The sequence below is a fragment of the Cavia porcellus genome, unplaced genomic scaffold (assembly GCF_034190915.1).
Source record: "Cavia porcellus strain 051 isolate PalLab524CR breed Dunkin Hartley unplaced genomic scaffold, mCavPor4.1 scaffold_12, whole genome shotgun sequence".
In the NCBI taxonomy this organism is placed as follows: Eukaryota; Metazoa; Chordata; class Mammalia; order Rodentia; family Caviidae; genus Cavia; species Cavia porcellus.
Window position 1 is genome coordinate 75,252,094 of NW_026947495.1, and position 258,743 is coordinate 75,510,836.

At 40.0% G+C, this 258,743-nt stretch overlaps 4 protein-coding genes across 13 annotated transcripts; 2 read left to right on the forward strand and 2 right to left on the reverse strand.

Annotated features, from left to right (window-relative positions):
- Nucleotides 1-19,005: 19,005 nt before the first annotated feature.
- Mstn (myostatin) lies at nt 19,006-25,602 on the reverse strand. The gene is made up of 3 exons (XM_003478651.4): nt 24,941-25,602; nt 22,831-23,204; nt 19,006-20,893 (listed from the first exon to the last, which is right to left on the reverse strand). Exons 1-3 carry the CDS (start codon nt 25,311-25,313, stop codon nt 20,513-20,515), a joined length of 1,128 nt encoding a protein of 375 aa, XP_003478699.1. The 5' UTR covers nt 25,314-25,602; the 3' UTR covers nt 19,006-20,512.
- A 70,498-nt stretch (nt 25,603-96,100) lies between these two features.
- CUNH2orf88 (chromosome unknown C2orf88 homolog) lies at nt 96,101-148,844 on the forward strand. Of its 4 annotated transcripts, none has more exons than XM_063259441.1 (3): nt 96,101-96,258; nt 130,143-130,274; nt 145,634-148,844. In XM_063259441.1, exon 3 carries the CDS (start codon nt 145,782-145,784, stop codon nt 146,064-146,066), a length of 285 nt encoding a protein of 94 aa, XP_063115511.1. In that variant the 5' UTR covers nt 96,101-96,258; nt 130,143-130,274; nt 145,634-145,781; the 3' UTR covers nt 146,067-148,844. The 4 variants fall into 4 exon arrangements, with proteins under 4 accessions (XP_063115511.1, XP_063115512.1, XP_063115510.1 ...); XM_005007640.3 differs by lacking the exon at nt 96,101-96,258 and adding an exon at nt 128,287-129,096; XM_063259442.1 differs by lacking the exon at nt 130,143-130,274 and having other exon boundaries at nt 96,140-96,258.
- A 1,079-nt stretch (nt 148,845-149,923) lies between these two features.
- On the reverse strand, nt 149,924-183,336 carry Hibch (3-hydroxyisobutyryl-CoA hydrolase). Of its 2 annotated transcripts, XM_003478780.5 has the most exons (14): nt 183,111-183,336; nt 176,996-177,038; nt 172,170-172,310; nt 170,396-170,480; nt 168,684-168,764; nt 165,896-165,948; nt 163,328-163,406; nt 160,017-160,162; nt 158,284-158,370; nt 155,797-155,855; nt 155,072-155,153; nt 153,873-153,992; nt 152,910-152,943; nt 149,924-150,258 (listed from the first exon to the last, which is right to left on the reverse strand). In XM_003478780.5, the coding sequence occupies exons 1-14, from the start codon at nt 183,143-183,145 to the stop codon at nt 150,143-150,145; spliced, it is 1,161 nt and encodes a 386-aa protein (XP_003478828.2). In that variant the 5' UTR covers nt 183,146-183,336; the 3' UTR covers nt 149,924-150,142. The 2 variants fall into 2 exon arrangements, with proteins under 2 accessions (XP_003478828.2, XP_012997971.1); XM_013142517.3 differs by lacking the exons at nt 176,996-177,038; nt 183,111-183,336 and adding an exon at nt 173,259-173,574.
- An 18,235-nt stretch (nt 183,337-201,571) lies between these two features.
- On the forward strand, nt 201,572-229,737 carry Inpp1 (inositol polyphosphate-1-phosphatase). Of its 6 annotated transcripts, none has more exons than XM_013142601.3 (6): nt 201,572-201,701; nt 219,994-220,274; nt 222,421-222,481; nt 225,205-225,405; nt 227,230-227,404; nt 228,907-229,737. In XM_013142601.3, exons 2-6 carry the CDS (start codon nt 220,071-220,073, stop codon nt 229,475-229,477), a joined length of 1,212 nt encoding a protein of 403 aa, XP_012998055.2. In that variant the 5' UTR covers nt 201,572-201,701; nt 219,994-220,070; the 3' UTR covers nt 229,478-229,737. The 6 variants fall into 6 exon arrangements, with proteins under 6 accessions (XP_012998055.2, XP_063115513.1, XP_063115514.1 ...); XM_063259443.1 differs by lacking the exon at nt 201,572-201,701 and adding an exon at nt 207,541-207,671; XM_063259444.1 differs by lacking the exon at nt 201,572-201,701 and adding an exon at nt 207,789-207,906.
- Nucleotides 229,738-258,743: the final 29,006 nt, after the last annotated feature.

Here is a 258,743-nt window from a genome sequence, read left to right on the forward strand (position 1 = left end):
GTGGATAAAGTAGAAGAAATCAAGAATAACTTGATATCATATATGAGGAAAACAACTTCTTATTCTCACAAAGGAGTTATAATGGCAAACAGAGAATGAACTCTTACCTATGTCCACAAAATAATTATAGTTAGGCAGCAGGAAATCATACATTCAGTAATAATCTAATAAATGTACTAATTTTATATGCCTTAGTGTCTATACCTTAGGAAGATTAATCTTTTGGAAGATGATTATACTGCTTACAAAATGATGCAGTAGTTTTCTTGGTAATAATTACATAGTCTTTTTAAATTAGCAAATAAATCCTCCCAGACTTCTATGAAAATAATCTTAAATATCTTTTGTAGACAAAAATAAGGATGGCATGCCATCTAATTAGTCTGCCAGAAGTAGCAATCAATGTATTGTCTCATGATTAACGACATGTCTTTGCCATATAGGTAACTAGCCTTGTAATCATGAGGCAGATTAGTTTATCTGCTTGTAGAATGTATTCCTGAATTCATTAGCAAAATGTATTTATAAATTAAGTAATCCATAGATTCAACAGTAACAGATTGCCTAGTTATAAATGATTTATTTAGTTTTGTTGGCTTGCTGCTTCTGTATTGTTATTAACTCTTTATTCATGTCTTTTGTCAGGTTGTCTTCTAACCTCGAAATCTCCTTTTCTTGTCCCTTCTTCTCAGTTCTCACATCCGCACTGTTCTTCCAGCCATGTAAACTTGTTTCTAGGTTTTGAGGTCTGTAGAGTCTTTTCCAGTGCTCTTATTGTTTCTCCACACTCACATCCACTCTCCACTGTAGACAGTGTAGATTTTTATTTCCATACACTTGTTAGTAGTGCTGGAACTAATCATATTTGTATGTGTGGACTAAAGAGATATTGTGGCTTGTTTAGCATATAGTGAATACTCAGTGATATTTAGTGAATAAATGAATAATCACAGCTTCATTCTTTTCATTTTTTGTATTTAAATGTTTTGTTGCATGTTTAAATGAGCTCTAGAAGACCTAAAGAAATATCTACAGACATGTACATTTATATATTTTTGCTTCTAACAAATTTCATTTTTAAAATCCTGACTATAATTTTAGCAACTGTGAACTTTAAGATAGTTAAAATTATTTTTAATTTGTGCATATCTATTGAAAAATAGCTAATGGACTTTTAAATTTTTTGACCAATTGTGTGGAAGTTGCATAAGCTTTATATTTTTATTACAGGAAAAGTAGGAGAGAGCAGGATGGTTGAAGGGCTATAAATGGTTCAAGCCTAGCAGGATGTGGTGGAAAAAAATTTCAACTTAATTATGGAAAAGTTAAAACATTTTCTAAAATTTAATAGTTTAATGAATCCCCATTGAGTTATAACCCACTTTAACCATTGTCAACCTCAGGCCAGTTTTCTTTTATCTATCCCCCAATCCATTTTTCTTGCTATTGACTATTTTTTGAAGGCAGATTTATTAAGGTCTTGTTTATATAAAATATTATATACCCTTTAGAGTGTAAACATAGAAGAGTTGAAACAAACTCCATAGAATACTTCTACTACTATAGTAATTTTCCTCATATTAGTTTATGTCTTTAGTCACTCTTAGCTCCTAACAATTACTGATTTGTTTTTGTTTATAGCATTTTGAATTTTTCTGGAATATCATATAACAAAATTCAAATAGCATGTAATCTTTTGTGTTGACTGCTTTAACAAAAATCTTCTGAGAGTCTTTCCTGGTGTTGCATGTTTCAGTAACTTATTCCTTTGTGTTATTGTTCACTTGTATGTGCCACAAGTATGTGCTTTATTTTATTGATGTGCCACAATTTTTTTACTCATTCACACTGCCTCCCATTTAGACAATATTTACATGTTTTTGCCATTTGGTGCTAGTGAACCTTAATAGATTTTATTATATATATTGTTTATTTCTTTTGGGTGAATATCTAAGTATAGAATAGATAGGTAATGAGTTATGTTTATTTTTACAAGAGATGGATGGCCAAATAGTCTTCCAAAGTGTACTATTTCCTTGACTAATCAATGTATTTCAGGGCAAAATTTCATACTAAGAAAATTTTCCAAATGTTTCATTTTTAAATTTCTGTTACTGGGGCTGGAGATTTAGCTCAGCGGCATAAGCGCCTGCCTTGCAAGCCGACAGTCATGAGTTCGATCCCTGGTACCGATAAAAAGGAAAAAGACAAAAAAAAAAATTTCTGTTACTAATATATCTAAAGTGCTTGGTTATTTTTATTACTCAAGTAAGTAAGACTCATTGAGGCAACTATCAAGACTTCTTGGTGCTTACTTTTGGCAAGATCCTGGCTAGAGTTCTCTTGGACAGACTATAATGCAGCCTTGCCAGCTATGTGCTCCCAAAATCACAGTGTGGCTATGGGCCATGGCACGGTACAGCTGACTTGGTTCTTGCAGCATGTTTGGATTTAGGAAAGTCAGGGCTTACGTCAGACTATATCTTACAAGATTGCAGAACTCAAAAGATTCACTTTCTGGTTAAGGGAGTGTGCCACAGGACAAATGAGCCTCATGTGTGGAGTCAAGTATATTCTTTTTAGAATTAAAAAACATCATTTCTATTAAACGTTTTAGAAAGAAAGAGTAAACGATAGCATCCTCGTACAGGATCCTTTAACCTGGTGAAACAATTTGATTAAGTCAAGAGTTCCAAATTCTTTACAGTATTTTTTAATCATCAGAGTATTAAAAGGTCCTGGATTTAAGTCTATCACATATTTACACCTTTTTAAAATTTTAAAGATAATAAAATCCAACAAAACAAAACACAACAAAGCCAATCAAAGCAAAGCAGTGAAATTTGTACAGAACTTCGAAGCAGGATACTAGGTAAACAGCAATGACCACCATAGTATATCTTTTTATCTTCACAATAGTTGTCCATTCCATCAAATATAGCAAAATCAAACCAAAACAAGACAGATCAAAACAGAATATTGAGTCCCCAGCCCTGACTGCACGTGCAGATTGAATTTCAGTGCACAGGGAAAACTTGGAACTCTGCTCCCAGGCAGTAAGACCGCACCTTGCATCTGAAATCACCAAAGGACACACGGAGTTCCCGCGGACCCAACTGGCCCACACCTAGCAAGTTCCAAGTGACAAGCAGTTGCCAACAGTCTGCTTTGGGAGCCAAAAGTGGGCCAGGTGATTCCCAGTACACCAAAGAAGCTTTGAAGCATCACTCAAAACCCGGAAATAGGTGCGACTCCTGGCGGCCCTGGGGAACACATGCTGCCCTATGACTTGGCCTGTGCAGCTGCCCGCTTCCTGCGTGACTCCAGTTAACACTGAGGCCCGCCATCCTGCCCTGGGACTTTGGCCTGCGCCCAGCGAAGGCCTGGACCCAGGACATCTGCTGGCCCCTCAGGGACACTCCCTACTTCCTGTACCTAATACTACTGTTGACCTTCAGCTCCTACCCTTTCTCCCAGAACCTTGGGCTACAGTGGATTAACTATGCTAGCTTGAAGGGAGATTCAGTAACTGTCTCACTCAAACAGAAGAGCTCAGCAAGCTCCAGTCAGTGTGGTGAGTATGCCCCTAAAATAGAGGTGTACAGTGGGTAAATAGGGCCAGTAGTAAAGCTCCCTCCAACTAACTGTAAGACCTTGGTGAGTCTGGCAAGGGTGGAGGTGATCCCTTCCTGCACACAGAAAACATCAGGCAGGGTGAGGAGTGTGCCAATAAGGACTCCCCCAATTTGGAGAAAATCAAAATGAGACACCTAAGCACACAATAGGGACACGGTAGGGCCTCAGCAGACACGACACTATCAACAGGGAGATTTGGTGACCTGGAATAACCTGAAGATAAAGTAATAGCAGGAACTAAAAGTTTACCTACATCAATAGTATTTGGCTTGTCAGCCCAGGAAAATATAGGACTCACTCAGCAGGCCCTGCAGTGGGAAGTCAGGTGACTGGCCCACCTTTTCATTGAGAGACCCAGCAATTGGACAAACATCAACCTTAAAAGGACCCTGAAATATACACTACCAACAGTTGACACTAGTGGGATTGAAGGACCAAATATTAACTCAAAAGGGGAAAATGGCAAAATGAAAAAGTAAAATGTAATCTCAAACATCTAGTCCACCAGGAGCAAGTACAGGAGACATTGAAATAGAGGACTTCAAAAGTAACACACCAGGGGCTGGGGATTTAGCTCAGTGGCATAAGCGCCTGCCTTGCAAGCAGGCAGTCATGAGTTCGATCCCCAGTACTGATAAAAAAGAAAAAGACAAAAAAAAAAAAAAAAAAAAAAAAAAAAAAAGTAACACACCAGCAATCTCTGAAAAGACACCAAGTGAAATAAAAAAAAAAAAACCAATTCCACGAGGCTATAGAGGAAATCAAATTAGAAGTAAGTACTCTCCTATGTAAAAGTAGAAATAACAATCTTATTACTGAGCACAGCTAAAGAAAAAATAGAGAAAAAAGTACAGGAGCATTAGAAACTGATTGAAACCTTGAAAGAAAAACATAGAAAACAAACAGAATTCATGAAACAAATGCAAAGAGATATCCAAGAAACAAAAAATTTTATTCAGATCTGGAAGTACCATTTAAATGAAGCTGAGGATAGGATTTCAGATGTTGAGGACAGGATTGCAATTAGTGATCATGAAAAGATAGAACTTTTAAAATAACAAAGCAGCATAAAATGACAATTAAGCAGCTTCAAGATGATGCCAAGAGCAACAATGTAAGATTAATAGGTATCAGGGAAGATGCAGGAGTCAATGCAAATGACATAACTAAAATATTCACAGAAGTAACAGAAGAAAATTTCCCAAACATGGGGAAAAAATCTGACATGCACATAAGTGAGGCATATAGAATGCCAAATAGTCACAACCAACTTAAATCTATACCCAGACATATAATAATTAAGATCTCAGACACATAGCATAAAAAAGAATACTAAAAGCTATTAAAGACACAACTCACCTATCAAGGAAAGCCTATTAGAATCACAGCAGAGTTTTCAGCACAAACCCTCACATCAAGACAAGCTTGGAATGAGGTATTTCAAGCCCTGAAAGAAAACAACTTTCAACCCAGACTGATGTGCCCAGAAAAACTTTCATTCAAATTTAATGGAGAAATAAGATACTTCCATGACAAGGAACAGCTGAAGAAATTCATGTCCACCAAATCAACTCTAGAAAGAGCATTGAATGACATACTAGATAGGGATAAAACTGACCACAATCCCCAGAATAACAACAGAAAGAAACCACCAGGTAGGGCAAGCAATTAAACAGTGGGGAAAAACAGAAAGCAAACAACTGGAACATAACATAGCAAAGTCAAGCCAGTATATATCAGTGATATCCATAAGTGTAAATGGCCTCAATTCACCTATCAAAAGAAATAGGTTGATAGGATGGATCAAGAAACAAGATCCCACAATATGCTTTATACAAGAAATACATCTGACCCAAAAGGAAACTCAGAGATTAAAGGTCAAAGGATGGAAAGTGGTATTCCGTGCAACAGGAACCCAGAAGAAAGCAGGGATAACTATTTGCAGACAACATGAACTTCAAGCCTAAAATGGTTAAAAGAGATAAAGAAGGTCATGACATACTCATTAGTGGAAAAATTCAAGAGGAAGACCTAACAATTACAAATATATATGCACCAAGTACAGGAGCACCCAACTATGTAAGACAGATACTAATGGACATGAAAAACCAAATACACAAGAACACAGTTATAAAGGGGACCTTAACAGCCCATTGTCACAAGGAGATAGATCAACTAGACAAAAAGTCAGCAAAGAAATAATAGAACTGAATAATACCTGTGAGCAATTGGACTTAATAGATGTTTACAGAGTGTTCCACCCAACCACATCAGAATACACATTCTTCTCAGCTGCACATGGGACATTTTCCAAAATAGACCATATGTTATCCCATAAAACATTCATAACTGTAAAAGGTACTGAAATTATCCCGTAATTTGTAATATCTGACCATAGTGCATTGAAATTGGAAATTAATAGCAAAAGAAATTGCAAAACCTGCATAAATACATGCAAATTAAATAACCTTTTGAACAACCAGTGGGCTACAGATGAAATCAAAGAAGAAATAAAGCAATACCTACAGTTCAATGAAAATGCAGAAACAACATAGTGCAATCTTTGGGACGCAATGAAAACAATCTTAGAGGGAAATATATAGTAATAAATTGTCCAGACAATCCAGACAACAGAATAAGCACAAATAAACAACCTAATGCTTCATCTCAAGCTTCTAGAAAAAAAGAGCAAGTTAAACCCAAAGCTCATAGAAGAGAGGAAATTGTACAGTTTAAAGCAGAAATCAATGCAATTGAAACTAAAAAAAAATACAAAGAATTAATGAATCAAAAAGCTGGTTTTTTGAGAGAATAAGTAAAATTGACAAACCTCTAGGTAACCTGATAAAGAAAAGGAAAGAAAAAAACCCAAATTCACTCAATAAGGACTGAAAAGGGGAAATTACAACAGATCCCATGGAAATTCAAAAGATCATAAATACCTGCTTTGAAAATCTCTACTCACATAGAGTGAAAAAAACAGAAGAAATAGATTTCTAAAAACATATGAACTATCAAAGCTCAACCAAGAAGATATAGCAATAACGAATACCCCAATATCAGCTATTGAAATTGAAAACGTAATTAAAAACTTACCAACAAGGAAAAACCCAGGTCCTGATGGATTCATGGCTGAATTCTACAAGAAATTTAGAGAAGATTTGATGCCAATACTCCTTAAACTCTTCAATGAAATTGAAAAGGAAGCAGTCCTCCCTAAATCATTCCCGGAGGCAAGTATTACTCTCATACTAAAACCAGAGAAAGTCCCAACCAAAAAGGAGAACTATAGGTCAATCTCACTAATGAACATTGATGCAAAGATTTTCAATAAAATACTGGCAAATAGAATGCAGCAAATCATCAAGAAGATTATACATCATGACCAAGTGGGATTCATCCCAGGAATTTAGGGATGGTTTAACATATGCAAATCAATAAATGTAATAACCACATCAACAGAGGCAAAAACAAAAATCACATGGTCATCTCAATAGATACAGAAAAAGCTTTTGATAAAGTCCAACATATGTTCATGATAAAAACCCTTCAGAAACTCGGAATACAGATGTGCATGGTGAGAGGCATGGATCTAGTTTCAGCCTTCAGCATGTGGAGAGCCAATTTTTTCATATGTTCATGATAAAAACCCTTCAGAAACTCGGAATACAGATGTGCATGGTGATAGGCATGGATCTAGTTTCAGTCTTCAGCATGTGGAGAGCCAGGTGTCTAACTCAGTCTTATAAAGACCATCTATGACAAACCAACAGCCAATATTATACTAAATGGACAAAAACTGAAAGCTTTCACTATAAAATTAGAGACAAGACAAGGATATCCACTATCACCACTCCTATTCAATATAGTTCTGGAAACACTAGCCAGAGCAATCAGACAAAAGAGAGAGAGAGAAATAAAAGGAATAAAGATAAAAAAGGAAGAAGTTAAATTATCACTATTTTCAGATGACATGATACTCTCTATAGAAGACCCAAAAAACTCCAGTAAAAGACTACTAGAAATAATAAGCAAATTCAGCACTGTATCTGGATACAGAGTCAGTGCTCAAAAGGCAATAGCATTCCTGTACACAAACAACAACAAAAACACACTGAGAGAGAAATTATGGAAATATAGACCTTCACAATAGCATCTAAAAAAATGAAATACTTATGAATCAACCCAACTGAGAATGAAAAACACCTATATGCTGAAAATTATGCTATGCTAAAAAAGGAGATTGAAGAGGATATTAGAAAATGGAAGGATATTCCTTGCGCTTGGCTAGGAAGAACCAACATTGTGAAAATGTCCATACTTCCAAAACTCTTATACAGATTTAACACACTCCTAATGAAAATATCGTTAACATACCTCACAGATCTAGAGAAAACACCCCTAAAATTCATTTGGAAATAGAAGAAACCCAGAATAGCAAAGGCAATTCTGGGCAACAAAGGCAAGGCAGGAGGCATCTCAATTCCTGACTTGAAACTATACTACAAAGCCACGGTGATAAAATCAGCAATGTACTAGCAAAGAAATAGACCTGAATATCAATGGAACAGATTAGAAGATGCAAAGACACTCAGCCACCTGATATTTGACAAAGGGTCTAACCATGTTCACTGGAAGAAGGATAACCTGTTTAATAAATGATGTTGGAAAAATTGGCTCTCCACATGCTGAAGACTGAAACTAGATCCATGCCTATCACCATGCACAAAACTAAAGTCTAAATGGGTCAAAGACCTAAATACTAAAACAGAAACACTAAACCTACTGGAAGACAAGGTAGGTAAAAGTCTTGGAGACATAGGGGTAAGCAGAGAATTCATGAACAAAATGCAAACCGCATGGGAAACACTTCAAAGAATCAACAACTGGGATCTCATATTTTTAAAAAGTTTCTGCATTTCAAAATAAATCACCAACAGAGTGAAAACAAAAGCCACAGAATGGGAAAGAATTATAGCCAGCAACTCCTCAGACAAAGGACTTATATCAAGAACATATAAGGAATTGAAAAACAAGCCCCCCAAATTCAAAGACCCTCTCCAAAAATGGGCATCTGAGATGAACACACAGTTCTCAGATGAAGATACACAAATGGCAAATAAATACATGAAGAAATGTTAACCATCACTGGTCGTTCGAGAAATGTAAATTAAAAAAGCATTGAGATTTCACTTTACCCCAGAAAGAATGGCTGCCATCAAGAAAGCAACTGATAACATGTTGGTGAGGCTGCGTGGGAAAAGGAACACTGTTCCACTGTTGGTGGGAGTGTAGACTGGTGCAGACACTATGGAAATCAATATAAAGATTCCTCAGAAAACTAAGATTTGAAGTTCCATTCAATCCAGCTATTCCCCTCCTGGATATTTTCCCATAAAAACTGAAAAGTTTTATGAAAACATATCACAGTGATATATGTGTACCCATGCTCATCGCAGCACAATTTGTAATAGCTAAATCTTGGAAACAACCAAGATGCCCATCAACCACAGAGTGGATGAAAATGATGTGGCATTTTATGCAATGGAATATTACTCAGCTATAAAAGGATGATCTTGAGGCCTTCATAGGTAAATGGAGACAACTCATTAATGAAATAAACAAGAATCATATTTATAAATATTACATTGTATCTCTAGTGTAAAAAGTAATAAGAAGTGTAGGAGTGATAAAACCCCAAATGTGTAATTGCCATTGTAAAAAAGAGAGGAAAAGAAAATGCTAAAGGATATAACTGCATGTATGTTTAAGTGTATAAGGTTGATAAGCATATTACTAAGTTTTTGTTGGATAGTTAAACAGAACTGTTTGCAGTCTCACTGTGTGAATGTCCACTTTGTATGCTTTCACTTTTGTAACTTGAACAACTATCTGTAAGAGGACAATATAATCAACTAGTGATTTCTTACTGTTTATTTTTTGAAATTATGTATTATTTCTTCCCTTTTTCTGTTTTGTTTTTTTCTTTAAATAAAATTTTTTTTAAAAACCAGAATATTGAAAAAAGCAAAACAGTTAATCAGAACAAAGCAAAATAGTAAGAACAATATTAGATTTCAAAGACAAGATAGAAGGAAATCCTCCATACTCTCTATATTGTATACTGTCCTCCTCTCAGTAGGTGCTCAGACCGCCAGTCCCAGCCCTGCAAAGTCAACCAAACAATACAAGTATTCAGTTGCTTTTTGTACCTCAGTTGCAATCAACTTACTCTGTTCTCCAAACCAGCCAGTTGTCTGGAGCGCGATGGGTGATTCTCAGCCAGCACGCTGGTAGGCTCACAGGAGGTGCTATCTGACTTTTCTCTTCCTGGGCCCCGCATGGGTTGTGCAGCTTACCAGAAAGGCTGGCTACTCAGCTTCTTAGTGTGGTCCTCCCAGTCCCACAGTATGACCGAGTTTCCACATTTCCAACTTTATTAGAAAACTAAAGGTGTTTTAATTAGCCCTTATTTTGATATGCTATAGTCATATATATGTGTGTGTGTATATATATATATATATACATTTCATTGTATATATTTATATATAAATATATATATTTCATTATATATGTGTATATATATATATATACATTTCATTTTCACCTACCATTTATTGCATGCCACAGTGAGTACCCCTTAAGGTTGGTTTTAAACTGCTGGAAAAACTTTCTAGAAGTCTTAAGTACACAGCTTTCTTTAGGAAGGTGCAAGCAGTCTCTACTCTATGGTATAAATACACGGGCAATATTTTATGCTACTAGGCAAATTTTAGCAACTTATAAAAGAAGAATTGATATAATTGTCTTTGAAATTTATTGCACAGCATAATCAATAAATCAACCAAGAAATTCTGAGATTTCATTTCATTTTCACCCTTTTTTTAAAAATTGGTACCAGGGACCAAACTCACAACCATCTGCTTACAAGGTAGGCGCTTATGCTGCTGAGCTAAATCCCCAGCCCCTCTCATTTCATTTTCAAAGAAAACCAAAGAGCCTCTTGATAATGGTGATGCTGATGATTCATTGACTAAAGGAAAGTTCCTGTGAAAGATGAAATGGCTCTACCTATAGGGTAGACATCCTTGGAGTTTATCTCTTGAGTAGTCATACCTGGCTTCTTTCAGTTTTCTAAGACTCAAGCTGATTCTCTGTCATAGTTACCCAGACTGAGAGATGGATATAGTCCCACAATAATATTCATTTATACTAAATGTCATAGATAGTCATTCAGAATCTGTCTAGGATACCCAAGAATGTAAACACAACTTCTATCTGCATTATAAGTGAATCTGAAGCCAGGGCCAAAAACTTGTGAAAAAATCCTATTCAAAGCTTAGATGGAAATGTTCTTTTCCTTGAACTCTTAAGTTTTCCAAGTATTGAGGCAATGGAGTATTGACTTTCAGAGAGTGAAAGGCAAAGACAACTCCTGGACAATGATGGTCTTGGACATATTTAAAAAATAGACTCAATTGCCAGAACAGGAATATGTTCAGCTAATAATTTAAGAACAGTTTGGAGGACTAAAAAAAATTATAGTGAAGTTTGTTTTACAAAAGGCAAAGCTCAACCGGTACCCATGTTGCTCTGGAGCCAAAGAACGATCTCAACATATCAATAGTATTTCTTCCTTGTATCCATAGTATGGTGCCAGATCTACTGGCAGTGAATTGTAATCATCCTAAACTGGAATTGAAGAGATACCGCTCTCTTTATTTTCATCAATGGAGCTCATCTTGCTTTTAAAACTCTGCTCCCTCTACTGGGCCTGCTGATCAAAAGTACCTCTTTTGGCAATTAAGATGAAAATGTTCCAGAGATTTGTACAATGTGGATATAGTTAACACTGCTGAAAAGTACTTTGTAAAGTGGGTAAATAGTAAATTGTATGCTGTTTATTTTACCATTATCACAAATAAATGAGAGGTTGGTGGGAGAAGTTGTCTGTCAGCTCTTAGAACCTTTCTCACACCAAAAGTTTCTTTCTTCACCTTATTCTGCTTTTCAAGATGAACTTGAAACAGAGAGGCTCACTTAGCTTTTGAGGCTTTTCAGAAGGATTCTTTTCTCTACAGGGTTCTTATTATGTAAGATGGTTCATTTTACTTGGAACTGATGCATTATCTTCTCCTCTGGATGTAAGTAGTTTAAGTTAGCTGGGTTCCCTGGTGGTTGAGTGTCCTGTACTAGTAATGACTTGTGTATTGCTAATTTCATCTGATTTGGGGAAGCACTGTGCTGGCAGCTTAATGTTGATAACCATACAGTTGCCTCCATTTCTGATGTCCTCATACTCTAGACATAAACCTAGCAACCATCCAGCAGCCCATTCAATAAACCATGCTCCCTCAGAGACCTGGTATCTCTTAGATATTTTCTTAGAAACTACCTAGAAAGTTCACAGTCCAGTGTGAATGCCTTGCTCTAGGCAGCTACTCATTCATTGCTACACAATCACTGTGGCACCATATTAGATACTGTACCATGCTGAATAGAATTCTCTTAGGCCTGACTCTCCATGCTACACAGAAATGAGAGCATGAGCCCAATATTCTTTGATGCTCTCAGATTGTTTCGATTTTAAACTCTACCTACCTCTGTCAAGTCAGTTTTGCCCTCCAAAATGGGACACTTGAAAGTGATCTTTCATTTTATCACCTCTTTTATCCTTTTCAACTTCCCTTCAAAAATCGTATCATATCCCAAAATCCTGAGTAGTATTTCTTTTCCCTTTCCAGGTGCAATAAGCCTTAGCATAATGGTTTAACCTTGGTGACCAAAATCTACCAGGCGGACAAGGGAGGAAATTCCCAAGAAGGAAAAAATCAGGTGATAAATATTGTTTAAATATTTCTCACTTCAATTGTTTTTCTTTTTTTGAGATAGTCTCACCATGTAATTCAGGTTAAATATTTCTCACTTCAATTGTTTTTCTTTTTTTGAGACAGTCTCACCATGTAATTCAGGTTGGCTTTGCACTCACTATGCAGCCCAAGTTTTAGCCTCCAGAGTGCTGGGATTACCAGTTGTGTACTACCAGGCCTGGCTCATTTTTCTAAATTATTAAAGTAGAAGCTGGGATGATGTCATGATTTATTCTGTGTCCCCCAGGCCTCATGAGTTTGCATTGTTCATTTGTGATGGCTCATTGTCTAGTGTTTGGATTGATGGTGTCAGTGCTCCACCCACAAAGGGGTGGAGCCAGGATGTGATGTAATGGCAGGAAGAGGGTTGTCTTGCTTTTTGCTGGTTCAAGTTTGCAGTTTGCTGTCACCATGAAAGGCGACCCAGCCATGCCCACCTGCCTGGGAGCCAACTGAGTGTGGACTGAAACCTCCAAAAACTGTAAGAAATAAACCTTTCCTTTCCCAACTTGGGCATCATGTATTTTGTCTCAGCGACGAGCATAAAGTAACTAAGACAGATGATGTATTTCCTTTTTCTATAATAATAAAATTTTACAGGTATAAATGTTCTACAAGCACTGATTTAACTGTATCCTATACATGTTATTATGCTTTATGTTTGTTTTTATCTTTTTGAGACAAGGTTTCATTATACAGCTCAGGCTGAATTTGAACTAACTTTGTAACTTACGTTGGCCTCAAACTCTCAGCAATCCTCATGCCTCAGCCTCCCAAGTGCTGGTATTATAGGTGTGTGCAACCATGTGGCTCTGTTGTATTTTAATTAGCATTTATTTTGAAAGACTTTTTCTTTTTTTGAGGGGGGGAATTTTGGGTCTCACTATGCAGTTCAGGCTTCTCACTTTGTAGCACTGGCTGGTCTTGAACTTTAAACAATCCTCCTGCCAGTCTCTTGAGTGCTGGGATTACAGGCATGCGCCACTATGCCTGGTTTATTTTGAAATATTTTCTAATTTATCTGATTTGATCAATGGGCTGAAGGTGTAGCACCTTGGTAAAATACATGCTTAGTATCGTGAGGCTCCAAATTTATCACAAGGGAGAGAGAGAAAGAGAGGGGTAGATATTTAATTTCCAAATATGTGAGCATTTTATAGATTTCTTTTTGTTACTGTTGTCAAATTTAATTCCATTTGATTAGAGAATACATTTTGTTCTGTTTTGGTCCTGATAAGTGTTCCATGTGTACCTGAAAAGTTTGTTTTCAAAACAGTTTTGTTCACTTCACCTAAGTGCCTTTGCAGATTTTTCCCTTTTCATAATTCCAATGTCTTTTTCATTGTATTTCCAGCATATGTCTAATATGTTTTTTTCATACTATTGCCCAAAGACTGGAAGCAAACCACCTACATTCAAGTTTTGGTTCTGCTTTTCACTAGCTGTGTGAATTGAGTGAAACTTCTTACTTCTTTGTGCTTTAGTTTCTTCCCTTGTAAAATATGGATAATGATAGTCCTACCTCTACAGATGAAATACTCATATAAGTGACTGTGAACAGTGCCTGGAATACATGGTAAGTACTCAGTGTTAGATACGGATAAACTCTTATGTGTCTCCCCTAAATTAGTACTTTCTAATTGAATTCAGTTGCTCCCACACTCATGCAGGAGTGTGTGTGTGTGTGTGTGTGTGTGTGTGTGTGTGTACTATTACATAGAATTAGGGAATCTGGGCATTAAGAAAAATTAAATTTTTAACTCATTGAATTGAAACTTGACATCTTTCCATTCTAACTGTATTTTATTTATTCTTGTGTAATCAAGTGCCTTTACACCATTATTTTGAGAAGTAATTTGTAGGCTTTCTGGATTTCAAAAGGTATCTTAATATAAAAAGGGTTAAAACACCTTATTTAAAGTGAGTTTTTAAAAAAATGATATCTAACCATATAGCTTCCTCTTTAAAATGTTGCACTGGTACTGATAGTGTCAAGTATAAAATACTTGGGAATCGTAAAACCTTGCCCTTTCCCTGTATCCCCATTGTTGATCACTTATGTCCAAGGCCCTGTTCCTCTAGCCTTGCAGAACTATGTGAGGAACCTGGAAGCCATTCTGCTCTCTATTTCCTGCATTTGTACACTGTGTGTTTGTTTTAGAATGCTATTCTTCCTTTCCCATTTACTGTTTCTCTTTACTTAACATATAACTTGTATTCATTCTTTAAAACTTTTAAGATCACCTCCTTTAAGTCTCCGTGGACTTCTAGGTGGACTCAAGACAACGTTCCTTTCTTTTCACAGCACTCAGTGTAAGCATCGCTGTGGTTGTGGACTGTCAATTGGGCACCATTGGTCCCATTTTATTAAAGTGCTTCTTTTAATATTTCCTTGTTTAAAAATCTCTCTAGACCGAGTTTTTTGAGGAATGACTATGATTTATTCCTCTTTTGTCTTCTCTGTGTGGTTCTTTCAGTAGTCTCTAGAACTCTATAAAAGGTAAAATATAATAGCACACAAATATGAACAGAATTGGTGTTTTATTTTAGAGTAAAAGTACCAGAGACTTTTGGAATTAGTTTTGGTACCACTTCTTGTGGAGGAAAGCATTACTCGTTTCAAAGGCTGAGTGACAGATTGAATAGGTAAATCAACTAAGGAGGGGATTGGGGAGAAGTGTTGTGATCTGCGAGGAGAAGGCATGATACATTTTCCCCTCTGGAGTCATGTGATGCAGGCTTTGATAGAAGTGAGGGATGCTCTACTAAAAGGACTTTGTTATTGTGATCCATGTCTACAGAAAAATAGGAATTAAAATACCAAGAGAGGAGAGTCATTAAAGATTTTGATGGAATAAGTGAATGAATGTATGTAGAGTTCAACAGGTCATTCCCAACTAGCCAGATGCCCTATTATTCTCAAATATCCTACTGTTTTCACATTCATCTGTACTGATTGTTGTTAGATTTCAAAGGGATTCCTGATTTAACCCCAGGCTTCCTATGCTATTACTAAATTATATGAAGGTTGAACAACATATATGAAGACCAGACACACTAATTCTGGCATTGAAATTCCACTTTTCATCCCACTATTTATAGACTACACATTTCTATCAACAAAGGAAGGTGCTCTTCCTGCTTTTGGTTGCTTACCTATTTCTTCTATAACATGCCCACTTGATATAGCAAATTAATAACCTGCACATCCAATGAAGAAACCAACAGAGTGAAGAGATGACCTACAGAATTGGAAAATAAAACTGCCAATCACTCTTCAGATAGAGGACTGATATCTGGAATATATAAAGAATTCAAAAAAGTTATACCTCCTCAGGTTTCAAAACACAACAACAACAACAAAACAGGCATTTGAAATGAGCACACATTTCTCAGATGAAGGAGTATAAATCGCCAATAGGTTCTGTACATAAAAAAAGTTTATCATCTTTGCCCATTAGAGAAATGCAAATCAAAACAACAATGGCATTTTATCTTAGCCCAGAAAGAATGGCTATAGCCAAGAACTAAAAAAAAATGTTGACAAGATTGTAGGTAAAAAGGAACCCTTCTGAATTGTTAGTAGGGACGTAAACTAATACAGTCATTATGGAGAAAACAATATGGAGATTCCTCCAAACACTAAAAACAGAAATTTCATTTGATCCAGCTGTAGTGCTTCTGAGTACCTTCCTAGAAAGGTAGAGGTCATTGTATTACAGTGATGCATGTACAACCATGTTTATACTAGCAACACAATTCATAATAGCTAAATCTTAGAGTGACCTAAATGCCCAGTAACATAAGAATGGATAAAGAAAATATATTTATACACAATGGAGTATCCTTGTGGAGTACACAATCATCACAGATAAATTTGAGACATTTCTAAGAAAACGAATCCACCTTGGGTCCATAATGCTAAGTAAAATAAATCAGACATGGGAAATAAGTATCTCATGGCTATGTGAGAAACCCAAAGGATAAATGATTTAAGGAGTAAAATAAAAGATGATACAAAGCATGGAGATAGACTGTGGAGATGGGAAGGGGTTTTAAGGATAGAGACAATTGGGAGAGGAGGGAAGGAGGAAAAAAAAGGACCAAAATGTAATATGTATATTGCCAGATGCAGTATAACCAATTTGTTACATATCACAAACACATGCTAACATTTTTTTAAAATCATAGAAATGTGCCTTAATCTATGAGCACACAGTAAGATAATCCTATGTAGCTGCTTTAGATTTCCAACAATCCTATGTAGCTGCTTTAGATTTCATCTGACTCTGGAGCTATAAGGATTTGTTTACTATAAGAGATTTAGAATTCAGGACAATTTTTCTAACTTTCAAAGCATATGTACAAGTAGGAGGACTATGCTTTTCTACCTTTTTTGTCATAATTTACATCCTATGGCATCTGCATGGCTCAAAACCCCAGAAGACCTGGAATTTGTCAGTAGAATCTTTCACCTAGGATGTTGGCAACCACATCATTCACTCCATTACTTGAAATGCCTGAGAAGTATGCAGCTTTTCAGGAAGATATTCTTGGAACTTGAAACCAAGCGGTTGCCTCAGTGACCTCCCGATTATTTCCAATTAACAATTTGGATTTTCTCCCACAGTTACTTCATTGTGCTTAGTAAACTGGTGGTTTATGCTTGATTTCCACTTTGAGAATTCTATCTCAGTATTATCAGGCTCTGATGGCATCATGTAGGCAACTTTTTGTGTTGATAGGTTTTGTTTTTGGCTGGTTGAAGGTAATTCCAGAATTCTGTGCTTCTGAGAATAGAGCCAAGAGACATTTAGCTTCTTAGTCAGAGTTAGTGCCCGTGGGAGCGGATATGGGAAAGTCTTGTGAAGGATCTATGGCCAAAACCGCATAATCAAATTTTGTTCTGAATAGGATCCTTCATAAGACATTAGGAAAAAACTCCTAACACTTGTAGGAAAAGTTTTAACAGAATAAACTTGAATGGCTAAGAAAACAAACTACAGAGGTGCATTTGTAGGCTAACCTTCTTATATTTTGGGTTTAAACTTTTCTTTAAGGTTAATTGAATCAATTAATTATTGGCCTTTCTCAGAACATCCACAGATCTCCTTAAGATCAGAATCTGGGATACGTCTCAGATCTGTAAGTTAATTTTAGTATTTTGCTTATACTGCATAGATAGAGCTAAAGCCAGAAAAATGTAAGCTCAATTTTTAAAGAAAGTAAGTATATGTGTTTGTGTTTCATAAAAATACATCCTTTGTTATGAAGCAGAAATAATATTATACTACCAAAAACTTTTCTTCCTTGCAGTAATCCAAAACTGGAATCATTTAAATTTAAGTATGCATGTCTGATTCATTGCCAAGGTATACATTTCTGTATCAGGAATATGTAATGTAATGTTAAACCTGATGTGGATTATTAGACCTTTATAAGCTATATTATGAGGAAGTTATCTGTCATTGTTATACACACAATTTATGCAAATTGGCCATCCCCATGTGTAAACCTTATACTCAGTTACGTCTTGTATTCTTGTTAGAGTATGATACTTATTGAGATACTTTGATATGAACTTAGTAATACCATTTTACATTGCTTGACATCTTATTCAGGGATGACCAAATTGAGTAGAGTTTATCTTCGTATGTTTTTCAGTGTGTAAACTAGAATTGAATTGACTATGAAAATGAAGTTTCAGCACTAAATGTCATCTCCTGGACACATCTTAACTTTGCCTGTGGTTTAATGTCTTATAGTATTGATAGGATTCATATGTTTATTTTAAAAAGTGATCATTTGATATTCTAAATGGATTTTTATCATGTGATAGCTTTAATAAATACTATTAGAATGAATAATAAAACAAGTTCAATATTTGAATTTCCATTTATATTACTACATTTATAGTAATTATTATTTACTTAGGAAATTATATCATAAGAGAATTTTAATCATCTCCTTCATTAAATTTAATCACTGATTTATGTAAGTTCCTTAACTACTAGAGATAGGAGGGATCACACCAAAGTTACTTATATATAGTGTTACACTTTAGGATTTGCAGATACTTTGCAGTTATTTTGCTAATCATTTTGAAAACTGATGCTCCCAGTGCTCAGATAAAGTGCCAGTATCATTAGGTGCTGGGAAAAAGATGTAGCTTCCCTGTGTTCCTGTGCTTCAGAACTTGTAACTCTAGGCCCACATATTCTTGCCAAGTGCAATGCATTTGGAAATTGAACCTATGAAAAAATATAAATAGTTTTCAGGTCAAGATAAAAAGAAATGAAACAGACATAATTAGTCCTTCCTTTTGTATGCGTGAAGGAGCTTGACCAAGACCAATTTAGCTTTACTCATGAAAGTTTCACTCATGAAAACTAGAATAACAGACTCAAAGTTTCTAAAACAACTTTTGTGCTAAACCATTACACTTTTATAATAAAGTGAGAATCAGAAATCCACAATCAATGATTACAACATAAAAGTGTTCTGTCTTTCAAAAATGTGAAAATTTTAATATAATTTACATTATTTCTACACATTAGATGTAAGAAATTTCACTCAATTATCAGTACAATGACTTTGATTAACAAAATCTCAATTTATAAAATAGAAGTAAATTAATGCAGAAATATATTTATTATCAAATTATAAAATAAAATTAGCAGTTCATATTGAGATAATGTTTACTATTCATTTCAGATAATGGTGTTAATCATTTTGGTATGCATATTAATAAGTATTAAAATAATGGAACGTTGAGATTTGAGTGCAATGACAGTAAACCATTGAAATTTCACATTCACATTATATAGCCATCATGAATCCATCAGTGAATGTTAATAACGTAAAAAAATATAAAATGATTGTAATATAACCATCTAACCTTTAACATAAGGAGTTTTAAGACCACTATTTAACCTGCTAATTTACTCTGAAATATAAGCAGTTGCTTTTCTGTGATACATGACATATCTTTGTGCCTTAATACTTAATTTGAAATATTCTTAGTGTAAAAATATATCAAAGTAAATAAAAAAGGAGACACTTATTTACAAAACAATATTGTATACACATTATATAAATGCAATTGTTTCAAAGTCTTTTATACAATATTGATAGAATCAGTCATTTTTGTTATTTTACCATAAAACTGTAATGTTGCAAAGGCAGGCTATAATTTTGAAGTTTTGATACAGATGTACACTGTTTGACTGCCTCTTAAAAATACTCAGCTTCTTTAAGTATGTTGTAAAATTGAAATTTGACCCCTAGAAAAGTGATTCTTCTTTCATAAAGAAAATCCATTCCCCATTTAAAGGTGTGTGAAAATGCACCTGAAGAAAGGAAAAGGTTATTATTTTACTCAATACTTTTGATTTGATAAATCTGACAACATCAGCCACTCAGTCTTTTGTACTAGCACCATTGGCATGGATTGTTAATATTCTGACCAATCGTAATAGGAATGGAAACTTGCGTATGATATACCATCACTATTTTTGTGGAATTTTGTCTTACTAAGTATGCTTTCATACAATATAAATTCAAGTGTATAAAGAAGTTTGAAATGATGGTATGTAACAATCCTATATTTTTCAATACTATATATAGTAGGATTTTCCTTAAGTGCAAGTGAAACTGTAAAGAAATAGACTTTAAAGCATACTCCTTTTAGTCACCAGAACATAAGGAGAATAGCTTTCATTTCCTTGCTTATGTTGTAATTGTAATATATATGAACATAAATGTAATTTGATCTCCTTCTAGTTCAACAACTCTGGAAATTATAAAATTTCCTGTTAAATGATTTTTTGATGGTTAAATGCCAACCATTGCATATATTCTCTCTTTCAATTCATATACTGTAGCCGTACTTAAGTGACTATGGCATATTCAAGGCCTATAGCCCATAATACATAAATTTCACAGTTTCAGAATTGTTGAGGGGAAGACCTTCCATGTTTTAGGAAGTTATGAATCTAATACAAATCTCATGAGCATCCACAACGGTCTACTACCATGGCTGGGATTTTCCCATATATTATTTGTTCTTTGCCATTAAAATATAACATATTTATTGGAGACATTTTTGTTGGAGTACAGCAAGGGCCTGCTGAACCTCTGGGGTTTGCTTGGTGTACCAGATGAGTATGAGGATATTTTTGTAAAAATAAAAATTCACACTCTCCAGAGCAATAATTGGCTTTGTATCTTTTGGGTGCAATGATCCAATCCCATCCAAAAGCTTCAAAATCCACTGTTAGAGGGTAACGACAGCATCGTGACTCTGTTGAATGTTCATCACAGTCAAGCCCAAAATCTCTTCTGGATCTTTTTGGTGTGTCTGTTACCTTGACCTCTAAAAAGGGATTCTGTGTGGAAAAGAAGAGCAATTAGTAATATTAATAGAGCCTGAAACACTATCCTACCTTAAGAAGTCATTATTAGAAGAAACTAATCATTTTGTTTATACCACATTTTTAAAAAGTGCAATATTGAGGAATTTTAATTTACTCTAAGCCTATTTTTCTCCTTATAGTTCAAACAATAGCAAAGTAGATTTCCTAAGGTCAGTTCATTCAATGTGTTTTTAACCTTTTTTTTTTTTTGAGTGTCAGACATCCTAGCACATAATAGATGCCTTGAAAATATGTATGGTAATAAAGTGAAGTGTTAGGAAAGGAGAGAGGGAGAGATGAGCTTTTTCTCTTCATGATTGTTGATTACACGTGTTGGCTAAATATATCTGATGATTCCTGGAGAGAGAGCTACGCTTATCCATCCTCTGTTCTTTATGTCTTTATGAGGGACGACTTGGATACCAAAGCAAAATAATTACCATTAAGTGGCACAGGGATTATATTGAGGAAAAGAAAAGTGGGGTTAGGGATTTTATGTATATTGGGTTGAAAAATATCCCTAAAAGAGGGAAGGACAAGTTCATCAGAAGAGATTATAGTTCCTTTGTTTTTCAATGGAAAAAGTTCTGTTCAGATATTTAAATAGTACTGTTTCTAACACTGCTACTGCTCCAAACTTTGAATGCATTTGAAACTTTGCTTTCTTTTAAAGGGAAAAAAATCTGAGTAATATATTAACTATTTCTTTAATAACAAGTAAAACCTGTCACATTAGCAACTTTGGTCGTTAAAATATTACCTAAAAACACTTTCTTAAATAACTGATAGTAGTTTTTATCTTACATCAAAATGAAAGTAATCCTGGTAGCTATTATTGAGAGCCAATAATATCCAAAGTGCCACACAGAAAGAAAAATAGTTCATTTAGAAAGTGTATACTCTTTTAAACAGTATGCTTTTATTCATAGCAGATTTGATTTGCTAATTATATAATCTTTATAACCAATACCATTTTCATATTAAAAAGGTAATTTATAGTTTATGTTTATTTCCAAGTATAACCTATTGTAAATTTTACCAATAAATGGAAATAAAAATATGGTCTGTTAAATAAACAGAAGCCTTTGAAATCAGAAACTTACTTAAGCCAGCAGAGTAACTTTAAGTTTTATATGAGGTTTTCAAATGGCTTTTAATAATCTTTATAATACTGAAGATATTGTCATAGCTTTGGCCTGATTTATGGCATTCCTCAAGTAAACTCTTATGCAAGAATCCTAAGACAGTTCAGAAATAAGCTAGGTGGTAAAGGTTAACTAGCCTAGAAATTAAAATGTTATTGGTAGTATTCTTCAAAGATATCTATCTTTATTTCTATATCATCTATATCTATATATCAGTGCATTCAACTTTCCATAAATAATTAACATATTCATAGGGAGGGATCTAAGTATAAAATATTTCATAAAGTATATAAGCCTATGGATTACTTGCTGTAGATAAAATATTTTATTTTAGTTATAATGTTTAAAGTTTTTTTTCCTGCTTTATTCAGACCTAGAAATTTTCAACACATTTGGGAGAAAGAAAAACCAAAAAGTTTTGATTTTAGCCAATTATATAAAGTTCATATTTTATGCATATAATCTTGTATTATAACAATGAAAAGCACTTTATAGATCATTCTCAATTTAAAGAAATTCTTCAAAGGAATCATGGTATAACTTTTATTAAAAAATTTTATGCAAAGTATGAGTTTCGAGGGAGTGTTGCATAGGATATGAAACTGGACACCTAATTTTATTGGGTACAGGGCTACTGTTGGAGTACGATACGTTTGTCTGGCTTATGAGCACAGGAAATTGGCAGTTGTTTTCCACTGTTATTCATTCATGTTATAAATAAAAATGCAATGAAGTTATTAGAATGTTATTTTCATTATCACTTACCAGCCCATCTTCTCCTGGTCCTGGGAAGGTTACAGCAAGATCATGCCCATTCTCATCTAAAGCTTTGATTTCAATGCCTAAGTTGGATTCAGGTTGTTTGAGCCAATTTTGCAACACTGTCTTCACATCAATGCTCTGCCAAATACCAGTGCCTGGGTTCATGTCAAGTTTCAGAGATCGAATTCCAGTGTACCTTGTACCGTCTTTCATGGGTTTGATGAGTCTCAGGATTTGCACAAATACTGTTGTAGGAGTCTTAACGGGTCTCAGATATATCCACAGCTGGGCCTTTACTACTTTATTGTATTGTATTTTAGAGCCAAATTTAAAGAAACAACATTTGGGTTTTCCTTCCACTTGCATTAGGAAATCAGCTATAAATGAATGAGAAAAAGTTATTAAAATAATTTTCCATTAAAAATAATAAAACTCCTCCATATTAATAGTTGAACATTTTCCCTTGGGATAATGTATGCATATATAGTTTTAAAATGAAATACTATGTAAAACATCATGAGTCAGAAAATGTATCAAATAAAATAATTTCTACAGATTTTCCAAATTTTAGTTGTATGTATTTTTAGCCATTTATGAAGAATCTAACTCACCTTCCAAAATTTATGACTAAGAAGATTTTAAGAAGGAATAAACAGTGTATGAAATTTTAAAATGATGATGATTAGAGTGAACAAGAGACACTGTGAAGGAACATCCACTTAGAATTCTTCGGGAATCTGAGTAGTTACACTTACGGAGCAGCTGTACCAATCAGTCTGGAGGAAGGAACCCCTCCCCCAGGCCTGAATTACCTGGGGACGCGACTCACTAAGCAACTTACTGAGCCTCAGGAATGAGCAGAAAATATTGTACATCTGTTCTGTGTCAAAGGAACAAAACTAAGCAGGTAATTGGCACAAACATTTAGATGTCATATTAAAATATTCTTAAGATTATAAAGTTTTGTGTCTAGGGCCAGTCTGTCATTGTGAACACAGACAACTAGCAATTTCTTCTTTTTTTCTGTTTTTTTTCCTCCCACTGGGTTTCCTAAAATTATGTATACATAAAGAAAATCTACTCCAAGACTATTTGAAGGCAGTCTTAAATGAAAATTATTTGTTGCATTCTAATCTGATCACTTGATAAGGGAAACAATAATGTAAAAGTGTTTCAAGTCTGGTTTAAAGTACATAAAACAGTACAGTAAAGCAAGACCACAGACACAGGGCATAAAAATCTTTCTTGTCATGATTTCTCTGTCAAGGTGCCTGTCTTTGTTTTAGCTGACTGAAAAAATGAATTTTGTGAAATATATTATGGTTTATAAGCTATGATACCAAAGGTAATACTCCTTCCCCTTATGAAGAATAGATACTTTAGAAGATTATTAAGCAGTGTGTCTGCTTGGAAATTTTTATCCCGAGTACCTCCAACAGAGTACCATGATCAAGGTATAAGTAGGACTGTGTGAGCTATAACCTACCTGATTAAAATGTTTATTTCTTAGGATTTTTCTGATATTCAGCTCCTGATTATCATTATGCTTTTGTTTACTTCATCACTGTTTTGCTAATGCACTAAATATTCATATTTCTTTTTAATAGTTTAAAAATTAAACATTATAATTTGTGAAGAATATAAAACAGTGAGAGATAGTTTTGAGTAGAAGAAACTACTCTAGATGTGCAGCAGTGCTCAGATAAGCTTAAATATTGAGTAGATTTATTCCTTTATTATTTGTGAAAAACTTAAAATACATATTTTAGACAAATACAATTCTGAAATTTTATGTAAGTTTTAAACATAGTTTTAAATAGTGTCTCTCAAATTTTTCCTTGATATTAGGCAGTGAAATCATAAGCATGCTATATTAAACTAAATAATGTTAATACTGTGCAAGCTTTTTAATTGTTAGCTTCTTATTCCATAAGAAAACATTCTTCAGATTTCAGTCTCAATATATTTCTCATAAAATCTTAAAAAAAACTTTCTCTCATACTTACATACAAGCCAGCAGCTTGTTAAAAGAGCCTGAAAATAGATCTGTTTCTCATAAACACTAGAACAACAGTCAGCAGGATTGTTGATACACACTAATAGGAATACTTACACTCTGTAGGCATGGTAATGATTGTTTCCGTCGTAGCGTGATAATCATCATCTTCCAAAGAGCCATCACTGCTGTCATCCCTCTGGACATCATACTGATCAATCAGTTCCCGAAGTGGAGGAGCCTTGGGTAAAAGCTGTCTTATGGTATCTTTGCTGATGTTAGGAGCTGCTTCCAGGCGAAGTTTACTGAGAATCTGAATTTTTATAGCTTCTATTCTGGAATATTTAGTGTTTTGTCTCCAGATACATGCATTACACAGCCCCTCTTTCTCCACATTTTCTTTTTGCTCACTGTTCTCATTTAGATTCACTGGACCAGCAACAATCAGCATAAACAGGTAAATATAAACATAGATTTGCAATTTTTGCATGATTTTGAAATCAATCCAATTTTTTCCTGGTTCTTATTTCTTCCTTTTGCTTTTGTTTTGCTTTTGAATAATGCCAGGCAAAGTTTTAATGCATGTGCAGTCTGAGAGACAACTTGCCACACCAGTGAATCTTTTATACTGTATTCCAAGTGGCTTTTTATATTCCAACTTAGATGAGACAAGTGTCGTCAGGATCTATGATTGGCTCTTGCTCCACAATGAATCTCGCTGTCAGAGGTTAAAACCCTGTCTGTCACAAGTCACCAAGCAGTATTTTGTTACAGTTCACAGTGAGCTGATTCATTTGACTACTTCATAGAAGAAATAAATCCACAAATAATGAAAGATATATGTGAAATCTGAAAAATTAAAGTCTATGTTAATCATGTAAACTATATTTAAATCTTAAAAATCTCTATAAAACTTACGATTTAAATTAGTTTTAATATATATTTCGTATTTCAAATATGAAATGTCAATTCCTCAAAAATTAGAATTTTATACTGTTTAAACATGTATTTGAAGTAAAAGATTTTTGTTTTATTAAATTATTATATTGCTGTGTAATTAAAATAAAAAATTAGGAAGGCCTGAAATAAAAGTTAAAATTGTAGTCCTAGTGAAAGATTTTCACCTATAATTTGAGAAACTTGTTTTCCTGACTAAATTCTTAGTATATATTGAAAATCATTCTTACTATACTATAATGTGCATGAAATTTAAAATAACATTTGTTATTAATATGAAAATTATACTCAATTTTGATGGAATAATGTTTTTCCCATTCAAAAGATACAGATTAATATCATTCAGATGAGATTTTTCATTGCCTGTTGCCAAGGAGTAGATTTTTAGTCTGCCACTAAAAATCTCTGACTTTGTATTGGAAAATAATGGATTTTTATTTATTGCAGCCTTTATTACAGTTAGTCTTACACTTCCAGTATAAAAGTAAAACATAGTATCTATTCTCTATAAATTTTATGAAAATATTATGAGCACATAAAAGAGAAAGCACAACAGTAGAAGGGTGCCCTTTACTTGCTTTCCAGTGCTATGGTGGGTTTGCACCCCTTTGCCAGTTTCTCATTTTGACCAGAGGGCAGACACCTGGCAGGGATTTGGGTAAGGTCTGGGAGCAGAGAATAGAGCTTTTTGTTTTCTAAATTTAAGTGGTCTCCATAGGGATCAAACTCTCACCCTTTGCTTTGGGAGCCACAAGACCAAATCAGATGAACTATTAAAGAGCTAAAAAAAAAAAAAAAAAAACAAAAACAGTAAGAAAAAAAGATGTTTCCAGGCCACAGGAGATTTCTTCTTCCTACTCCTTTTTGAGAAGCTAAGAACTCCTAAGAAATTTAATCCATTATATTTTTTCACAAAAAAGTGCAGTAGCTCATATCAAATATATATATATATATTTTTAGGTCACTACCATTTTTATACACTATATACCAATTTACTGCCTCAGTGCACTAAAATGCAACTCAGTAGCCTGAAAAGTTAATGCATTTTCATCAAATTCTTAAGAGGCATCTACATCTCTTGAGAAAAAAAATGGCCTTACATAATGCATTGGATTTGCCCATCATTAAAGATTAAGGGAAACCAGACACAAAACAGATGCCCTGAGGATTTCAGATCCTCTTTTTTTGTCAGACTATATTAGGTTGGGCTTATAAAATTTTATTTGTTTGAAAATTTTATTTTTCAATATGTGAGTCTCTGTAATGCTATAATCATTATAACGGTCTTCTGTACAAACCTTAGTAAACCAAACTTTTTTTTTAAAGCATGCTTAGAATTGCATAGCAGTTGAAAGCATAGCTCTGGAGTCAAACAGATCTGAGTTCAAGTTGCAACTTAGCACTTCTAACTGTATGATAATGAATGAGAGCAGTTCATTTGTCTTTGTAAATTACAAACCATAGCAACTGTCCTTGGGTCAGTAACTGGTAGCTTGTATTCCAGTGCTTGCTCATTGTTTCATGAAGAGGTGCTTGAAATTATGCTCCATGTGCATTAAATTCTTTCAAGTTGTGGCTACCAGTTCTCAATAGTCAATCTCTCTAGGACTCTAAGGCAACATTCTTTAAGACAGCCCTCCTACGCATTTCACATCTATGTTCTTACTACCTAAAATAAAGTAAGCTTTTCATTATTCATGGATTCCATAGTAAAAGCTTTCTTGCTTGCTAAAACGTACTTACAAAACCAGTACTTCTCTTGCTTTTATAGTCATTCATGGCATCCATTGAGCAGTGAAAAGTTGAGACCTCTGATTGGTGAATTCAGCTGAGGCCAAAAGGATGATGTGCTGCCTTATTTTTTCAATGCCTATTTTGCAGTCTACTTAGTACCTTTTTTTTTTTTTACATTTTTGCCCTCTTTACAATTGTTGTTGATTTAACTATATATTTTTAAATGGTTAAAATGGTCCATTTGTGTTATGTATATTTTAATATAGTTTTTAAATAGCTGAAATAGGTCTTAGAAAACAGTTTTCCTTATTAAAAAAATACTTGTGTTAGATAAGATTTGCTCAGGCATGAGTTTGGTACTGTTGAGTGTATAAATTCAGTGTTAATGAACAAACACTGTACCAGGTGTTACAGAAAAACAGTGAATGTTTAATTTTTTTTTTTTTTTTTGTCTTTTTAGAGACAGGGTCTCTATGCAGTTCGGGCAGGCCTTGGGCTCATTTTGTAGCCCAGGCTGGTCTCGAACTTGCAATGATTCTCCTGCCTCAGTCTTCCAAGTGCTGGGATTACAGGCCTGAGCCACCACGCCCGGCTCAATGTTTAAATTTTTAAAAGTTATAGTAAAAGGCACATTGGCATCAGTTTCCCTCCAAGTACTCCCCATCATTCTTGCCACTTTCTAAACTGTTCTAGAAGTCCTCTCCTGTGGGTGTCTTTAGTTGTTGTAGGATGAATTCTTTGATGTCCTGGATCAATTAAAAATGTTTACCTTTTGTGATTATTTTGACTTTGAGAAAAAGCCAAAAGTTGCACAGTGCCAAGTCCAGTGAATAAAGTAGATGACAACATACCATAATGGTTTTGTGAGCTTGTCTCTTCTTTGGATGGCACTTGGCAGCAGCACTCACCGTATTGATCACACACATGTGCAGACATGAAAATGACTTCCAGAACTGCTTCAGAAAGTGACAGTGATGAGGTAAGTGTGTTTGAAGCAAGGTGAGAGTATTTTGAAGGAATTAAGGGCACTGTCTTTTACGTAGTAAATTTTTAAAAATTAAACATTCACTGTGTATTTTGATTAGTCCTTATATGTTTAATCAGTTATCATTACACAGAAACACATATAGAACAAGGTAACATATCAATTGGCTCATGATGTGACCAGAGCTTACCTAACTCTGTATTTTCTCAATAAACAATGGTTCAGTATTTGCTAATTCAATGGTGGAGTGATTTTAGACTCAGATAACCATCATGCATAATAAGAATGACTTAATCAAGTTCTCTAAGGACAGTATTGAATGGGCTAAGAAGTACGCAAGCGATTTCAGTTACTCTTAATTCCCTCCCCAGTGGTAGACTGCAGAGAGGAGAGCTCCCCTGCCATAGGCGCTGTCATTGTGATCTGACTGCTGGTGGCTGCTCTCTAAAGGAAAATTGTGTTTTATCTGGTTTTCTTTTCCCTTTACGTATAGCGCCATAGTGCCATATTTGGGGGACTGAGGAGAGAATTTTTAGTGGATGAGAGAACTTTTGGTCTGTCAGTCTGTTGGCTTTGTCTCGTATTGACATCTTTAAAAGCAGTTTCTCTCTGGAGTCAGTCAGGTGGCCATGACAGCATCTCACAAGACTTGTATTCTTCTCTATAGTGGACAGGCTGTGGCGGCCTTACATTTTCCATAACCATCAGCAAAGTGGCAAGTAAACCTCTCCAATCCGTACTGCAAATACCCATGGGTTGTCTCAAAACAACCTTAAGGGTATGAAACATATTTTTTAAAAAGAGGTTTATTGGGGACCAGGGATTTAGCTCAGTGGCATAAGCACCTGCCTGACAAGCATGAGGTTGTGAGTTTGATCTCCGGTACCAAAAAAAGAAAAAGAGATTTATTATTTTACACCTCCCATGTTTTGCAGACTATTTAGTGTACTGATGGGATTGATGTGGCTCAAAAAAAGAGGAAGAGACTCCAAATTAGAATAGTTCATGAAAAATTAGACTGTTTTGGGAAAACACCCAGAAAATTATGTTTTATCTGGTTTTCTTTTCCCTTTCCCCATAATAACCCTTTGGTATTACTCAACGATGATTATTCTTAAAGCCAGAAAAGATATTGTAGAGTGATTAAATCATGTAACATCATAAGAAAAAGTCATCCTATACTAATAAGAGCTGATTATGTTTTTAATGTATTATAAGACAAAAACTTAAAGCATAGAAGTATTATAGAGATAGGGAGCATGAGTATAGGAATAGAAAACACAAGATCAGGACATATTTCTGGCTTTGCTGCTGATGTATGTTGTGTAAACCTAAGTAAGACAGTTAGCTGGGCTGGGTGTGGTGTGGCACACCTGTATTCTCACCACTAAGGAGGCTGAGGCAAGAGGACCACTGTGAGTTTGAGGTCAGCCTGGGATACAAGGTAAGTTTAAGGCTAGTCTAACCTACACCATGAGACCCTGCCTCAAAAAGAAAAATAAAGTAAGGTAATTAGCAATATATATGCATGTGTATAATTAATTTATTTTTTGGAATATTTGAATCCTTATTATGTACCTGGAATTATGCAGATTCTAAATATAAAGCTATGAGCCAAACAGACACATCATTACCTTCATTAAGCCAGTATTCTAGTTTCTTTATATAAAATAGGAAATTGTACTGTGTGCCCTTTTAATTGAAGCTTATCCCCAAGGCAGTAATCTTTAAAGTTTTTGTCCTGAAGATGCTCCTTAAAATTGTTTAGAATATCCAAATTTGTGTTTCTGTGGGTCCTATCTATCAATATTTAACATATTATGATTGAAAAGGTGAAAATTTTACAGACATATAAAAACGTTCTATTTGCTAGCAGAATGGCTATCATGGAGCTCCTGTAAAACTCCATTGTATTCTTAAGAAAGAATGAGAGAAAAATGCAAAAATGCTCTTGGAATCATTATGAAAGTAGTTTTTACTTTGCAGATTCTCTGGAAAGGCTTTGGGAACCACCCTAGAATTTATAGACTACACCTGAGAACCATAGCCCAAAGTCATCATCTTTACACTATACTAATGCCATATTTGTCCCCTGTAACTTGAAGTTCCCTCCGTGCAGTACCTATGGCTTTGATTTTAGTGATAGATTATATATAGTAATCTTTATTATATATGGGTTTAATAGTACGTAATTATTACCAAGGGCTTGCTTGGTAAGCACACACACACACACACACACACACACACACACATACACACACACACACACACACACACACACACACACACACACACACATTTGTATTATCACCAACTGCTAGTCACTCTAGAGGACATTTGCAGAATGTGTTGGTTTGAGGGGCTGTTGAAATCAGATGCAGCCTGGAAGGATTTCTTGTGGCTGATCTGCACAGTCTTGGGGTGACCACATTACTGCAGTGGCTCAGTGACTCATAATAGCACCTTGATTGACCAAGTTGCTGCATTCCATTGTTCCTTGAAATCTAGTTTCCCCCCTCCCAGCCTCCCTCCTAAAATGAAAGCCCTATTCTACTGATAGGTTTGAAATATAGATAATAAGAATAAAGTTATAATTTGGCTTTCCCAGTTTTCCATTGAATAGAGGTACTAAATGCAGAAGATTTAGTGTTAAAATTGTGTTAACATTGCATTTTCTGTTTTAGTTCTCACATGTTTATGTTTTGTTGCCTTACTTGTCTTCTGATCTTTACCTCTCTGTCCTCTAAATAGACTACGAGGTCATTGAAAATGGAATTATTTTTTTCCTTTTGTGGTCCAGTACCTGACATACAGTTAAATGGGCAGAATAGTGTTTATTGAGCAATCTCTTTCAATCCAGCTATTCCCCTTCCAGATATTTTCCAGAAGAGTTAAAAACATCATACCACAGGACTATATGTGCACCCATGTTTATAGCAGCACAATTTGTAATAGCTAAATTGTGGAAATAACCCAAATACCTGTCAACTAAGGAATGGATAAAAAGATATGGTATTTTTATACAATGGAGTACTGCTCAGCTGTAAAGAAAGATGCATTTGAAGCTTTTATAGGTAAATAGGTGCAACTAGAGACCATACTAATAAGTGAAATAAATGAGACTCACATGTATAAACATTGCATTGTCTTCCAAGTGTAAGAAACTAAAATAGTAAATAAGATCCAAAATGTACAATGGATATTATGAAGGGGAAGAAACTGCTCAAAAGGAAAGAACTGAGATGGGGGAAAAGAGAAAAGAAGGAAAGGAAAATATAAATAGATATATAGATGTACACAAGATAGCTAAGATTATTACCCAACTAATTTCTATTAATTCATTGAAAAGAACAGTTTGTGCTTATATGATTTGATCAATTTTGCATACCTATATCTTGTAATATGAGCAAGCAACTACTTTGAAGATAACAATATGCAATATATTAACCATTGTTAATTTCCTTTTGTTTTGAAATTCTGTATCATTTTTTTGTTTTTCTCTGTTTAAAAAATGGGCAACAAATGAAGGCCTCCTTAAATATCAGAAATTTCAACATTCTAATTTTTCAGCAGATACAATTAGTGTACTTATAGACTAAATGACTTTGGTTGTGTTTTTAGTTTGCTCTGATGGTTCACACATTTCTGCTGAGTTCCCTCTTACAGGTCCCTCTGTTCTTGCCACCTGCCATGCTTCTCTGGTATAGCACTGAGCACACTCGACACAGCAGTGCAGCCTTTGCATCTAACGAACTTGGTACTAGCTCTATAGCTATCCACTCTACGTGACTCTTAGTGGAGACACATTAAGGGAGCTGGTGTGCTGGTTGTAGCGCTGCTATTTAAGATGACTAGATCTCTTAACCAACATGTTTAAGTACATTTTTAGGTCAAACTGAATTTAATGTGCGTCAAATGTAACCAGAGTCAAACTGACATCTCAAAAGACCAGTATGTGTGTGTATGTGTGTGTCTGTGTGTATGTTTAATCAGGACCAGACTATTACACTGTGTTTTGCCTTGGCATGATGGAGAAAACTGTGAACTGATTTTAGGTATATGTGCTAATCTTCCCTGCTTCTCCCTTATTATTTTTAAAAAAGTTTTTCAGTGATCTTTTTCTCTCTACTTTCTCATATCAGCAGACAGGAGATTTCCCCCAAAAAACTAAGGTTTAATCCTGAACACCTGAGAGGTTTTTTTTTTTTTTTTTTTTTTGAAACAGTCAGCATCCAGTAGAGGTTGAATGGAAGTGAACCTTTATTTCAGAGCTGTTTCTGTCTCTCATCTGTCTCTCTCTCTGTCTCAGTCTCTGTCTCTGACTCTGTCTCTGTCTCAGTCTCTGTCTCAGTCTCTGTCTCTGTCTCAGTCTCTGTCTCAGTCTCTGTCTCAGTCTCTGTCTCTGTCTCTGTCTCTCTCTTCGCACTTGTCAATTCCACAAGTGAAAAACCTAGATCTTCTGGACCATATATACATAGCAAGCTTACATGTGAGGACTGCTTCTGTGTCTAGTTTGTACTCTGCCTGCAAAGTCAGTGTTTGCAGTTGAATTTTTTACTATAATCAAGTTGGCATCAAGTGCCATGTAAAGTCACAGAGGTTGCTTTCTGTGAGCCAGCGGAAGCCATTCAGGGCCCAGGAGGAGAAACAAGAAGCTAATTCACCCTCCTATAAGCCAGACAGCACATGGGCTAGGAGACTAGAACACTATCACCACCCCCCCAACCCCCTACTCCTGGTGAATCAGAGGACAGGCTGAGTTGATTGCAGTTGAGGTACAAAGGCAACTTAATGCTGTATTGTTTAATTGACTTTGCAAGCCTAAGGCTGGTGATCTGAGAATGCATTAACAGGATAACCATATGCAATATAGCAGATATGGGGAATTTCTTTCTGTCTTGTTTTGCTTTATTCAATGTTCTGTTTTGACTGTTCTGTTTTCTTTGATTTATTATGTCTGATTGTATGGGCATCAATTTTGAAGATAGCAGGAGGCACTATGGTAACCCTTAGTGATTCCTATTACCTTGTTTTGAAGTCCTGTATCACTTTCAATGTTTTGTTTTTATTTGCTTTAGTCCATTTTATTTTGTTTTGTTTTATTCTCATTAAAATAAAAAATAATAAAAATAAAATCACAGAGATTGACTTTTATACAGTAATGGAACTTCTCAAATCTTTTCCTTTAAAAGGAATCTGTGTATTATTCAAGCTTGAAGAACTGGTTTAGGTATAGTTCTTATTCTATCAAGAGCAAACAAGTGTAAGCATTTAAGTCTTTTGCACTAATACCATGGTTTGTATATGGAAAAAGTCTGTGACTCATTAATTTATTCCTTTTTACTGGATTTAGAATTTCTTTTTGCTTATGTTGCGTGTACATGCAGTGAGATAGTACATAGGAATGTTCAAGATTGCCTCATATAAATGATACCACTTATATGTGGTATATTAAGTGGTAAATTTTTATTTTGGTTCTCAAACATACAGTCGTACCACCACTATTGGTCTAGAAACTTCTACACTGTTGCTCACCTGCTTAGAATAAGCAAAGACTTCCATCTGGAGCTGTGAATTTTTTCCCCAAAATCTATTATCGTTAAAGTTCGAAGATCTCCAAATGAAAAACTGAGTATAATAATTTTATTTTAAATAGATTTTGACTAACTTTAGAACAAAAATAAGGTTTCAAGAACTGATAATGATATAGACAAAATTGGAAAAGATGGCTTTAGCTTTAATATTCTGTCCCATACTCTTGTTAAGAGGTAAGTTTGTGATTTTTAAGGTTTTATTTTGGGGGAATTTGGATTCTCTAGACTCATTACAGAATGATTCTGGAAATATAATTTAAATTATTAGATATTTAAAAATTTAAGGTCTTAAAAATAATTTTTTACAGCTCTCTTTATTCAGCAGAGGGCTTAAAAGTAGGTATAGCCTTAGAAAATTTGAATTTCTTTCCACAAGTGCTCAGAAAATGTTTTCTTATTTCCTTGGAATTGCCTAGAGCATTGTTTTCATAATTCACAGAGGATTGAATTTCAGAGGCATTCTCTTTCCAAATTCTTTTGTAAATTCCTAGAAAGAACCATTTTAAAATACAGTTATTTATTCACTTGTTCATTAAACATTTACTGGGGACCTGTTTTTTGGTAAGTACTATATCATGCATTAAGAAAGAAAAAAAGTGGTTTTTTTGCATAAGGAAAAAATTGAATTTTAAGACCATAAGCATTTTAAGATTATTATATCCAATCTGCTTATAAACATAGAGACCAAAGCCAAGAAAAAGGTTACATGACAAATTAAAATTACATTATGATCAGTTTATTTCATTTACAAAGGCAATTTGCACTGAAATATTTTGAAGCACTACTTGTTTATGCTAAGCATTTTTAAAAATTATTCTGTAATTAATAAGGCTGGTGCTCAATTTCCTGGGTCAGTGCCACAGTGGTGCCCTTTGTTCCTGGACCCAATCCATGGTTCTGGCTTAACAGCTGAAAGACCCAGTTACCCACTTTTGGCCAATCGGGTAGAAGTTCCAGTGTGCACTGACTAATGGACTTTGGATGCCAGTGTGCTCAGGTGTAGGGGGCCAGCCTTTTGTTATAGAATGTCACTGTTAACTTGTTTTTTCAATATTTAAAATTATATACCTTATATTATTGAAATTTAGAATTAAGAAGCCTGTACTTTCTAGTACTTTTAAGAGTTCTATCTTTGATTTTCTAATTGATTTTAAAATAGATACAACTTTGCATTATAGCAAATTGTTTACATTTCATTAGATTTAGCATGAACATTCTGGCCCCTGCTGGGTGCTTTAAGAACTACATCACTCTAAAGTCAGTAGAACTTCAGTTTAAACCTAGGATTCATTTTCATATTTCTCTTTTTTTCTGTGCCATACAGAGTTTTATTGAACAAAACTGTAAGTAAGACACTACTATGACTAAGAGTCAAAATTTCCATTGGATATTGGACATTTTAACATGATATGATGAATTTAAATCCTTTGTAATATAACATTTTCTACTTTTGAGATATATATATAATCTCCATTCAAACTCAGAAGAGAAATCAGATAACAGATAACATTCATATATAAATATGGGGTGGTAGTCTCCTTACATAGAATTGTATTTCATCTAATACTAATTACTCCTGCTATTTGATTGTGGATATGCACCAAATTCATTTATTTTAAAAATTGCCCTAATTGCAGAGCGGGGTTAACAGCAGTTATAAAAGAGTATTTCAGCAAGTGCAGAATTGTGACAGGGAGTCTGAACTGAAGGACAAGCCCAAGAGTTTCTCGGGTGTAATAGGGATAATTTGTATACATGGGAAACTCAGGCGTAGGGAGTGGAAGACAGATGAGATGCTGGAAACAGGTAACGCCCCCTCCCCACAAAAACCCAGGAGTAAATACAGATTTTTCCCAAGACATTCTTTTTGCAAGCTCTTTGACTTTGGATAGGTTAGTTAACTTTCATTTCTTCATCTGCAAAATGGAACTATCAGTTAAATTGAGAGAACTAAATAGAATAGTGGAAAGTGTCAAAAACAGTACCGCATATTGAGTAAGTGCTTTATAAATATTAAATATTGACGTATATGTCAACATCTAACAATTCCAACAGGTCCTAATAACATTTATATCACAATTTTTATTATAAATCTTGATAACATTATAAACTTATAAATTGAAACTTTATAAAGTTCAGTGTACATACATAATATACAAAACAGGAAGCTATAAAATAAAATGACCAGAAAACTGGAAAAAAAAGTGAGAAAACATGCCAGGCAACTACTAACAAAAACAAAAAAATAATAACCTAGGGTCTTATTAGTTGCAGACAGGAGTGAATTTAAGGCAGAAAGTGTAAAACAGACTGACAAGAAAATTTTATGGTGATAAAAGAAGTAGTCTACAGAGTGAGTACACCTTTTAGAAACTGCAAAGCACTGAATAATGTTATAAAAAAATAAAATCATAAAAACTGCAGAACTCCAAGGGCAAATTATAAGAAACAAAGCATCAGTATCAGACTTTAATTCACTTGATGAAGTTAGAAAGATTAAAATATTTAACGAAGTTGGTGAGGTGGATGAAAAGGATTTGTATTAAACTTTATAGCCTAATATCTGAAATCAATCTTGTTTTTAAAAATTCATGAAACATTTATTGATTTTGACTGTATATTATCCTATAAATCCCTCAGTAAATTCCAAAATTATAAATAATGTAGACCATTTTATCCAGTAATGATGTAATTAGTCAAAACTAAAATACCAAAATGTAAATCAACATATGCCACTAGGAAATATAATATTATGTAAAAAATAATAATTAAAACATTTCAAATCAAAACTTGTAGAACACAGCTAATATAGTGCTTAGCATATGTTCAAACCTTCAAACATCTATTTCTGAACATGAAGTATAAAGACATCATTATTTAACTAAAAAAATCCAGAAATTAACTATAAAATAGACTACGAATTATACCAAAAAAGTAGAAAACAGATAATAAAATCAGAAATTGAATCAGAAACAGCAAAGCAGTACAATAATATAATAGATATAAATAGACAAATCTATTTATATAATATATATTATATAATATACTATATTATATTTATATATAATAGATACAAATAGACAATATAAATCCATGACTCATGAAACACATTGTGAGAGAATCAAAGAATTAGTTTACTCATTGCCTCACGCATGCCAAGTAGGCACTTACACCACTGAGCTAAATCCTAGGCCTCTGAGAATCAAAGAATTAGAAGGGAATATGGCAAAGATATTATGCAAATAAATTTGAAGACCTATATGAAATTAAGATATATGGTCTTTCTAGAAAAGACACAACCAAGGAAGAAAGTGAAAATCTCTTTGAAAAGTAACACTTTAAAGACAGTTTTTCCAAGCCTTCAAAGGACAGGTAATATAAAGCATTATTTTTTGAAATAATGTTTAAAGGTGCATTTTTCAGTGAAATAAAACAATAATATAGTACATTGAGTAAAGGTAAAGTATTATATCAGTATGTATTCCAAGTCTCCTTTTGAAGTTCTATTTCTTACCACAGGTCATGATCAAAATACTCTAGAAACAACCATTTTAGAATTAAAATAAATAGATACAGAAATATCATAAAAATTTACCTATCATAGTAACCGTGCTAAAACTTAGCAGTTAAAGCAAGAAAAAAATATTGACTTACATTTTTTATTAAATTTTAGCAAATTAAATTTGAAAAACCTTATAAGAAGCAAGTCCAGCCATCCCAGTAATGCAAACATGGTTCAATATCTGAAAACTATTAATATCTTTCAGTGTGTTAGTAGATAAAAAAAGAGGAGAAAGCATGACCATCTTAATGGATTCCCATAAAGCACTTTATGTAATTTAAGTAGGGATTTTCTAATTAGCAACATTCCATATTTTAAAAACTCTTCAGTAAAATGCAACATACATATTTTCTTAAAGTGATAAACAAGGTTTGCACTTCATGATAGAACACTACAGCTATTCCCTTAAAGTCAGAATGATGTTAAGGATATGCCCAATCATTTAATAGAAGTATTAACTGACATATAAAAGTAAAATAAGGGATAAATCTGAGGTAAGAATTTAATGATTATAAAAGTAAGAATCAAGAATCAAGTAAGAAGAAAACAGTACATGAAATAAATCTAGCAAGGCAGTGTGTTACAAAATTAATTGTAACACTCTGAAATGATAGATTCTCTTTATGCAAAAAGTAATTTGGAAATGTAGTGAATAGAAAATGTCATTCCATGAAACATCCCAAACTACACTAAAATCCATAAAAGTACCCAGAAAAACTCAGGTAGAAGACTACAGGCTCTGCATTAGTAGTTCTTAACTCTGACAGGGGAAAGCTCTTCACAAATACACAGTCTCTGCTTCATACCGGGCAAGTGAAGTCTGAGGACTCCATATCTATATTTTTAAAGCCATCTAAGCAGTTATAATGTCAAAAACCACTGCTCTATGTGAACAGAATATTAGCATTCAAATAATAGATGAAATGATGTACCATTTTCTTTAATACAAAGACTCAATATTTTATAAAAACTATAGCCTTTAGTCTATAAATGCAACATAGTCCTTAGTTTTAAAACATAACAGATATTTCAGCATACTGGTAACTTTTGATAAGGAACAGAAATGAAACTAGTGCTAATAGAAATGAAAACATTTTAGGGTGTAGTCATTTCAGATAGCATGGTGTTGACAAAAGAATTAAAAAGTGAAGGAAAAAGATTGAAAAATAGAACCAATTATGTAAAAACATTAGGTAAGTGATAAATATACCATGTCAAGTTAGGCTAAGTAGATGGGCTATATAATAAATACTGTTGGGGCAGAGAGACATAGATTCCTGCCCACTAGACTGAAAGTAGGAGGAAGACACAAGTGATTTCATATTTACCAAAAATTTAAACCTTGAACATGAAACTTCTGGCTTTTAATATATTTGAACTACGTTAAATACAATTATTAATTTATTATTAATGCAATTTACATCTCATGTCTTATTCTTTGTTATATATTCGTCCATCTGTTCTTTGTTCATTTTTTTATATTTCTTCATATTGAAAGTATTAGTATTTTATCTCAACTATTGACTTATTTACTATGCCAGATTTTTTACATATGGGATGGTTGTTCTGCAATTTAAAATATATAAGTTGAACGTATTAGTGTATTTTCATATGACATTTTACTGCTTCATGTGTAACATAAAACTTTAAAAGAGAACATTTTGATTTCTTCTCTCCCATACTTTGTGTGATTGTTAACATAGATTTTACATCTATCCTTATAACCATTAGTCATGATACATCAAATATCAATCCAATTGGATTAAGGAAAGCCTAGGAGCTTAGTAAAGCACTTTGCTAGGTGTGTCTGGGGGGTGGTTCCAGAGATGATCGGCATGTAGGCCAGCAGACTGTGGGAGGAGAACCCACCCTGATTGTGGTGGCATCATCCAATAGGCTTTGTGACCTGGGCGGAATACTAAAAGGAAGGAAGGAAGGAGGAAGATGGAATGTGTTTTGGAAGCTCCCTTCTACTTGAGCTGGTGCGTCTATTTCTGCTGCTGTTCGCCTGTGGCCTCAGACTCCAGTTTCTTCAGCCTTCAGTGCAGACTAAGGCCAGAACCCAGGTCTTTGATGCTGGACTTGCACTTAATTCTTGCTTCCTGTTCTCTGCAGCCTCTGACTTTTTGGGCTGAGCGGCTACTGGATGCTCTAGCTCTCTAGAATACAGACAGCCACAGGAACATTCCCACCGCTGATCTGTAAGCCTACCTTTCAAATCCTCCAACATAGTTATCTACTTTTCTATTGCTTCTGCTCCTCTAGAGATCTCTAACCAACACCATAAATTCCTAAATATGCTTAATATTTTTGCATTAAATGAATTTTTATTTAAAATCTTATTTATGCATAGATCCATTTTAGTTCCCTTCACTTTCTTATAGCATTTCCCAGCCTCAGCCCTATTAACTCTTGTGCTGGAATCTTCTTTGTTGTGGGGCACCATCCTATGTACTGTAGGATGATTGTGTATCTGAAAAGATATTATTTCACTTCTCTTCTTGAGGTATATTTTCACTGGATATAGAATTCTGTATTACCTGTATTTTTCATCAAATACTTTAAAGAGATTATTTCACTGCCTTCCAGATTGCATTGTTGTAACAAAATCAGTGTAATTTTTATCATTGTCACTGTATGTAGTGCCTTTTTCCATGCCTACTTGTAAGATTGTTATCAGTTATCCTCAGTATTTTTGTTAGGGTATGCCAGTGGGTGTGTGTACGTTAATACTGCTTGGGATTTGTTCAGTCTTCTGGGAATTGGTAGTTCTCATCAAATTTGGAAAAAATAGTGCCATTATTTGCTCACACATTTTTCTTTTCCTATCCCTTTCTGGGACATAATGCTAATATGACAATTTATTGTTAACCGTACATGTTACAGAATCTCCATTCATGTTACTTCCAGCCCTTTTTCTCTGTGCTTAAGTATTGATAGTGTCAATTGCTGTTTATCTGAGATCACTGATTTTTTTGTGTGGTGTCTAATTGTCCATTAATTTCATCAAATGAATTTGTCTCATTATCTATTTTATTCATCAAAATTCATTTGGCTATTTTTTTTACAGTTGCTGTTTCTTTCCTGGTTATGCTCATGTTTTCCTTTAAAATCTTAATTTGTATTTATAATGGCCATTTTAAATTTTTTGTCTGCTAATTCCATTATCTATGTCTTATTTGTCTATTTCTGTTGACTTTTTCTCTATGAATCACAGTTCCTTTCTCAATAATGTGTCTAAAAATGTTTATTGGATGAAGACAATTGGAAATAATATGTTGCAAAATATCTGAATTTTGTTGCCTTGCTCTAATCACTGTTAAAATTGTTTTACACTAGTAATTAGCTTACTTGTAGATTAGTTGAATGTTCTTGATGCTGACTAGAGTGGGTCAACAGTAACCTTTACGCCAGCACTAGTTTAGTCCAGTTACTCAACAAGGGCTTTTCTATGGTCTTTTATTGCCTTAGGCATCCAACAATTCTTTCTAAATATGTTTCCTCAGAATTTAGACCCTATCCTGTACTGGAAGAAGCAAAGTTCAGCTTACAGTGCCCCCAGGGATCTTGCCTAACCTATGAACTCTGAGTCTACTCATTTATAGCCTATTTCAGGTTTAAAGGGATGCCTGTGAAGATTTCAAGAGTCTCTCTTTGCATAGCTTCCTCCTCTCCTGCCTGAAAACCCACAAAACTCATTACAAATAAGAAAAAGTATTACCAACCCAGTGAAAATGATGAAAAGAAATACATATTTCCAATAAAATTATGAAAAGATGTTGAATATCACTTATAACTAAATAAGAACAAAGTTATTAGTGAAAGACAGTTTCTCATTTAAGTGTTAGGTAAGCCTAGGAAAAGAGCCCACTTACCTTCTTGGTGGGTGCTATCATTTGGCTGTAAAATGTCCTCCAGAGGTTCAGGTGTTGATGGCTTGGCCCACTGGTAACTGATGAGAGTGTTGTAGACATTTGGGAGGGAGGCCCTTGTGAGAGTTCATGATCTCTATATACAGTTCCTCAAAGGGAACTCTGGGTCCCCAGTTTTCTTCCTTTGCTTCCTAGAGAGCCTTTGGGGAACATTTAACAGCCAGACTAAAGCACAGGCTAACGACATGCGGCATGGTATTCTCTTGCAGTGCCTTTCAGTAGCACCAGCAGCAAGCCCAGGTGCACCTTCACCATCACAAGGTAAATAACTGACACTTTATAGTGTGTCTATGTGGCTAAGCTAAAATGTTCATTAGATTACATATGTTAAATGCATTTTTGACTTGTGATGTTTTCAATTAATGATGGATTTATCACAGCCTAACCCTATTGTAAGTTAAGAAGTATCTTTAAGATTTTGAAGGTATGTGTGTTATGTGTTTATGTATAAATTTTCTCATGCTTCTTTCTCCTAATTGTAGCCTGTTGGCCCTGCCAAAAAATAGTTGCCACTAATAAAATAGATATCCTGAGAATACCAGTGTGGTTCCAAAGTAGCTGCTGGTGGGTGCATGTTAGGTACTTCCTGTGAGGTATTGATATGTGCAGCTGATGTGCAGGTATATAGAATTCATTCTTTCTCAGTTACATAAAATTTGTCCATCTTTCTCAGTTATATAACATATTAGCTGATTTTAGAAGGATGTAATTTTTTAATAAACACATTTAATATGACATTATTTAGCCAGCAAAATTATAAGAATATTTTAAAATTAATTTTATCAGGTTCCATGCTAAATAACACTGACCAGGAATAAAAAAAAGACTTGATGCCCCTAATAACCTCACATTCCATGCGGGAGACGGCTTGGAAACAGATATGTTAAAGTAGAAAGTGGTAAGTGTTCTTCTGAAGGTTGAGCAAAGAGCTGTCAGTGCAAAAGCACAGGGGACGCTGCCTGAGGGAGTCAGGAAGGTTTAACAGAATAGATGACATTTGAGCTAAGTCTTGAAGGATGGACAGGAGTTTGCCAAGTGTATGAGGTTATCTCTATATACAGTGCCTAGTATTGGGCCAGGCACTTGGTAAGACCCAATAAAGGTTCACAACCAGTTCCAGTCAACGAAGTGTTCTGGGCAGAGGATACCGGTCAGTTCAATTCAAGGGACACTTATTGACTACCTTGCATATGTCAGGCACCGTTCCAGGTTCATCAACCCTGTGTGCCAGGCACATCCTGTGAAGACAGATAATGATACAAGGGTCGGTATGAGCCATAGCCAGATCTCCTATTTATAGATTTTGTTGTCAAGATGGAGCAGGGATGTTTCTTTTAACACTGACTGCTGACACATTCCATCTTGATGCAAACCCCCACTCCCACAGCCTTCACAGTGTGGAGATGTAAGCAAGCAGGGACTGTTCTAGACTCAGGGTCATGCAGGCAGTGGGGGCAGGCGAGCTGGCTCACCCTGGATTCTGGGCCACTGAGGTCTGCCCTTGAGGTCAGGTCCAAGCATCACCTCTCTCTCACCCACAGCATGGGTGGGAGGGTCATGATGCCTGCATTTGTCCTCAGCTCCTGGGCCCAGTCTTCTTTCTGTTCTCACTCTTCTAAGCACCTTTATCATACCCAGCTACCAAATCCTGATGCGCTACCTGTAGCATAGTGGGAAAAATGTGTAGCAGGTGTAATGAGCATTGTGGTAAATAGAGAAGCTGTACATCCCACATCTAGCAGAACGTCTGTAAGTACAAGGAACAGCCTAGGATTGTTTTCAGTGGCATTTTAACGGCATAGCTGGGTTAGAAACAATAGAAGAAACATGCCAGGTATTTTGCAAGCATTGTTCTACTTAATTCTCACAACAGTTCATTAACATAGGAGTTATTACAATAATTTTCCAAATTAGGCACAGAACTTTTATTTTTCAAAGACTGAAAATAGTAGGACTAGGATTTGAAACCAGGTCTTCCAACTCCAAACACACTTTCTTTCCTTTATAGCAGTTTCCCATTATTGATGCTACCATTTATTGTGCTTTTATTATATGCCAGACACTGTAAGAAGCTCAAATTAACTCTTTCCAATCCTCATGAATTTTCTGTAATACATATTTACCTGTTTATTAATTTATTTTGGCGGTCTTGGGATTGAACTCAGGGCCTTCACACTGAGCTATATCCCAAGCCCTCTACTTTTTATTTTGAGACAGGATCTAACTAAGTTGCTTATTGGCCCAGGCTGGGCTTGAACATGTGATCCTCCTGCCTCAACCTTTCAGAATGGTGGGATTGTGGGCATGCACCACTATAATAGGCTCTTAAATTTATTTTTTAATTGATGAGTAAAAACTATATTTTCATAGTGTTCAACATGATGTTGTAATATATGCATGCACATATCAAATGGCCAAATCAGGCTATTTAACATATGCATTACCTCACCTATTATATGGTGAGGTACTTATAACTTACTTTATAACCTACTTTCTTAAAAGAGGTAAATACCTTGCTCAAGTCATGTAGCCAGTGGCCTGCTTTCTTGATGTTATACAACACAAGTGGTTCTCAACCCTGCGTGTGTATTAGAATAAAATGAGAAACTTTATAAAAAACTTTGCCCTCAGTGAGTCTAATTCAGTTGTTTTGAAGTAAATCCAGATGATTGTAAAAAGTCCCAGGTGATATTAATGTGAAATCTGGTTTCAGACCACTGCTTTCAAAAGTTGAAGTGCGTAGAAGGTATGATTTCGTGTACCATGATTCTTGTTGATTGTTGGAAAGTGATTGTATTTTCCTAGAAAGTATTGAAGAACATAGAGAAAAGAGCCTGAGTATAAGATAACCTAACTTTGAGCCTTGGCTTTGACACTTTCCTAGAATCCCACTGCCAGGTCCTCTCCTTACCACCAAGAGCCCCTCTCCATCACACGGCACATCAGGAGCGACTGAGAGGGCAGCGTATCCCTTCAGCCACTGATGCCAAGGCACAACATGACAAGTATATTTGGGTATGAGAGAAAAGGAAGTGTCATTTTTTAATGCTTTATATTAAACTATGTTTTATCACAAAAACATCTGGGTGAGAATTAGGTTTCCTGGTTATTCAATTAAAGCCTATAAATAATTTGCCAGAAACTCACTATATACACAAATAGCAGTGTAATTCAGCAGTCATTTGTGTTAAATGGTCTTTGAGGAACTGATGTGGAATTGTAACCACCATGTAACATGTAACAACACATGCAGTGCTCTCTGCTCATCTGGAAAAGAAGAACTCGGGCAGCTCAGAAACTCTTGTTCACTCTCCGGAGGTTAGCAGAACTGTCTTAGCTGCTGGTCTAACAGCACCACATAGTTGAAGTCAGGAGCCATTGTTTTCCTTCATCTGAGTTCCCTTTCTCATACCAGCCTCCCACATAGAGCGCAGAACATTCACATGTACGTGGTTAACTTGAAGTCAGTAATGACCTCACTGTCACTAGAAAGCAGGACAACAGTAGACCATACCTTGCAGTGACAAAAATTTCCTTAAATCACCACCTCTCAATGAAAAGGCTTGAGGAGACAAAGTTGCTGTCACAGTGAAGTATTATGGTGTGGATTATGAGGCAAGGACTGTGGGGGAGTTCTGATCACACTGGAAGATGAACAGAAAGAAAGGGAGAGATTCAGAGGCTGTATTACAGTGTAGCCTTTCCTAGGCATTGATGAGGAGAAAGTGACCCTAAGACTGCAAATATTTGGGTGGGTTCTAGTTACTCCATTTAATTCAATTACCTAATCCTGCTGAGGCTTAGTTGTTAGTAGGCGCAATCCTTTCCCTCTGTCTGATAATCACAGCCTATCTTTTGGTAACTTGTAATAATTTCACCTTCAGTGTTGATGTGTAAGAGGAAAATGAATTTCCTCAAAGTTAATACCCAGTTAAAGTTAATAATTCTCATTGCTTCTAGACCCAGGTCTTCCATAATTAGCCAAATCCTGAAAGATCTTAAGAAAGAAATGGAAATGAGAAAAGTTGGAAAATATACATGATGATTACAGTGCTAATTTCTGCACAGTTTATGAAACTATACTGTTTATTTTCCACCCTCTATTCTGCTCTCCTTCCCATAGTTTCTTTGCCATCAGGTAACACTTTGGGCAGTTGTCATTTATCAGGTGATTTAAATCAGCCTGAAATATTTTAAAGTAACTGTTAGTGATTCTCACTTGCCTTGATTTGCTCTAATATACTAACAACTTTACCATGGACATGGGAGTACTGAGAATTGTCTAGACAAGGCCAGAGATATAACTCAGCAGCACAGTGCCTTCCAGGCAAGTACAAGATCCTGAGTTCGAGTTCCAACACCAAAAAAAAAGATAAAGAAATGTCTAAACATAAATCCCTTGTATTCCAGACAGAGTTTCCCCAGAATCTATTGTAACACCAACTCTTTTCCCACTTTATAATCAGGATGAATTTCCTAGACAATATGGTGATACCTTTCTTTGCTTGTTAGTTCAATGGCACAAAAAGTCCCAGTGGCTGCCATTCACTGGAATCTTCCTTGTGTTTGCTAGATAAAGTATTCTTTCCTTGGAAACTAAAAGCACAACATTAGACTGGGAATAAAAGTTTGTAAGTGGGATCCTAGGAATAATAATGAAGGATCCACCATAACTTCCACATTTTGGTTCTTGCTTCTAAGTATTCTGGCTATGGGAGAAATAGCAGTATGTAAAGTTGCTGGCTCGGAGAATAGGCCACTAACTGTGAGAGAGCTTCACTGTACCCACAAATGTTGATAGATCATTCTACTGTATATCTCCCTACAGTCATGGTTTATTTAGTTCTTATTCATGTTAATTTCCTTACTCAGAGGCACTATTTTATGAGATTCTAAGTGATCAATTCCTGGGTTCAATGAGTAGTAGTGCTAGAAGAAACATTACAGTAAAGAAGTCAAATCCCTGTCTGGGTGGTTTCTTTCTTCTTAGTGATAGAGATGCAGCGTCATCCATCTGCCATCAGGTGGTTGGCAGGTGCTGGGAGTGGTGCCATTCTAGAAGCTCAGCATCACCCTCTGATGTTGGTGAATGTGGTTGCAGGTTAGCTTTGGTAAAGGGAAGCCTGTGGTTATAGCCCCAGAAAATCAGCTTTCTGTTCCCAGGGTCTCTGAGTTCATCAGTCCTTCATACAAGCATGAGAATGGCAAGGAAGGCAGCTAGCTGGCATCCACAGGCTTAGCCATTTGCTTAGTTGATTATTGAAAGTTTTCGTTAATGTTATTACCTTTTAGTAACATTCATTTGCAACACAAATATCTTCACTTGGCCCACTCTGAGAGACCCATCCCAAAGCTCTTCTTTGGAAATTCCTTTCCCAGTCCTTCAATACTGTTTTCCAAGGTTCTGACTTCTTGGCCAATAGCCGCTTGCCCGTGAGTCAATGTAGATCTCTACTTTTGGTAGAGTAATGTTTTGATGCAAGCCCTTCACTCCGGATCTCATCACCTTCCTCAGGACAGCCTCAGGGTAGGTTCCTTAGTATTCCATTAGTCATGAGACCACAAATTTCTATGAGGTTTCTGATAAACCGAGACAAACATCAATCTTGTTTTTAAAGCCCTCCCCTTCTTTTCTTGCAGGGCTCCTAGCATAATCTTCTCCATAGCAGATAAGAATTTTGAAACCTCAAATAGTTTAAATTTTCCCGGTAGCTTAAAATTTAAGAGGAAAGGAAGAAAAAAGAAAGACCTAACTGCATGCTTGAATGATTGGAGAGGTAAAAATTACAGAGATCCTCACTGAAATACCGTAAGCATAACTGATACTATTATGCTTAAAGATGACAGAACTGAAATGTGGAAAGATCCAGTGGCTTCACCAGACTTGCTAAGAGTCTACTCAGGGAGCAAGAGTCTACCTTCTAGTGCAATGACAGGAGAGAAAGCCTGTGGTCATATTTCCAGGGACCTCTGTCTAAATGTGGCGAAAGAAATGCCGATTGACAGGAGGAAGATGAAGAAGCAGAGAGCACTTGGGAATGGGCTGCTTCTGAGCCCAGAGTCAAGGGAAAGAATCACAGTGCAGCTTCCAGAAAACACCAGTGTAAGAACCATTACCATCTGTGTTATTTGTTGTTGTTCTTTTTCTTAGCACATTCTAATAGATTTTAGAAGAGGAAAAAAGAAAGGCCATAAAAGCATAATGAAACACAAAGAAATACTTCCAAAAAATTAAAATGGCAGGAATAGAGGACATGGGTAACATAGGTAAAGGAAAAATAATTAACATGCCAAAAATACTTATGTGTTGTGATAATATTAATGAGAAAAATTTCTAGCAAAGTTAAGTTCTAGTTAACTAGCTCAAATGAATATTCTTTTAATCAAATCATTTAATATCAGTGTAAGTTCCTGAGATTTTTCTCAGCTTTCTCATTTTGTGTGTTGCAGATACTTTCAATGTGAAAACTCCACATGTATATCCGTAGGCCCAAGAATTGAGCAAATGTCTCTTTATTCTAATAATTCCACTTGTATAACCTAAAATAAGACTTGTCAATTATAACAAAGTAATGCATACTATTCTGTAAGCCTTCTCCCAACTTTCAAATTCAATTTTTTTTATGAAAATTTGAGTTATCCTTGCACAAACTCAGAATTCTGGAGTTGAAAACTAATGCCCAGCAGGGGGCACTGTAGTCCCACATAGAGGCCTAAATCCAGTGATCATATATGTGCATATACTGTAGTTGGCTGTTTACTCATCACAGCAGTCTTTCTTTACTTTGATTTTGTTTGAGACCCACATAAGCCTCTATGTGTACTCTTATCCAAATTGTGCCTTAGCGGTACTTGGGAAAGCCCGTTTCAATTGTTTTACAGTTGTTTCTTTTATTTATTCATTTTCTTCACCCTGTCATTGGAGATCATTTACTTCCATTTACTTGGAAGTATTTCAGAAGAATTTATTTTATTAATTAACTATTTCTTTAAACATATGAAAGTACTTTTTTTAAAACACACAAAATTTCTGGGAGGCTGAGGCAGGAGGATAAGGTTGAATCCAACTTTGGCCTAGACAATTTCACAATTTTATGAGATCCTGTTTCAAAAAAAAAAAAAGCCAACAAAAAACCTTAATATGTAGCTCAACATGAAGGCCCTGGGTTCACCCTCTAATACCGTAGGTGGTGGCATTTTATCCTACCGTGAAGGACTTTTTCTGTCTTTCTTCTTTTGACCCCTAAAAATACATTCAGTTCTTTTGGGTCCCAGAGAATTCTACACTGCCCATGAGAATTCTACAATTCTATACTTCTATACATTGTTTCTACATACGCCGAGTCAATTGGTTATGCATACAAAGCCATAAATAGACAAGTTCATGCACTGCAGAGCATACTAGGCGTTGCAGTGCCGGTTCCAGTTTCAGTATTACATGTGTTTGCATGTAAAATGCAGTGACTGTGAGCACACCACAGTTAAGGGTCACCGTGCCTGTCATGCTGGCCGCTTATCATCCAGTAAAGTGAGTAATATTCCCAGACAGCCATAGGACTCCTAAGTTTAACATAGTCGTTAGCCATAAGTTGTAAGTTGTAGTATTTTAGAACTTTGGATCAGTTTAGGTTTACTTCAGGCAGTTCAGGCAGCCCCAAATCCTCTTCCCAAACTTCAGATACTATGCAAAACTTGATAATGGTTCCATTGTGCCAAGAACCAAAGAAAGTTAACTTCTTATACTGTGGATAGTAGTTTTTGGTCATTGGGCCTTATGTACATGGCATTCCGTGTTATCCTAAGCTCAGAGTATATGGTGGGCAAATTTAGTCTCATTCTCCCTTTTTCCTTCTTCTATGCACCTGCCTGCCCCCTGGGGACAGACTGGTATTGCCACTCTCATTGGCGGTGCAAGCTGACATTTCCAGTATAAAGTTTTGGATCCAGAGTTTGCACCAGAATATTTCAGGGCTCTCTTGTTGAGATCTATGAATTGTCATTATTCTAATTATTAGTACACAAACCATAAGTATGCTTAAAATTCTAGCTTTCTAAAATTTTTTGAATACTTGAAAGATTATGAGTACAAAGAAAAGCGTATTTAATACTGAAAATTTGTGAAATAGAGAAAAGACAAAGCTAAAAGTCACTTATAATCTCTTAATTCAGTAATAATTACCATCAAAATTTTGCCTTATATACACAATAAATGAATTAAAATTGACTAAAATATTTTTCCCAGTCATTAAGTATTTATTTAAGTCATTAGTAATGACTGTCTAGTGGGATCATGTCATTTAATATTTGACAACTTATTTCATCAGTGTTCTTTTATGGGACATTTATTTCAAGTTTTATTATACTTCAAGTTGTATCCTAGCTGGTAAACCTTTTTGTGGAAAAAGGTATATTTTATACAACTACATTTTAACACATTTTTAAAAGATCTGAGTCACTTTTCCAAGTTACCCTTTAGAAATATATATTGATTTTTTAAAGGAATGTTCAAAAATACCTAAAATCCTTAACAGCCTAGAGTAATAGGCTTTTTAGAAATCACTATTCACCTGATCTCTGAAAAGTAACTCCTTGTTGAAGGAATAGTTTTGTGGCTGATCAAAGAAGAAGATTAGGAATTAAAAGCAGAACTCTTGTTTAATTCTAACATCTGCAAAATGCAATTCCATTTATGTCTTCTATTGCTAGAAGCAGAGGAAAAAGGAAGGTACTAGAAATATTCTGTTATAATGTTCTTATTTTGGGGAATATAGTAGTATCTATACTTGGGAAAATGATGACACCTTAAAGAAATCTTAAATCTAAAGAAACATCACACCTTAGGTAAAGAGTATATGAATGGTACAGATCTGAAGATTGTATCAATAGATGAATGTTTACAATAAAAGGTCATTAAATATCAAACTAACAGAGCAACATGTGAGAAGAAACAAAATTAACATTTTTTAATGCCTTATAGCATAAGAGGGGGGAAATAGAGCTTTGAGATTATAAAATGTAAACATTTGAACCCTTCCTGATAAATGTGTAAACCACTGCCTCTAACAGAATAATATTTTGCTTTTACATTTTTCCTTCTTCATTTATATTTTTACCTCTTTTTAAAAATTTATATTATCTCTTCACTTTCACTCAGTCTTTGGGGGATAAGTTTCCTATTATGTCAAGGTCAAATTTGATCTTCTGTGTAATTGTTAAAATGTTGTTCACAGAGTCCAGACATTGCTATTGTATTTTTCACTTTGGGAATTCTCTGACTTGGTAGTTTGACTCTGGGAACCTACTGTGAAGGTGAAAAATTGCTTAGAGGCAGTTAGATAGATACAATCTACTTAACCAGTCCCCTCCCACTTGGGCCAAGAAGGACTTGTCCTTTTCTTGTCCTCCCCTGTCTTGTGACCAAGCACTTGTACAGCTACTCAAACAGCAGCTTTCTGGCTAAGGTCCAGAGCCTTGCTTTTTCAAAAGGGCCCTATCTCTCTGCCAAGAGCTTCACTCATCTCCCAGCAATAAAAATGGTGAGCTACTACATCACTTTAGTTTGACTTAGGCTGTAAGACAAAATTAGTGAACATGAGTATATGCTTCTGTAGGGCTTTCCAGGCTATTAGTTTTAGAAAAATAATGTTTTTAAAAGGTAAACGTGGTGTTTAAGCATTCTCCTAGTGACTTATGTGTTCCAGAAGTGCTATTTCTAATATTTTCAGCAACCTTATCAAGTTGATTTTATTTATTTGGTACCTGGGATGGAACTCATGACCTTGTGCTTGCCAAACAAGAACTTGTGCCGCTGATCCAAACCCCTGGCCCTAAAGCTGGTAATAATACCTTGTAGATAAGAAAACTGAGCTTCTCAAAAATTAGATCATTGGTTCAAAGTTGCAGGGCTGTGGAATCCCAGGACCATAATTTAAACCCAAGTCTATCTTATAGCCAAATTCTCCTGTCTTTCCACAAAGCTGAAAATTTGTTTAAGAAGACCAAGGAGGGGGCAAAGTTCTAAGTTTGCAAGCGGTTGTTCTTATATTTCTCTGTATATACTTTTAATATAATTTTGAACTGTGATTTTCAGTAATCAAAGGTTTTTATTACAGGATGTTTCCCTGCCAGCAAAGTCTACTGAGCTGAATCACAAACACTGCCTTACCTTCTGTTGCTATTCATAATTTATTCATAGATTGCTGGCTTCTTATTAGCATCATGCCTGCGTGATGTATTTTGAATGATCTTTCAAGAAAGATTCTTCCTTTTGGGAAGACATTAAGGGAAAGGTGAGGAAAGACATTTTATAGATAGCTTTAGGTAGTGTCTTAGTTATTTTTTACTCATTGCTGAGACAAAATACCTGAAGCCCAAGTTGGAAAAGGAAAGGTTTATTTCTTACAGTTTTTGGAGGTTTCAGTACACACTCAGTTGGCTCCAAGGCAGGCGGGCATGGCTGGGCCGCAGTTCATGGCGGCTCCAAACAAGCAGGAGCTGGCAAAGAGCAAGACACACCTTTTTCCTGCCATTACATCACATCCTGGCTCCACCCCTATGTGGGTGGAGCACTGACACCATCAATCCAAGTACTAGACAATGAACCAATCACAAATGCACAATGCAAACTCATGAGGCCTGGGGGCCACAGACATAAACCATGACATTCCACCCCTGGCCCCCAGAACTCATGTACATCCTTTATATAAAAGACATTTAGTCCGCCTCCAAAAGTTGCCAAAGTCCTAACAGTTTTAGCATTGCTAAAAAGTCTAAGTCCCATGTCTCCTCCATGATCTATGGCAAACTGTTAACTGTAACCCCTGTACAAATAAAACAAGGTTAAACATTTCTCAGATACAAAGGCACAAAATAAATATTATTATTTCCAAAGTTACAAGCAGGGGAATATATAAAGCATTGGAAACAAAGCAAATCCAACATCCAGCAGGACAAACATTAAGTCCTAGAGTTTTATGCTCAGCATCTGAAGCAATCTGGTTATAAGCTCTAAAAGGCTTGGGTGATCCCACCCCATGGCACTTTCAGGGATTTTAGCTCCTGTAGCTTTTCTCTTAAATCTTTTCTGCTCGCTCTTGCAGATTCTCTTGGATCATCCACATTTTTGGCTTTTTTAAACTTTTAGGGTCTCTACTGCACCTTTGGCTTTACCCTTACATCTTTATAAATTGCCCTCTCAGGGGCACACTGCTTGGCCTGCCAGACCCTTTGCAATCGAGGTGGAAGCCATCTTACCCTCAGAATTTGTGCATTTTCCTTGCACCTAAAATCAGCACCTTGTGGATACTGCCAAGGTTTGCTGTTAGCTGGAGCAGTTGCCAGGTTTTTTTCTCTCTTGGCTGTAGGGGTCAGTTGCCTGGATTGCAGGGCTCTGTTTACCTGATTGTGAGGAAAAGCTTTTTTATGTTGCCGCCATTTTGGAATCTCATTTGGCCTCTGTTGCCATTCTGGAACATGGCGCTCTGCATATTTTCCCTCTGAGCAAATTCTTTCACCTTTGCAGTGAGGCTGCGCAGGGTGGGGACCCGCTTCCTGGGATGCCCTGGGGCCATCTTTTTTATCTCTCTGTTTTTCTTACAGGAATCAAAATCTCAACTCTTGTCTTTACAATCCACAGCCTTCCTGGAATTTTTCTTTTGCCCAAACTCACAGTATTGCAAGATATCTTGCTGGGCTCTTTGCTCTTGATTTGCAACATAAAGCTGGCTAAAAAAAGCGCCCAACAATAGCCACACCACAGACTCAACATTTGATTGCTTTTTAATTTCCTTTTTAAGATTAATCAGTCCATTGCCCTTTGTCTCAGTCTCAGGCAAAGTCTCTGGGCATGAGCAAAATGCAGACAAACTTTCTGCCAACCCATAACACAGATCATGGGGAGTCCAACAACCAATGCAGTCCTTCTTCCCAGCGGAAACCTCCCAAGCCTGGTCTTTACCATCAGGCTTTCTATCAGCCTGAGCTGATAGAAAGTCTCCTGAGCTCTGACCAGTATCTCCTCTACAGAACAGCCTAAGCTGCTCCAGCTTTATGCATCTAGGCAACATGTCTGAACCTTTCCAAACTCTGTCCACAAGCCATTTCCAAAGCCTCCTGAGAAACATGGTCAGGTATAGTCACAGCAAATGACCCCACTCTCAGTACCAAATTCTGTCTTACTTTTTACTTGCTGAGACAAAATACCTGAAGCCCAAGTTGGAAAAGGAAAGGTTTATTTCTTACAGTTTTTGAAGGTTTCAGTCCACACTCAGTTGGCTCCAAGGCAGAAGGGCTTGGCTGGGCTGCAGTTCAAGGCAGCTGCAAACAAGCAGGAGCCAGCAAAGAGCAAGACACACCTTTTTCCTGCCATTATATAACATCCTAGCTCCACCCCTATGTGGGTGTAGCACTGACACCATCAATCCAAGCACTATACAACGAACCAATCAGAAATACACAATGCAAACTCATGAGGCCTAGGGATCACAGACATAAACCATGACAGGTAGGAAGCAGAATTACTTTTTCTAAATATGAATCCTTCAGATTCTGCTTGTTCAAAGGAAAGAGCAATACAAATGCTGTTTAAAGAAAATGAGGGATAAGTTAAAAGAATAAGTTACCAGCCTGATAATACCTGAGAAGAATTAAATATAATTGCTACCAATCCCAAGAACTGTTGGTAATATCAGTTCAGTTGGCTGGGTCTTTATGTCCCCCTCAAAATTCATCTGCTGAAATCCTAATTCCCATTATGATATCCTTTGGAAGGTGATTGGACCTAAGGAAGTCTTCATGGGTGGGGCTAATCTCCTTAGATGAGAGACCCCAGAGAGCATCCTTGTCTCTTTCTGCTCTGTGACAATACAATGAGAAGAGGGCAACCTACAGCCCAGAAGAGGATCTTCAACAGGACCCAAACAGGCTGACACCATGTCTTTCACTTCCAATCTCCATAACTGTAAGACATAGCTTTCTTTGTTTATAAGCCACCCATCCCCTGCTACTTGTTCTAGCAACCCTAATATGTTGGCAAGTTGATTAGAATTCAATTGTAGAAGCAAAATATATCATACATTATCTTATATCTTATTATACATTATATATATATGTTTTGTATAGAATATGCAAAAGGATTTATTAAGGGCTTTGACATTACCTGATTGGGGGAGCTATTTAAGTAATCATTGTAAGGCCATTCATTACCTTCATATCTGGTCTTGGAGTTTGAAGTCCAAAGTCAGTCAATTGTGAAGGCCAACAAAGGAGAACAAGAACAAGCTGAAACCCACGAGCATGAGATGATCCTCACAGGACAGACTAAAGCCTGCGTCACGTCTTCTTGTTCATGATCTTAGTGGTGACTTTGGTGTGGGTGGCCAATAGAAATCAAGCTTTTGTTCATGGACTCAGCTCCCATGCCTGGCACAGGACTTAGAGAGGGGTGATGTAGTGGCAGTAATGGCAGCTGCCTCACAACAGTGAATGCCAATGACAACACGGTCAGCACCATGGAGCCACAACATGACTGTTGCTTTGTTTCCACAGCTCTCACAGGAATTTCTCTGCAACCAACTTTAACCAGAAACATGCAAGAAAAAAAAACCCCAAGAAATTTAGGCCGCTCTAGCTAAGTTGACATGTTGCAAAGTTATCCTGGTAAACAAAAACAGTATTGTATTGGATAGCACTAGAATCAGGGAGACAAAAAACTACTGGGCAAAAAGGCATGTGTTCTGCATGAAGCTAATTAAGGTGCTTTCTAATTAATGTAGAATACAGCCATTCTCCTTAGGGATCTTGTTGTCTTCTTGCACTTTTCCCAGATATGAACTATATTCTGAACATGTGCTCTACCTCAGGGAGTTTGATGCCCACCAGTATGTTCATCTGGAATGCAGGATGTTGGGCTTCTCTTGCTACCACTGTCCATTTGTCTTGGTTATTTTTCTCTGGTTTCTGGAACAAAATACCCAACACCCAAAATGAAGGAATGAAAGGCTTGCTCACTATTTGTGGAAATTTCAGTTCATAATCAGCTGTCAGCAAGGCAGAGTGGCATGGCACAGGGGCAGTGTTTCAAGGCATCAGCCAGCATAGGTATCAGGAGCAAAAAGCAGGGAGAACAAGTCTCTTTTCCTCTCTTATATTGTATAAAGGCCACCCTACACCCGCCACGGCAGATACTGCACTCACAAAATCTCTGTACTTGCACAGAATGAGGATATTTACAAAGTAAGGATCCTGGCTCCCTGCTGAATCTCTTAGTCAAACTTGTAAACTTCTCAAGTTGACACAATATGTCAACCATAAAAATTCATGCCTTGTCAACCTGGCAACCAGACACATTTCTTTAAACCAGTTTCCAGATATAAGACATGTTTATCTTAACATTTTGCAACATGAATATTATAGCACAGCTTAACAATGCTTAAGAACTAACATTAAGTCTATCAACATTATATTACATTAAAAACGTAACATTTTGTCCTGCTCCCCCCAAAGATTTATACACATCCCTTTATGCAAAAGGCTTTTAGTCCATCTGCAAGAGTCCAGTTCCAGCATTGTTGAAAACTTTCAAATCCCAAGTCTCCTTGAAGATGGAGAGCAAACCCCAAGCCGCAAACCCCTGTACAAATGAAAACAAAGTTAAACACTTCTAACACACAATGCAGAAGATAAACATTTTCATTCCAAAAGTTACAAATAGAGGAATACAAAGGATTGAGCATGTCCAAAATCCATCAGGGAAAACATTAAGTCCTGGAGTCTCACATTCAGCATCTGAAGCAATCTGGTTTTGAGCTTCAAAAGATTGAGTGACTCCACACCCATAACACCTTTGATATTGTAGCTCCCCCAGCTTAATTGAAGCCCATGCTGCTCCCTCCTTGCAGCTTTCCTTAGATGATCCACACTCCTGGCTTTTCCAAATTGCTGGAGTCTCCACTGCACCTTTGGTTTCACACTCACAGCTTCACACATTGCCCCTCTTGGAGAGCACACTGCTGGCCTACCAGGCCTTCTGAAATCAGAGTGGAAGCCTTTTAAATCTCAGAACTCTTACATTCTGTATGCACCTAAAACTAGCACCACACGGATGATGCTGAGGTCTGCTGCCAACTGGAGCAGTAGCCAGGCTCTCCTCTCTTTTGTCAGTAGAGGTCAAGTATCTGAATCACTGGGCACTCTGAATCCAATCATAAGGAACATTTTTTATGACACCGTCATTCTGAAACATGGTACATCTGCCATCATTCTGGAACATGGTGCTCTGTGGCTTTCACCTCAGAGCAAAGTCTTTCACTTTTGAAGTTGTGAGGCTGCAAAGGTTTGAGACTTGCTGCTTTTTATAATGCCTTCAGGCCATGTTTTTTTTTTTTTTTTTCCTCCTATCCCTTCTCTACAATCAAATTTTTCTTGGCTCTATCTTTGCAGTCCACAGCTTTATCAGAGCTTCCTTTCTGGCCAAACTCACAATGTTTTAAATTGTCTTGCTGAACTCTTTGCTCTTGATTTGCAACATAAATCCCAGCAATAACCATGCCACAGCCTCAACATTCAACTACCTTGAAATTTCTTCTGCCTGATTAATTAGTCTGCTGTCTTTAGTCTCAGGCAAAGTCTCTGGACACGAGCAAAGTGCAGACAAACTTTCTGCCATCCCATAACACACATCATCTGGAGTCCAGCAATCAGTGCAGTCCTTCCCAACAGAAACCTTCCAAGCCTGGTCTTCACCAGGATTCTGTTAGCCTTCTGGTCTTCTGAGCTCTGATCAGAATCTCCCATACAGAACAGCTTATGGCATTCCAGCACTTCTCTTTCAGGCAACATCTCTGAACCTTTCCAAACTCTTCCCACAAACTATTGCCAAAGACTCTTGAACCACATGGTCAAGTATAGACACAGCAATAACCTCACTCCATTTGTACCAAGTTCCCTCTTGCTTACTCTTCACTAGTTGCTGGAACAAAATACCTAAAAGGAAGGAAGGAAAGATTTATTTAGCTCACTATTTGTGGAGGTTTCAGTCCATAATCAGCTGGCTCCAAGGCAAGGTGGCCTGTTACTGGGGCAGCACTTCAAGGTATTAGCCAGCAAAAGCAACAGGAGCAAAAAGGGAAAGAACAAGCCTCTTTTCCTCATATTGTATGATGGCCTCCCCAGGGTAAAGCAGTACTCACAAAATCTCTATTTCCTCCTCTTGCACAGAATGAGGATATTTATAAAGTAAGGATCCTGGCTACCTGCTGAGTCTCTTCCTTGAACTTCTAAACTTCTTAAGTTGACACAGTGTATCAACCATAACATCAAGTTACAGTGCTTTTGTTCTGATGTTGTTTACCTTTCCTCTTCCAAGATAATTCCTGTCTGAACCCATCTATACTACTATAACAAAATACTATAATTGGGCGATTTATAATTATAAGATGTTCATCTTTTCATACTTCTGGAGATAAGAACATTAGCAAGGTGTCAGCAGGTCCGTGTCTGGTGAGATCCAGTTCCATTAATGATGTCTTCTTAATATGGAACTCTCACATGCCCAAAGGCAGATGGGTGAAAAAGGGCCAGAATTACTCTCTAAAGCCCTTTTATAAGAGCACTAATCCCACCCATGAAGGTAGAGCTCTGAGATCTACTCTCCTCCTAATGCTCTACCACTTAATACAGTTGCAATAGAAATTGTTTCATGGTGAATTCAGAGGGTACATAAGCATTCAAATTACAGCGGTTCTCTTCTCAGATCTCCAATACTCAAAATTTTTTTCATTCATTTCCTATTGCTACTGCACTCCCACACAAAGAGTTAAAACTGCACACATTTATCTTGTGGTTGTTAGTTCAGATGTCTGGAATTGGTCTTATTGGCTAAAATCAAGGTGTTAGTGGGGCTATGTTTCCTTATTTCCTGCTCCACCTTTGAAGCTAGCATAGCCACTCAAAAGTTTTTCATGCTATATATCACTAATACTAACTTCTTCATTCAAGGAATCCTTGAATTCCCCCACACATAATCCAGAATAGTCTCTTTATTCATAAGATCAACTGGTAAGCAGCTGATTCTGCTATTTTATTTCCCTTTGGTCATGCATCTTAAAACATTCACAGGTTCCAGGGCCATTTGGAAGACCATTATTCTCCTCACCAGCTCATTCCATTCTTTCATGGCCAAGATATTCATGGACTAGAAGTTGTAAGTCATGTATAGCACCTTTTGTTTTCCGCCTTGCCACAATTCTTACCTGTAGGCAGGGAGCAAAGCCTACCTATGAGAATCAGGGCAAACACAAAAGGGAAGAAAAATATTCCTGGATGAAATCAATTAATATTGAGAAATACTTTCCCATCCTCCCAACACCATTGTTATTGAGGACCAGCTGTATGGGCATTCTCATGTCCCCATACTTTCTTACTGGGCAATAGCCCTGGTTCCAATAAGGTCTGGGGGAATGGCTAGGATTCTGTTGTCCCAACTGATACATTTCTTTATTGTTGTTAAATACATTTTTCTGGGCACTTGCTTCTCAGCCCAGGCCAAAATTTTGCTCTTTAAGACTTACATTCAGTCAACTCTATTTCACCCCATTGCAGCCATCTACTGAAACTTAGAGCTGATCTTTCCTTCACTGAAGCTTGTTGAATTTTCCGTCCTACCACAATTTTGGTATCAGGGAAGATGTTCCATAATCACTGTTTTTAGTAACCTCCTCTAGTCTTCTCACAGCTGCATGTGAAGAGATATTTATTTCTCCATGTAATTCTTCAAATTTCTCAGCCTTTCCTCCTTTAACTGTGAATGTCAGGTGTTATGTCTTTGTGACAAGGAAAGTGACTAAGACACTTTACATGATCTGTAGAACACTGTCTTATTCTTCAACCTTATCTCTTGCCCTTCTTTCCTCTCTTTAGACTTTTTAGTTGTATAAATACTTAGAAATTATAGGTGCTCCATAAATGCTTTTGATGAGTATGTTTTTTAAACACTTTCTTTATCTCGTATATAAACTGATCATGTTATAGCATGAGCTGATGGGAACCATGCCCTAAACATAGGATAACGTATACTAAAATTTCTTTAAGTGACTTAACTAAGTCCAAAATCTTGAGAGTCCTACAAATATCAGATCTACAGAGCAACCTCAAAGTCTGAATCTTTTCCCTAAATAGCTCCCAGTGTTGTTGTAACCAGATATCAGCCTTAGATGGATTCTAATAACTTCCCTTAAAGAATTCAAATATCAGTCCATGGGAAGAAAGCTTGAATTGAACTACTTAGTTAAATCTGGAATTCACAAAAGGTTTTTGTGACTTTAAAATGGAGACAAAGATACTTCTGCTCATCAACCCCAGGTTGCAGGAAGAAAACTTATTAGTACCCCTGGGTTGTGAATAAAAAATATCATTTTTAAGAAATCAAAACCTTAGGTCTGTGTCATGTACAAGTCGCGAGTCTAAAATTGTGTTACTTGTGTAGCCAGACTTGGATCTGAGAAATCAGCTTACAAAGGGATCCAGTTCTTTCACTTATGTGGAAATGATGGAGAATCACACAGTAGACTATATCCCCACAAAGAATTCGCTGCTTCTTCTCTTGAGTAGATTGTAGTCAAATTGAAAAGTATACCATAAAAAACACAACTCTGTTAGAACCAACAGGTGAAGGAAGTAAAATTCAGAGCTTTGAAAGAGTAGAATCATGTGAAACAGATATTAACAAAATACATTTAAAATATTCAAGGGGATGCAGGAGGGGTTGAAGATTATAAGGGAAGAAAAGAACAGTGAGGGAAATGTAAAGATTTGAGAGAAAATCTGTCAGTAAATGATGTTCTGGCCCATCCAGTGCTCTAGCAAGTGTTACGATATCTGCTTGGACACTATACCTTCCTCCTCCTTCAATTTTCTGTTTATCTCATACATAAAAGATCCTGAAGGGACTGTTTGCTGGTCTTTGAGATGTTGTTTTCCTCCATTTTACTCTTTTATGGCTTCTTCGCCTCTCTTTTTAGCAACACTTATCAGAGTCACAATTTTTTGCTCAGTGTTTGGTGTATAATCAGAATGGCATGTGCCATTTCTGCCTGGGTTTTTACTTTACTCCCCAGTGCTCAGCTAAGGGATTAGCATATGGGATTTTTGACAAGGCAGATAGCCTAGCCCCTAGCATCATCTCATCTTACCTCTGATGTCTAAAGTAATTATTAATAGTCTCTTTAATGTTCTTCATCCAACTGGAATACTAAGTGTTATAGATAACCCCAATTATTGGACGATTGATGTATTGAACCAAAATGCCTAATTCATTATCTCTCTCTATTCCTATTCTTGATATCATATTGATACCCCTGATTTATTTAATCATTCTTTTCTTCTAATTTATAAACTCTCCAGATCTAATTTAGTTTAATTTTTTCACCTGAGGTAGCTTATTCTGAACTCTTTTTCTTTATTCTTACTTATCCTTGCCCCACAACCTTTGAAATCTCTAGGTCTGATTGATTTCCTTGCTTCTCTACTTGCATTGTTATATGTTGTGGGTTTTCCCCTTTCTAGCAGCAAAGTGAGTTGATTCTACTGCGGATTAGAACCTGGCTTGTAAGTTTTTAAAAACATGGTAAAAGGTGCAAATGTTAAAAAAAAAAAAGAAGCAAATGTATACTACGTTTTTATATATAAGGCATAATTATTATAGACACATACTAGGATTTAACCATAATTCTATGTTTATATCTAAACTGCCTCCTATGTCTATATAGTATTTATTCTAAGGAATCAAAATGGTGTTAGATCAAAGATATCTGAATATTTTATCACTGGAAATGACCAGTTTATATATTCTTATTTTTTTCACTTTTATTTTAAAAAAAGATTAAGATAAAAGAGGACATAACAAAACAGGTCAGAACAGAACAATTTAAGCAACATAGTGTTTCACCACAGGACAACCCAACATAACAGTAGCTACTATAGTGTCTCTTTCCTTGAAATATTTGAGTACACCTTCGTACACTATAGTATCAAACATAGCAAAACAGTGTAAAACCATTCAAGAGAATGAAAGTATTACAGGGTATTCAGAATCAACTAACAGAAAACGAACAATGGTTACTATATTATCTCCTTGTCCATAAAAATTTTTGTTTATACTATCACATATAATAAAGTCCAATATGACACAACATGATAAAACCAGTGGAGACAGAAGAACAAAAACTTGGTAAGACTTCAAAACAAGATATTAAATCAGCACTAGCTATTATAATGTCTTGTTTTCTTCAAAATAGCTGTTCATACCCTCACAGACAATAAAATCAAACAACCCAGAATAAAACCATTCCAGCTAATGAATGAAAACATTATAAGACTTCAAAGCCATATAATGGGGAATCATGATTACCACATAGTTTTATGTATTCTTACCATTTCTTATGCTAGCGTGATTATTTGGTATTTATACATGTGAGTTTGATTTATTTTGCTTATGAGTATGGTCTCGAGCTGTGTCCATTTATTTATAAATATCTCAATGTGATCATTCTTTATAGCTGAGTAGTACTCCATTGTATAAAAATACCACAACTTTTTTTTAAATTTTATTTTGAAGGTAGTAAAAATGCAACAGCACAAGACAGAGCAAAGCCAATTGAGACAATGCAGTGAAGTTGGTACAGGATTTCACAGTAGGATACTGGGATAGTAGTAATAGGTACTATGGTACATCTTTTTAACTTCACAATAGTTGTCCAGTCAATTAGGTATAGCAAAATCAAACGAAAAATAGAACATTATAAAACCAATAGAGAATACTGAGTAGAGCAAAAGAAACATAACAAAACAAAACAGTGAAAACAACTTTTGCCTTCAAACAGAAGATAGAAGGAAATCCCCCATATTTGCTATACTGCATATGGTCATCCTCCCAAGAGATGCTGAGACATCTATCCCCAGTAGCTATGGAGAAGGCGGACGGGGGAAGGGTACTTGATTTTTCAGCCCATGTGGCAGTAGGCTCACAGGTAATGATTCTCTTCCTAGTCCATACCATGGGTGCTTACCAAGAGGGTGGGTGAATAAGCTGCCTGAGTCCCACCATGGCCGGATCTCGGGGTTCTCGAAAAAACCCACAACTTTTTTATCCATTCCTCGGTTGATGGACACTAAGGTTGTTTCCAAAGTCTGGCCACTATAAGCAGCCAAATTGTGCTGCTATAAGCATGGGTGCACATATATCACTGTGGTATGATGCTTTCAGTTCTTCTAGGAATATGCCTAGAAGTGGAATAGCTGGGACAAATGGGACTTCCAATTCCAGCTTTCTGAGAAATCTCCAGGCTGATCTCCACAATGATTGCACTAGTCTACAGTCCCACCAACAGGGCAGGAGAGTTCCTTTTTCCCCACAACCTCTCCAGCATTTGTTGTTGGTAGTTTTCTTGGTCCTGGCCATTCTTTCTGGGGATGGAATCTCAGTGTGGTTTTAATTTGCATTTCTCTAATGACTAATGATGATGAATATTTTTTCATGTATTTGTTTGCCATTTGTATTTCTTCATCTGAGAAGTGTTTAGATATGTTTGTTCATCTCAGATGCCCATTTTTGGATTGGGTCCTTGAATTTCAGGGATCTGATTTTTAAAATTTTTTATATGTTTTAGACAGAAGTTCTTTGTCTGAGGGACAGTTCACTAAGATTTTTTCCCAGTTTGTGGGTTTTCTTTTTACTATGCTGGATATTTCTTTTGATGTGTAGAAACATTTTAATAAGACATACTCCCAGTTATTGCTTCTGGGAAGTGTTTCCCGTGTAGTTTGATTCCTGTTCATGAATTCTCTACCTACCCCTATGTCTTCAAGGTTTTTATCCAATTTGTCTTCCAATAGATTTGGTGTTTCTGTTTTAATATTCAAATCTTTGATCCACTTAGAATTTAGTTTAGTACGTGGTGATATGCATGGGTCTAGTTTTAGTTTTTGGCATGTAGAGAGCAAATTTTCCCAGCATCATTTATTAAAGAGACAGTCATTCTTCCAGTGAATATGTTTGGCCCCATACAACTCCTTGATTTATTGATTCTTTGGATTGTTTTGTTAGTCTGTATTGCATTAATTTCTGCTCTATTTTTATAATTTTCTCCCTTTTGGCTTTGGGCTTGACTTGCTCTTCTTTTTATAGATGTTTGAGGTATAGCATCAGGTTATTTATTTGTATTCATTCAGTTTTTCTGATGTGGGAACTCAGTGCAACAAATTTTCCTCTGAGGACAGCTTTCATTGTATCCCACAGATTCCAGTAAGTTATATTTATATTTTTGTTTGCTTGTAGGTATTGTTTAATTTCTTCTTTAATTTTCCCTGTGACCTACTACTGATTGCTCAAGAGTGTGTTATTCAATTTCCATGTGTTTGTGGGGTCTTTGCAGTTCCTTTTTTCATTAATTTCTAGTTTCATGGTGCTATGATCCAATAACATGCATGGAATACTTTAAACTCTTTTGCATTTGTTTAAATATTTTCTGTGGACTAGTACATGGTCTGTTTTAGAGAATGTCCCATGTACTGCTGAGAAGAATGCATATTCTGATGTTGTTGGATGGAACACATTGTATGTATCTATCAAGTCCATTTGTTCACAGGTGTGATTCAGTACTGTTATTTCTTTGCTGATTTTCTGTCTGGTTGATCTGTCCCTTGGTGTCAATGGTGTGTTAATGTCTCCTGTTATAATTGTGTTATTGCTTATTTGATTTTTCATTTCTATTAGTACTTGCTTTGTATAACTGGGTGCTCTGGAATTTGGTGTATATATATTTAAGATTGTTATCTTTTCCTCTTGAAGTTTTCCCCTAACCAGTATGTAGTGACCTTCTTTATCTCTTCTGATCATTTTTGATTTGAAGTTCACATTGTCTGCAAACAGAAAAAGCTACCCCACTTTTTTGGATGTTCCTGTTGCATTAAGTATTGTTCTCCATCCTTTGACTTTCAGTCTGTGAGTATCCTTTTGGTTTAGATGGGTTTCTTGTAGAGAGCATATGGTTGGATGTTGTTTCTTGATTCATTATGCCAGTCTGTTTCTTTTAATTGGTACATTGAGACCATTTACATTAATGGTTATAACTGTTATATGTTGCTTTATTGTTGACATGTTATCTTTCTGCTGTTGCATCTTTAGCTTTCCATTCGGTTTAATTGTCTGCCTTGCTTAGTGGTTTTTTTCCTAAGTGAATCTAAACTGTTTTTCAGTATTCTTTGCAGGGTTGGCTTGTTGATCATGAAGTTCTTCAGCTGTTCTTTGTCATGAAAGTATCTTATTTATCCATCAATTTTGAAGGAAAATTTTTCAGGGTACATCAGTCTAGGTTGGAAATCATTTTCCTTTAGGATCTGAAATACTTCACTCCATGCTCTTCTTGACTTTATTGTTTGTGCTGAGAAGTCTGCTGTGATTCTGATAGGTTTTCCTTTATAGGTGATCTGTCTTTACTCTCTGACAGCTTTTAATATTCTATTCTTATGTTGGATTTCTGGGATGGTGATTATTATATATCTGGGTGTAGTTTTATTTTGCTTATGGCTATTTGGAGTTCTATATGCTTCACTAATCCTAATGTCAGTTTCCATTCTCATGTTTGGGAAATTTTCAGCTATTCTCTAACTATCCTCTTGATGTCTTTTGTATTGTCCCCTTCTTTTTCATTTATCCCTATCAATCTTTTGTTTTTCTTTGCATCATCTTGCAGTTGTTGAATTGTTATTTCCTAGTTATTTTTAAAAGATCTTTCCTTTCCTGTTCACTAGCTGCAATCTTGTCCTTGAGTTTTGAAATTTTATCTTCACTTTTGTTAAGGCGGTTTTGACAACTTTCAATGGAATTTTTGATTTTCTGTATATCTCTTTGAATCTGCCTCAATGCATTCTGTTTGTTTCTTATATTGTTCATCCAGGAATTCTATGTTTTTGTTTTGTTCCTTTAATTTTTTAACTGTGTATTCTTTAGATGTGTTCAGCATCTCTTTGATCACTTTTATCATTTTTTCTTTTACCTGGGAGATTATTTCTAGTTTTAATTCCATTAAAGCTTCTTGGAGTTGTTCCTTTATTTCAGTTGCTATTATTTCAGGTATTTCAGGTGTATGTCATATATTTTCTTCTATGTACATAGCTTCTAAGGTTTCTTGGAATGGGCTGGAGTTTTGAGATCGTATTTTGGTCTTTTGTTTTATCATTTTCCTGTATTTCCGTGTTTCAGGTGTTGTTCCAAGGCTTCCCCTGAGCCTGTTGGAAATCATCTTCTCTGCCCTCAGCTCCTGGGACTCCAAATGCCCTGTTCCCAGGATTGAGAGAGGGTCACTGTGGGTGGGGCAAGCAGGCCCAAGACCTGCAAAGCCAGTTGAGTGTGGCAAGAAGCTGGGAAGTTCCTTGACCAGCGGCCCAGATTATATATTCTAATATGAATATATTAGAAAAGTATCAGTTTCACTGAGATTTTGTGATTTCTACCCTTGGAAAATCTCCTTGCTTCATTTCCAACCATGTGTGCCACTGTGTGGGAGTAACCACCCGAATCCCAGTCCTCGTGCTCCCACTCTGGTTTCCTTGTCCTATGTCCCCTGCCATGTCTATGCTTAACTGTTGTCTTACTATTGACTATTGATAGTCTGAAAACTTTCTGTCCTGTCTTCTTATTACCTATTAGCTTGATTCCTAGATGATTCTTAATTGGGCAACTATGAGGCCCTTATCTCTTCAATTCATATTAATTCTTGTCTGTGTAAATCCTAGTCACAGTCCAACTGAGGTATATTAGAGTAATCATCATCCTAAAAGTCCAGGAAATTTGGCAGATTCAACTGATCTCTTCTGTGTAACTAAATTCTTTGTCTCTGTCATAAAAATCTAAAAGAACTAAAAGCAATAATAATTCAATTAGGATATGTTTTCTCCTTAAGATTTACAGTTGACAATTATCTAGCAACACAGTAAATGTGCATTTTGTTGTAGTAATGTTAAATGATGACCATCACTGAAGAACAGCTTAAATTCACTCAACTGAGGAGATTCTATTCCTAGATCCTACTCTTCTGCCAGCAAGAAACATAAGCTGCAGCAAGAAGAGTTGAAACTAGAGACTACCAAGTAATCTTTGGCAACTATGTGGGCTACATCTAGGTGTACTGAAAAGAAGAGCCATACTTATATGGAATTAATCATCTAATTCAGATATCTGTGCTAGTATGCTTACTTGTTCTTTTATTAAATGTTTACTATTCCCTATGTAATAGGGAGGGTAAAGCAGTGGAAGGAGCATTCAGGTTGACTGGGGTGGTAATTGATTCTACTAGTTGCTAGGAGTGTGACCTTTGGCAAGTCACTAAATTTATTGGAAACTGTCTTCATCTGTAAAATGGGAATAGTGCTAACTGCATTGAGTTTTTAAGGTAATGAATAAAAAAGATATTCGAAGTACCTGACAGAACACTTGGCACAAAATTGGCAGCTATTTAAAACACATTTTCATTAAAGGTGTTGTTTCATATTTCCTTTTTACTTTTCCACATGTACAGGTCTCAGCATTGCAAATTGTAGGAAAAAAATGAGAAGAATGTTTATTTTAGTTATTGAAATATGGAAGCAGCCTGGTTTGCCAATAGTAGTCGGCTATTTAGATGAGTCTATTTGATTTCAGGATGATGTCCAGCCTCGTCCTTCAGCAGCCTGAGAACTGCTTGTTCCAGAAGAGCACTGCTGAAAGAGTGGAGTCATGCAAAGTCAGGTGTAGGAGCTTCAAGAAATCAGTGCCAGGATACAGTTTTGGAAACATGGTCATCCAGTAACATTTATTACTATTCTGTGCAAAGAAACTCAACCAGACAGTGTGAGGTGATGCAAAAGAACAGATCAAAGAATAGAATTTTACAGTATTAGAAACATTTATGTCTAGACTAAGAAGGTTTTTAAATATTAAAAATCACACTCCAATGCATTACCTTTATAGATGAAAAAACTGGGGTATAGAGAAGCCAAGTAATTACCTACATTAACAAAGCCAGCTTTGTTTACTTAAATTAGTACATTTGCCACTAAACCCTTCTATGACACAATTTATGTTCTATGGAAAAATTTAGAGTGCTTATTTAAACAACAACTCAAAAATGTATAACTTGATGCAATCACTTTGAGTTTAGAAAGAACATTAATTTATTATAAGTTCTATTTCTTATAAAAAGTTTTGGGAAGCCCACAAGTCACTCTTGGGACTGGGAAGTATTCCTGACACCAAAATGGCAAACACTTCCTCTAAAAGATGATACCCCTGGAAGCAATGCTGAAGTGATTGAAATGACTGGATTCAGGGAGAAGAAAGGAGTGAGAGCCTCATATAAAATCGTAATCTTGGCAGCCCGTAGGTGTAACCCACAGAAATGGGTAAGAGTGGTGTACTGGGATCAGGAAAAGAAGGCAAGATTAAGAAGTTAGAACACAGCAGGTGTGGTGGAGCACACCTGTGACCTAGCACTTGGGAAGCTGAGGCAAGGAAATTAAAGCTCTGGGACCTATCTGGAGCTTTTTTGTGTGTGTGCTTTCTGAGCTCCCTGAGATTTTTAAGAAAACTGTGTGAAGACATCATTTCAAAATATAGGAGAAGACAATGCTTTTTTTATAAACATTTTTAAACATATAATTTTAATATCCCCCACCAAAAAAAAATGACAAAAAGGCCTAATTAGTCAGCTGGGACTATATCTTACAGTTGTCTTAACTTTTTAAAAATTTTATAGAAAAAGAGTAAAACCTAGCTCTGACTCTTGAAATCCTTATTGGAAATATCTACTCTCTATCTTCTGATTACTTTATAGGTGCTAGTTTGTAATTTTGGGGGAGAAATGAAGGAAAGATCTGTACTTGTAAAATGTGATTTTCTAAAATCTTTGAATTAACTGTGAAATTGTTGTTTCCTGCCTTTCAAATTTCATTATTTTTGTATAGGTTATTCCAGGCCCAAGAAAAAATGGTAGTTGTGTTATGGAATATAGGAAAACTACGCACTCCAGAGTTAAAATTACAGGCTCCCCAGAGTAGAGCTGAGGGAGTTTCTGGAAATGAAACATTCCAGCAGATGTAAAAGTCTGTCTAGATTTCACCAGGCTCTGGATATAACATTTATTTGTAATTCCAGCATCGTATGTGCCTACAGCCCTCAATTTGCCTTTAGTCTTAGTACTCTTAAGGTTTTTCTGAAATTGTCCCAAGAACTGTCACACAAGCACCTTCTTCATCAGACCTCCATAGCACTGTGCTCTGTTGACAGTGGCCTCACCAGATCCTCAGGGTAGGGTCACACAGTCTCTGGAGAAATCCAGAACTCCAGCAGACCCTTCACTGGTGATAGTGCTCAACCACATGGCAGCTTCTAGAAAGGGGGACACTTCTTCATTTGTGATGGGTTCTGCCTGTGTGAAGCTCTGCCAGGCTCAGCAAGGCACCTGCCCAATATGGTGCTGTACCCTAGAGCCATGGCATGTTCCTCCAATGTTGACTCCCATGTTCTTTCAAGCAGAAATTTCTGCTTTTCACGTGCATGTCAACATTCCCCCAGTCAGCTGTCAATATGTCAGTCTGCCCACCTCTTCAAAATCCACCCCCATCAAGCCTAATAAACCCCACAGCTTCTCTGTCTGTCTCAGGGGGATCTTGCACTCTTCTGCAGCCCTTCTGTGCCCACAAGAAAGGAGTTTTGCCTTTTGTTTTCCCTCTTTCTTGTTTCTCTACCATGCCAAGGAAAAGCCAAACAATTTGGTCATTCTGTGCCAGAATGGAATGGGCTTTTCATTCAACTTTCTAGGTCCAAATAATCTCCAGGTCCAGAGAAAAGAAAATGCTCCTCACTCAGCTGAAAAATAAGAAGCTAAATTCCTATTACCTGTCCCAGGATCTGCCACTTTTAGGCTTCTTTCAATGAGACTGTCTTTATTTTTTTAAGAAACCTGTAATTTCAAGGTGTAGATTTGCCCTATGAGCTCCATTCCAGAGAAATGGAATACATACAGCAAAGTAAAATGGCTAGCATCAGAAAATGATTATTCAGAGACACATGGTGCTACCGTAAGTGCCACTTATTCAGGGTATGATTGGTCATAGGTGCCTTATAGTGAGGCTTTCAAATTTTAGCATGCATCACTACTTCCTGATATGTTATTAAATTGAGATTTCTGGACCACAGTTCCAGATCTTCTGACATAGGAGGTTTGGCAAGTGGCCTGAGAATTTGCATTTTAGCAAATCCCTGGATGACACTTATGCTTCTGAGCCAACAACGATGTCCAACAACTATTGAATTTACAATATTGAGCCTAGAGAGACAATATAATGCAATAGTGCAACATCTGAATGTCTGGATCACTGCTTTGTGATACACAAATACCACACATTTGCTCCCACAAATATCACAGAATTAGGGTACATTTGGCCAAGGAGTATAAAGCTGTATTTAAGTAAGTTGAAAGTTAACTTTATCTTAAAAATTGACAATGCTGAGATTCATCTCACTCCAGAAAGAATAGTTATCATAGAAAAATTAACCGATAACAAGTGCTGATGAGGCTGTAGGGAAAAAACTCATCTCCAATGTTGGTGGGAGTATGAATTGGTACACTATGGAAATGAGTATGGAGATTCCTCAAAACAAAACAAAACAAAACAAAATAAAACAAAACAACTAAAGGTTCCACTTAACCAGCTCTTCCCCTTCTAAGTATCTTCCTAAAAGAGTTAAACATTACCACAGTGATATATGAATATGCATGTCTATAGCAACACAATTTATAATAGCTGAACCTTGGAAACAATCCATATGTCCATCAGCAGATGAATGGATAAGGAAAATGTATTTCTGTACAATGGAATACTATTCTGCCATAAAGAAGGATAAGCATGAGTCATTTTTAGGTAAATGTATACACCTTGAGACCACAATTTTATATGAAATAAATGGGACACACAAGCTTAAGTATTGCATTGTTTCTCTTATGTGATAAACCCAAAAGGTAAATAAGAAGCAAAATGGAGGATAGCTATTAAGAAGAAGAAAGAACATTCTCAAATAGAAAGAGGAACAAGGGAAAAGAAAAGGAAGAAAGGGAAAAGAGATTTTTTTAAAAAAATACAGAATGGAAGGAAAAATGAAAATGAAGCTTTTGTAAATGGGAAGAGGAAAAAGAATTGATGGGAGGGGAAATGAATGGGAAAAAAGAATTAAATATTTCACGTATAGGTACAAACTCCCTGTGATGAATGAGATGATGATGTGTGACAAGTACATACTAATAAAAATAATTAATTGACAGTATTTCAGACAAAATGTACACTGTGAGGTGGTGAAACATCTCAAAAGCTTCCAAGCATCCCAGTGATATCCAACAGTATTCCAATTTTCACAGGGGACAGACAGTATTTTTTTTATAGACCCATCTAAAATGGCAGTCTATATCCAATTGTAATACTGGTTCCTCTTGGGAAATTAGGTGGTAAATTAAGTGTGTTTGTTTTCTTTAAAGGATCTTTTCTAATAGCTAATCCTGGATTATCTGATTCTTCTCAGGTATAAGTTAAAATCAGAGTAATGAGCGGATAATAATATTTTAAATATAAACTGAATAAATATAGTAGTAGGTAATAGAATAGCAAGAAAATTAACAATGTAACAATATACTTTATCCTCTTATAGTATGTCACTTCTCTAACATTATTTATTATGAATGATTTTCTTTGTCTCAAAATTTATCTAGAAGTTGTAAGTAATGGTACTTAGGAAACTCAGGGGAATGAAATGCTTTGGCCATGTCCTATAGCTGTTACAGATATGGTTCTTTCTGTTGCTGTGTTTTCCATCTCTGAGAACTGCTGTCAGTTTCTGTTACACACATGTAAATTTACCATAAACAGGAAACTAAGAATGGTAAGCAAGCAATCAAGGCAGAAAGTTCCCACTATGTATGCCCCCAGTGCTAACTCTGTACAGCATTTAGAGTTCAAAAACAAGATGCAAGATGAGAACGACTTTCTTTATGACTCCTAATCTTTCTAAAGGTTATTGGTAGACAATTGGAAAACAGTGATTCTAATTTTATGCTAAGGACATTGGCTTCGGCCTCCAGGAGAGCACAAAGTGCCTGGGAGCACTGGGAAACTTTCAGTCTCATTGGTAGACTGCGGAGATTGATACCATCAGAAGAATTGTAAGAGATGAATGGGAGTTGTCAGGTGACCCTGACTACTCATGAAAATGCCTACTTTGTAGACAAAGTAAAGCAACACTTGAGTTGGAGATCATTGCTTTGGTTCTTTCCACCCCAGAAATGAAATCAGATTCCTTCTCATGGCTGGGTCCCAATACTAGCAATCAAATTACTGAGTAGTACATGATCTCAAATAGAAGACAGAGTCTCAAGTGCCCAGTGTCCATTAGCCATTAAGTGACATTGCATTAATAAACCCAAGTAGAGGTATGATATTACACTGTAAATGCATTTGGAGGATCTTTATTATCACTCTGACCTAGTAAATGTGCCAGCATCATCTCTTTCAATCTTACGTAAACTAAGCTAGTATTTAGAGAGATTAAGTCTTTTAGAATGAGCCTATATTATCACTTAAGGCATTTGTGAAATTAGTAATAATAATTCTCCCTGAGTCTTGGATGTTTGTTTGTAAAATGGAATAGATAGAAAAACAGATAATAGAGAAGCAGAGTTTATACCAAGGATGTGTGTCTGTCTGTGTGTTAATGTGCACATACACATTGACACACACACAGACACACATTTGCCCTAAGATGCATAGTATCATTTTTGTGTTTGTTTATAAAGTTTATATGTATTATATAAACCTGTTTATTGTTTCACTCAACAGAATGTTATGACATTTTTTATATTGCTATTTAGAATAATTTACTTGTCATTTCTGCATAAGAACATGGCTATACCCCTCTATTCAGACTTTATTTGTAAACTTTAGTTTACATTTCTCATATATATTCATTGTTGATTTGTGGGGGGCTGCTTATTGCATTAGTCCATTTTTCACTGCTATAGCAAAATATCTGAGGCTAGGTATAAAGAAAAGTTTATTTGGCTCTTAGTTTTGGAGGCTCAAAAGCCACACCCTGACATCTGCTGAGCTGTAGTGAGGGCCCTGTTGGCTATGTCAGAAGATGGATGGAATCAGGACAGACCTCATTTGAGAAGAGATCACATGGTGACACATGAAACAGAGACCATGGAGGGACCAACTTTGTTCTTTTATAACAATCTCTAAAGAGAGTAACTGGGTCTTCATTGCATCAGCTACTTCCAAAGGCAGCACCCCAATGACTAGTGACTCCCATTGACCCCTAAAACGTTCCCACCCCCTTAAGAGGTCCCACCATACTGGAGACCACACAGCTGGTACATGAACCTTTGGGGATGTTCTTAAACATGTCCAAACCATAGCAGCTACCCTTGTGGGTAACATCTTATTTTCTAACTGTTGGGAAAAGGAACACTACAGATTTATATATATACTAATCTCACGTTAACACTTCAGAATTCTTCTTTTTAGTTACTAAGTTTGGGGCTTTTCTTTTATTGACCATTACCTATAGTGTTTGTGTCCATGATAAGTATCTTTATCTTATTCTTGAATGCTGAATATAAAGGGAGTGCTTTGAAAGTTTTTCCATTAATATGATTCTTGCTATATAGTCTTTTGGTAACATTAGTAAATAAGGGAATTCCCTTTCTAGTTTTCTTAAAAACTTTTTAGTATGTAGTTGTTGATTTTCATCAAATTGTTTTTCCACATGTGCTGATTTATTCACATGATTATTCTCCTTTAGACCTGACTTTCTAGTATGAACACTTCTGGATTGTGATATATTATTGTCATTCTTTTTCTTTCTAGTATGTTGGATTCACTTGGTTAATACTTTGGTTAGGATTTTTGTGTCTGTGTTGATATGTAAAATTGTCTTTAATTTTCTCTAGTCAGATTTGATAACGGAGACTATAGTACTGTTTTTAAGTTAACTAGGTAAATTTCCCACTAATTGTAGCTTATTCAGTTTCTTCTGAACCTGAATTATAAAACTGAGTAGACATAACCAATTTCAGAAAATGTTTTAGCTGAGCATGGTGGTATACATCTTTAATTCCAGCACTCAGGACGCTGAGGCAGGAGATCTCTGTGAATTTGAGGCCCACCTAAGCACTATAGTGAGTTCTAGGCCAACCTAAACTATGTAGCAAGACCCTGTCTCAAAAAAATAAATCACAAAGTAAAATAAAAAATGAAAAATTAAAGTGTTTTTAAAAATTATTTAAAATCACTGGTTAGATTTTCTTAATTCCTATTATTCTATTCAAGTTTTCTTTCATCTTGAACAATTTTGAAATTTTTCTTTCCCAAAACCTGTTTCTGTCACAGCAGGTTTTTCAGACTTACTGATTTGTAGTAGTACATGATATTTTATTCATAATTTTTAAAAATCTGTTGTTCTTTCTTATTTTTTAATTTTTTGCACAATGTATTATTTATTCACATCTTCCTTAATTTTTCTCTTGATTAATCTTTTCATCCAGTTCTAAGTATTTTAAATTTTTCCTGGTGATATTCTCCTTAATTTATGTCACTGAGGGAGATAATGCAATAGAATGGGCAAAAGTTTCCAAAAAGGCAGTCAATATGTGTGTCATGCATGTGTTAATATTTTTTGTAGGTATCCTTTGAAGTTTAAATACATAGAACTACATTGCTTTAACCTAATAATCTGAGCCCATGTCTATTGGTTGTCATTACACTTATTGTTACTCTCTTTGAGGGCAACTTTTCACTCCAGCCATTGCTGAACCCCCCACCTACACACAGGTATAACCAGCAGTCTCAACTGCACCATGGATCTTTTGCTTTCTGCTTCAGAGTCTCTCTGCCACCACTTCTTGGCACACCTGCCAGAGTCTCTCTCATCATTATGCCATGTAGACAAAGCAAGAAATGTGAAAGAATCAGTACATACAGCTTATCCCTGATCAGTGAAGCATAGGAGCCAGAAGACGTATAATCCTCTACCCTTTCATGGGTAGGCAGTTCCGAAGGGTAGTATGTATGAGTCCTAGAGGTCCCGGTGGATTGAGTCCCACAGGCTCCCTATGTGGACCAATCTGACATGTATCTGTGAGTTAACTGTTCTTCCCTATGTTTTTTTTTCCTGGTCCACTATTTCCATTTTTTAGAATTTTTTTCCTCAAATTAAATTGCCTGCATATAAGACTTTGGTTCAGTTTAAAGGAAACTAGGATAATATACCATGCTTGCTTCCTGGGTTTTATTTTGATTTTGTTTTTTATTTTGTCCTCTACCACTTACACTATTCTAAAAAAGGATATTGAAGAGGTTGTTAGAAAATGGAGGGATATTCCTTGCTCTTGGTTAGGAAGAACCAACATGGTAAAAATGGCCATACTCCCAAAACTGTTATACAGATTCAGTACAATCCCAAATCAAAATGCCATTAACATACCCTTACAGATCTAGAAAAAATATTCCTAAAATTCATCTAGAATCAGAAGAAACCTTGAATAGCAAAGAAGATTCTGGGCAACAAAGGCAAGACAGGAGGCACCTCAATTCCTGACTTGAAATTATACTACAAAGCCACAGTAATAAAATCAGCATGGAACTGGCAAAGAAATAGAACTGAGGATCAATGGAACAGATTAAAAGATGCAAACACTTCTACAAAGACACTCAGCCACCTTATACTTGACAAAGGGGCTAAACATGTTCACTGGAAGACGGATAGCCTCTTTAATAAATGATGTTGGAAAAACTGGCTTTCCACATGCCGAACACTGGAAATAGACCCATGCCTATCACTATACACTAATGTCAAAACAGATCAAGGATCTACATATTAAAACATACATATTAAACCTACTGAAGGATAAAGTAGGTAAAAATCTTGAAGACATAGGGGTAGCCAGAGCATTCATAAATAAAATGCAAACTGCACGAGAAACACTTCAAAGAATCAAATACTGGGATCCCATATTAATAAAAAGTTTTTGCACTTCAAAAGAAATCACCAACAAAGTGAAAAGAAAACCCAGAGAATGGGAAAGAATTTTAGGCAACAATCCCTCAGACAAAGGGTTTATATCTAGAACATATAAAGAACTGAAAAACATCAAGCCCCCCAAATTCAAAGACCCTCTCCAAAAATGAGCATCTGAGATGAACACACAGTTCTCAGATGAAGATATACAAATGAAAAATTTATGAAGAAATGTTCTCTATCACTGGTCATTCGAGAAATACAAATTAAAACAGCATTGAGATTTCATCTCACCGCAGAAAGAATGGATGCCATCAAGAAAACAACTGATAACAAATGTTAGCGAGGCTGCGGAGGGAAAAGAAACACTTCTCCACTGTTGGTGGAGATGCAGACTGATGTAATTACTGTGGAAATCAGTGGAGATTCCTCAACAAACTAGGATTGGAAGTTCCATTCAATCTAGCTATTCCCCTCCTGGATATTTTCCCAGAAAACTTGAAAAGGTCATGCCTCAGTGATATATGTGAACCCATGTTCATAGCAGCACAGTTTGTGATAGCTAAATCTTGGAAACAATCAAAATGCCCATTAACCACAGAGTGGATGAGAAAATGTGGTATTTTTATACGATGGAATACTATTCAGCTATAAAAAGGATGCTCTTGAGGCTTTTATAAGTAAATGGAGGCACCTTGACAATATCTTCATTAGTGAAATAAGACACATTAGTAAATATCACATTGTGTCTCTAGTGCAAAAAATAATAACTGACAGAATAATGGGATCCAAAAAAGTATAATAGATATTGTAAAAGTGAAAGGGAAGGAAAGTGTTCTAACGAATATAATGGTATGTGTAGTGTGTAAGATAGTTGACCATATTACTAAATTCCTGTTAGATCACTAAACAGAAGACTATGCACTGTCAGTGTTTGAGTGTTTAGCCAATTTATATGCTTTGATTTTGTAACTTTAACAACTATTGTTAAGATGACAATATAGTGTATCAACTAGCAATTCTACTTTTATACTTTTGATGGTTACATTTAAGTTATTGAGCCACAAGAAATAACCAAATTTATCAATACTGTTTTTCCCCAGAACAAATCAATAATCTTTACTGACTCTTATCATACTTTAACCTATATCCATATAATCCCATGCTCTTATTTTTTCACTTACATTTTAATTCCAGATGTACATATTGAGTGGGTTTATTTATAGTAATTTTTCATTTTGACATTAATAAAGCCCACAGTTCTTTACTCATTCATAATATTTCACTGCAAGTGCCTGGATCCATCACTTTTTATTAAAGCATGGCCCCAAATAGTTATTTTTAAATATACATAAAATTTTTTCTGAAATGTTTATTTCTCTTCATATTTAAATTGTAGTTTACCTGAGGAAAAAAGATTCCATATTTAAATGTATTATTATCGAAAATTCTAACGCCTAAGTGATTCTTGATTTTTAATGTGATTCTTAAAAGTTGTCTTCTCTTTTCTTGTTTTCCCTCCAGAAGTTTTAGAATTTTCTCTCAGTACTTGATATTATTAACTTTTCTTGTAACTTGTTTGAATTTGTCTTTATTTCCAAATACTCATGTTCCTCACACATCTAAATGCTTTCCACTTTAAGCTCGTCCTTTTCCTTGCCTTATTTCTGATAAGAAGTATGTGGGTGTGTGTGTGTGTGTGTGTGTGTGTGTGTGTGTGTGTGTGTGTGTAAAAGAGATAAAATGGGAAAGAGAAAGGAAAGGGAAAATACAAATCCTAATCAAAGTTCCATCATTTCTTGTTCTCCCTTTTAGGGATACACTTCTCCCTTGGAGTAGTCTCAATCCCTTTACTCGAGACCCTGTTCATGTTTCAGAGCTAATGCCTTTGTTTGTGATTTCCTTTCTTGATCAGGGAATGAGGATGGGTGAATGGTTAAGGGTCTTTGGGACACTGCTTCCTCCAGCTTAGCACCCCAGCTAGATCCAGGTTACAGCTTCTAGGTGATAGCATCATTGATGTTGTCCATCCGGGGACCACATTTTGGGTTAGCAAAGTTCCCCTTTAAAATATGTGACTGGCATATGTATATACTTAAGAAGTCTACTCTGTAGCTATCTTCTGGCTATAGCTGCATTCCCTGCTATGGCTACCATTTGAAAAGATTCTCAGCCAGACTCTAGGTAATTACTGGGTTCGATCTACATCATTCAGGATTCTAAGTAGCTCAGAAAAGCTAAGCCTGTTGGTCTCTCTCTGAACATATTCTATCAACATGTTTTCTGGATGCAAATGTTTCATCTTGGTATGAGGGAAGCCTGAGGGAGTTTCCTTTTACAGATAGAGCATTTCTCTCACTTAAGGACTATTTCTCCTATCTCCTGACCCAAACCAGAAGGCAAAAAATATTTAGCATGCCTGCCTTTGTCACTATCAGTCTTTGTCCATCTCCTTACCATTAATCATCAGGCCTGAGAAAGTCACAATATGTTTTCTCCTTTCTTGTACATCATAATCCTGCTCAAAATTTTCCAGTGTGTTCTAATCCTAAAATAAGAAAGCTAAAATCCTGATGTGGGCCTCAAAGATCCTGCTTGGCTTGATTTCCTCTTCAATCTTAATCCTACATCTGGTTCTTCCCATGTTTACTTCTCTAGTCACATCCTCCTTGAGCCTCCAAGCGCTGTGCCCTAGGGCCTTTCCTGTGATTATTAAAGCATAATACTGGGTTTCACAAACACATTCCTCTACTTTTTTACTGTAGATTTTTACTTTAGTATCATAGTAGCCAGCTGGGCATCTCAGTACACCTTTGCTTGAGGGATATAGGAAGCAATCTTTGTGTTTACTCATTCATTAAAACAAAACACAAGGTGTGTACATGTGTGCAAAAGTGTCAAATTAGGATTTTCACCCATATGATGTGCAATTTAACAGATATTGTGTATGTTTACCTGAGCATCACAGAGAGCATAATACATCATCACTCTAGGATTTGTTTTTTAATTTCCTTTTGATTTTTCTGGTAAAAGTAGCCCAGTTCCGTACAATGGCACATGAAAAACCAGATTTGCAAGTTTTAGAGGAGGTCAAAAGTGAATCGTCAGATTACTCATAGATAATGAATGTATGTATGATGATGAGGGTGGCTTTGATACTGGCCATGTGAGCCAGTTTCTGTGACGGTGAAATGGAAAAACAATCGACTGATACAGCAGGGAATGCAGACCTCCTGGAATCAGATGATAAAGAAAGCAACAACATATTTAACCAGTTGAAATGTTGCAAAATAGTCACACAACCAAATGGTATGATGCAATGTTAGAACTAGGTCTAAAAATATAGTGAAGGACTTAGGACTATAGTACAAAAATATAGTGAAGGACGTAATGGATATAATGCCAACATTATCATTTAGGGTTGGAAATTGTGATAGATGAAATGCTACAAAATGCTGTGAAATACATAAATGCTGAAATACAAGTAAAATATCTGTGTGCACCAATATTCATATTTAAAAGTATAATACATTATGTATGACACTTCACTAGCCGATCTAAGAACATTCATAGGTCTGCAGTACTTAGCAGAGATTTCTCATGGTAATTTTTCAGGAAAGTAAAAACTTACAGAAAAGTGATGGATCAAAATATCAGATAAAGACTTGGAGATGCAAAAATTTACTATGTGTTCAGTGTAGAAATTTATCTGGAACTCAGCCATAGTCTTTATTCATATAGTAATAAACTGAAAGATGCTGTGAACAGACTTGCTGCTTCCATCTCTCAAACTAATCACAATGCAACATTCAGCAATTGATTTACTAATTTCCAATTGATTTGCTAACAGAGCACAAATTGACCAATATCGGAACTGTACACTGGAACAAAGCAGAAATTCTAAATGAAGTGTTGCAGTTTCAAAACAAGGAGTGGTATAGTACAATCTTTGGATTTCAGGAAGATTTACATCAGCCTTGTATATGGCAAAGAAAAATAAACTGTTACTGCTGGTGTTAACATTGCACCATAATGGAAATATTGAAGGGAAACCTTGACAAAATTAAAGCCTGAAACAGTAGCTTTCTACAACAAAACCAAAGGCAGAGTAGATGTTGATGAGTTACGCAGCAACTATGATGTCACTTGAAATGCAAAGCATTAAGCATTGGTTGTGGTTTACTGAGTATTAAACATGTGGCATAGTTTGATAGTTTACAAAGAAAATAATGAATTCAAAATACTGTGGGCAAATTTTCTTAGAGGATTGGAACTAGAACTCATAAAAGATCATTTATTGCAGAGGAAAAACAAAATGTGTCTACCCAGAGAACTACACATAAATAATGTGAACCACTCTGGTAAGCTGACATGTGAATAGGCAGATGCAGCATCCCAAAGACCTATTGTGGCAACAGAACCAAAAATATATCTGTACCCTACTAGAAAGGACAGGAATACAAAACATATGTGCTATCAGTGTAAATGATACTTGGGTATGGAAATGCACTTTTCATGTGGAAAGATTGCTTTGGATGTAACAATTGAAGCAAAGATTATTTCTGTGGTAGACTTGTGTTTACACTGAAGCTCACATAGGTTTTTATTTCTGATGCTATCTGTCAGGTTTTGTAAGCAAGTATATGGCCGATGTGAAAATGTTGATACTTATTCTAAGTGTTAATACATGTTAAGAATTTAATAATTTATTTTATTGATATTTTATATTCCTGTTAACATTGAATAATATGAAAGCCTCCTGACAAAACAGAAAGACCAGACACATGTCAAATATATCCTACAAAAAGGCCAGAGAAGCAAAATACATGTGCGGTCAGTGTAAGTAGTACATTTGTATGGAACATGCTGTTATTATGTGTGAAGACTGCCTTAGATGTGATAAATGAAGTTAAGATTATTTTTGTTGTAGAGTGCCATTGGCAATTTCATTGTAGTTCATGTAGGAATTCTTGTTCTTTTTTAGACTTTGTACACCAAAAACCAGTTGATGATGAAATTTTTGATGATTTTTTTAAATAAACACTCAATAGATATTAAAAATGCAACAGTTTATTTTTGTGATTTTTTTCATGTTAAGCACATGTTGGTTAATATGGTAAAATTCATAAAATTAAAATAAATAAGTCATCAATAAAATATTCTAAAGAATAAATGTGGGTTTGATTCATCAATGGTAATGACCCTTTATGATAAAAAAATAAATGTGTGTGTGCTTTTTTTTTTGTCTTTTTCCTTTTTATCGGTACCGGGGATAGAACTCACAACGGCCTGCTTGCAAGGCAGGCACTTATGCTGCTGAGCTATATCCCCAGCCCCAACTCTGTGGGTTTTAACAATTTTTTAGGAACACAGTTTAGGAGACATGGACTAGGGAATAAATATTACTGTTCTTTAAACAGAAGTCAAGTACTACAGGGATAAAAGGCAATTGCCATTTAAATAATTAAAACTAGTTAAAAGTCTTAACAGCTAGAAAGATTTAGGCTTGAAGTTAGCCCCTAACTTGCTATGTAACACTGGGAAATTTTCTTAATTTCTGTAATCCTCCTTACACTTATAAAATAAGTAACAGTTGTCCTGTCCTTTTAAAGTTCCAATATGTACACAATTTAAATAATTAAAATGTTTTATTCTTTTTAAGAAAAGAACTAATCAAGAGTAGTTCAAATACTTCCAGGTCCTCCTTGCTGTCACATAATTTATAACACACCATAGACATCTTTTCTGAGGGAGAAGAGCAAGAACTGTTGTCCAAAGTCCATGCTGTTCCACAGGGCCAGTAAGAAGTTCCAAAGTGGATGTTCAGAGAAGTGAGGACAGAAGGAGGTAAATGAAATCAAGAAATTATTTGTGAATTGCAGGCCACAAACATCGTAAGGATGGGCTGCCTCTGGTGGAAGCCATCCAGACCTCCCAGGGCTTCTGTAATTCAGTTTCTTGTTAATGTGCTTGGCCATTCTAAGATATCTTAGCAGTTTCTTGATGCTTCTGTACAAGAATGTGGGCTGCTTAAGGAGTATATTTGTGCCCACTCTGTGTTCCATGACATTACTGTTGAGCTACTAAGTTTTAGCAAGTTTCTGTCTTCCAGAGGTAACAAACTTTTCAATATGGAGTTAATGCAGTATGTCATTCTTCAGTGTCAGCTTGCATAGTCATTTCAAAGTCCTGCACTACCACACAAAGCAGAGATTGCATGCTGAGAAATATATTTTACAGGATTGTTGGGCAGATTAAATGAACCAGTTGCTTTATGCTTTATGAATTTGGGGTAGCTGACATTGTTATTTATGACTTTGAAATTATAACTAGATGCACTACTAATTGTTGGCAATTATTTAAAAGTATATATTCTAAGATAAAAATTCAAATATTTTTTACAGAAATACAGAAAAATGTATGAGTCATTTATGTAGGAGAAACAATACATTATGGGCACATGCATCAAAAGAGTATCAAAAGTATTCACATATATTACAAATAAGATATCATTTCAGTTCCTTATTTTTCTTCTATTTTTGGGTTTTCTCCTTTTAAAAAGTGTCAAGTTCTTTTAAAATATGCCTTCAGGAATTAAAGAATGAATATTACATAGACTTCTTGGGGATCTTATTAGTGAAGGTGACTATAATGAGTACAAAGAAGTAGACTATTCTAAGAAACCAGCAAGACTGATTCTTACCTGGGGACCTGAGAATCCAAGAACAGCAATGGAAATAAAGAGAGCAATCATTATGGACCTATTACCTATTGGTCCTATATTGAAATTAGAAGCTGAAAGGACCCATAGAATGATTCTTTTCACTATGTAATCACATGCTTTGTATTGAGGTTGCCTGCTGATAAGTGAGAACTTCTTTCAAGGGAAATTTGTGAGTTTCAATGCCCCTAAAAAAAAAAAAAAAAAAAACAACAACAACAAAAAAAAAAAAAACAGTGTATCTGCTATGAAATCTAGGTAGATGCTGAACTGATGAATAAGCTAAGCTTCTATCAACTTTTGTCTTAAGAGAAAAGTAAGTTTTGTTTAATTATTAAAATCATAAACTGCTTGTAGTAGATGCTCTAAAAGAAGCAACTGAGCTAAGACTGCAACCTAGTGGTCAATTTGTAATTGAAAAAAAGTAGGTGCTATCATCCTAAGACGTGGTAAGTGGGGCATTTACTGCCAAAGTACAAGTGAACAAGCAAAGAAGTATGTTTTGTCCTTGTGAAGATTATTCTGCAGTTGGAGAGGGCTATCTGTAACCAGATCTCTGGAGTGTTAATTTTATGTATTTGTATTTCATCATCTTCTCTGTCTCTTTAAAAACAACAACCTTGACAAGACCACTGCAGTAGTTGCACTAACTTGTTTTATTCCATTTTTATTGGCTTTTATTTTTATGATTGAAGTAATTCTGATCATATGCTTCCCTAATCCAGGTAACTTTTCATATGATATGGTTATAAATGTTATTCTCATTATTGTTTGGTTCTATCATATTGTTCAGCTTTTTAAGGTTTGATGCAATCTTTATTCCTTATAAATATGTATTACTAATTATAGTAATTTCATGTTTTATTACATAAATATGAAACAGTTTGTTAACATGGTAATACTCAGATCTTACTCTTTTCACATTAAACATAGGACATTCAAATAATATACCTGTATAAGAATTTGAATCTTTTCATTATTGAATATGTTAACCTGATTTTTTTAATCTGCTTGATTCAATTCTGATCCTGTTTTCAATTCTCACTATTTCTTTTTAAATTTAAAAATTATTCAGTGTTTCTTGATTTTTGTTGTCAAATCTTTTTTCTCCAGCATTCTATTTTGTACTATCTTACATTAGCTTTCTTTTTATATAGTTGTATTTTACCTGCAAAGATATCACTGTCTAGTGTGAGTCCTTGCTTTAGTGATAATGAAAATTAAAAGTAAAGTAATGGTATGAATTTACAGGCAAAACTTTTTTGGAAACTAAGAGAAGATGGTGAGAGACTTTAGCTTAAGGACTCAACTAAAGATCAAAACAGCCTCTTAACAAAGGCAAGTAAGAGTGATAGGGAAAGGACTCCTGCTTGAGCTGGCCATGGATGTGTAGTGGGCACACTCAGATGAAGAGGATCAGACTGGCCCATTCACAAAAGAATGCAGACTAGTTTTGGGGTATACTGTGGTCAGCCCTGGTTTCATAGCTCGGGAGAAATCTTTGTGACCTGAGGGGCAATTCAGCTCTCAGATGGTTTCTGCTTAAAAGGGTGACCTTATCACTGGCTGGTCTGTGCTTGTCCTGGAATCCAGGTGATCGCAGATTTAGGACAAGGACTACAGACTTGTAAATATTGCTTCAGGGAAGGTGTCTGGGATTGGACATTGTAAACGTCGGTAATTGGCTGTCCCTATAAGTCCTGAAAAGTAATTTAGTTACTCTTTTTCTTGATTATCTCAGTCTTGAAGGGAGATGAATTTAGGTTTGATAAATTTAGGGCTAAAATCCTTGCTTTGCCATCTTTTCTTAACTGATTAATATGCCTCCATCCAAAGTTTTAAGGTATCAAAGGATACAAAATAAAGGTTAAATTTTGTTTTGTTTTAACTGTCTATTGGACATCTATAGGCCTAAGCGAAGGGTCAGCAGTTTTCATAAATAAATAAATAAATACTGTTTTTAAGTACCAGTCTGCCTCAGAAGAAAACATAAATCCTGCTTTCATTGAGTAATAGGTGAAGGGCCCAGAATTAGTTCAGCCTTTATCCTTATGATGTCCTCTGACCCAGTCCAAACAACCTATGGCTTTTGTTTCTGTTTGCTGCTCCTAGATCTTTTCCCCTGGCAAAACTCTGCTTAGGTGTGAAGCTTGTTTATTTTGTAGGCAGTAATAGTAGTCTCATAAAGATTATCGAAAGATAATACTATTAGCTTTTAAAATCCTTCTCCAATTTGGGTCTATTGCATTTAATTCAAGTGTATTTTCAGAACCCATCTTAATTCTCTCTAATTTATGTACTTCTAGATTTTGGAGAATGAAAATCCTTAACCCTGTCAGCTGCAGATGGCTCAGGCTTGTGATACTCACTGCAGTGAACTTGCTGCAGGAAGCCCATCCCTGGCAAAGAAATGATGCCCTCTGCATAATTCAGAGGATTTCTCTCTAGTGTCACACTAATGAAACTTTTGGATCCTCTTGTGCTTTTAAAAGCAGCTTTCTGCCAAGTACAGCTTTTTGGACTTGATCTAGATGGGATAAACCAAGAAATCAGCCACTATATACTCAGTGCAGAAATCAGTGTTGGAGTAGTGAACTACCAGAAAACTTGTCTCTGTTCTACCTCTCCAGGTATGAAAAAGACATTGAGGTATTTGTCGACAAATTTGCCATACAAGGATAACATGCACAATGTGGTGCTCTGAAGGTAGTTTTTACTAAAATGAAAATCAGTGGAGCAAAATCTAAATCCACAAGTGCCATACTGTGGGGAACAAAATAAATGCTCCCTGTGTACACATACATTTAAGGATTTTGGAGGGAATAAATTAATAAAACAGCATGACTGGTCTCAGAACTATGAACTTTCAACAGATTACTTATGTAACATTATGGAAATAAATGATTTTTAATAACCTAAAATCTTTAAAAATAATAATGTCCTTAATAATTTGGAGCTATTAATTTCTCTGGAAGTAATGTATTGACAGTGAGAGTACACTGTAAAATATCACCTAAAATTTTGTTAATGATAGTGTTGTATAAATATGTATAAAATTCTCTAGAGATCTCAAAGTATCTTTTACAGTGTTCTTAAAAAAACTTACTCCTTCAATAATACTTTGATTCTCACATAGGAAAGAAACCCACAGGTTTATTTTTCAGAACCCAAAGAGCTATGTTACCTGGCATTCTAAACTATATAAGAGAAATGTAAGAAATATTATTGCATGTCCTTCCTCCATAAAAAAGAATATTCATTTGTTGATTAACTTATTCATCATCTAAAATAAAAGATCCTAGATACACAATAATTCATTAGAATAAGTGTCTTGGTTACTTTGCTCATTACTGAGACAAAATACCTGACACTCTAAAGTTAAGGAAGGAAAGGTTTTTTAGCTCACGGTTTATTTGGGTTTCAGTCCATAGCTGGCTGGCTCCAAGGCAGGATGGCATGGCAGACAGGCATCACAGGGGAGAAAACAGTTCTTGGCAGGCAGAAAGCAGCAAGTGACAAACCACAAGCAATGACTTTGTTTTCCTGGCCCTTATATCTTACTCACTCACACTCAAAGCAGGACACCTCTGAACCTACTCAGAATTATGCCAAGCCAATCAATGGGCTAATTTAGCAGTCACACACCTTTAAACCCAGCATCACATGCTTTATATCCAGCCATCTATCACCCCATGAGTCTTTGGGAGGACATCTAGACAAAGCCAGAACAATAAGTAACAGCAGAAGACTTTAGGTAAGGGAAGATAAAGCAAATAAGTTTTAGCTCACAAAAGCATGGAATTGGTGACATAAGAGTGATAGAAAAGCCTGTAACCCCAGTACTCGGGAAGCTGAGGCAGAATGATTCTCTCTCTCTCTACCCTTCCCTTCCCTTCCCTTTCCTCTTCTTCCTTTTCTTCTTCTTCTTCTTCTTCTTCTTCTTCTTCTTCTTCTTCTTCTTCTTCTTCTTCTTCTTCTTCTTCTTCTCCTCCTCCTTCTCCTCTTCCTTCATGTTCCTCTCCTTTTCCTCTTCCTCCTCCTCCTCCTTTTTCTCTCCCCGCACCTTAGAGTACAGGTGGCTGGAAAGAGAACATACAGATTCTCATCCTCAAGTTTCTGATCTATTTGGTTGGGGATGTACAGGCTTAGTGGAAGCCAGATGGCTACAGAGCTCAGTATCTCTGTGCAACTTTGCTTGAACTCAAAGTCCTCAGAGAGGCTCCAGCTGCACAGGTCTTTCCAGATCCCTTTATCCCAGTGACACACGTCACTATTTAGAAAGAAACTTAGCAATATGTGCCCATATTGGGAAAAACATTAAGACACCTGGGACTCTGTGGTCCTCAAATCAAGCTCAGCAACAAGCTCATTTGCAGGAAAAAGAATGAATGCCCAGATGTCTCTGGTTGATGCCCTGGCATGAACTTTGGGATCCTGGAGAGCTCATTTCCACTGACATATTTTTCCTTCCTCAACTCCATGTCCCCAAATCTCCACCTAGAGCAGTGGGTCAGTGAGATATAGAGAAGTGAATGCTGAATTTGTGAATGGTAGTTCTTCAACAAGTTCAATATTTGTACATACTTAAGTGAAGTGGTTTATCCCAGAGCTAACTAAATGTGAGAAAAGCACCATAAAACGATTTGTCACAGAAAATCTGTAGGAAGAAATTATAATGGTCTTCATGTGGTCCTCTAAGGACAAGCCATCAAATAGCTTGCTTGGTTCTTAGGCTTAAGGGTATGAAAAGAGTAAAAGTGAGAGAACTGACTTATTTTTTTAATTGTCCTGATCCATTTTATTCTAGGACCTTCTAGAGAATCCTAGCATAAATCACAAGTCCTTAGGTAGACTGCTTCAAATCTGACTCCTCAAACGTATCTTACAGAGTTAAGACTCAGTATTGACATAGCTTAGTAAGAATACTTAGTACACAATAGTGATTTTCCCTGCAGGTTTCGGTGCCTGTTAATATTCTAGTTCCATTTCATCTAATGCTGCCAAGAATATTCATTGAAATGAATGATTATGCTGAAAATTCAACAAACAGAAGATTTATATTTACTGCCCCTTTGTTTCCAGTTCTGTTTTCTATGTCTGCTATAATTTAGATGAGGTCTACTTGTGTCCCTCTCAAAGGTTCATGTGTTAAAGGTTTAGTGCATGGGGCAGCATGGGGATGGGGAGCTGTATCAATTAGGGTTTACTAGAGAAACAGATAACACAAGATAAACAACTGTATAAGAAATTACAAGATTGGCCACAAAGTTGAACAAGGGAGCATGTAGAGAATGTCTGCACACTGGAGGCTGAGGATCCAGCCCATGACTGGAGCTCTCTGCAGTATCCCGTGCAAGTTCATATCAGGAGGCCCATGGGTGAGGGAACACTGAAGAGTGTACAATGAAGGCTGAAGAGTCTACGAGGAAGACTGAAGAGTCCCTGGCAGAAAATGAACAGTCTACGACAGAAGCCAAGAGATGATGTCCAAGCTGAAGGTGAAAACTGGAGCTCCTTCAAAGAAGCAGTCATCGGTCCCTCCTCATTTGCCTTTTATTCTATACAGGCTGCTCCCCTGGGGTGGGTGTAGCACTCACACCATCTGCCTGCCTTCCTCTTGCACAGGCTGAGGATGTTACCAACTAGGGACCCAAGCTTCCTGCTGAATCACTTAAAGTTCTGACCTTATCAAATTGACACAATTGAACAATAACCTCAAACAGTAATTGCTTTTTCTCCACACCCCAGGATATAGAGCTGCTGAATCACTTAGTTAAGTTTCTTGACTTCTCAAGTGTACACAGTATATAAACCATAACAGGGGCAGTGTCTCCTTCACAGGTGAAGCTCAGTGGGAGGCCCTTAAGTCAGTTGGAGGTGGTCCCTCAAGAGAAACTCCAAGACCATGTCTGTCTCTTTGCTTCCTGCCCCAAGATGTAATCCTTTGTCTTCCCACCATTGCTATTTGCACTGAGGCCCTTGCCAGAACTGAGTCTGTGTGAGCACCATGTCTTTGACTTTCCAAAACACAAGTTAAATAAACCTCTTGTGTTTATAAAAGTGGCTACCTCAGATATTTCCTTTTAGCAATGCAGAGTTGACTAGTAGAAGTCTTGTATTTTCTTCTTCTCCTCTTCTTGCTCAGTTCCCTTGCTTTATTCTGTTGCTTTATCTCATCTTCTTTCTTCTCCCTCTGAAGCATGAATCAGGATTCTTTGAAAAGATGTGTGAGTGTGGGTATGCAGGGAAGCATGTGATAGGACAGAAACCATATGGTGATGATTTGAGGTCCTGCTTCATGAAAAAGAAAGCAAAATGTGGAATTATTTTTGTGTATACATAAATGTTTCACAGCACCTTGAAGGAGAGGAGTTATTCAATAATAAATAGATTTTAAAGCTTTTATAGTATAAAAATTTTCCCCTAGGGTTTTAAAAATTATCATTTTTAATAATATAAATAGCTTAACCATATTTATATAATTCAATAATTGGTAAACATGCTTTTAAAATGTTATATGTTTAAGGACTATCTGAAAAGAGATATGAATGTATACTTCCTTCCATCAACCAAACTGTGTACTGTTAAACTTCTGGTAATTACTCTGCCACTAATTTTTCTAATGGATATATTTTTTCTTTTTGATATGTGACATGTTAATTTAATTTAAAATGTTATAAATAAAGAAAATGGAAAGCTGTATCTTAGCCTTCCATCTTCCTTCCAAAATGTGAACTTCCATTTTGCTTTCATGAGTGTATTAAAAGATAAAAATAAAATTGAGAATAAGATATAAAGAAAATTTAAGTTTTTAATTTTATGTTTACAAAAGACAAAATACTTAGAGCTTAACATATTTTGCAGAAAGCTTATTGTTTCCAAATAATAAAAATGTGACATTTAGGAAAAAAGACTTGAAAACATTTTCTCTCTTTATTATTTTGTGTTCTAGGAGAATTCTTGGGCCAAAATTTCTGGTTTATCCATTTGTTCTTTTCTTGTAAGCATTTAGCTCTTTAGCCTAGCTATTGGATTTTTATAATTTTTGTTAGTGTTTCAGTATAATATCCCTGATTCATTCTCTTTACTCTTTTTTTCCTGATTTTAGGGCCTTCCTTGCTCAATACTTTCATACTTTAAAATGAAGGCTTGTTTGCAGTGTCTAAAAATGTATTTTTCTAATTCGGTTTGTGATTCTTTCATAACACAGTAGTGACTTTTCAAATACTTGGTGTGGTGAATTGATAGCTGGTGGTCAACTTGTAACACCAGCTGAAATGTATCAGGGTGGTGCTGAGTGCGGATGGGCCACCTGAGGATTGTTGCCATGATAAAAAGGAGACCTGGAGAGGAAGAGTTTAGTTTTGTTGGTTCTTCACGGTGTCACTGGCTCTCCTGGAGGAGCTTGTCCAGCTATTTTCCTTATATGAACTCAACTGTTCTCATTAGAGGAGCTCAGAACCTCGTTGTTGCTAAGGATGGCTGTGGTACTTTTTGGGGGAGCCCTTGTCCTTACTTTGAGCATTGCTTCCTAGCTCCAGTGAAGATCCTTCAATTTTCATAGATCCTTCATCCTGCTGGCACAGATTTTCTGGCTTCCACTACTGACAGCAAATTCTTGAAAGAGACTTGAGACATTGTCATGGGCTCTAGGTCTTCAGCTGGACTCATGCAGGACATTGCCATGGGATCTGGGCCCTTATCTAGATTTTTTTAGGGGTCTTTAGTATGTGGACAGATTTCTTGCACTTCGTGTGTTTGATCCTTTTGGTGACTGTTATAAAATAATGTAATAAATTGTGTGTTCTGTATTAAATTGCTTTACTTGCAATCCCAGACTACAACACTTGGTAATTCTCTCTTCTTTTTTAATGCTTGGTGATTCTTGATGATGAGCTCATCCTTGTAATTAATAGCCCCTGCTAGAGTTGCTAGTGTCTCTGTTTGTCCTGCCCCTATACGTGAAGAAGCTGCTAAGTTTGCACTTCAATCAGACCTCAGTGAGAGAGATCGTGAAGTGTTCCCTTCTAACTGTATGTTACAGCTTGGCTACTTTCTACTCATTTAAAGTATATCCAAACACCTATGGTTAAATCTTATCTTTTTTTCCCAGTATTAAACAAATGTAGAGTTGGTCAAAAGCATCTTTCACTTTATTGTTGCTATCATCTTTTTGCTAATAGTTTTCCTAATGGCTCTTGCATATGTCCTAGGTTCCATTTTCTTCTTTAATCTAAGCCTTTGTCTGTCTTCAGTTACTCTTGAATTCTTTCCAATTATTCATCAAGATTTCCCTTTTGGCTTTCAGAATGACTGTAAGTTGCCTTACCATTAGGAATGCTCACTTTATCATATACTTTGGTTAGAAAGTTCCTGAAGCTGTCTTCAGGATAGATCGATCACATGCTGGGCAGCAAAATTAGTCTTCAGAAATCCAAGAAGACTGAAGCATTTTTTTTGCAACCACAGTGAGATGAAACCAGAAATCAAGTACAGGATGAAAATTGGAAAATTCACAAGTACAGGGATATTAAATTACACATTCTAAAATAACCAGTGAGACAAAGAAGAAATCAAGAGAAATGGAAAACTATCTCAAGACAAATGAAAATGAAAATACAACATACTCAGATTTATGAAATGCAACAAAGCAGTTCTAAGAGGAAAGTTTATTACCATTTATGCGTTCATCAAAAGAAAAACGTTAAGCATCTTAGTATATACCTCAAAAATTATAAAAAGAAGAATAAGTTAAACCCAAAATTAATAAAAGGAATGAGATATCAGAGCAGATATATATGAAATCAGACTATAAAATATTAGAAAGGATCAACAAAACTATAAGTTGTTTTTTAAGAAAGATAAAATTAACACAGCTTCAGTTAGACTAATAAGAAAGATGACTCAGATAAAGTCAGAAATTAAAGATAAGACATAATTGCTACCATATAAATACTGAAGATTATGAATACCGCTATATAAATTATACACCAACAAAATAGGAAAACCTAGAAGAAATGGGTAAATTTCTAGACCCATATAACCTACCAAATTAAACCATGAAGTAGAGAATCTCGGGTAAATTACATGTATGGGATTTAATCAGAAATAAAAAAGTCTCATATCAAAGAAAAACCCAAGCCAAAAAGTTCACTGCTGAATTCTCCTAAACATTTAAAAAACTAATATCAATGCTTCAAACTGTTCCCAAAACTAGAAAGAATACTTCCAAAATATTTTTTGAGACAGCATTACTCTGATACCAAAACCAGAGAAGGACACCACAAGAAAAAAAAAATCACAAGCCAAAGTTCCTGATGAACAAATACACAAAAGATCCTCAGCAAAATTCTAGTAAATTGAATTCAACAACATATAAAGATCATTCACTATGATCAAGTGGAATTTAAACCTGGTATACAAGGAAGTTTCTGCATACACAAAATAAATGTAATGCTGGGAATGGAATAGTACTTTCAAGTAAATGCGTTTGAGAACAGTGGTATCTACGTGGGAAATAAAATTGGACCCTTATTTCATACTATACATAAATATCAAAACTGATTAAAGACTTAAACATAAAACCTATTATTATAAGGAAGAACTACACATCATTGATTTGAGCAATGATTTTTTGTATTTACTCCCAAAGCTCAGCCGACAGAAGCAAAAGTAGACCAATGAGATTGCATCAAACATAAAGCTTTTGCTCATCAAAGGAAACAATCAGTAGACCAAAACAATTTACAGAATGAGATAAAAGGCTTGCATAGCATATATCTTATAAGGGTTTGATATCCAAAATATATAAGGAACTCAACTGACTAGCCAGCAAACAACCCAATTAAAAAAATGGGCAAAGGGTCTAGACATTTCTCAAAAATGTCATACAAGGAGCCATCTGATTTATGAAAAAATGCTCATTATCATTAATTATCAGGGAAATGAAAATTGGCCAAAGTGAGATAACTTGCATCTAGTATAATAGACATTATCAAGCTCACAAGTGTGGAGAAAAGAGAACATTTATACACTGATAGTGGGAATGTCAATTTTTGTGGTTATTACATAAAACAGTATGGAAGTTTCCCCCCAAATTACAGTCCAGTCATCCCACCACAGGCTTTGTATCCTCAAGAAATTAGATCAGTATGGGAGAGAGGCCTGCACCATCCATCACATTCACTGCAGCATTATTCACAGTGCACAAGATAGGGAAGCAGCCTAAGTGTCTGTCCACAGAATGAGTGAGGAAAACATGCTCTAGATACACAATGCAATGCTACCCAGACAAGAAAAACAAAGAAAGTCAACATCTTGTCATTGGCAGCAACGTGGATGGTCTTAGAGAGTGTTGTAAGTACAATGAGTCAGGCACAGCAAAACAATACCAGTGATTTCTCTGATATGTTGAACATGTTGGAAGCAAAATCACAGAGTTAGTTGGATGGTGGCTGTGAGGGGTTGAGGTTGGGGAAGATTTGGGAAATGTTGGCAAGGGAAAAGGATTTCAGTTGGGGATGAATAATTTCCAGAGATCTATTGCATATCGTGATGACCATAATTAGCATATTATGAATATATAATACTTTATTATTAAAAATAAAATAACCATAACATTGTATGTATACTTGTATATTGCTAAGAGAATAAATTTTAAATGTTCCAATCACAAATAACTGTGAGATAATGCATTTGTTAATTAGTTTGATTTATTCATTGCATTATATATATATATATATATATATATGTTATTCCATAATATCATAAACCTAGAAATACTAGATTTTATAATTATTTACTGAAAACCCACTGAGAATACATTAACTTTCATTTTTGGAAACTTTTAAAATTGATAATGATTAAAAGGCATAGTAAAGTAGAATAAGTTTAAACATAAGAAGCTTATTTCTAAGCTGTGTTAAATAAAGTCACTGATAAGAAGTTAACCTTAAATGCAATACATATGTTTAATTTCTGGTAAGATGAAAAAATTTTTTTCTTAATCTACCACTTTCATGACACATTGACTTTTACTATATTAAGTATGTTATGGTATTAAGTACTGAAGTTGTTTACCATTCTTTATAAATGATTCTGAACAGTACTGAGCAATTAGTGTGCATAAATTTTTCATTACTCAGAGTATTTATGTGGGCTAAATTCCAAGAGGTAGAGTTACTCTTCCAGAGCAACAAGATCATTCAATTTCAGAAACATTCCAGATTTAAAATTTTAAGGTAATCTACATAAAATACAGCTTATTTTCTATTTACTTGCCACTACTTTAATAATTTAAAAAGTTTAAAATCTTTTTTATGTTTAATATTTGAATTACTAAAATAAATGGTTGAAAAGCTTTGTGAGTTATTTCATTATGGATAAGCTTGGGATAAGACAGAGCGAGGTAGACTCTTTTTCCTAGTCACCTTCTCTGCATCCTCTTGTTTCCTCCTCATCTGCGAAGGTTGCCCTGGCTGTAGTAGCAGAGCTGCGTTCCAGCCTGAGTTGTGTTTCTCTGTTCTTCCTGCTCAAGGTGGAGAACCCGAGCCAGTAAGAGCTTGTCAGAAACAAATACTGTAACTACTGAATTAGAAGCTGCTGGAGGTCCCTAGGGAATTCATATCCATACCAAATTTTGAGAAGCCCTTCTATCTGTTACGTTAACCAGGTCACTGAATTTTACCTTCTTGGTTTCTCTTCAGTCAGATGATGAGAGAAACACAAAAGATAAGTTAACGAAAGAGCAAACTAGAAGCTAGATAACAGGAAACAGGGGTTTAAATCTTTCACAAATAGAAAAGGGACCAAGAGATGGCAGGAGGACAAAGAGGAGGGAAGGTGACGTAAAAAGAATTGAGATGTGTTAGGAACATGCACCATCTGCCCACCATGAATGTAATGAAAACATGTACCAATTTTTTAAAAAGATGAGATCGATAGGAAATTTAGATGAGAATTTTAAAACTGGAAGCAACACATGGTAATGATTTTTAGACCAGGGATTCTGGAAACTATGTTTGGATTTAAGTTCCAACTGCATCTTACTGTGTGACCCTAAGCATTTTCTTATCCTTCCTGTACCCCAATTTCCTCATTTGAAAAATAAGGATGATAAATCTACTTTGTGAGGTTCCTGTGATAATATACGTACTTGTTGGGAGTAGTGCTTGGTACAAAATAAGCACCATATAGCTGTCAACTCTTATTCTGACCTAAGATTCTTTATTGACAAGCATTCTAGAACACTTGGAGATGCCAAGTTACTGACTAGAAAAACAGGAGTGAGGGCATTCTATTAACTATATGAATTTAAGAGTTTCACATGGAAGCAAAATTTAGAACACTTTCATGGGTTAGCTCAATTTGGGAATGATTTAGACAAAAGCATTAAGGGCATTTCAGGTGACACAGACTTAGCGGTAGGAATAAATAAATACATGGATGCATACTGTGGACTAGGAAATTTGGGAAGGCGTAGGGTTGCTAGCGCCAGAGGCTTGTTTGACAGTTGAGGAGCAAAGATTGGATCTTTATCATTCCAGACTAAAAAAGCTTTAATTTAAAAATTTAAAGAAACTTGCTTAAACTATGAGAAGTAGCAGTTGTTTTGTTTGTTTGTTTTTGTCTTTTTCCTTTTTGTCGGTACCAGGGATCAAACTCACGACTGCCTGCTTGCAAGGCAGGCGCTTATGCCGCTGAGCTAAACCCCCAGCCCCAGCAATTGTTTTTTGTCGTTTCACCCCTAGTTTTTTTTTTTCCTAGATAGTGAAATCAAGTAATACAGCAAAACTTTTGGAGACCGGATGGTGCAGTAGAACAAAAAGCAAAAGGCCTTAGAGGCAAATAGAGGAAAGCAATTTTGCCTCCGGGATTTTAAGTGTGAAGAACCAACGATATGCTAGTGCTTTTGGCAAAAAGAGACTATGGAAGCAGAGCTGCTCTGAGGAACAGATACGTTTGCTTCTGGAAGTCCTGAATGCAGTACACCCACTAAATGCTTTGGCAGAGCCAGCAGAAAGCACTCCATTCAGGATGGCATTAATCCTACTTTACCTTTAGTCCGTGTATTACTCAGCACATTACTACTAGTATCAAACTTTCTAATTTATTGCATTATATCATTCATATTGTCAGTAGCCTAGGGAGCCTAGCTTTGCATGGTCCTAATAATGTCATTAGTGCAAGAAATGGTTGTCTATAAAAATTTGAGACTCAACTTTATAGGCAGAAATAAAATGAAAAACAAAGAAGAATCATAAGATTCTGGAATGATGATATTTTTATTTACATATTTCAAATTCTTAGAATTGTCTACTAAATATTTCTTGAATTTAAATTACATTAATTGCAGTATTGGTTTTTCTGTGAATCACCAGAAAAATTTGAAAGAGAATATTCCATTGTTCTGATCCCTGGACAACATTTAAATTCATCCTGATTGGGGGGAAAAAAACAAATGAAATGTGCAGCCTCAGACATTTATAAAGCCTCATAGCATAAAAGGCGAAGATCTTTGTCTTTTTGCCCAGGAAATAGCCTAGCACAATCTGCTGCTTGTGAGACTATTAACTGTCATGAAGGATATTTTACCAGAGTTTGTTGCCTTTAAATAAAACAGGGCAGAAAAAGAGATTGGGAGGCAGCATGTGTGATATCATAATGCTGATCCTTGGGTGAAAAGTGCATTTGTGAGCAAAGCTAGCACTGCCTAGCAACAGTCTCCAGGCAGAGGGTTCTGGAACCAGCTGCTGTTGCCTTTCAGGAGCCATCGGCCCGCACACTCCCTTCAGCCTGCACATCTCTGCACAGTTACAAGATACCTATTGTGACTGTTTGGATTCCACTTTTAAGGTACAGTTTTCCTCAGCAACACTCAATTCTAATTATTTTGTTTTAGTGATACAATAAATCCTGTAATTTTTTTCTTTAAAACAAAACAAAACAAAAAAAAAGGAATAAAAATGATGCAGAATTTCAAAACAAAGATAATAGGAAAATGACACTAGTTATTGTATTACACATTATTATATTCAGAATAGTTGTTCAGGTTACAAGATTTAGATATGAAAAAATGGCCAAACAATCATACAATTAAAACACAAACTGTTCTTTTTGATGAACTAATAGAGATTAGTAGTATAGTTATCTATCTTGTATATACATACACATATATGTGTGTGTGTGTATATATATATATATATATATACATATAATCTTTTCCCTTCTTTTCTCTTTTCCCCTGTCCCAGTTGTTCTTTCCTTTTGAGCACTTTCTTTCCCTTTCATTTTCACAATATCTGTTGTACATTTTGAATCTTATTTACTCTTTCAATTTTTTTACACCAGGGAGACAATATGATATTTATACATGAGAGTCTGGTTTATTTCACTTATGAGCATGGTCTCAAGTTGCATCCATTCATCTATAAAAACTTCAAGGTATCCTTCTTTGTGGCTGAGTAATATTCCATTGTATAAAAATACCACAGATCTTTTTTATCCATTCTGAGATTGAGGAGCACTTGATTTGTTTCCAAAATGTAGCTATTACCAATTCTGCTGCTATAAACATGGGTGCACATACATTACTGTAACATGATGTTTTCAGTTTGTCTGGGCAAATAACCAGAAGGGGAATAGCTAGATTGAATGGGACCTCCAATCGTAGCTTTTGGGGGGAAATATCCACACTGATTTCCACAGTGGTTGCACCAGTCTACACTCCCACCAACAGTGGAGAAGGGTTCCTCTTCCCCACAGCCCCTCCAGCATTTGTTATTGGTTGATTTCTTGATGGCAGCCATTCTTTCTGGAATGAGATGCAATCTCAGTGTTGTTTTAATTTGCGTTTCTTGAATGATCAGTGATGTTGAACATTTCTTCATAAATTTATTTGCCATTTGTGTTTCTTCATCTGAGAGGTAAGTGTTCATCTCAGATGCCTATTTTTGAATTGGGTCTTTGAATTTGAGAGGCCTAATGTTTTTCAATTCTTTATGTATTTTAAATATAAATCCTTTGTCTGAGGAGCAGTTGGATAAAATTTTTTCCCATTCTATGGATTTTCTTTTCACTCTGTTGGTGATTTCTTTTGATGTTTAAAAACTTTTTAATAAGATAAAAACCCAGTTGTTGATGCTTTGAAGTATTTCCCGTGGGGTTGTGTCTGGTTCATGAACTCTGTCTATCCTTATGTCTTCAAGATTTCTACCTCCATTGTCTCCCAGTAGATTTAGTGTTTCCATTTTAATATTTACATCTTGGATTCATTTTGACTTTAGTGCATAGTGATGAGCTTGTAATATTATAGCATTATTTTTTATTCATCATTTTTATTTATGTTCTATTTTATAGCATAACGATACAGATCTTTAACTGCAGGGATATATAATGTCTGAAGTTAGGAGATTGAAAAATTTTAACAACCATTCATGACCATTCCTTTTAGGCCTAAACTCTGCTGCACTTTTTCCTGTTAAACAAATAAAAGCTTGATTTACACAAATATACAAACCCTGAAGCACTAAGAAATTCAAATATCTGTGTCAGAGTAGACAGGTGGCAATGTAACGTCCAGGGTAGGGAGAAAGCCTAAAGGAGACTGGGACCCCCTGGAACCCCATCTCAGAGAGGCATGCCATTGGAGGCAGCTGTGCGATCTGGTGCTCTTCAGGCAGGTGAGACCTCTCCAAATCTAGAGCATACTGGGGAAAGTTGTTTTTCTCCTCTGGATAGGTGTCATTAGAGGCAGCAATGGGGTTTTTGTTTTAACAGCTTGCTGAATCAACTTTTTGGCAGAGGCATTTGGTTGTTTTTGTTTGAAGGGTCCATTAATGTTTACTGACTTTTCTGTAGTTCTGTTGACAGTTCCTAAAGACTTTTGGCAGCTTTTGGTAAGGCTGGTGGAACACCAAAATTCTGGCAAAACGTGGTGTTGAAACCTGACATTTCCCCTCCAAGGTTTACACTGCAGGCCCCGACCCACTTCAGCCCAGCCTCAGGTGCCCCAAGGGTGCCTGGTTCTCCACTTTCCTTATCAATAAAGTACAAAATAGCCATTCTTGGTGACTTGTACTCACGATAGCCACACTCATCCAAGACTTTACCTACCCTGCCACACTCTTAAGTGTCTCGGGCTATACCCAGAATTACATCCACCACCGTAAGATGTGGTGTTACACAATCCAGAAACTTTTCATCCACCAAAAATCCATCCCTGGCCTCCTTGGTACAGTCACTCCTCCTCCTTCCACTATTGGTGGTAACTGTATTTGCTTGTCCCTGGCCCTTGCTTTAGGACCTAGCTAAATTAGCAGCAGTAAAGCAAAAGTCTCTAGACTAATGAGGGAAATGAGTGAGGAACAGGTAGGCCATGTTGGTGGAGAGGAATTCTCTGTAAGAACAGAGTTCAGGAATTGGAGGGATGTTGTCAATAGTGTAGCCTTTCACTAAGGGCCTTACTTCATCTTCAGTTCCCACAAGCAGATTGTCCTCTGTCCATTCCTCATAATCCAGAGCCAGGGGATAGACTATCATCCTTTTCAGCTCCCTGATTCCTTCCAGACCTTACTTTATTTTCATTTGGAAGATTATAAAGCATTTAAAAGAACAAGATTTGGGTTTGTATGCATATTTTGAAATGTTGAATAGATCACTAAACATTTGTCCATTGCCTATGCTTTCCAGTTGTTCATATTTGCTCATACTTTTGTTTTATCTTGGCTGAATTGCATGGTTGAGTAGTGTGTTTTGTACACAGTGGAAGGCTGTGTTTTGTTTTATGATGGAAATCTGCCTTGTGTCAATGCAAGTCACATGACTGAGCCCAGATTCAAAGAATGTATACAAACTCCACTTTTATGGAGAAGCTACAAAATACTGTGGCCACTTGAATAGGAAGTGGGATCTACTCCAAGCTCTGAGGTGGACTCCATGAAGAGTTAAATAGTTACAGGCCTGTAGGCAAATTTCCCACCTGAGAGAAGCATACAGCAGACATTCCCACCACTTTTCCAAGGCTGATTTAAGAATGTTTGTGAGCTAGAAGAGAAAGCCAGCATTTGAATATGTGTTTCTCAGCATCAGCCACAAAAACAAGGACAGCCAACACAGAGGACAGCCACCTTCCCTAGGCAAGGAGGGAGACATTTTCACTCCTCCTTTCCTGTCCCCAAATAAGGAAAAGCTAGAGAAAGCACAAATTGCTTTCTGGGAGCAAGACCTTTATGTTTTTTCTTACTATAAACTGACCAAGCTGTGGACTTAGCCTACATTAAGGACGGGAGGAGAAGAGCTAACAACAACCATGAAGATTGATTCTGAAGGTTACCAGTGACTGAATGGCTGTAGAATCTGTCTGTGCTGTTGAAGAAGCCTCTCCACAAAGGAAAAGAGGAATTTAACAGCACACAGTATGTCTTACTTTTCTCTGATTGCTGAGACAAAATACCCAATGCCCAAAATTAAGGAAGGGAAGGTTCATTTAGTTAAAAATTTGTGAATGTTTCAGTCCATAATCAGCTGGCTTCAAGGCAGGGTGATATAGCCAACGAACAACAGTTCCTGGCAGCAGAAGACAGCGAAAATAACAAGAGCAAAAAGGGAGGAGCACAAAAGGAGATTCTTTTTGCCCCTTATTTATAGGCTTCTCACACTATGGTGAGTACCACTTAACACTCATAATCCCAGTACTGGACAATGAATCAGTCACAAACTCTAGATTCAGCTGCTTCTGAAAAGCAACCCACCATGACTACATGAGGCTTTGAGGGGCATCCATAACAAACCATAAGATTCTGCCCTTGGCCCCCCCAAAGACTCATCATATCTCTTTATGCAAAAAACATTTAGTCCTCCTCCAAATCCTAACAGGTTCAGCATTACTGAAAAGTCCAAGTCCCAAGATTCCTCTGAGATTTAAGGCAAACACTTAGCTGTGCCCCTGTAAAAACGAAAAGAAAGTTCAACATTTCCAACATTCATTGGTACAAGATAGACATTTTCATTCCAAAGGTTACAAACAGGAATACAAAGTAATGGTACCAATGCAAGTTCAAAATCTAGGAGGGCAAACATTAAGTCCTGCAGTTCCATGAGCAGCATGTGAGGCAATCTGTGGCAAGTTGTGAGCTGTGGCAAGGCTTGGGTGGCTTCACCCCTAAGGCACTTCCAGTGGTAGTAGCTCCGATGGCGTCTGTCTTAGGCCCACTCTACTTCCTGCTTGCAGTTTTTCCCAGATGATCCATGTTCTTGGCTTTTCCAGACTTCTGGCGTTTCCACTGCACTTTTGGCTTCACTCCCACAGCTTCACACCCTGCCCTCTCAAAGCACACTGCCTAGCATCCCAGGCCTTCTGAAATCAGTGTGTAAGCTACCTTACCCACAACTCTTGTATTCTGCATGCACCTAAAACCACAGCCATGTGGATGATGCTGAGGTCCGCTGCAACTGGAACAGTACCAGGCTTCCCTCTGTCTTGGCTGTAGGGGTTGAGTACTTTGAATCCAATTCTGAGGAACAGATTTTCTAGGCTGCTGCCATTGTGGAACATGGTAAAGTTGCCACCATTCTGGAACACAGTGTTCTGTGGCTTTCTCCTCAATGCAAAGGCATTTGTTTTTGCAATTTTGACACTGCAAAAGGTGGTTTCTTGGTGCTTCTTGTGATGCCCTCAGGCCATCTTTTCTGTTCTCCTCTTCCTTCCCAGTAACCAAGATTTCCTCTGCTGTATTTTTGCAATTATAGCTTTACTGGAGCTTTTTTTCTGGCCCTCTTCAAAACATTTTAAATTATCCTGCTGGGCTCTTTGCTCTTGATGCTCAACATAAATATGGCTAAAAACCCCCAACAGTAGCCACACCACCAGCTCCACATTCAACTGCCTTGAAATTTCTTCTATAAGATTACTTAGTCCACAGTCTTTAATCTTAGTCTCAGGCAAAATCTCTGCACATGAGCAAAATTGAGATAAACTTTCTGCCAACCAATAACACATTGTCTGGAGTTCAGAAGCCAATACAGTTCTTCTTCCCACAGAATCCTTCTGGGCCTGATCTTTACTGGCAGGATTTCTATCAGCTTTCTGGTCTTCTCAGCTTTGACCAGAGTCTCTGCTACAAAACAGCCTGGCCATTCCAGCTCTAGTCTCTCCAGTGACATCTCCATACCTTTCCAAACTCTTCCCACAAGCCATTCCCAAAGGCTCCCAGGCCACACAGTCAGGTATAGTCACAGCAACAACCCCACTTCTCTGTAACCAAATTCTGTCTTGATTACTATGCTCTTGTTGCTAGAACAAAATACTCAACATTCAAAGTTAAAAAAGAAAAGGCTTATTTAGCTCATAGTTTGTGAAGTTTTTTTTTAAAGTCCATAATTGGCTGGCTCCAACGCAGGGTAGGGCATATAGCAGAGGTTAAAGGTTCATTGTGGCAGAAGACAGCAAAAACAGCAAAAGAGAAGTAAGAGCAAAAAGGAGGAGCAAGAGAAGACTCTGTCCCTTATGGTGTATGCAGGCTACCTACCCTATGGTGGGTAGGGTAGGTATGCTGAGCACCGTAAGGTAGGTGGCCCAGCACTATATGATGAATCAATCACAAACTCTAGATTCAGTGCTTCCTAAGGCTTTGTGGGGACATCCAGACACAAACCATAACACAGTATAAAGAAATAAACAGAGATGGAAGGTGCAGGAGGAAGACATAGTTAACACAGCTAACAGATTGAAATTAGAAGGGGCACCATCCTACAGGAAGTTAAAAGGGTCAATAAAACCTGGTTTTGAACAGGAAGAAATAAAGTTTATCTTCTAAAATTGGAGGGAGAAGTATTAAGAACAGGTATGGGGGAAAGGTGTTCAGGCAGACAGGAGTCACCAAAGCCGATAACCTCAATTTCAAAAAAATGAAGTAGGGGCGGGTGTGGTGGTGCGTGCCTGTCATCCCACCAGTTGGGAGGCTGAGGCAGGAGGATCATTGTGAGTTTAAGGCCAGTTTGGGCTATATAGGGAGATCCTGTCTCCAAACAAAACAAAAAAAGAAGTAGATAAGAAACAAGGGTTTTGCTAAGCATGAACAGTGAGGAGATTTAGCATGGTTGTGAAACTGGCAAAAGTGGACAGATAGATTGATTTTTCTCTGTACTAGGAACAAACTTGAAAAGAGAAAAACAAATTTTAAAAGAGCATCTGTAAAAAATGAAATATTTCATAGGATATTAAATAACTTATAAGTAAATTTAATAATATAAAAGCAATATTCTTCCCCAAATTCAGTAAATATAATTCTAATTTAAATTGGAATAGGGCTTGGGAAAGATTAAAGTTATTTTAAAAGGTAAATTATAAAAAGGGAACAAACTGGGCATGGTGGTGTATGATGCTTATAATCCCAACACTGGGAGGCTGAGGCAGAAATATTGTAAGTTCAAGTCCATCCTGGGGAACTTAATGAGACACTGCCTCAAATGAAACAAGAAAAGGGGGCTGCAAAGGCTCTGGGTTCAATTGCCAGTAACCCATGACAGAGGAATGAGAGAGGAAGCAAAAGCAGGAAAAGGAAGGAGGAGGAGGTGGGAGAGAAGGGAAAAGGAGGAGAAGGAAAGAACAAGTGATGACTGGTTTGCCTCACCAGATTGAGGCATATCATAACCTCTTTATTGGCTTTGGCTTTGGCTCTGAAAAAAAGTCAGAGGAATGGAATGGAGAACTCAGAAATAGATCTCAGTACATGTGGGTGTCTGATATATAACAAAACTGCTATTTCAGTTAAAAGAAGAGATGGGTTATTTTAAAAATGATCCTACAGCCTATTAATTCAGGGAGGAAAAGATATATCAAGATAAATTCCAGATTGATTACAGAAAAGAAAATTGAAATTACAGGTTTTATGTATACATAAACATCTTCCAACCCAATTAGGATAGGACCTGGAAGTTCTAAGGAAAAAGACACAAATAACTTGAAAAACTTTATGGCAAATTAAATGTAGCTAGTAAATAAATTGACTGTTGTGGTTAAATAGAAGCTTTAAAAAGGAAATACTGAATTAAAGGAGATTATTTATTTGAAACACAAGACCCAGAAGAGCTGACATAAACACAAATCCTGGGAATGGACGAAACAGCTAATCAGACAGAAACAATGGTAAGTGAGATTTACAGAGAAGCAGATCCAAATGGCCAATCAACAAATCAGCAGGGTGCCATGGCCCATGCCTGTAATCCCACACCTGCAATCTTGGAGGCTGGGGCAGGTGGATTGTAAACTCAAGCCCAGCCTGAGCAGATTAGCAACTTGGCAAGACCTAGTCTCCAAAGTGAAAAAAACATGAAACATGGGAGGGATGTCTGAGTTCAAAGGCTCTTGAGTTTAATCCCCAATATTGAAAAAAATAAGAAAGAAAAATCATGCTAAGCCTTGCTAGGAAGTACAAATAAAGTAACACTGCATTGTATTTCATAGCTATTAGACTAGAAGAAATCAAAAGTAAAAATTCCTGCAGTTGAGCAATTGGAAGAGAAAGGCACGCTCAGACAAATGGAAAACATCATTGTTTTAACCTTCTAAGACTTCAGCCTGGGGCCAGGAATATACCTCAGTGGCACAGGGTCTGCCAGGCAAACACAAGGGCCTGAGTTCAATGCCCAATCCTAAATAAATAAATAAACAAACTGCAATCTGGCCAAGCATGGTGGTGCATACCCGTAATCTCAAACCCTCTCCCATAATCTCAAGCCCTCTGCGAGATTAAAGTAGGAGGGTTAGAGATTTCAACTTTCCTGGATCATTCAGCAGACTAGCCCAGTACCACCACCAAAAAATAAAGAAAATCGGGTACTTTGAAATATAGAACACATTTACCTATCACACTCTTAGTGCCCACATGGAAAGGAAATCGCTCCCAGCTGAGGGAGATATAGTTACATTTATTGCAGTGCTGTTGGTGCTAGTGGGAGGCAGAGGTAGAGGGGTGCCCTGCAGCAGGCAAATAGCTTTCTAAGGGCACCCCGTCTCACACAGGCAAGGAGGGTCCCACAGGAGACTGTTAACCTTGTCACTAATGGGGAAGCTAAGGTTATTGTTTCAGTTTTAAAAAATTACATGGGATAAATCTCAATATGTATGGAAGAGAACCTTTTAGAATTATCATAGGGATTCTTTAAGAATTTTGTTTGCACTTTGGTTTTTAATGTTTTAATTCCATTATTTTAAATGGGTATGCATGACTGATGGAAAGGAAAGCTAAAACTCATTGCGGAAAAATATACATTAGTGGGGATGTGATAATGATAATAATTGCACAAGATGATCTGAAGAATTTAAAAAATTTAACAGTGTCATGAGAAGGTATAGTGATTATGTATTAGACTTTAAAATGTAGAACTCTAAGCACCAGGTCATGAAAGCAACATTTTTTGGTAGGAGTAAAATTTAATCTACAGTTTAGTATATATACCGATCCCTCAAACCAAGCAGTTTTATTTAAAAATTTGGTTATGTACTATTTCTCACATTAATTTGAAGTAAATGAAAAATGGTTTTACCTATTGTGTAGGAAGTAGTAAGACATTTGTCTCTTTAATCCTTCCTCAATATTTATATTTTAAATGAATTTGACTATAACAAAGCTGTACCCACATGACTTTTCCCCATGACATTCACCGTAAGGAATTCGTACTTGTACATGATTCCTCTTTTTTTGTTCCCTTCCCCTCCCTTCGACCCCTCCTCCCCTCTCTTTTGACAAAGCATGTGAGTTTTAAATCATAACTTCCTAAGGGGTGTCCCTGTATTACAGTACATTAGAGAAGTGGATCTCATTTGAACGCTGTGCTGTGTGATGCAGACCTCACAGTGGAGAGAAGAGCGCGCCCAGTTCCTGGAACAGGGAGGGCATGTGCCAGGCGCATGCTGGGGGAGTCCTAAGGTGCCCAGTTGGGCAGAGTATCCTCGCCAGGTGACGCCCGCAGAAGCAGGCCACGGGTGTGGGGCGGAGAATCTACTGTTGCTCTTTGACCAGAAGGCTGGAGGGCAGGGCCCCCCTCTCAGGAGGACAAGGATTACCAGAGGCCTGGAGGCAGAGAGGGGTCAGGCCAGGTGAGAATGCAGGGGGTTAACAGGATGGGATTGGGAGGCCCAAGGCTGCAGCTGTGGATCAGCCTATGTTAATAGACTGTCAGAGTAATGGGCTCATCAATCAAACTCAGAGGACTAAGGAGGAGGGCATAGAGAAGACAAGGGCTTGAGATTTTATTTGGAAACCTGTCCTAACATGCAAGTTACGATTTGCAATTGTTGGTTTCCACCCAGTTTGGTTTCCACCCAGTTTGCCTGTGCTCCCAGGTGGGCTGTCCTGTCCTGCGGGGTTGTGTGCAGGCTGTGGGGGCAGTGGCTGGAGGGGAGGTTGAGCTCTCCTGGGAGAACGTGGGAGATCTGGGCTGGTTACTACTGTTGCATGCAACTATAGTGTGTCACTTTCTCTGTAAATCACTATTAACAATGGTGTTTTGTGAGTACAAAATACTCTTTTTCTGGCTATGAGCTAGGCTATTCAGACTCAATTTGTGGGGAGCTTTTCTCCCGTGAATTCAGGACATACCCTGTCCGACTTGTGGAGTTACAGCGTGCTTTGGCACTGTCATATTTGGCGGTGCGTGGAACTCGCGTCTTGCAGAGCTCAGTATTCCACGTTCTCTGGTCCCTGAGGCACTTGGCTGATGACTGCCTTGCAGCCACATTTTTCTGACCAACAGGACAGGAAGTAACAGAGCTTGCCAGTAACATTCAGCGTCTCAAACTGAGAGATCGCTGTAAGAAAAAGGCTGACCTTGGTCACCCACAGCACCACACTTCTGGCTTCCTTGGGAGGGGGAAGTATCAAGGGAGCCAATGCAAAATAACGTGCAAAGGCTCTCCGTTCTTCAGAGCCTTTGTTGGCCTTTCTAAATTCTGATTCTTTGGCTTTTGAAACTGGTATCTTTGTATCTGAAGGCATTAAGTTATTATGAACTAAAGTTTCCCACTACCAAACTGAGGGTAATTTTATGAATTTAGAATTTGTTGCAAATAAAGTGTTAGTGAATGCTTTTTAAAAACACTTTTAATGTTTTAGTTTAGAATTTCTTTATATCCAGGCAATTACACTGGCAGTGGAGGTTCATGTTTGAATATATAATTATGAACTTTAAAAAATGGACAGTCAGGAAACAGTTGAGCTTTCATGGATCTATTCTTGACCCAATTTTCAACCTTCGGTTATTTTGATCATTTTGATTTCTTTTCTTACATTGATTTCCTTTGCAGACAGCTACATTGTCAAAGCCTCAGAGTAAGCTGATGATTCAGTCATTTTATAAACTATTGTTGGGCATTTCTCTAGAATCTCCAGGCTCTATTCCTGTTCTTTTTTCCTGCTTGCTTAGATGGTATTCACCCTAGGGGGGGAAAAATCTTTTTTTTTTTTAAATTGTGAGATGGGAATACAGCTCAATGGCATAAGCACCTGCCTGGCAAGCATAAGGTCCTGAGTTTGATTTCTGGTACAAAAAAAAAAAAACTGATTATAAGCATATCCATGTTCCTCTTTGGTGAGTGCTACATGAGGATGCCAAGCCCAAAATTTCAAGGTTCCCAGCCTTTTATTTATAGTTCTTGTGAAAATTAAGTAATTTATATACTGTACTAAAAATACACCTCAAAATTTGTTTTCCCCCATAATACTTAGAAAATAAGAGTAAATAAAAATTGTGTTTTGACTAAATGAGGAGAATGCAAATTAAAATATTAGGATATACTTTTTTCTCATTCAATTAAAGTATATTAGACTTTTGTACTTGTCCTAGAATGACTCAGTAAAGAGAGGCAAAATGGTTTTCATTTGTTTGTTTGTTTGTTTGTTTGTTTTTGTGGTACTGGAGATTGAAGCACAGGTACACTTTTCCACTGTGCTACATACTCCGTCCTTTTGAAGAGGTTTTGCATTCTGAGACAGGGCCTCACTAAGTTGCCCAGGCTGGCCTCTAACAGTCCTCATGCCTCTGCCTGCTGGGTAGCTGAGATTACAGGTGTGCTGCACTGTATCCAGCTTCCCTTTAAAAAAAGAAGCTCTGAAAAATTAAACCTAGATACTAACTTTTAAACGATAAATGTTTGGAAGATTCTAGGACAAATACAGTGTAATAACTGCATGTGTAAGTAACTTTTGATTCTTAATATAACAGTAACATTTTCCTAATGATGCCATATTTATTTACAGTTAAATAAAAATCTAATCATACTCACTTTAAATCAAAAAGAAATATTTATGAACAAATAATCTCCCTTAATGAAAACACAGTTTCACTTAGCTCAGTTTTATAGATTTCCAGTCAATACCACACAAAAAGGTCAATCTTGTTTAATATGTTATGCAGTAAAATGAATACGTGGTTTGTTTTGTTTTTTATCTTTTTTTTTTTTGAGACTATGAAGTTTGGGCTGGTCTTCAACTCACTTTATATTTCAAACTGATTTTGAACTCAAAGCAATCCTCCTGCCTCAGCCACCTGAGTGCCAGGATTACAGGTGTGCACCACCACACCCGGTTAAATGAATACATGTAAAACTGTGTATGTGTAAACTTTGCATAAAATACAAGCATATGTAGATGTTAACTATAAAACATATAAAAGATTGACAATAAACATAAAAATGCTGGGGCTGGGGATTTAGCTCAGCGGCATAAGTGCCTGCCTTGCAAGCAGGCAGTCGTGAATTCGATCCCTGGTACCGGTAAAAACGAAAAAGACAAAAAAACATAAAAATGCTAAAAAGTTTTATCTTTGAATGACAGTAATTTATTTTATTGTTAGATCTTAAAAGAACCAATAGTTAGTAGAATTCTTAAATGTGAAGTTAATCAAATACTGGCAGAATATGAAAATGTAATTTTATGGTTGGTCTTTAATGATTCATTAGAACACTCAGGATTTGTGGATGAACAAATGGTCTCTAAGAGACTTGGATATTTTAAAATTTTCCTAAGCTTTCAGTGATAAATGGGCTTCAATGTAGCTCTCTGGGTATCAGATTTATAATTAAACTTTTTTTCTCAAAAAATATACTTGGGGAAAAGTGAAAGCAGGTAGGAGGAGAAACAATCTAATATCCAACTGCTCACTGAGTTCTCCAGCTATCTTCCCTTCGCAGTGAGGATAATTTTCTGATGTTCCTCCTGGTAGCTAAATGAGAATTCTAGAATAGGACTCACACCTTGCTTTTCTCATCCTTGTCAAAGTTGTGGGGGAGTTTCTAGAAAGCCAAGCATTGTCAAGTGCTATAACAGAAGACGGCAGCTTTGGAGGGAAACTACTTCAGCTACTGCTGAGGAGAGGCTCCCCCTGATTTCTGTGAAGCTTTCCGTGGTGTTTGAAGGAAGACTTTACACTGAGGAATCCTCACTTCCAAAAATGGCCAAGAACACTTCCTGTGGAGACAGCAATTTCCATCACTTCATTCATTTCCTTTATCGGGCCCAGATGGATGGTCCAAGACTGCAAAGTCAGAACGTAGTCTGTAACTGTGTTTTTTGGGGGGTGTGGGGGATACCGGGAATTGAACTCATGGCCTCACACTTGCCAGGCAGGTGCTTATGCCACTGAGCTACATCCCCAGCCCTATGACCATCTTTAAGAGGCATTTCTCTATCCTTCCAAATAGCATATTAATTTCATGCCTTCCAACCAATAGCTCATCAGATTTATTGTTTTTTTGTCTTTTTCTTTTTTTATTGGTACCAGGGATCGAACTCACGACTGCCTGCTTGCAAGGCAGGCGCTTATGCCGCTGAGCTAAATCCCCAGCCCCAGCTCATCAGATTTATTTTCCAAAAGCAGCATATCCAGGCTCCTCAGGCTGACATTCTAAGCACATAGTAAATATTAATAATAAATATGATTGAACTTGTTTCAAGGTTGACCTCACCAGATTCTTAGAACATCTTGAGTTAAATGTTAGCCACCTGGTATGTTTGTTGATTATTACATCATCAGGTCTTGTAAAATTGACTGTTACTTTGTGGTTTGCAAATCTGATATTTTAACCTGGAATTTGAGGTTCTCTCTTATGTATTTATATCATCTTTTAGTTTTTATCTATCTTGAGTTTCTACCGATGAGATCAGTGCGTTCAGTGTTAGATGGCTGTAGGATTGTGAGTTCCTATTAAATACGAGGCACTTGATTAAGAATTAAGAATCCTTAGATGAGAGGGCACCGATTATAAGCAATTCATTACAATTAAGTAAGAAGGAGAGGACGAGGGATATTTATTACTGTGGACATACAGTGCACAGTAGTGCTTGGGGACTATCTCTTAAATCAGTCAGATAACTAGCTGCTTGCCAGTAACTGAATGATTTGCTTCATCCTTGTTTTTCATAAAGTATACTAGGTTCCATATATTGTTTGCATTATGTGAAGATTTTTAAACTAGTGTTTTTCAAGATTAGGACTGCATTTATTACATCTTTCAGCCATCATTTAGAAAGGGATCATGAGAAGTTTGAAAAACCCTAGGCATTCAGAAAGATCTCTGCAGAAACCAAGAGGGCAGCTTCACAGCTCCTAAATGAGACTAGCGATGATAGTTGGTGAAGCTGGTACCTTCATATTGTTTCTCAGCTTTAGGCTGTGAACCATAACAGATTAACTGTTGGCCCATAGTAAATAACTTTTAAAATGACTGTCTCCCTAAAGGATATCTACTTGAGAAGTTTGGCTCTGCAGTTCAATAGGGAGAGGCTTTACCCAAATTTGACAAAAGCATTTTAAAAATAAAATCAAATCCTATTTATAACTAATCTTAGAATATTAGTTTTTCAAGGTAAAAATTTTTGCTGTGATTAAATCTACCATAAAAATTTAACCAGGCTGGAGGTTAGAATAATTTTATAATAGGAATCAGACCTCATGGGAAATATTTCCCAGAATCAATAACTGGGATCACGTCTTGTTAAAAAGTTTCTGCATGTTGAAAGTCTCCAACGTAGTGAAAAGGAAACCCACAAACTGGGAAAAAATCTTAGTGAACTGTCCCTCAGACAAAGGACTTCTGTCTAAAACATATAAAGAATCAAAAAAATCAGGCCCCTGAAATTCAAAGACCCAATCCAAAAATGGGCATCTGAGATGAATACACAGTTCTCAGATGAAGAAATACAAATGGCAAATAAATACATGAAAAAATGTTCATCATCATTACTCATTAGAGAAATGCAAATTAAAACCACACTGAGATTCCATCTTACTCCTGAAAGAATGGCCAGGATCAAGAAAACTACTAACAACAAATTCTGGAGAGGCTGTGGGGAAAAGGGAACTCTCCTGCACTGTTGGTGGGAGTGTAGACTGGTACAACCACTGTGGAGGTCAGTCTGGATTTCTCAAAAGACTAGGATTGGAAGTCCCATTTGACCCAGCTATTCCACTTCTGGACATATTCCCAGAAGAACTGAAAACATCGTACCACAGTGATATATGTGCACCCATGTTTATAGCAGCACAATTTGTAATAGCCAGATCTTGGAAACAACCTAAGTGTCCATCAACTGAGGAATGGATAAAAAAGCTGTGGTATTTTTATACAATGGAGTATTACTCAGCTATAAAGAATGATCACGTTGAGATATTTATAAATAAATGAACACAACTTGAGACCATACTCATAAGCGAAATAAATCAAACTCACATGTATAAATACCCTATTATAGTCTTCTTAGTGTAAGAAATGGTAAGAGTACATAAGAGTTTATGGTAATCATGATTCCCCATTATATTGCTTTGAAGCCTTATAATGTTTTCATTCATTAGTTGGAATGGTTTTATCCTGGTTTGTTTGATTTTATTATCTGTGATGGTATGAACAGCTATTTTGAAGAAAACAAGACATTATAATAGCCATTGCTGCTTTAATATCATCTTACTTTGAAGTCCTACCATGCTTTTGTTCTTCTGTTTCCATTGGTTCTATCACGTTGTATCTTATTAGATTTTATTATGTGTGATAGTATAAACAAATTTTCTATGAAAAATGAGATAATAGAGTAGCCACTTTCACTATCTGTTATTTGGTTCTGAATGCCCTGTAATACTGTCATTCTCTTGAATGGTTTTATGCTATTTTGTTATGTTTGATACTATTGTGTATGAAGGTATGCTCAACTATTTCAAAGAAAGAGACATTATGGTAGCTACTGTTAATTACGGATTGTCTCATGGTGAAATACTGTGTTGCTTACATTCTTCTGTTCTGATCTGCTTTGTTATATCCTCTTTTGTCTTAATCTCTTTAAAATAAAAAAATTTTAAAAAAGAATTATTTTATTTAGGCATTTTCAATTATATTTTACAATATTTCTGAGATGATGTTATCAGTTCTTACCTAGGCAGATTTTGGGAATCTATAACATATAGGAACACTTTCATAGACTAAGGAAGAGTAATAATAAAATTTAGATTCCTGAGAGGTGTGATATTTGCCAGATGTAGTTCTAATCCTCAGGCATTTCCAGGTTTTTCAGGTACTATCAAGACTGGTGCTCTAAGTATTCCTGTCTCTCAGTGCGCATGTATGTTTGTGCATTTTTGTTGGGCATCCCCCTATGAAAATCTGTAACACAAAATCCAGCACATTTTGTGCACTGACAGTGTCACAAATGGAAGGTTGCACATTGACTTTTGTGTAACAAGTCACAGTCAAAATCTAGGTACACTAAAAATACCATTCCTTCAGGCTGTATGTATAAAATGTATATGAAACAAATGAATTTCATGTTTAGTTTGAGTGCCTGCCATTATGTATATGCAAATATTTCAAAATCCGAGAAGAAATCCGAGACACCTCTGGTCCCAAGTATTTTCAGTAAGGAATACTCAGTCATACATGTAGGAATTATAGTTTCCAAATCAGAGCACGAACATACATTTAGGTTTAGCTGATAATATCAAACATTTTTGAAGTGATTGCCCTGGGTTTTCCTCTCATTTACAGTATTTGAGAATTCTAGTTGTTCCTCTGACACAATGTTTTGGTCATTTTAATAATAACATATTGAGTTCCTATGTTGGTCTTCATTTGCACTCTGATGAGACTAACAAGGTTGAACACCTTTGAATATATTTGTTAGTCACTTAATAGATACCCTCTTCTGTGAAGTGCTTATCAACATTTTTTGCCCATTTTGGAAAGTGAGTTATCTGTCCTCCTAGAAGTTACTTCTCATTAATACATGAAGTACATATGTCTTTATTGCAAATATCATTTCCTATGTAACAGTTTGCAATTTCACATGTTATGATACCATTTAATGAAAAGTTCTTAGATATAAATACGCTTTTCTTTTTAGAGAGGTTTTTTTTGTGTTTTGTAAGAAATATTTGTCCACGTGGATCTGAAAAAGACCAACACATTGATAGGTTTTGTTTGTTTCCGTACTTCTATCTGTCGTTTCATTACCTTTCAGCTCTTACCATTTCAGCTGAAAAGCAACAGACAAACCCATTATTGCTCTGTTGAGTGTGAGCTGTCTTTTCCTCTGTTCAAGGTTTTCTACTTGTTTTTGGTTTTCAGCCTTTTTGCCACACATTTTTACACACGCAGTAAAAATGCTGACTTTACCTAAATTTTAACTGTTTAGGTTTCATAGTGGCGTTAGAATCTGTGGCTTGACACTTTCTACAGGTTTGAAGTAATTCCTGACCAAAATCTGTTCGAATATTACTGATGCCCATTTTCTTCTCTCTTTTGGGGCCTCTTATGTCACCTGTGGTAAACATTTTCATCTTATCTCATGTTTCTTATATTTTAAAATTATTTTCTGTGTTTTCAAGTGTTGATGAGTTAACGTGGTTATTTTCTGTTTTTAGTTTTCCACTTGGCTGTGCCTCTCATCATCTGTACCTAGTCTGCTTTCACAGCCATTCACAATTGTCTGTTTAGTTATTAATTTTAATTACTATATTTTTCAGTTTAAACTTCCATTTGATTGTTAATAGTGACTATGTGACCTGTTTTTAAAAAATTTTAAAGAAGGAAAGAAGAGAAAATTAAAAAACAAAATAAAAAAGCGAGAATAAAAGTAGAATACAGAATTCAAAAAAATTAACATAAAATCGCTAATTGATACATTACATATTGTCATCTTAACAATAGTTGGTAAAGTAACAACATCAAAGTATAAAAAGTGGATAGGCACTCAAACACTGACAGTGCAATCTCTCTGTTCAATTATCTAATAGAAATTTAATAATACCGTCATCTATCTTACACACTACACATACCGTTATATCCTTTAGAGTACTTTCCTTCCCTTTCACTTTTACAATATCTATTATACTTTTTTGTGTTCCATTATTCTGTCAGTTCTTATTTTTACAGTAGAGATACAATGTGATATCTACTAATGTGAGTCTTGTTTCACTAATGAGGATATTCTCAAGTTGCCTCCATTTACCTATAAAGGCCTCAAGATCATCCTTTTTATAGCTGAATAATATTCCATTGTATAAAAATACCACATTTTTTTCATCCACTCTGCGGTTGATGGGCATTGTGGTTGTTTTGTGATCTGTTTTTTAAATGTAATACACAGCCTGTGTCTAGTTTCTCCATCAGTTATGGACCTTTTTTGGGGGAGGGTCTACTGGAAATTGAACCCCACTGCCTTTGTTTGAGCTACTGAAGATGTAGCCCTTTCTTAAAATTTTGAGACAGGGTCAGTCTGTCAGTCACTAAGTTGCCCGGGCCGTGTCAGCCTCCCAGAGTGCTGGGCTACGGACATGCATCACCATTCCGGGCTAGTCTTTCTGTTTTTCTCTTAGTCTTTGGTCTTTTGTCTTCAGAGTGTATGTGGTTAAGTTTTAAGTGAATGCCTGACATTGTGAAGTGAAAAGCAGAAGAATAATCCGAGACCCTGGGTGACGCTCTTGCAGTCTGTTACACTTGGAAAGACTACCATAATGAGATGAAACTCATTGGAGACTGGGTTTGTCTTTGTGAGAGCTGATTTTCCTCCAGGACATTCACGGTTTAAGCTGTTAGTTCTGCACTATCTCTTCAGCAGCTCCAACTAAAAGCCAGTGGCATTTGCATGAGTCCTCTACCGTGATGGATCCTGAACTATTCTTTTTTCCCAAAGCCAACAAGACGGCTGAAAACTCTGTTCAGATTCTCAGCATCTGGTACTTGCTTGCAAATTGGCAAAGGCCCCAAGCAGATACACTGTGCAAAACAGCACACTCACTCCCCAGCACTTGGGCTCTAGTTAGGATCTTGGCTCCTGAGTCTTGGCTGCTAAGGTGGATCTTAGATACATTTGCTCTGTATTTTTGAAACACTCTATCCAAGTTTTATAGTTTTTCTCATTAGGAAAGTTGGTGCTATCCACACTAGACTGCTAGAACTGGAAGCGGAAGCATCTTGTTTATATGTTCAAGAAGTATTTTTAGTGCTCACTATGTACAGGGCACTGTTCTCCTTGGCACTGATGGTATAGTGTGCAAGCACTGTGTGAGGTCTCACATTCTAGGGAAGGCAGGTAGAATAAAAACAAGGTAACTTCAAATCATAAAAAGACTGTGAGGGAAACACAGTGTAATTATGAAAGAAAAGCTACAGATGAAGAGGCTGGTTAAGGTGGAGAAGTCAGGGAAGTCTGCTCCGAGGAGCTGGCACTTGAACTGAGACTCAAAAGACATCAAGACAGCAGACTGCTGAGTTTCTGATTTGAGCCACCAGTTGCCATTTATTGAGTTGGAGAAAAACAAAAGAGAAATATCAGATTTATTTTTAACTGGGCATGGGAGTGCACATTGATAGTCCCAGCTTCTCACGAAACTGAGGCAAAAGGCAAGTTTGAGACCAGCTTGGGCAACATAAGGAGACCTCCATTCAAAAAATTATTTTTGATGTATTAAGTTTGCTACTTAGCATATACAAATTTGGGAATCAGTGGCAAAAAATTATATTAAAGAAGTGCAAAAGGATAAGCTTGCCTGAAGACAATGTTGTATGGAAAAATAAATAAAAGGAGGACTTATACCAGTCCCTACGGGCAATATTATTTGCACATGAAATAAAAGAGTAGGAGCAACTAAAGGAAGGAGGGGGGAGTGCAAAGAAAGTACAAGGGATGAAACTGTAAAGATCAGAGCAGAAATTATCACAGTTGAGACTAAAGAAACAATACAAAGAATTAATGAACTGAAGAGTTGATTCTTTGAAAGAGTAAATAAAATTGATAAAACCTTAGTCACCCTTATCAAAAAAGGAAAGAAAATACTGAAATTCATGCATTGAGGAATGGAAAGGGTGAAAGCACTATGTAGATCCTGTGGAGATGCAGAAGACCATCAATACCTACTTCGAAAATCTACTCTACGGATGGAAAACACCAAGGAAACAGACAGATTCCTCAATATGTATGAATTACCAAAGCTGAATCAAGAAGATATAAAAATTCTGACCAACCCAATATCAATTAATGAAATTAAAAATATAACTAAAAACTTAACAACAAAGAAAAACCCAGGTCCTACTGGATTCTACAAGAAATTTAAAGAAGACTTAATACTAATACTCCTCAAACTTTTTAATGAAATTTAAAGGGAAGCAATTCTCCTTAACTCATTCCTAGAGGCAAGTATTATACCAATAGCAAAACCAGAGAAAGACCCAGCCGAAAACTACAGGCCAGTCTTTCTAATTAACACAGATGCCAAAATCCTCAATAAAATACTAGCAAACAGAACACAGCAAAGCATCAAGAAGGGTATACACTATGACCAAATAGGATTCATCCCAGGAATCCAGGGATGGTTCAGCATATACAAATCAGGGGCTGGGGATTTAGCTCAGCAGCATAAGCACCTGACTTGCAAGCAAGCGGTCGTGAGTTTGAGCCCTAGTATATATATATATATATATAAATGTAATACACCATATCAACAGAGCCAAAGACAAAAATCACATGATCATCTCAATAGAGGCAGAAAAAGCTTTTGACAAAGCCCAACACCTATTCATGACGAAGGTCCTACAGAAAATCAGGATAGTTATTACCTGTAGCAAACCAATGACCAACATCATACTAGATGAGCAAAAAATGAAAACTTTTACTCAAATGAGAGGCAAGAATGTCCACTATCACCACTCCTATTCAATATAGTTCTGGAAACTTTAGCCAGAGCTATTAGAAAAGAGAGATGTAAAAGTAATAAGGCTAGGAAAGGAAGAAGCTAAATTATCATTATTCACAGACGACATGATACCCTACATAAAAGACCCCAAAAGCTCCAATGAAAGACTACTAGAGTTAATTATGGTTTGTTTGGAGGTCCCCCTACCCAAGCCTCATGCAATCATGGTTGGGGCTGAAACCAGCTTTGGTGATTGGTTCATTGTCTAGCGCTGGGATTGGTGATGTGAGTGCTACACCCACCCTAGGTGGAGCCGAATACAGCATAAGGGCAGGAAGAAGACATGTCTTTTCTCTTTTGCACAGTCCCCTCTTGCTGTTTTGTGGTGGCCATGAATGGTTCCCCTGCCATGGCACCCTGCGTTGGAGCCAGCAGAGTATGGACTGAAACCTCCAAAATTGTAAGAAATATATCTTCCCTTCCCTAATTTGGTTGTCAGGTATTTTGTCTCAACAACAAGAGAAAAGTAAAGACAGTTAATAAGCAAATTCAACAGCATAGCTGGATACAAAGTACACTAAAAAATCAATAGCATTCATGTACACAAATAAACTCACTGAGAGAGAAATTTGAGAACTCACACCCTTTACAATAGCTTCCAAAAAATACTTAGGAATTAGTATAACGAAGGAAGTAAATTATTATACCCTGATAAAGGAAATTAAAGAGGATATCAGAAAATGGAAAGATATCCCTTGCTCATCGATAAGAAAACCCAACACAGTGAAAATGGCCATACTTCCAAAATTGTTATGCAGATTTACCATTAGCATACCTCACTGAACTAGAGAAAACATTCCTGAAATACATTTGGAATCAGAAGAGACCTACAATAGCAAAAGCCGTTCTGGGCAACAAAGGCAAGACAGGAGCACAACAATCCCCGACTTAAAATTATACTACAAAACTACTGTGATAAAATTAGCATGGAACTGGCAAAAAAACAGACCTAAAGATAATTGGGACAGAATAGAAGATGCAGACACAATTACAAACACACTAGGCCACCTTATCTTTGACAAAGGACCAAACATGTTCACTGGAAGAAAGCCTCTTTAATAAGTGGTGCTGGAAAAACTGGCTCTCTACATGCCAAAGATTAAAACTATACCCATGTTTATCACCATGCTCTAGACTAAAGTCAAAGTGGATCAAAGATCTAAATATTAAAACAGAAACACTAAATCTACTGGAAGACAAAGTAAGTAGAAATCTTTTTTTTTTTTTTTATTTAAGGAGAAAAAGAAAAAAAAAAAAAAAAACCAGAAAAGGTACAAGTTATTCAGAATTTCAGAAAACATAAACAATAGGAAATCACTAGGTAATAGATTACATATTGTTATCTTAGAAATAGTTGTTCAAGTTACAAAATTAAAGCATATACAATGGACTTCAAACAGTGAGACTGGAAACAGTTTTGTTCAATGACCCAACAAAACTCAGTAATATGGTTATCTATCTAATACACTTAAATATATATGCAGTTATATTCTTTAGAGCACTTTCTTTTCCTTTCTTTTGTACAATGACAATTACACATTTTGGGTTTTATTACTCCCACAGTTCTTATTAATTTTTTTTTGAAGAGAGTAAAACCAAATGTGACATAACAGAACAGAGTCAGTCAAATCAAAAGGATGGACATAATAGATAATGTAAAAACAAAATACTAGGTGATCAACAATGGTTACCATACTGCCTCTTGCTATCTTAAAAAGAATTGCCTATATCATCAGTTACAATAAAATTGAACAAAACAGTAAAGAATAAAACCAAAACATTAGAGACATTACAGGACTTTAAAAGAAGATAATAGTCAACCGGAATGGGCGTCATAATGAATCTTATTGTCTTCACAGTTTTGCCTATACTTTTGAACTTGGTACTATCAAGCAAAGCAGAATAGGGGAAAATCAGTCAAAACAAGATGGTGAGAGCAATACAGGGTTTCAAATCAAGTTAACAGGAAATCAAAGTGGGTTACTATAATGTATCTGCTATTTTTTAAATTTTTCCCTTAATTAAAAAGAAAAAAAATTAAAAAGTAAATAATTTTTAAAAAAAGGAGACTGAGATAAAAGAGATAACAACAAAACAGCACAGGTCAAAACATAACCATTTAAGCAAAATAGTGTTTCACCACAAGATATCCTGACATAAAAGTAGTTACCATAGTGTCTCTTTCCTTGAAATCTTTGAATATAACTTCATATACTGTAGCACCAAACATATCAAGACAATATAAAACCATTCAAGAGAATGACAGTATTACAGGGTATTTAGAACCAACTATCAGAAAATGAACAATGGTTTCTGTATAATCTCCTTGTCTATAAAAGTTTTTGCTTATATTATCACATATAATAAAATCCAATAAGATACAACCTGTTAAGACCGATGGAGACAGAAGAATAAAAGCTTGATGGGACTTCAAAGCAAGATGATACTAAATCAGCACTAGCTATTATGATGTCTTGTTTTCTCCAAAATGGTGTTCCTACCATCCGATCTTCTCTGCCTCATTTCTGTTGAGCTCTTTTTTTCTGTCGTTTGTTGTCAGTTTGTCTTCGCTTTCTGCTCCATTCATTGTGGCCACTCTGCCACTATTTCTGGAATCTTGGTATTTTCCTTTTTTAGAATATCCTGCAGTATTCTCTGTAGAGTTGAATTGGTGGTTGCAAATTCCCCTAGTTCCTCTTTATCCTGGAAGCACCTTATTTTTCCATCAATTTCTAGGGACAGTTGTGCAGGATATATCAATCTTGGCTGGAGATTTTTATCTTTCAAAGCTTGAATTATTTACCCCCACACTCTTCGTGATTTGATGGTGTGTGCCGAGAAGTCTGCTGTAATTCTGATGGGTGTTCCCTTGTAAGTGATCTGTTTCTTGTCTCTGACGGCTTTTAGTATTCTGTTCTTATACTGGATTTCTGGAATGTTGATAATTATATGCCTGGGTGTAGCTCTGTTTGGGTTGTAGGTGGCTGGGGTCCTGTATGCCTCATACCTCTGAGTATCTTTACCTTTTGCTAAATTAGGGAAATTCTCTTGGATTATTTCTGTGAATAGCTTTTGTAGTCCATTTGTCTGTGTCCCTACTTCTTCTTTTATGTTCTTAATTCTTAAGTTATAGATCCTCTTATCATCTTCTAGCCTTTGTATTATTGCTGTTTGTTTTCTTGTTATTTTTAAGAAGTTTTTCATTTCATGCTCCCATATTACGAATCTGCCCTCCAGTTCAGATAATCTATCTTTCAAGCTGTTATGCCAGCTTTTGATAGAGTTTTTAGTTTCCTGGTAATCTGATTACCTGCTTCACGTATTCTATGTTTTCTCTATTTTCTCCACCAAACAATTCTCCCCTTTTTTTCTGTTCTTCCATTCCACCATCTGTTTTTTTCTTGGGTGGTGCTTAGCATTTCTCTAACTATTCTACTTATCTCTTGCTTTAGGTCGTTAATAACTTCATTCCTAAACTTGTCTATGAGGCTCTGCAGATATCGCTTTATGTCTATTGGTCCCGTGTCTGATATTGCATGTTTCTCAGAACTGGGGGCCAAGGACCCTTTCTTGTTGCTCCCTCTTCCCATATTTTTTGTTCCTGCTATACAAGTGAATATAGGAGGCCCAGTTTCTTTCTTTGTCAGTTACAGTTTGTTTGAATTGCACCAGCTAGGTGTTCCCGCCCACTGCAGGGTACTAGGGAGACACAGACCTGGACAGCCTCTGCTGGGCCTGCCCCTTCAGGTCAACCTACCGAAGGCTTCACCGCTAGGGTGCACCTCCAGGCGCTGGGACCTGGTTTGGGCTAGCCTACTGGGTCTTAGTCAGTGGCGTCATGCAGGCCAGGTACTCCCCACCAATCCCGCTTGAGAGGGGAATATGCAACTAATGTCACTACAGTGCCCTGTTCAGCAAGTCTGCGGTCCCAGTATGTCCTTTGCTGGAGCCTCCTGCTCTATGAAAGGGTCCCTGTTCCGCTCACTCACCGCAAGTCGATGTAGGGCTCCCTCCTGGTCAGTAGGTAGAAATCTTAATGACACAGGTATAGGCAGAGAATTAATGAGCAAAACCTCAACTGCACGGGAAATACATCAAAGGATCAACAACTGGGATCTCACTTTATTAAAAATCTTTGCACCTAAAAAGAAATCACCAAAAGAGTGAAAAGACGAGACATGGAGTGGAAAAGAATGTTAGGGTTCTGGGTATAAGTCCTTCTTTTGAAGGTCAATTGTCCCTCAGATGAAGGACTTATACCTAGAACATATAAAGAATTGAAAAATCTTGGACCTCCCCCCAAATTCAAAGATCCAATCTAAAAATGGGAATCACAGATAAATATACACTTCTCAGATAAAGAAATATAAATGGCAAATAAATGTATGGAAAAAATGTTCAACATCATTGGTCATTTGAGAGATGTAAATTAAAACAACACTGAGAAGCCGGACGTAGTGGCTCACACCTGTAATCCCAGCACTTGGGAGGCTGAGGCAGGGAGATCGTTGTGAGTTCCATACCAGCCTGGGCTACAAAGTGAGCTCAAAGCCAGCCTGAACTGCACAGCGAGACCCTGTCTCAAAACAACAACAACAACAACAAAAAAAAAAAACACTGAGATTCCATCTCACTCCAGACAGAATGACTATCATTAAGAAACCAACCAGTAACAAATGTTGAGGAGACTGCAAGGAAAAAGCACACTTCTCAGCTGTTGGTGGGAAGGCAGACTGGTGCAACCACTGTGTAAATTAGTATGGCGTTTCCTCAAAAAGCTAGTATTGGAGGTCCCATTCAATCTAGCTATTCTCCTTTTGGGTATCTTCCCAGAAGAGTTAAAAACATCATACCATAGTGATATATGTGCATCCATAATAATAGCTAAAACTTGAAAACAACCCAAATGCTCATCAACTGAGGAATGGATTTGGTCATAAAGAGAGCTAAACTTGAAGTTTTTATAGGTAAATGGATGCAACTTGAGACCATACTCATAAATGAAATAAATCAGACTCACATATGTAAACATTGTATTGTCTCCATGGTATGAGAAATCTAAAGAGTAAATAAAGTGTAAAATGTACAAGCGATATTGTGAAATGGGGAAAAACTTTTTAAAAGGAAAAGAACTAGAGTGAGGGAGAAGGGGACAAGAAGAAAGATAAAAGAGAGGAAAAAAGCAAGTGAGTTACATAATTAGTGTCTCTTAGTTCATGGAAAAGGAAGGTTTGTGCTAATATTGACTGGAGAATTTTTATGTTCATATCTTGTACTCTAACTACTTTAACTACTTTAAGATAACAATATACAATGGATTAGCTATTGTTATTACTCTATTATTTTGTTATGAAATTTTGTTTTACCTTTTTTTCTATAAAATTTTTAAAAAAGAAAAGTTAGAAGAAATCATAGACAAAGGCTGAGTTTACCTCTTAAACTGTGGTTAATTGAATTAATTCTAGGATGTACTAACAGCAGGAGGAATTTAGAATTAAATTTAGAACAAAGAATATAACATGGGAAGCACTGATAGAAAAGAAATTAATATTAGGAAAGCAAAAGAGATACATGTGTGGCAGTTATTTAAAATACAAGAGAATAAACTAAAACAATGTTTATAAATTTTAAAACTTAGGGAAAACGGTTAATGTGCTAGAAAACATAAATTTCCAAAATTATCTAAACTACAAACTTAAATGTATGAAGGAATTTAAAAAGGAACCTCCCAGACTATGATCTTTTCTCTCTCTTTCTTTCTTTTCTTTTCTTTCTTTCTTTCTTTCTTTCTTTCTTTCTTTCTTTCTTTCTTCTCTCTTTTGTGAGGTCTGATAAACTTTTATAAAAACAGATTTTCCTATTATAACTCAATGACTAAAGTAAATAACTTTTATTTTTCATTTTTATGAAGCTACTAAAGCATTAGTAATGATCAGAACTGTTTCAAAAGTTATAAGCTGGCACCACTCATAAACACAATTCAAAACCACTAAAAAAAATATGTGTAAACTAAATTTGGAAATTTATTAAAAATAATTATAACCAAGTTTTATTTATGCTAAAAGTGAAACATTGGTTTAGCATTTAAAAATGTAATTATCACATCAACAGACCAAACTAGAGAAACCATTTGAGCATCTCAACAGATGGAAAAAAGCCGAGAAATGAACCACCCATTCATGAAAAAGTATCATAGAAAATGATGAATACAAGGGAGCTTCCTTAATCTGTTCAAAACAAAAAATTGCTATATCCGATAGCAAACACTGTACTAACTAGTAAAACAGAGACATCCTTTTAAAATCAGGAAGAGAAAGAATGTTTCAATGGCTACTTCTGTTCAGCTATAGCCTGCAAGAAAAGACAAAATGATATAACGAGTAGAAAGGGGAAAAGTTTTTCAAATTGAACATGATTGTGTACACAGAAAATTTCCCTGACCAAAATACAAATGAACTGTTTGCCTTTTAGCTATCCCTTAATATATGAGACACACAGCTGTGTTGTGTGGCCTCCTGTGTGTGGCTTGGGGTGGGGAGATGGTTTGGAGATAGGACGGTCGCACTGGAAGCAGTGGCACTCTGACCGCAGTGTGACCATCTGGGTTTCACTGAGCACCAGACTAACACCAGAAATGGTCTGAGGCCAGAACAGTGGAGAACAGTTTGGCCCCTTGCAAGCAGATCCTAGAGACATCTGCATTTGCTATCACTCCACATCTCAGCAGGGAGTGTTTAGGCATCATGAACTGGGACCAGCTACTCCACGAGAGAGTGTGCATTCACCACGGGAACTTGGGTTAACTTGATCTACTTGGTGACACTGCCCAGGCCTAACTTGTTTGGGCTGAACCACAGCTTGTGAGCTGGGTGCCTCAGAGAAGGGAAAATGATTTTCAGGTGGCTGCACAGGAGGCTGTATGGGGGAAATATTAAGAGCCTTAAAGTTGTACAAATAAAATCAAAGCTACCACAGTATTTACTGTCTTTGAAGGTGAGAATATCAGAAGACAGTTATTCAAAAGTATTCACAAAAGAAAAGAGTGACCTTTGTCTTAGCTCAGGCTGGTGTAAACATACCATAACCTAGCAGGGTGAGTGGCACTTAAACTAGATAATGGATATATTTCTTGCTGTTTTGCATAGCAGGATGTGTGAGATCAGACTGGCAGCGTACTTGGGCTTTGTGAAGGCCCTCTTCCTGGTTTGCAGATGGCAAAGAAAGCTGTGCAAAGTAAGAAGGGAAGCAAGCTCTCAGCATCCTCTTCTAAGGGCACTAATCCCATCATGAGGGCTCCACTCTCAACATAATCATCTCCAAATACATTAAGGAATAGAGTTTCAACATATGAATTTGGAGGTCACAAATATTCAGGCCATTGGAGTCACACAAGGGCGAATCCTAGTAGGGTTACTTCTTATGATCAGATGTGCTGTAGATTTTTCTCCATCAATTGTGTATTGCTAAGAGGTCATTCTTCATCTCTCTATAGACATATATTTTTACATGTTTTCCAGGGGTTCCTGATTTTTATCTGTGATTTAATCCAAGCAATGTTACTTTCCCCTGTTTTTGTTTCCTCCCCCTTACCCTTAGCTTGGTCCCACAGATGGGCTATGGAATATGGATGAGTTTTAATTTTGGTCTTACAAAAGAGAAGATAACTAACACTAACTGCAGAATAATCCCTCTGAAGTTTTTCTTTGGATGAAAGAGCAACCTGTTTCCTCCCATGTGACTCAGTGGTGGGATAAGAGGGATGTTCTAGATTAGGATAATAAGGAGTTAGATTCGGTCTTTTCTGATTGCTTTAATTAAATTAGATTTTGAAGGTCTATCATAGTTCTTAGATAAGGTAGGTTGTTGACAAAAGACTATATTAAATTTCTTGTGCATGAAACCTAGGTAGTTTCAGGTCAGATAGAGTAGCAATTTCCTAGGAATTGAACTCCCTTTGGAATAAAGCGAGCCTCTTTGTTGGGAAAGAATTTTAATGTCAATATATGATAAGTTCTGATTAATTATCTTTAATTGGAAGTTATTCTTTTAAACTTGAGATGGTCATTTAGTTCAAAATGCGAAAGTTTATTCGGGATCCTGGGAAGCCAGTCAGAGGACCTGAAGACCTCATCTACCTACTTTCATTTAGAACATGGACTGTCCATCAGCTGCCCCTTACACCGGTAATCCCAGTTCTCTGTTGGACAGTGCAAATAAATTAGAAAAATGATAAGCAGTGAAATGTTCATACTGTCTAAAGTATTTTACTCTGAAGGTCCAAAAAAGACCTGAAAATAAAGTCAAAAGAGGGATTAGCAGCTATTCTCACCCAAGAACTCCTTAAAACGATCATTGGTCTCAGATTACTTCAAAAGGTTTTCAGTTTTCAAGGCAAAAATCACTTCAATGGATTTTTTTTCTGATTACAATTTAGTCAGTGTTTACTGTAAACATTTTTTTAAAATTAGAAATATAAGCCTTTCACCTAAATTCTTAGTCCCTTTAGACTTAATAACCTAGCCTCTAAGATGACTTCTCTTTTGAATTCTATTTTTATAATTTTACTTGTATGGTCAGTAATTGGAAAAAATTCCATTTACTTGAAGTGTATAAACTTAATGGACAGAGGTTCTGTTAAGCTTACAAAGCCTCATATCTTGGTAGGTGGTGGCAAGAATAACCACAGAAAGGCTAAGTTTATGGAGGTAAAAAGTGGCCAGGAAAAACCACACATCTTTTATGAATTCTTTTTCAAGCACGGTAGTAACTGAAGCCATTATACATATTTTTTCATTGGATTCCCTGCCTCCCTTTTTCTTTCACACGCTCCCTTCCCTTCCCATTCCCGGGTGTCCTGCGCGCCCAGCCACCTTGTTCTTTAGCTCAGGCCCTGTACTCCTACTCTGTTCTTTCCAGTCATGCATGATGGTGCCTTGTGAAAACTCACACACTTTTCACTGACTACTTATGATTTCCATTTTGAAACATACTCTGCCTTCTCCTACTGTTGTGCATCTGCAAGTGAGTTTGATAAAGATATACTTGAGTTCTTTCATAACTGTAATATCTTTGAGGCTGGCTCTTTATAAGCATTACCCATATGATTTAAAATATACATGGAATAAATCCTTGTTCAGAAACACAGAAGCAGTGGAAAATAGTATCATACCAGCTGGTTCAAGCCAGGTATTCGACCACTGGAAATACACAAGTTTGGGGAACAACCCGTCTTCTTTCCAAATTTCAGTAACTTGTGCATGGATTGAGAATTGGGTAGGAGGACTCCTGCCTAGAAGTCGGATGTGTTGGAAAGCAATAAAGAGTCATGAAGGGAACATTGGCTTTGGGCTCAGCCCTATGCTCGAACTGAATTCTGTCACATGTTAGTGATTACCTTTTCCATTTCCTAAATGAGAGAGTACATAAAGGGCTACTATGGCTCACTAAATATTAATTATCACTATTTGTCTCCAGCTTAATAGCTGCTGCCTACACCCTCTGAGGTAGGTAGCAGAAAGTGAAATATCAAAGCCATAGAATACTCTTACATGGAGAGACAGTTTCTTATGTGGAGTTAGCTGGACTTCTTTGAGTAACAGTTTAACATTTGGCAGTTGATTTGCTTTCTAAGGAAAAATTGTAACCCAAAATTGTCTCCTAAAGACCTCAGCAAGTCTTGCTCTGTCCCTGCAGAGGACAAACACAGACATCAAGACGACGCCTGTGGTGCTGTGATGATGTAATCCAAGCTCAGGCACTCATGAATTCATACTGCAAAACAGATCCTAAGATCAGAGAGCTTGGCTTTGGAGGAATTTCCTTAGAGACACAAAGCTTTACTGTCCTTTTTAGAAAACTCCCTTTTAACACCCTAGATTGATCATCTAACTTATGGTTCAGCCAGACCATTCTGTCATGAGCCATAATCAGCAGTCCCATGTTAATTAAATCCCAACCTTCCTGCGGTGACTTCTTTCCACTGTTTCCGGTGGTGCCCACCACAGCAATGTAGTGTCCCGGGCCCATTCAGACCTGCTCTTAGAGATCTGTTCTAATTTCCTTTAACTTCTCCAGAGTAAGCATCCTAATGTCTTTAACTATACTGCTCTGCCACCCCACTTGTCAAAGTATACGTGTCAAATATTAGCTTTGATTTAAATATCGTGAAGCTAATAAAAACGTGAAAAATCCAGAATTCCAGGGGAAACTAAACTATAAAGCTGTGACAGATTGTTTTTAACGATCAGGGCAGTGAGTCATACTGCAAGGCACATATGCCCCAAGGGGAAAAATGCACTACAATATGAATTTTTTTTAACAATATAAAACGAAATAATAAATTTTGGAGCAGTGATTGTTGCAGCATTTATCTGGTTTTTGACAGGGTCCCTTATCCACATTCTTTACAAATATATAACAGTAGGCCAGTGTTAATGTTGGGTAATCTGATGACCTGTCTTTGATTTGGGGAAATGTTAAACAAAGCGGTCTTTTACGAGTGTGGTGAAGGTGCACAACTAGATTCTGGGTCCAGAAACAGCTGGGAATAGGATGAAGGGTGCAGGAGAAAAGGGTGAGGGGCCGTTTCCACCCCCTCGGCTCACTCTCCATCAGGAAACACCCTTCAGTGTCTGGGCTGCAGAAAGTCACAGGCTCAGCACACCACCTCTGCTTCTGGATCCTTAGAGCTTTGTGTGGTGAGAGCCCCCGCTAGGGTCTGCTATGAAAATGCATCTGCTGCCTTCTCAGAGAAGATATCTGGGTCTCTCAGCCAAATCTAAATAAAATCTTAGCACATGCAAGATAAGTGCACTGTTTTAAAGATACCATTTTAGCTTGAATATATATGTTTAAAAAAACAGCACATAGATCCTGGATCAATGAAAAAGTATCTCTAGAGTAACTGTTTTTTTAAAAAAATAACCACTAAAAGCTTTCCTTCCCAAAGATCAGTGTACTGTGGAAAGGAGGTAGGATCGCAAGCTGAGTTTCCTCGTCCGCCATGCCTAGTTCCACCAGGCTCACATCCAGGAGCTGTCTTCCTGTCTGTCTCCTCGGCTAGTTAACTGCACTGCATTTTCGTTTTCTTCTGCCTTCCCAATTGGCTGTGATTTCCTTTTCAGACCTGAGCTGCTTTCTGATTTGGGGCGAGTGGGATGGGTGGTCTTTATAAATCTTTCCCATGGTTTCATGCCCCTCTGGAGCAGACCTGTAAGCCCCAGCCTTTGCAGACATGAACAGTCCCAGGCCTGTCCTCACTGTTGCATTAGCAGAAAACCAAGTCCTAACCTCTGACCCTCCGGGGTGCCAACCCAGAGCCCCGGGGCAGAGAGGTGAGGCCTGGTGCAGACCCTACCGATTGGGGCAGGGAAAGGGTAAGGTCACTTCACTACTTGGAGTAGTGTAAGCAGAATTAATTTGTATGCATCAGACATACATCTGTAACATACATCTCAGAACACATGCACGGAACCCGGCTCCGTTTGCGTCCAGCTGGGCTCAGGCCAGCGCGTTGAGTGCAGTGAGGTTCTGGCCCCGTCCCTTGGGCAGGATCCGCACTGACTCATGTACTGTAGAGCCCGGCGCACAGAATGGTCCCTTTGTGGCTGTTCCTCGGGCTGCTGTGCGGCCGCAGTCACGCGGGGCGGACGGGTGGCCGAGTGACGGCCGTGTGTCAAGGCGCGCACCCCGCGCTGCCGGGGTCAGCAGTGGCCTCCCGAGAGGCTTTCAGGAAAAACAACTTGGAGGACCGAAGGCGGGCGCAGGCCGGCGGGGAACGCACACGGCCACGCGCACAAGTGTTCGGGCGCCACAAGCGCCTCTGCTCTGCGCGCTCGTGGCGCGAACGAACTGGACGGGCAGCCGCGGGGCGTGGGGTCCGGCGGGTTCCGCCTCCCGCCCGCGCTGCCCCGCAGTGCTGCCCCGAGCACCTGGGTGCCCCGGCTCCCACAGGGAGCGCCTGCTCTCCCGCGGCCCGGATAAGGGCGCAGCGGCGAGGTGACCGCGCGCGGGGCGGGTCCTGCGTGGGAGGCGGGGAGCGCGGAGCCCCGAGCCGCCCGCCCACCTGCCCGCGACTCGAGCTCCCCGGCGGCGCCCGCGTCCCCCTCGCACGGCAGGGCGCGGGGCGCGAACCCGCGGGGAGCGCGCGGCGGGCGCAGGGGCGGCGGCGGAGGCGCCGGGAGCGCGGGTGAAGGGCGCCCCGTCCTCCACTCCCCGGAGCCCTCAACGCTGTCCTTGGGACCCGACGGGACGGGACGGGACGGGACGAGGCGCCCAGGGCGAGGCGGAGTCAGCGGACCCCAGGGCCGCGGTGGGCGCACCTGGGTCTTGCGCATCCCCGCGCCGGGCCGCTGCTCCTGGGCTGGCGCTCGGGGCCGCTCCGCCCCACACCCCCAGCCGCGCGTCTGCTCCTCGGGAAGCTCCTTCCCCGCCCTACCGGGGAGCTGATGCAGACTTGCAGGTAAAGATTCGCCTGGACGTTTGCTCGCGGAGCCAGGGTGGCTGCAGCCCTAGATGAGCAGGGCGTCCGCTCCCGCACTCGTTGAGCGGCGGAAGAGGACCTGGAGCGGGGACGTTGGAAGGGGAAGAAGGCGGGGTAGAGGCGAGCGCCCTGGGCCCGAGAACCGGGGTCTGCGAGCCAAGCGGGGCGCCTGGCATTGCTCCTCGAGTGTGCTCGCTGACCCCGTCCCTTCCCGCAGGTTGTAAAAACTGTGAACGAGTCAAAGACTTCATCCTTTTTTAGGATCTGACAATGATGCCTATCTTTAAGGAATCTTTTTATTATGACAAAGTAGAAATCAACCCAAAATTAACAGCTGAAATTTCCTTTTTTCCTTTGGATGAGTGTGGTTTTCTAGAGATGACATAACTATCATAAATAAATGGGAGGTAGCATAATTTAGGTAAAGCGGAATGGTTTGGGAGAATAGTTCAGTTTTTAACTGTACTTTGCCATTAAGCAAAAATTCCGAAAGTTAGCACAGGACGCCTTTAAAAGCGTAGCTCCGGGCGCTTCATGGTCTCCTGTGCGCTTGGCGGCGGGCGCTTAGGTGCCCGGAGCTGCTGCTGGCTGAGGTGTCCTTGCCTGCTGCTAAGAGTGCAGCCCTCTTTACCCGCGCTGACAGAGCATGCTCCAGCCTGCTTCCCCGAGGCTTTCCAGGAGCCCCACTTTTGCCCATAGCCATCCAGCTTTGGAAATTAGACCCAAGACATCCGCACAGAGGATCTGAAGTTGTCATCAAGAGGCTGGAAAGACCATGACCAAGAAAGTTTAGAAAAGTCTAAAGTGATGCAAAATAAGATTTTTGTTTATTTGATAGCCTTTGATTTTTATTTTTAAAATAAGAAATTTTATTTGATAGTCTGTAAAATGGGAATAACAGTAAATATGCTGTTACGGTTGTGGTAAGAGTGAAATAAATACTGTGCATAAAGTACTTAGTGTAGGTGCCCAGAAGGCAGCGCCTGTTATCATTACTAATCATGTTGATTCTTTCCTTATCCAAGATCCTCCTTTGTGCTAAAGACTCTTAACCCAAAATTGAATTCAGTGAGTCAAGTCCAGTTCAAAGAGTGAAGAGGAGTATATTTCTACCTTCAGATACTCAAAGTAAATGTCCTGCCGGCTTTGCTGTCAAGGTAGGCTTTAAGTTTTAAATCATGCAATAGAGCATTTGTTGAATTTGTACTCCACCCACTTCGATATGTTTTAATCTTGACTTTGGCACTCCTCGAGTTAATTCTGCACGTGAGTTCTCAGCAGCTCCCTGACCCTGTGTGAGGCAGGTCTCTCTGCTCTGCGGGATGCTGGGGAAGCCCGTTTCTGAAGTCTGGCCCCCACACCTACTAGCTTTGTGGTCTAAAGAAACTACTTTTCCGTATCATTAAAATGTGGCTAGAAACATCTTCCTTTCACAGTAGTTGTTAAATTCAGAGTACCGAAAGCACTCTGTCCTCAGTAGATATTGCTCAAATGAATGGATCAGTTGAACCCAGCGCTGTCTCACCATATACTGTTCTGATCCATAGATTGGTCTACTTCATAAGGATAGGAAAAAGTTTAATTCAGTGCCTTGCTAAAAGTAAAAACCTCATATAGCCCCTAGCATATTACAAAAGTAAATGTTAATTTAAAAGTGAATGCTTCTTAGTGAGCTGCTAATTCCTAGACATTGCCAAACCCTCCCCCAGTACTACCTATTTATGATTAAGAGACTGTTTGCCAGAGATTGATGTCAAGCTAAATAGTCTGTAATGCTTAGGAATGCTAATAATTTTCTTCAATTCCAAGAAATAAAAGCATTGCTGATGATGGGGATTGTGAGACCTGGGCCTCCTGCCCCAGGTTTTCTGGAGAATATCAGAATATGCCCAAGCTCACACCTGAGGGCTCACAGGGGTCCCTGGTGTGTGATCACCAGAATGTGAAGACACGGACTCTTCAAAGTGATCTCTTGTGCTTGCATCTTTGAGCTGTCTTCATGAGGTTTTTATTCCTTCCAGTTTGAAGCTCATTTGCTTTTAAGGCAGCAAAACAGCTGCTAAGTAGTTGTTTTCTTTCTCTAATTAATTAATATACCATCTGCTTTTTGGATGAGAACTTTCTGACTGGGAGCTATTTTCCATTGCAAGTATACAGGAAACAATATGCATGTAATTGGTGGAGAAAAAACCACTGTGGTATTATAATTTGAAAGCACGGGTAGTAGCTAATAACTCTGATTTTAAGAATTAATTTTTTTCTTAACAATTAAAGGTTGTGGGGCCAGTGACGCATCTTAGTGGCAGGGCACTTGCCTAGCATATGTGTGGCCCTGGACTCCATCCCCAGCACTGCAAAATAATTTTTTTTAAAATCATGAATTGTGAAGCAAATGTTTACCAAGGAGCTAATGGTGACAAATTTGTGAAGCTGGATGGGGAACAGAGACACAAGTATGCAGGGATCCTAGTTCAGAACCCTTTAAATGTTGCAGTGGTCAAATGAAACCCTGGCCTGAGCACTGCTGCAGGTTTGCAGCCTTTGCTTATAAGCGTCGTGACGTGGGAGAACTGTAATGCAGGCACTTGGATGTCAAGTGGCCAGACCTTAATACCATTCATGAAGTGCCTTGATATGGAACTGTTCTGTACAAGGTAACGAAAGGAAAAGTGACTCCTTCCTGCCTGTGAGGACCTCGCTTGAGGAGCTGACATTTATAAATTAAATAGACACCAGTTCCCGAAGGGGGAAGGCTGACAGGATTCCAGGTCTGTCTGCGTGAAGGAGATGGGGCTTCCCCTGTCCTTGAAAATAGTTGCTCTCTAGTTTAAGCAGGGAAGAGGGAAAGGTTGCTGGGGGAGATAAGGGGGAGCTGGTGTGTTCTAATTTAGAGAAGGGTTAGGAGGAGGAAGTGAGGATGGGTGCAGCAGGACAGGAGAGGGGATTTCCCGTGCTGGTGAGGAGTCCTGTGGGTAACACGAGAACCTTAGTGTGTTTAAGTGTACCCTTCCTCCTCCTCCAGTACCGGCTTCAGCTGCGGACAGTAATCCCAATTCTCCTTGTGGAAAGAAGCGTAGCCTGTGGTGAATGACTGACTAAGCTTTAAACAGCAAGCTTTGTGAATTCTTGGTTTTGACCTAGATCCTAGTGGACTTAAACACTGTGTCTCGCTGTTTCCCTATCAGAGAAATAGTTCTTTTCAGTGTTTCAAGTTGAAGATACTGCTGCCTGGAATTTAATTCAGGGCTCAGTACTTAATACTCTTTTTATTATACTTCTTACTTTGCTAAAGTGAATTAGTTTCATTATATAACAGACTAGGGTTGATAACGTAGAGAAAAAAACTCTCCTAAGTCCCTAGGGTCAGTGACCAGGGCCTGTGAATCAGATTTATACAGGACAATTAGCATGATTCAAAATATGGCATTGCATGATTCCAGGAGATAGATCAGGGCTTGCTTAATGGACAAAGCATGCAAAGGTTCTTGATCAGGTTTTACTGTTTATTGTTAATCATTTTATGAAAAGTTTCATAATGAAATAAGACTGACAAATGTTATTATACTGTATTGTTATCTTCAGAGTAGTAACTCAGAGCAAGACCTCAACTAAAGATACTCTTTTTTTTTTTTTTTTTTTTTTTGGTCTTTTTCCTTTTTATCGGTACTGGGGATCGAACCCACGACTGCCTGCTTGCAAGGCAGGCGCTTATGCCGCTGAACTAAATCCCCAACCCCAACTAAAAATATTCTCACAAAAAACATAACACAAATTCTCTTTTCAACAAACTAAGATAGTATAAACGAAACAAATTAGTAAGTATTGAAATATTTTTATGTAATGTGATTTGGGCAAGTATTAGGACTTCTCCCTCTTAACTCTTTATCTCTATTTTGCTCTCTGTGTTTGCATGTATGAACATCTGTACATACTTACACATATATAGTGTTTCTCATAGGAGAGAAACCATGTATCCTGTTTAAGGTTGTGTCCTTAATTTGTATCCATTTACCTACAGATGCCTCAAGTTTATCTTTATGGCATTGTAGTACTCCATCGTGTATAAAACCACATTTTCCTTATGTGTCCATCTGCTGATGGGTGTGTACGCTATTTCTGAGACCTAACTATTATGAACTGTGCTGCTGTAAACATGGATGTGCATATATCCCTGTAATATGATTTTAACAGAGGTTGTACTAGTTTACATTCCCACCTACTGTGTAGAAGATAACTTTTCCCCACCTCCTTGCCAGCATTTGTCATTAGATGTGTGGACAGCAGCCACTTGTTCTGAGTGCTCTTTGGGCCCAGCTCACATCCAGGTTGTAGCTTCTTGGAGCTGTCTTCCATGGCGTGTTCCCTAGGAGCCTCCTCCTGAAGGCTCCACACTACAGAGCTGGCAGGGGACTGGCACCAGCAGCTGCACGGCCATTTCTGAGAAAGCATGGGGAGGGCGGTACCTGACCCTTCATGGACTCCATGCTTTGAGCAAAGGCCCACAGTGACACTGAGAACCCCTCAGAAGGGCACCCCCTCCTGTGTGCTTGTGTGATGGGCGCTGTCCATGCAGGGAGGTTCAAGGAGAAGGGGAGGACAAGCTGCTGCATTTGTTTTGGGTAAATTAGCCACCTCTTAAGGGGGAAAAGGTAACACAAATTTAAAATCCTCTTGGGCATGCACCCTACTTATGGCCTGAGTAAGTTCTCTCCTTCCCACACCTCTTATTTTGTTATTCCCTCCCCTGCCCCCTCCCCCAGCACCGGGGGGGGGGTGGGGGGTTGAATCCAGAGCCTTTGCACCGAGCTACATCCTCAGCCCTTTCCTACTTATTTTTGAGATGGGGTCTCAGGTGTCCAGGATGGGCTTGAACTCGCGTCTTTCAGCCTCCGTTCCCAAGTGTGCAAGCTATTCTCATGGACATGGGTCCTGAAAACACCGTAGACGCTTGGTACAGTCCGCCTGCTGGTTAAGGTATATTTTCATAGATAGCTCTTCCATCTAGCATGACATTATCAAGGTATAAAAGATGCTGACAAAGATTTCTGACAAATTACATTATTTAACTTTTATATTTCTGTAATCAGCCAGTAAAAAATGACACAAAAGCCAAAATAAGTTTCCTGGCTGGTATCCAGGATTTACTGTATCCTCCAGCTGATGGCCATTGTAACTTCCCAGCCTGACAGACCAAGAGTCTAAAAACAAACTCAGGACAGCTGATCCTGCCCGCTGCCCCAACACAGGTCCTGTGTGAACTGCCACAGTACTGTCTCACCTTAGGGCTAACTGGAAACTGTTTCTTCATTATATTAAGTAGACAGAGATTACACAAAGCTTTTTGTTCAATAATTTATAGGCTTGCACTGTAGTTGCCTACAATACATATCAAGAATCTGAACAGCAGTAATAATGGACAGCTGATTCTGTGGACCCCACCCCGGCTCTGACTTGAGGAGTTTTGGATTTTGGTGGTGGTGCTGGGCCCTGCATGTGTTAGTGTGCAGTCTCTCTCAGAACCACATCCTGGGTCTGGATCAGACCTCCCTATCCATGATAAACCTTAAATCATAAGTGGCTTCCGTGGCACAGAAAGCACTGTGCTAAGTGTGATTAGCTTAATACAGATGAGGTAAGCTTCTCCTTGTAGCAAGTGGTGAGCACTCCCATCAGCTGGGCAGTGGAGCAGCTGATTCCCTCCTAGCAGGAAGAGCTGTGTGTCCTTTCACCAAGACAGGGCCTGCAGACCAGAGCTGATAGCTCCGCCTGCGGTAGGAGCCACAGACCTGACTGGGAGCCCAGGAAGCCCTGGGACATAATATTCCTGACCAAGGCCGAGACCAGGTCATGACAGGCGCAGTGAGAGACGGTAACAGGAAACCAGGCGGAGCTTCTGCACCGTGGTCTTCATACAGATAATTCACTCAAAGCTGGGGGTGGGTGTTCTACAAACTCAGGAGAGGAAGTTTCACATTTAAGAACAGTTATGAGAGCTGGGAATTTAGCTCAGCAGTGCAGCGCCCGCCTGGCAAGCACAAGGTCCTGAGTTGGATTCCCAGTACCCCGCCTCCTAAAAAATAGTAATAATAAAAACATTTGTGATTGGAGAAAATATCATTGCAGCAATGAGTGATCCGGGAAAAGCCTGGGATCAGGACTGGGAGCTGCATTCTTCCTGCAGTGTGAACACTCTGTCAGTTCACTCTGCCAGGGCAAACACACTTGCCTGTCTCATCTGCGAGTTGTAAAGAGATGGTAAACAATATAAATTAGGCAGCTGAAGTAGTAGCTGAAGAACAGTCGTCTTCTCTCTTTATAAAGGACTGTGTGTCGTGAACTGATGTGTCCCTCTCCCCACGCTGGTCCTCTATGCTTCAGTCCTGAAACAGCGCTCGTAAGCATAAGACACCTCGTCCAGTTTCCATAGTGGCTTCTCTTACTGCTGCCGCTGTCCATGAAAGCACTTGGACGTGTTCCCTGCAGAAGTGAGAGAGATGAGGCTCAACTGACCTGCAAAGGGAGGCACAGGTGTCTCCTCCTGCAGCCTGCGGCAAGTCTGCGCCCTGGGTGCTGGCCCAGCACCTCAAGAGCTGAAATTGTAGAGCGATTTTAAAATGTGGTCCAAGCAGTCTTCTTCAGGTACAAATACATCCATCCCCTGGCTTTAGGTATCCCAGGATGTTCTCAAAAACTGGCCATGCACTTCATGAAAGTAAAAATTACAAAGAAAAATATAGACAGGAAGGGTATGATTTGCTGTTTTAATACATGTATGTTCCTAACATATGCACCCTCTCAAGAGGCAGAACACCTCCATCCCCCGGGAAGCTACTCCATGCCCCTTTCCAAGGGGTCCTCGTGCTCCCACCCCAGGGAAAGTACTGCTGCGATTTGTGCCCACCGTGTGTGTTCTGTCGGGCCCTGAAATGCATGCAGATGTAATCGGTCTTCTCTGAGATTCCTTCACGCTGCTGCAGAGAGCAGTAGTTCATCGTTTTTTACTGTAAGAATATCTCCAACCCTGGAGACTTGTGTGGTGTCCAGATTTGACTGCTGATGGATAAAACTTCTATTTATTCTAACATACAAGCTTTTTAAATTAAACAGGTGGATAAATATCTAGAAATGAAATGGGTTATTACACAGATAATTTTGTTAAACAGCCAAACTGTCCTTTGAAGTGTTTTTATCATTGTAAACTCACCAGCGGTATGTGAACCCCTGTTCTTACCAACACCTGGCACTGGGGTGTTCACTTTTAGCAGTCTCAGTGGTGATTATATTGTGGTTTTAGAAAATACCTTTTTAAAAAATATATGTAGTGAAACTAACTTAACTTTGGTGACTAGATCTAAGAATCTTACCAACAGCCTGCTGCAGCATTCATGTCAGAGATTCGCCACCACTGTCCTAGTGTAAATATACTGGAGACTGCCGAGTCCCATAAGCGGTGGTCCAACTTCATGAAAAACTGCCACACACTTTAAAAAGAGCGGCCGTGACCTTTGCATTCCCATCAATAGTGTATGAATTCCAGCTGTCCCCAACTCAGCAGTGTGGTTGGCCTTACAGTAAACATACAGCAATACCTCAGTTTATGCTCTTAATTTGTCTTATGATTTGGAGGAAGATGGCTGCAGTTGTGTTTGTGTGAGGAAGATGGTTGTTGTCACGTTGGTCACGCGATGCGTGGTTTGTGAATTGAAGCAAAATTTTGCCAAACAGTTTTGTTTGCAAACAGAAGCATTTCTGAACTGAGTTGTTACTTGTATGTGTGAAAAAATACACAGTGATCATCATAACCCTGTTTTCCCAGTGTCCAGTATCATCTTATGGTATGAATGTGTGTGTTTTTGAGACAGAGTCTCACTGTGTAGCTCAGGCTAGGCTTGAAATCACTGTGTGGCTTAGGCTGGCCTCAAACTCATGATGACCCTCTTGTCTCTCACCCTGCTCAGTGCTGGGATTGCAGGTGTGCGCCACCACGCTGGGCACCTTGAGGTTTGAATTTGCAGTTTCCTCATGGCTAATGATTCTTAGCATCTGGATCTTAAGCATCTTTCATGCTCTTGTCTGACATAGGTGATCTTGTGAAATGTGAGTCTATAGCTTCTGTCCATTTTCTCAAATGTGGGATTTTTGTGACATTTGTGTATTCTATAATATCTTTTGTCTATTTCAAAATTGAGTTTTCTAACTGTTGAGTTTGACATCTGTCTATTTTAGATTCAAGTCATTTGCTGGACAGATAATTTACAAATTTTTTGTATCTCCTGATCTCCTGCCCTGTTTCTTTTCAGAGCCAGAGTTTTTAATTTCGATTTATCTAATTTATCAGCTTTCTGTAGTGTTTCATAATTTGGTATCACATCTAGGAACTAACTCAAGATCACAAATATTTTGTTTTCTGAAGTTTTATAGTTGTACATTTTATATACAGATTGACAGTCCCTACCAAACTCATTTTTGAATGAAGTTAGTCAGCCCTGTGTATCACTAAGTTCTGTATCAGAGGACTCAACCAACCAGTTAGGGATGAAAAATATGGGGAAAAAAAATGCATCAGTACCAAACAAGCAAATTTTTGTCATGTCTTGAGCAATGTGGTGTGACACCATTGCATAGAACTTGGATTGTACTAGGTGCTGTAAATGAATAGATGACTTATTCAGGGGGATGTGCACAGTAAGTACGGTGCCACTTTACACAAAGGATGTGAGGATGTCAGTCTCCAGAGGATGCCTGCAGAAGGCAGGGAGAGTTCTGCATAGAGGGGTCGGGGTGTCCAATTGTTTCATCTCAAAGATTGAAAAAATGAGCTTTCTTTTGCACTGAATTACTGTTGCACAGCTATCAAAAATCAGCCGACTGGTATTTGTGCTGGTCTATTTCTGTCCTCATTTTTTTTCCCCAGAGATTTGCTTCCAGCTTTTATAGTTATTCTTAAAAAGGGATATGATGTCTCCAACTTTGATCTTTCCCAGAATTCTGTTTGCTATTCTTTCTTTGTATTTCCATACACAGTTTAGAATCATCATTCTATAATAAACCCAGCTGGGATCTTTATTGCAACTTCTGAATCAGTTTGTCAGTGTCTGAAAAAAGGCCCACTGGAACAGGCAGGTAGGTAGACAGATTGAGTGAGTGAGTGATTGTGGAGCAATTACATCTTCAGATCAAATCTACATTCCTTTTTCTCAGTGAAAATACTTTCATGAATAACATATAAAATGTAGTTCTTCATATACCTGTTAAATTTATCCTTAAGTGTTCATATTCTTGACACTGTTACAAATGGCATTGTACCTTCCAATTATTTTTGTCTAACCATCTAGAAATAGCTGATTTCTGACATCAATTTTATACTTGAACTTGATGTGAGTATTGTAGTAATTCCGGAGGGATATGATCTTTAGAATTTTCTGCATATACAATCATGCCATATGCAAATACAAGAGTTTTTCTTTCAGTCTTTATGCTTTTTATTTCTTCTCTCCTTCGCTTTGAGTAGGATCTCCAGGAGAAAATTAAATAAGGAGCATAAGAATTAACAGCTTTGCAGCACTGTTACAGGAAAGTGTGTTCTCATCCTTTCCCCACTGAGTTCAGCACTAGTTTGAAGAAACTCCTCCTAGTGCTGCTTGAGAAGTTTTACAATGTTTTATCAGATTGCTTTTTCTTCTTTTAATTGATACGATCGCCTGGCTTTTTACATTACTATGGTGACTTGATTTTATATTGCAGTTCTTGAACTAATTCAAGATCACAAGTATTGGTTCCTACAATGTATTATCCATTTTATATATACCAGATTTATATTGTGTCTTTGGTTTGGTAACAGGGTAATTTTGTCTTCAGATAGAATGAATTTGAATAATATTGTTATTACTTCTTACTGAAGTGTTTGGTAGAATTCTCTAGTACAGCCATTTGACCTGAAGGTTTCTTTTGGTGCAGATGTAAATTATGAACTCAATTTTTAAATTGGTATTGTGCTGTTAGATATTTTTCTTGTGTTTTGGCATTCTGGTACTCGTTTATTAATGCTGAAAACTATTCTGTTGTCTGCATTTACCACTGTTTATTCATTAACCAACAGAAGGACCTCTTGGTTGCTTCTGAGTTTTGCCAGTGAGTAAAAACATCCATTTGTAGAGACCTAAGGTTTAGACTCGTCTGTGTAAATCCCAAGAGTGCAATCACTAGATAACATAGTTCAGGGATATGTTTAGCTGCTTGAGAAACCACCCAATTGTCTTCCAAAGTGACCACACCACCCTGCATTCTCAGCAGTAATGAGTTTTGTGGTTCCACACCCTATCATGTGGTGATGTTTTGGATTTTCAGCATTCTGACAGGTTGTGCTGATATCTTCTGTTTCAATTTGCAATTTCTTAATGACATAAGAACAGTTTTTCATAAGCTTGCTTGCCATTTGTATATCTTCATTAGGTGTCCATTCAGATTTTTGACCATTTTTAATGAGGTTTTTAACACTGTGTTTCTTTAATTATTAGTATATGCACGTAGTACATAATGATCACATTCATCACGGGGAGCTGGTACATGAACATGACACCTCTTAATTCTATTTTTATCCTTCCTTGCCGCCCACCTCGCCCTTCCTTGCTTCCTTTCCCATTTGAACATTTTCTTCCTAATTCCCAAAATCTGTCATCCATTTTGGTTCTTATTTGTGCTTTTGATTTCTAACGTAAAGACAAACAATGTGCTATTTAAACATGTGTGTCCAGTTTATTTCACTTAAAAGTATGGTCTCATGCTGTATCCATTTACCTAAACATGTCTCAAGTTTATCCTCTTTTATGGCACAGTAGTACTCTGTTGTACATAAGACCATATTTTCTTTATCCACTCATCTCTTGATTGGCATCTGGGCTGTGTCCAAGATTTAGCTATTACACATTGTGCTGATACAAATATGAGTGTGCATACATCACATGGTATGATGCTGTCTGTCTTCTCTCTTGTTGCTGAGACAAAATACCCAGACACCCAAAGTTAAAGGAGAAAAGGTTTATTTAGCTCACACTGTAGAGTTGCAGTCCATACCTGGCCAGCAGCTGTAAGGCAGGGTGACTTGGCAGAGAAACAGTTCCTGGGGGCCAGAAGACAGAAGAGCAAGGAAGGGCCTTTGCAGCATCGTTCTGCCCCTTTTATCTCATCTAGACTACCAGGATTAGGGAGGTGCGAAACCAGGGGGCTGATTTAGTAATCATTCTTAATCCCAGCACTGAACCATGGATCAGTCACACACTCTAGATCCAGCCACAGCTGAAAAAGCCCACCTAGGTCAACAAGATACTCTGGGGGTATATTTAAACACAAGCCGTAACAGCTGCCTTTATAAGATACAAAGAAATAAATAGCCAGGTCAAAGGAAACCTCTAGTTTCAGTTTTTTGAGCAGTCTCCACACTGATTACCATATTGGTTTACACTCCCACTAACAGTGAGAAGCATCCTTGTTCCCCACAGCCTTACCAGCATTTGTTAGTGGTTGATTTCTTGATGATAGCTATTCTTTCTAAAGTGAGATGGAATCTCAGTGTTAATTTGTTATTTGTTGAATGACCAGTGATGTTGAACATTTTTTCATGTATTTATTTGCTGTTTGTATTTCTTTATGCGAGAAGTATTTGTTCACTTCAGATGCCCATTTTTGGATTGGGTCTTTAAATTTGGAGGTCTGATTTTTTTTAATTCTTTATATATTCCAGATATTAGTCTTTTGTCTGAGGAATAGGTAGAATTTTTTTTCCTGTTCTACGGCTTGTCTCTTCCACTGTTGGTGGTTTCTTTTGCAGTATGAGAACCCACTTGTTCTTTGTAATATTTCCTGTGCAGTTGGGTTTTAGGTCTTTGCTTGCATCTATGTCTTCAAGAGTTTAACCTATTTTATCTTCCAGCAGATTTCCTTTTTAAATTTAGATCTTTGATCCATTTTGATTTTAGTACATAGTGAGAGATACGAGCCTAGCTTTAATCATTGGCACATGGAAAGCCAGTGTTCCCCATGCCATTTAATAAGGCTGTCTTTCTTCCAGTGAAGGTGACCCCTTTGTCAAAGATAAGTTGGCTGGATATGCTTCTACATCTTTTCTGCTGTTCCACTAATCATTGGATCTGCTTTGGATTTTCTTTTTCTTTTTTTCAGTACTATTTTTATCACAGTAGCTTTGTAGTATAAAAATTAGTGGACTACGATGCCCGTGATTGCTTTTGAGTTTGCAATATTAGGATTGTTTTATCTAATTCTGTAAGGTACGCTACTAGTATTTTGATTGGGGTTGCATTAAATCTGTGTAAAATTTTGTAAGTATGGCCTTTTTCACCAAATTGGTTCTGCCTATCCAAGAACAAGGGGCTACTTTTCTATTCTCTAATCTGCAGCTTTTTGATCTTAGAGTACTGTAGTTTTCAATGTAAAGGTCTTTTACTTTATGAGATGGATTCCTTGTAAAGAAAATGTGCTCCCCCAGCCAGCATACGTCAGTTTCCTAGCCGCCTAGGCAACAGTTCCTGGTGCAGTCCCAGTAGCTTCTGTCTCAGAAAGGGTGGGCACCATGATGTACAGCTGGTCACTGTGATGCACACTGTAAGAATCAACCAAAGGCAGCCAAGTACTCTACCTCTGTACCGCCCTTTGCAACCTCATAAAAACCTCCCTCCCTGGGTCTTCAGTGTCTGATGTTTTGAGAAAGATCCTAATCAGTGCTCCTCAACAAAATAAATCTGCCTTCAAATCCTGGGTGTCGATTCTGTGTTTCTGCTACCCATTGTACCTAAGTATTCATTTTTCTTGATGCTATTGTGCATGGTGTCATTCCCCTAATTTCTCTCTCTCTGAGTTTGTGACAGACAGCTATTGATTTTTGAGTGTTGACTTTGTGTCCAACTACACTACTGAGTTTATTAAATCTAGGAGTCTTGTGGTAGTTTTGGGGATCTTCTATGCAGAATATCATGTCATCAGCAAACGATCATTTAACTCCTTCCCTTCCTATCCTTATTCATTTCTTTCCTTGCCTAACTGCTCTGGCTAATGTTTCCAAAACTATATTTAGTAAGAGTGGTGATAGTGGACATCCTTGTCTTGTCCTGATTTGAGTGAGTGTTCAGTTTTTGACCATTTAGTATGATGTTGGTTGGCTGATGGTTTGTCAGGGATGGCTTACCAGGTTAAGATGAAGACCTGTTTCAGTTTTCTGTAGGGTTTTATGAATGGGTGTTAGACTTTGTCAACTGCTTTTTCTGCATCTACTGAGATGATCGTGTGCTCTTTGTCCTTGGTTCTGTCAATGTGGTGTATTATATTTATTGATTTGCATATGTTGAATCATCCCTGCATCACTGGGATGAATCCTAGTCATGGTATATAATCTTCTTGAAGACTTGCTACATTCTGTTTGCAGTATCTCACTGAGGATTTTTGCATCTATGTTTATGAAGGAGATTGGCTGGTAGTTCTTTTTTGGTTGGATCTTTCTCTGGTTTTGGTGTCAGGATAATGCTTGCTTCCAGGAATCAGTTTGGGAGTACTGGTTCCCTTTCAGTTTCATTGGTTTGAGGAATAGTGGCATTAGATCTTCTTGGGCTTTTTTGCTGGTGGTGGTTTTGTTTTAAATTATACCTTCAATTTCATTGATAGTGGGTTATTTAGAATTTTTACTCTTGACTCAGCTTTGGTAATTCATATGTATCTAGAAATCTGTCCATTTCTACTGTGTTTTCCGTCTTATTAGACAACAGCATCTACTGAGTCAAGCAACTGCCCATCCTGGGCTTGAATTTGCTAATCCTTTGCCTCAGCCTCTCTGTTGGGATTTCAGGCATGTGTCACTGTGCTGCCTGGATCTTAATTTTAAACTAATCTGCTCTGCTTTTTAAACTGAAATCTTTAATACACTTTTTATGTGGATGTTGGTCACCTTAATGGTCACAGTTTTCTTCTCATTTTCCTCCTTTCCTGTCTTCTGAGTTAAACATACCAATCTTCATTGTTTTCAAGTCACACTTGCATTATCCTCTTAGTAGTTGCTCTGTTCAACTTTTTAAATTACCCGAATTTTTAAATGGGATAAATCTATGGATTTCTATTCAAATCCACTCATTCTTTTGGAATATCCATTGGTTTACAGAAGGAATTTTTGTTGTTTTTGAGACAGGATCACCCTCAGGCTGGCCTTAACTCACAACCCTCATGCCTTGGCTTCCTGAATGCCGGAGTTACATGCGTGAACCACAGTGCCTGGCTAGAATGAACGTTTGTTCTTGAGTGTCTGTCTGATAATTTTGATTTCTCTATTTGTTCATTTTCTATGATCATTTTTTCTTGTGCCCTTGATATACTTAACTACTTAAAATTCTGTTTCTTATGAAATGCGAAATCATTTTGGGTCAATTTCTAATGACTTTTATCTTGATTATCATTTTGCTGCTTCTCTGCATTACTAGTAATTGTTTTACTGTGTGAAGCACGTCAAATACACCTTGTGTAGTGTCTGGATTGTGTCATCTTCATCCTACAGAGTTCTAGTCTGAGTGGGACTATTTGAATTCAATCCAGCATGACCCATGACTAGCTGACTTCCTGTTTCTGTAAACAAGTCCCCATTTCTGCATTGATTGTGGCTCCTCTGTACTGTAATCAGAGAAATGAGTAGCTGTGACATGCACGTACGTGCCTCAGCCCATAGAGGCTGCTGTAATGAAATGCCTTAGACTGGGTAGTTACAAGCAACACAGATGCGTTTCTCCTACTTCTAGAAGCTGGAAGTCCACTCGGGTCAGCACAGTCAGTGTCAGAGGGTCCGCTCCTGGTTCATAGCACCTTCTGGCTGTGTTCTCATGTGGCAGTGAAGGCAAAGGAGCTCTCTGGGGTCCCTTTTATAGGGGCACTAAATCCTAGGAGGCCCCACTTCCAATGGTGTCACACTGGCGATTAGATTTTGACCTGTGAGTTTGGCAGCGGGTGGGGAGAGAAGCACTTGGTCTGTAGCAATGTGGCTCACAAACCGAAGCCAGATACTTTCTGCCTCTTTTAACGAGGGGGATGGGGAAAGGGGAGATATACTGTGTACGGGTACAAACTCCCTAAGGTGAATGTGACCACTGTGTCTTTCTAAATTGTACCAGTAAATTTTTTTTAATTTGCTAATCCCTCTTCTAGGGTGTTCTCCTAACTCCTAAGGTGTTACATTTCCTGAGTAGTAATGAATGCCTGTGTATTTGCAAGGTCTGTCCACGTGAACGCTTAGGTGGGCAGCTCCAAGGACTCCTATTACGTGTAACCTCTCGGCTCACTGTGCAACCCCAGGTGCAGAGCAGGAGCTCTTCGCTGGGTCTTAGTGGTTCTTTTTGCTCATCAGCATCCCAGTCCTTGTCTCTGGGGAGTCCTTGTGCACATCTCTGCCTGTTTCCTCTGGCTCTTTTTTTTTTGTACTGGGGATCAAACTCATGACCTCACTCTTGCCAGGCAGGCACTTATGCCAGTGAGCTAAATCCCCAGCCCCCCTGGCTCTTTTCTTAAATTCTGTCTTCCAGATCCCAGTTCCTTAGTAGCCCAAACCTCTGACAGTGGATCGTCACCCACCCTGGGCCGAACCTCAGTGATAAAGCTGGGAGCCACCAAGCAAAACCCTGGGAGGCTCAGCTGTGTGCGATTTAACATCTTGTGTCTCCTTTCTCTCAGAGAGCACAACAGTGCGGTGCCGATGCCTGAAAATACGTGCTCACAGGGGTCCTGTCCAGATTTGTAGTTGTTTTGGGAGACAGGGCAAACCTGGAATCAGCTGCTGTGTACTGATAAGAAAAAGCTGCTCATGCAAAGCCAGAGATCCTAGATAATGCAGGCTGCCCTGCTGATCCTCCCTGCAGCCTTGCGTTCCTGACATGCAGAACGTCACAGCGTGCATGTTAAGCGTGTCCGGTTGCCTTGCTCAGCCCTCATAGCACAAAGCAAACACACAGGAAGTCATGTTCAGGACGCACGGCTGAGACAGCCCCCAGCATCAGGCAGCAACTGAATCTGCTGTGCTGGTTTCTCTTGACTTTGCAGATCAGGGTCAGCAGCCCTTTCGTATAAAGAGCCAGACAGAAGGTATTTCAGAGTTTGTGGAGTTCGTGGGCCATCGTCTGTCACAGCTATTCAATTCTGCTGTGGTAGTACAAAAGCCACTCTTGACCATACATGAAAAATGAATGTGGCTGTCTTCTAACGTTTACATAAACAAGTGGCTGTAATTTGGCCCAAGAGCAGTTGTTTACCAGTATAGATAAATCTACATGGTAAAAGTTTTAGAGCTTGAAAAAATGCTTTCTGGATTTTTTTCATATGCTAATTTTACTGATTTCACTTGATAAAGCTGATTGTGTTTGCTCACATTTCCTCCAAGTGATCAAAGTAGTAAGAAGAGCTTAGTGTGTCTGTGTCATTGAATAATATGTTCTTTTCCGTCCAATGACTTCAGTGTGCAAACTCCTTCTCTCAACAGACAGACACCGATGAAGAGTGACGGGAACGCTGGCCTCTAAATTGTGCAGAGGGCCCGCGGGGCAGCATCGTGCAGCTGGGCTGCATTGCTTCCTGCTGATGCTGCTGGCTCAGCCTCTGCCACTGCTTGCCCTGGCACTGCTCACAACATGGGCTGCGTTAAATCAAAGCAGACTTTCCCGTTTCCTACCAGCCTCGAGACTGGCAAGCAAGGTGGGAGTGAACAGAGCTTTATTCCAGAAGAGAGGGTACATAGGTTGACTTCTCCATGTAAAGCCCAAGGGGACATGAACACACACCCTGGGGTCACCACGGCAGTTTCTGAGTACGCAGACCGCCTATCCCGGGAGATCCTGCATGACGCCGTGCAGCAGTGGGCTCGCAACCATGTCAAGTACTCCGATATCCCCTACATTGAGAATGAGGGCCCTTGACCCTGGGGATGCAGCACTCTGCTGGACTGTGGGTAGTCGGTGCTAGTACAAATACATGAGCCAAAAGCAGACCTGTGTAAGTCATGTAAAAGCGTGTATGATGGTGTTGCCAGCGCACGAATACCTCAGGTGAGGTGTTTTGTAAGCAGCCCTGTGTCAATAACAATTTGGAGCTGCTTGCTCATGGATTCGGGTCATGGAAGGGCTCAGCGGGGACCTGTGGCACCCAGTAATCAGGTGTATGTCACACCACTTTCATTCAACACAGCAATGGCATCGCCAAAGAAAACACTGAGGAATAAAAAGCCATACATTCCAAAAAGGAACAGAAAATTCCTATTTATCAAAATTCCCAGACAGGAAGGGTTTTGCTTTTTTCTCAAAATGTCGTGGCAAGAGAAAGGCACTGACACCACAGTGATCTGCAATGGGTCTTGTCTGCCAAAACCATTTGCATCAAAGATTCCACGGGTGAGAAAGCCACCTGTCCAGAAGAGGGTCCGCCTCGATCCTCGGTGCCCTCATGCACCACCGTTAGTGGAGGACCCCGAATGCACGGTCAAACCTTGGACTGTGAGTAACTTCAATCCGTGAGTCTGAGAGACAAGCGAGCATTTCTAAGAAACCTGACCCTGATGAACACGTGCTCACTGGAGCAGCACCGTGTGGTGGATGCCGCATGATCACAGCTGGTTCTCTCACTGCTTTAGTGCTTTGGATTAGGAGTGGGATGAATGCTTGCAATCCAAGGTTTCACTGTGCAGCCATCCTAAAAAGACACTTTTGACTGAGGCTATGACGTTACTGTTTATTGCATTCAGTTAAGAAACTATGTACTTAATTGCCTTTTAGGGGGAAAAAAGCCAGTAAATCTTAAAAATAGCAGAAGCCTAGCCTGCATTGTAGAAGACAGAGCTGGTGTTACTGTGGTTGGCTGTGACATTCCAGTGGCTCAGCGATACCACTGCTGGTAGAGGGGCCACGTGCCATTCAGATCACACAGGCCCAGAACACTCCTTCAGGGAAATCTGTGTGTACTGCTTTTGGGGTAACCCATGCCCATAGGGCATTTTTTGCCATACCCTATATTCTCAAACTTAAAAAGTGTCATAGCACAGTTTTTAAAAAAATTATTTGATGATCAAAGACAAAATCTAGGAGGGGAAGAAGATTACTGAGAGGATGAAACAGGACTAAGAGTCATCTTTTTCATCCAGATTCGCTGCACACTGAGCGTGGCTGGCCACAGCCCGTATGTGTCAGAGCCTCTCACACGGTGTAATACATCGGTGCCACTGAAATCTTAAGGCAGGAAAAGGCTTCTGCTCGTAAGCAACAGAAAAACTACCTCTACTTGCATAGCACTTTGAAGCCACACTGAAATGAGTGTTAGCTGGAACCTTTCTAACACTGTCGGACACCTACTCATTCAGCTGTAATTTCACCTCACCCCGCAATGCCCACTGTTCACTGCTTCGTATAATGAGTACCCCTCCCACCAGACCAGTGTCTCGGGCCTGCAGGGAAGCCAGGAGGTTTCCTAAAGCACCGAACCTTTACAGCCATCATGTGTTCCTACGAGTGACTCAGGCAAAAGCCTAGATGTTTTCCACTCATTTTGTATTTCGCATCAGAATATTTTTGCCACTTAAAAGATACTTAAGTATATAAAACAGTACATTCTCCAGTGAGAATACAAAGCCATATGGCAGTGTGTCACCGAGTTTTCAGCACAGGTGGAAACATGACTAGTGGCTTTGGTTACATCTGAGTAGCATAGTTTGTGTGTCCTGTGGCCCGTGTCCCAAGCCATGGTTCATGTCCATGTGGCAGCTCCATGTCCAGATGTCTCATCCCTGCCGCGTGCTCGGCACCTCGAGTAGTTTCACCACCAAGCGGGAGCCCTCAGCGAGCGGCCCCAAGGCTTGTGTACCGGTGAGCCATGGGTGACGCTCACGGAGGAGGAGTAAAGTTACACGCCTGGGACAGTTATCGGGGTGCAGCTCAGGCTCAGTGCAGTGACAAAACTGATGATCAGCTCCTTTTGTGAAAAAAGTAAAGAAGCCCAGTGGAATGGGTGCTGCGGGAGCCAGCGCCCCTGGGAAGGGAAATTCATGCCTCTGCTGGCACCAGCAGCTCAGGTGGAGTGAGGGTCAGCAGGCACGGAAGGTCAGCTCTTCCTCCTCACATCGGTCGGGATGCCGACACCCTCCACAGTAAGCCTCCCCGCTGCTGCCTCCCCAGCTGCAACCCTTCAGGCCCGTGCCTCTGGTCCCAGGACACACCACCCTCAGTTGCCTTATAAGTTTGCCAACTGCCGCTGGCTAGTAGCACAATTTTGAAGGAGACAAAGTGATGATCATTTTAGGCCCAAAGAAATAGTTTGTGTCAAACTGCCTGAGTATTCAGAATCAGCCCTGGACCAGCATGATGCTCCGACCTGCTCAGTGTCACTGCCGAGGCGTGAGACCAGGTGGAAGTGGATGCTGGTATCACAAGATCGTGATTTCCACGATCATGTCATGTCAGCAAACAGTAGTTTAAAAACAAAGTTCTGACAAGTGTATGCTTTAGTCACAATGCCCTTACCCTGTCTGTAAATGACAAGCCGTGCTCCTGCCCAGCTCGGGGCATCCGTCACCCCTGTTTATGGAGTTCGCTTTCCGCCAGCAGACCCTCCCCCTCCTGCACGAGCAGCTAGCTGGGACGTAGTGTATGTTCCCAAATGTCTGTGTGAAAACATTTTTGTAAGCATACAATAAATTCCAGTTTCAATTACCTACGAGTTATTTACTTCAAAATATTTTTTTCCAATTTTTTTTAATAGGAAAGGCTCACCATGGCCTGCCCTGCTCCAGGTGTACAGTGAGTCCACATCCATTTGTGTAGTTTCTTATTTAGGCCCAATTTCGGAGTTTTAAAATGCTAACTGTAAACCTGTCCGATGTGATAGCACCTGGATTCCAGATTTGTCCTTCGGTTGTCTAGAAGGAGAGGTGAGCCATTCCTCCTGGGCTGCCTCCGAGGAGTGTGAGGCCCTGATGCCCTTCACACCTGGGGCCTCTAGTTCCTACATAAAGGTCTCGGTTTCTTTGGGTTGGGATGGAGACACTGTAGAGAGGAACTACGTCCTGTCTGAAACACACTGCAGTTCCTTGCATGTCTTAAAAAACACTTGTCAGCCTTACCGATTGAAGGTATGTTAAACTGCTTTTAACAAAAGTTTAAATTACAACAAGCAGAGGGCACTTCAGGGACTGGGGTCTGTGACTCCCCCAGAGCAGCAAATGCTTCAAGTAAAGGGCGCTTTTAGACTCCTGGCCCCTCGGGAAGGCCGGGGCTGGGGCGAGGGGGTGTTGGGGCTCCCTCCACGGACACAGCTCGTCTTTGCCCATGATTCCTCATGTTTCTAAAAGGAACTCGTCTGCTAAAATAAAATCAAAGAAGGACCATCTGTGAAACACTCATACAGCTTCCGCCCCCAAAATTCAAGACCTTTTTATAATCTATACCTGTTTGTTTAATCAACATATAAATCACTACTGAAAGCTACATCCAAGGTTCTCATTTCAGATGTATTTAATCTCCAGAGACTTCGGATTTTCCTTTGTTCTGTTATTTTTTTTTGAGACAGGGTGCAGGCTGGCCTTGAACTCACAGTGACCCTCCTGCCTCAGCTTCTGTGATTACAGGTGTGTGCCACCATGCCCCATCTGTCTTCTAAAATAGGGGTTGGCAACCTTTTTCTGATGAGGATCAGACAGTAAGGACATTTTAGGCTTTGTAGGTCACACACATCCTGCTGCCAATATTCAAAAGTAGTCACTGATAACACAAAAGCAGACCGTGTAGCCATGTTCCCATAAAAATTAGTTTATGGACACTGATACTGAGTTATTACAGTTTTCACATGTCATGAAGTATCTATCTTGATTCCTTTCTCAACCATTTAAAAATGGAAAAACATTCCTAGTTTGCAGGCTAAATAAAAACACAGGAGGCCAGGTGTGGCCCACACACTATACTTTGCCAGCTCTTGCTCCAAATATGTGCAGTACTTTGAAAGAACAGTCCCCTCAGAGGATCAAATCCCTGTTCCCCAGTGGTTTAAAATAATTATCCAACACTTCATCAGTCACTTCTTTTAGATGAGCTGGTTTCCACCTTGGACTCTGGTCTTTATCAATCAAAACTGTCAAAAAGAAGACACAGATGTCAGAAGATCAGCCGTGGGGCGGTGGCCCTATCAGCCTATTGCTGCTGCATTGACAGAAACTGTCTTGTATAGGTGCATTTTCTGTAGCACATCTTTCCTGCAAAGTTTAAGTTTTTGTGCATGTTCTATTTTTCTTCCAAATCCAACCCTCAATCCGAATAGACAATATATTTTTGTTATGCAGTGCAGGTATTTTCTCCTAACCTTCATGGCTCCAGCTTTAGTAAAGCCTACTGAATTAACCCGGTGGTTTAAACATTCTTTATTCCTGCTTCAAAAAAACTGTAAATAAATACTCCATGCTGCAACACAGCTAACACCAGTGTTTGTGTGGCTTAAAGGGAAGGAAAGGGTGCAGCTCTGCCACCTCCTCCACATTTGGGTTTGGGAACAAAACTAATCACGAGGGGTGGAGGGAAACACTTCTGTTAAACATGGAGATGGCGGCTGCACTGCGAATGCTTGAGTTCAGACAGCTCTAAATTTAAAAACCGGACCACAGTCAGGTTACCCTGAAACCTCCTGCTTCTCCTATTTCCGGGCGGTCATCACTTAGTGTACCACATAATATCCCCACAGGACTGGGAGCAAGAAGTGGTGAAGTATAAAAACAGCACTCCTAGTCCCGGTCCTGACAGTGTGCTATAGTGACACAAACTCTACTGGGGAAACTGGGCGGATCTCGGTATCATCTCACAGCTGTGCGTGAGTCCACGGTTATCCTTGGAAAGCACAGCTGTGGTAGCAGATCTCAGTCATGCGTAAGCGTGCAGAGGTCCACAGAAGACAGGGACATTCAAAGATGCAGATCACTGAGAACTGGAAAAACCCAGCCGAAGTGTTAAGAAGCCAAATGGTCAAGCCTTCCTTGTTAGGCAGCAAGAGGAAAGCTTTCCACATAATTAAATGTGAAGACTGGAGGGTGGTTTTATCTCAAACTTGTGGACTCAGGAGTCATCCTGCCTCATCCTCTCCAGTAAGTGGGACTAAGGCATCTCCGTGCCTGGCTCAGTGCCGGAGGTTCCCCAGGTCTGGCTATGTGCTATGGGGTTCTGGGGTGACTGAACAGTGATACTAACCACTGACCTTCCCATCCCTACCAGCCTGAGCTGTGTGTTCCCTGGCGGCACAGACAGCCCCTGGGGGATGCGTCTGCCAGGAGAATTCCTTCTGCTTGAAGTCTGGCCAAGCCTGTCTACCTCCTTGAGGTTCCACCGAAGGACAAAGACTACTCATCGAATCTGGGTGTTGTTTTATTTCAAGCTAACAAACACTTCTGCCTGGAGCAGTCATACACTCTGGGGGCCACCTCAGGAGGACTCCCCAGACACCGAACCCCACTCGGAGCGACTTGTGCTGGAAAGAACATCGAGCTTTGCTTCCTAAGCAGAATGCTAAGAATTTAACAACTGTTTCCCTAGTTTGCTGACTTACAGTCACTAAACAGCTGCATGAACACTAGTTTTACAAGTCATAAACGTTCTTTCTGAAGAGGAGGGAAACTATTGTCTCTCCGTGTTGCTGGTAAGCACTTCTTTCTGCTTGATTTCATCTTTTTTCCTTAAAATATCTAAAACCAGAAGCCTCCTTTGAAGGAGCACTGTCCGAACAGTGAGCACACAAGCAACACAGACTGAGCACTGTGGCTCGCTCACCCCCCTGAGACCAGAGGGCTCGCCCATCCTTTAAGACGGGGACCTTTAAAGGACCCCGAGGCAGGTTCTTTAATTGGTTTCTGCAAAACATAACTGCCTTGGCCCCACGTATCTTCCAAAGCCTTGGACCCCAGTGCTTATCCCTAGTCTCATCACGCCAGAAATTAGGAGAGCTCTGTGGCAGGGGTTGGTATTCAGCAAAGCTTAGATGCCAAGATCGACCTTTTCATTCAGGTAAAGGCTACCCAGGGCTGGGACAGCGCAGGACAGAGCACTCGCCTGGCCTGTGTGAGGCCCTGGATTCAGTCCCCAGCACCGCAGAAAAGTAAGTAGTTGCAGGGAAAAAATATCAATGACTTCATCTCCTTTTTAAAAATACGCTGGCCTTGGAGGTGACAAGCAAAGGTGGAGAGAGTGACAACATGGTTTGTGTTTTTCCGCAGCACTAAAGGGGAGGCGGGAAGGGACCTAAGGGCTGTGCGCAGGAAGGCCTCAGAAGCAGGTAGTTCCCAAGCTCCCGAGGCATCACCTGACCTGAGCAGGACTGTCTCGGACCTGTAAGTACAGGAGGGGGTAGGGGCCAAGTTCGATGAACTTTTAACATATTCGTTTCAAAAACTGACTTCCTTTACACTCCAGATGACTGTACTTTATTTTTGTGGTGCTGGGAACTAAACCCGGGGTCTTACACATCCAAGGCCAGTGCTCTACCACTGAGCTACCCTCCCATCCATTTTTAAAGTTCTTTTGCAGCGGGATCTTGTTAAATTGCCTAGGCTAGGCTCGAACTTGTGACCCTCCTGCGTTGGCCTCCTGAGTAGCTAGAACTGTACCACCACACCAGGCTGCAGGTGCTTGCAGTTTAGCACGCAACTCTGCAGCCTTCACGGAAGCTGAGTTTTCATGACTAAATCTGATGCAAATCCTGCTTCCTGGGGGACCCGTCAGGAAACACAGCTCCGTGTCACTTACCAGCTCTGACACCTTCATGGAAGTCATGATCACCCTGCAAGAAGGTCAAGAGCAAACAGGGTGATTTCCAGCACCCACATCCCTGGCGAGGTCCTCTTCCGCCCTTCAGCCCTGCACTGGAGACCACAGCCCTGAGCCCTCCCCTCTCCCCGCACCGTCCTCGCTCCCCAGGGCTTCGCTCCCTGCACCAGCATTTAACAGATGCAGCCACTGCTACCTCCTCCCAGCAGTGACTCTAAGACATGGCCAAGGACTATACTGCTAATTAGATGGACTTTTAGTATCTTGATAACTATTTCAGGACGCAGGAGTCCATTAGGAATGTCTGCTTTCTGGTTACCAAGCCATATATTCCCTTTGGGCTGAGAGTTGATGAATCTAAATAATACCACTTCTGAAGGGTTCTCTGAACATAAGAAATGATTCTGCCTCTAGAAAGCTTAACATCTGGAAACAAGAAACCCAGGATACTAGAATTTTTCATGACATAGACATTCCTTGTGATTGCTAATTATACTTCTGATGGTACTTGCAATAGTAACCTGTCAATTATAAGACGTGGAATACACTAGTAACGCCCCTTTGTGCATTAGATACCTCTGTCTGTTTTTACACAATGTGTCTAATTTTACCAACACAGAAATTTTGATTTCCGGCATTTACACTTCTTGCCCCAGGTCAGAAACTGTGCTTGAGACATGGTTACTTTCTATCTTGAACTCCACAGGAGGCTGGAGGCCCTCTGATGTTTACCTACAGTGTAACTGTTACTTCCTGAAGGTTTCACAGCAATCTGGGCGGGAGTATTTCAACACACCAAAAGTTAACTGGCATGTTTGTTTTTATTTACAAATAGTTTAATTTTTTTGTTTATCCTTTTCCATATTTTACATGTTCTACAATAAACATGCATTACTTTCCTAACTACAAAGTGACGATACTTTTAATAATTCAAATTCTTACCATACACATCTGACTCAGCCGATACTCCATGGTGAACACCTCCTGCAAGGTCTTCGAGGCCCCCTCCGTGAGTTGCCTGAGTGTGATCTTTAAGGATGTTGGAGACATTTTCTTAATTACCTTTGGGGAAAAAAAATACTAGTTATAGCTCAATAGCTGCATTATTTATAATAAACTACCCGAATTTCTACTTTGTCACAAGCTAGAGCCCTAAGAATTGCCTTCATATGCCAGAATCTCACAAAAGAGCTTTTATCCTAATCCTGCCAAAGCACCAAACAAACTTTTTCTAAAGTGTTGCAAACAAATTCTGTACCTACTTTACATATCTATGCTTGAAGTTTGCCTAGCATAAAATCAGCATCCCAACGAGCTAAGAACTGAAATACACTCATCAAAAGCCACCACTGTCCACAGGGAAACTATCGTACATTGTGCTCGTGGGCAGGGAAGGACGCTCCCAAGTGACAGCTGGGCAGCGATGCTGGACGTGTGCGCGGCCTGGCTGCGGTCCTGGCACTGAAACGCACTTGCTACAACTCCACAGCAAACCAAAGCATACACGGGCAGAAGGCCTGCGCTGGTGTTTCCCCGAAGACAACACACAAATGGCTAACAAAGGTATAAAAAGATGCTCAAAATCGTTAATTATTAGGGAAATTCAGGTCAGAGCTACCCTGAGCTATGGCCTCATGACCTTCAGGAGGGCTCCTGTCAAGAAAACACAAGCAGCACGTGCCGGAGCCCTTCCTCTCTCGGTGGGAACTCAAGGCAGAGCAGCCTCAGCAGAAACACTAGGCTGGGCCCTGGGAAATGAAACACAGAACCGCCACACCCCCGTGGCAGTTGCGCGAGTGGGGGTGTGGAGACCCCGAGGTCTGCAGACAGAAGTGCTCGACACGCCTTTGAACAAGCCACAAAGAACTGCCATGAACCTCGCAGTTACACTTTGATTTTTGGTGCACTGTAGTTCTCGTAATCGAGGGGCCCTGTAAGCTCTGCCAAGGAAGACTCAGTCCTCTGACCCCCACATGGTGGTCTTTCCAGCAGATCCTGATATCTTGGAGCCACATTCATTCCCCAGAGCTGCAGAAATATTCTTGGGGTTCGCTGTGTCAGCAGCACACAGCCCGGGGCCCCTCACAGCAGCTCCCTGTTCCTGCCCTAGGACCTCTCACACCCAGGAGCCGTTCCAGTACCTGCAGCTGCTCCAAGGCAAAAGGTGAACCATCTCGCTGTAAGTTTTCAATGATCCCCTCCACGGTACTGGCGGAAAAGCACCTAGAGAGAAGCAAACACTTGATCTCGCCAATGTGCAAATAATATCCCATTTCTAAAATATGAGCAGAGCTGAACACAGGTTTCGCCGGCCCCATGTCAACAATGAACAATTTTCCAACTTTATTTTACAGAGTAATGAAACAAACCATTACTTTCCCAGGTAAGGATGTTAGAGTCTGTAATCAATGCAAAATAAATCCTAGATCTTTTTATTTGCTTTCTTTCATGGAAAGTGCTAAAATATAAATATTTTAACTATGGGAAAACATGCTTCTAAAGGGAAGAGACCATGTATCACTGTCTAACACCTCCTCCTCTTCTTTCCTTAGGCTGCTCTGTCAATTTCTGAAGTCACTGCAGACATTCACCTTCAGAGATGACTTTGCAAAGATAAAAGATAATTTAATTATTTTCTAGCCTCTCTTCCCACTTTAAAAAAAGACACATTGTGCATTAAAAGAATCAGCACGGAAGATTACTAAGCATAAATTACTTTCAAAGTTAAGTGAAAATAAAAGCACTGACCTACCTCATCTCAGAATCTGAGGTATTACCAAGCACAATAGAATTACAATTTTGGTAAATTCAATTTAATATAGTCTTTCCAAAGGAAGAGATCCAATTGAGATCTCTTGTAAAGTACCTGTTTATTTTGTCCATGTGTTCTTCCAGTATAAAAGGTTTGTCTTGCTCAATCTTGGACTGTTTGAAAAGAAATAATTTGAAGTAACTCAAATCTTTTTAAAATTCTTAAAACTCCACATTTAATGATATACTTCGTGATAGATTATCACTTTCACTCCAATTACATCTGACAAGCTCATAAATAACTCCTGCCATATGCTCAAGATTCAGACAGTTCGTAGTACTCTAGGCAAGCTCTTCAGTGTCAAAGGCAAAAAGGGTTCATGTATTTTTATTTATATCACTATGATCTAAGTGCACCAATGAATCTAGGGGGCCTGAGCGCTCATCCTGCCAGATTTCCATCCAGCCGAGAAATTCCCAGCACTCTCCTGGGATCCCAGCTGCAGCCAGAGAAAGGAGCTCGGCCACTCGGGTCATGGCCCTTGCTGTGCGGCCCTCAAGTTTGTATTTCTAGCTCATCTGTGCATTTTCACCATCCAGGCATTCCTGTGACCACAACCCAGTCGCCAAGGTCATGCATAGAGTGAGGACTGTGCCCTGCAGCTGCAGGTGGGGCTGGACCGTACCCAGGTGTGACAGAGGTGGCAGGGCTCTCAGCCGCAGCCTTGCAAACAGGACTAATCTGCTGGGCCCCTTCCACAGCTCCCTTACTCCCAGCTCCCAGCTGTGAGACTTGAAAAGCAAAGCTGTGTGACAGGCTGCCCCGCCCATCTCCTATCAAGGCTTCGTCCTGCGCTGAGGACCCTGGATGAGCCTCACCCGTCTTCAGCACGGTTCACAAGTACAGCTCGTTGCTTTCACCCTCTCCTTTTCTTATTCTCTTGGTTTTAAATCAGTTTGATCAAAATGCTGTCAAGAGACTCATCCAAATCACCAAGGAAATCAAGAAGGCCCAAATGACCTCCTTGACCAGGACTTACACGCAGAGTGGAGCCCCCGGGAGGCCACTTCGGCCCCACACGGGTGGGGTCAGCGCTGGGCAGCCTGGATGCAGCCCCCGCCCCGCCTTCACTCTCCCACCAAGGACTCCAGAGGCCCTGGCCGCGTGTTGAGCTGTCCTGTTCCGGGTAATGTTTTTGTGCTATTTTTCTGAATATTCCTTTATCTCACTTCTCTATACTGAATACCTTGGCTCATGAACTTAATCCTTTTCACATTTCTGGTCAAAAACCGAATTGGATGAGAACCAAACCAAATTCCCCAAAAGCTCAGCCCTGGACTAACCACGGGGTTTGACTCATTCCTCATCCAGTTGGTTTGTGACCCGAATGTGGGAAGAAGGAATTAAGGGCATGTCCTGTTCTCCACGAGGCAGCTTATCTTTTCCCCTTTTGCTCAGTGTCCCTCCTGAACTGTCAGTGCTAATCAATCTGTGGGGCTCTGCCCATCTGTGCCACCTAATCTAAATTTCTTCTCATTAGAACACGCTGTCCCTTCGGTGACACCCCCCTCACTGAAGAGAACAGTAACGAGGTTTCGGATGTGTTTGCTTTCCTTGCCCCTGCACCACCTGTCATTCTGTATAACGTCAACTCACAGAACTATCAATTACACGATGATCCGAAGATCATCCATCAAGTATCGATGTGGAATCAGGGGAGCAGCACTGCCAGCAGCTGAGGGTTTCTTTCTTCTTCTTCTGTTTTAGCTTGGGCATCGGGTGGCCCATTGGCGCTGCAAGTCCACAGGCCCGAGGGTGGCAGGCCTTCCTGCTGAGTACCCCCTCCTCCGGACGGCACTGCACCCTCTGCCCCAGCCTGCTGGCTTCGGTAAAAGTCAGTTTCTACTCTGCCGCTGGGCTCGGAGAAGACGGCCGCTCTTGGCTGTATAAGATGAGGACTCTGGGACTGTGACTGCTCCTTATAAAAACTTATTAAAACCCTGGTTTTCTGCACTAATCTACTTTCCAGGCTTCCTCCTTTGGGCAGTGCCAGGGATCAAAGTTGGGGCTCGAGTGTGCTAGGCCAGCGCTCCATCGCTAAGTCACCCCCAGTCCCGGGTGCCAGTGTCCAGGGACACCCGGCTCCTTTCAGAGGGTCCCGAGCCAGAGCCCGCCAGCTGCCCTCCCTGAGGGTGGAGCTCAGCCTGCTCAGACCTAGCAGCCACCCCAATCCCCCACTTCCACCTTCCCAAAGTACAGACATCTCACACCTGCCGCGTCTGCTCTTCTGTTCTGTCTGACTTTGGGAGTTTATGCCTCATTTTATTCCCCTATTACAATTTTAGTGGAGTTTCATGAAGAAGCATGAATTCATGATCATTATGCGTAACTAAATTTTATGTAGTGTTTTTACTGAATCTTGGCTTTTATAGGAAAATCTAAGTTAATACACTGCTGTATTCTGTTGGTAGAGGTAACCTTGCAGCACGAAAGCCGCTGCAAGGTGAAAGCTCCCCAGGGGCCGCGCCCATGCCTGCTCCAAGCTCAGCGGGCGATGACTCAAGGCCCTTCTTCCCCTGGGGCGGAACATGGCAGGGTTACCTCTGCATGGTAGGATGCCAGGACTTCGGCGATGCTTTCTTTGGACGGAGCCTTCAGGGCTAACAAATCTTCCTCTAACATGGGCAGCTGAAGGAACAGGAGGAGGAGACATCAGAAGCCCCGCAGAAACAAGAACGCTTCCAAAGCAGCTTTGTTTTTCTTTTTGGTAGCAGGAGTGGAACTCATGACCTCACTTGACAGTCAGGTGCTCTATCCCCGCCCTGCCAAATAATCCTACTCCTTTCTAGAACCCTGGTCTCAAATGCTGGTACTTTCTCTCCAGCTGAGCCCGAGGGAAATGTGATAAGGACAAAACACACTCAGGCCTGCACGGCAGACGCTGCCTCAGGTAGAATGGACAGAAGGAACCAAGGAGCACCCCAAATCTGAGTCCAGAGCCTTCTGATCCCCACCATTTCAGACAAAAGATACGGACCCAGTACTGCAGCCCAAAGTCTGATTTATGAATATTGGTTCACAGTGGACACTTGGTTCATGACACTTTTGGCAAAATTTTGTTTGATTGCAAACTCTGCATGAGGTGACAAACAGGACTGCCACCATCTATCCAGAACCATGGAACCAATTAAGTTCGTGAACCGAGGCACCACTACCACCGTGCATTTTAAGTAAGATCACCACACAGTGTGTAGAGGTGCGCACACAGCTCTGTGATGACAGCCCCACTCCCCCTCCAGCTAAGCCCCGCCGCCCGGCCACAGCCGAGGGATGTTTTGTTGCTTCCCTGTCCCTGCAGTGCATCTGTTCGGCTTGGAGAAACTTTCTGAACAACACTCACCTTAATGCCAGCCATTCTGCACCCCTGAGAAAAAAAGTGTCAGCCCTCTCTTACAAGAAGCTCTTCCTCCTTTTGTGCTGAGGACTTTCTTTGCACATATGCTGTTTCTACACTTATCACACTGCGCTCTGCCAGATGAGACAGATGGTGACTGTCTTAGCTACTTTTCTCTCATTGCTGAGACACAATGCCCGACACCCAAGGGGAAGGAGGAAGGGTTATTTAGCTCACAGTTTGCAGAGGTTTTGGCTTATAATCAGCTGACTCTAATGTGGGGCGGCACATGGCAGAGGAGAAACTGCTCATGAGGCAGAAGATACTAAAGTAACAAGAACATCCTACCCAGACTGCTGGGTTTGGGGCGGTGCCGATCCAGTCAGTGGACTGACCCAGAAATCACTCACCCCATCCACACACCCTTAAACCCAGCATTAAGCCATGAGCCAATCACATGCTCTAGATTCGGCTACCTGAATGTCCCATCAGAAAGGCTTCCAGACACGACTCTAACAGTGATTTCCTCTGCCCGCCTCTGATCCATCCCGTCTGCCCTGCTCACTTTAATGCCTGCTCTCGGCCCCGTGAAGGGCAGGTTACTGCTGCAGACGCTACTGGCGAGGTGGGCTGATGAACCCGGCAAAGGAGCATGCGTCCCCTTTTCCTCCTTCCTGACCAAATTCCACTGTGACCAAGCGTGGCCCTGCTGGACGGGCAGTGGAGAGCCCGTGCTGGCTTCCCGGTCAGCTCTGGGGAAAGAGGAGCTGGTAAATCCACATATTATTACTTCTGCTTTACTTGAGGAAACTGAGAATCTGGAAGCTTAGGCACAATTCCCGGGCCATTCAACTAGACAGAGGCAACAGGTCAGGGTTCGTACCCAGATCCACCACAAACCTGGGATCTTAACCACTCTGCTGCCTCCACACTCACTTACCTTCCCAGAATCCACGAAGTGCGTGGCAATCCCCGCTCTGTACACATCTCTTCCTTTTAGTCTGAAGCCTGTCAGTCCAAGGAAGTAGCCCAGTCTTCCTTGAAGTCTCGGCAAGAAATAACCTCCACCCACATCAGGGAACAGCCCTGTAATTAAGTACAGAAGCTTCCACAGTGACTCAAATGGGAGAGAAGCTGACCTCTTCACTGTGGGGCGCCTGCCCGTGTCCCTGGAGGGAGCGATCTACACTACATTATTACTAAGCGCAGTGCACTGCAATCAGTGTCAGAGAAGCGTGCCCTGCAGTGTACCGACTTAATTGGGGCATTTTTCAAAATCTTCATGTGTCGTTTCTGAAAGGTTTGGCCCAGACAGGACACTGTAGCCAGGAAAGCCACAACCGGAAGCAGGAAGCCCCATCTTGCCCTGCCCCTAGGAAGTTACCTGTGACGCCATCTTCCCGCCCCTGGGAATTTACATATGGCGCCAAACCTAGGACCAATGGGCTACCTGTGTATCCCTAATGCCCACCTTAGGTTCCACCCCAAACCGAGGCTATTTACAGGCCCCCAGCCGCGTGTCCGCCGGAGAGATCGCCGGACGCCAGCGGTGGGGGTTGCCGGTCATCTCTCTCCGTGTTCTCAGAATAAAGGCCGCTTTTTATTTTATATTTCTCATCTTTTGTTAATATTTTTCATCTTTTGGAAATAACTCTATCAGTTTCTACAGAAGCCGCTAAAGCAACGGCGCAGTGTTTTATATGTTTTATACTTGTATGTTACTTGATGATGCTACCTAAATGTTCCTGCTGCTGGCTTACCTTAGGAGTTGCTGACATAAAAACTGACAAAATATTTTCCTTCCAAACGACAAACAAGGCAAAAATCATACATAATCTAAGATAACTGTGGCAAAATTCATCAATTCCATTTAACACTCTCTCAAACTTAATCATCTATTGTTTTAGGAAACTAAAGATTGGACCACTAGTCCTAGTCAATGACTTGCACTTAATCTTTTCTTAACCCTCAGGATTTTCAAAATTATTCTACTGGCAACTACTGAAAATAGCACACATATGTGTAACTCCAGTGTACGATTTTTTGGTTTTCAGAGCTCCTTCAGCCATTGTGATCCCGGTTGATAAATTGTGCAGCTATTCTAAGGATGTCTGAATTAATTCAGTTGAGATAACCACATATGCCTTCAAATTATTTCCAGTTCTGCTTGACAGAAAGTTCCTGCATCTAAAGGAATAAGCAGCTGTCAGGAGATAAGCAGCTGGGTCTGAAGCGGCCCTCCCGACCTCCCCTGCCCTGTGGTCCCCGGCCTCATGGAAGGAGCCAGTGCCCAGCTGCCCCCGGGCTAGTGCCAGTCCCTCACCCCCAGCAGCCACCACACCGCCCGGGTCTCCTCAGGTCCCTCCATGGCTGCCTGCCTCTTTCGGATTAAAACAATCGCTTTCCCCAAGTCTTCTTGGCCCTTTCCCAGCATCTCTTACTATTCACTTGCCAAACTCCAGCCATCTGCTCTTCCCTGCCCGACCCTCTCCTCTCCTTCCACTGCGAAGTCTCAGTGACACCCTGCCCGCCCGCCCACCTGCCACTGCGATCACCATCACCACGGCCACAGCCTCCGCCAGCGCCATCGCCATCGCCATCGCCATCACCATGGCTGCCTCCTTCCGTTCTCCCTCACCAGCACCGAGCACTGCAGAGCCTCGGCCTGACCTCAGGCTCTCGTCTCTTTCTTCTGTACACATTTCCCTTGGTTCCCATGGCTTTAATAATATCTCTCCGTGATTACTCCCTGTTACAGACTGAACAGCTCACCTCAAAACACAATGCTGCAGCCCTAACCTACAGTGTGACCGTATCTGGAGACAGGAAATCAAGGCTACGGGAAGCCACAAGGGAGGCACCCTAATGCAACCCCGCTCGTGTCCTTGGAAGAGATAGCAGGACACATGCGCCCAGAGAAAGGCCATGTGAGGACATGGCAGGACAGGGGACAGGGAGATACCTCTGGGGACACCTCGCCCTGGGGGCCTCAGCCTTCAGAACTGTGAGAGCTAAGCCACACAGTCTAGAGGACTTTGTTAGGACAGCCCCATGTAGACGAACAGGCTCCCAGAGCCAGGTGCAGGTTTATCCTTGAATCCCCAACTTTAGACCTGCCTTCTCCCTATAACCACAAGGATAATAAGTGTCTCCCAAAGAACAGGGCAGGAACAGAACCCGATTCTCATCCCTCCAACCACAGACTCTTTCCCCGATCAGCTCTGTCCACTCAGAAGCACACACTAAATATCTTGGATTTACCCTCAGTTCACCACATCAGCAAGAGTTAACCCCAAACACTCCACATTGACTCATTCTGTCCAACTCTCTGCGTCCACACTAGCCCACCCCAAAGCGTATTCTCTCTAGAGGAGTTCTCTCTAGAATGGACGTGAGGGTGGAAATGAGCCCTCCTGTGCTGTCAGTAGAAATGCAAATTAACGTAACTATTATGGAAATCAGTGTGGAGATTTCTCAAAAGATTGAAATTAGAAATTCCCCCTTCTAGGTATCTTTTTCAAAGAGCTTAAAACATCATACTACAGTAATACATGCATACCCATGTTTACAGCCACACAATTTATAGTAGCTAAGTCATAGAAGTGGCCTGTATACCCATCAACGGACAACTGGATAAGGAAAATGTGGTCTGTAGTACAACAGAATCCTACTTTGGAAGGACCAACTTGAGGCATCTATAGCAAAGTGGATACATTTGGAAAATACGTGGAGTGACATAAACCAGACACACAGCTTAAATACCGTGTGGCACCTCTCATTTGAGTTAGGTCAAGTACAAAGTCATCACTAGAGGATGGGTCAATGGACTGAAGGAGAAAGGGGAAGCATCTCCTGCAGATGGCAAGCGGTTCAGGAGACCACAGGCAAGGGGGCCAGGGCACACAAGGGAAAATAAGTAGAATAAAGCTCTGCCAGGTATAGGAACCTGCTAACACCAATGAATGCGAACACTGCACACTCATAAAATTATTAATATTAATAATACTGATAAAAATGAAAATGGGGAGGGGAATTAGATGAGGGAGGAAGGGAGAGGTGGGAAAGGGATTTAAAAGCAGGAAGCAAGCTGTATTATTGCACATACCCTGTGATGACTGTGAAATGCATGTATGTGCTGGAAACACATACTAATAAAAAAAACCTACAATGTTATATAGTCCCTGATTCATTCAATAACAGTACAACGGAAATGTATTAAAGAAAGATGATTCTAAAAATACAAAGAATTACCTATTGCTGTTTCTGGCATTGCAAAAAGAGACTTTTCAGTCGCCACTCGGAATAGTCCATGAACTGAGACACCAACTCCCTAAGGAAATGAGGGAAACATTACGGTTTTAAAATACTGCAAAATTTAAAAGCATAAACATATAACTATTGTAGAGCAGTTAAGTAACCTTACCCACCAGAAGAGATACATGGCAGCTAAACAGAAAGGTTTTCATTTCTGATTCATTTTTCATGGAAATTTCAACTTTGTCAAACGTTTTCACATACAGTTGCTTAAAACTTTTGAACATTTCATGAATACTTAGAAACATATACAATCTATTACAAACTTATATACTGTGTGCTAAACTTAAAATTTAATAGTTCATAAACTTAGAAATCAGTAAGACCCTACCTACATCCTCTGCTGTAAACACGTACAAATTATATCCGTAACAGTACACCCACCCTGTGCAGGCGAACAGATTCATATTACAGGTATTGTATTAGGACAATGTCAATTGACAATATTAACCCAAATTAGGTTGTATATACCACACTGAAATATTACAACTCTCATTAAAATAGCATAGCAAAATATCAATAGTTTCCTGTATTTTATAATCCCTACTCTTTACTGATAGTTTATCACATCATAACTGAAAGTTTTTAACTGTTCGGAAACATGTCATAAGAACTTTAAAAGAAAGGGTTCAACAGTGAGTTTGTCCTGAGCCCCGGGAGGTGGCAGAGCCATCCCCCCTGCCTGGTCACTGCCCTTCTCTTTTGGTTAACTCCGAATTCCAGAAGCAGCCCTGACTGCTCTCCTCATTAACATGCACACAGAAAGGTGACGTCTGCCCACAACTCTATTCGGGGGCAGCCATGTGAAAAAGCTGCTTCAGCCCAGAGAACACCGAGCCCTAAGACCATCTGAACAGTGAGCTGCTAGGACAACAGGGTGTCACGTGACATTAAGTTGCTAAATGTATGAACAAACAGCCCTGCTGCACGGGGCGGTTCCTTTCCTCCCATCTTGAGAGTGAGGGCTCTACCTGACCCCAGCTTTCAACTCTTCTTTCTCATCCTCCAACCACCTTATCCCCCCAAAACACCTGGAGCTTTGCAGATCGGATCACATGGGCGACTGAACAGGGACTCCTGGGTAGGAAGATATAGTGGGCCAGGGGACACTCTCATTTCTGCGCAGCTAGGGGAGAAGTGCACTGGTAGCCATCAATACTGATCACTGGAGTGAACTGATATTGATGTTGACATCATCAAGTGGGCATTGGGGCATTGAAAAATAGGCTCTCTAGGGCCTAAAACCAGTTCATGAGAGCCAGAGAGAGAAACAGGCTCAGGAGAAGCCAAAGACAGAGAAACAGGCTTGGGAAAAGCCAACGAGAGCTGCCTGAGTTGGGGCTTTAGTCCTAGGACTATAAATGCGAGCCCTCGTTGAAGAAAGATGTAGAACCTCACAGCAACATCTCTGCCAGGGAGAACCTGTGGCCGACTTCTAATTTTTCTGTCCTATCTCAAAGGACAGGCTACTTGCAGTTCCCTTAAACTTACACTATTTTATCTGATGCCATCTTTCAAGTGCACTTTGGCCGTCTACATTCATTCCCCAGGTGACCCCAGGCCCAGGACTTGAAGCACTACCCTTAACACTAGTATTAAATTATCCTCCCACCTCCAATCTCTCTAGACTCAGCTATTAAACATCTGACATTCTCTTCGCCTTCTGAGGGTGAGCAGCACCAGCTGGAGCTGAGCGTAAAGTCTCCCGGGTTTTCAGGTGCTCCCTTCAGAAGCTTCTCGTGACATATGACACCTGCACTATGCAGATTTGCACACTTCTCTCTTTCAGCCAAGGGCTGTCAGCTCCGACCCTGTGGGGCGTGAGAAGTGTTCCTTTTTGTCCCTTGCACTGTCCTTCTAGGCTTAGTTAATTCACATCAGTCTCCATGCAGCTACATTTCTGCCATGAAGATCCCTGCTGGCCCCGCGCTTCCTCCAAGGCTTCTGTTATGCTCCGGGCTGAGCCGTTTTCCACTTGTACTGTAATTTATGTTTTCTTTAACTCACTATCAAGTTCTGCAAGGCCTGTTACATTTTAAACTTATTTATAGTAGCACAGAGGTAAGACACATGAAGGATCTCAAGCACTCCCACTAAGTGGGTGTAACGCAGCCCACCACCGCTCACTGTGGAGCCCAAGAAAGAGCCTAAATATCTGAGTTTCTCTCCCAGAGCTACTGGAAGAAAGCAGTTAATTTGTAAATAGATAAAAGTCTATATAAACAAAAACTACACTCAGCCTCTATGGCTTAAGAAAGCTTGCTAATTTCAAAGTTAAAACAGCATCTAGCATAATTAAGAACATATAATGTTCTTTGGGTTGAGAGTCTCAAAGCGCCAGAATAAAAAACAAATCCAGCAGCAGGACACAAAATGCAGTCCACACACGATTAAGCTTCAGTGCGTTCTACCGCATTACATTCATCATCTCACTTCATTTACTAATTACTAACTTACCCTCAATACAGCTCATTTATATCAGCGAAGAGTGAAAAGTCTACTCACCCCACCCATTGTGATTCCGTCAATAAGAGCAACATACGGTTTCCGGCACAAAGCTAAAAGAAGAGAACCGCAATTACAGTTGCACTGTTTATAAATATGCACATTTTCTAAAAATCACGTTACACGGGCTGCTTTTCCTAGGAAACTTTTCTAAGAAATATCAAAGAGCACCGTTATATGACTCATGAAATACTTAAGCTTTTAAATACTGTCCCATATATAATACTAATTATTCATTATTGTTTAATAATTCAACTTTTAATTTGAAATAAATCTAAGTCTCACATAATTCTAGGGACATACTAACTCTGCTGCCAACATTTATGTACACAGTTATATGTACATATAAAGAGCACATTTGGTTTCTCTAAAACAAAGGCTCTGGGTGCAAACAGCAAAATACACGAAAAAACAGGGCTGGGGCTTTAGTTCAGCAGCACAATCGCCTGCCTGGCAAAGGCAAGGTCATGGCTTTGATCCTTGGTACTGACAGAACTGTGGAGGACGGGAGGCAGCAGCTGAAAAGATAAGAAGTTTGAAATATAAACGACCTTTATTTTGAGAATGCGGGGAGGGACACCCCATCCCCTGGGGCGCGCCATCTCCACCCCAGGGTCCGCGATCTCTCTGTGGAACACGTGGAGTGAGGCACATAAGTAGCCTCAGTTTGGGGTGGAACCTAAGGGGCATTAGGGATGCACAGCTAGCCCCTTGGTCTTTGTTTGGCGCCAGAGGTAAATTCCTAGGGGTGGGAGAGATAGAGCCCCTTGGCTTTACCGGCTATAGTGTCCTGTCTGGCCAGAACCCTTTCAGGAAAGAAGAAAGACAGAAAGACAGAAAGACAGAAAGACAGAAAGACAGAAAGAAAGAAAGAAAGAAAGACAGACAGACAGACAGACAGAAAGACAGAAAGAAAGAAAGACAGAAAGACAGAAAGAAAGAAAGAAAGAAAGACAGACAGAAAGACAGAAAGAAAGAAAGAAAGAAAGAAAGACAGAAAGACAGAAAGACAGAAAGAAAGACAGACAGACAGACAGAAAGAAAGAAAGAAAGACAGAAAGAAAGACAGAAAGACACAAAGAAAGACAGAAAGAAAGAAAGAGAGAGAGAGAGAGAGAGAGAGGATTACAGAAAAACTAATTCTAAATGTATGTCCAATTTCAGAGTCAACCACGGGAAATCTCCTGGTGCCAGAAACACATAGGAAACCAGTCTGTACCTGAATGGAATCTGCAATCAAAGATTAGAAACCTCCTTCTCAGCTAACTGCATAAAGCCTCAAGTTAGCAGGAGCGACTCCATTTACAAAACAAGACTAGAAAAACTGCATCTACCGGAGCAGGACGCTGCCTGGGAAACAGACAGTCTGAGAAACTGGATCTTCAAGCACTAGGTAAACATCATTATTAAAACTGAAACAAAGAAAACACCCTTAACAAAGCTGGAACACAGATAATGTCCTTAATTTGGTATAGAGGATTGATACAAATCTCCCTCACAAAGAGATTTATACCAAACTGTGAACTTGTAAAACTTTTCTGAATGACACCTTGTAATGCCAAGTTCAATCTTGTAACTGAGGCTCTAGCTAAAGTATAATAAGAAAACTCATAAATAGAGGGATTGGAAAGGCATGGAAAAAATTACATGGCAATGATAGAACTGCCTATGCAGAAAAGCCAAGAACCCCCACGGAAATACCACTAGGATTAACAACCAGTTTCAGCAAGGTTGCTAATGTGGCAAGCAGCTGAAGCTGGAGATGGAGGCGGCCCAGTTCTGAGAACAAAGAACACCTGACGGGAGCCAGGTGAAGAAGCTGCTCCAGCTGGGAGAGCTGAAGCACCCAGAGGCAGCCATGCTAACCGCTAGGCAGAGGGGAGTCACGTGACGGCAACCTGCTGAGGATCTAAATAAGCACACTGCAGCTACTGAGCACCCTTCTCCCGCTCCACCTGACCTCTGCCTCCTGTATTCTGACCTATATTTCTCCATCCTCCCACTGTCCTTCACCCCAGGAACTTCAAGAGCTGCACTGGACATGGCCTGCTGGGTATAACATATTGAAGGCATTAAGGAAAAAAAATCACAAAATGAGCCATAATTTTAAAACTGCCATTATATTTCCTTCAAATTTTACAACATCAAGCCAAAACAAATCAAATTATCTGTTTCCCTAGACCAGTGGATACACAGTAATTTAATTTTTGAAAGCATAATTGATAAAATATTGCTTTGCTTCCACTAAAACCTAATCCTTACTATAAAGAAAACTTGACCCGAGAGTTTCTCAAAAATTAAGAAATGGTATTTTATTGTACACAGGAATCAGAAACCCAACTTCTCTGTTAACCAGGAAAGCTAACTCACTCATCAGGAATCCATACTCTCATAGATTTTACAAGAAACATTAGGTATAGCCTAAAAATATTAAAGCGTAATTGCTCTGGAATAAGCAGCCACAGCTGCTCATCAGCTTCTTTATGCCAAGCACATAAATAAGAGTGCCTACCGGAGGCCAGTGTAACGACACACATCTGTAATTCCAGCACTCTAGGAAGCTGAGGCAGGGGGATGTAAGTTTGAGCCCAGTGTAAGCAACTTAGAGACCCAGAAAAACCTTACTTAAAAAAAAGGTCTAGGGATGTAGCTCAGGCCATAGATTCAATCCTACGCCTCACACGTGTGTGTACACATGCACACACGCCCGTTGGCTGTATCTTCAAGCTACTACATGCTGTCCACCTCATCTCTTGATCCCATTTTCCAAGCTCCAGAGCACACATACCAATGGCATTGTTCAGTGCATATTCCTCTCTGAAGAAAATTCGGGACAGTTCCTGTTTTGCCTTTGCAGCGTCTGAGATTACTAAGGAAGGAAGGAAAGGAATAATCACAAGTCAGAAAGGTATTTTCTAATCACGATCGTCAGATGAATTAAAACTACTCTGGTCATCCTGGAGGCAGAAAGGACTCTAAAATTGCCTAAATTAAAGCTTTGAAGCCACCCACGCCTCAGAGGTACTAAGAGATCCACAGTTCAGTGTCAAAGCTTCAAGACAAAACTATTTTATTTACTGAGCTATTACTATTTCGTTTGCTTGGCTGATTTTATTTTCATCCACAGCTCTTGGCTCTGTCACTAGAACCTCCGTTCCTCAAAGCAGGCCATAAACTGCACTCTTTCCCTGCCCTCCTGGCGGGGGGCTGGTCACTCACGAAGCTGTTCTCTGACTCCTCTTGTGTGAGAGCAGATGACGGGACCCTCACATGAGGAGTCTCCCCCAGATCGAGGAGGAAGAGGTCTGCAGAGAGGCAGCTGCAGCTGCATGGACAGGCCACCCTGCGACTCCCTACTCGGTCCTCTGGATGCTTTTGGTCCATCCAATTTGTCACACACCTCCACCATGCCATGCAATGAGCTCCACATGGAAACCCGCCAGGAGCCACACACGTGGCATTTCAAAAGCAGGCACAGGGCTCCATGCTTTCTCCTCACACCCATCTCTGTCTGTGTCCTCTACAAAAAAGCACTAAGTGTAAGTGTTCCCCCAGCCTTGTGAGCTGGTCCAGCAAGTTAACCAAATCCAAGGAGTGGACTGTGGGAATCAATGTTAAACCCGGTGGGTCAGAGCCCTGGGGATACAACCTGGGGCTTGCAACTGGCATCTAGAGTGGGTGGGTGGGGACCACGTAGGCACCTCTACTGGGTCATGAATAGCTAGAAAGCATGTGAAAAACTATGGAAACACATGAGCAAATGACACCGGGAAAACAGCGAGCTACTCAACATGCCTATACTGCCAGGTTATGGCTGTTATGACTGATATATTGTGTAAACTTGAGAAGTTTAGGAGTTTAACTAAGAAACTCAGCAGGGAGCCAGGATCGTTACCTTGTAAATATCATCCTTTGCAAAAGGAGGGCACAGAGATTTTGTGAGTGCTACACCTGCCGTGGAGGGGTGTGAACATGGCCTGCATACAATATAAGGGAGGAAAAGAGGCTTGCTCTGCCCCTCCTTTTGCTCTGGCTGCTTTTGCTGGCTGCTATGTTGAAGTATTGCCCCGGTGCCACGCCACCCTGCCTTGGTGCCAACTGATTATGGACTGAAACCTCCACAAACTCTGAACTAAATAAAACTTTCCTTCCTTCACTTTGGGTGTCAAGTATTTTGTCTCATCAACGAGAGAAAAGTAACTGAGGCAAATGCTTCAGGATGATTAACTCTAAATTTCAGAGTGGATCCATACAGCATAACTGGACATTTTGTTTAGGATGACTCACACAGAAATATCTAAATTTTAGAAGAGTACATGTATAGTAAAGGAAAAAAATCTATTTTCATTTTCTAATGAAGTCCTAAATTTTTCTAAAGAATTAACTTGTAACAAGAAATTCCAAAAAATAAGCAAATTACAAATTATCTTAAAAACTGGCCAACACCTTATCAGTTCTAGTGGAGGAAAAACATTTACATGGGGCAGGGGTGTGGTTTACCTCTGACATCACCCCCGGCACAGAAAGCCTTTCCTCCAGTTCCCTTCATAAGGATCAGGTAAGTTTCAGGGTCTTGTTCCCACTTCTATCAAAATGTAAAAGAAGATGGTATAAGCATATTGTAAATACAAACTCAATGAAGTCAAATCCATATGCACAAATACACACTCACATACACCTGCATGCTACCTATCTATCTCCCTGCAGACAGCACACACAGAGGAATGGGTTCCCTTCCTTCCAGTCATGGAATGAAGTTCATTTCCTTTTCCGAGATAAAATAGAGGCTAATCTAGCAATGCCACTAGATGAGTATATTTTATAAGCCAAATTTCATGATGACATCTGAAATATCTGCCGTAACTCTGAGACCAACATGAAGAGTAGTTTGCTCATGCTACGTGACATACACTGGTGAACAGATCAACCCAAAGTAGCAGTGACAGATAGAGGAGTAACCTTCCCACTGTGAGACAGGGCTCTGAAAGATCTGTAAGCATCAGGATGAAACCATTTATGATACTGATTAAATAAGCAAATGATGTGGGATTGGTAAATACCATTAATAAGCAGGCAGAATGAGGGGAGGGGTGCTCAGTGTACAATGTTCACTTTCTTAGCTTGTGTGTGGCCCTGGACTTGACCCCTAACATCACCAAAACACCAAAAAGAAAAAATAGTACAGATAGATGAAAGAAGACCCAAAAGCCAATGAAATCCAACAGACTAGAGTAATGGTCCAGGTGAAAAATTAGAGAATTTAACAGGGCTCCCATAAATTCTGTTCTTTGAGAATAAAAGCATAAATACATAAAGAAATGTAGCCAGAAAGGTGACTTATAAAAGAATAACTCAATACTGAACAATAGTAACAAAAATGTTATTCCAACCATGGGAGTTTCTAGTTTCTTCTAGTCTAACTGTAATCTGCAGGAGCTGACTTCTTCCTGTGTGTCAGATGTTAGGACAGAACTAAAGGAGTCCTGAACAGAATGGAAGAGGCTCATTAAGAACTAAGGAGCAGAGGTCAGGCGAGGACTCGTATTTGGGCAGCACCTATGTGGTGGGCTATATGAGGCTCCCGAATACGACCTCATCTTTATAATCACAGGACCAAAGATCATCATCCTCACTCACAGCTCTGGAGAGGGAGCCCTGAGGAGATTCACTTTCCCAAACTACGCAGGAAGTTTGGATCTGAGTTTCAAACACAAGTAGCCTGACTTTAAATCCTACAGTTTGCTACTGCCTCATACAACTCACTCAGAAGTTTAATGCCTTCTCTAAGAAAAAGTACGCCTCACAGTTTTAAAACACTTCTCTTCAAGATGGGCACAGTGATGCATGCATGTTAATTTCAGGACCCTGAAGGCAGGACTTCAAGTTCAAGCCCAGCCTGAGGAACTTAGTGAAACCTTAAAGAAAGAAAGACAGAAAGAAAGAAAGAGATTGAGGAGGTAGCTCAGTGCAAAGGCCCTGGGCTCAGCTTCCAAACTAGAGGGAAAAGCTGTCTTCCAAGCAAAAGGCTGTCAGGGAAGCAGACTGAATTCGTCCACTCGGCTCCAAGAGGCAGAGCGACAGCTGGTTCCCGACTGAAGAGTCGCAGGGCACCTGTGAGGCATCAGCTGTGCAGATGGAGAAGTGGCAACGAACTTTCCATGTCTAAGCAGAGCTAATGCTCAGGGACCCTGGGCCCAGGTGCCAGCCAGTTCTATCCCGATATACTCTGTTCGTCAAAAACGATGTGCATAGAGGCTTTCAGAAAACGACCGACCCGAATTTGTGCGTAAATCTGCCGTATCATCGGAAGAGTCAGCGTGTTGAGGAACTTGGGTCTGTTCAGTGTGACCACGCCCGCGCAGCCCTTCCGGTCCAGCAGGACCTCTCCGGTTGCCTCCAAGTGCCTCATCGTGCTCTGCAGGGAAAAGGGGACAGTCACTGCTCCTGCACCCCACGTCGAATGCACAATTTTCACGGTAATAACGACAGGAATGGAAATTTATATACATCTGAAGAAGGTTTCTAAAGTCAGACTCTGCAGACTGGACACATTTCAAGGCAAACTACACACGCACTTCCCCAACTTTTAATACTGAATTTGTAAGTGAACTGAATCAACTGATTTAGGATATAGCCTCCTCCTAGAATTCCCTGCGCTCTGAAATACTCTTAAATCTTTTTTTTTGTCTTTTTCGTTTTTATCGGTACCAGAGATCCAACTCACGACTTCCTGCTTACAAGGCAGGCGCTTATGCCGCTGAGCTAAATCCCCAGCCCTCTCTTAAATCTTTTTATCTATTATTGCACTTCAGACTCTATGTTCAGCACTAGGAAAGCAAAGACAAAAAAGAGCAAATAATTCCAAACAAATATGACAAACTTGGGCAAATAATAGCTATGGGACAACTTGAAAGCACAGGAAGTCCCTGGGTGAGGCTTTAATATACGAAATGAAACCGGAAGGTGACGCCTCTCTGTGGAAGAGACAATGCACACTGAGCTCTGGTCAATGAAAATCTTTAAATGTTAGGACATCAAATAGGGCCGGGGGTGCAGCTGCTAGAGAAGCAGGAGGTGGAGGAGTAAGCAGGAGTAGGACAGGGCTGCAGCTGAGAAGCCAACTCAGCAGGTGAGGGCCAGATGTTTAAATTTCGGATCTATGCGTTACATAGTTAGGAAAGGAAAGATCTACAGTCTGCAGCGAAACCAGGTGTATGGCACAGCTGGCCGCACACAATATTCCTTCACCCCACACCTGCCAGCTCATGGAACTTCGCAGTCCTGATTTGCACCACCTGTGAGGAGCTCGGGTTTAATACCCTCTTGCAGGAGACCAGACGGTGAGGACGGAGGCCTAACTGACCTTCCCTGTGAGCACAAAGGACGAAACAGTGAGCTGTGCTCTCGGAAACAAGCAGGCAGGTCCCAGGGAAGTGTGAGAGCGGCTGAGATCCACTGGCCAGCTGGGGCCTGGGCGAGGCTGTGGGTAACGGGGCAGCTGAATCTTCCTCTGCCCAGCTGCTGGTTCCCCAGTTGGACGAGTTTAAAGTGAGGTGAGCCAAAGGCAAGAGCCCTCAGCACCCCCCTTTTTTTCTCCCTTTTTTAAGAGGATTACGCCTTTATTCCTTGCTTTGCTAATGAGGCAGGCTGAGTAGTTTGCCTTTTGGTGATCAGTCAAAGAGATCAAATCCCTTGTCCTCATCTGACTCCTCCTTGGTCTCACCCTTGGCTGGGGCAGCTGCAGCAGCAGGAGCAGCAGTGGCACTGCAGTGACACAGGCAGCAGCCACAGATGCAGATGGATGAGCCGAGAAGGCCTTGACCTTTTCAGCCAGTAATCAGGCCCCACAAACAAAGCCGGACGGCTCGCGCCCTCTGATGGTAGAACAGAGCACTGCTGCCACAGCTGGGTGACAGTTCCAATCCACAGATGACACTGGCCACGCTGAGGACACCTTCTGGACAGCGAGAATGCAGTTTCCTCTGCAGTGCCAAGTGCTTCCGGGTTGTAGGTGCTGCCACTGTCAAACGCATGCTGACCAATCAGCCCCAAGGAGAAGGGGAGATGTTCCACATGTCCAGGAGGGGACCTCGCTGGCTCCCACCCTGTCTGCAGTCTGACTCAGCTGCACACACTCAGCATTGCAATGGAGCCCCTGGAGATTTTAGCAGTGATGCCCAGAGTCGGCAAGAAGGACTTCTTAAGCCCCAGACCAGTGTTCTGGACTGTCTGTTCCCTCTTTTTAAACTAATTCTGTGTCTTGTTTTTTGTTTCTGTTTGGGGACAAACTTTTAGGCATTCCGAGTAGACTCAGTTTCCTGCATCTTGTGATGTTCAGAGGGGGAGGAAACACATCCTGTGGAAGCTGAAACCATCCCGGAGCCCTGGAAAAGTCACATGACAACACATTTTCAAACACACACACTCTGACACAGTAAAGGCTGCTTCATAAATTCAACCTACAGACTAAACTTACTATTGGGCCGAATGAAATACATGTAAGGCTGTCCGGTGCAAGGTCCTTTGTAACAGTGAAAGCGGCCAGTGAGCTGGAGGTGGGGCTCAGTAGCACAGTGTATGCTCAGCGTGTGTGAAGTGAGACCCGAGCTTCAGTCCCTAGCAACGAAAAACCAACACTGACAGAAGGGCTGAAGGTGGACCTCAGTGACATCACTGATCAACATTCACAAGGCCCTGGGTTCAAGTCCCAACACTACCAAGAGGAAGAAAAACAGAGACAGACAGACAGCAGGGATGCGGCAAATGATGCAATGACCAGCATGCACATAAGTGAGGGGAACATGCTAACCTGTGATCAAACAGTGCACACTACAGAGCCTGCAACAGCGTGGGCCCGGAGCTCAGTTGGGTGGGAGGAATAAGGGACGATAATGTAACACCTGTCTGGTCCTCAGCTGTCAGCTGTGCTGCTCTCCCCACTTCTGTGATGCGCTGCATTGCACAGGTGTAATGAGCGCTTCGTCCAAGCAGCTGGCCCGAACCTTCCTGGCCAGAGCCCAGCCTCTTCCTCCAGCAGCCTGCAGCAGGGGCAGGAGCAACTCTGGGGCGCTGCAGCCTCCGAGACTCGCTCGGAGTCTTCCAACTCCAGCGCCAAAAGTGGTCTGCCTCGCTCCAGGGAAGGTATCACAACCTTCTCACTTAGCTATACTCAAAAGGTAAGTGTTACCTTTGATTCTGATTTGCTCTCCACCCATCTCTGCTGGCAATCTGAGGCAGTCACTAAATACCACATCTCCTTCTCTTCAGAGACTAACCCATAGCTGTTTCCCATTCCCACTGGTTTATTCACACACCGGTATTACAGTTACCTCTGGGCACACACACTCACAGAATCTCTGCCCAACAGTCTGTCCTCCTGAGGGCCATCAAAGGAGCACTGCAAAGCCCAATTCTGAAGTCTTTCCATTTGAAAATGTTCAGAGTCCCCAGTAAGTTACAAACATCTGGGTTATTAGACACGGACTTCAGCTTTCCTCCAATCTGACTATATGAAGAAAGGAGCTTTCCCACAGTAGGTTAAAATGCTGCTCAGGAGTTTAAAGTCCATTGCAAAGGGGAGAAAAAAGCTTCCCACGAACAGGTCTGTAGTACTACAGAGTCCAAGTCAGCCTGGGGATCCACACTGTTTCAGACACGGTGGAAGGAAGGACACGCAGTCCAGGGCAGAGGGGACGGTGGTGACACAGGCCAGAGGGCACGGAGGGGACTCTCTTGAGGTCCCATGACCGGACTTCAGGGTTTGCTCTGACTGGTGCTTGAAGGGCAGATGGATACACACAAGAGGCCCGCCAGCAGGATCCACTGGTTTACTGGCTCCAGGACGGGTCAGCCCCTGCAGAAGTGCAGAGCCTCAGCCCCGCATTGGGGTTGTACTTCCTCTGCACTGGGAGGCTCCCCAGGAACATCACACTGCTCTCGCAGATCAGTCCCGGCCCATAAGCTCATAACCTGGAATACTGTGGCCAGGGGTGTATTTCCATCTCTACTAGGACGCATCCAGGAAGTGCGACCCTCACTACAGCCCTCTCCCAGGAGGACCACTTGGAGTGATCTCGCTACAACTAAACTGGCGCTCAACACCCCAGGAGAAACCAGCTGTCTTTCTCTCTTCAGCCGCCCTGAGTCTTCCCATCCCACTGGGTCTAAAGTCACAGAAACCCCCAGTACTGTTCCAAGTGCTTTTGCTGGGAGGCTCCTTAGCCTGGGTCAGCACATTATAACCAAAAGTTTCTATATTTCTATACCAAACCAGAATATGCACATTAAAATAAAAAACAAAAAGAGCTTCAAGTATGTATGCTCAGATTTTGCCACAGAATATGCTTACCATAAACAAAAAATAACAACAATAAAACAGTTTAGAGGGTTTAGAACTGCAGATAAGACATCTGTGGCACACATCCCACAAAATGGTAATTAATTGAGCTAACATACATTGAAGACTTAGATTAGTACCTAGTTACAGCTCACTCTTTGGGGAGGTGGGGAAACTTACTGGGAATTAAACCCCAGCCCATTTTTTATTCTAAGCCCAGGCTGGGCTTTGACTTGTGATCCTCCTGCTTCCAGAGGGCTGGAGTTTTACCTGTGCACCACTCTGCCCAGATCACTTGCTATTTTTACATGTGAGGTATTCATGCAGCTCTACACAGGATATAAAAGTGAATAAAAATGATTTCTTTTTTGCAATCTGATTAACTAAAGGTATTTAGGCTTTGTGTTGTACCAGTGGGCCAACAATTCCCAATGTACAAAATTATGTGTATGTTATGCAGTATGTTATATTTTTACAATGTCTCCTCATTTCTAAGCACCGTAAGGCAGACACTTTATATACATCGGATTAAGTATCGAGCCGGTATCTAACCTGGGCATTATGTCATCACATGCTTCACTGTTATCTCACGCCAGCCTCTCCTGTGAGGCTTGCTGTCTGGGCTTCATATCACCAAATGACAGCAGTGAGGGACCAGGGTCATGCAGACCTGGCTTCCCTGTGTTTCTCTCCTTCCCTGACAGTGGCGTTTGAAGTCACACATAACGAACTAATAAGGTCAGCAAAGCCAAGCCCAGACTCACCAAGTGTTGCAGGATGACGCTGGTTCTTTTGAATGCACTAAACCTGAAACAAATGTAGAATACAGTGAGCACAGCAACCAGGGTGATTATATTTCAGTTTACAAATACTTTATCTCCTTTTGCTTAAGTCGCTTCTAAAAGTTACTTAAAAAAAAAAAAAACTAAAGATTTAATTCTCATTCATTGTTGATAGGTACAGCAATGAAACAGAGTTGCAGATCTTACCAGATTCAGTGATCCCATTGCCAGACTTTAACACATTAAACAGTTACATCAAAAAGAAATCTGCCCATGAATTTTATGTTAGCTTCATTCATAACCGCCAAAATGTAGAAGTAATGAAGATGCCTCCCAAGGGGTAAAGGACAAACTAACGTTGGCACATCTGTATGACAGCCATACAGACATGAGCTGTCACGCCACAGGAACACACAGAAGAAACTTCAGCCTGCAAGCGAGGCAACAGAAGTGAATCAAAAAGCCTCCACACTCCTACTGTAGAATATTCTGGAAAAGGCAACAGGAGGAGTCTACAGAAAGACTGGCAGAGCGGCCAGAGGTTGGGGGACAGTAATGACTTTGGGGAGACTCATCTGTTCAGGGAGTCTGAAGCCAGTCTATACCACACTGTCAGCATGGGTATGTGGCCTTACACGTTTGTCAAAAGTTTTCTGCTCAAATCTTCTGCTCAATTTGTCTGTGAACTTAAAAATGTTCTCAGGGGCTGGGGATTTAGCTCAGCACCCAAAGCACCTGCCTGGCAAGTGTGCAGTTGTGAGTTCAATCCCCAGTACCGATTTTAAAAAAAGTTCTTAAAATATTGTAAAGCCAGGTAAGGGTGCAGTAAGATGGGCATTTCCAGACACTGCTGTGAGACGTAGAGGCCACTACTACCTTGCTGATAAGCAATATGGAAATACAGATGCACGGCCTTTCATATGGCTGAGGGCGTCATTTCACAGGTGAACTGGTTTAAAACACGAGTGGGCTACTTGTCATGTTTCCCCCAAGTCGTTTTCTGTGGCTGAGGCCACTAGACACCACTTAAAACAAGTATGAATTTATATTCTATGTTGTATCATCAGTCGCCTCTCCGTTCTTGAGGCAGATATTGTTTTTAGTCATTCTATGCTTTAGTATGCTTGCAAGACAAGATCATCACCAGATACACGAATACTACAAGGCTTCCAGGTTTTAGAGGGAAAAATCAATAAGCCAAAGCCACAGTTAGCTAAAAGACCAAGGTAAAACACAATTATTTTAACAAGGTATGGTTAATAACAAATGAGCCCAAACCAACCTGAGGGGTTTTCCACCCACAGTTCTGTGCAAAAGCACTGCATATGCTGGCTTATGCACCACTGTACTTACTAGAACTATGCAAGACTACACATGTGATTCTAAAACTAAATCCACGTTTTACTCTCTTGAAGCGCACAGCAGCTCTTTGTGAAAGCAGTTCTCACAGCTTTGCTTACAGCCAGCTAACAATGGTTCACATACTATCCTAACCCACTGTCCTCTACATTCTGTTGCCCTGTTTTCTAATTTTTACTTAAATCTTGAGACAGTAACTTTTGAACAAAAATAAATCTACAGCAAAATATACGTAAAATAAAAAGTAAAAATTCCACAAGTATTTGCCAGGTTTGATTTATCCAGATGCTCATAATAATTATTTACATGAAGGAGGAACTGGAAAAAAGTAAACAGAACAGTTGTATACATAATGACACACAGTCACCGACAGTTATTTTGAAATATTTAAAAGTTACTGGAAAGGTTCTGACAAAATTATAAAAAGAAAGCAAGCAATGAAACAAGCCATTTTTGTTGTGTTTGCTGGATGAAAGTGAGCAGTTGCGAGAGCTGTGGGCACAGCAGAAGGTGGGGACGTCAGGACGGAGCTCAAGGAAGATGCCTGTCCCAGCGCCACCACCCTCAGCTCCAGGACTGTCACAAATGCAAATTCCCACTAAAACAAACTAAGGAGCACGATGGGGAGGGGGAGGGCAGGAAGGGGCTGCAGCAAACTGCCAGACCTTGGTAGCATCCTGCTTCCCGATCCAAGCGCCAGGGAAGGGGCACTTGATTTTTGACAATCCATGAAACCGCATCTTTAAGCTTCAGACCTTTTAAAAAGTCCACAAAAAGATATAGCTCTTGTTCTTTGGAAACTCTAATCATAGTGACAGTGCATAGACTAACACTGTAGCTAGGAATATTCTGGGGTGCAGGTTTCTTGGTTTAAAAACTGTACCTAAGATGCAGAGAGACATCACAGCCACGATCAGTGGCCACAGCAGCCTGATACACCGGTGTGCACCTGCAGATAAGTCTGTGAACCACGGCCAGGCTGTTCGTGTCAAGGACACTTGGCCATCATGAGGAGCGACGGCCTAGCCACGGTAGTGCGCCGATTACCACCACTTTAGATGGCTAAGTGCATAGAAATAGTTGCCATTCAATCAGGCACGGCGATGCTCTCCTGCAATCTGAACACTCTGGCAGGCTGAAGTAAGAGAATCCCAAATTCAGGTCTAGTCCGGGCAACTCAGTAACTTAGGGAGCCCCAGCCTCCAATTCTGACCGCTGGGCTCCACTTTCCCTTCCAGTGCCCCGACACTGCCACCTGGTGGCCGAAAGAGAGCTCTCACATCTCTGCCACCGCTGCCTTCTGGGTTCACTTTCCTGGCTTATTTCACCTGGGTGGGAACAGCGACCTGGCTTCGCGGGGGCTCCATCCACCATCGCCCCACGCCCCGGGAACATGACAAAGCAAACTCTCTGTTCCGCTGCGAGATACCATGCGGGCTGCACCCAGAGATCCATTGACAAATTCTCAGGTGATTACCACGTGCACAGAACTAGAGAAACTTGTCTCTGAAGCATAAGCACTTGACCGTTTAGGAACTTTCTGCAATTTCTACCACAACAAAGACTTTAAAATAAAGAAACAATTGTACAAAACTGTTTCAGCAAGAAAACAACACGATGGAAGCTGTGCCTAAAGATGTTATTATACCGGAAGTGAGCAAGGTACTATGTGAACCGGGAAGAAAATCAAGTCCAAACCGGCCCAAGGTGGGCAGCAGCGTGGAGACCCCAGAATAACTGAGTCCTGGAGTGAAAAGCGGGACAGACACAGATCTCAGCAAGGACAGCAGGGGGCCACAGGTGCCGAGGCCTGGAAAGGGGACTAGCTAGCTAGTTTGCAGGATGGGCTCTGAATTCCATTCTTAATCTAAATTTGCACAGACAGTAGAGGCAGTCAACAAACACACAGAGGAAAAAGACTGAATCCTGGAAGAAAAGTCAGACCTAAAAACATGTCAGGAAGCCGCATAAGGACGGCACAACCACGGAGGGATCCCCCCCACCAACCTCTCAACGGGGTGTGAGAGCCAGTGGCTGGAAAGTCTGCAGATGGATTCTGTTGGCTTTAATTTTGGATGATGTTTTGTTATTTCGTCCCGGGAAAGTACAGTGTTTTAAAACTATGAAGACTTAAGACAAGTGCAGTGGCCCAAGTCTGTAATCCTTGTACTTAGGAGGCTGAGGCAGGAGGGCTGATCGCAAGTTCAAGGCCAATCTGGACTACATAGCAAGACCCTGTCTCAAAAAATTAGAGAGATTTCATCTAAAAATGCAGTCTTTGAGGGGAAACATGGCATTACTGAAACCCTAAATCTAAATTCTATACTAGCAACAAATTCTAAACTCCTGCGGCTAAGAAGCCTCCTCTAGACCAAGTCCTCCCCGTTCCCACTGTGGACACCGCTGTTGTCCACCCCACATCACTAAATGTTGCTTCTTGGCCTCTACATTTCCTGTCCTCTAGCACAGGGGGGAAATTACATACACACACACACACACACACACACACACACACACACACACATGCATGCATCAAAGGCTGAGACTCTTAAGAAATAACTAAGCAGAAGTAAAAGAGAAAAGAGGAGACCAAAGAACAAGACCTGAAAAGCAGAGTACAGAGCAGACAGCAAAAGAATGAGTGTTACTACTGCAGCAAACCTGCCACCGCAGCCGGTATGCGTCAGCCGCCAGGCAACAGCTCCTGTTGCTTCTGTCCCTTAGAAACGGCGGGTCACTGTGACACACAGCTGTCACTGTGATGCACACTGTAAGAACCAAAGACAGCCAAGCACTCCGCCTCTGTCCTTCCCCTTTCAACTGCATACAAACCTCCCTCCTGGGCCTTTGGGGCCTGGTAGTTTGGAAAAATCCCAACCAGTGCTCCTCAACATGAAATAAATCTGCCTCCAAATCCCGTGTCGTCTCTGTGCTTCTGCTTGCCACTGCATTAGCAACTTAAAGATCAATCTGAAGACTGAGCTCCTCTCTCCCGCTAACTGGCTCCCCTATCTGTATTCTTCCTTTAAGACACCATCAGGTCTCATACTTAAATATCACTTTGGTCCTAGTCCTGTTTCTTCCCTGCTGTGCTGGCAGCCCTCAAGGCCTTCGGCACAGAACAGCAGGGACACCTCGTAGTTCAGACTGGCTATGCAATCGCAGAAGTGTCCAGAACAGCACTGCCCAGCATCTAGAAAAAGATAAAGGTTTGCTGTGCTTGCGAAGTAACTGAAATCTAATTCTTGAAGCCCAGGCTGGGCAGAGAGTCAGAGCCTACTTCTGAGAATTTCCTGAAGCATGGAGAGAAAACCTGGCCAGAGAATGAGGACCTCGTGGACACAGCCCAGTGAGACTGGGAACCGGTAAGTCCGTCACTTAAGTTCTGCAAATTGAATGTTGAATCACTTCGACTCAGCAAGCAGCAAAGAAGTTCGGGATTGTGGAGAACTTCAATTTAGGAATCTGTAAGAATGACAGGAAGAAGAGACAGCTGAGGATGAAAGGCTGCTGGTGTGTGCAAAGGTACAGGAGAAGCACAACTGAGAACTCAGACTGGTGTAACCGGCTTTAGAGGTCAGGATAAACTAGGTGAGTTACCTTTCAGAGAAGTGACGGGGGACAAAGCTGTCTGAAGATTGAACCGACTGGAGGACGAGATAAACATCAAAGAGCAAAGCAAGGGCACGAGAGGTGGGAGTAACAGAGGGCCCTTCCTCCTCTCCGTGGCCCTCGGGCGCCTTGACCCTTCTCCACGTGGGCACTGGGCCACTGGAGCCTGGATGAGTCTGGCCTCTGGTTCCCTTTGCTAAGGTCACATCCACTCCAGGGCTGGGTCTGGAAAAGGCCGTATCTGATCCAAACCCCACGCTGGTTCCCTGGTCAGTCTGCACCCTGAAAAGAGGGGTAAAGCCAGGCTGACAGTTTCTGGTGAGCTAAATCCCCAGCTCCAACAATGTCAGTTTTTAAAAAGCAGCAATAATGGTGCGTAAGAATATTCTCCAGGAGCTGGCAGCGGCACAGAAACTGATTTCAAAATATTCCGAAAACAAGAAATGCAACTCTTCAGTGTGTAACAAACATCTGAGAATCAGGTAGGAGGACACATGTTACACAACTGGACACTTTCCTCCAAAGTAACACTCCCACCCTCCTGCCAAGCAAACTCCAAGTCCTAGGAAGCTTGCCAAGGAGGAAAGGTAGCTCCTTTCCAGGGGGCCCGGCTGGCTGCTGTCCTGGACAGGGCTGTCCAGGCCCCAGCCGGCAGCCCACTGTCTCAGATCAGAGGGGTTGAGAGTTGCAGGGAAATGTACTTTCACACAGGGAAAGTCTGCACGCTTCCCCAGCCCCGCCAGGGTTCTGCGTCCACGCCGGGGTGACAATAAGGCATTGTGTTTTGGTTGGGGGGGTTTTGTTTGTCCTGGGCCAGGGTTCTGCTTTGCAGTCCAGGCTGACCTCGAACCCTGGACAATTCTGACTCGGCCTCCCGAGTGCTGCGATTTAGACACCGGATAAAGCTAGATAATAGAGTCACCGCGAACGCAGGTGCAGCGCTCTGCAAAGTCTCCCCGCCTGTCCCGCAACGAGGCGGCTCGGGAGCGAAGCGCAGGGTTCTGGGGTCAGGAAGGGAGGCTGCGGGGCGGCTATGCGGGGACGGGGCCGGGGGGAAAGGCCAGGAGTCGCCACCGCCCTCCACGAGCCCGCCGCGGACCAGCAACCCCGACAGCCGCTCGCTCACCTGGACGCCAGGCTCAGCAAAGCCCGCGAACCCATCGCGCCGAGGACGCGTCTGCGCAGTGAGGCGGCAGCGGACCCCTCACGTCGGACCTGCCCACCGCGCCGCGCACAGAGAACGAGTCCTCCGGGCGGCCAGAGCGGCCCAACCGGCTTTTCCGCTAAGCGGTGCAGAGGGGTGTGGCGAAAACAACGGCTGGAGGAAATGGATGAGGAAAACGCTGGACCTGGGAGGGGCCATCATAGGGCGGGCTTAAGAGGGCCCGGTCACAGTGGGCGGGGCAGAGAGTGGGCGGGGCCACAGCGAGATTGTGGAGACAAACGAAAGAGCGCGCAGCCCTTGACTAGCTAGAGACTGCCCCCTAGAGGCGATTTTTGAGAAAAGCCCAACCAGTCTCCAGACCTGGCTTACTAATTTGTTTTTTAATTTTTATCTTTATTAGTACATGTTTGCAGACATTCATCATGGGAAGTCGGTACATGTAAATAACCAATTCTTTTATTTCCCTGAGGCCTGTGACTTTGATCATGGTGTGGATGTGAAAACATGGCTGGGATTTTAATACTTTTTTATTAAAAAAATATAAATGCAATATTCTTTGAGAATCAAACTAACAAAATCCTTTCGGTAACAAGGAGGTAAGTAACGTAATTTACTACTACCCCAATACAGCCAAACTCTCTTCCACATTATAATTATATACATATAATTATAACTTTTCCAGTTCTATTGGGAAAAGTTATAAATCCCTATCTTCCTCAAGGACAAACAAGAATATCTGATTAAGAGGTGATACATATGTCTTCACCAACTGAACTAAAAATGAGTGTTACCTGAAAAAGCATAATTACATTCAGAAAGTAGTTTATTCTTTTTTTTTTCTTTCGTCTTTTTCATTTTTATCGGTACCAGGGATAGTAGTTTATTCTTAAAGGAAACAAAATTTGTAACTAAACTGCCAGGATTTGCTATGGAGTTGCTTCCAGATTCATCCCCATGTCTAGCAGCAAAATTTCATCACCAGTAAGTATTGATATATTTGTTAGAAAGGAATTCAATGAAGAGTTTCAGAGAGCAAAAAGTTAAAGGAGTTTTTGTTGATTTTTGTGGACCCAAACCAGGGTCTCTTACATGCGAGGCAAGCACTGTACACCCTACAACTCTATAGAAGTTACTGCTGGCTCCTTGGTAATCAAAGGAATACACTGTTAAACCTGCGATCAAAAATTACCTTTCTAACCTAGGCCACATATAATAAGTAAAAATACCCACTGCAAAAAGGAAAACCAAGACACCAGACCGGCTGTCAGTCCCAAACCAGCACAGCTGTGGCCACACAGTCTCTCCTGTGTCATCCTCTGGGCACGGACAGGACAGGAACAGGTCGTGCTGTGCAGCTGGTTTCCTGGCCGGGCACAGGCTTCCCCATTACAGCGTCTGCCTAGCTTTACTGCATGCGACCTGTGTCTCCTAAGGTTCCACGCCCAAAGGACCCTATGCTTGGTTTTAATGCTCTTACTAATTTTAGAACAAGGTATTCCACATTTTCATTTTCTATATGGCCACATATTACATGACCAGTCCTGCCCCTAGTTTTAAAATATTTTCATTACTCCATGTGCTTTTGAGCAGCTACCTGCCATCCCTCCTGCCTCCGCTCTGGGAGTATGCAATTCCCTAGTCTACTTTCTGTCTCCCTGAATTTGCTTATGTGAACACTCGTGTTAGTGGAATCATAAAATATGTGCCTTTCTGCGACTGGCTTCTTCCCAAGAAAAAATCGTGCTAGGGTCAGGGCTTATTATATTTAATCGTATTCTTTAAGTAGGTGAATTGTATGGTGTATAAATTGTATCTAAATTTATAAAAAAAAATAATTTTGGTTGTTCCATATCTTCAATATTTTGTATTGTCAGGCTTATTAATTTTAGTTGTTACAGTGTACGTGTGTGTATTGCTACCTCATTGTGCTTTTAATTTTCATTTTCCCAGTGCTTAATGATGTCGAGCACTGTTTCAAAAGCTGATTACCTTCTTTTGTAAAGTACTTGTTCAATTTATCTACTTTTAAATCGGGCTATTTAATTATTGTTTGATATTGTAAGTATCTATTGCCGTTTCAAATTACCCCCAGATTTAGCTCTTGTAGTGGCCACTGATTGCTTCTCAGAGATTCTGAGGCTCAGGAATCAGAGGGAGGTTGAGTCAGGAGACTCTGACTGAGGGTTTCTCCTGGGGCTGCGGTATTAGCTGGGATCTCAGTCATCTCAATGCCTGTCCCCATCTCTGGCCAGTAGATAGCACTTCCAGACTCCTGCAGTTGTTGAAGGCTTCAAGTCATTGATTGCCACAAGGAATACTTCCACGCTGCTGGTCCCAGAGTAGCAGCTTGCCTTCTCCACAGCAAACAGTGTCACCAACATGGAAGCCATGGGGTCTTTCATAACCCAACCATCAAAGTGATGGACAGTCTCCACTGCTTATTCCATGGGCCACACGAGCCAGCCCAGAACGGTATTGGAATGGTGGGGACCCTTGAGGGCTGCTCGGAGGCTGGCTACCACCTTTGATTTTCTTCTCTCATTGCCTGTCGGTTATCAAAGTGTACCAGTCAGTTCTCTGAAAGACTCTTGGGTTTCCCGAGCCTCTTACCGCCCCTGTGCCACCATGTCAGTCCACTTTCAACTCATTCCAGAGCTACCTTCCCTCCTGTCCCCCAACCATCACGCCTTCCCATTCATTCTGCCCCTTTTTTGGAGAACAAATCCTCCTAAGATGCCACGTTTCATTTGTTACTCAGCTGCTAAATGATCTCACAATTATCCAATGCTATGTTAACACTCGATGCGTGAAGCTAGGCATTATTGAATGGAGCTAATGTACGTGAAGAACTGAATCCCTAAAATTTAAGTTTAAAGGCTGAGGTAGTAGACTGGCCATATAGCTCAGTGGCACAAGCACCTGCCTGGCAAGCATTAGCTCTTGATTCGATCCCCAGGACAAAACAAAATCTAAAGCAGTGTAAAAATTTTATATTTATTACATGTCAAAATGACAATATATTGGATATATTGAGTTAGGAAAAATATATTACTAAAGTTAACCTCATCCATTTCATTTCACTTTTACACGAAGCTATTAGACAGCTCTTAATTATACATGTGTTGGACAGTGATGGTCTACAGCATTCAGTTCAAACTGATTGATATCTGAAGAAACCAGGACACCTCTGTCCACCTTATAGCTGTCCAGTTCTATTTCCCATTCACTTGTTCTTTTTCCTGTTATGCATCTCTCTCCTGGATGTCTTGAGCCCAGAATGTTCATTTTCTGTTTCTGTGTTTTAGCCCATATATTTCTCTTACCACAAACCCCGTTCTCCTTACATCCTTTTCCAAAATCTTTATCTTGAAGGCTTCACTTCAGTCTAATCTTCCCACAATTTCTTTAACTGATACTTTTTTCCTGAGTTTGAGTTACACTTCCAATCAGTATCATAGTTTACTGTTTATTTCTTGCCTAACTTATTGCTGAGTGCTAATTTTCTCCCTCACACTGTACTTTCTTTGAGGACAGGACTCTAGCAGATATTGTCTCTGAATATTTCAAAAGACGATGCTGTGCAGGGTGTTGTGGGGTGTCTACATGGGCAGCCAGGAGAATCACAGTTTGAAGCCAACCAGGCAGTTTAGACAGGAGGACATGGTAAGTAGGTTTCCAGATCTGACACACAGATGAGCTGGTGGTAAAGGAGATTTTCTGTATCTTATATTTTATTTCTGCATCTTATATTATATTTCTGCATCTTATATTTTAACCAAGGTAGACTGGCATTAGTGAGGAAAAATAAGGTGGCAAAAGTTGTCAAACTATAACTGCTCTTTGAATTAAGTATCTGCAACACATCAAAGAGGATCCAGAAGCCAACACCAGAGCTAAATAACCAAAAAGATTCCCTCTACTTTCCTTCTTTGGAAGTCAATGATTTGCATTTAAAGGAAGTCTCTGCAGAGCTTACCACAAAGTCACCATTGTTGAACTGAGAATCCTCAAAGTACCAGCCCATCCCCATCCCTTAGCCTCCGCAACCAACCAACGATGTCTACAGGGCCAGATAGGAGCTGTTTCCTCTGACCAGTACAGTTGCCCACTTCTGGGGGCACGTGGGGGGGCCTCCCTTCTTCTAAATGCAGCCGGCCACAATGCTTCCACGCTCCTGAGCTGAGAAGGAAGTCTCCAGGCTTACTTCTTCACTCCTTTCTTTCACACCTCTTGGGATGATATAAAAAGCCTGATTACTTCTCTTTTTCCACACATAGTTTCTCAAATTTTGTAAAATGGCCTTTTGTGGGTAAAGTGCCTTTGATGCAGTGTTATTTGCCAAGCCATGGGGCAGCTCAGGGATGTCACTGGTCCTACCACTCAGCGTGTGGTCTCAGTGCACTTCTCAGACAGAGGATGCACAAAATGTGGCACAGGCTTGAAGTCCTAGATGTCTTCAAGCAAGACCTGAGTCATACAACTAGAGGCCAGAAAATAGGGCATTGCTCAACTATTATAGACAAGAAATGTGAAAAACACCTGATTCCATAGATCCAGATGGTGGTTACTGTTGGGAGCCACTGAAGCTGCAAATTCACCACATGTGCAGGGCTTGGCCAGCCCAATAACAAAGAGCATCTGGGGGAAGCCAGTGAAGAAGCTGCTTCAGCTCACCTAGCCCCAAACAGCTAAACAGTGGGATGCTAAGGCAACAGGGTATCATGTGACATTAAGTTGCTAAATGTATAAATAAATACCCCTTCAGCGAGGGGGCAGTTCCTTTCCTCCTATCTGCAGAGTAAGGGCTCCACCTGACCCCAGCTTTGTCTCCTTTATTTTGTCACCCTCTCGCAGTCCTTCAGCCAAGGAACCTCAAGGGCTAATGAGTTGTGGTAGATGTCAATCTCAAGAACTCAAAAGGGTATCGACATCCTCTCTTATATGTCACAGGACAAGTGATATGGAATGCTATGGTCCCTGTGACCCAACAGTACTTCCCTACCATTTTCTCTCTTAAGCTACAGGCGTGGATAAGCAGCTTTATGAATCCCAAGGTTTTAGCAGCATCTGGGGTTGAGTAATGAAATCCAGAGCTTTCGCTTTCCCATTGTTCAGTACTCAAAACAAATGAAATAAGCCTTCTACAGGGTTCCTAGTCTGCAAATAAGCATCAGAATGGCTGTAAAATTGCTAATGCATTGAAATACTTTCCAAATTCATATGTTAACAGCCACTGCCTGCTGTCAGGTGACTCAGTCGCTCTGACTCCAAGGACCTCCAGGTGGGCTCTACCAAGGAAACCAGTGTGGCACCTGTCACCTGACTGGCACAGCTGTCTACCTTGGACCTCAACCTCATGTGTTCACAGTGCATCCACATCCTTTTGAAGGGATGGTATCCCTGGCAATAGGGCTTGCACACCAGAAAGCTTATGTGCAGTGACTGTCTGTCTCCCTAACTCATGTGCTAGAGTCATCCCAAAGTATGTAGTATATTGCAGTTTTTCAGCATTCTGAAGATTATACTTGCACTTTTATACTTGTGCTAATCATTATATGTGACCCAAAGGACAGGATCAGAGTATATGCACTATAGTGAGGTTATTTAAGGGATCACATCACACAAAATTGGAGTCACATTCGAGAGGCCTCTCCTTTGTGTGTCTCTGTGCATGTCCTTTGGCTGCATGGATTTGCATGTAAACTTGCAGAATGCTTGCAACTCTCTCAGCACTCTGTCTAGTCATGGAAGGAACTATATAATCCAGATGTTGTATTAGGTATTGGACTCTGAAGGCTACAGGGCGCCATGGACACACAGTATAGAAATTATAGAAAGCCCTCCAGAAGAAAGGACTGTTTTAGTCACATTAATGAAGCCTAACAACTCCACTATCCTGACAGTGGCACTAGAGAGGTAAAAGGAACCAGGTCACTGAGGACATATAAAGCTACCTAAAGTACATTTAAGCAGAAATATGTCACAACCAGATTTGAATTCTTCAAGGATCACTTTGTAGCATGTCCAGAAAATCAGAGGCAATATGTCTGGGGTTGTCGTGAGTGTCTAGAGCACTCTGAACTCCGGGCAAGGTAAACACGCACGCCTTGTCGGGACACGGGGGGTACAGCGCTTGGAAAAGAAAGACAGGAGAGACACCTTTGCTGTCTGCACCGCGTTACACTGCACTGCACTGCACTGTACGCACAATCTTTATTTTAGGATTCATATATAGTAAACCCGATCAATTCACAGAGCCCAGATAATTAAGTAGTGAAAAGGCATTCTTTGTGGCAAGCTACAACGTGACAGACTACAATGTTTATTCTAAAACTATCTAAGTGAAGTAAATAATCACAACCAGTTCTCACAACTTCTCTAGCCCAGGAAGAAATTCATTAGCTCAAGAATGTTGTTAATTTGTCTGCTGTTAGTGTCACAAAGGATGGCCAGCCACTTCCTCAAGACTTCTGCAAAACAAAGCCAGCTCACAGTATGGATTCCAGAGGGTGAGGGCTCACTGAGAACGGGCATTCCCGTTCTACCTCCTTCTCGCATACCAGGGCGGCTATTGTAAATTGCAGGTTAGAGGGGGTTGGGCCTACAAAGTGACACCTCATCCCCCACACTTCCTTCCTTTTTATTTTTTAACAACAATTTCCATAAGATCAGGTTATTAATAGCATTTCGTCTTATGTAGTAAAAATACACAAGAACTATGGCAATGAGAACTATAATTAAACTAAGTCCCATGCCACTAAAAGTGTGGGTAATGCTCTGCCAGATTCCTTTGGAATCTAATCCTTTCAAAGATTGAGCAAGCAATTGCGCGAATTGTGCTAGAGATTCATCATCATTTTGCTTTGCAAAATCCTTGTCAATTTGATTATGCAAAGATTCTATTTCCTCCTGGGCAGAGGTGTTTCCATTTAAATACATTCTAATCATTTCCCATTCATGTTCTGTCTGATTATAAGGTCGTTGGGTTATACAGAAAGTAGTTGAATTCCAATCACATTTTAAAAACACTTGATGCTGAAGAGCCAATATTTTTCTACCCATCCATTCAACTGTTTGTTTAAGGAGGTCTATTTGTTGTTGTAGTCTGGCGTTTATCTGCCACTGAGTTAACCAAAGTTCATGAGAATTCTCATGCCATAATTCGACAACATGTTTTTCTTGCAAAGAGGTTTGTAAAGCTACTCCTGAGACTGCTGCTAGAGAGGCTACAGTTATCAGACTTAACAGTACAGCAACCACTATTCCAATAAATCTTTTTGTACGTTTTAACAGATGTTTAAAAAATTCAGTAGTAACAGAAATTACCGGGTCTTGAGACCAAGGTCGAGTTAAATTTACAGGCAACCAAATATGAGTTTTTTGTTGTAACAGCATAACTGTATAAGGCTTAGTGAAATTTAGTGTGTTATTTAAGCATGTAAACAATTGACAATTTAAACAAGTACAAGAAAAATGTGTAAAATTAAAAGTTCCCACTAAAAAGACATAAGGCAGAGGTGCACAAACAGTAATATTATACATTTTAAACCTAGTAAAATTATAAGTAGTAGATACAGATCGACTAGTCCCTGAATATGAAACATTGTACAAGGTTACAGGTTGCATAGCGGCTGGGATCTTCCAAATATGATTTTGAAGGTGATGAGGGTATTCTTCGGCTGCAACAGCAGGGTTAGCGATTCCACCATCTCCCCACCACAAGAGAGCCGTCTTTTGTTGAAATATAGGAGCTCCGTCAGTTATTTTCTTTGGATCTGGAAGACTATACACAACAGAGAGATTACATCTTGTCTCATTCCATTCAGCACATCCATTAACGAATTTTCCAAATGGTCCCCAAATAATATACCCATCAATATTTTTAGCAAATTTTCCCATACATAGTTGCCAAATTATGGGATTATAAGAAATATTTTTATAAGTAAATTCAGGGCATACAGGAAATGTATTTGTATCAGGTGCTGTTAAATTTCTCCAGGTAACATTAAAGGTTTGAGCAGCCAAGGCTTGAAGCCTTGTCCTTTTGTTGCCTGCTTTTATTCCATGTTGAATCCAATACTGCCATCCCAGAGGGATGCAAGGCGGTTCCCCAATGCAAATAGGCCTTTGATTACCATAATAAGTAAAATTGAATAGTGTCCCATCATCTTGATTGTGGGGGGTTAAATCAGCCCACGGTGCTGACAAAATTTCTCTAGGTGTGGTATAAAGTAAAATATCACTAGTTCCCCATTTTACAGGTTCTAATAAAGGGGGGTTTGGAATATATGCCCAGTACGAATGCGGAGGTACCTCAGTCCCCGATGCAACGGTGAGCAAGGCACATAAAGCTAAAAACAAGTTTTCAGGGTTTAAAGGCTTTCCTGCTTGAAGGACAAGCCGTTGCCCTTCTATGGTCAATTTCTTTAATTGTCCCCATGTAGGGAGGGGATTTAAATTTGGTCGCTGTGAGCGGCGGGATTTTCTTAGCTGTAATCTGGCCATGGCTGCGATAGGAACAAACTCAGCATCCTCAGCTTCTAGCTGGTTTCGCGCTCGCTTCTGAAGGCACGGTTCCGGTTCCTTGGGGAGTTGTCTCCGGGGCTGGTGAACAGGATCTGGAGACGCGGGTCCTGATCCATCGTCCAGGGACCCACTGCTGAATTCCATTTTCTGTGGAGATATAACCAAAACCTTTCCCCCTATAGAGCAATGTGCCCCTCTCCCATTCAGCCTCTGGAGCTGTTTTAGTCCAAATAGGTTCATTAATCACAAAAGGCTGTTGTTGCTGTTCAAAATGTTTTTCAGCTCTTGTTAATATTTCACCTTGTGGTAAATTGAGAAAATTTAAAATAAACAATGCTTGATGCAGTAATGTTTTTGGACTGTTTTGCAATTTAAACAGTATTGGTATCTGAATATCCTCCTGACTCCTCCTTTTTAATTTTTTAATTTGCAACTTAAGAGTGCCATGTGCTCTTTCAACAATAGCTTGACCCTGGGGGTTATATTTAATCCCTGTAATATGAATAATATTATGGAGATCACAAAATTGTTTAAATGTTCTGCTAGTATAAGCAGGTCCATTATCTGTTTTGATTTTAGAAGGAATTCCCATAACTGCAAAAGTCTCCAATAAATGTACAATAACATTTTTAGTGGATTCTCCCTGTTGAGCAGTAGCCCATAGAAATGAAGAATAGGTATCAATAACTACATGTACATAAGAAAGCCGACCAAAAGAAGGTACATGTGTAATATCCATTTGCCATAATTCATTAGGTTGAGTTCCTCGAGGGTTGACACCTGCGGGAATAATTCTTAAATGTAATGGTCTACAAATAGGGCAGGCTTTTACAATCTGTTTAGCTTTTGTAAAAGGTATCTTATATTTAAGATGCAAATGTCCTGCATTTGCATGATTAAATTGATGTTCTTCAACGGGTGTGGTGAACATAACTAAGGAATCCACTGCATTGTTACCTGATACTAATGGTCCGGGTAACTGAGAATGAGAACGTAAATGAGTAATAAAATAAGAATGATTTCTTTTTTGAACATGTATTTGTAAATTTTGAAATAAAGACAATAAAGCAGGCTTATTAGAATATAACACAGCTGAATAGATATTTGTCACTACTCCAACAGAATAGGCCGAATCGGCTATAATATTAATAGGTTGGTTATGAAAATCTAAAAACACTTGTAATATAGCAAAAAGTTCATTTTGTTGTACAGAGTTAAAATTTGTCTGACGTACCCAGTAAGATTTTTGAGTCCAATATGCAGCTTTATTTTTAGATCCATCTGTAAATATAGTCAAAGCTTGTGGAATTGGCTGTACAGCTAATAAGGTATTAACCACAAATTGTTGACGTCTAAAAAAATCCCATAATTTACTTTTAGGAAAATGATATGAAAAAGTTCCCATGAAATCTGCTAAAGCAATTTGTAAGGTTTCAGTAATTGACAACAAATATTCCCATTGTTCCTTAGTTAAAGGGATAACTATATTGTTTATATCTTCTCCTATCAAAGTTATAGAACGAGCTCTACCATTCATAATTAAAGCTGCAACCATGTCAATATAAGGCATAACATTTTTAGATTGCTTAGTTTTAGTGAATACCCATTCTACTGGCATAGCATTTTGACCTAAAACTGCAGAGGGATATTGAAAAGTATTAATAATATATAAAGTTAGAGGCAATTTAGGATCAATCCTAATTAAAAATGCATCCTTAATTCGTTGTTCTACAAACTGTAATTCTTGCTCGGCTTTTGTTGTTAAAGAACGAGGGCTGGATGGATCTGAAGAGCCCTGTAGAGTAGCAAACAAATGCTGTAATGCATGGGTAGGAATACCTAGTGTGGGACGAAGCCAATTAATATCCCCTAATAATTTTTGAAAATCATTTAAAGTGGATAACTTATCTCTCCTAATAGACATTTTTTGTGGAATCACCTTTTGTCTAGTAAGAATATATCCCAAATAATGACTAACTTTTTCCTTTTGAATTTTATTCTGTGCTATTACAAGTCCAAACGGAGAAAAATATTGAGGTAAAGTTTTTAAAATATCTTCTAAAACATTTCTATCACTATATGAGAATAAAATATCATCCATGAAATGAGCCGTATAAACCTGAGGCCATCGTGCACGCACTGGTTTTAATGCTGCATCAACATAAATTTGACATATAGTTGGGGAATTTTTCATTCCTTGGGGTAAAGTCCTCCATTGATATCTTTGATAAGGTCTTTGATAATTTGTTTGAGGAATTGAAAAAGCAAACCGTTTTCTATCTTCTGGATGTAATGGGATGTTAAAAAAACAATCTTGCAAATCTATAACATATACAAACCAACCAGCAGGGAGCGCTGAGGGTAAAGGAATACCGGGCTGAAGGGCTCCCATTTGAATTAAGGATGAATTTACAGCACGTAAGTCCGTTAAAAGTCTCCACTTGCCTGATTTCTTTTTTATCACAAATATTGGAGAATTCCAAGGAGATGTGGATGGTTCTATGTGATGTAGAAAAAGCTGTTGATCAATCAATTCCTGCGCTGCCTGTAACTTTTGAGTAGTCATAGGCCACTGATCTATCCAAATTGGGTCATCATTTTTCCAATTAAGCTTTAAAGGATTCATTTCCCTAGGCTGTAGAAACATGCAAAATATTAAAAATGTATATAAGCTCCCCATTGTTCTAATACATCTCTTCCTAAAATAGAAACTGGTACCTCTAAGATATAAGGTTTAATAACAGCAACTTGACCCTCTTCATTTTTTATATGTATATGCATTGTGGCTTGTCCAATTGTATTTACTGGAGTTTTACTTACTCCTTTTATATTACATGGAATAATAGTATAAGTAATATGAGAAGGCCAATCAGTAGGTTTAACAATAGTAATATCCGAGCCTGTATCTATAAGAGCCTGAATTTTCTTATGCTCAATAAAAATATTAATAAGAGGTTGTTGTTGAGATAATTTAGCTGTCCACATTACATTAATAGGGTTAGTGCTGCCGAACCCTCCTGTTCGCTGAACAACAGAGGATCCTATTGGGATATAAGGCAGTAAAATGAGTTGAGCTATACGTTCTCCCTTTAATAATTTATAATCTGTAAGTGAGGACATCAGAATCTGAATTTCTCCAGTATAATCTGCATCTATAATTCCTAAGTGAACAGTAATGCCTTTTTGATTTAAACTAGATCTACCCGTGAGCAAGCCAAAAGTTCCCGCAGGCAGAGGACCAAAAATTCCTGTAGGAATTCTCACGGGAGATTGTCCTCCTCTTAATTCTACATCTTTTAAGGCTGGTATGTCCACTGCGGCACTGTGTTGGGTGGCTGGCTGTAGGGAGAATACGGTAGAGTTACCCCATTGATTTGTCCGGGGCCCGGGGTAGGGCCCGTTCTCCCGTTTCCCTTTTGTTCAGCTGAATTAACTTGTTTACTCCTGCATTCACGAGCCCAATGATTTCCCTTCTTGCATTTTGGACATAAGCCAGGAGCTCTAGATCTCTTTTTTTGATCATTGCCTACAAGTTTTGGACAGGCCCTCTTTACATGTCCTATCTGACCACAATTAAAACATTTTAAAGACTGTTCCTTTTTAGATTGCCAATTAGTCCACGTGGTTGCCATGGTCTCAGCAAACAGTTGCATTTTCCTAGATTCTGAATTTAAATCTTTACATTGTTTTATAAAATTGTCAATCGTTCCAGTATCTTTTATTGGAATTAAAGCCCTTTTGTATTCATCATTAGCATTTTCAAAAGCTAACATTTTTAAGAGATGCTCTTGTAAGTCTTGTCCCACTACTGTTTTTTCTATAACATTTTGAAGTCTTGCAACGAACTCAACATACGGTTCATTGGCTCCTTGCAGAACTTTAGCCCAAGATCCATATTCTGATCCTTTAGGCCGTATTTTATCCCAAGCTTTTAAAGCAATATCTTTTAATTGAGCATGAATCTCTCTTGGAGCTCCTGCCTGATGCTCAACAGTATCAAAGAAACCTGTACCAGAGAGCATGGGATAAGAAAGGAGTCTAATATTCGGATCTCGATCGTCAGCATTTTGTCTTGCCTTTTCCGCACAACCTTCCATAAACCACATGTGCCACTGTAAATATTCTGGCTCCTTTAAAAGAATTTTGGCCAAGGCTTTCCAATCATAAGGAGCAAGATTACCATAGTGATCTGCTACTGATGTTATTAATTCTCTAGTGTAATGAGCCTGAGGGCCATAAAGGGTTACAGCCTTTTTTAATTTTGCTAAATCATCCATATTAAATGCTTCCCATCTAGGGGGAACTGCCTCTCCATCTATTGGCTGAGGCCTGATTACAGGGAAAGCAAAGGCAGGCTTTTCCTCATCAGAATCCCCTAATTTTGGTAAATCAGCCAAAGCTAGCTTGGCTTTACTCCAATTAGGGTTAGATGGAGGAGGTGCAGAGGGAACTACAGGCGGGTTCTGCTTAACGGAGAGTTGTTTCACCTCTTGTGTTAAATGCTGTATAGCCTGTAAAATTGGGCGATTGTCATAATTTGATATTGCTGCGGCAGCTAAAGCTGAGTCGGCTGTAGCGGATTTTACTTTTGGTTTGGACGCCTTTTCACTACTTAAAGCGATAGCGTCATTTTGAACTACATTCTGCTCCTCCTCTGTGAGGGGCAATTCCTGAATAACTGGCTTAATTTCTAGTTGAAGATTTTCTACAATATGTTCATCTTCCATAGCTTTTAATAAAGAGTACACAACCGACCAAATAGCCCAAAAACGTAAAGGAATCTTTTCCTCCTGTTGCATAGCCCTTTCTATACTAACCCTTGCCTTCCTCCATACTTCTACATCCAAAGTTCCTTCATCTGGAAACCAAGGATTATATTCTTTAATTGTATCAATACACATATCCAAGTCAGCTGACCTGAGCGATATGCCATATATAGATAATAAATGTTTAAGAATTTTTAAGAAAGGAGAGGAAGCAGATTGTCCCATTTCCCCGTAATAAAATTATACTTACCTTCCTAAGCGACCTTCGGAGTCCCTGAATTCGGGCGCCACTTGTCGTGAGTGTCTAGAGCACTCTGAACTCCGGGCAAGGTAAACACGCACGCCTTGTCGGGACACGGGGGGTACAGCGCTTGGAAAAGAAAGACAGGAGAGACACCTTTGCTGTCTGCACCGCGTTACACTGCACTGCACTGCACTGTACGCACAATCTTTATTTTAGGATTCATATATAGTAAACCCGATCAATTCACAGAGCCCAGATAATTAAGTAGTGAAAAGGCATTCTTTGTGGCAAGCTACAACGTGACAGACTACAATGTTTATTCTAAAACTATCTAAGTGAAGTAAATAATCACAACCAGTTCTCACAACTTCTCTAGCCCAGGAAGAAATTCATTAGCTCAAGAATGTTGTTAATTTGTCTGCTGTTAGTGTCACAAAGGATGGCCAGCCACTTCCTCAAGACTTCTGCAAAACAAAGCCAGCTCACAGTATGGATTCCAGAGGGTGAGGGCTCACTGAGAACGGGCATTCCCGTTCTACCTCCTTCTCGCATACCAGGGCGGCTATTGTAAATTGCAGGTTAGAGGGGGTTGGGCCTACAAAGTGACACCTCATCCCCCACATGGGGTCTTGGTTACCTTTCTCATTGCAGAAACAAAATACCCAACATTCATAAGTAAAGGGAAAAGGGGTTTATTTCAGCTCACAGTTTGTAAAGGTTTCAGTCCGTAGTCTATTGGCTCCAAGGCAAGGCAGCATGGCAGGAAGGAAGCCATCAAAGGAGGAAGACAGATGGACAATATTCCAGGCCAAGCCCACAATGAGCCACCTCTTCCTACCAAGGTCAACTTCCCAATCACCCACCCCGCTATAAACCTGCAGGGAGCGGTTGAAGCTGGAAATTGATCACACGCATGGGGGCCAGATGGGGAATAGAGTGCCCAGGACAAACCATATGAAGAAGCTGCATCAGCCCAGAAAAACACCAGCCCCTCGACAATCCAAGCATTGGATTGCTAGGCAAAGGGGTATCACGTGACATTATACTGAAAAATGTATAAATAAACACTCCTTCAGTGAGGGCCGGTTCCTTTCCTCTCATGCAGAGAGAAAGGCTCCACTGACCCCAACTTTTGTCTCTTCTTTATTTTCTCATGCTGTCACAGTCCTTCAACCCAAGAACCTCAAGAGCTGCCCAGGTCGTGGCATAAACCCTTGAGGGGATTAATCCATAGGACACACCCATGGCCCAGTCACTCCCACCTACGAGAGTGTGAGGCTTTAGGGGGCCATCTACATGTAAGCCATAACATCCGGCTTCCAAACTCCTCCCCGTGTCATTCCTGTGCCTTCACGCTGCCTTGACTTGGGCGAGGCTTTGGGCTGCTTTGGTTTCTCTGATCTTAACATTGATTTATGACACCATCCTACAAAAACACTTCTAAATTATCATTTATGGACTTTTTTGCCATGTTTGCTAATTGGCTCACCTGGGTTTCAGTTTCTGGACTCAGAAGAGCAATCTAATTAACCTCCCTAAACTTTTCTGTGCTGTGCACAGACCACTTGGATCCATGAGGGCTAACTATCCATTTCCACATTGGGGGTGTTCATGCATTCCAAGGTGTGGGGTCTGGCAGATTGTTTATCTCTCAGATCATCAACCAACATGCTTGCTTCAGAGCACTGAGTCAAACAGCTGCTAATACAGGTAGAAGTAGTTATAAAACCAGAAAAATTTTAAAAGATAGTTTCTGATAGGAAGATCATATGTATGTCCTGTATAGACATGCAGAAACATTCTAGAGGAATCTATGCCAAATGTTAACAATGATTACACATCAGCCGCGATGGAAATAGGGATGATTCCTTATGTATAGTTATTTATCTTTCCAATTGTAATTATGTTCCAATTACATTGTATTCCAATTATAATTATTGTAATTATATTATTATTATATTATAATGTATTGTAATTATATTCCAATTCCAATCATAATTCCAATTAAGTTAATTAAGAAAAGTTTTTTGTAACAGAAATAAATATAATTTTAAGGAAATACGTTAAATTATACATAATCTTCCTTTTTTTTTTTTTTGCATGAGTAATTCACAGAATAACTTCTGAGCAATTTTTTTCTTTCTTATATCAATCTGATTTCTACTCAGTTGCCACCAGGCGGTGAATGTAGCACATCAGAGAAGATTAAAAGGCTCATGTTTTTCCTAAGAGAGATAGTCCCTCTAAATCAGATGAGACAGAAAAAGCATTAGTATATTACTCTGATGTATGGCATATCAAATTATGCCCCTGACAATTAAAATCATATGATGTAACGCTGACAATTTAAGGATTTTGTCCTGTACTTTCAAAGACCTTAAGCCTTGGTATATAGTAATGGTAACATGCCTTTTAAAAATTTGCATGTTAAGAAATGTCAACTTACCTTTATTACTAAAAATATGTACATTGTGTAGATACGGTTGAGGCCTTCAGTTTAGCAATGAAACTTTTTAAATTATCACTGAAACAGCCCCAAGTAAGTAAGTGAGGAAACTGACCTCTCCCCAAGTTTGGCAAGTTTATTTACAGATTATGATGTCAGGGGGCTGGGGATTTAGCTCAGCGGCATAAGCGCCTGCCTTGCAAGCAGGCAGTCGTGAGTTCGATCCCTGGTACCAATAAAAACGAAAAAGACAAAAAAAAAAAAAAGAACAAGATTATGATGTCAGCAAGGAACTGGGTGGATACAGATGTCTGTTGTAACTGTGGCCTTAAACTCCTCCGGGTTTCCACACCAGTGTGTAGGTGTGTGCCCCATCAGTAGTAACCAGTGAGTTGTATAAATGCCCTCTGAAGAACATTAGGTTTCTGAATATTTGGAATTTCATTGGGAAGGAGAAAGGAAAAGTCAAATGAGCATTACATGGTGTTTTCCCACTCCTAGTGGAAAATTTGAGTTCTTTTCAAAGCTTCTTTGATATTGTTTTAGTAATCATTGTTAGGGGATTTCTATTGTTCATAATTGTCCATTCTTTTCCCTACAGAAGGTAAAGACTGAAGTTAAGGAACAGGAAATCAGTAAACCCTGAACTTTCGTATTCCGACGCGGAGACGCTGTGCTCAGGATCCTCCCTTGAAACTGTTGCCTTCAAACCCTAAAAAGTGGGTTCTCCCACAATACTAATGGTAAAATGGATTTAAATAGACAGAGTGTCTGCTCTAAAGAGTCTCTGAGAGCTAAAAAGACAGGGGAAGGCAGGAGGGCAATGTTAAATATGTTTTGTTTGTTTGTGCGTATTTTGAGACAGGGTCTCACTCTGCAGGTCAGGCTGGGCTTGAGCTCACTTTGTAGCCCAGGCTGGTCTTGAATTTACAATAATCCTCTTGCCTTCACATTGCAAGTGCTGGAGTTACAGGCGTGTGCCACCACATCCAGCTAAATATGTATTTTTAAGACTCAGAATACATGAGGTGGGAAATAATTTGCAGCTGATAAATGGTCACATCAAAATTGTGGGTTTTTCCCCTGAAGTTTTTATTTCAACCATAATGCAAAATTAGAAACAGAAGCTGCTGTCCATCACTCTCCTAGAATCTGGGCTGTGTGGAGGTGACTGCCATACTCACCCACAGGAACTGCCGAGCCGTCCAGAGTTAGCTTTCTCCTCCCATCCTGCCCAAAAGCAAAGGTCTGCACCTTTCATTGAACTCACTGGTCCTCACAGAAACATCTGTGGGTGCATTTGTGGCTATTTCCAAGACGGTATCTAACTGTGTGTATGAAATATTTAGATATAGATATAGATAGATAGATAGATAGATAGATAGATAGTCTTCACTATCTTGGGGAAAGAGGAAAAAAAATAAAGCACGTGGCAGAGATGTTTATGAAGAATGAAACTAGTGAAGTGAGTTAAAAAATAAAGTGCCCAGAGTATAGTCCCTCTGATTTTCCAGTGTTTTCTTTCCATTTATAACAGTTCATTTGTGGAAACTCTCAATTAATCACATTAAGCAAACATTCCAGTGTCAGTACACATTATAAAAAATACTTGGGAAAGGCATTTAAGACCAAATAGTCAATATGTGTGAAGGCATTTGGAAAGTTAAGTTACTGTTAAATTATAAGGCATTAGGAGAAATAGTTTAGTACCTAAAAATATTTACTTCATCTTGTAATACTACCTAATGAGACGCTTTGGACTGGAGAAAGGCATTTAGCAAATGAAGATCAATCAGCAGACGAGAGCTTTCCTTCTGGTCTCCGTTCCTTTCCAGTCTCTGTCTAGCTTGAGTTTTTACCAGGATCAGGAGAAGCAGGATAGCTGTGGTCTGGGAAGAGAATTATATTCTGTGTATTGGACATTTTAAGGAGCCTCTGAAAGTTCTGTTTTTAATGCTTATGAAAGGCAATGACTTCTAATCAACTCTTCTTTATGGAATTAGTTTCGTTGTTTGTACTTTCCACAAAACGTGGAAAGGCAGGTTAGCAAACTGTTTACAGTTCCAAATCTAACAATAGGCAAACTTACTCCAAAGCAAAATATACCAAAAAAGGAACCAGTGATGAAGGTATAAATAAATGTTCAAGTGCCAAAGTACACAGAAAAAGGAGTTTACAAACTCAAGTGCCTCAAGGAGAAGCCAACCAGTTGATGAGAGTCATCTGTGGAAAGGTAAAGCAATTAAAAATATGCAAGGAAGTTTAAGAATCGGAGGAAATGACTCATTGGAAATACGCTGGCTTCACAGGACAACCTTTTACCGAGCAGCACAGAACCCGAAGGCTAATCCACGGAGGCCAGGCCGGGTGGCAGGATGACTGTGGCTGTGTAGGGGACCCAGGAAGAGGCATCCAGTGTCTCTTTCCTGAATTTTTTACTCCTGGATTCCAGTCTTTAACTATCTCAGGTTGGGGAGAAACTCAAGTCCTCGGGAGCCTTCCACTCCACAGATTGGTCTTGTGCTATACTTCACCACTGGGAAGTGAGAAACCAGCACTTCTGCAGAAAGGTGAGTGAAAAAATTTCCCATTTTATAAAGTTTAACATATATACTGTGTGCATGAGAGAGAGACACAGAGATAGGCAGAGAGACACAAAGAGAATGCAAAGATACATACTGGAGGCCCGGTGAAATCTTGTTAGATGTCTCAAGTCCTGTTCTTTGAAAGTGATTATGAGCCTGTAATTCCAGCCCTCTGGAGACTGAGGCAGGAGGAGCATTGCAAGTTCAAGACAGCCTGGGCTACAAAGTGAGCTCAAGGTCAGCATAGCAAGATTCTGTTTCACACACACACAAAGTGACTTGTTCTAGAAACGTACCCTTTGTTTTTAATACCTGAGCTACTGATGGCCCTCAATACCACATTTGATTTCCTCTAGTTTATATCATTAACTAACCTTGTATTGCACTTGGAAAAAAAAATCTCAAGAATTTCAAACCCACATGGTGGTTCATGCCTGGGAGGCCGAGGCAGGAGGGTCCTAAGTGAATCCAGTCTGGGCAGTTTAGCAACTCAGCACAACACTGTCTCAAAATAAAAAGAGTGATCTGGGGATGTAGCTTAGTGTAAAAGGTTTGGGTTTCAAAGCCTAGTACTGTGTGTGCGTGCATGTGTGTGTGTGTAGAGGATGGGGTAAATATTCTATTACAAATGTTAAGGATGCTTCTCCCAAATCCTTAATAAATCATAACTTTCCTTCCATGAGAATTATGCAATCTTAGATTAGATTAGTTAATGATTGAAAGGAAACACAAAAATCTGATTGTATATTATGGTGCCAGACTTTAACAAATAAACCAATTGCAATCTGGTCCTTACTGGGAATAACTCACATTGTATGACCCATGCTGTGACCCCCGCAGAGCCATTTCCCATCTGCCTGTCAGGAGAGCCACTTGGCACAGTCCAGGGATCTTTTAGTCATAAACAGTTTCTAGTTTTTGGCAACTGGCCCTGAGCTGTGGGTTTTGGCAGTGGGAGAAGACATTGTTGATCTATGTGATTCGTTGAGCTCAATTCTAGTTTGCCGTGATCAATACTATTGAGTAAAGGTTATAATGGGGTTGAGAAAGGCTTCGAGTTGCTTCTCACACTGCAGCTGTTGACCCTCATTCTAGAGAACTTGGCTAATATCCTGCTGAAAATTATGTTTCAGTGGCACCTTTAACGACACGGCACATTGCTCACCTATGATGACTGCAGAACAGTTTACAGAACAAGATGCTTAATAGTACTTGTAAAACCAAAACACACACAACACACACACACACACACACAGAAAACTAGAAAGTTACATCCTCAAGGGTTGTAATTATGCTCTATAAGATGTGCTATTTCTTTCCTTTATGTTTTTCAAAGATTCGGCAAACTTTTTTCCCACAATAATTTTATAACCATAAAATGTTACTTAAAATAGCAGATAACTCCCCTCTAACAATATAAATATTAATAATATTTTAGAAAAGTGAATTTTACCACAGAATTACCTTACTATGATTGAAAAGCTATGCCACTGGTCCTATAATTTAAAGAGGTATCACGGGACAGGGTACCCCGAAGCAGAGTTGGGGAAATTTGACTTGCCACACCCATGGAATAATCTATAGATTTCAGACAACTGTCACTGAAAAAGAATTTTCAAGACACATCAGAAAGAGCCCTAAGGAGGTTTATTATGTAGAATCTTAAAAGCAGAGCTCAGGCCCCGGAGAGAGAGGTGCCCTGGGGTCGGAGCTGGGTGTGTGCATGACCTCAAGGTGCCTATGATCCTGGCATGTGTTTTCACAGTCTATGAACTGCCCATAAGGTGAGCTATGTTAGAACACAAATTGTGTACGTGTGCTTGATGCTGAGATGCGCTGCTTGCTTAATAACCCATCTTTCTGAGGTTGCAATTCTTGAACGAGAGTGCAATTTGCAGAGGCTGGTCTGATTTTAGGCTTTCTGTGTGAGCTTCCCAGAAAGGGAGAGTACTGAGTAACTCTTGTGTTCTGAAGCTGCAGGTATTGCTTTGTTTTGGTTTTTTGAGACAGGGTCTCACTATGCAGTTCAGGCTGACCTGGACTACTATGTAGCCCAAGCTGGCCTTGAACACGAGGCAACCCTCCTGCCTCAGTCTCCCAAGTGCTGGGATTACAGCCATTCAGCACCATCCCTGGCTTGCAGTTTTTCTTAGAAGTATGACTATAAAATTACAATTTGCCTTGTCTCCTTTCTTCCTATCTTTATGCCTTGTTTCCCACCTTTAGGCGATGAAGGAAATAAAACAGAGGATCCACAAATACGGTCTAGCCTAGGATATGCATAAAAGGACATAATGCATGATACACTGCAGATCAATGAAAAAGCAAGGTTTAACCAGTAATGTCAGGACAAGTGGCTGACTACTGGGTCAACGGCTCAGTTCAGAGCTTCTCAAAGTAATTTACAAGTTATTAAAAACTTATGCTTTAGAAATCAAATAGTAAAAATATCATAGGAATTATAGATGAATATTGATCTGAACTTTGGCTCAGGAGGGATTTTCTAGGCTCAAATGATTCTTCCACCCCAGTCTCCCGAACAGCTGGGAATATAGGCAAGTATTACTGACTGTATTACTTTTAACATTTTCTAATAAAATTACTATGTAAAAATTAAAGAGCCAACTAAACCAATTATTTGCAACAAATGGGACAAAAGGTTGCCAAATTTGCTACACTGTTAAAAAGAATTTTAAAAGATTATATTATCACTAGTCTGTGAGTTCTACGAAAGAGGAAGTACGACTGTCTCTTTGGCATTCTTATCCATTAGAATCAGGCCCAGAATATTATCTAAGGGATCAATATGTACAGAGTGAAGACAGAAATGGTCAACTGTGAGAAGGCAACTGAAAACACAGGACAAAGGAGGGAAATATAAACAGCCAGTAGACATAACAAAAATGCACTAAAACTAACATGAGAAATTTAGAGGTGTGCGTGTCTGTGTGTGTGTGTGAATGCATGTGTGTGTGTGTGTGTGTGTGTGTGTGTGTGTGGTGCACTTCATGGTAGATGCATTAACAAGTTAGGGAACACGTTCAAGAGCAAATGGAAAAATCACTTCCCGACAATGTAATTCTCCGCACCTAACCTGATGATCCTTTATGAAGAATGCATCTTCTAACACCTAGGCCTCTCCAAATCTGTTTTCAAACTGTGTTATAAAGAGCTCTTGCATTCTTTAGGGGTGTCTCAAGTCAGCTTCAAAAGTTGGAAGGTTTCCCTAACCCTGTCTCTAAGACTAACAATTTGACTTTAATCTACATGTTAGATTCTATGTATAAACCATCTCTTAAAGACGCTACTGAAAACATCAAAATTTGAATACCAATATACCATACTAGACGATTTCATCAATACAAAAATGGTTACTTTTAAAAAACAAAACCAACCTTCCGGGGAAGTGGAGAATGATAGAGGGTTACATTCCCAAGCACTGCCGTCACAATGGTAATTGAAATTCCTGCTGAGGAAACATATAAATCATTCTATAATTACCTAGCAAACAGTCAAAAGCCCAGAAGTAAATACTGAGAATTTTCAGGGCTGGTTGCAATAAGGAATAAAAGATTTGTGTTCTGTGATGATCAACAGTGTTCCCTCGTATGCACCAGTCTGTCACACAGGAGCCAACTTCCACTCAGATGTGGCAGCCTAAGTTTTATGGAGGAGACTATTTACGGAAACTGGGGCTAGGTTTAAGCTTTGGTGAAAGGAAACAAGAGACTAAAAGGTCCGTGGGCACTTGAAACTGTAAGACCTGTCCCGAGGCCAGGCCTGAGGGAATCATGGTGGGAACCTTGGAGGCAGAGCCCCGCTGATACTCCTCTTGCAGGAGCCTGAGAAGTTCACAGCCACTGTCAGAGCCCCACTGGAAGGCGTGGGGAGAAGGCCATTGAGGTGTCTCTCACTGGGGTCTCCCTCTGGTCACATGGGCCCCAAAGGAATAGTTCCCAATGAAGAAAGTTCCACCTTTGAAGCCTGGCAGATGAGCTATGGGGCAGATAGACCCAGGGGAGAGCAAGTGGAGAATTCTACCAGCAAATTATGGGGACCTCTGATGCTCAGTAACAAATGAAAGCTTGACTAGATTGACCACACCACACAAGACGGCTATGTAACAAGAAACTACCGGTCCCTCAGGTCCATGTACTGGAGGCCCATTTGCTTGCTGCTGCCCAAACCAAAGGAGGCTGTTTATTTTTAGTAAAAAAGTAAAAAGGATTCATTCAAAGCTAGGTCTGAGGAGAGGAGACAGAGGCCCCATTTGTTTGTCCCAAATCACCATCTGGCTTCACCCAGGTACAGAAGGGTCTTTCCCGGCAAGGGACAGAGGGAGAGAGGCACAGTGATGCTGGCTGTTGGCTGTTTCCTCCTGTCCCTCCCGGGGCCAGGAGCTGCATAATCTTATAATCTTTCTTGTTTATCTGGAGGAAGTGTTGGTTGTGAGCTCAGCAGGAGAACATTTGGAGAAGTGGTTCATTTCTAAAAGAAAAAATAACCTAATATTTAAAACTCTATTATGTGTGCTGGTTACAGACCCACTGAAGAGACAGCAGTCAGCTCCATCTGGAGAAGTGGATTCAGGGAAGATTTTCTCAGACTGACCACTGAGATGCTTTATCGTCACACAAGCCAAGTTTCTTATATTTTTGCTTATTGGAAAATTCATGACAACAAACACAAAAATTCAACAAAGAACCACGTAGTGTACTAAAACCTCATCCCACTCCTTACCCTTAGACCAGATAAACATCGTAGGGTATTTCTCTCTTCTCAGGTCTTTCTCTATGCACAGCTGCACATACGGTTATGTTGTATTTGATCATAGCATACTCTGAGGAAGTACATCTTACACTTCATAAATCATAAATACTATACTTACCATCCTACAACATTTTAAAACCTCAAACCTTTGTAAACACTTGGCTCTTTGGATCTGGCTGTAACTGCTGTGTAAATATTCTCCGAGGCTTAATTTGGTTTCTCCCTTGGCCATTAAGAAATACACTATGGTGAATTTCCCTGTAGTTTGTGCTATTTTAATCCTGCTCACATTTAGGATCTGAGAAAGGTTTTAAGAGGATGAATAGGTAATATTACATGAATCTTGTCGTCAAATTGCTGGGTTCAAATTTAGCCTCACCGAACACTCCATATCTGAGTAAACTACTTAATTTCTCTGAGTCTGTTCTCATGCTCTTGCAGTGAAGACAACAGTAACGCCCACCCGAGCACTTCAGTAAGAATTAAGAGCTATAAACATGTAAAGCACGCATGGCCCAGTGCCATTAAGAGTTAGTACAGCAGTAAGACAATATTCCAGGCAAACTTGATAACTGCAGAGACAGGAAATCGGTTTTAGGAAAGAAGATGAGGTGGTTTAAAATGGGGTGCAAGGTGTGAAGGGTGGAGTTCGCACAGGGTGCGTAGCAGTGGGCCTTGACTGCCAAGCCCAGGAGTTCGCTTTTGATTACCAGAGTGGCGAGAGAGAGTTAGAAGGCTTTAATAGGCACGCAAGGCACCCACTGAGCTGTTCGGTGCAGGACCTCGAAGGAGACAGGGCCGAGATTCTTGGCCCTCTTGGCCTCTCCAAATTCCTTGCTCCCCAAAGGCAAATTCTTTCCCTTGCTGAGCAATTCTGGAATTGATTAATCTCCGTGCTTCTGAACATCATCCTCAAGTGATGACTCGGGTTTGCCATCACAGGCCCCAGGACGGGGCGGTAGAGCAGGCGGCGGCAGCAGCAGCTCGGGAGGGTGGGGAAGGGGGACTCGGAGGGGAGCAGGCCGAGAGCGGAGCTCAGAGCCGGGGCTGAGCGCACGCACGCTGCCAGCTCGCTCTCCGGCCCGCCACGGGGCCCTGGCCGCAGGGTCCCTCCGAGGGGCCGGGGAAACCGCCGGAGAAAAGCGCGGGCAAGCTTCCCGGCTGCGGCCACCGGAGGAGCTGCAGGTGGGCGGCACCGGGCGGGCAGGGCCGGGCCCCTGCGCCCACTCTGGTCTGCGACAGTGCCGTCCCTCCCGGCCGTGGAATAAAAGTGGGGCAGCGCCGAGGACGCCGCCGAGCGCCCCGGCCTGCTGGGCCCGGCAGCGCGCGCCCCGCCGCACCGGGTGCCACGCCCGCTCCCCACTGCCCCCCACTCGCGCCCCGCGGCGGCTGCACGGAGCCCCAGGTGGGGTCGGGCCAGGTGAGCCCCCGCGCGGCCCCGGGGCGCAGGGCTCCGGCTGCGGCTCCACGCGCGCCCCCAACCTCGCCGCCCCGGCAGAGCCCCGCGCCAGGGCCTCCCGCCGCCCTCCGGCCCGGCCCGGAGGTCTGGGAGGGGACCTGTGGGCGGCCCCAGGAAGCACCGACCCGGCGGCGGAGCGGCCCGGCGCCCGCGCTGAGTCACCAGGCTCGCTGTGACGTCGCGGCCGCCGGTCCCCAGCGCGCCCCGGGCCCCCAGGAGGCGGCGCGTGGCGCCGTGACCCCCGCTCCGCGCCCCGCTCCGCGCCCGCCGCTTCCGCCCGCGCCCCAGCTGCAGCCGGCCTCGGCTTCCCGACCTCGGACCCGGCCGCCGCCGCCCCGGAGCCAGGGTGGGTGAGTGCGGAGAGAGGCCCGCCTGCCTCGGCGTCCCGGCCCGGGAGGCCCGCCGGGCTCGGCCGCGGGGAAACGCGGTGGGCGGGGAGCAGCCGCCCGCGGCTGAGAAGCGCGCGCAGCGGCACAGCCGGGCGGGACGCGCCGCGCTGAGGGCTGCAGAGCGGGGTCCGCTGGCCCGGGGTCCCCGCCGGCCCTGACCTCTGAGAGAGGCGTCTCGGGTCGGGGGCTGCCGCCTGCCTCTAGCGACCTCCTTGTTAACAGACTGGACCCGACGCAGTTAGAAAAATCGCCACGTCCTTGCTTTTGGTTTTCTGGGGGAGGTTTGGGGAGAGGTGCATGGTTCTTGGGTGTGGATGGAAAAACTGCTTAAACTGGGTTTGGCTGAATTGCGTTGGGGATTGGGAAAGCATGGAAGAAAATCCCTCAATGACTTGGTGCTCCCATAAAAGAAAGAAAAAAAAAAAACCAATGTAAACAATCTCAGTGTGTATTTGGGAGATTTGCAATGTCAGAGCGAGCCTTAAGGCGTTTGATAAACAGCTTTGCGCTTGGTGCAGAAGGGGTCCTGATGGGGGCCCAGACCCCAGGTGCAGCCCAGGCCTGCTCTCCTTCACCCCTAGCTTTGAGGCCGATGTGTTTCAGGCTTTTAGTAGTCCAGTGATGAAAATAACCCTCCGAACTACTTACTACTGACTGAATTAGCTGAGTGCTCTCATTCTGAGCTCTTAAAATAGGGACTGCAAGGAGAAAAGCTGCAACAGTTCACAGATTCTTTTTTTTTTTCCCTTGCAGAGACTTGTTTGCTGTTTAGAACGGACTTTATTTTTAAATATTCTCGGGAATATTTTTATTACTGTTAAAGTTAGTTGCACTAGTTTTTGCATAGACTAAATTACCACTTCTTCAGCTTTTGAATGAAACCACTGCTTGCTTGGAAATTATAGCTTAGACTCGCCCTTTGATGTGAAATATCTTATTATAGATCTAAATTACAGCCTTGCTTGTGGTAGCTAACGTAATTCTCTATTGGGCATAGAAGGCCTGAGCAACAGCAGTCATAAAGGTAATTCATTATATAGGTGGTTCCTCTTTTATTTCTATCTCAAAAACAATTAGAAAATGTCTTGTGCTATTTCATGTTACACAGAAATTGCCTCAAAGATAATTACATTATAAAAAGCAATGTGTAAAAAACAAACATCTTCGTTTTTAGAGGTAGAGATGGCGTATATGAAAACTTTTTCCTGGTGAGAGACTTTATAAAGGTCCTGGTTAAAATACTTTGGATCTTGTAATGGAGCTCATAAAAACTCTATGTAGAAATGGAGATAAAAGTTTTGCTTCCCATATCCCATGATTAATTGAGTGGTTCCCAAATTTGAATGGCTTTTAAAATGACCCAGGCTAGTTAGCCAGTGCAGGATAGGCGGGGATAACTGGGTTATAAAGATTCCCAGGTTGCTACATGATCTTTCCCTGATCAAATTCAATGCAAAGGAGACACGTACAGTAGGCACAGATGAGGAAAGCTTCAAAGGTGAGCCCTCCCCAAGACCTGGAAAGAGAGATGGGATGGGCAGCCGACATAATGTGAGTCCAGTACACCAAATGTTCTTAAGTGAAAGCTGGGTTTTATTAATCAGTGATGTCACTTAGGAAATCTCAAACTCTGATGTCCTTTTGTAGTCAAGCTGCTGGTGAGTGAATTTTGTAAACATATTTTTGCATATTTGATAATTCTTTTATATTGTATGCAGTTTTAATTCAAGTTAATTTCTTCATGTTACAGGAGCATTTTCATGCTGGATATTTAATACAGATGACTGTGAACGGTCACCCACAGGAAAATATGTACCAGCTAATTTCTTTAACGTAACAGATTTGTTTGTTACCACTTGTGTGCTGATTAAATATAGGAGCAGTAAACATGCAAATATGAGTAACTGATTTGTAACTTTTACTAAAATGATTCCCCAACCCATCCAAAAAACAAAAGGAAACTTTACTTGGCCATAAAAAGTCAATTATATGTAAAAATGAATTAGCAAAATAGAGTATTAAACATCTAATTCATTGAGATTAACTACCACAATGAAAAGTTCTGGAATTTATTTTTTTTCTTCCTTCTCCTTACATTGCATTTTTCCTTTCTTGCCTTTTTTGAGAGGAAATAATTAGGGGTCTGCTTTTAAAATATGACTGATTATAAGACTCATGAGTAGCAAAGAATAAGAAAAGTTAATCAGATCAAGAAAATCAATCAGTTTAAACATTTATTTATAGTTGCAGAATCAGCAAGAGAGCAAAAACATTTAGTATGTTTATATATTACTATGGCTTTAATGAGCCACTTATAACTTTTTTAGTACTTCAAGCTTTTCAAATAAAAAGATACTATAAATATTCTTTTGTGTTCCTTCAAAGGCAAATATTATATTTGAGTCTATTCATTTTGCAAGTATTTGTAAAAACACAAAAATTTGCATTTACAAAGTGGAGCAATAAATAGAATGCTAGAACATAGACTGGTCACCCAGGAATGACACACATTCTACATCTACTTTACTTTTAACATTCAGGAGATGTATTTTCGGTCAAGTAATTTATCATCGCAGAAGTAATAATAATAGTAATCTTCCCTAAGACTCTGTAAAGACCTCTTTCAACTCATGTTTTCTAATCATGGTAATTCTGAAATTTGCATAATGAATAATCCTTTACAGATTAATTTTGGTACAAGAAAAATCCTCCTAAACATGTTTATCTCTAATGGAATGAAAATCAGTTTCTCCAACTCCCACTGAGTGTTGTGGGGAGAGGGAACATGTCTCCTGCTCTGCAGGCATTTGTAACAGCCGAGAGAGAATTGTACCCCTGAGGAATGAGCTGGTAGGGGTGTCCTGTGAAGCTCTTGGACCCTGGCCACACCCAAACCACTGCACATAAACACAGGCATGTAGGAAACACCACAGCGATCACTGCAAACTGGAAATCAGGACAAATGACCTCGCGCTCTTCTTTTGACCTAATTTTCCTATCGCTACCCCAACCTGTTTTTCATTTGTGTGTTTCGTCCCATGTGCACACTTATTATGCTCTTATTAGGTGGATGATAGATGGCAAATGCGTTTCAAGTGTACATGTCGTGAACATGAACCTGTGACTTTTTCTGTAACACATATACACGTCACACTTACCGTTTTAACTACTACTTAGTACACAGCTCGGCAGAAATTAAACATATTCATATCCATGTGCAGCTGTCGCCCCAACCATCTCTAGAATTTTTCATCAAGCTAAAACTGTACGCCCATGAAGCAGAGCTCTCCATTACCCTCTTCCCAGCCCGTAACCACTCTGCTTTCTGTGTCTGCGAAAGTGGCTCCTCTGGGTTCCTCATATAAGTGGAGTCACACAGCATTTGTCCTTTTGGGTCTGGCTTATTTTACTTAGCACAGTATCTTCAAGGTTCTCCAGTGTTATGTGTATCAGAATTTCATCGCTTCTTAAGGATGAATAATATTCTCCACCTTTTTTTTAACATGGAGATGAGATATTGCAAAACAGGGAAGTTTAAACTGGGCGCGGCGGTGCAGGGCTGTAATTGTAGCACTCTGGGAGGCTGAGACAGGAAAGTCGTAATGTTGAGCCTGGCCCGTGTGACATCTGTGTTTTTAACAGTTTCCCTTTAATTGTTGATCTGACTAATCTAGAAAATGTGGCATTAGCATAGGTTCTGATTGACAGGCTTCCAAAACAGTGGTTAGCTTTGTGGCCTATTGCTTTGGTCATCAGTGAGCACAAATGCGGGCTGATGTGGTTCTCTTGTGGCCTGCACAGGGCCAGAGTGAGACCAGCTTATCTTATGAATGGCTTGCTTGTCAGCATTGTTTGAAGGTCACAAAGGAGGGAATGAGAAATGTTGGTGGTAAATAGATGAAGGTGTATATCCCATACTGCATGCCCCCCCTTTTAATAAAACCAAGTCAAATTTACTATTTTTGGTGATTTATTTATTTATTTATTTATTTTTTATCAGTACCCGGGATAGAACTCATGACCGCCTGCTTGCAAGGCAGGCACTTAAGCCCCTGGGCTAAGTCCCCAGCCTCTTATTTTTGGTGATTTAATCAACTAATTAAGTTTGCTAAGGATAGAGTATAATTTCAGATTCAGAGTTGGTGCTTCAGAAATGTAATTCAGCTGCTAGACATCCAGCTATAGCTGTGGTTCCTTTTTATAAATGAATATAGAATATACATAGACTTTTCTTTAAACAAATATGGGCCCATGTGCCTCACAGGCCCTGGATAATGCCGATAAAATCCAGGTACAATAAACACTACACGACAAGGACGGATTCTGTATTTACAGAGCTAAGAGGAAAGTTATCGGCGGGCATTTATTGAACACCTCTGAAGTATGCACCAAGTCTCTGAAGAAACCACACAGGTTGAAATCTGCCAGGCAGCACGCACAAGGAAAGCGATGGACAGTGTTGGCGAGCAGAGACGGGATTGCCCTGCCGTTACTCACCGGTGGGCTGGCGGTCAGGAAGGACTCCCTTGCAGGAGCCAGGAGTTGAATTGAGTGTCGTCTTTCCACACATGCCCTGAACATGCATACATACACCTTTTACTGAATTAAAAATGCATGCACAGAAGTGTGGAATTTCTCAGCACGTAGCTTAATGAATCTATTCAAGGTCAGCCCACCTGTGCCATTATTCAGATCTAAAACATTACAACTGCCGAGGAGAAGCCCCTTCACAACCTCTCTGCCACTAACTGCTCCTCTTTCCCCAAGGGTAGCCCCCGGTGCGGCTCTAACCCACAGGTTAGCTTTGCCTAGTAGGAACTTGGAATAAATTAAACAGCCCAGTGTATCTTTCACATGGAATTTCTTCACTTGACACTGTCTTTATGAGATGTATCCATATTGTTGCCTGTTGCAGGAGTTCGTATTCACAGCTGTGTGATATTTTGCCATGTGAATATGCTGCTGGTTAGTTATTATTGACAATTATATCGGTTATTACCTGTGTTAGATTATTACATAGCCTGCTGCTCCATACGTTGGCACTTACCTCCTAACCCATGAGCCTGAATTTCTGCAGGGTATGTGTCCCAAGAAAAGCTGCTATCCTAGACTGTGCTTGCATTCAGCAAATTACAAGTGGCTTTCTGAAATGGTCGCACCAGTTTCATTCCTGCCAGCACTGTGTAAGATTTCGCACTGCTCCATATTTTCACCAAAACTTGGCAATTTCAGTCTTTAAATTTTAGTTCCTCCATTGGGGACCTTAGCAGTATCCTGTTGAGTGAGATTTGAAGTTGCGTTTTCCTGATTCCTGATAAAGGTGCTTACCTTTTTGTACAGGTCATATATTGGCCATTTGAATATATTTTTTTAAATGAAGTTTCTCGGCCTTGAATTGATTCTGAGAAGATGGGTGGTGGAGAAAGCAAGAGGAAGGTCATGACGACCATGGGAACAGCATTTGTGAGCGAATGGAGTTCCCCGAGCGTGAGAGTAAACAGCTAGCAATGGGGAGTCAGATGTGATGCGCTGGGTGCTGTGCACGGCACTTCTGCTCCCCCGGCCCTTTTGCCAGGACAGCTCCCCATCCCTGCTCCCCCAGGCAGCAGAATGGAACAGAGCAGAGACGGAGCAAAGCTGGTTGATTGAGTTCAGTAGGGCCTTGACCACGCCTCAGCGAGTGTCTGTGCTGGGGACTCCTGGACCCCTGGGTTCCCTTGAGAGAGGTCAACACAGTCACCTTCTGGGCACTCGCCAGGGTAGCGGAAGCCAGCCGTTTCCCCACAGCAGCCACCCTTGTCAGGCAAGGCCACCTCGAAGTGGCTTCAAACTGGCCATCCTCAGAGAACAAGTGGAAGACTGAACCCAGGGCCCCAGTGATGGGGTCGGGTCGGTGGATAATGGACAAAAAACACAGGCTCAGCAGAAGTATTAGAGAGTCTGCCAGGCCGAGGGGACATCAAAGAAGTGACTGGACTCACTCTCCATTCACTGGAGAGCAGTCTGACTGGCTGAGGGTCCCTATCGCTGTCATCACACGTCTGCCCCTGTGGACAGTGGAAGGCACAGCCAGCTTTAGTGTGAACTGGCTCTTCACACAGGAGCAGATGCCCCCAGGGCCCCTTGACGGAAGTGCGTCCCCCAAGCCTCTGTGTGTGGTTTGCCTTGAAGCCCGAGGGGTCGCCCAGCCTCCTGGGGTCAAAGTTTCCACCCAAACCTGAAACAATCAGATCTGGCCTATATAAAGGGACTTTATTTAGGTTTATTCACAGAATTACAAGGTGTTCCCAGGCTTTTGGATTTAATGGACTAGTTTCAGAAAGTGTTTCTTTGACCCCTGTAAACTCGCCAACCTGATCTGCCAAGACACCTGACCATGGTTTCCGTGAGGGTGTATTTAATGGCCATCATTGCCACGTGTTACTCACTCTGTGCAGGGCTCTGTGCTGGGTACTTTCCTAGTGAGATCTCATTTGGTCTTCATAACATCACTTCAAGGTAAGCATTACCCTCATATTATAGGGGAGAAGACACCAGAGAGGTTAAATAAATTACCTGATGCAGGACTAGGTGATCGCAGAGCTAGGTTTTGAATTCAGGTCTATTGAATTCCAAAGCCTGCATCTTTCCTGCTATGCTGTTTATCATCTCTGAAATGTGGGTACCTGTTCAGATGTGATCTCTTCTCTCTCTCCCTCTCTTTATCTTGTGCTCTCTTCTCTGTCTCTTCCTCTCTGCCCCCCATCCCGAGGTCCTACTGAGCTAGCTAAACCTCCAGCCTCAAATGTAATTTCTAAATCACTGCTGAGCTAAGGAGGCTGTGAAGACTCTTTGCATGTAGCATGTCATTCTATATAAGAGTTTTGAGCCTTCATATACTTTTGCATCCGTGGGGATCCTGGAATCCCCCTCCGGATACCAAGGAAAGAGTGCGTTTGGAGAAAGGACCTTTAAAGATTAGATGAGGTCACATGGATGGGTCTTCATCCAATCTGACCAGGGACCTTCTGAGAGTGGGGAAAGACACCAGAGAGTCGTGCTTAGGGAGGAGAAGCCCGGTGAGGACAGTGGGAGGGCTGGTGACAAGCCAAAGGGCACCTCGAGAGAAACCGAAACTGTTGGCACCTAGACCGGGACTCCCAGCCCCAAGAGCTTTGAGAAAACAAACCTCTGTTCATTAGGTCGTAATGACAGCCTCAAGCAGCAAATAGGAGAAGCATTAGAGATGAGGCATGAGTAACCCCACCCCAACACCCGTGCGGGCAGATGGTCAACATACATCGGTGGAAACCCGATGGGGGAAGTTTTGCTCCCCCAACAGGGTCTTGACTATCTGAGGATCAGCTGAGAAATAGGGTTTTTACTATTGAGAATAAAAGAATGTCTAAGAGTGATTTGTAATGCTCAGATGAGCGGCGGACATCAGCTGCCTGTCTTTATTTTTGCTATATAATATGTATTACAATAAGATGCTGATGATTATTATCCAGTAACTAATTTCTTCCCTTTACAGCTAATAATTTACAGGAAAAAAATTTTTTTGTTGGCCTGAGTACTAGTTAACAATGTACGTTCTGTCAACTTACTGGGGCTTGAATCTTGTGTGGGTACTAACTAGAATAACTGTGGGATGCGGGGTAAATTACTCATCCACTCTGTGCCTCAGTTTCTTCATCTGTAAAATGGAGATAACAGCATCTACTTCATAGGGCTGTGTGAGAATTAAGTGAACTCATAGATGAAAAGTGTTTAGGAGATGCTGTGACCTATAGCTAGTACCCCGTAAATGTGAGCCGTTCTTCTTCTGCTCTAAGCTGTCTGTGCGTGTGAGTAACGAACAATACAACCACTGCACCTTTACCATCCCACCAAGAGACAGCCGCTGGGCACCAGATGCCTGTGTAACTGCAAACAGGCTGGGAAAGAAGAATGTGCAGCGTGGAGAAGAGTAGCTATCAAATCTCAGCCTGGAGAGTCTTCAAGGATGCTGACAAAAGTACAGAATCTCAGGCTCGGTCTCAAGAGTCTGCTGTGCTATGTTGGAATGGAGGTCAGAAATCTGTCTTTCTGGTTGGTAGCTGGGGTACTTCTGATACAGGGGGTTCTCAGATCACCTTTTAAACACACTATCAAAAGGAGCTTCTATAGGCAGGGCCACTGGATTATGAGAAATGCCATGACTTAAAGTATGTTTAATGTAAACTACCTCTGACCGCCTGTGCACGGGTAGCTGCTGGCAGAACCTTTGTACCTACAGGGTTTCACCGGCTGCCCCTGAAGCAAGGGGCAGAAGTGTGTAAGGCCAATGATAGGTGTGTAAATTTGCTTTAAGAACCCTCTGAGATATTTCCCATGAATGTTCATAGGAGGTACTGATGAAATTGAGGACATTGTGTGTTGGATATAGCCCTCACTGTCTCCTTAGATACATGATGTCCAGCTGGGTCCATTCATGTGAGGATGGACTGTCCAGGACTCTGTGGCTGGGCTGTGGTGTGGCCGCAGGACCTGCGTGGGACAAACAGAGAACCAAGAGTAATAGAAAACAGTAGGATGACCCAGTTTGTTCAGAAGAAATAATCTATTCAGCCAAAAAGTGGTAGGTTCACTGCAAATTAGCTTGTGTGTGGTTTTTTTCTTCCAGAACAGAGGATTGAACCCAAGATGCTTACACTGAGCTACATCCCTAGCCCTTTTTATTTTTTATTTTAAAATAGGGTCTTGCTAAATGACTAAGCTACCCAGGCTGGGCTCACACTGACAGTCCTCCTCCTCATCTTCCTACAGTGCTGGAATTATGGGCATCTGACCCTGTGCCCACCTGCTGCAAATTAATCAGGCTTTCCTACTGTAGGCTGGGCAGCACTTTAGATCTGGGTCCCTGGTGTGAAATAGGACTATCCAGGAGCGTGCTGGGTGGCAGGAGAAAGTGTAGCATTACCCAGGAAGTGGGTAGCTCCCCCTGGGCTCTGGCTAACTACAACAGTGATGGCTTGGGATGGAGGGAGCAGTGATGGAGACTGAAGGTTGGGGTACCTTGGCTCCGTTCCGTGCTGTCGGCTCCTCGGATGTGTGTGCCTGTGGTGGTTGATGGTTTCCCGACGCTCAGGTTGCTGAGCAGCCAGGCTGGGGGTGGGGAGCAGTCTTTGTGGAGGCCTTGAAGGTCAGATCTGGAGAAGAGCTCCAGGTCCCTGGGGCAGCTGGGAGGAGCTCCTGGGGTACCCAACAGCACACCCAACAGTGTGTGGTGTCACTTCTCAGAAAAAAATTAATTGGGTTTAACAAAGCTGAGTCCAGTAGACAATACTGGTGTCGTTCGAAAGCTTTCAAATTGGACTCCTTAACATCTTTGCGCTCTTTATGTGAGGCAAAACTGTTTAAATACTGTCGACTCAGCCTTTTCCCTTGACTTGCCATAACTGAAACATTTTTATAAAGTCAAAGTTATGATGATTAAATTTGTACCCTTGGGCTTGTTTTGTACTGGAGGTGTGCATTTTATACATAGCTTATAGTTTGCGCCCCTTGTGTGTCACATAGGGCCACAAATTGTTTCTGTCAAAATGTCTTAGCTTACTAATGCACCTGTTGTCCTTTCCAAGTCAACTAAAGTGAATCTTCCAACATTCATTCCTGAAAGGAGCGGCATTTGAAAGTAGGCAGGTGTTAAATTTTAACTGTATCCTCGCTGCACCTGGAAGGTTTTTGTGTTTATCGCCATAGTCCCATTTTTGTTTGCGTGTTTACTCTCAGATATTTTAAAATAATACTTCTCATTATAAATGCACTTCTATGTAGTTTCCTAGAATATTTGAAAATCATAAAGAAATCTGTAAAAAAAAGGTCATTCACAATTATAGTTAGAAAAAAATTATCAAAACACTCTCTAATTTCTCTTCTATGACTTCCCCTATAAACACAAACTAATGAGGGGCTGGGGATTTAGCTCAGGGGCATAAGCGCCTGCCTTGCAAGCAGGCGGTCGTGAGTTCGATCCCTGGTACCGATAAAAAAAAAAAAAAAAAAAACCACAAACTAATGAAACATTGTCTTTCTTTGTATGTCTATAGAGTGTGTTTCCCACTTGACTTACCATTTACATATTTCCGTATTATTAAGTATTCTTCGAAAACATGATTTTTCTGACCCTATAAGACTCTATGCTACTTTAACCAATTTTTATGTTAGGTTTAACTTTTTGCTACTGTAACTATTGTCTACCTTCTGCAGAAATATTTTAACTCAACCCTGATTTCCTTGACACAAATGAAGGACAGTCTGGAATTACTAATAACCAGTAGAGCTGTAGGGATCTGATACACCTTTGTCTACGAGCAGAGGGTTGGCAGAGCTCTGCCAAGCCCCTTCTGGGATGAATGTTAATTTTAAAACATATATAACTGCTAAGGAGAATATCTCATTGTTTTACTCACTTTCCCGTTGTTACTATCCAGGTCAGGCATGCATCCTACATGACCTCAGGATTACTGACCCATAATCCTAGGAGGACGTATCTTTCAGCAAGTTTAAGACACGGCTATGACAATTCACAGTGGACTGTATTGGACCCGTTCATAGACGTGCTAATTTTCAGTGTCTTAAAGTCCATTCGGGAAACTTCTTTCAGTGAAGAAAATGATCTGTGGTGACAAAGTGCCCCGTGTCCATGTGTAACAGATTCCAAGCCCAGCCGTTTAGTCTTGTGTAACCGGCAGAAGTTACTTAACCTCCCTAAATTTGTTTTCCTTACTGTGAAATAGGACAGTCTCCCAATTCTCACAATAATGAGGTAGAGTTTTTCACGCTCTTTTCTCCCCTCTTGAGGATTGAACCCATGGCCATTACTCTGCACTAACTCCCCAGCTCTTTTATTTTTTGAGACAGGATCTTGAGAAATTGCCTGATCCAGGTTCAAACTTGCAGCCTCCCTGCCGAAGCCTCCCAAAGCGCAGGGATTACAGACTTGCACCACCACACCCGGCTTTCAAGCTTTTAATAAGAGACAGTACTATTGGCATGGGAAAGGTTTCCTAATTATAAAATAGGCCCAATAGATAGCAGAACATTCTTAGAAGTCAGAACTTTGCAACTCCCAAAAGGTTGTGTGTTTCGCTCCATTTTACTAACAGTGGAGGAGTCTAGATAGAAGGCTTTGTCTGTTTTGTTTTTTCTTAGTTGGAGGAGTTGGCTGGAAAGAGTGGCCTCAGGATGCAGCTTCTTGCAGGGCTTGCTGTCTGCTTGCCCCTGAGAAAATTAAAGCTGACAGCGTAAACCTCTCCACTTCTCACAGGGCGAGGGAACAGATGAGCACTTCTACACCAGTGTGACCATGTTAAGGTCACGATGATTTTAAGGTCATCGTAAACAACAAAACAAAACAAATCTAACTTTCTTTACCACAGTGCTGTGTTCCCACTGTGCTGTGTTTCCAAGATTCTCATCCAAAGATTTTTCTTTCTCTGATCCTTCAGTTTTTTGCCTGGTGGCTTTCGGGCCTACAGATGCTTTTTCTTGACATTTGCTCCTTTCCGTTGCGCGTCCCAGAGGGAGGGTGGGACTGGAGGTCCCCAGCTGCTGGCCGGCTGGCTGCTGGGTGGGGGTGCTGGTGCTCAGGGCCCCGACATCCCCCTCTGAAGTGCTTTCTCTTTCGCATCCCTAGGCTGCCTCTCTGCCCGCAGGGTGGGTGCTGCTTCCCCAGCTGCCGCCGCTGCAAAGCCTGCAAAGCGAGGCTCAGAGATGTCCCAGATCCTCCGGGAGCTGCTCCGCGTCTCCGAGAAAGCGGCCCACATCGCCCGGGCGTGCAGGCAGCAGGAAGCCCTGTTCCAGCTGCTCATCGAGGAGAAGAAAGAGGGCGAAAAGAACAAGAAGTTCGCGGTTGATTTCAAGACGCTGGCGGATGTGCTGGTGCAGGAAGTTATAAAACATAATATGGGGAACAAGGTAAGAGAGGGCCCGGCGCGCTGGTGGGCGGAGGGGATTTGCCTCTGGGGGTTTTTACCCTCGCGGAACAGCAGAACTTTGACTCCCTGTAGACTGGGATTCAAACCCACACCTTGGGGTGTCACACCCTTTTCGTGATTGCAAAATGAATAAAACATTCATTGCAGAAAATTTTTACAGCAAAGAAAATGTGACTCACAGTTCTAACACCTGGAGATAAACATTCCATATAGAACCTTTCACTTCTTGGGATTCATTAAAAATCACTCATTTATTACTGAGTTCCATCTTAGTAAACAATACGTATCTCCAAGATATAAGCATAATTAAGAATCCTCTTAATTCCACCACAGTTGTGTTCTGCTAACTTGTGTTAGAATATTTTCTGTGTCTGTGTGTATATGACCCGCATAATTTATTTCAGCAGAAACGAGAGGACATTGTTTCATAATTTTTAAATTTTTAAACTTGATTTAGGTTTTATTTTTTGGACTTAATCAATTATCTAATAGTTGCCTTGGTCGTAGGCTTGTACGTAGATAAAGCCCGTTTATGCCACTTGAAAAACATTGTCATAACTAACAGTGACAGTGATTGTAAGTACTTTGAGCTAATCAGAGCAGTGTTCATAAATAGTATTAATACTAGTTATATATTAGCAGACACATACTCATTGTTCAAAGAGCTTAAAATATATTGGTGTATTTAATTTTTATAACAATTTTATGAGATAACCTTTCTTTTAATATAATGGATTTTTTTTTTTAAAGGCACATAGAATTTAGGTAACTTGCCTAACATTACACAGTAAATGTGGCCAAGCAAGTTTTTGAACACAGACAAGCCGGCTTCAGACTCTTGAGTTATTTGCAATACTAGACAGCCTTTCATATTATAACCCAAAAGTGTTTCCATGTATAGGAAGTTAGACCTTATGAAGGAAACACTATAAAATAGTGGAAATATATACAACAAAATATATTCTGTGAAACTGTAATTTGGAGAATCACTTATGTAAATGTTAGCCCTGGGTAGAAGTGAATAGACAACCCCATGAAGAGAGTTTCTTTTGTTGCTGATGGAGATGGTTGTGTGCAATGCATGACTGAGCAACTGGATTAGATACGTATTGGCATTTATTCATATAGGCTAATATTTGCCTCGAAACAATATAACAAGTTCAGGCAATTGGTCCTTCATGAAGTAAATGCCAGAACTTGTATACTGTCATTCCATTTCGACTACATAAGATACTTTTTATTTCATAACCCAGTAGCCTCGGAAACAGATTCTGTAAGCAGGTTAGGAGACAAACCATTAGTTCTTGATGAGTAAGTTGGTTGCCAGTCCTTGCAGGCTTGTGCTGTCTTGCAAAAGAGAAAAAAATATATGAGTAGTTGCAGGCATTATTAAAGCTTCTGACAGAGTCACAGTTTTGAAGCATGTCCTTGCTTTTGTTCTCTGAAAACATGCATATCATAATTCAACAAATTTTTGAGAAAAACCGTTTTTACTACTGAGCATCAGAAGCAATATGTGTCAGAAATTGATCATACAGAGATTAGAAGAGGGTCTTATCTGGCTTCATTTATTCCCTTGATATTGTAGTGCAAAGTATTGGTCAGTACAATAGTGCTTTTTTTTTCAGTATGACCTTGCTAGCCTGAAAGCTATTGGCAAGTCTGATGGTCACAGAAACCCACTTGAAAATATAGATAAAATCTAATACTATCTTCTCATTTCTTATCTCCAGTCTTACTAATAATTTGGGGCACTTGATCTAGAATAGTACCTTATGTGAGCCATCTGAGTGCTATTTAAGAGCAATGGTTAAAATATTTCCTTTGCAAACATTCTAGTTCTGTGATCCTTATTTATGGCGGAAGGATAAGACATAAGAAAACCAGACCTTTACCGTGATTTAGAATTTCTGAGGGGCACAGGAGCAGAAAAACATTAGAAAACTAAGCACTGAACCAAGCTGGCTTCATGTTTCATATGTGAATTGGTTTCTAGAATTAGAAATTCCTGAATTTCAGAATTGTGCAATTTAACTTGAAATATAACATGGCAATCTGTTCAGAATTAAAAATGTGTGTGGGTTTTTGTTGTTATTTTGGGATTTGTCACATTCTGAATCATTCAGTTTCCAGGCTTGGAAAAAAACATTTTTGGAGAAGAATCCAATGAATTTACAAATGATTTGGGTAAGTATGAGAATCCTAATACATTTTTGTAACTTAATTTTCTTGCAGTATTCTGATCTTCAATTTATACCATGAAATAAATCGATGTTGTCTCAGTGGGAGACAACATATTATAGTGTGAACATTAAACTTCATCAGAATATCATGCCGTTTAAGTTAGAGATAATGCAGATTACTCTTAGAAAGCCTATGCACCATTTTAAAGTGGAAATGTTCCTAATGTCCTAATGTTCCTAATGTCCCAGGTGGAGGGCAATACTCTGGACAATTTCAGGTCTTTGGTTTAAGCCCATCTGTGGGGGTCCTTAGCTTATAGCTAAGGATGCAGAAGAGGCCTTGGCCCTGAAGTACTGGGCTGTCTTGAGCTGGTCACCTTACCATCTTTCTGGGTCTCAGAACTTCTGTAAAGGTGCTTAAACAGCTGAAAGGTTCCTTTCAGTACCAAGTGTTTTGTTTGCCTGGCACCGTTTTATTTGAGATGGGTACTGCTTGTTGCCCAGGCTGGGCTCAGATTCCTAGACTTATGTGATCTTCCCACCCCAACCTCCTGAATAGTTGGGACTCTAGGAGTGTGCTGCTGTGCAGGACTGGTAGAAGCTTTTAGTCTTTGTTAGTTTCCTGTGGGTGGAGTCTCATTTAGCGGATCCCCATGTTTCCTGGTATTCTAGGGGAAAATACCACAATCTCTGTCTGATTCTTTTCAGAGAATTTTTTAGCCTGTTTGGGTTTTTGTTTAATGGTAGAATACTAAAATAGCATTAAACGGTTGGTCATGGGATCGATGTTAAATGTTAAATATCTAGAAGCACACAAAAAGTAAAGGTGAATTTCTGGATTAACTATGAAACTTTGTGGTCTCTCACGGGCTGTGTGTTAAGATGCACTTAGTTCTATGATAGTAAAAGAAATCTTATTTAAACTTCTGAAGGTTAAAAATGATGTAATTAATTCTGTAATTAACTCACAAGAAGTCCTCATTTGGAATCCTACGTTGCCTACTTCATAAAGTTATTTTAATGCTTCATTTATTCAGAATTATGGGGACAAACAGGCGTTCCATATCCACTTTCCTGTCGAAAGGGCAAAGGAACATGCAGAGGGGATGGGGAAAGACGGGTGGCTGGTGTGAGTGAACGCAGAGAACTGGACTCCTCCAAGTCTGACAGAAAAACCCTGGCCAGTTTTAAGCAAAGGAGTAATTCGACATGATCTACTCATTCGAATGATCCCACAACTTTGAGCCCAAAATAGTGCTCAGTGTCTGCCAGTTATTGGAATTTCTATTCCCCAACTAACGGTGTAATTTGGATGTAACTTAAGTAAACTCAGGGGTCGGTTTTTCCTGCTGACTTGGTGTTATCATTGTGGACCAGGTGTAGCTCAGTGGTCGAGGGCTGCCTGGCATATGCAAGGCTCCGCCCTGGCACAGAAAAAACAGAAAATAAAAAGCCAAAGTCGTCGCTGTAACAGAGTCATACCGTGTTTCCCAGACCTTACTGATCCTGTCGCTTCAGGATCTTGTTAAAGTTCAGTGGTTCTGGGGTGAACTGGAGACTCCCTGGGGATGCAGGCAGATACAGGAGTAGGAGGATGCATCCCTGGAAAGCCCCACCGTGCCGTGTTTTCTTCCTTCTGGAGTTTCTTGGTGTTCTCCATTGCCATCAGTTCTTGTTGCAATTAACTTGCCTATCTTTAGTAAGCTCTGTGCTCACTTCAGTGGGAAACCAGATTAACAAGGGTCTCAGAGGCATGTGTTGGGGGTGGGAAAGGGCTTGTAAATCTGGTTTCATTTGGAGAAGCAACTTTTCTTGCAGCCTGCTCCTCAGTGAGCTGTCCCTGCCTGTGTCATTTGGAATGACAACCTTGGTATGTTTAAGGACTAATAAACTTCATCTTATATTATTGAACAGAAACCATTTTCAGCTAAAAGTAGGATCACAGGAGGAGGTGGAAGCCCCTCAGCATGCTTATTAAACCTGCATTATTTTCAGTAACATTTGTGTGCGAACAAAGTAACCTATGCATAATAAAAGTCAAAAGGAAAGAAGATGTGAGACATTATTTATCAATGATGCCGAGCTGTTACTCACTTATTTATGTCACCCCTTAAATTTTTGGTACTGGGGATCGAACTCATGACTGCATGCTTGCAAGGCAGGCACTTATGCCACTGAGCTAAATCCCCAGTCCCCAAGCACCCCTTAAATAGGATACAAAATTATGTTCATGTGGAGATTTGTCTTGAGGGAAACCTTTTGGTTCCTGAAATATCATCCCACTTGAGGTAGGGCCTGAGGCCACTGGGCACCTGGGACTTGGTGAAGTTCCCCAGATGATTCTGCCAGTCAGCCAGGTCCAGGAACCACTGATGTGGATTCATTGGCATGTCTGTCTTTTGTCATGTCTGTCTGTTTACCTATGTTTTTGCAGTACTGGGGATTAAACCTAGGGCCTTCACACTGAGCTATTTCACCAGCCTTTCCTATTTTTTATTTCATGACTAGGATCTCATAAGTCACTAAGCTGCTCAGGCTGGGCTAGAACTGTGATCCACCTGCCCTCAGCCTCTCAGAGTGCTGGGATCACAGGCATGCACCGCTGTGCCTGGCTGCCCTCACTTAGGCTAAGAGCAGCCTTCTCTGTCTTTCCCCCATCCTTAGGTTGTTCTTTTGCTCCACTGAAACTCCTGAAATGCAATGGCTTTTAGTTTGTCTTTATTCTAGGGGAAAAGATTACCATAAAAGTGTGCTCAACAGAGGAAGAAACCACAGAGCTTCTTAGCAAAGTCCTTGGCAGTAACAAGTCAGCGTCTGAAGCACTGGCCAAGGTTGTTCATCAGGATGTCGCCTTCGGGGACCCAGCTCTGGATTCCATAGACATCAGCATCCCCCAGGACATTCTGGGAATCTGGGTGGACCCCATTGGTAAGTGCAGGAGACTACATTGTTTTTGCTTTTGTTCATTTGTTCTTGCTTATGATCTTTTTTATACTTTTCTTGATTGTTTTTTGGCTTGGAAAAATAAAAATTATTGAGAGTATAGTGTTCACTTGAAGTTTTTAAAGTTTCAAAATGCTAAGAGTTGAGATATTTCATGATGTGTTATGGCTGTGTGTGTAGACACACACATATTACAGCTTTTTACACATCTATAACACAGGCACACACATAAAGATGAGCTAACTCGTCTTTAAGACTTCAGGGGCCAGATGGGTAAGTGAGGACAGACACAAAATGATACAGTTATGAGACACATACTGCTAGAAAAGTCCTGAGCTCCAATAGACTCTTGACATCAGGACATACAGACCAGATCTTCAGACTTTTAAGACCAACCAAAATGCAGGTGTTTAAGTCAGATCTCCCAGTTTTTAACCAATGCCAACTTATCCAATTAAATGAGTCAGCAGTGAATAACACAGCAGAATCAGCTGGAACACAGCCTTGGCTCACGAGCAGTCAGTTTGTGAGCCTGTGTAAGATGATTATTTTTTGTCCTTATTGTGGTAGAATCATCATCTATAGTTCTTTGTTTAAAAAGCACGGTCCATGTTCTCTGTGATGCTATTAATGCAAGGTCTTAGGTAATAATATTAAAAACTGCCCTGTGGCTTTCCCTTCTCTGACAGATTGCACCCAAAACACCCAACACCACTCATGACGCCGCAGGACCCTCACCCTGCACCTGCCCTCTCACAAACACATCAACACAGCGATGTGGAAATAGGTTTCATTAGCCGAGCATGGTGTGCAAAACGGTAGTCGTAGCCACTTGAGAGGCTGAGGCAGGAAAAGCAGGGGTTCAAGACCAGCCTGGGAAACAGAATGAGAACTTTTCTCAGAAACAAAGGGAAAAAATGGAAAGAGGGAAGGAAAGAAGGAGAAAATGAGTTATCATCAGAGAATTATGTACCATTCACCAGTGGATTATATATGGCAATGAACACTGTCTTCCAAAATCTTTCCTCACTTGAGGTACATTGGCATCAGTGAGGGTTTCAGAGGCAGAGGGATCCCCCGTCTCTTAGCAACAGGACAATCCATCAGTTACCTTGAGTTGTTAGCTTTTAGAGGCTTTTGCCATGTGACAAATACTTGAGTGTTTTTTATTATGCTGGAGGCCACAGGAACCACGGACATGGGCTTTCCCTTTAGTTCTCACACAGCAGGAAAAGGAAACAAGGTGCTCAGGGGAGAAAGAGGCCAAAGAGCGGTTCCGTACAGTGACAGTGAATGTGACAGCAGAGAAGTAGAGATAAATTACATAGGACAAAGTGAAGAGATGTGTGATGGTTAAATACAAAATGTGCTTTAAAAGGCTTGTGTGTTCAGAGGCGGGTTTCTGGGAGTGCGTGGATTGTGGGGGATTTGTCCACTCATGAGTTTAGTAGCCAACGGTGATGTGGGTCCGTGTCAGAAGAGGCTGGTCCCGGGGGTGTGATGTGCAGGGTGGAACTTCCTGCCCTTCCCTACTCCTCCCTCCTCTCTCCGCTTCCTGACCGCCATGAGGTAAGCAGCTCTCCTCCCCCCAAGCCCTTCCCTCAGGCCATTCCAGCCTCTGAGCCTGCTGGCTGCACAGGGACTGAAGCTTCTGAAACCACGGACCCAAAATAAACCTTGACTCCTTTAATTTTCAGGTAGCACATACTGTCTCCTAACCGGGAGGAATAAGACTAAAATAGCATATCTTCACCATTCTCTTCTAAATAATCTTTACCTGGACCTCAACGCCTTGGCTTCATTTTTCAGATTCAACCTATCAGTACATCAAAGGTTCTGCTGACGTTAAAGCCAACCAAGGGATTTTCCCCTGTGGCCTTCAGTGTGTCACCATTTTAATTGGCGTCTATGACCTACAGACAGGGGTGCCTCTGATGGGAGTCATCAACCAACCTTTCGTGTCACAAGATCTAAACACACTCAGGTAAAGATGGACACTTTTGATCTGTTACTGTTTTCAGAACTTCACAACCTCGGCCTTGCCATTCCAATGCCTGGATACATTGTGGGGGGGGGCACTGAAAGTCTACAGGTTTGAATTAAAGTTCTTTGACTTTTCAATCCTGGATTTTGGCGTAACCTTATTTGGAGCCATGTGCATGCTGGTAGGAATTTTAAGAGGTTGCATCTTCAGGTCATCTTGTCACAGATGCAATAGTAGCAATCCTGTTCTATGTTTCTGGAATCCACTCAAAACAGGATTAATAGAATGAGGCAAACTCTGTCTTCAGATGCTCTTGGAATGAGATAAATGTCATTACTGTGTACATGAGCTTTGGTAAAATTGTACAAACTAAAACAAAGCGTAGAAAATGTCCCATGCAAAGATTGATAGGTCTGGCCAGGACACCCTAACCAGGACAGCTGTCCTGGAGCACACTGTTAGTACAGGACCACCAGCCTTCTGCCTCCCCCTCCTTCTCCTCCCAAAACAGCATCACCAAGTCCAAGTGCAAAAAAGCAGCTTCGGTTTTTTTTTATTATTGAAATAGGTCAAATTTTTCCATTTATATAGAACTACATATGTTTATCACATGTTAATAACCTCGGATAAGAGTAGTTTGCTCCTTGACAGATGTAAGTTTATACTTCTGGAGCTGTGATATTTTTCCTTTACCCAATTTTTTTTTTTTCCGAACCAAGTATGTGCTTCTGTCATCTGTAAAAGGCCAGTGAGAAATTAAAAAGTGTGGGGAAGTGTGCAGACACATTCTTGGGCTGGTACTGGAGGTGGAGGACAAAGTAGTTAGTGCCATGGATTTTGGAGTGAGACCCTTTGGGTGGGAATGCAAATTCTACAATGTGTGAGCTGTGTGGGCCCCAGCAAGTTATTTACTTTTTCTAAGCCTCTGTTTCCTCATCTGCAGATATAGTAAAATTACCCAACATAGAAGGCAAGTCAAGCACTGATAAATGGAAAGTGTTACTATCACTGTTGCTAAAATTAACATGACAAGACTTTTTCAGTGCCACAAGCCAAAATGGAATGAGTGCATACACGAACAAAAGGGACTAAGCAGTGGCAGACACTAACATGCCGTAAAGACTGTGAGAGGTTTACAGATTGATGTATCTGTTCATCTTTTCTCCTACTGAACTTTAAGTGCCAAAAGTGGTAATAAAAGTTTGCGGTTTCTGGAGACCGGAAATCCCAGAAATATTTGAGTGTTGTCCTAGATTGATGAGGTAATGCAGTAAAATAGAAAGCATTCCTCACTCTATAACAACACAGGCAGCTGCGTGCATATGAGTAACTTTTAGAAATGAATTAGCTACTCGAGATCTATTTCCAGGCTTTGGAATGTTGAAACTCATTATGTTATGTGGAATCGTGTCTTTTTTCATACTGTTAAATGTGAAAGCAATATGAATAATGAACAGCAAATGTGATAATCACCTCCATCAACTGAAACTTTTCTTCTCCAGGTGGAAGGGAGAGTGCTACTGGGGTCTTTCTTACATGGGGACCAACATCCATTCACTCCAGCCTGTCGTTTCTAAAAGTGGCAGCAGCACCAGCAGCAGCACAAACCGGACTGAAAATGCCAGCCGGGAGGCAGACTCCCCCCACCCTTTCTCCGCTGTCATTAGTACCAGTGAAAAGGAGACCATCAAAGCCGCACTGTCGCGGGTGTGTGGGGACAGCATCTTCCGAGCGGCGGGGGCTGGTTATAAGAGCCTCTGTGTTGTCCAAGGCCTTGTGGACTTTTACATCTTTTCGGAAGACACCACTTTCAAGTGGGACTCCTGCGCCGCGCACGCCATCCTGAGGGCCATGGGTGGAGGCATGGTAGACTTGAAAGCATGCTTAGAGAGAAATGCAGGTGCTGGGCCAAGTTTGCCCGAGCTGCTGTACCACGTGGAAAACGAGGGAGCCACTGGGGTTGATCGCTGGGCCAACAAGGGAGGACTGATCGCCTACAGGTCCAGGACACGGCTGGGGACCTTCCTGAGCCACCTCCTCCAGCATCTTGCCTCTTCAGGGTCGCAGACGTAGATGAGCTCTGATCTCAACGAACTCATAAACCAAACTGTTTCTCATTATCTCTATCTTTTGAAGATAGTTGTGTCCTATTGATGGTTCACATGTACCTTCTCTTTTGAGGAGCATTGTTCCATGATGTGTTCATTATATTAATCTCAGTAACTTAATGACATTCATGCAGCTATTAAGTTGGTGTATGATATTCTTACAGCAAATATTGTACTGGTATTACTGCTTGAAGCACTTCAATAAAATATTGCAGAGGAGAACAATCCTGTGCAGTTAGCAGAGCTCCTGCAAGCATCTGAGGAATGCCACTGAAATATCGGGGGAAATACAGGAGGGGTTTGCTTGGGTTTTGTTTCCTGTCTTGACAGGAAAATCTGCCTGCGGCAGAACACTTAGAACTTTGAATTTGCATAATGTAGCCAAGGTCTTTTCATACTATTCCTAAAAAGTTTCACCTAAGAAGGAAAGCCAGGAGTACTGGAGTTCCTCCCACCTTTGCAGAGAGTGGGGGAGGGAGTTAGAGCTAGGGATGTACTTGTAGGGGAGAGAGAGGCCCAGAGAGTCCAGTTTCTGTAGAACACAATGGAAAGGGGTAAAGAGGTTTTCATAATTTTAGTGGATTTATGCTGTTGCTGAAAACCAGAGATAAGCTCTGGAGATCTGCAACCCCCGTGTGTACCAGTATCCCATACTGGTGGCTCTTGGCAGTCCTTTGCAGTATGGGGGTGCAGAGGGAGGACTCAGCCTTTAGCTCTGAATAATTTATGCCCTATGCTCTTTGGGGACAAAGGGTGTTTTTTTCCTACTACCATGACAAATGAATGAAAATAACCTTCCATTTTTTTTCTAATATCCTTAAGATTAAGAATAATATTGACAAACTACACATTTATGTAGTTTGCCAGCATGCTGGCTTGGAATACACACAGTGGCTGTGTTATATTAAAATGCATTGCCTCACTTTTTGTGGTGAGACCATTCTCAAGCTACTCTGTTAGCAACTTTCAAGTATACAGTATATAATAATGAACTATAGTGACTACATTGTACAATAGATCTCCTTCCACCTAACTGAAATTTTGTGCCTTGGAGTGGCATCTTCCCAATCCTCCTTTGCCCACCCGAGGTAACCCCACTCTGCCCTTGCTTCTATGAGTTGCACTTGTGTTTATATTGAAGTGAGAATGTTGCGTGTTTAAGTCTGGTTTCTTTTGCTTACCATCATAGCATCCAGATCCTTCCACGTTATTGCACATGACAGGATTTCCAATTCTCTTCATCCATCCACCAAGGTTGATTCCATACCTTGGCTATCACGAACACTGCCAGATGAACATGGGAGTGAAGATATCTTTTTGATGTAAATGAAATTGAGTTTCCTTAGTCAAACACTTCTCAGATCTTTGCTTCACACAGCAGATTCTGTGATTGATAGAGTCATAGGGTTACGGTTTTTAGCAGTCTGAATTGTGCTCTGGTTGACGAGCTCTCAAGTTGCATATTTTTCTCATTGACATTATAAAGAGCAGATTTGAAATCAAAGTGAATTCATTCTTCATAGCTAAAGACATAAAACACCCAGGACTTCTGGCCCCAAATGCCACAGCATGAAGAAACAGAGTATAGTTCAGAAAAAAGCATATGTTGCCAGTAAAAACATTTTAGAGTATGTAAATGATCAACAACATTCAGCAAAAACAGTCATCTCCAGTGAGATCTAAATAGCTTCCCAGTTAATTAGAAGGGGGAAAACTGGATAAAAGGGAAATCAAGTGTATTCTGTAAACATATAAAGTCTGCCTTCCATATTCATGGTTTCCATAGCCACAGATTCAGCCCAACCTGAATGGAACATATATATATATATTTTAAATTCCTCCTGCACTGAAAATGTACAGACTTTTTTCCTTATCATTATTCCTCAGCCAGTACAGTATGGCAACTATTTGCATTGAATTGAGGTATTACAAGGGATCTAGAGGTGACCTGAAGCACGAGGGAGTCCATGCCTGGATTATAAGTGAGTGCGGCACCACTTTAGAAGATTTGCAGCTGTGGATTCTGATATCTGTGGGGACTTGGACACAGTCCTCCTCTGGTGCTGAGTGGTTCCCGCATACTCACTGTGGATCTTTGCAGGGAAGTTAAGGCTCCTCATTGAAGCCTGTGTCTTGGGTAAGTCTACACTGTTTTTCTTGTGTAACGACCTCACCCAGGCAAATACGGTTTCTAATTTGAATTTTTTTTACAGGAGGAACTTGAAAATATTCACAAAGCAATCTGAGGACATAAATATTTTGGATTTTTATATTTTTTCCTTCTAATTTTACATTTTTCTTTTTTAATTGGTACATGCTTGCAGTACACAATGATTACATTCATCAGGTGGAATTGCTACATGTACACAACACATCTTAATTCTTGTTTTTCATCTCCTTTCCCTCCCCTTCCTACAGCTGATGTCTTCTTTCCTTTATAAAAGATCTCCCTATTTCCTATTGCCTATCTTTAATTTTGCTATTTGTGTTTGTTATATAAGAAAAATCACAAGATATTTAATCTTGTATGTCTGATGTATTTCACTTAACATTATAATCTTAAGGTGCATCCTGTCCTGTATCCATTCATCTGTTGATCGACATATAGGCTGCTTCCAAGGCATAGTGAATGTGAATTGTGCTGCTATAAAGATGGGTACACATGTATAACTCTTTCAGGAAGTTATGTAGAAGGAGAGTAACTGGTATTTGGGGGAATCAGCATACTGATTTCCATAGAGGCTGTGCTAGTTTACATTCTGACCATTTTCCTTGCAATATTGTTAAATGTGTGTTGTTATTTGATTTGTTGATAATGAGCATCCTTTCTAGAAGAAGATAGACTCTCAGGGTTGTTTTAATTTGCATTTCTCTAGTAGCCAACAATGTTAAACATTTTTTTCATGTATTTGTTGGTTATCTATACTTGTTTGGAGTATTTATTCCAGTTGCCCATTTTATAATTGGGTCTTTTACTTGGGGGGGGGGACCTAATTTTTATGCATGTAGATCTTTAAGTCCTAGACATTAGTCCTCTGTCTGAGAAATAGCTGGCAAAAATTTACAATAAGTATAAGAAATTGGAAAGATATTACCTGTTCCTGGTAAGCAGAAACAATATTGTCAAAATGACCATACTTCCAAATCTGATATACAGATTTAATGCAATTCTAGTCAAAATGCCAGTAAGATTCCTCACAAAACTAGAGAAAACAATCCTAAATTTCATATGGAATCAGAGAGACTCAGAATAGCAAAAGCAGTTGTAACCAATAAGAGCAAAACAGGATGCCCACAGTCCTGGACTTCACATTATATTACAAGACTATCACAATAAAAATGACATGGTAGCACAAACACAGATATGTAGATCAGCGAAACAGACTAGAGGATGCATAAACAAGCCCTGGTACATTCAGCTATCTGATCTTTGACAAAGGGACCAAAAACACACTGGAGTAAAGATAGCCTTTTTAATAAATGGCACTAGGAAAGGAAGACTGGCTATTGACATATACAAGATTGAATCTAGTACTACATTAAAATTATAATGGCTCAAAGATGTAAATACAGAAGCAGAAATACTCTACTAGAAGATGAAATAGGTAAAATTCTTGAAGACATAGGTATAGCCAAGGACTTTCTGAACAGAATCCCAATTGTACAAAAAATAGTGCTAAGAATTAGCAAATAGGATTGTATTGAATTAAAAAGCTTCTGCACAGCAAAGGAAACAACCAGCAGAAGAAAGAGACAACAATAGTTTTTTAAGACTCGCATTCACCAACCTGCACAAAGACTTTAATTCTGTTTTCAAACTCAAATTTCAAATTTCAGACTTCCAAATGTCCCAGAATGCTCCATGACATTAGTCAACCAATTTAATTATTGAAAGTAAAATTGGAACATAGTTCTGAAAAGAACTCAGCAACTCAGTCCACAAACAACTCACTTGCTGGGACTAAGATTTGGGGACAATGAAGGATGGGCATGGTAGGAGAGAGACACTTGAACAAAGGTCAGGGGTCTTGCGCATGGTCAGTGTGTTCACAGGAGAATGGACAGAGAGACTGATCTGGAACTCCCTTAGGTGCACAATGGTAAAAAGAGAGCTTCCACTGCACATCAATAAAGCAGTCTCTGGGATCCCTAACCAATGCATTCAATTAGGAAACCCTGGGGTCCCCTTCAAAAATATCCCCAGAATCCCACCATTCCTGTTCCCTCTACCCTTTCCCTAGTCTGTTGCATTAAACATCTAACCTGCCCCCTTCTGCTTTATTCTCAACACAGAACTGGAAGGATCCTTTCCAGATGCTAATCATGTTTCTGTTCTGTTCAACACCCTCCAGATGGCTTGATGCTCTCAGGGTGAAAACCAAACTCTTTATGTGGCCTATAAAGCTCACCATCTACACCATCCACTTGCCCAGGAGCAGGGTGTCATCTGCCTTTACCTTTGGCCATAATCTAAATGTTTGTGATTATGCCAAATTTATGTATCAAATTCCTATCCATCAAGGTGATGGGACTCAGAGGAAGGCCTGCAGGAGGTGGTCAGGCTATGAGGGTGAAGCTCTCATGATTGGGTTAGCACCCTAATGAAAGAGGCTTGACTGAGACCTTTGCCCCTTCACTAGATCAGGACACAGCCAGAAGGTGTAATCTGTGAGGCAGATACTGAATCTGCTTTGATCTGGATTTTCAAGACTTCAGAGCAGTGAGGAATAAATGCCCATGTTTAAGTACCAGGTGGATGGTGTTTCCTTATAGCAGCCCAGGTGGACTAAGATGCTCACGATCTAGCTCACTTCCTTCCGGTCACTGCTTTTCTTGCTGTCCCCTGGACCTGCTAGTCAGGCTCTCTCTTTGCCTCACTACTCTAATTGGAAAACTTTCTCCAGGTATCAACATAGTTCCCACCATCATCTCCATCAAAACTTTGTTAAATGTCACTGTTTGAGTATGATTATTACTCTCACCCCAATGCAACCCACAGCCCTCCTGTCCCAATCTGTCTCCTTTCCAGACTTCCTGCCACAGCACCCCCTGCCTTGTAAGATATGGTACAACTTCCTTTGTCCATTTTCTCCTCCTCTAGCATGTCAGTGCTACAGGGACCTGGCTTTTCATCTATCCTCTGTTTCCACTGCCTAGAGCAAGCCTGGGCACATAGTTAGCGTTCAGTATTGACTGAATGAATGAAATTCAGCTCAGAAATTAAACAACTAATATTCAGTACCTATGAGGCCTTTCTTTCTAGCCACTATTTCCAATACTTCAGAAACCTTTGCGATGGTGCTGAGAATTAGTCCTACAGTTGATCAGTTGTCAAACTAAATGAATACTTTCAGTAAACTATGGACGCCTATGTCCAATCTGAGCAACTCTTTTGAAGATAACAATATGCACTATAACAAGCATTGTTAAATTCCTATCATTTTGTCTTGAAATCCTGCATCGTTGTTTTGGGTTTTTGTTGTTGTTTGCTTTTTTCTTTTTTTTTTCTTTAAAATAAAAATTAAAAGAAGAGAATAAGCCTTGACACGTTTCCAAAGCTAATATATAAGTTCTGATATCAGAGTTAATGGGGGAAAGTAATTTTTATGTCAGGCATCCCCCACACTCTTGTCTTTCTGATCTTAGGGCAGAAATGAAAACTGAAATCAGTTGGAACACTACAGCAACTGTCTATTTCATGGTAGCAAAAGCTAAGCCCTTCCAAATGGATTGAGAGTAAGTGGCCTCAGTTCTAGGATTATTTAAATTGATTTCCCTTAGACCAAGCATTTCTAAAAGCACAAATCTCTATGTCAAGGTAGGCTACCAACGTCACCCTCTTGGCTCAGTGATGCCCATGGTGACGTAAAACTTTAGGACAGTTGCAGAGACAAGCTCATCCTGGAGTTTAATGATCATATCAAGGCAGGAAAAATAATGAAAAGCCAGAGCGATTTGACATGTTCTTGTCCTTTAGATCCATGAGGGAGTTCCATTAAGGCAGGAAATGTGTGGTGTTCATACTTTTTCAACCAGGGAAGATTTATTTTTTAATCAGTATATATCATACTGACAAATCAAAGACTAGCCATAAACCTGTGTGGCAGGTAAGTTCTGTTCTGTTTTTTAAGAAGTCCTAGGTATTACCCAGGTTATTCTGGGAATTGTGATCCAGTCTGTAGGGAATCTAGATTGCATTGTCCATGCAGTGGCCACTAATTCAGGTGACTGGTACATATGTGAAAAGTGGCTAGTCTGAACTTAGAGATGCTGTGAGTGAAAATGCACACTGGGTTTTATGAAAAAAAGGTGAAAAACATATTGTGTGATGCTGGGGATCAAACTCAGAGCCCCAGCATGCTGGGCAAGTTCTCTCCTCAGACCTACACGCCCAGCCCTCAAAATTCTTTGTGTTGTTAACAGTGTGAAGTGATAATATTCTGGCTATGTGGGGCTGTTTCTTTGTACTTTTGTTAATGTAGCTATTAGAAAATAAAATTATGCACGCAGCTCACCTTCCATTTTATAGGAAAGTGCTTACTCAAACCCTGTGTTTGTGCCTGTTAATACTTGACTTGTGTCCATTTGAACTTTCCTTAGTTCTTCCAATAAACTGTACTGCTAAATAAAATTAAAGCCTAAAGTGTTTGTATTCACTTGTTTTTAAGATTCTTTGACACTTTTTTTAGTTTTGTAAAAAACTGGAGTATCACAGCAGGTCATGGCTCCTTAACCCAAACTGTGAATGGTGGGGAGTCCTGGGCAGTTGCTTCCAGGTTCTTGGTATCTGGAACAAAGACTTGAGCAGGATGGAGTAACAAGGGTAAGATTGGTTTTAAGAGGAGTAACGAGAGAGTAAGATCTGTTTAAAAAGGAGTAACAAGAAAAAATGAGAGAAAGGACGCGAGCTGGCCAGTTGAGAAATCTCATGCCCCTGATAGGGACTGGTACCAGGTGTCTTAAGTCTTGGAATTCTGGGGGACATCATGGCCCAACAGAGTACCTGACTCGGCCCACTTGTAATGGAGGTGTGGTTGATCTTCCAACATTTAGGGGAAGCGTTAAGGCATCCAATGCCCACTAGAAGGGATCAAAACCTCAATATAAATGAGGCTGGGTGTGGGCCAAGGTCTTGTACTTTTAGTTTTGTGAATACCTAGGGTCTTGGGTGACAGGTGGCCTTCTTCTGTTGGTTTTCTGATGTTTCACATAGTCGTCCTTGATCTGATTTCTCAGGTCTTGTCCCATGGCTTCCTGCTGTCCATTGTCCTTTCTCTGTTTGCTACCTCGGAATCCACAGCCTGGAGCATGATACTGTAGCCAGCCTTAAACAAAGCTGCACACTAGCAACAGGAGCCATTATGCTATGGCAAAAACAGATGAAGTATGGATGCACACATTTGCCGTTCTCTCAAAAGGAAAGAAAAGTTCCCTGCAATGTTTCTTGGCCTCTAGCTTTGTTGGTGCTAATGTAAAAAAATAAAAATGGAGAAAAAATTTAGAAGAGTAGTATCAGTAAGTTGTAACCTTTCCCAGAAGTAGTGGCTCTACTTCTGTCTGTCTTGGCACTTAGGGTGCAAAACGTGTTCCTAAAACAAGCCCAAACAACTGCAAATGTCCACTTAGGGCTGCTGCGAACTCAGGACCTGTATGCATTCAAACTGAAAATGATCTGGTGAGGTGGTTGCTTTGATCACTGACATCTTTTTAAAAAGGTTTTATTTGCTTATTACCTGATAAACTAGGCAAAATTCTGATTCTAATAAAATACGTGTAATTCTAGATGAGATTTTTCTTCTTTTCCAGGCTGTATTTTCAATGTTCTTCATCTCAAAGGAGCCATGATCATGTAGAATTAAGAGCTATTTCCCTTTACTCAGAATAAAAAGCCATGTGTGGGCTGGCCTCACGGGTGTGTAACCTTTGTAACCTGTGCATCCACACAAGGCTCCCCGCTCACTACATCACCGAGCTTGTTCTCACGTTCTGCTGCTGCCACGCTGAAATTCTCAAGCATTGCACCTTTGAAGTTGTTCTGTAGGTTCAATCGAAGGGACAAGGGAGCACACGCATGGATGGAGGTGCTAGGTAGCTTTGAAATGATTCCAAGCACTGCATGTGCTGTGTTTGGCTGTGATGAGAACACGGTGTGCAGTCCTCCTCTGCAGTAGAAGGGTACAGCGTACGTGCTTCTCTCCTCATGGAGCAACTAGACTGCAGGCATCAGATTCTAAATAAAATTGGAACCCACTATGTGTGTCATATATCTTACCTATGGAGATTATTGCTTAAGTGATTTGTTCTATTTTCCTACCCTGTAAGCACTGCAAAAAAAATTACTTGTATGCCAACAAATCATGTGATTTGTCAAGCATTTCTTGACTGTCTCCTTACTGTAACCATACAAAACAGGAGCAAGATAGAGAATGTATGAGCACTGCCTTTTTGTAGTGTATGTATAATCTTTCCTGAATACGTACGTGCATGTGGACCTGTGATGTATGAGACTTAAAGTGAGTACATGGCGTTTGTACTATATTTGTGACCAAGTGTAGTCGCTGGCAGCTCTTAGGAACTTGTGTGGAAGGCAAAAGCAGGCAAAAGCATGCTAAGAAACAAAAACAGCCAAGGAAATCAGTCATATTCACTTTTTTTAATTTTAAAGAGAAAAAAAATGGTGCAAGCAAACCTAAAAATAACAACAACAAAAAAGCAAAATGACAACAAAAAACCAACAATAGCTATATAGGTTCTCAAAACAAGATGATAGGAATTTAACAGTGGTTGTTAAACTGAATATTGTTATCTTTGAAATAGTTGCTCAGGTTTCCAGATATAAGAATAAAATGAAATGGTAAATGCAACAAAACATTGGATATTAAGAATAAGACAGGAGGAAATCCCCCACAGTTGCCACACAATGCACACTGCCATCCTCCAAATAGATGCCCAGACCACCAGCCCCAAAGTCAGCCAGACATATAAGCATCGAGCTATTCCTTTCACCTCAGCTGCTGTCACCTCACCCTGGGTCCTCTGAAGCAGCCAGTTGCTGGTGGTGATGGGGAGAAGAATCTCTTCGAATGTTCTGGTTTCCCAGCCCACACACTGGCTGGCTCACGGGAAGGCGTGGTTCATCTTCTTGCTGAGTCTCTTTGCATTCCCCAGTGCAGAGCCCGGCTTTTATTTGTGTTATTTTTCCTATTGGCTAATCACACAGGTTGGAACCGCAGGTGTGAAAGCAAAGGTTAAGTACAGCCATCCACAGTTACTTTTCAGCTCCTACCTGCTGTTAAGCTCAGTGCAGAGAAAGCAGTAGAATGTGTTAGTATCAAGAAATGAAATGAAAGCATTGACTTAGCTTCCTGCAGTGTTTCCCCTGTTTCGATAACAACAAAATACAGATGATGCGATGGCTGTGAAAATGAATCATCTGATTTTGATGATTTCACAAATTAGTTATATCTGAATAGGAAAATGACATTATACAATGTAAAGATGAGTTGTAAATTTTATGCTAAATTTTTAGCAGAAGACCTCCTCCCATCCATTATACTTCAGTCTGTTAGTTACCCCGGTAAATAGTCCTGGTTACATTTTCTGCTACTTTTGTCTCTTAGCCATGGCTGGTCACCATGATGCACACTGTAAGAACCGATCCTGAACTGACAAGCCATTCTGCTCCTGTACTTGCTGCTTGCTTACCCCGTATAAGCCCTAGACCACAGGGATCAGGGCCTGATATTCTGGGAATGAGCCTGATCAGTACCCGCTGACATAAATAAATCTGCTTCCAGATGCTGGGTGTCGTTTTGGCATTTCTGCTTGCCAAAGCAATATTTTAAATTAAAAAATTTTCTTTACCCAGAATGACATTAAATAGCAAGGCAAAACATCAAACCCATGACAATTTGAAAGTTACCATTAAGACAAAGGAAGAAACATCATTTTACTTGGTACGTTGGATGACCTTTTCCTCCTGCTTTTAGAACAAGGAGTTCGACAATCATATTCCAATGAATAGAAGTGGTAATGAAAATGGAAGTGATGAAGATGTAACTGGACCGGGCTGTGTTTCAGTGCCTCTCTGCCCAGGCCTCACATTTGCTGTAAACCTAATGCTGCCCACCAGGTGTCTCTAGGAGACCCAAACAGGCACAAATGTAGGGCTGAAGGCAAATTGTGGCCAAGTGCTGGTCTCGGTTAGCCTTGCCGGATGGGTTACTACTAACTGAATCATTTCATCTGCTTTAACTCACTCTTTTATTGTGTTTTGTTCTTTACATGCTCCTTAACTGGATAATATGGGGTAGTAAAAAGCATCCAAATGCAGCTACTACATCCAGAGGTCCACATTGTAGTTAATTTCTCCAGTTATTTTTCTTCTTTGCATAAGAGAATAAACAGAGATATTTATAACACATGTCTAACAAAGAACTTGTACCAAGAAGAAATAAAGACCTACAAAACAATGAGAAGGAGAAAGTCCAATTTAAAAATGGCTGTTAGATCATCACAAAAATGAGTATGTAAACAGCCATTAAATACATGGACACTCAGCATTACTAATGATCATAAAAATGCACCAAAGCTACATAGTGAAGCTACCCCACACTACAGAATGGTTAAAACCTAACAAATGATATCAAGTATTGGTGAGAATTTGGAACAACTGAAATTTTATCTTGCTGGGAGGAGTGTAAATTTGTGCAATCACTTTAGAATAATGCTTAACAGTATTTAATAAAGTGGAACATACGCTTTTTCTGTGACCCTTTTCTCAGTATATGTTTAACAGACATGTATAAAAATACATATCAAAAGACTTACATGAATAGCAGCTCCATTTGGACTAGCCAACACTCGAAGTAAATGCTTAATTGCAGTGTAAAATCAATAAATATATTTTGGTGTACCAAAATGAAATGAAACAATATGGGTTAATCTGACATACCTAGTGTTGAATGAAAACAACACACACAAGAGTACCTACCATCTATGATATGAAGACAGCCATCTTGTCCTAGACTGTATTCCCAGTCTGGGATGGAGAAAAAACTCTAACCCAACTTGGCATAACTGTGGAGGGCCACCTGGCTTTGGAGCTCCCTGCAGAGTGAGGTGAAGTCATTATTTTTCTGGGGCAGGAGACAGATTCTTGGGGCACAAGTTATACCCTCTACTTTGATGACAGATGTCTAGGAATGTTCATTTTGTAAAAAAAATATACAATTATAACATATATATTTTGTTATATATCATTATAGTTTAATTAAAAAGTTTGTAACTCAAAATGAATCAGTGGTAAAGGAGTCGATGAACATGCATATTTGAACACATCTCTCATTTCATTAAGACAAATTCTTAGAAGTGGAATTGCTAAATCAAAAACACAACTTAGATTTGGGGTGCTTATTGACAAAAGGTCCTCCGGAAGTTGTGTACCAGGTGACATCACCACAGAAAATGAGAATGTTCATTTCCCACCTCCTTGCCAATATTAGATATTTCAAATCAAAATCTTGTGTGAAAAAAGTGAGGTTGCTTTGAACCTTTTATTGCTCTTCTTTAAAACAAATTATTGTGATAAGATTAATGTCAATTGTAATAATAGCGAAGCCTATTGTGTTCCGTGAATCCCAAATTTATCGTGTAAGGCAGATGAATGTTTATTTATATTTCAAATCAACTGAGCAAAAATTAGGGAGAAGTAAATACTAGAAGTTTCCAAAATCTTTGAGATATTCAGCTATGGAATGCACTGTATTCTAACTACCATCAACCCTACAGATGTTAAGCAGAGTCAGGTAAAATACAGATGATCGTTTTCCTGAGGTTCCAGATTTTATTATGAGTCAAATGACTTAGATGTTGGTTTTTCTTCTCCAGTTGTAAAATACCTATTTGCTGCTGTTCAAAGTCATTTTATGTGTTTTGCCTAAAGATCTTACCTGTGTTGATCACTTCAATGACGACCACATATTCAATTACCAAATTTGTAAAAGGAAGGGACTAAAGAAGGCATGGATTCGAATAAGGAAGCACTGTCATCTCTCCCTGTTGGTACTGGAAATTGAACTCACAACCTCACACCTGCCAGGCAGGAGCTTGTGCCACTGAGATAAATCCCCAGCCCTCCCCATCTCTCTTTTTAAACTCCAGACTTACACTTCCAAGTGTCTTGTGGCCATTTTCACCTCACTGTCCTGCTAGTCCATGCTGCTCCCAAAATAACCATCTTTCCTAACCTGTCTACACCCTCCCATTCTACCCCTAGACACCTGGCACTTAACAATTTTCTGACTCAGTCTCTCCTTTCCATTCTTCTTGAAGGAACACCAAAGATCCAGGTCACCGCTCTGACCACCTCCTTTGCCTCTGCCAGCACACGCGCACACAGCGCCAACAGGGCACTCAGCTGCTTGCAGTACTTGCAGGAAGCCTAGCGAGGGGCAGTGGCTGAGGATCTTTTCATGGGTAACCTGTGACTGCAGGCAGGCGGGACGCTGCCCCCAGGCTGCAGTCTCTTGGCTGGCTGGGCTTTCACAAGAGCCTCCCACCCTCCAATGCCAGCGCTGTATAATTGATCTCAGGCCTCCTTTCCTAAAAGCCCAGCTTGCTCAGAGCAAGAAGGCTGCAGTCTGGCATTCAAGACCTTCGTGCAGCCCTTTTCTCCTCCCAGAACTGGAGAAGAAGCGAAGGAAACAGCCACACAGCCTAAGTCACTCTTAGTTGAGCCTCTTGGGATCTAGTGGCTTTGCTGGGGCTCTCAGCCCTTCTCTCACAGCACACGTAGCTTCTGAAATAGAAAAGTTCTCAAGAGGCATTGCATGCAGAGCACCAAGCTCACTACTTACCTTTCCCTGTCCTCAGAGTTTTTTTTTTTTTATTTAAAGGAAAACAAAACAAAATTGTGTAAGGGTACAAGTAATACAGAATTTCAAAAAGAACAGTAAGACATCACTATTTAATAGATTACATATTGTCATCTTAGAAATAGTTGTTCAAGTTACAGGATTAAAGCACACAAAGTGGACATTCAAACAGTGAGACTGCAAACAGTTGTGTTCAGTGATCCAACCAAAAACATTAATATGGTCATCTATTTTAACACTCCTAAACACACTTGCAGTTGTATCCTTTAGAGCACTTTTTTTCCCCTCTCTTTTTTACAACAACATTTATATATTTTGGGTTTTATTACTCCCATAGTTCTTATTACTTTTTTTTGGAAGAGAATAAAACCAAATATGACAAAACAAAGCAATCAGTCAAAACAAAGGATGGACATACTTAAGCCCTCCGGTATTGGCTGCCACAGATACCTCGACTACAGACTGCAATCCGCACCTCCCCAGCTCAGTGAGAGGCGGATGGCAGGAAAACCCCTCTATCCCACTTTTTAATTAGAGGCTGGGGATTTAGCTCAGCAGCATAAGTGCCCGCCTTGCAGGCAGTCGTGAGTTCGATACCTGGTACCGGTAAAAACGAAAAAGACAAAAAAAAAAAAAAAAAAAAAAAACCGTGGGTCAGGTAAGGATTACTTAACCCTTGAAGCACTAAGCATAATGGAAAAAAATCAGAAATAAATCCATAGAAGAATGATTGGAATAAACTGTAGTCTCTCTCTCTCTCTCTCTCTCTCTCTCTCTCTCTATATATATATATATATATAGCTATATATATTGCTATTTTTGCAACCAATAAAAGGGAAGAGTTGTATCTAAAGGCATCGATATAAAAATAAACATGGGAAAAAAAGCAATTTATAGAAGAATGATCCAATTTGTAAAGTTTAAAAATATTTTCAAACATTCAATACACCAAATTATTCATCATTTTACTGGGGGATAAGTTTACAAAAATAGTTTCTGTATGATGGTGGTTGTTCGTTTCTAATAAACAAGAAATACTCTTGTAACTAGGGAAAACAATGACACAAAAGTAGATGTATTTCATTTAGAAAAAGTAATGTTTGAGCTTCAAGTTACACACACACCCTGGAATGAGTATAAGCTTAATGAGAGTAGAGATGCTGTCTTTCTTGTGGTTCTGTTCCCAGAACCAAAACAGCATGAGTTACAAAGTGAGCACTTGAGAAATATGGCATTGGTCAAATGAAGGAACCAACGAATGAATGAAATATGTCCAAAAATATTTGACATAAATATTAAAACACTGGGTCTGGTTTCTTATAGCTAGTTATTTCCAAAGAAGTATTGCATATGAAATTATGGAAGAATATTTTTAAAAACTATAGCCAGGTGATTTTCTTCAAATAACACGAATTTCTAATGTTTACTTTAAATATATTTATCCCTCTGCCGAGATTGCAAGCCTCTCGATATCTGGTCTGTTCTTTCTGGTCTCTAAGTCACTCCATTTCAATAAGAACTGTACCAGAACTTGGAGTCCCTCATAAATATTAACTGAAGAATAGCTCAATTATTGATATTTCATTACTTATTTATCATCAGTAGTAAAATGATTACCCAACATTTAAGGATGAAAACTTAGCTTCTATTTTAGCAATATCAAATTTAGTAGAGACAACTTCACTTTGAACCAAGTGCAGATAGAATTAGGCTTCCTTTTATATTCTTTATATGCCATGTCACAATAATTTTAATATAGACACAGAGAAACATATTAATATGACAGTCACATTTTCATCAATACCAACATAAGAAACTTTTTTATAGCTGAGTTATGTGGGTTTGTATGCATTTTATTTTATTTTGTGATACTAAGAATTGGACTCAGGGCCTTCATAGTGAGCTAGAGACCTTTATTTATAAATGGGGTCTGGCTAACTGGTCTTGGACTTGCCACCCTCCTGACTCAGCCTTCCAGAGTGCACGGATTACAGGTGTGCACCCTCACGCCTGACTTGGAGGAAGAGAACAAGAGAGTTCTCACCTATTTCAGACACAAGCAATCTGTTGGCTATATGTTTAAAAATAATTTCTCCTTTTATGGTTCACTTTTTCATTTATAACATTGTGTTCTGAAGAGGATACTTCACCTTTATGAAGTCTAGTTTACTAATATTTTCAAGTCTAGTTTACTGTTTTGTTTTATAGCTTGTAGTTTTTAGACCTATTTAAGAAAATTTATCAAGTTAAAAAATATTTTCTTCTGACATTTTACAGTTTTAGCAATTATATTTAAATCTATGATTAATCAGAAGTTAATTATCGTAGGTATCGTAAGAGGCAAAATCGAGATTCCCTTCGAAATTAAGGGCCTCCAACTGTCGTGTGTGTGTGTTGGGAAGCCTGTCCACTCTCTGTTGAACCGCTTCCACAGCCTGGCCCTTGGAGTGCCACTGTGGGGAGATGGCTGAACCCCTAGGGTAAATGGGGTCCAGTGCAAAAGATTTAAGTTACTCAGAGCGCTGATTTCTGCCACTTCCGGTGTAGCAAAGTTCCAGGGTGGGGTGGAGGGCAAGAGGATGGAAAAATAAAGACAAGAAACAATATACAGAAACCTGAGGTCCACTGATGGGAGGCAAGGAACTGCTGGACCAATACAGCATGTTTATTAATATATTAGGGCAGTTAATGTCAAGTGACACTCAGTTGCTTAGCAACCTGCCTGCTTAGCAACCTAAAGGCTTGGTCTTCTCTGGACTGGAGCAGCTGGTTTGCATGGCTTGCCTCCTGTTTTCTCTGGTCTCAGGACCAACCTTGCTCCAGCCCCACACAAGGGATCTATCCCCATCTTCAGCCACTCCCCACAGACTTCCAAAGGGATTTATGCAGTTCTTGTGGGAACCCAATTAGCTCCCACAAGATTGGATAACTATTGTAAAAGACGAAGACTGGACCATGTCCCTCTTGGCCTCCTGGCTCACTGTGTGAGCTCTTCCATATGCACTCCCACTACTGAGGATAGATGTTGATTTCATCAGCCGCTTGTTCTTTAGCTTTTGAGATGATCACGTATGTTAATATGGTGAATTACATTGGTCTTTAGTACGAAGCCAAGTGAAATAAATTCAATGGGTAATAATGTAATAGGCTTTTCAATATATTAATGGATTCATTTTACTATAAGTTAGTTAATAAGTTTTGCATCTATGTTAGGGATATTGATTGGCATAATCTTTTCTTGTAATAGCCCTGTCTAGTTTTAGGATCTGAATAATAAATGCTGGCCTCATGATTTAGGATGGTAAGAATTCTTTCTTCATTAAATTTCTGGAAGTGTTTGTACAGAAGCAGAATTATTTCTTAGGTCGGTGTTTGGCAGAATTTGCCAGTGGAGCCTTCTGAACCTACTAGAGTTTTCTTGTGGCAAAGTTACTTGACAAAATTCAATTTCCTTAATAGCTATATGCTCATTTCTATCACAGTCTCTACTTCCTGTTGAGGTGGTTTTGATAGTTTTTATGTTTGAAAGAATAGGTGCATTACATCTAAATTGATAAATTTATTACCATAAAGTTATTCATAATACACTTATTATCATTTTAACAGGATGTGTAATGATAACCTTTCTCCTATATTTAGTATTTGTAATTTATGTCTTCTTGTTACTTTCTGTTCAATCTGGCTATAAGTTTATCAATTTTATTGAACTTTTCAAAAAACCAGCTTCTAAATTTACTCATTTGGTAAAAATTACTCATGACCCCAAAAGAAAAACCCATAAAAAATTTTAAAATTATTAAATTGGACTTTATAAAATTAAGCAATATTACTCTGAAAAAAGGCATTTTTAAGACCATGCAAAAGCCAGGCATGGTAGTGGCACATGCCTCATATCCCAGCCCCAGCTACCTGGGAGGATGAAGTAGGAAGTCACCCTGAGAGGAGGGGAGGGGAGGGGAGGGGAGGGGAGGGGAGGGAAGGGAAGAGAGCACAAGAAAAAATAGGCAAATGATCTGAATGCACAGTTTACTAAAGAGAAATAAGTCAAATAATGCATAAAGATGCATATATTTCTAGTCCTTAGGGTCACAATGATGTATTGTATTAGTAAGGCTAAAATCAAAACACTGAAAACAACAAGAGCTGGCAAAGATGCAAAGCAACTGAATTGCTGCATATTGCTGGAAGGAAAGCAAATTGCTATAGCCACATAGAAATTATTTTGGTTGGTCTTTATTTTTTATAAAGTTAATCATATACTTAACATGTGCTCTAGGAATTTTACTCTTAGGAGTTTACTCAAGCTGATAATTTTTATTTTCTATTGCAAATGTTTCTAGGAGTTTAATTAAAACTGGAAATAATTCAGATGCCCTTCAACCAATGAATGGATAAAAATTATGCCATTTATACAATGGAATACTACTTAGCAATAAAAATGGGTGACTCATTGCTTCATACAATATGATATGACAGTATCATTGTACTATAGACAGATATTGGTAAATGAGAAAAGTCATCTATAATTTTGTATTATTCCCTTAACACAACATTCTGGAAAAGGCAAGCTATAGGGATAAGTGGTCACTAGGGGCTGGGGTCTGGTGTCTAGTGTGGGCTGCTCTCTCCTAAAAGATGGTGCTTTGCTGCTATGTTCTCTGGAGGGACTGATGCTGTGTTTGCAGGCAATGGAAGGGCTAGAGGAGGAAAAGGGAGTGAGGGGCAAACTCACTTTCTGACCCCCCGCATGAGGTGCTAAGCTCATCCATGAGGGTGGAGCCCTTGCTGCATAATCCCCTTCTGCAGACCCCACCTCTTTATACCATTGCACTTGGGGTTAAATTTCAACAAGAGTTTTGGAAAGGACACAGATGTTCAACCAGAGCAGTGATTTGACAGCGGACAAACAATACACAGAACCTTAAAGAACGAAGATCCATACTGCGGATGTCGTGATATGTGATGGCTGTGTCTTCGATATGGGATTTTGTGACATTCTCCCTCTAAACTACATGGCCTTGCTCTAACCATGAGAAAGCATCAGTTAACTTGTGCTGCCAGCCATCCTCCTAGTTACTGGACAAGCATTCTATTTGAAGTGTCCTAGTCACGAAAGGAAGGAAGCATTGAGGACCTGTCACCACGGGTGAGACTGAGGTGACAAATGTTTTGTGGAATCTCACACTGGATCCTAGAAGAGAAGGAGGACATTGGTGGAAAGATGGGCAAAGTTCATATAAGATCTGTCATAGGGTTTGAGGGTGTTGCTGACAACATTAATCACTTAGATTCAATAATTGTACTATGTGGGATGCTAACATTGAAGGAAGCTGCATAAGTCGTGTGTGGGAGCTCTCTAAGCTCTGCAAATATAAAATTATTTCAAAATATGAGTTTTTAAAAAAGAACTACACCATCAAATGAGAGCAATGCTGTGAAAAAAGAGAACTGTCAACAGGAGTATAAATTTCTGCAAGCACCTCTGAACTTGGTTGGTGAAAACCTGAATACCTATGATTTTACAGGTATGTGTGTAAGTCTACATGACAGACATTAATGTATATGTACTAGACAAGTTATGGTTTTCTAGAGGAACAGAACCAATAGAAAATACATGTATAATTATGCAGGGGAGTTAATTAGGTGGGCAGGCAGAATCCAGGGCAGGAGAGTCCACAATGGCCATCTAGGCCTTGGCAAGTTGAAGGATTCAGCATTAGCTCAAGTAAAGAAGCTGGAAGCTGCAGAACGAGAAGGGTTAACAGCGAAGGTCCAGAAACTCCCTGGGGAGTTGCCAGGGAGTGTGTGTTGGAGGATGAAGAAACTGGAGACTGATGTCCAAAGACAGAGACAGCCAAAGATGCACCTGCACAAGAAGACTAGGGCTCTTCAAAAAGGGCACACTTCCTGTTTCTCTTTTTTATTCCATCCAAGTTACAAACCTATTGGTTGGTGCCATCCACAACTGGGCAGGTCTTTCCCCTCAGTTTGTTGGCCTATATGTCAGTCATCTACAGACATACCTGGAACTGTACTTTACTATTCTAGGTCTATTGTAATTAATGGTCACATGTACCAAAAGCCAACTACAACAATGCTTATAGCAGTGTCAGTTGTATTTGCCAAAGACTGGAAATCTAGATGTCCAACAGCAGGAAAAAATAATAACATGCTATCTTTGTTGACTGGAAATCAAATAACTACATATAGCAATGTAATTCTGGGCGGGAAACATCAAACATCAAAGATCACGTACTGCTTGACTGAACTAAGCTGTGAGGTTAGAAGTCAGAATGTGGTTAGCTCTGAGGAGGAAGACGGGCTAGAAATTTTAAGTGGTATTTTAAGTTATATTTCCAATAAAATGTTTTAATTAAAACATTAATTTTATATTACTTAAAATATTACATTTTAATTAAAATGTAATTAAAACATAAGGATATTTAAAACCAGGATGTATATCTTGGCATATATATATATTAAAGTTATTTATCAAGATGTATATCAAGAAATATAGAAGCAGCCAAGACCTCCCTGTGAGTCGGCACCATGTTCAGGCCTCTTGGGGTAGAATCAGATGCCAGCCCCTTCTGGCACCTGGGCTGTGAGACAAGAAGAGCCAATGTCCCCACCCCATCCCCAAGCCCCCATATTTTCATTGTGTTCTTTGAGTTTATTATATCTGATGGCATGGGCAGCTATTTCAAAGATGTCTTATAGTACCATTTTGGATTTACTATTGTTTTGAAATCCTTTATTGAATTCATTGTTTTTGCTTTTATTGGTTCTATTCTGTTCTGCTTTGTTTGATTTTATTATGTCTGAAGGTATGGGCAGCTATTTTGAAGACAAGAGGCATTATGATAACCAATGTTGATTTCCTATTTTTTTTTGAAGTCCTGTGTCACACTATTTTGCTTTGATTGACTTTGTTGTATTTTATTTTGCTTGGTTTCATTCTCTTTAAAATGAAAATTACAAAAAGGAAAAGAAATATATCTTGATATATATATATATATATATATATATATATATATATATATTCTATTTAAGTAGCTTGATTTGTGCTGGGTACATGGGCAGCCAAAAGGAGAAAAGGCATTATGGAGCCTGTTGCTTTAGGGTCTCAGTTAAATGGGACGTACTTAAGGATATGTAGAGACAGATGGTAAAATCAAACACATGTCAAGGGGATAAAAGAGGCAGCACCTTAGTGTATGATTGAAAGTGGCTAAAGATTTTAGACTAAAGATTTTGGACTTTAGAGGCGAGACAGAAAAGATGACTGATAGATAACAATTGGCTACAAAGGCTCCCTGAGATAGTCAACTTAGAATGCAAAATACAGAGTGGGGGGCCCCAAACAGAGGGAGATGAATTATCTCATCCCAAGAAGAAACTAAGGTGACTTGCCATCTGAGGTCCCACCGCAACTTGCTGAGGTCCCACTGTGACTTGCCGAGGACCCGCCGCAACTTGCCAAGGTCCTGCCATGACTTGCTGAGCTGTCCGAAGTCCCACCACTTCAACATTGAGTTTAAGGGTCAGCGAGCCAAAAGGAGAGCTGAGTTGACAGGGTGCCTACATCGACTGATGGTGAATGACGGGAGTGGAGCCATTCCATAAATAGGGGGGTTCCGGCAGACAACATTCTGGGACTGGGCAGGACTGGCAAGCACAAGGGGCAGCAGTGACTTCAGTCAGTTGTTCCCTTCCTGAACGAGATTGGTGGAATGAGCTAGACCTGGGTCACGTGACCTGGCTGAGACCCAACAGGGTATCTGAAATCAATTCCCTATGGTGGTGGGAATTGATCACACTAACACAGTGAACATCTCAGAAGGGCCTGGAGGGGAGGTGGTGCACAGGAATACAGTGCAGGCCTCAGCAGCTGATCTGGAGGGAAGGGGCCAGCATACGCTGCCCTTGTTTGCAACTCACTAGCTCATTGCAGTGGGAAGGGTCACATAGCCAGCATGCTTCAGAAGAATTGTAACCAACAAAGAAAGGAACTGGGGCCTCCTGGAAGAAACAAAAAAGATGGGAAGAGGAAGCAACAACAAAAAGTCCCCAGGTCCCAACCCTGCATGGACCCAGGACAGGTAAATACAAAGAAGAATGAGGACAGCAAACATGCAATATCAGACACAGCACCAGTGGACATAAAGAGATATATTCAGGACCTCGTAGATGAGTTCAAAAGTGAAATATTTAGCCAAATAAAGCAAGATATAAGAAGATTAATGAAAGAGATACTAAGCACCCCTCAAGCAGACACAGACAGAAGAAGGGAACTCAAACAAAGGAGAGAACCATTTGATGAAGAATATAAAAAAAAATGGAATACATGAAGCAGATTCAAAGAGATCACCAGGAAATTAAAAACCATCAGCCTGAAAGAAACTAGGGATAGATTATCCAAACTGGAGGACAATTTTGCAATGTGGGAGTATGAAAGGGAAAACTTTTTAAAAATATCAAGGAAACAAGCAGTAACAATACAAAGACTAGAAGATGACAAAAGGATCTATAACTTGAGAATAAAGAATGTGAATGAAGAAGCTGGGGTACAAACAAAGGAACTTCAAAGGTTATTCACAGAAATAATTAAGGAAAACTTCCCAAACATAGGAAAAGGAAATGATATTCTGATATGTGAGGCATACAGAACTCTAGCCACCTACAACCAAAACAGAGTTACACCCAGACATATAATAATCAAGATCCCAGAAATTCAATATAAGAACAGAATATTAAAAGCTGTTAGAGACAAGAAACAGATCACCTATAGAGAAAGGCCCATCAGAATAATGGCAGACTTCTCGACCCAAACCATCAAGTCAAGAAGAGCCTGGAGAAAAATATTCCAAGCCCTGAAACAAAATAACCTCCATCCCAGATTGATATACCCTGATAAAATGTCTCTAGAAATTAATGGAGAAACAAGATGCTTCCAAGACAAACAGGAACTTGGGAAATTTGCAACCACCAATCCAACTCTACAGAGAATATTATAGGGCATTCTAGAGAGAGAAAAAACTACTAGGATTCCAGGAACGGTGGCAGAGAGGCCTCAATGAATGGAGCAGAAAACAGAATGAAGACGATAAGCAGACAACTGATGGCAAAAAAAGAGCATAACAGAAATGAGGCAGAGAAGATTTTATTCAAAACTGATATGATTGATAGTATCAAGTCTGAGAGTATAGGCAACTACACTGAAGATGACAAGACTCTAAGATACATATTCTGGTTTGATAACTGCTGGTTCTTGAAGTTCTATACTATATACAAAATTTTGTTTTTATTAATACTGTTATGCACTGATATATTCAATTATACTATGTCTGATGATATAGCAAATTCTATTGGAGATAACAAGAGACAACACAGGAACTGTGGTAGAACTCTTAATTAGGGTGTACTATGCACCATATAGTACAGAATCACATTAGAAATGGATTTTAAAAACTCAGAAAACACACTTAGAGAAACATACTACACACATAGTACTCATCTTAAAAAGTTATTAAACCATACATAGGATCCTTTACTAACCTCGTGAAGAATAGCATTTCATAGCGGTAGCCAGTGTTGAATTTAGTGGTAAAGAACAGAAGTCTTTACAAGCAAGTATAAGGAAAGTAAGACAAGAGATCACTACTGATTATTATCAGTGTTTCTTATTATTTTGTTGCTGAAATAAAAATTTTAGATGGTTCCAGTAAAGATGGCAGATAGATAACAGCAGGCCTGAGGCTCCCTGAGATAGTCAACTTAAATTCCAAAATAATATAGTGTGAGGAGTCCCAAACAGAGGGAGATGGATCATCTTGACCCAGGAAGAAACTAAGGTGAGAAGAACCAATCAAACATACAACCCTGGTGCTACTACTGGAACAGCTAAAGATTTGGTGCTTCTGCTGCAGTGCCCGAACTTGCACGGCTATGACTTACTGAGCTGCCCGAATTCCCGCCACTTTGACTCACTGGAAACGCAGTCACACAGAGGTGGGGGTCGGTGAGCCGAACAGAGAGCTGAGCTGGTGGGGAACCTGCATCGACCTGAGGTGAATGCTGGGAATAAAACCAATCCACAGAAAAAAGGGGCTCCAACAAATAACATTCTGGGGCTGGACAGACTGGCAAGAATAAGGAGCAGCGGTGACTTCAGTCAGCTGCTCTGTGCCCAGACGGAATTGGTGGGGTGAGCTTGGCCTGGGTCATGCCCCTAGCTGAGACCCAATAAGCTATCCCAAACTAATTTCCCATGCTGGGTGGCGCACACTAACGCAGTGAAGGTCTCAGCAGGTTGACTGATCCGGAGGGGAGGGGCGAGCATACACACTTCAGAAGAACTGTAACCAACAAAGAAAGAAACTGGAGCCTCCTATATATACCTGTATAGAAGAAACAAAAAAATATGAGCAGGGGAAGCAACAAGAAAAAGTCCCCATCACCCTATCCTGAGAACATTGATCCAGGAAAGGTAAATACAAAGGAGATTGAAGATGGCAAAAACGCAATACAGACACAGCATAGTGGACATAAAGAGGTATCTTCAAGACCTCATAGATGAGTGCAAAAGTGAAATATTTAACCAAGTAAAGCAAGATATAAATAGATTAATGAAAGAAATATGTCAAGAAGACACAGATGGAAGCATGGAGGAACACAAAAAAGGAGAGAATTGTTTGATGAAAAAATATAAAGAAAACATAGAGTCCATTAAGCAGATTCAAAGAGATTACTAGGAAATTAAAAACTCTATTGAAAACTGGCAAAACTGCTTGAAAGAAACTAAGGATAGATTATCCAGACTGGAGGACAGGTTGTAATGTAGGAGCATGAAAGGAAAAATTTCTTAAAAATATCAAGGAAACAAGCAGTAACAATAGAAAGGCTAGAAGACGACAAGAGGATCTATAACTTAAGAGTAAAGAATGTGAATGAAGAAGCAGGGTTGCAAACAAAGGAACTACAAAGGCTATTCACAGAAATAATTAAGGAAAACCTCCTAAACATAGGAAAAGGAAATGATATTCAGATGTATGAGGCATACAGAACTCCAGCCACCTACAACCAAAACAGAGCTACACCCAGGCATATAATAATCAAGATCCCAGAAATCAGATATAAGAACAGAATATTAAAAGCTGTCAGAGACAAGAAACAGATAACCTATAAAAGAAGGCAGACTTCTTGACACAAACTGTCAAATCAAGAAGAGAGTGGAGCGAGGTATTCTAAGCCCTGAAAGAAAATAACCTCCAGCCCAGACTGATGTACCCTGATAAACTGTCTCTAGAAATTAATGGAAAAACAAGATGCTTCCAAGACAAAAAGGAACTGGAGGAATTTGTGACCACCAATCCAACTCTACAGAAAATAGTGCAGGGCATTCTAGAGAGAGAGAAAAGTACTAGGATTCCAGGAACTGTGGCAGAGAGGCCTCAATGAATGGAGCAGAAAGCAAAATGAAGAAGACAAACACAACTAATGACAGAAAAAGAGCACAACAGAAATGCGGCAGAGAAGGTTGGCTATAATCTCTAATATAGATGGCCTTGATACACTAAATTTTAATGTAGTATTTTTTTTTAACTTTTTATCAGTACCAGGGATCAAACTCATGACTGCCTGCTTGCAAGGCAGGTGCTTATGCCGCTGAGCTAAATCCCCAGTCTCTGATACACTAAATTTAAAAAAAGAAAAAAGAATCACAGACAGAGTAGATCAGGAGGTAGGGTCCACCAAGATGCTCTTTATAGGAAATATAATTAACCCAAAAGAGGGTATGTGGACCAAAAATCAAATATGAGTAAACAATGCTCTACATGACAGGGAACCAGAGAGTAATAGGGGCAACTAGACCAGTATTTGTGCATAGGTTGGAAAGACAGGCTTTAATAGGTAAAGGAATACAACTAGAGATTAAGTTCAGGAGGGAGAAGGTTTGGAACCACCTAGGTAAATAGCAGGTGCCCCCCCACCAATTTAAAATTGAGGGTGTTGATGAGACCAAAAAATGCACAGTATTCCCTGGGGGAATGCAAGGGGAGGAACAGTCTTAAAAAAGACAGCAGAAGATACTGTTATATCAGGAATTAAGGCCATATTACTCGTACTGCTCTACTTAGATAGAACTTATTCCGTTCCAATTTGTCTACAAGCACTAGATCTGAGAGCACAGACAGCTATCCCAAATATATCAGGATATAGCACAGTAATCATCTTTAACTTCCATTAACTTAATCTGGAGCCCTGTATAATTTATACTGTTTTATTATGACTGATCTTAGTTAAATCTGGTTTGATTGCTATTTGTTATCGACAGATTTTATTCAAAACTGCTATGATTGATAGTATCAAGTCTGACAGTATAGACAACTACACTGAAAATGACAAGATTCACTATGATACCCATTCTGGTTTGATTACTACTTGTTTTTGTAGTTTTACACTATCTACAAAGTTGTGTTTCTATTAATAGTGTTATGTACTGATATATTCAATTATATTATATCTGATGATATAGCCAATTCTATCGAAGATAACAAGAGACAACACAGTAATCATGGTAGAACTCCTGCACAGTGGTTTTATATGTTTTTCATTTTATGTGTCTATAAGAATATGTTTTGTTCTGTCCTGCTTTGTTTTGTTTCTCCCTCTAATATAGAAAGGATAGAAATACATGTTAAGACTCATGCATGCATAGAACCTATAAACAGTTTACGAGAACTGATCTTATGACACATGACAAAATGAACAAATACTTTGAAGAAAAAGAGACACTACAGTACCTAGTGCTGACCCCGGAGTGTCATGATGTGAAATCCAGCAATACTAGTATTCTCTGTTCAGAGTGATTTTAGCTGGCTTTGGTTTGTTTAATCTCAACATAAATGAAGATATAGATAAGTGCATATATGTTTAAATATATAGGATTAATAACCATGTGTTGCTAAGTTTTTGTTGGATAGTTGAACAGAACTATTTGCAGTCTCACTGTTTGAATTCCCACCTATATGTTCCACTTTTGTATCTTGAACAATTATTTGTAAGAAGACAATATGTAAACATCAACTAGTGATTTATTACTGTTTATTTTTTCTTTGAAAGTATGTGTTATTTCTACCTGTTTGCTGTTTTGTTTAGTCTTTCTTTAAATAAAATTATTTTTTAAAAAAATTAAAAGATAAAAAAAGAAAGTGAAAGGGGAGCAATTGTCTAAAAAGGGAAGGCAGTGGCCATCATTTATCTTTTATCATGATTTGAAACCCATATTGTTTTCATTGTTCTGTTTAGTTTGGTTTTATTCTGCTCCAGTTTGTCTTCTTGTATTAGATTTGATGGTATAGACAGCTATTCCAAAGACAGCAGGATATATTATGGTAACCATTTTTTATTTCCTATTAACTTGATTTGGAAGCCCTGTATTGCTTTCACTGTCTTGTTTTGACTGATTTTACTCTATTCTGTTTTGTTTGCTAGTATCAAATCTGAGAATATAGGCAACTACTTTGAAGACAATAAGATCCACTGATACCCATTCTGCTTTAACTATTAACTCTTTTGAAGTCCTGTAATGTCTCCAATGTTTCATCTTTATTGTACTGTTTTGTTCAATTTCATGATACCTGATGATATGGGTAATTCTTTTGAAGACAGCAAGAGGCATTATGATTTTTGGCATTATGGCATTTTGAAGATAGCAAGAGGCATTCCTCCCCCCTTGGTGCCTTCCCTTTCTCTGCTCATAACAGTGCACCCTCACAGGGTCTGGGGGAGCCCAGCGTGATAACTACCCTGCTACAGAAATGGCACTTGGGGTTTGTGACTGGGTCATAACAGGGTGATGGGAATGCCAGCTGTACCTGGTGCCTGTTCTCTTCTCAGTGGATACCAGCTCTGCTCACATTCTCAAAGGGAGGAAGCTGCCTCTCCCTTCCCCTTTTCCCAGTGGCTGAAGTGCACACCACCTTGACAGGCAGATGCTGGAGTTTTGTGAAGCCATTTTGGATTTAGAGATAAAAGCTTATCATAATTTAGAGATAAAAGCTTATGACATGTCAACAAAGCATAAATCCTCTGGTTCCCAACAGTATTCAGCCACCGAGATATGTCAATTTGTTTTTATTTATATTTATTTATTTATTTGGTACTGTGGATTGAACTCAAGACCTTGTGCTTGCCAGGCAGGCACTTATGCCACTGAGCTAAATTTTATAGGAGGGATAAACATCTTTTTATCTTGTTTAAACTAGTGTATTTGAGAGATTACAATGGACTCCCTACACCAAATAATAAAAATGTGAATGCAAAGTTGTCCATGCCTTGAAGGAATTCAGTCTAACATCATAGTCAGAGCAATCCAAGGTATTTTGAGAGTCACAACAGAGGAGACAACGGTAAATGAAGGCTCTGGGGGTGACAGGACACCCTCTGGGAAAAGCAATATTTCATCTGGGTTCTGAAGGAAGGGTGGAGTGTGAATCACGCACTCCTTGAAAAAAAAAAAAACTCCTCCTGAATTTCCTCCTCCTCCTTTCTTTCTCCTTACTGGTAAGTGCCAACCTTTCTCAGCTTTCTCAGTAATCTATCCTTTCCCTAAGCGAATCTCATGATTGTAAAGAGCTTCTCAAGGCTGATTGCCAGGTGCAGCCCTTTCTTCTGAGCGCTGGAATCTTTAATTACCCACACTACAACTGCACCTGTGTCATCACATAAACTGACCAAGTCAAATAGGAATCCAACCTGCTCCTCCCTCAGTCTCCTCCCTTTCCATCAAGGTTATCACAACCCACCCAGTTGTTCCAGCCAGAAATGTGAGTCATTCTTAACACCTCCCTCCTCTCCCCGCCCACGCCTGCTGCATCCTCAGCCTATGCACACGCTGGGAGCAACTCACCCAAACCCAACCTGTTCTCCGCATCCTCACTGCCACCAACGGGATGGGTGTTCAGGAGAGAAGCTACCCCTAGGAGTCATGTCGGGCCCCTTTGGATAATCTGCAATGAAGCCAAGGCAGAGGGAGAGAACACTTTCAGAGTCATCAGAAAAGAGAAGGAAAACCCAAGTCTTGCAGGTCATGGAAGTCAGAGTGTCCAGGAAAGAGTTTTAAAGAGGGGCGTCACACCTGATGATGCCAACCACTCCCTCTCCACCTGTCAACATTTTCATAAAAATAAAATCCCTATCCTGCCACAAGACTATACATGTTCATAAGTATTTAAGTGAGCACAGAGGAATGAGTAATTAGGAGCCAGACTATGTGGGTTCAAACGCACACACCGCCCTTCACTGGTGGGATGAACTTGCTTGAGTTGCTTCATTTTTATACACCCAGTCTGCTCTCTTTGCTCTTATAAACTGGGGTGATAACAGTCATACTTGTATGTGATTGCTGTGAGGATTATGAGGATAAATATACTGAAAGAGCGTGGAGCTGGTGCCCGGTGAGTCCTGTGTAAGTGGCTGGTACTTTTGTTAGTATGACCCACCATAGTGCGTTTGTTTTCTTATTGAGAATAAACAATTCTGCCTGAGGAAACAAGAGAATCATGGTGAGGAAGCAGAACTGAAAGTAGCTGTGAGCTTAGCATGCAGACAGCTGGAAAGCTCATGCAGGGCCTAAAGATGCTCGATGTGATAAGTATCCACCAGGCACTTGCCACGCAAGAAGGCTCAAGATGATGGCCCACTGCTGACACCATGCAGCCTGCATTTACTCCCTGCCTGGGAAATGCAGATGACATCCACAGCGACTCCCACTAGCTGGTGTCTGGGCCTCCTGACAAACGCGTGGGTGTTAGGTTGGGCCCCAGGCCCCTTGTGCCTACCAAGCTTCCTCATTCACCTCCACTGTGGTCTCTGAAACAACCTCATCTGCAGGGAAGGGTGACTCGTGGGGAATGGGGGCAGGGCGGGTAGGCGTCTTACGCATCAACCATATTCATAAATGCACTGCCCATGCGTTCCCTACCCTCTGTGCGCTGGCCCTCCCCTTTCCCAGGGCTTCTTGCTTTGTGTTTTTGGCTGCTTCAGGGAGCCTTGGGATTTCAACAGCTGAATTTTGCCTTAAGCCTTTCTGTGCAAGGCCTTGACTGAATGTACTTGGAGCCTAATTTTCAACACCACACCCACCCATCAGTTCGCAAAGGGCAAGAAGATAGGGGAGAAAAATCACATTTCCTCTATGCAGTTTTATGTCGTTTCCTTATATATTTTTTTGGTATTTTAGAAATTATGAAAAATTTCAGCATGTTACCATATATGAGCTGAAACAATGACCTATTAGGGCCAAACATCTGACTTATTAAAAGGATTGCTGCTGCCAAGAAAAAAAGATTC

Excerpts from the sequence above, each read along its gene's own strand:
- Hibch (XM_003478780.5), bottom strand. The coding sequence starts at position 183,145 with ATGGGTTCGCGGGCTTTGCTGAGCCTGGCGTCCAG. Across the intron at positions 160,163-163,327 it reads AATGCCAGAAACAGCAATAG|GGCTGTTCCCTGATGTGGGT; the intron begins GTAATTCTTTGT and ends ACTTAATTACAG. Across the intron at positions 152,944-153,872 it reads GGCTGAGTCAGATGTGTATG|GGTGATCATGACTTCCATGA; the intron begins GTAAGAATTTGA and ends ACCTTCTTGCAG.
- Mstn (XM_003478651.4), bottom strand. The coding sequence starts at position 25,313 with ATGCAAAAATTGCAAATCTATGTTTATATTTACCTGTTTATGCTGATT. Across the intron at positions 23,205-24,940 it reads CATTACCATGCCTACAGAGT|CTGATTTCCTAATGCAAGTG; the intron begins GTAAGTATTCCT and ends ATTCATTTATAG. Across the intron at positions 20,894-22,830 it reads GACCAGGAGAAGATGGGCTG|AATCCCTTTTTAGAGGTCAA; the intron begins GTAAGTGATAAT and ends TTTTCCACACAG.
- CUNH2orf88 (XM_063259440.1), top strand. The coding sequence starts at position 128,228 with ATGGTCCCTTTGTGGCTGTTCCTCGGGCTGCTGTGCGGCCGCAGTCAC.
- Inpp1 (XM_013142601.3), top strand. The coding sequence starts at position 220,071 with ATGTCCCAGATCCTCCGGGAGCTGCTCCGCGTCTCCGAGAAAGCGGCC. Across the intron at positions 220,275-222,420 it reads AACATAATATGGGGAACAAG|TTTCCAGGCTTGGAAAAAAA; the intron begins GTAAGAGAGGGC and ends TGAATCATTCAG. Across the intron at positions 222,482-225,204 it reads TGAATTTACAAATGATTTGG|GGGAAAAGATTACCATAAAA; the intron begins GTAAGTATGAGA and ends TCTTTATTCTAG.